The following is a 285,168-nucleotide window of genomic DNA, read 5'->3' on the forward strand; positions in this document are numbered from 1 at the left end:
CCTGGCTGGAGATATAACTCTGGAGTCATGCTTTTAGTGCTGGCTCTGGTTAGCTTGGGTTTTATTTCATATGCTGAACATTTGAAAGATGTAATCTTTAAGAACTTCTGGTATGTGATCCTTTAAAGATGTAGTTCAGATTGTGTGATTTCTCTACGCTGAAACTTCAAATGATTTCCCTTTTTACTCACATTGAAGAGCAAAATCTGAAGACTGTTTGGTAATTTCTACCAAAGAAAAACCCACACCCCCGAATCCCATCCTGATAGTTACTCAACTGAAAGGCATGCTCATGTGTTTCAAAAGACATAAGCGGGAATGCTCATAGCTGTATTATTTGAAATATCCCTAAAATTGGAAATAATCCAAATATTGATCAGTAGTAGAATAGAATAGAGAAAGAAATTGTAGGATATTCATACAGTGCAATACCATACACTAGTGAAAAAAATGAAGCCTGACTGTACATAACAAGAGGGACAAGTCTCATGAACATAACACGGAGTGAACAAAGTCAGATACCAAAGGGTAATACTGTACAATCCCATTTGCATGAAGCTCAAAAATGGGCAAAATTAATCTATGGTAATAGAAGTGGAAGTCATCATTATCCTTGGGATAATGACAAAGGAGGCAGGAGAGGTTTCAGGGTTGCTGGCAATGTTCGGAAACTCATTTGGGAAGGTGGTTTAAATGGGTGTGTCCAGTTGGTGAAAATTCATTGAGTTGTACATTTATGATTTGTGTACTTTTCTCTTCCCATATTTCCATGAAAAGCTTACGCAAAGTTCTTATCTAAAAGGCCCCGCATGACAATGCCACTCCCTCTCCCCAGGCCGTATTTCTTTAAAAAAAAAAAATTTTTTTTTTTTGGCTGCACCCTGCAGCGTGCAGAGTCTTCGTTCACTGACCAGGGATTGAACCCACACCTCCTGCAGTGGAAATTTGGAGTGTTAGCCACTGGACCACCAGAGACAGTGACAATGCCACCCCCTCTCCCCTGCCCTCACTTCTGACTGCACCCTAACTTTGCTCACTCCACTCATATATTGTTCTCCAACAAACACTGTTGGTTGCTCCTTGTTTGAGGGTTTTGTACTTCCAAGTCTCTCGGCTTCCAGACTTCCACACAGCCTGTTCCCTCACCTAATTCCAGTCTCAACTTGAACTTCTGCTTATCAGAGAACTCTCCCTTGACAAACCTCTGCAAAATAACATCCTCCACCACGTTTGTCTCCTTACCCTTCTTTATCTTTCCTAAGCATCTACCATTGTTTTACATGTTATGGGTTTCTTTCTTCATTCACTTATTGTCTTTCTAGAATCTCAGACCAGAAGCCATACCTTGTTTTTATTCGCTATTGTATTTCTGGTGCCTGAACTGGGCTCTGGCACATAGTAGATGTTCAGTAAATATTTACTGGATGAATGGATGCAACATACTGGGCAAATAAGCCAGACGTGGTTCCTGTCCTCATGGAAAAAAGAATGCTTAGACCTTTAAAAGGAGTATAGGGACTTCCCTGGTGATCCAGTGGTTAAGACTTCGCCTTCCAATGCAGGAGGTGCAGGTTCGATCCCTTGTTGGAGAGTTAAGATCCCATATGCCTCAGAGCCAAACAACCAAAACACAAAACAGGAGCAACATTATAAAAGATTCAATTAAGACTTCAAAAAAAATACAATAAAAGAAGTATAAATCATTTTGCTAGCTCTGAAGTAGGGGTTATATTTCTTTGTATTCTCATAGAGTAGAGGATAGGGAGTGACCTATAGAGTGGATTTTCAATAAACGATGACCGAGGTTTTCAAAGTTAAATTTCTGGGCTTAGAAATTCATTCCCTCAAAGGAAGAATGAAGACAACTGATGGAATACATCTATGAATATTTTTAGCCCCATCTGGTTTCCCGGCCATAGGAAAGAGACTGGACCCTAGCCTACAAGCAAGTTCTCCAAATCAAATGTGTGTGTGTGTCTGTCCCTTGAGTAGATGTAACTGCCGATACTAACGGTTTACTGCACCACATTTCAACATCTTGATGAGACTACTTCATTCTGAGCAGTACTTCTAGGGCATCAGAGCTCCAAGTATGTGGAGACTAGACTTGTCTTGATAAGTGGGAGAAAGGCAGGACAGCAAGTGAGTGAGTGAAAGTCACTCAGTCGTGTGAGACTCTCTGTGACCCCATGGACTATATAGTCCGTGGAGTTCTCCAGGCCAGAATACTGGAGTGGGGTAGCCTATCCCTTCTCCAGGGGATCTTCCCAACCCAGGAATCAAACTGGACTCTCCTGCATTGCCAGCGATTCTTTACTAACTGAGCTATCAGGGAAGACCACTTTAAATAAGAGCTTAAGTGAATTCCCTGGTGGTCCAGTGGTTAGGACTCAGCACTTTCACTACCAAAGCCCAGGGTTCAACCCTTGGTTAGGGAGCTAGGATCCCACAAGACACTTGGTGCAGCTAATAATAATAATAGTAATAAATAAGAGCCTAAGATAGGGCTTCAGATCTGGGGAGGAACAGGGACACTAGTAGCGGGGGTGGGGACCAAGGAGGACAGGTCACTAGCTCGATGGGGAATAGATGCTGAAGGATGTACTTGGGCTGGTATCCCAGCTGGGAGTCTCACGTACATTCATGTCTTCAAGTTGGCCACCCCTGTCCTGTTCTGATGGGGCTTCCCAGGTGGCTCAGTGGTAAAGAATCCGCCTGCCAGTGCAGGAAACGTAAGAGATGCAGGTTGGATCTCTGGGTCAGGAAGATCCCCTAGAGGAGGAAACAGCAACCCACTCCAGTATTCTTGCCTGGGAAATCCCATGGACAGAGGAGCCTGGCTACAGTTCATGGGGTTGCAAAGAATTGGATATGACTTAGTGACTGAGCACAGGCCCTTTACTGATAGTGATGTGAGCACTGGGCCACAGTTCTGCCCCTGCACGACCCAGCTCTAAACCCGGAGTGCTGACCTCCTAGGTGCTTCAGGAGATCACGGGATGCACAGGATTGCATGACTCCTAAGAACCCTCCTCCTGCCTGCTGGGTCTTTTATCCCACCCGTTCACATACCTTCTCAGTTGGTAATTAAGCTCCCCACAGACCCAAGTGGAAGCTAGAGATGTTAAACACAGTGTTCCTTGTTCAGTCGAGAGAAAAGAAACAGGAGCACTTCTAAGTGTCTTGGCTGGAGGGCACTCACTGTGAGTCAGCGACGTCTCCCAGGAGGGGAGTCTGGCGTCCCGTCCACAAGTGACATGTTTTATTTTAATCACCACCCCGCCCAGCGCCTTCTGGTCTCTTCCTTCACAGATCTGTGGGTCTGTTACCACTCCTCCATCAGCTTGCCCTCTCCCAAAAATGTGTTGGAATTTTTCAACCATGAGATAGTTTGCTTTCTTTTTTTTTTTTCCTTTCTCATAGGTTTGTAATCTTTTAATTTCTTTACTATTATTGTAACAGGGTCTCCCAAGGCAGAGGAGAAAAACCCAAGTGGACAGTCTGTCATGATTAAAACTTAAATTTGAAAATTATACTGATACCACCACTGTTAGAAAATTCAGGGGGGAAGAAAAGGTAGGGAGAATCTCTCGTCTCTCCTTCCAACAAAAGCACTATTATCCTTCAACACTGGTGTGTTGCTCATATGATTCTTTGCTACGCATGTTTTCAGAATGTGGTCATATTCTTGGTTTGCATAAACTTTATTACCTTTTTCACTTGACATTTGCATCAGAAGCATTTCCCCTACGTTTTGACATAACTTTTTAAGTCATTGCTTTAAAGAGATTTCACCAGGAAGATTTACAAGAACACACTTTAACCAGAATCCTATTGTTGGTCTGTGTTACCAAATATTTAAGGTGTCCCTGGTATTAATTCATAAGGGGCATCTATATTCAGTATTTTTTTTAAACTAGAAGAAGCCATCACTTGAATGTTGCCAGTGAAATCTGATATATTATAAGGGTACATAAATCAACAGGAACTATAGATAATAAGGAGCTTCCATGGTGGCTCAGATGGTTAAAGAATCAGCATGCAATGTAGGAGACCTGGGTTCAATCCCTGGGTCAGGAAGATCCCCTGGAGAGGGAAATGGCAACCCACTCTAGTATTCTTGCCTGGAGAATTCCATGGTCGGAGGAGCCTGGCAGTCTACTGTCCATGGAGTTGCAAAGAGTCAGATACGACTGAGCGACTAACACACACATAAATAATTACAAGAAAAATTATGTTGGATCACCAGAGTAGCCAACTGGGAGGAAAAACCCTCATATCTGTATCCTGAATTAGGATACATTTCAAGTGCACCCAATATTTAGGTATCCAAAAAATGAAAACAAAAAACAATCCTGCTGCTGCTGCTGCTACTAAGTCACTTCAGTCGTGTCCGACTCTGTGCAACCCCATAGACGGCAGCCCACCAGGCTCCCCCGTCCCTGGGATTCTCCAGGCAAGAACAGTGGAGTGGGTTGCCATTTCCTTCTCCAATGAATGAACTGTAAAAATACTTGAAAAATCCGCTGGAGAATTTTTTCATTATTTCATTAATGGAAATCTTATCCAAGTATGAAACAAGGTCCAGCATCCATAAAATTAAAAAATGAATAAATATGATCATATAAAATCTTATTTCTTCATGGTAGAAACCATTATACAAGCTATCAAAAGACAAATGACAAAACTGAAGTACAATTTCAATTTCAAATATAGAAAGGACTAGTTTATCTAATATATTAAGAGTTCCTACAAATTGGTAAGGAAACAAGTCAGTTATCTAGTGGAGAATGGTCCAAGAGTAGGTAGAAACATTTCATAGAAAAGAAAGGAAAATATTCTTAAACATATGAAATAATATTCATTTTCTTTCACAGTAAGAGCAATTCATAGGAAAACTACTCCAGACAGTCCTGCTGCTGCTAAGTTGCTTCAGTCATGTCCAACTCTGTGCGACCCCATAGACGGCAGCCCACCAGGCTCCCCCGTCCCTGGGATTCTCCAGGCAAGAACACTGGAGTGGGTTGCCATTTCCTTCTCCAATGCATGAAAGTGAAAAGTGAAAGTGAAGTCGCTCAGTCATGTTTGGCTCCTAGGACCCCATGGACTGCAGCCTACCAGGCTCCTCCGTCCATGGGATTTTCCAGGCAAGAGTACTGGAGTGGGGTGTCATTGCCTTCCCCACCCCAGACAGTAACAGTCTTTATTTCTCAGGTTGAGAGGGACCAAAAATGCAGTTTAGCTTCATCGTTAAGATTCTCAACCCTGGCTTAGAGAACCTTGGTTTGAATTCCCATCCCATCTATGAGCTAGGTGGGTATATTTAACATTTAACTCATTGATTTATTATGAGCAATGATGTCCTTTTGTGATCTGGTGATTTATACATTTGGTCTTGATCCCATTATGGGCTTCCCTGATGGCTCAGTGGTAAAGAATCCGCCTGCAATGCAGAAGACCTGGTTCAATCCCTGAGTCGGACACGACTTAGTGACAAGGGAATGGCAACCCCCTCCAGTATTCTTGCCTGGGAAATCCCGTGGACAGAGGAGCCTGGCGGGCTACAGTTCATCTGGTCGCATAAAGTCGGACGCGACTGAGTGACTAACACATACAACGACTTGGGCCTATTGCTGGCACAGAGCTCCTAAAACCCTTGAAATTTCTGAAGTGAGAATTGCAAAGGTGTCTTTTGTTATGTTAATATGACTTTGGACAGCACCTAGGGTTAGGGGCTGGTTGCCAGGAGACCCAATCAAGTAATTAGAGAGTTGGAACTCCCAGGATGGGGTGGAGCTGGAGATCGAGTTCAATCGCCAGTGGCCAATGATTTAAAGAGATGGGAATACCAGACCACCTGACCTGCCTCCTGAGAAATCTGTATGCAGGTCAGGAAGCAACAGTTAGAACTGGACATGGAACAACAGACTGGTTCCAAATCAGGAAAGGAGTACATCAAGGCTGTATATTGTCACCCTGCGTATTTAACTTATATACAGAGTACATCATGTGAAATGCTGGACTGGATGAAGCAGAAGCTAGAATCAAGATTGCTGGGAGATATATCAATAACCTCAGATATGCAGATGACACCACGTTTATGGCAGGAGATGAAGAAGAACTAAAGAGCATCTTGATGAAAGAGAAAGAGGAGAGTGAAAAAGTTGGCTTAAAACTCAACATTCAGAAAACTAAGATCATGGCATCTGGTCCCATCACTTCATGGCAAATACATGGGGAAACAATGGAAGCAGTGACAGACTTTATTTTTGGGGGCTCCAAAATCACTGCAGATGGTGACAGAAGCCATGAAATTAAAAGATGTTTGCTCCTTATAAGAAAATCTATGACCAACCTAGACAGCATATTGAAAAGCTGTCCGTCTAGTCAAAGCTATGGTTTTTCCAGTAGTCAGGTATGGATGTGAGAGTTGGACCATAAAGAAAGCTGAGTGCTGAAGAATTGATGCTTTTGAACTGTGATGTTGGAGAAGACTCTTGAGACTCCCTTGGACTGCAAGGAGATCCAACCAGTCAATCCTAAAGGAAATCAGTCCTGAATGTTCATTGAAAGGACTGATGTTGAAGCTGAAACTCCAATATTTTGGCCACCTCATGCAAAGATCTGACTCATTGGAAAAGCCCTTGATTCTGGGAAAGATTGAAGGCAGGAGAAGAAGGGGACAACAGAGGAGAAGAAGGGGACGACAAAGGAAAAGAAGGGGACAGATGGTTGGATGGCATCACCAACTTGGACATGAGTTTGAGTAAGCTCCGGGAGTTGGTGATGGACAGGGAAGCCTGTCGTGCTGCAGGCCATGGGGTCAAAAAGAGTCTGACACGACTGAGAGACTGAACTGAACAATTTAATCAATCGTACCTGTATAGTGAAGCCTCCATAAAAATCCAAGAAGAGAGGGTTCTGAGAGTTTCCGGTTGGTGAACACATGGAGATTGGAAAGAGTAATGTGCTTAGAGAAGCTCCTTACCTTTTCCATGGACCTTGCCCCATGCATCTCTTCCAAATATCTGTTCCTGAGTTATTCAGTTCAGTTCAGTCGCTCAGTCATGTCCGACTCTTTGCAACCCGAAGGACTGCAGCACGACAGGCCTCCCTGTCCATCACCAACTCCCGGAGCTTACTCAAACTCATGTCCAAGTTGGTGATGCCATCCAACCATCTCATTCTCTGTCGTCCCTTTCTTCTCCTGCCTTCAATCTTTCCCAGAATCAGGGTCTTTTCCAATGAGTCGGCTCTTCACATCAGGTGGCCAAAGTATTGGAGTTTCAGCTTCAGCGTCAGTTCTTCCAATGAATATTCAGGACTGATTTCCTTTAGGATTGACTGGTTGGATCTCCTTGCAGTCCAAGGGAGTCTCAAGAGTTTTCTCCAACATCACAGTTCAAAAGCATCAGTTCTTCAGCACTTGGCTTTCTTTATGGTCCAACTCTCACATCTATGCATGACTACTGGAAAAACCATAGCTTTGACTAGATGGACCTTTGTTGGCAAAGTAATGTCTCTGCTTTTTAATATGATTTATATCCTTCTGTAATAAACTGGTAATCTAGTAGGTAAAAATGTTTCTCTGAGTTGTGTGAGCTGCTCTAGCAAATAAATCAAACCTAAAACAAAGGTTGTTGGAGCCTCTGATCTGTAGCCACTGAATCAGAAGTACAGGTAGTAACCTGGGCTTGTGATCAGTGTCTGAAGTTGGGGGTGCAGAGGTGGCAGGCAGTCTTGTAGGACTGAGCCCTTAAGTTGTGGAATTTGACACTCTCAGATAGTGTAGAATTGAATTGAATTACAGGACACCCAGCTGGTGTCAGAGCATTGCTTGGTGGTTTTGGGCCGGAAACCCCTCTCTACACATTAGAATTTGAGTTTTTGACTTTATAAGGGTATTTGTTGCATTGTTGATTGATAAGCAAAAGATTGGGAACACGTCTCCAGGCATGTCAACTATAAAGAAGATGGGATCTTATGCTTGTGCCTTATGCTGAAGAAGCAGGGCGTCTTTGTTATGCTTAAATTATATCATGATGAGCAGCTTTCCGCTTAGTGCTTTCCCACATTGTGTATTATTGATTTATTTGAATCAGATTCTGAGAAGTGAGATTGTGGAGTTAAAAGCTATGGACAATTTATATATGACTTTGTCAAAAGGTTGAAAGTGACAGTCACTCAGTCATGTCCAACTCTTTGAGACCCCATGGACTCTAGCCCACTCGTCTCCTCTTCTATGGACTTCTCCAGGCAAGAATACTGGAGTGAGTTGCCATTCCCTGCTCCAGAGATCTACCCAACCCAGGGATTGAACCCAGGTCTTCTACATTGCAGGCAGATTCTTTTACCATCTGAGCCACCAGGGAATCCATTTTATATATAACTGTGTCAAAGAGTTACATCCAATTATATACTTCCATATATGTGTATGTAAAAGAGAGAGTTCTTCTACATGAAGACTTGTACATGAAAGTTCATAATCACCAAAGAGTGGCAACATCCAAATGCCTGTGGTGAATAGATAGACAAAAATGTGGTCTGTTCACAGAATAGAATATTATTTGCCAATAAAAAGAATTGAAATACTGATACATGCTATGACATGGATGAACTTTTAAAACATTATGGTGAGTAAAAGAAGCTAGTCACAAATGACCACTCATTGCAAGTCCACAATAAGCAAATTTAAAAAGGCAGAAAGTAGATTTGTGATTGTCCACTGCTGAAGGGAGGGGGGCAGGAAGTGACTTTTAGTGGGTTCAATGTTTCTTTCTGGGGTGATGAAAATGTTCTAAAATTAGATAGTGATATGGTTATACAACTCTGTGACTACACTAAAAACCACTGGTTTGCACACTTTAAAAGCAGTGACTTGCATAATTGAATTATACCTCAATAAGGCTATTATTAAAAAAAGGCAAGGAGTTCTATGAAACTAACATGAGGTTATTCTTTACTGTTATACTTTCCTGATTCAATTACTTACACATATTTTAACAAATGAAAAATTTTAAAATTTGTTGAATATTAAAAATTTTTCTTTGAACTATATGTGCAACTACTTTGGGTTTGGGGTTTTTTCCTTGCTAATTTGTTTATCTACATAGTAAATATATAAATACTTCCCTAATCACTTTTGGAAACGAAGTGCAGTCTGTTTCTTTCGCTTTTGTGCTAATTTTTCTTGGGCCTGCATAAGTTTAAAAAATAATTTTATAAAGTTAATTCTATCATTTTTTCTTTTGTAGTCACTTTTATTGTTTTTAGGCTTGGGAAAGTAAATGAGTCAGAGATAAGGTTGAATTGATAAATAAACTGAAGGGCTAATTCTTTGAAATATTGAAAAAATCTGATGATCTAAGTAGATGTAAAAAGGGGGGAAACCCCCACAATAACTAGATTTAGAAATGAGGAAGAGAATATAAGATGAGAAGTAACCTCTCAAAATTTAAAATGTATGATGTTCAACTCAAGTCTAGTAAATCTGCAATTCTCGATGAAGTGGAAAATTTTTCCAGAGAAATATGTGATCAAAATTGATCCATGAGACAGTAGCACATCAGAATAAGCAAAAAGGTATGGAAGAAACTGAATATGTATGTCATTAAAGAAAAAGCCAATTTCAAGAAAATATCTGAGTCCAGAGAATTGCCAGTCCATACAGTCAGCTTTTAGGAAAAGAAGGAGTGGTGGTCATGCAGTGAAATAGCCTCGTTTGTTTGAAAAAAAGACTGTACTGAGAGAGTTCACACCCTTTGACTTCAAGGGAATCCCAATTTTAAGACTCATTCTAATAAAAGAACCAGGGAGTTATGAGCAAGAGTATTCTTTAGAGATAAAAACTAGTGAAAAATTGGAAATGACCTAAATATTCATCACTATGGAAACAGGCAATAAATCAAGTGTATTTATTGGATAAAAAACTACATTGTTGTTGTTTTAGTGGCCAAGTCATGTCTGACTCTCTTGCGACCCCATGGACTGTAGCCCGTTAGGCTTCTCTGTCCATGGGATTCTCTAAGCAAGAATAGTAGAGTGGGTAGTCATATCCTTCTCCAGACATCTTCCTGACCCAGGGATTTGAACCTGTGTCTCCTGCATCAACTCCTGCATTGGCAGGTGGATTCTTTACCACCAAGCCACCAGGGAAGGCCAAAATACTATACAGCCACTTATAAAAATAATATTTAATGATTTGGAAATAGTCTCGTGATAGGTAAAAAATCTGGATGTAAAATTGATTTGCAGTATGGTAACAACTTGGTTTAAAATTTTTTTTATGTTTATGCATAAAAACACAAGTTGGGAGCTTTCTTTGGCAGTCCAGTGGTTAAGACTTCAACTTCCAATGCAGGGGGAGCAGGTTCAATCCCTGGTTAGGCAGCTAAGATCCCCCATGCCACACAGGCCAAAAAACCAAAACATAAACAACACAAGCAGTATTGTAACAAATTCAAGAGAGACTTAAATATTTTAAAAACACAACTAGGATTGAAATATTAATAGTGATTAAATATAAATACATACAATTTTCTCCTTTGTATTTCTCCAAATCTTCTGCATTAAACTTGTATTACTTTTATAATCAGAAAAATATTGTTAAAAATACACAAATTTCCATAGAATAAGCAATAAAATGAAATATACAGTGGTTATCTTTGATTGGTAGATATAATAAGTCATTTTTAGTTCCTCCTTTATAGTTTTTGCCATTTTCCAAATTTTACAATGAGCAATTATTCTTTTCTATAATAAACATTAAAAAAAAATCAGTCTTCATAGGCTGCTGCTGCTGCTAAGGCACTTCAGTCGTGTCCGACTTTCTGCGACCCCATAGACGGCAGCCCACCAGGCTCCCCCACCCCTGGGATTCTCCAGGCAAGAACGCGAATGGGTTGCCATTTCCTTCTCCAATGCATGAAAGTGAAAAGTGAAAGTGAAGTCGCTCCGTCGTGTCCGACTCCTAGCGACCCCATGGACTGCAGCCTACCAGGCTCCTCCGTCCATGCGATTTTCCAGGCAAGAGTACTGGAGTGGGGTGCCATTGCCTTCTCGGCTTCATAGGCTAGATAACTTTTTTTAAGGTTTTCATAATTATTTTTAAGTGAATGTTAAATACACATGGTAAATATCACACTGAACATATTATTTTGTAATTTATTTTCCCTAAATATATTATGAATACTTTTAATGAACCTGTTAATACCTTTAAACATTCATCTGAGATATAATTTTTAATGGCTATACATTTTCTTCTTATAGTTTTTACCAGATATTTTCTTTTTCTAATTCAAACTCTTATTCAATGAACTTTTTTTACTTTTAATCTTTTGGCCACAGGGCTCAGCCTGTGCAATCTTAGACCCTGACCAGGGATCAAACCCGATCCACCTGCATTGGCAGCGTGATCCAGTCTTAACTACTGGATCACCAGGGAAGTCCCTTCAATGAACATTCTTATCAGAAGTCTTTCTGAGACAGCCTTCCGGTTTTTAAGTTCTCTACACACTCCTGAATGAGGGTAGTCCCACCTGATTTCTCTCCAGAGCAACAGGGTACTTATCCCCTCCCCAAGTGGGCAGTCCAAACCAGTGCCTGTCCAATTTGAATATGCCTTTCTGTCACCTGGGCATCTTTTTGAACTGCAGGTTCTGATTCAATATGTCTGGGCTGGCCCTGAGACCCAGCACTGTTTTTCTCATGGGCTTCCCCTGAGGTCCATGCTCTAGTTCTACAGACCACACTTTGAGGAGCAGATTCAAAGCCGGTGTATCTTCTGCCGGTTCAAATGACTCAAAAAGCATTCCTCCCGTCTCAAGGTCTGTCTCAATAGAATTCCAACCCCAGCTCCATCACATTGGTCATGGTTCCTCCCTGAAAAACTATGTGGCAGAATGTTAATTCACCTGAACACGATCTCTTATTATTTTAAGGCAGCTGATGTGTTCCTCTGAGTTTTGTTTCTCGGCTTTTCCTTCTGCATGGGACATGGCTTGACGTCCCTCAGCATCTTGGTTCCTTTCTACCTGGTCCTTTTTACAGTATCACACTCAGAACTGAAAGTGTTACTCATGGTGTGGGCTGATGGGCTGCAGGTAGAGGGCAACTATCATGACCCTCACCCCAATAGACTCCTGCTGTGAATCCAGCTAAAGAGCCCATGACCCTGAATGACTCATGCTGAGCCCACTGTCAGCTAAAAGCCTGAAGTCATTTCCACAGGAGCTGTTTTCGGTTCATGTCTCCCTCAGCTTCTACTTGAGCAATTGACTTTGAATCCAAGTGACCCCAGGGATCCCTGTTAAGCTCCAGTTTTCTCACTTGAATTTGGTATAGGGCTGTCCTTGTCTTAGAGAAAAATGCTATGATCACAGGAAGGGGGCGGTGTTGAGTCAGGGAATCCCACCACCATTTGGACCAATACAAATGTGTTGCTGGTATTTGCAAATTACAGTTATTGGCTTCATTTAGGAATCTTGCCATGACAGTCACATTTCTTTTTAACTTTTTATTTTATATTGGCAGATAGATGATTAACATTGTTGTGGAGAGTCACTTTTCTGAAGAAGGAATCTATAGCAGTTGATGATAATATAGAAATTTTTGGTTCATTGAAGTAACCTTTCTCCTAACTGCAACCATTTTTCTTCCCCTGCTCACTTACCCAACGTGGGGTGAAATATTAGTATTATTAATATGTAATGATGGCAGAAAGTGAAGAGGAACTAAAAAGCCTCTTGATGAAAGTGAAAGTGGAGAGTGAAAAAGTTGGCTTAAAGCTCAACATTCAGAAAACGAAGATCATGGCATCTGGTCCCATCACTTCATGGGAAATAGAGGGGGAAACAGTGAAAACAGTGTCAGACTTTATTTTTTTGGCTCCAAAATCACTGCAGATGGTGACTGCAGCCATGAAATTAAAAGACGCTTACTCCTTGGAAGGAAAGTTATGACCAACCTAGATAGCATATTCAAAAGCAGAGACATTACTTTGCCAACAAGGGTCCGTCTAGTCAAGGCTATGGTTTTTCCTGTGGTCATGTATGGATGTGAGAGTTGGACTGTGAAGAAGGCTGAGCGCCAAAGAATTGATGCTTTTGAACTGTGGTGCTGGAGAAGACTCTTGAGAGTCCCTTGGACTGCAAGGAGATCCAACCAGTCCATTCTGAAGGAGATCAGCCCTGGGATTTCTTTGGAAGGAATGATGCTAAAGCTGAAACTCCAGTACTTTGGCCACCTCATGAGAAGGGTTGACTCATTGGAAAAGACTCTGACGCTGAGAGGGATTGGGGGCAGGAGGAAAAGGGGACGACAGAGGATGAGATGGCTGGATGGCATCACTGACTCGATGGACGTGAGTCTGAGTCAACTCCGGCAGTTGGTGATGGACAGGGAGGCCTGGCATGCTGCGATTCATTGGGTCGAAAAGAGTCGACACGACTGAGCGACTGAACTGAACTGAACTGAATGCTGCTAACGGGGCTTCCCTGGTGGCTCAGATGATAAAGAAACTGCCTGCAATGCAGGAGACCTGGGTTCCATGCCTGGGTAGGAAAGATCCCCTGGAGAAGGGAATGGCTACCCATTCCAGTTTTCTTGTCTGGAGAATTCTATGGTCAGAGGAGCCTGGCGGGGGCTACAGTCCATGGGGTAGCAAAAAGTTGGACACGACTGAGCGACTAACACTTTCACTTTCTTTCTTTATGTTACTAACATAGGTAATATGATTTTAATATATGCTCATTGTGGAAAAATCAGAAAAACATCAGAATTAAAGAGGAAAATAAAAGTCCTATATGATGCCATCATCTAGTTGATACACTGTTGTTGATGAATGACATTCATGTATGTCATCTTTCATTTTTTTATTTGTCTACTTTTATCTTACTAAAAACTTAATATTTTAAACTGTTTTCTTACAAGAATAGTAGATGTTCATTATAGAAATAGGTGGAAAATATGAATATGCAACAGAAGAAATAGAAATCCCATTACCTAGAAATGACTTGTTACATTTGGATATATTTCTTTCAAGATATTTAAATCTGCATATATATTTTTGTTAATAAATTTATGCAGTAATACTACATTATAAAGTTTTTTTCACTTTATAGCATGTTGGAAGCATTTCCCCACATGAAGAAATATACATATTAATAATATTAATATTTATGCATATGTGTGCTATGTATCTTTATTTTTAAAACATATTTCTATATTATTTTAATGACTGAATGTATTCCATAATATTAATAATGTTGTTGTTTAGTCACCAAGTCATGTCCAACTCTTTGTGACCCTTTGGACTGTAGCCCACCAGGCTCCTCTGTCCATGGGATTTCTCAGGCAAGAATATTGCAATGGGTAATCATTCCCTTCTCCAGGGGATCTACCCAACCCAGGGATCGAACCTGAGCATCCTGAATTGGCAGCCAAATTTTTTACCACTAAGCCACCAGGGAAGTCCATGTAATATGAATGTGCCATAATTTATATAACTGACCCTCTATGGTTCGATATTAAGATACTTTGTAACTTCTTGCTGGGATATAAAGTTTTTATTCTAAATAAAATCACTAGGTCATGTGTTCTCAACTTCTTTGTTAATATGTACTACTTAGTGATATTTAACTCAATTTTCTTAAATAAACTTAACTTTATTACAAATATACAATTCAGTATGTTAATATACTTTATCTACTTAGCATTTTTAAAGGCCAATATGGCATTCTATTAGTTGCATACATTATAGATTATTTAGCTATAATAAAATCACAAATGGTACATTCAAAATTCCCATCTCAACAAGAAAATTCACAATAAGCATTAAACAATAAGTAGATAGCTTTTTTAATTTTCTGTGTGCTTTTATATTCATATTCATGACCATTTTCTCTTTCTGTGCTCATTCAGTCGTGTCCGACTCTTTGTGACTCTATAGACTGTAACCCTCCAGGTTCCTCTGTCCATGGGATTCTCCAGGCAAGAATACTGGAGTGGGTTGCCATGCCCTCCTCCAGGAGTTCTTCCTGACCCAGGGACTGAACCCGAGTCTCATGTCTCCTGCATTGGCAGATGAGTTCTTTACCAGCAGGACCACCTGGGAAGCCCCAAAGCTGAGATAACTGAAGCCAGAAGAATTTCTCCTTTCAGGCTGCTTTACTGTGAGGGTAGACAGGTTTCACTTTGGTTTACTCAGAGTTCTTTCTTGTGTCTCCAGCATGATGACGCAGGAGAGGAATTCCCTCTGTGGTCTTGACTGGCTGAATTGCTTTTCATGGCTTCAATTCTATGGAAAACTATTCAGTGAATGCTTAGTGAACTGAGTCTGTACGGTTTCACAGTGTGAGGATTTACTTTGTAAGAATATTATTTCACCTGTAGTTGAAGAAAGTTGCTAGTTTTGGCAATCCCTCTTTTGTTATGCGAATTCACAGGAGACAGATTCCACTTTCAGACATGCTGTGGGCCAAGCTTCACTCTGTGTAAGTTCATACCTACAGACTGCAAATTTCTGAATGGGTTCATAAGATGAAAAACAATGTGCTTGTGCTCACTGCCTTTCCTTAGAAACTAATTCCAGAAAGTTTTAAATGCCTACATATGATCATAGGTTCAAACTGCTAATGATAGTAGTGAATGAATTCAGAAACAAGGCATATCAATATTTTCAAATGGTTACACCACATATTTTAATAGTTTTGCAAACAAGAAATTCTGATATTGAAGGGAAACCCTCTTGGTTCCTATAAAGATAATACAAGTCATTCTGAAGACTATTTTTAAAGACAGGAACTTGAAAACTAAGAATTCAAGTTTGACAGCATTTGGTACAGTACATATTTTGATGAATGAATGTATAGTTTATATTTATTCTACCAGGATAGTAAAAAATCTGACTTTAGTCTTTTTTTGTGCCATGCAGCATGTGGAATCTTAAGTTCCCCAACCAGGGATTGAACCCTGGCTCCCTGCATTGGAAGCTTGGAATCCTAACCACTGGACTGCCAGGGAAGTCCCTCTAGTCTCTTGATTGCCATATGGAATATCTTTTGGTAGGGGCACAAATTGATTGGATATCGTTTTGTCTTTGGGTTAAAACATTTGGTTTTCAGATGTTCTCCTTGTGTTGTCTTATCCCAGGCTTAATCCACTGACCACAGTACTACTCTTCCAAGTCTGTACTAAATCCATGTTCCATTCCTTGGCATCACCTGCCAGCTCTGGTTAAGAGTCCTTGTCCTCTGGAAGCCTAGGTGATGTTGGCCAACCTACTGATCACGTCCTGAACTATAACATGGATATAGGGCATAATGTTTCACAAAAGTGTTCATAGCATTGATCTTTCTATGGAATGAGAAAATAGAATCCTTTTTCAGCTCAGTCGCTAACCAAGAAGTAACTTTTCCTTGAGCTGAGCTACGACTCAATAGGCCTTGTGTAGCTCCACTTCCCTCTTGGCGCTCAGCCTATCCTCCCTGTGAACAAGCCCAAGCCAGCCTGTGGAGGATGAGCGGCCACGTAGAACAAAGCCAAGCCATCCCACCTGAGGCCACTTAGAGCAGCCAGTCCCCAGCTGATCTGCTAGCTGACCAGCAGCTGACCAAAGATGCATAAGTGATCCAGCTGAGCCCGGAAACCCAGTCCAAAGTGCTGACCCATATAATTGTGAGCTAAATAAATGATTGTGGCTTTACACATGAAATGATGAGGTGGTTTGTTACACAGCAGAAGCTGAATGGTTCACACTGCTAGGGAGGTCTGGTTACATCACAGGTTTAATAACTGGCTCAGTTTTACTTGACTTTAAGGCAATCTTTGGAGCTATCCTGTTCTCTAACATCCTCAGCTCTACTGTAACACTTTAGTGTGGAGGTCTTGGGCACTGTAGTCCCAGACCTGGATCTGAGTCCAGTCTCTTGAGGTGTATGACCCTGAGCTAGTCACTTTCCTCTCACTGAACCTTATTTTCTCATCTGTAAAATGTGGAAAGGTTTATCACCCAATAAAATCACTTGTGGTTGCTTATCCAGTATCCATTTCTGGTCCGCATATTTCCTTCCCAACAGAACTCTGATTTTGTTCAGTAGTCATACATCCTCTGTATTATCTTCTGAATTCTCTAGTAGCCTAGATCAGGAGTCGTTCTTGATGATTCTCAACTAGTCATGGAAATTCCATTCCCTTGGCCAATGGTTAGTTTAAGTGTGGGCTAGGATAAAGTTCTGACCAATGAGAGCCTAGAGGGAAAGATGCTAGCATACAGGGACTTCTGGGAAAGATTTCTTCACTCCTAAGATGAACATGAGTTTGAGTGAACTCCGGGAATTAGTGATGGACAGGGAGGCCTGGCGTGCTGTGATTCATGGGGTCGCAAAGAGTCGGACATGACTGAGCGAGTGAACTGACTGACTGACTGAAGAAGCAGACAGAGAAAGAGACGATCTGTCTCTTTTGAAGATTGTTTGGTCTGGACATGAAGCCTGGGGCTATTGTAGCCGTCTTGTGGTCATGGTTACTTGAAGGTAAAACCAAAACCCCGAGGAAGGCAGAAGTATCAGGTGGAAAGAACCTGGGTCCTTGAACGTATCACTAAACCACTGAAACTCCAATTACCAAGTCAACTCTATCTCAGAACTACTTTTTATAAGAAACAAAAAATCTTCTCTTTTATTTAAGTTCGTTTGAATTAGGCTTTCTGTTTCTTGCTAACCCAAACCTCCTAAATGATATATCTTTTAGGGAAGTATCTGACACGTAGTGAGACTTCAGTAAGCATTAGTTCTGGTTAGAATTGTACTGGCCCCCTTTCCTCAACTGTTAAATGGTTTCAGGTTTCACAGATCTTGGAAAAACACTTTGCAGAACTCTACTGACTCTGACACTGTCCTCTTTGCTTATGGCCTTAGGTCTAGAGCAGGGGTTAGCGCTATGGACAGTGCACCAAATCTAGCCCACTGCTTGTTTTTGTAAATAAAGTTTTATTACATAACTACACCTATTCATCCAACGATGCTCTTGTGTTATGACACCAGAGTTGGATATTAATTGTTGCAACAGAGGCTCTATGGCTGGCAAAGCCTGAAATAGTTACTCTCTGGCCCTCTACAGAAAACGTTTGCTGGCCTGTGTTTTGGAGCCAATTCTTCACCTCCTCAATGATTATTCACTTGGAGACCTCATTGCAGTTTTCACCCCAGAGATTTTGCTTCCCTCAATGTATCAGCTAGGACTCTTGTGAGCAAGTGACTGAACATGTGATCCAAACTATGTGATGGCTTTTGGAATGGCTGGATCCAGGGACTCAGTGGGATAGTCAAGATCATATTCCACTCTCTCCATCCCTTGGCCCCTCTTCCTCTGTGTTGACTCCAGTCTCCAATGACAGTGTCTGCCACTGAGGGCCATAATATGACCCCACAGTGCCTGTCCTTCCTAGCTAATGTTTAGTAAGAAAGAGGTAAAATCTTTCTAAACATGTTCAGTAAAACTCTGGAGAATTGCTGTGGTTGATTTGACTCTAACATTGAAAGTGCATTTTAGAGAGCAACAGATAATTCTCTTTTTACTCTTTCATTTTACTTATTGTTTACTTGTTGACTGTCTTCCTCCACTAGATTACGAGCTCTAAGAACAGTACTCAGCAGCTACTATATGCTTAGCTGCTACATGCCATTTGTAATGAATGAATGTATTTACGAGTATATTTATTTAAAAATTAGAATTGGGATTATTCCACACAGACAGTCTTGTTTTCTGCTTTTAAAAAGTTTACAGATTTACATCAGGAGCATTCCTTTTGTGCCACTAACGCTGTTTGGATTGGATTCCAAAGGCAGTGAGCAGCCATTGAAGGTTTTTAAGCAATGGTTGACATTGACCCATTGGCTTTTGAGCCATGTTGATCTCATTCTGGCCCATATTCTCTGCATTACCCATAAAGACTGCATCATACAAATATTTCCACATCTCCTCCCATCCCGCCCTTAGAGAATCATGTTGTAGCTACTACAGGTTTTATGTTGAAGCTGATTGGATAGGACTCTTCGGCTGGGCCTGCTTGTGTTGCTCAGTTGTCCAAGTAGCTGTAGTTGAGTGATGCGCCCGCTCCCTTTCCCCTGGGGCTGGGGCTGCTGCCTCATCCCGAAAAGATGTGTTGCTTCATGATATCAGCTTACAGCAAACCATGCACAGATAACTTTTCAAACATTTCATTGTAATACTTCCACGCTTAAATCACCAAATTGGCTTTGGAAAATATGCAGTGCCTTCAAATTACATTCTCTTTTAACTCAGAATTCGCAGTATCAGAGGGCAGTCTGTGTACTTAAGACATTTGAAAATGGGGGCATTAAAAATGGGCTAAATTTACAGGATTTAAATTAAAAAAAAACACACAATATTGTAAATGCAACAAATGATGAAAAACAGTTACGTTGTGTGTCTTTTTACCTGTATTGTATATAATACAACCGGGTATGGAAGGGACTGAGAGGTTGTTTTAGTTTCTTAGGGCTCTCGTGACAAAGAATCACAAACTGGGTGGCAGAAAACAACAGAAATTTATTTTCCCATAGTTATGAAGGTTAGAAGTCCAAAATTAAGTTGCAGGCAAGGCCATGCTCTCTCTGACACTCTGGGTAGAATCCTTCCTTGCCTCTTCCAAGCATCTTTTTTAAAGAAAATGTTTCTTTGGCTGCATCAGGTCTTCCTTGTGGCACACGGATCTTTTGCTTCGGCGCTTGTACTTCCTAGTTGTGGTCCACGGGCTTAGTAGATCCTCGCTACGAGGGATCTTAGTTCCCAGACCAGTGATCAAACTGGCGTCTCCTGCCTTGCAAAGTGGATTCTTAGCCACTGGACCACTGGGGAAGTCGCTCTTCCTAGCTTCTGCTGGTGGGGCCAACAATCTTTGGCATTCCTTGGCTGGCATCTACACACTCCAGTCTCTGCCTCTGTCACCATACGGCATTCTTCTTGTGTGTCTCCGACTTCAAATAGCATTTTCTTCTTCGTTAAGGATACCAGTCGTGTTGAATTCAAACCCACCCTAATGGCCTCATCTTAAATGAAGAACTTATTTCCAAATAAGATTATATTTACAGGTACTGGGAGTGGAGTTTAGGACTGTAACATATTTTTTGGAGGGGAGGTCAAAAATTCAACCCATAACTTAGGTCATTAAGTTCATTTCTCTACTGGATGTAGGAATCAGCTATATAAGATCTATCCAATTGCAAGACTTAGGCACAAAGTATGATAATCAGTTTAAGTCAAACCCAGGTAGGTGGAGAAGTGGCAGAAAGAGGGTCCTGACACAAAATTATCCCACACTCACTAGTGTGAGATAGTTGCTGCTGAACTGACCTAGTTTTAGAAGTTGGTGGCAAGGACTTCCCTGGTAGTCTGGTGGTTAAGATTCTGTGCTTTCAATGCAGGGGGCTCGAGTTTGATCATGGTCAAACTAGATCATGATCAGGGAACTAGATCCCACATGCCCTCTGGCCAAAGAAAAGAAACTGGTTGCAGAGCTGGGTGGGTAGGATAAGGTCCTAAGAGTGATGCAGGGACAGTCTGATGCTGGGCAGACCACAGAGCCCACTGATGGGGAATCCAGCTGGCTGGTGGCAAAACTTCTGGAGGTAGATGGGTGGGGTCGTCATCATCCTCTAGATCACCAGTGTTCAATAGAAATACAAAGTGAGTTACACGAGTTCCCTGGTGGTCCAGTGGTTAGGACTCTGAGCTCTTACTGCTGAGGGCCTGGGTTTGATCCCTGGTTGGGGAATCAAGACCATCTCTCAAGCTGGGCAATGTGGGCTAAATAAATAAATAGATAAAAGTGAGTCACACCTGTAGTTTTAAACTTTCCAGTAGTCATATCAGGAAGAGTAAAAAGAAATGGGGACAATAAGACCTTATTTTGGGACTTCCCTGGTGGTCCGGTGGCTAAGACTGTGCTTCCAGTGCAGGGGATGTGAGTTTGACTCCTGGTTGGGGAACCAAGACCCCCATATGTTATGAAGCAAAAAAAAAAAAAAAAAGACTTTATTTAATTCAATATACCCAAAGTATTATAATTTCAATATGGCATTAATATAAAAAAGGTTAAGATATTTGTTTTTGCCTTCCTTTCCCCCCCCATACCAAGTCCTTTTTAAAAAAGCTTTTAAAAATTTTCTTTGTTTTTGGCTGTTCTGGTTCTTCACTGATACATGGGCTTTTCTCTAGTTGAGGAGAGCAGGGGCTACTCTGTAGTTGCTGTGCTCGGGCTTTTCACTGTGGTGGCTTCTCTTGTTGTGGAGCACGGGCTGTAGGTGTGAGCTTCAGTAGTTGCAGCTCCTGGGCTCTGAGCACGGGCTAAATAGTTGTGACACACTTGCTTAGCTGCTCCTGGGCATGTGGGATCTTCTGGGATCAGGGATCGAACCCTTGTCTCATACACTGGCAAGCGAATCCTTGACCACTGAGCCACCAGGGAAGCCCTCCCCATGCTAAGTCTTTCAAATCCAATGTGCATTTTATACTTGCAGGACATCACTAGCCATATGTCAAGAGCAGCATAGCCACATGTATTAGACTGTATTCGATTCTAGAAATGCTGACTCTGCTAGGATCCAAGCCACAGACTGGGTTGCAAGTGAGACTCAGTTCTGGGGAAGAACACAGGCAGGAGCACTGCAGAACCTAAAGGTGTCTAGGGAAAAGTTTAGGACAGCCTGAAGAGGAAACAGTGTTCCAAGTAGAGGCAAAGTGAATGAATGGGAAAGGATCCCCTTAAATTTGCTTTAGTCAGAGATGGGTTGGTTATTCTGTACAGTGAGATCCTTTGGAAACTAGTTGTAAGAAGTTACACCTGGGCTGGGAGTACCGGCAGGAAACTGGTCAGACAATCACTCTCTTTGTTTCCCTCTTTAGTTATGAAACCTCTTATCTCCACTTCTCTCTGCTTGTCTGTTTTGTTAGTTTCTTTTCTACACACTCATTTCCTCTTTTATTTATCTAATTGGGCCTTAAAGTGGCTTCCTTAGCGGCGAACTCTAGGATTTCTCCACTCAACTCCCCACCTCTAACTTAGTGGCCCCATGGCCCATTTCACGTTCCAAGGAGAGAAAATCTGATTGGCCACTTAGTCACTCACGTACCTTTGGCTCAGTTAGCTGAGGCCAAGCCCACCTAGTACAACTGGGGCCACCCAGGCTCATCCCTTGTCTAAGGCAGTGATTTTCAAAGCAGGTTCTCTCCATCCGAGCCTTAGTAATGTAAACTCATGGGCCCCACCCAACCTGCTGAATCAGTGTCTCTGGGGATGGAGCCTGGGGTACTGTGTTAGAGCCATGGGTGAGGGCAGATTCCTTCAGAAGAGGATGTGGTTAAGGACTACCATCTTAGTATATCACCTTAGAGGCCAGAGCTGAGGTGAGGAGCATGGGGGAGCCCAGACCAGGAGAGAGAGAGGTCCTAGATGGGGCCTTAGCTTCTACCATTGGGGACCAGGTCTGCTGGGAGGGGTTGAGGGATGGGGTCACAGAGAACAGCTCAGAACGTGACCTAATTGTAAATCATGTCAGGACAGGACTACATGTGAGTGTTTTTAGTGAACCTTATTTTGAGGACCTGAGACAGGCAGAGGCAGAGAGGAAATGAGTGGAGGTGGTGGGGGGTGGGGAGAGTCAGGTTGACAAGGTATATGGTGGCAGTTCTTGGCTGCTTCCTCAGTTATAAACTGATTTGGAGGAAGCCAGAAGTAAATATTAAATTAAATTGTTGTTGTTCAGTCGCCCAGTCATGTCCGACTTTTTGCGACTCCATGGACTGCAGCATGCCAGGCCTTTCTGTCTCTCACCATCTCCTGGAGTTTGCCCAAGTTCATGTCCATTGCTTTAGTGATGACATCCAGCCATCTCATCCTCTGATGCTCTCTTCTCTTTCTGCCCTCAACCTTTTCCAGCATCAGAAAATTAATAATATTTAAACGGTGAAGAAAGTTGAATTTTTAAGCAGTGGTAGAAACTGCTGAGTGCTTGATGTTTGCTTTTTCCATGGCACGTAAACTGTATTAAAATTGAAATTTACACTACAAAAATAGCTTCACAGGAGTACCATTATTAACATAACCTTACCTCAGACAGATTTTTTATTACTGGAGACAGCCCTTCTAGGTACAAAATATATTAATGGCTGAAGCAGAAGAAAAATACCAACTACAGATGGTAAGCATTTTCTTGCAAAGTCACATCAAATTTAACATCAGCCTTGGAAAACAGAAACATATTTAAACAAAAGGTTTTAAATATTCTTAGAACAGTGTGTAGTTTTTCACCTCTGGTCTAGGATATTATCCTAAAGAGCACAACTTGAAGTGATTAAAATAAGTTAATGAAAAGAGTTTAAAACTTTTGCTCAAAAATGGTGTTTAATGAGTTCTTACACCATTTTCATTGGAAGGTTCTATTAAGTGGCATTCATGGAAAAAGACATATTTTATTGGTATGAAATAGGTGGAGTTAGTATACTTAAGACAGATGCCTAGAACAATGATTTGATAAAAGGTGCACAATTCCACTGAGAGCAAATTAGAAGTCACAAGGGAATAAAAAGTCTTTGAAAAGATTTTCTGCAATTCCTGTACCCATTAGAGTCATGTGCAGGTATGATTTACATTAGAAGTAGATTTCTATTTTAGGAAGGAAGAAAAGAGTGAATTCCCTAGGAGTTGTTCCTCCCTTTTTTTCTCAAAAATATGTCTAAAAATGTTGCCATGATGAAGCAATGCATGCATGCTCAGTCACTCAGTCGCGTCCAACTCCTTGTGACCCCGTGGACTGTAGCCCACCAGGCTCCACTGTCCATGGGATCTTCCAGGCAAGAATATTGGAGTGGGTTGCCCTTTCCTTCTCCAGGGATGAAGCAATGCTGTGCGTCTAAGGCTGAAATAAAATCTAATGAAAGTTGAGCTCTCCTCAATAGTATGGTTTTAAGGTATTCTTATCCGAATCTTTTTTTTAAAAAAAACAACAACAACAAGATTTAAACTTATATGCAGGCAAGCCTAAACAGAATCCTTCTCTGCATATTAAGCATGTATGCATTTTTTCCTGAACTGTCACTTGCACATTTGAATGTACTGCTTTAAACTTCACAACAGGCAATCTCCACAGCTCTTCCATTGTTCTCTGAGATCTTAACTTCTCTTACCTAATACAAAACTGCAAACTGTGTTAGTAGGTGGTTGGGAACAGTGTGTGCCATTAGAATAAGGCAGATGTGTATGTATACATCCGTTTGCTAAGTTTTATTGCCATTATTCGTCTAGTCTTTTAAACTGTAATGGCAACCATTGTTGAAATTGTTTAATGTATTTTCAGAGCTTGTGTAGCACAAAGAAGAGTTAACTGCACATAGCAGGCACTCAGCATTTGTTGAATGAATTTCTAGCACTGTCTCCTGAATTTCTAGTCTGACTTCCGGAACTTTATATAATTTTTGCATCAGTTTAATTGTAGGACTGTATCCAGATTGATGAGCTTCCCTGATAACTCAGTCGGTAAAGAATCCGCGTGCAATGCGGTAGACCCCGGTTTGATTCCTGGATCCGGAAGATACGCTGGAGAAGGGATAGTCTACCCACTCCAGTATTCTTGGGCTTCCCTTGTGGCTCAGGTGATAAAGAATCCGCCTGCAATGTAGGAGACTTGGGTTTGATCCCTGGGTTGGGAAGATGCCCTGGAGAAGGGAACAGCTACCCACTCCAGTATTCTGGCCTGGAGAATTCCATGGACCGTATAGTCCACAGGGTTGCAGAGTTGGACAGGAGTGAGCGACTTTCACTTCACTTCACTTCATCCAGATTGATGAGAAGTTCTTGGAGGTAACTTGATCTGGAGAATAAAATGACATTATTGATGAATTAAAAGAAACAACTGATACAGTATTAAAATGTATCAGATTTTATTAAACATTTAAAATTGCAATAGTAGCTTTAAGCAAAACAGCACACAAAAAAATCCTCCATGTATATATTTTTGCATGCATACATACAACTTTTTATTCTGCTTTTAAACTTTGATTATTTGTAAACTCTTCCATATTATATGATCTTCGTAATTGCCACTTAAATGGGGGCATTAAAACCTATGCGGTTGATGTAATGAAATTCGCCATTAGGCTGTCAGCTCGTCTCCTTTTTGTTATTAACCGAATTTTGCAATAACATCTTCTGTACTATTATATCAAGAATAAATTCCTGAGTGCAATTACAGGGTCAAAGGGTAAGGTACATTTATTTTTATTTCATTTTCTATTTTTTTCCTCCTGAGATAACAAAATACAGTCCTGTACGAAGAGCTTTCATACATTGCTCTCGAAGGCTTATCTTGTTAATTATCCTTTAAGGCATTATCATCCGCCTATCCCTGCGCTACAGTTGAGAAAAAGAGCCCAAGCAGGCTGGTAACCTGATCTCGTTCATCAGGTGAGTCCTGGATGGAGGTGGAAACTACGCTACCAGGAGCAAAACACCTTTGGGGATCTGCCGGAACCCTCGGTGTGGGAAGAGCGTCTCCTGCCTCACTCCAGCCGAGGCTCACTCCGGACCGTAGCAGGTTCGGTTCTAGCCGCTGGCCCCTGCCTCTCAGAGAAGCGCCCTGCACGCGGTGGGCGTCTAATAAAGGCAGCCTGTATTGCGCAGACAAAAGCTCTTCCTTAAGCGGGTTGAACTCCAGGCCCTCCTGGCACCACAGAGGTCGGCGCAGCCACCCGGATCCTTTGCCCGCTTCTTCCTCAAGTTCTGCGTGGGACGGCAGGGCTCATCAGCCCGGACCGCCGCGCCCAGGCCGAAGCCAGGCCTGGCGCCTCCGCCCCCCGGGTGCTCCGCGCGCGGCCACCCAGGCCCCACCCCCGCCCCCGCCCCCGCCCCGCACCGTCGGCCCCGCCCCGCCCCGTCGGCCCCGCCCCCGTCTCCACCCCGCCCCCCGGAGCCGCTGAGTGGCGGCGGCGGCCCCAGGACCGGGTTTCCTCAGACAAGAGGGCGGGTGGAGGAGGAAGCGGCCGAGCCCAGAATCCTGCTCCGGCGCCGCCGAGCACCGCCCGCCTCAACCGCCCGGCCCCGTCGGCTCCTGGGCCTCACCGAGCCGAGAAGAGGGAAAGGCAGAGGAGGCTGCGTGGAGGCGGCGGGGGCGCGGGCGGAGGCGGCGCGGCCGGCCGCGGCTGCCGCTTTGTTGTGCGGCCCGGGCCAAGGAAAGAGAAGTGGGAGGAGGGGGGAGCTCGGCGTCCCGCTCCCTCCGCGGCTCATGGCGACGACGCTCGGCACATCCGGGACCCTCCGGCCGTGGCGGCCGCGGCGCCGGCTGCTCGGGCCCCAGCCCCGGCCGCTGTGGTGACTGCGCCGCGCCTCGCCGTCGCCCCCGCCCCGCCCGCCGCCCGCCGGCCCCGGGCCCCGCGCCGCGGCCGCAGCCCCGCCGCCGCCCCCGCCGCCGGGGACATGTCTAACCCCGGGGGCCGGAGGAACGGGCCCGTCAAGCTGCGCCTGACAGGTGAGGGGGTTGGGCGGGCGGCGGGAGCCAGGCCAGGGCGGCCGCGGGGTGGGCGAGCCGGCGGGGGGTGCCTGTGGCCTTGAGAAGGGCCAGGGTCGCGATCAATGGTGAGTGGGAGGTCGGGGACGTGGGAAGGCCTAGTTCAGGGAGAGTAATTGCAAAACCACTCTCCCTCGTTGGGAAATTCTTAGAAAAGCCAAGGGTGAGTCGGGGGTCTTTTGTTGTTGTTGTTGGGGGGGGTCCCCCCGTTGGAATTCCAGGCGGATTTGAGGTCGAAAAGCCTTGGCCGAGAAGCACTACTCTCTCCCGGGGCGTCGGGGAGCAGCCCTTGGGCTGCTGCCCAGGTGGGGTCGTGGAGGGGATGAGGAGCTCCTGTGGCGGGGATTATTGAATCCGGCTGCTGACTGCGCGCAGTAAACACTCCTTAAAGATGGAGCGCTTAACGGGAGGGTGTGTGTGTGTGTGTTCCCCGGTTGTTAACTTGTTCGCCCACTTATGCCCGCGTGCAAAACCTTCCCTCTCGGCTGCCAGGCGCAGCAGCCGGTGCCACACACCTGAAACGCACGACTTTAGAGGGAAGGAGATCGAGGTTGACTTTTCCGGTGTGTCTGCCTGATCCGACGACTCGGGCTCATTGTACCCTCTGTGTTTTGGAAGTGTTTGATTGTAGGGTAGTATGTTTGGGGTTGTTCCTTGTAGGCCGCAGAACTTGTGTCTCACTTATAACCTGCTTTAAAAACACACTTTTTTTGAGTCCCTTTCTAAGTTTGTGCTCAGACGGACTTTGAAGTAAAGTTTTTCTCTCTCCCCACTCTCCTCCCCTTCCTTTTTCTAAATGGAAAAGAATGTCTGGAGGGGTTGCTGGATAGCAGACTTTTCTTACGAAGTGTTTATGATCCCAAGTGTGTTAGATCTTTAATGTTAGAAGTACGTTTTTTATATTCTTACATGGTCGTGTTACCCCATTTTAGGGAAAAATTATTTGGAGTTTGATGCGTGTAAATGAAACCATTGTAGTAATTCTGGCTTCATTATTCGCTATTAATAAATTGTGCACGTTGATATTCAGATGTGTGGTGAGAAAGATGACTTAGAGAATCTGTGTGTGTGTGGGTGCGTGTGTAAGAATAAACTGTAATTATGTTTGTCTCCACTAGACTTTGAGATTTATACGGACTAATTTTGTAATTGAATGCTTGTATGTCACATCCCAGTCCACTGGCTGAACTTTCGAGATAAAAACTTGCAGTGAATTAGGTATTCGAGAATTTAGCCTGACTGTATGTTGGCTGCAATTTTTAAAATATATTACTTTCATGACAGTTTTACTTTCTCTAGGGAATATTGCAAAGAATCATTAACTGAGTGGTTCTTAATGGAAAACCTGGATTGGGGGATGCCTGTCTCCCTTACTTCCCCCCATTCAGTTTCCTTATTTTCTTAATGAATCAATGGAAACCTTTATAAGGGATCTTTGTTGTTTTAGAGTTTATCTAACTGCTGTTCCTCTGTGGAGTCAGTCCTGTGTCAGTGATCATGGAAAGAACCTGTGATTCCAGGTGTGCAAAAGGTATCAGAAATAGGCTGGTGGCCACTTAATTCCTTCTAGGTTATATACACGATGAGAGCACGAGGGAGAAAACAGGGCTTTTGACTTTCTGCAGATAAAATGAGTTTGAGGTTTTTAGTGTGATTCAGAAGATCTTAAAGTGTTTATCTGTGGTTTTCTTCCTGCATATGATACATTATAAAAATTCATGAGTAAAGTCAGGAGAAAAGATTACACTTATTTTTTGGAGGGATAGGGAATACTGGGCTAAATCTATAGAGTAATTTTGTATTTTTAGATTTTTCTGAGGAATTTTAAATACACTTTGTCCCCTTAATTGTAAAAACAGTTTTAGATACTCTCAGTTTCTTAAAACCATTGGGAATTTGTCTCTCATATTTTAAGAGAAAACTATTTAAATATTAAGAACTTCGCCTTCTTCCTTTTGGTTACGAATGGTAGAGTCCCTTCTGTTTTGCCAGGAAGGTTAATATGTATTTTTTCATTTTTGTCCACTTACAAATTAGATGGTATAGATTTTAACAAATAGATTTTAAGAGCTGGATTCAATTAGCAGCTTTTTAGGACATAAACATTAAAGAGTTAGATGGAAAAGATTGTTTTGACTGACTGGATAAATGACAGGGCTGTGTTTGATGTGCGTCCAGGAATTGGTCTGGAGCTGGTGCCCAACTTTTCAGTCCATCTTGAGAAGCCAAATAAAATATTTAACCTAGGCCTCATTTTGTTTTAAAAAAAAAAAAAAAAAAGGTTGATTCTTTGTTAAGACCTTAAGAAATGTTTGGCATACCTTTAGACTTAAGTGTTTAACAGTTCATTTAGATCTGGGTTCCATAATAGAGGAAAATTACTAAAAAAAAAAAAAAAAATGGGAGCAAATCCCATAGTGAATTTTTATTTGGATTACAGTATACTTGAACTGTAAGATGATGTAAAATAATTGTTCTTTGCTTTAATACCATATTAGTATTTTAAATTTATAGACTGTCTTTGATTCCAAGGTGCTTCATGAATTGTAGTTACTCAGTTATGTCCTTCATGTAGAGCTGTCCCTTTACTGAAAGACGTAAACAGCTTTTGCTTGGTGTTTGTCACAGACACACACACACACCCCTCCCCCCATATATACATTCTCACATGTACACACGAACTGAAGGAAAAATATTTGAACCATGAGATCTCTGCACACAACAGATACTATACTTTTTCACATGTTATTCCTAAGACTACAGTCAACTAGCGAACTGTTTGATATTTGTTGATGCGAAGAAGGCAGTGCTAATTTGATATGAAATTTGAAATTCCTCAGGTCATTGGTGGTTAAGATCTGATTTGGTCCATCAAACTACTACTGTTTTTTGTGACACATTAATACTTGATCATTAAAATGGATTATATGGTAAAGCTATCAATTTCAACTAGTATTCATACAGAAAATTAATTATAAAATGTAAATTCTTGTACATTAGACTTATGCATAGGCCTTTTCTTATGATGGTTTGGATAGAAGATATTCTTTGAGGTAAAAAAATTGAGGGTAGTTTTTTATATTATTACTGTTTTTGAAAACCAAAGGCTGGAAAAAAGCAGTTTACTATAGTTTCAAATATTTAAAAGTCTTAGATATGGAGAAATAACAGATTACTTCTCCAAAACATTTATTGTAGACCTGTTTGTAATTTAAATGTTTTTGTACACTGTTCCTTGTTATTAATTTATAAAATTCTAAGCAGTAATAACCTTGGCTATAGCTAAAGCAATATTAACTTTAAAAAAGTCTCATTTTACATATGCTGGTATCTTAGTATTGTTTTATTGCACATTTTGTTGATTCAAAAATTTTAAAAATTGCAACTTGATTGTCGTAGTTTCCTAAGTGGGAATGTGCCTGTACACCATAATGGTTTGTTCTATGGGTGTTAGTAATTTGAATGTCCCCAATTCATTTTTTTTTTCCTTGGTGTCTGAGGATGAAGCCAGTGTGACTTAGCTCCTTCCTTTTCTTTTAAGTTTATCTCTTCCAGTCTAACCTTCAGGCAGGGACTGAAACTGCCAAGGTGCTTAATGTTGTTTGGTTTTCATTGGTGACTAAAGTGTGGATGTGTGTGTGTGTGTATGTGTGTGTGTGTGTGTGTGTTTAAACATGGATTCTGCTTTTTTCCTGTTGATTGAACTGTAACTATCACAACATACTGACATTTATTTAGCATATAATTTAGCATATGTAGTATATAACTCCATTTTCAAGGTAAATGAAGGTCCGTGCTTTAGCCCTGCAAGGTCTTTATTTTAGCCATTTTTGGTATCTTCCAACAATTTTGAAGGCTTTCAAAGATGTACTATGTCTTACTCTTCAAGTAGTCCGTCCTTAACAGAACTTAATGTTTTATTTATGATTCAGTGCCAGGGGGCTCAGTGGTAAAGAATCCACCTGCCGTGCAGGAGTTGTGGGTTCAATCCCTGGGTCAGGACAATCCCCTGGAGAAGGAAATGGAAGGAAATGGTATTCTTGCCTGGGAAATCCCATCTACAGAGGAGCCTGGCGGGCTACAGTCCATGGAGTTGCAAAAGAGTCGGACATGACTTAGCGATGGAACAGTAGCAGCAATCATTATGAATATGTTATTGTGCTGTTGTGATGTGTAGTACGAGGATGTCATCATAGTGTGTAGGGAGAACTGTTTGATTCTGGCTGTATGTTGCCCTGTTCTTACAGCTTTTTCTCTTTGCTCTCATTTTTGTTTATTGGTACTTTGTTCTAAGAATGCTAAACCTTTGAAATATATTGTTGTAATCAGCATTGTTATGTGTTTCTGTATAAGGGACATGTATTGAATGCTTATTAAGTGCCACATACCATATTAAGTTTACATCTATTATTACTTTTAATTCTCATACTCCAAGAGGTAGGAGAAACTTAGATTAAGTACATGTCAGAGCCCAAGTTGTCTGTCTAGAGTGCCTGTTACAAACTTCTAAGATCTTGTGTGGAAAATAAAACAGTTTAATTTATTTTGACTTACCCTTGTCCCTCGAAATCCTTGCTCATCTTTTAAGGCTCAACTCAAGGAACCCTTATCCATAAATTTCTCCTTGACCGGTGTTGACCTTTCCTCTGTGACTAGGAGGCTCTACCTCTAGCATCAGACCTAACTCACAGAAGGCAGTGAGTTGTCCCGAGTTATCTATGCTTAGTCTTGTCAATGCTGTAAACTCATATGAAGGCAGAATCCTGTTTCAACATGGATTAAGAGCTTTCTGGCATTTTATTTTGAACGAATGCTGGAGACATAGAAATAATTCTGTGTATTTTTACGTGTGTTCTTTATGACCAGTACACTGGGTGTGAGTGGCAAGAGATCAGGCTGTAGACTGGACCAACCCATTTTAGGACCTTGTTATATAGAGATTTTGCCAAGAAGTTTGATATTTTTAAATTTTTTACAGTGGTGGGAACCATTGAAGGATTTTAAGCTTCGATATATTCGATGTTAAGAAACGTCAATCTTCAGGCAATAAGGATGGACTGGGATGGAAACTGTGAAGACTGATTTTAGGATAACCAGTTAAGAGAATGCTATACAATCACCATTGTTCATGTTTTTTTTCTTGTTTTAATTTTTATCTCTAAATTTTATTTCTATAGATAGTTGCTGTAAACATTTTGGTGTAGATAAAATTTTTTTTTTAAGGGTTGTTTTCTTAGGATATTTCCATAGAGTGCTATTGCATTAAAGGGTGTGGATCTTTTTAGGTTCTTGATGAATTTTTTTCCTCAGGCTATTTCCTAAAAGAATTGTGCCTGTTTAGAGCAGCATTGAATAAATGTATCCCTCTTAATATTCTATTATAAGAATTGGCTCTTGTTTTTTTTTTTTTTAGATGTTTGCTAACTTCATGACAAAGAGTATTTAACAGTTTCTTGTAAAATTGAGTATTTTTCTGTTAACTAATTATTTCTCTTTGTTGACTTGTTTGGTCTTGTCCTAGATATTGGTTAGGCTCTGTGTGTTTTTCTTGGGTGATCTGCTTGAGAACTGAAAAAGGTATTAATCGGTTGTCATACTTGTTACAGACATTTTCCCTAGTCTGTTATTTGACTTTTAATTTTGATCATTTTTGGAAGAAAAGTGATTTTGAATAAATTTGTTACTTAAGGAGTCAAATTTGTCCAACTTTCCCTTGGTTTTTTCTGTCTTTTATACCTAGGGAAGCCCTTTTCTTCAAGAGGCTTAGTAAATATTTAAGTACGTTTTATTTTAGTGTTTTTAAAAATGATTTAGGAAGACATTGCCCCCCAAATTGCTATTTAGTCATCTCATCGTTATTTGTTAACCAGTTCTTCCTTTTCATAGTGCTGTGATACCTTTTTGTTACGTTAATACGTTAGTTACAATGGATGAGCTCTTGTTCAGTGTCATACTCTCTTCATTATTATAACTTATAATTTAGTTTAATATTCTCATTGTACCAGAAAAATATTTTTGCTCTTATTTGCTCTTCCAAGTTAACTCCAATTAAATGGTTAAATTTAAAAACAAATTCATTGATTGTGATTAGAATCCATTAATTTGGGAAAAGGAGGCATTTAAGTGTATTTCATTTTTCCACCTAGAAACATGCAGTGTTTTTATGTTTATTTGAACTTTTGTTTATATTGCTTAGACTAGCTTAATAGTTTTCTTTCTATGTTTTAATGTAATTCCAGCTAATTTATATTTGTAGCATATTCATTGTATTTTCTAACCTTAGTTATTGGTTTCTATTTAGGATTGCAGTCATATCTATTTTTGCTTGATTAGAGCGACTTTGCTGAACACTGAGCCTACTAATATTTCACTAGTGCGAGTTTTCCAGATATCAGTATTTGCCATTTAAAAAAAAATGTATGTATTTGGTTGCACCAGGTCTTGGTTGTAACATGTGGTATCTAGTTCCCTGACCAAGGATCAAACACTGGCCTCCTGCATTGGGAGCGTGGACTCTGAGCCCCTGGACCACTAGGGAAGTCCCGAGTATTTGGCATTTTTTACAGTTAGTGTTAACACTAAATTTTTTTTCTTTTCATTTGGATTTTTGGACTAATATATGATTAATTGAACAAAGTGAAGAATTTTATATCAGTTTATTTTAGAATCACTTCTAAAGGCATTGACTTTTTAAAAACTGCATTTGATATGAATTTAGAAATTTCATGTGTCTTAAGTTTGGCAGTTTGGTCTGGTTTCTTATTAAAAATCCACAGCAGACATAAAACTTAGTTTTAAAATAAATATTGCTTTTAGGTAGGAATTCCTACGTAGATGATCGCACAAATCGCGTTTTTTTCTTCCCCAAAAGTTTCCTCCTGCCTCTTCACAGTCTTCTCCCATCCCCAGTCCTTGGCAACCACTGATTCCCTTTCTGTTGCTGTAGTTTTGTCTTTCCTAGTATTTTATATAAATGTGACAATACAGTATGTAGTATTCTGAGTCAGGCATCTTTCACTTAGTGTAGTGCTTTTGAGGTCCATCCAAGTCGTGTATCAGTTGTTTGTTCCTTTTGTTCCAGAAAAATATTGCATTGTACACGCATACCCCATTTTATTTATGCGTTCACAAATATCCAGACATTGGTTTCCAGTTTTTTGCCATCATAAGTAAAGCCATCATAAAGAAAATTTGGGTACACCTCTCTTTGTGAACATGTTTTTATTTCTCTTGGGTAAATATTTAGGATTGTTGGATCATATAGTAAGTATGTGTTTAACTTAAACACCAAACTGCTGAACTGTTTTTCAAAGTTGTACCATTTTTGTTTTTCTATCAGAAGCGTCTGAGAGTTCCAGTTGCTCCCGATCCTAGCCAGAGCTTTAGCACTTGCTGTTGTCAGTCTTTGATTTTAACCATTCTAATTGATGTGTAGAGATAACTTAAGTGTAGTTTTAGTTTTAATTCCTTTACTGACCTACAGTGTTAGACATCTTTTAATAGACTTATTTGTCATCTGTGTATCTTTGGTGAATATCTTTTCAAATCTTTTGCTCATAGTTTTAAAATTGGATTGTTTTCTTACTGAGTTTTGAGAATTCTTTTTGTATTCTGCATACAGATTCTTTATCAGATAAGTGTTTTGCGGATATTTTCTCCTAATATGCATGTGGCTTTTTCCTCCCCTTAATAGTGTCTCAAAGAGCAGAAGTTTTGAATTTTGAATAACCCCTATTCATCAGTTTTTTTCTTTATGGTTCATGCTTTTTACGTCAAATATAAGAAATCTTTTCCTAATCCACAGTTCTAAAGATTTTCTATGTTTTCTTCTGCAATATTTATATTAGCTCTTACATTTCGGTTTGGGACCCTCCTAAAGTTAATTTAACTGTGATAAGTAAGGATCAGGTTCTTTTTCTTTTCTCTCACGGATAGCCAGGTTCTTTTTCTTTTCTCTCACGGATAGCCAATTTTCCTCGCACCACTTGTTAAAATGCTTTTGTTTCCTCCGTTGAATTGTCTTGGCACCTTGCTAAAAATCAGTTGACAACATACATGTTCTCTTTCTGGACTCTATTCTGTTCCTTTTATTTAGCATTCTTTTCTTTGTAAGTTTATTGTTTATAATTAACACTTTCTTATTACTGTAGCTTTAACATATAAGTCTTCTGATATCACACATTGATTAAACTTTTTGGAAACATCTTGAAAACAGTTTAATAAGCATAATTGAGTCTTCAATGTAGGACCCCATAATGATTTAGAATCTTGTAATGGTCTGGAGCCATTATTTCATTTATTTAGTCAACAAATACTTATCAGTTTCTTGACATGTGTCAGACATTAATTTTTTAAATTCTATAATACCATGAACAGAAGTATAAGAAATCAGAATAAACCTAGGTTGGGCTCGCTTTTCTTTTTAAAATTCGATTACAAATCTTTTAAGAAGTTTATTATTTTTGTCTCTTACTGATGAAAGTGGATAACAATAAGCATGACTTAATAAAGTTTGCTATTTACAGCTACCAGCCTCTTCAAATAATTTTTGGAAAAAGGTGGGATAAAAAATAAACATACCTAAAATGTGGCAATAGAAAAGAAGGATATAATTATAATTGTTTTGTTAAATGTGGGTTGAATTACATTTTTAAAAACTTATTCTAAGAGCATTTTTCTATAAGACAAAAGAAAAACAATTTTTTATTAAAGTATAGTTGATTTATCATGTTATGTTAATTTCTGCTGTACAGCAAAGTGATTCAGTTATATATATGTTTGTGTGTGTGTGTGTATATATATATTTTCTTTTTTCCCCTGTTCTTTTCCATTATGGCTTGTCATATACAGAGTATAGTTCTCTGTGTTATACAGTTGGACCTTGTTGTTTATTCATTCCATACATCTGCTAACTCCAACTTCCCACTCCTTCCCTCCCTCAGCCCCCTCCCCCCGGCAACTGTGCGCCTGTTTCTGGTTGGTAGATTAGGTTCATTTGTGTCATATTTTAGATTCCACAAGTGAGCATTATGGTATTTGTCTTGCTGATTTATTGATAATCTCTAGGTCCATCCATGTGGCTGCAAATGGCATTATTTCATTCTATTTTAATGGCTGAGTTGTATTCCATTGTATATGTGTACCACATCTTCTTTATCCATTCATCTGTTGATAGACATTTAGGTTATTTCTGTGTATTGACTACTGTGAAGAGCACTGCTATGAACATTGGAGTGAGTGTGTGTATCTTTTTGGATTAGGGTTGTAACTGGCTATATGCCCAAGAATGGGATTGCTGGATCATACGGTAATTCTATAATTTTATTTATTTATTGGCTGTGCTGAGTTTTTAAAAGACTCAATAGTTGTGGCACATGAGCTTAGTTGCTCTGTGGCATGTGGGATCTTCCTGGATCAGGGATCGAACCTGTGTCTCCTGCACTGGCAGGCGGATTCTTTAGTGCTGAGGTACCAGGGAAGCCCTCATATGGTAATTTTATTTTTAGCTTTCTGAGGAAGCTTTATACTGTTTAACAGAGTGACTGTACCAATTCACATTCCTACCAGTGGCGTAGGAGGATTCTCTCTTTCCCACATCCTCTCCAGCATTTGTTATTTGTAGAGTTTTTAATGATGACGATTCTGACTGGTATGAGGTGGTATCTCATTGTAGTTTTGATTTGCATTTCTCTAATAATTAGCGATATTGAACATCTTTTCATGTGCCTCTTGGCCATCTGAATATGGAAGAAAATTTTATTAAAATATGAGCAGACTTTTTAATTTAACCACAGTGTATTCCTGGAAACTGTCATAAAGCAGACATCTACAATGTAGACCTATTTACTCTTTAAGGTTGGAGGCAGTTGGGAATGTTGTGGAATGTATAGAACTTGGAGCTAGGAAATTTGGGTTCAGATCTTAGTTATGCCACTGATTAACTTTGTATCTTTAAGCAAATCTCTTATTCTCTTGGTGCCTATGCTTTTTAGTTATAAATACACGTTTAAAATGACAGTGTTATTTATTTTAGGATCCTGCTAGGTAAGAAATAATGTATGTGAAAAATACTATTTAAGCTGTATTCAAGTATTATGTTAATATATTTTGACATTTTTATCCAAAGATTGAGTTTTGTTTTTAATTAATTTTTGTTGGAGTATAGTTGATTTACAATGTTGTGTTAGTTTCTGCAGTACAGCAAAGTGAGTCATTTATATGTATACATATATCCACTCTTTTTAAGATTCTTTTCCCATTTAGGTCATCACAGAGTATTGAGTAGAGTTCCCTGTGCTGTACAGTAGGTTCTTTCTGTTTATCTATTTTTATATATACTGTGTGCAAAGATAGTGTTTTAAATAGTCATAACAAATTATATGCTGTTTTATAGGAGCAAGTACAACATTAAAGAAGTAAAGGAGCTTGGGAGAATAATTTGAATGGCTTAGGGTTTTGGAGATGGGAGAACTGGTTCTATCCACATCTTCAATAACTTTTTGCTAGTACTTTCAAAAATTGCCTGTAGTTTCATCTCTTGCCAGTAGGTGGAGATATTTCTGCACAGGTAGATATCAACAGTGAGTAAAAGAAACTTGTAAAACTGAAACTCAAAGTTGTAAATAAGAGTTCTTAAGGAGAGTTGGAGAATTAGAAACTATCAAAGGTGATGCTGGCTTCTAGTGAAAATCCATGCTTTAGGATAAACTTCCTTATATAAACTGTATGTTATGTTATTAATATATGTATAGGAAGAATGCATACATGTATGTGAAGTCGCTTCCGCCGTGTTCCACTCTTTGCGACCCCATGGACGGTAGCCCTCCAGGCTCCTCTGTCCTGGATTTTCCAGGCAAGAATACTGGAGTGGGTTGCCATGCCCTCCTCCAGGGGATCTTCCTGACCCAGGAATTGAACCTGTGTCTCTTACGCCTCTCTCATTGGCAGGTGGGTTCTTTTCCATTGGCATCACCTGGGAAGCCCCCCAAATTATTTTTGTTATATTAGAATTGCAAACATTGGTAGTTAATTCATTTTTTATTTTTGTATGATCTTAATGTCATCAGGCTTGAACTTTCTCTTGTGAAGTAGAAAACTTATTGATTGGTTATTCAGAGTCATATGAAGTTAATTCTATAAGGTTGAAAGAACTTTTTTAAAATTGAGTTTTGTAAAGGAAGAAGAATGAAAAAGAATGAAAAAGTAAAATGGTATTTGATATGTTCAAAATACCATGTCTGACACAGTACTTGATACATAGTGTATCTTCGGTAAATATTTGTGAATTCAAGAATGATGAAATTGAAAAAAATGCTTAGATGGTTTAAGAGGACTTCATTTGAAACAAATAATAGAGTCTCTTTTTGTGATGTTATTACTGAATTAACTGATGTTTGTGCCTTAGTAAATTTTGACAGTGTTAAGTTATAAAGATAGAGGACTGAAGTACTCATTTAGGTTTGTATTTGACTTAATGAATAGTAATCTTTTACCATCCTCTGCAAAATTTACTTCTCTACAAAGTGAAGATCAGTCTGATATTCAGTACAAAAGATTTGTTTTTGCAGTGTCATCTAAGAAATTCACATGTATAACAAGTCTGTCAGTGTTAGGAAGATAATTTTTCAGAACGCTATAGTTTTAACTTGTTCTCATTTGTTATCTAATTTAATTGCTATTCAGATCCTGACTATAGGTATTCTAAATCAATGAAAGTGAAATATAATCTTTTACCTAATGAAATTTTTTTTCTTGAATCTTACAAAGAGAATAGTAATAGATTTTTTTGAGGGAACAATTGGTACAACTTTTTAAGTTCCATAGAGATAAGGCTGGTTGTACCAAAAGTCTTTCATAATAAAATATGAATCCTTATACATTTTAGTTTTTTATTTCCTGTATATGTGTATGTGTGTGTTAGTTGCTTAGTTGTGTCCAACTCTCTGCAACCCCATGGACTACATGTAGCCCGCCAGGCTCCTCTGTCTATGGGATTCTCCAGGCAAGAATACTGGAGTGGGTTGCCTTTCCTTCTCCAGGGGATCTTCCTGACCCAGGAATTGAACCTGGGTCTCCTGCATTGCAGGCAGATTCTTTACCATCTGAGCTATAGGGCAGTCCCTTCTATTTCTTAGTTGTTTTGAAATTTTTTAAATTTAGGTAGATAGGAAAGCTTCAGATCAGATCAGTTGCTCAGTCATGTCTGACTCTTTTCGACCCCATGAATCGCAGCATGCCAGGCCTCCCTGTCCATCACCAACTCCCGGAGTTCACTCAGACTCAAGTCCATCGAGTCAGTGATGCCATCCAGCCATCTCATCCTCTGGCGTCCCCTTCTCCTCCTGCCCCCAATCCCGCCCAGCATCAGAGTCTTTTCCAATGAGTCAACTCTTCGCATGAGGTGGCCAAAGTACTGGAGTTTCAGCTTCAGCATCATTCCTTCCAAAGAAATCCCAGGGCTGATCTCCTTCAGAATGGACTGGTTGGACCTCCTTGCAGTCCAAGGGACTATCAAGATTCTTCTCCAACACCACAGTTCAAAAGCATCAATTCTTTGGCGCTCAGCCTTCTTCACAGTCCAACTCTCACATCCATACATGACCACTGGAAAAACCATAGCCTTGACTAGACGAACCTTTGTTGGCAAAGTAATATCTCTGCTTTTCAATATGCTATCTAGGTTGGTCATAACTTTCCTTCCAAGGAGTAAGCGTCTTTTAATTTCATGGCTGCAGTCACCATCTGTAGTGATTTAGGAAAGCTTAGGTAGTGAACTACTCTTTTTATTATTTTAAAATAGGTTGGTGATGTTATTTCAAGTTTTTCTGATTTCCAGTTTAGTTATCTTAAATCTTTTTTTCTTTTAACTAGAGAGAGGACTTGGAATGGTGATGAAATACTTATGTATCCATTCCGTGATCATTTTTGAGCGTCTTACATGCACCTTACTTACCCTTAGGGGTAGGTTTTGGGATTTCAGGAAGAGTTTGGATCCTCGTCTTGCTTTCAGGGAACCTACAGTGTAAACAAGCAGAGACAAGACTTGATGGATGAAGTAACTGAACAGTTAATGCTAGAGTTAATGGTACATGCAATGAGGGTAAAATAAAAGAATGAAAACCTGTGGATATTTTTGAGGGAGTTCAAGGGAGCTCAGTTTTTAGATTCTAAAGTTGATTAGTTTTTTATATTTTCTTCCATTCTCTTTACAAAAGAAAGGCACATCTCTTGACTATCCCAAATAACATCGTCCTGGGTTAAGAGGCTTTCCAGGCCACCTAAGAGACAAGTTAATATATTGATGAGGTTGTTGGGAAGGCAGTGACTCCAATGAGTGACACCTTTTTTTACAAGTCATATAGTTTCAACCCTTTAATTTAATTTAGGGACTCGATCAAGTTGCTAGTTGATCATTAAAAAATTTTTTTTCATAAAAATAAGCTTTCTTAGCAGTTGAATTTATAAAAATGAAAAGTTGAAATAAAATATTTTCAATAAACATTCATTGATAGACACATGAATGAATTAAAAATAAAACCTCATCCATCTAATGAAATGATGTATTTCTGATTCTTCTTTTCCTCATCTCCTCCCACCCCCTTTTGAATAAGTGTGTGTGTGTGTGTTAGTCTCTCAGTTGTGTCCGACTCTTGGTGACCCCATGGATGTGGCCCACCAGGCTCCTCTGTCCAAGGAATTCTCCAGGCAAGAATACTGGAGTGGGTTGCCATTTTCTTCTCCAGGGGAACTTCCCGACTCAGGGATCAAACCTGGGTCTTCTGCATTGCAAACAGATTCTTGACCATCTGAGCCACCAGAAATAATCGGTTTGTTCTAATTAGGATGCAGGAAAGGTCTATACATTGTATTTGGTTGTATGTCTAAAGTCACTTTTAAAGTATAGGCCCATTGCCCCCTGCTCACCTTTCTTTTTTGAATTTACTTATAGAAACCAGATCTATTAAATACTTTCATCTAAGAACTCTATATGATTTGCTTCTAGCCTTGTTTCCCATCATGCCTGTTCCATCATATGCCTATATTCCATGTTCTGAATTCCTCCTCTTTTCCTGTTCTTCACATTTTCTCATATCTCCCAAATTTTGATGGTACTGTTTACTGAGACACTATTACAATTACAATATTTTCTTCCTAACCTAGTTGCTCTGCCCAGTCTACTAGGCTTTTAAGACAGCCGAAGCATTATCTCCTCTGAGAAGTCATCCCAGACTTTCCCACTTTGAGTTAGGTGCCCCTCTCTAATAGTTAGGGTCCTGATAGAGACAAATAACATTCTCACAAAAGATGAAGGAGAATGTCCTTAAGAGATTACTTAGAATGAATGGGCAGGATTAAGGGAATCCAGCTAGGAATGGTGCAGCACGTTGGGACTAGCAGTGATAGGAAGTAGCATCATCTTTGAGCAAGAAAGGGAAAGGGGGAGAGTAGTCATGGGAACCCAGAGAGACCCTTGCTGTTGCTTCTCATTTACTGAACCCACTTTGAAGGTGAAGGGTGAGCGAGGCCAGTTAATATAGTCCATAAATGTCAGCCTCCTAGGATACTATGTGCTAATTAAAGGATGGAGAATGATCTGAAGGAGCAAACAGAAATATACAGAACACCCTTATTTATATTTCTATAATACGTTAGCATACTCCATTGCATCATTTATTATATTGACTTAAAATTCATTGGTTGTATTGATGTTTTCCGCATAGCACTGTAAACTCCTCTCTGTAGCTATGAACTAGCTCTTACTCATATATGTCTACCCACAGTGCTTATTAGATATTTGTTAAGTTTAAAGAAAGCGATGAATAAGATACGTAATTTAAAAGATCTGTTCTACTTAGTGGTAATGTGTTGTTGATTCTTAGTTCAGAAGAGTAAGTCTATAATTTTTGCTTTGTTTGGCAGTTTTGATGCTTCTGCAGTAATTGACTTACTCATTTTGATTGAAGAAAGGCCAGGGATTAATTTAGGCCATAATAGATATTTTCTGTATTTAGAAGGATTATAATAGAAGACTGATTTGTCTGAACTCAGTGGCATGGTAAGTGTATTTATGTACCTTCTTTTGCTATAGGAGAATTATGATGCAGGGAAAGAATCTTTAGAGGCTGTAAGGCCATAAAATTATATTGATTTCAGGTAGACTATGCCTTACTTATTATTAGACTTTCTCTGGGTTATTACATAGCTTTTCCAAGTCTCTTAAATGAAAGCTGGTCTCTATACAGAAAGTGCACCCTCGTTGCTAGCCAAATTCTTTCCCTCCCCCCAGTTAGTTGAACTAATTATCATCTATTTTCTATAAAGGCTTGTTAAATTGCTGCATAAAAAATTACACCAAAACTTAAAGGCCTAAAACAAGCAGTAATTTTATTCTCTCTCATGATTTCTGTGGGTCACAAGGTTGGAAAGGGCTCTGTTGGGTGGTTTTGGCGCAGGGTCTGTCATGTATTTTTATTCAGATGGTGGCTGAAACTGGAATAACTGGTGACTGGCTGGGCATTTATCTCTCTTCAGGTCATTTGCAAGTCTTTCCATGTGGTTTTCAGTGTAACTGCTAACATGACTGGCTCAGGGTACCAGAAGGAATTGTCAGGAAACAAGGCAGAAAGCTCCATCTTCTTTTCTGACTCAGCCTTAGAAAGTCCTTGTTGCATTTTATTGGTTACAAGCAAGTTACTTACAAGCTCTTCTAGATTCCAGGGGAAAGAGCATTGACTGTATCTCTTGATGAAAAAATAGAAGAAAAGAATTTACAGTCATTTAAAAAGTTGTTATAGGGGACAGTGGTGGCAGCCTCTGCTGCTGCTACTTTTGGTTTTTGGATTGGACTCCAAGCTCTTTGGTATCCTAATCTGATACTATTTTCCAGCATTTATAATTGAGTTATGTTCTGCCTTTGAAGTTTCCAGGAATTTTATTACAGAGAACTTAACAAATGGCATAGAAATTTTCAACAGTTTCTAAAAGAGTTAATGATAATTTGCTATGGTAATTTGTTATTAATAACCAAAAGTAAAATTTCTATGTAGGATAAAGATACTTGGTGGAAACAAGCAGACTGGTAAGCAGAAAGAAGGCAGATACTATTTGAATAAAATAATTTATGAAAATATGTGAATTAAATTATTTAATTCTCTGGAATGAGTTTTATATTGAAAAAATATTGTAGTTCAGGGCTAATAATCAAAGAGTTTTGGTGCTCTTTCATCAGGTCTGCATTGTTTTTCTTTAAACCTTTTATAATCAATTCTCCATGGAGCAGTTTCATTAAAAAATGTAAATTGGATTATTTTACTCTCCTGCTTAAACATTCCAGTGGTTTTCCATTATACATTGAATGAAATAGATGTTATTTTACACAAGATCCTGTATAATCTGGCCCTGTCTCTCCTTGGCTCATTATGCTTTAGTGACTTTAATTGTGTTTTGATTTCTTGAAAAGACCAATCTCTTTCCCACCTGAAGCAAACCCGCCCACTCTTTTTTTTTTTAGTAATCTTCTTTCTCTAGTTACTTATAATTTTTTTCTGTGTCAGTGTATCATTTCAGAGAGTTCCTAAATACTCTAATTTCTACCTTAGCTATTCTCTATCATAGTATCCTGTTAACTTCAGAGCATTTGCTGTAATTTATTTTCATATTTACTACTTTTTCATATTTATTCATATTTATTCATATTTAAATATTTATTGTCTTTGTAAAAATGTTAAATTTTAGATTAGTTTTAGATTTACAGAAAAATTGTAAGATTTTTCACTTTCTATATATTCCCTATCCAGTTTCTTGTATTACTAAGTAATCTTACGTTAGTATGTTACATTTGTCACAATTAATGAATCAATAATGAGACATTTTTAACTAAAATCCATACTTTATTTAGATTTCCTTAACCTTTATCAGTACCGGATTGGAAGCTCCTACAGGGCAGAGACTGAGTGTGTTTCATTCACCTAGAATAATACTAAACACTTAGGAGTTACTCTGTAAGTATTTCTTGGAAGACGTACTACCTGAAAGATGTTTTAGAGTTTATAGTCTAACCTCTTTCCCGTTTTGTGTGAATAACTCGCTCAGGGAAGTCGTGTGTCTTCTCTAAGTCTGTGGCTAGTTGGCAGTACCAAAGTCTCCAGGGCCATACTAGAAACCACATCTTGTGATGTCTAGTTTGCTATATTTAGAGGTGAGTTTACGATCCCCTGGAGAAGGGAAAGGCTACCCACTCCAGTATTCTGGCCTGGAGAATTCTATGGACTGACTGTATAGTCCATGGGATCGTGAAGAGTTGAACACGATTGAGCAACTTTCACTTACTGTGAAACCAATGATGCTTAACTTTCAGAATTCTATCTGAGGGCCTGGGAGAGATGCTGGCAGTTGATCACTCGGAGAAGGCAATGGCACCCCACTCCAGTATTCTTGCCTGGAAAATCCCATGGACGGAGGAGCCTGGTAGGCTGCAGTCCATGGGGTCGCAAAGATCACTATAAAGTGATCACATGATCACTTTAAAAAATTGTTTTATTAGTATATATTATATATATAGAAAAAGTGCCAAAAATTTTAAGTTTGCAACTTAAGACTTTTCACAAGCTTAACATTCCTATATAAGCAATGCCCAGATCAAGAAACAGTATTTTCTGTACATTGTCACACAGTTATGAAGTTGCAAAGCTATCTTAACCACAAGCAATTAAGATCATTGTCTCTCTTTACACTGATTTGCCTTCTATCATGCTTCTCCCTCCTTATGTTAGTGGCACTGGAATGGCTGTAGGCAGTTTGGGCACTTGGTTATGGGGAGACTGACCTGGGGATACATTTAGTTGGGTTTTAGCGGGATAATGTTTATGGGTAGTCTCTCAGTCTCTTCATGTACAGTCAAGGTATTGCTAGCCATCCTAGTACAAAGTTGCTGCTGCTGCTAAGTCGCTTCAGTCGTGTCCGACTCTGTGTGACCCCCTAGACTGCAGCCCACCAGGCTCTCCCGTCCCTGGGATTCTCTAGGAAAGAACACTGGAGTGGGTTGCCATTTCCTTCTTCAATGCATGAAAGTGAAAAGTGAAAGGGAAGTCGCTCAGTCGTGTCCAACTCTTTGCGACCCCATGGACTGCAGCCTACCAGGCTCCTCCGTCCATGGGATTTTCCAGGCAAGAATACTGGAGTGGGGTGCCATTGCCTTCTCCGAGTACAAGGTTAGTGTCTAGGACTACCACACGTTGTGTTAACTCATTTGACATTGTGACATAAATGTGCAGTCCTAGAGATGGTATAGTAACCTGAGTATGTCCCATGGCATCTGGCACCTGAAGTATGAGGTTAGTGGAGGAAAAATAAGGTTTGATGCCAAAAGGCCAGTTTGTGAAAAACTCTTCTGAATCTTAAAGCTTCATATGAAAGAGAATAGTTAATAGTTTCCCCAAGTTTGGCCACAGTCCTAAAAGTTTACATAACATTACCAATAATGGCCCTGTGCTAAAAGAAACTTTTTCTAAGTTTTATAACAGCAAAAAAATGTGCTCAGCTATGCTAGAGACAGGATTGAATTATTTTTGTGTTATCTCTATAGAAAATGACATAAAACTCATGGGAACGTGTGGTATTGGCATAAGGGTTGACATAATAGGTCCATGAAATAGAATTGAGAGTTCATAAATAAACTCATATATCTATGGTCAGAGATCAGACTTGTGGTTGCCAAGACGGGGTGGGGAGGGATAGGGGTGGACTGTGAGTTTAGGGTTGGTAGATGCAAACTTTTAACATTTAGAGTGGATGAACAGCAAGGTCCTGTTGTGTAGCACAGGGAACTATCTCCAGTCTTTCTGGATAAACCATAATGGAAAAGAATATTAAAAGAATATACATATAAAATTGAGTCAGTTTGCTGTACAGCAGAGGTTGGTACAACAATGTAAGTCAGCTATACTTCAATAAAAAACGCATAAACAAACAAACAAAAAACACATAAACACAAAAAATGGGAAAAGAACTTGAATAGACATTTCTCCAAGAAGATGGACCAGTGAACAATAAGCCTGTGAAGAGTTGCTCAATATTGTGAGTCACTAGAGATACCATTTCACACCCATTAGAAGGACTGTAATAAAAAGTGGGAAGAGGACAAGTGTTGGCAAGGATTTTCATACATTGTTGGTGGGAATGTAAAAATGGTTCAGCCACTGTGGCAAAATTTTGGCAGTTCCTTAAAAAAATTGAACATGGAATTACCATGTGACTCAACAATTCCATTCCTAGCTGTATAACTAAGAAAATTGACAGCATGTGTTCACACAACAACTTGTACACAAATTTTCATTGTAACATTATTCCTAATAGCCAAAGTAGTTGGGTGGGAACAACCCAAATGTTCATTAACTGATGAATAGATAAAATGTGGTATATCTGTATAATGGAATATTAATCAGCTCTAAAAGGGAATGAAGTACTAATACATGTGCCACTGTGGATGAACCTCGGAGATGTTATGCTGAGTGAAAGAAGCTTAGACACAAAGGGTCACACATTGTATGCCTCCAGTTGGAAAATCTTTGAAGACATAAAGTAGATTGGTGGTTGACAGGGGAGGGGAGAATTGGGAGTGACTTCCCTGGTGTGGGGTTTCTTTCTGGAATTAGATCATGGAGGTGGTTGTGCAGCATTAGGAACATCGCACAGTTTAAAATGGTGAATTTTATATTAAGTGACTGCTGCTGCTGCGTCGCCTCAGTCGTGTCCGACTCTGTGCGGCCCCAGAGACGGCAGCCCACCAGGCTCCCCCGTCCCTGGGATCCTCCAGGCAAGAACACTGGAGTGGGTATGTGACTACTATGTCAAAACAAATTGTAGAAAATCCCCTGTCCCATGGGAAGAGGTACTCAGTGAGTATGCAGCCAAAAAAACTAGGAAAAAAAGATTTTCTAAGGTAGTCAGTTAACAAAAGTATTCTTTTCTGGCTTCTATAATGTTTGATATTTGTCAGCTTGTTCAAATTTATGATTTCTCATTCAAAATTGAATACTTGCTTTCATACCTAATTTTGTATTCTTACTCTAAAATGGGGCCCCCAAACTGTATGAACCCCAGGCTCCACAAAACCTGGATGACCCTGGATGTACATTAGCATCAAAAAAAAGTGATTCAAGTACTGTGCTGTCTTTTTAAGCATGGGGGATTGAGCAAACATTTACTTCTGTTCTTTCCCAAACCCCATTCAGTGATAGTAAATGGGTAAGAGCAAAAAGAACAGAAGAGGAGAGTAAATGGGTAAGAGCAAAAAGAACAAAAGAGGAGATGACAAATAACGATGTCAGAAAATTTGGGGGAGATGGAAAAGGGTTGGAGCAGGTAATTTAGCTGAGAATGTAGACTATAAAGTAGTTGCAGAGGATGTGCCAGATCCTTGCTGTATTCCAGCTACCTTATATCCGAGATCTCATGAACAGACTCACGGGTTGGGGGCACCAGGTTTCTTTGGGGGGGTGCAGATGAGATGTGAGGCTGAAAACGAGAAATGATTTAAAATCTGTCAAAGGTTCTATATTTCTGTATGTTATTCCAGGCAGCCTGGTGACTGTTCTTCCTCAATCCTCAGAGAAAGTTAGACATTTTGTGGAGAAACTTAACTAGATTGACTCCAAGCATCAGGCATGCCTGGTAGTGTGGAAGGTTAGGAACGGGAGAAATGCTCCCCTGAAAATGAGGGGACCGGCAACCCTTTTTCCCAGCCCCCCTGTACTGCTCAGCTCCACAAACACTAGCACCCAGTGAAATCTTTTCCCCTTTATGAAGAGGTCTTCTCTGGAAAATATTTGACAGCTCCCAAGAAAGCGCTGATAAATGCTGATATTTAGAGAGTCTAATGAAGCAGCCCAGTCTCCCTGCTAGACACCTTACAGTGAAAGTTGTCAGTTGCATGGTGGGGGAGAAGGGCCTCAGCACTCCTTAAACTGTCACTTGCACGTGGAGAATTAGAAGCGGCACTGACCTCTCAACGGCAGTATCAGAGCTGAGAAGACAGTTGAACAGTGCCTTTGGAATTCTGAGGAAAGAGAGGACTTCTAGCCTAGAACCATTTGCTCATCAAGTATGAAGGCAGAATAAAGCTGCGTATTGAGGCATGCCAGATCCCCCCCAATTTTTCCTGCTTAACCTTTTTTAGGAAGCTACTGAAGGATACGTCCATCAAAGTGAGGGAACACACTCTGAGAGACTGACACACGGTGCTGTGTGTGCCCGTGCGCACACGGGGAAGGCAGGGAGAGAGGGGAGCCAGGAGACCTGAAGTCCAGGGACGAAGACTCTGGGAGCTATCCAGCTTCTTGGAAGAGGGGCTGTGTTGGGACTCTTGTTTATAAACAAAAGCCAAACTTGGGGGGGGGGAAAAGTTGCCAATGACAGACATCAATTTTTTTAGTGTTTGACAATTTTGTAGGTAAGAGACATGGCACGTTTAAAGAATTTTGAGCTTGATAGTCTTTGGTTAGTCCCATCGATCACTTTTATTTGTCAGATTCTTTTTTCTTTGCTTTTGTCAATTACCTTACAGCTTTATTGCTAAAATACTTGCTGATAGAAAACACCCAAGTTTCAGAGCTGGCTGAGAACCAAGCTCTAAAATTACCTTTAACCTGGGATAGGTAGACCTTTAAGAAGTTTTTTAGGTATAAAATAGGCTACAAGGATATTTTGTATAACATGGGGAGTGTAGCCCATATTTTATAGTAGCTATAAGTGGAGTATAACCTTTAAGAATTGTGAATCACTGAATTGTAAACCTATAGCTTACATAACGCTTCCCTGATGGTTTAGCAGGTAAAGAATACGCCTGCAGTGCAGGAGATGCAGGAGACTTGGGTTCAATCCCTGGGTCAGGAAGAGCCCCTGGAGGAGGAAATTGCACACCACTCCAGTATTCTTGCCTGGGAAATCCCATGGACAGTGGAGCCTGCCGGGATGCAGTGCAAAGGGTCGGACATGACGGAGCATCTGAGTACGGCACAACTTATTATACAGCAACTATATGGCAATTAAAAAAAAGAAAAAGTGACTAATTTAAAATAATGAGACATTTCAAATAGTCCTCATCATTATGAAGAATAAAATTTTGTATTTTGTACTTTTCTGTTTGTGAAGGGAAAAACTGAGAAAAATAAAAATTCTGGGAACATTTTTAAAAGATTAAAGGGTGCATCTCACACACATTTTATAATTTTTTGAGGTGGGGCAGTTGTTGAATGAATGTTTAGGGAGACAACTTGGGTTGTTTAATTTACTGTGTTGAATTTTTTCTGGAATGTAAATCTCCTTTTCTGTCCTGGTTAGTAATATCTTAATGATTGTTTCGGGGTCTTGTATTCTTGTAGTTTGAATGTCAATTTGAATACATTTTAGCATTGAAGCCTTAAGTAAGTGTAGGGTAGAACACACATTCCTAAGTGTGTGTTAGTCACTCAGTCGTCTCTGACTCTTTGCGACCCCAGGCAAGAATACTGAAGTGGGTAGCCTATATAGTCTGTGGGGTTACAAATAGTTGGACATAGCTGAGCAGCTAACACATTCCTAAGCTTTTAGTTGATTTTGGAAATAAAACTTAAGGACTAGTGTATCTTTCTGTGACTTCTCTCTTGAGCAACTACTGAGTTTTAGGCTGTATTTTGTCTCTTACTAGCCTGAAACCCCCTTGGGGGCAGGGACTTTGTATAATTTGCATCAAGCATATAAGGAGAAATCTAAGCTTATTTATTAAATAATCAGTCCTCAGTTTAAGTCCAAGTAGAATGTATTGTTAAGGTTGAGATTATTGTCAGTTTGTAACATTGTTTAAGAAAAACTGATTATAAAGTAATACAGAAACATTTTAGGAATTTAGAAAATCAGTGTTTAGAAAAATAAATCATTACTCACATTACCTTACATTTTGGAATTATATTGAAACTTTTTTTTTTTTAATAGAATGTGGCTCAGAAATGTGTTTTAGTGGGAATATTACTTTCTTTTTCTAAGATTAAAAAAAATTATATTGATATGCAGTCAAGGACTTTCTTTGTCCTTTTTCTCTATTAAAAGGTTTCAAACTTTGCTACACAGTAAGGAGGAGAAAGATCAGAGTTGCCTTGGGGTAGTTATTTGGCTTGAACCTTGAAGAAACAAGACTTAGGACTTGGGAGTTCCTTGGTGGTCTAGTGGTCTTGGTGCTTTTCCTGCTATGGCTGGATTCAGTCCCTGGTCAGTCAACAGAGATCCCGTAAGCTCTGCTGTGAGGCCAAAATTTGGGGGGGGGGGGGGGGGGCACGGAAAGACTTAGTATTTGGTCTGATATTGTGATTGATTTTGAGGCATCTTGAAGAAACAGGTTATTACTCAGTTTTTATCTCTCTTATGCATGATTTTTAGAAGGTGAAAACATTGAGTAAGCTAAATGTATATGTATGGCAAATTGTACAGAAGACTGTACAGGGAAATGATTAATTTCCATCTGCTCCCTAAACAGTTTCTTTTTTAAAAAATTGAACTATAGTTGATTTACAATGTTGTGTTAGTTTCAGGTGTAGAGCAGAGTGATTGAGTTTTATATATATATGTACATACACACACACACTTTTCCAGATTCTTCTCCATTACAGGTTATTATGAGATACTGAATATAGCTCCTCTTGCTATGCAACAGGTCCTTGTGCTTATCTGTTTTATATGTACTAGTGTGTATCTATTATTTCCAGGCTCCTCATTTTCCCTTTTCTCCCCTTTCTCTTTGTTAACCATAAGTTTGTCTTCTGTGTCTGTGAGTCTGTTTCTGTTTTGTTTCTGGCTGTGTTACGTGACTTGTGGGAATCTTAGTTCCCCAAGCAGGGATCACACGCAGGCCGGGCATTGAAAGCAGCGAATCTGGACTGCCAGGGAACTCCCGGCCTCTGTTCTGTAAATAAGTTTATTTGAGTCATTTAAGATTCCACACATACATGATATATGATATTTGTCTTTCTCTGATTTACTTCACTTGATATGATCATCTATAAGTTCATCCATGTTGCTGCAGATGAACCTTTCATTCTTTTTTTTACAGCTGAGTAGTATCACGCTGTATGTATGTACCACATCTTCTTTATCCGTTCTTATCTCAGTGGACATTTAGGTGCTTCTGTGTTTTGGTTATTGTAAATAGTGCTGCTGTGAACATGTTTCTTTTTGAATTAGTTTCTTTTTCTTTCTGGATATATGCCAGAGTGGGATTGCTGGAACATACAGTAACTCTTGCTTTTAGTTTTTTAAGGACTCTCCTTGTGTGTGTGCTCAGTTGTGTCTGCCTCTTTGTGACCCCATGGGCTGTAGCCTGCCAGGCTCCTCCTTATCCGTGGGGTTTATCATATAGGAATACTGGAGTGGGTTGCCTTTTCCTTCCCCAGGGGATCTTCTTGATCCAGGGATTGAACCTATGTGTCCTGGATTGGCAGGTGGATTCTTGACTGCTGAGCCACCAGTATAATAGGGTAGGGAGGGGAAGAAAGGAACACCTGCAGTGGGATTGTACAGTGACTTAAATGACAGGCTAGGGAGTCTGGATTTTATCCGATAGGTAGTCAGGAGTTAGTAAACATTTTTAAATAAGGGAGGAATTTTAGATTTACAGTAAGTCCCCTACATGCAAGTCTTGAAGTTGTGAGCTTTCAAAGATGCAAACGCGCATTCCGTCAGCGTCAGGTGTGAGTGAGATTGCAGTTTCTCCTCGTCTCCTGTTGCTGATGATCTTCAGTTCTGCTCTCTCCCCTTCCTTTCCCTCCTCCAGTCAGTAACTCTTTGCCTGTTCACTCAGTGTCAGTCCTTGTATGCCAGCTGTTGCACTCTACTGTAGTTTTCAAGGTATTATACTGTAAGATTAAGAATGTTTTATATTTTTATGTATTATTTATGTGAAAAGTATTATAAACCTGTTACAGTACAATACTATATAGCTAGTTGTGTTAGCTGGGTACTTTAGGCTTAAGAACAGGGTAACTTTAGACATAAGAACAAATTGGACTTATAAATGCACTCTCAGAACAGAACTCATTTGTATTTAGGGGGCTTCCTGTATGGTTAATTCCCCATTTCTCCCAACCCTCATTCTGAAACCCTACTTTTTATTTGAAATCTCTTAACCTATCCTTCCTTTCCCATTCTTACTCATTCCACTACCATAATCCAGTCCTTATTATGTCAGACTGAGATGGTTGCTATAGTTAACAAATGGTTCTCTGCTTCGAGACCTTTGTCCTGCAGCTAATTCTGGATATCACTATCAGGTTAATCTTACCTAGAGTTTCACTTTAATCAGGTCTTTTCTCCTGCTCAGAAACCTTTAGTATCTCCTTTTTGTTGACAGGATAAGATCCAGACTTCTTAGCTTGTCATTCAAGCCATTCCAATAATTAATCCAGTCTGCCTTTTAAGTCTTATCTTTTCCCTTGGTTCTAGAGAACTTCAGATGTTCCTTTTTATCCTCTCATACAGCTTGCCCCTTTCATTTTAACATTTCATCTTTGTTTCTTCCTCCTGGGTTATCCTTTCTCTAGTGTCATCTCTATTGGTTAAAAACCATACTCAGCCTAGAGTTCAGTTAAAGTTATACCTCCCTTGTAGAGCTTCTTCAAATTAGAAGCTAGTTTGAGTTCTTTCCTCAGGAATCTTAGAACTCTTTATACTTAAGGCACTTAATGCATTCTATTGTGCCTGGTTTGTCTTAACTGCCTTGCTGGATGATATAACTTAGTTACGGTGTTTATTTTCTGCACATAGTGCCTTCATTGGAGAAAGAAATAGCAACCCACTCCAGTATTCTTGCCTGGGAAATCCCATGGACAGAGGAGCCTGGCAGGCTACAGTCCGTGGGGGTCGCAAAGAGTTGGACACGACTGAGTGACTAACACAGTGCCTTCATGTGCATGTGTTCTTGACAAATACTTGTTCTGTTAATTGAACTCTCCTATTTTGGGACTGTCTTTTGTGCCGGCTACAAATGTTTTGGTAGTTTATTTTAGCACTAATTGTTCAGCATCAATTTGATAGTAGTTGTTTTATGTTTCTTAGTCACGGCTTCTCAACTAGACTATGAAATTCTTCAGGGCAGGAAAGATGTCTAATCTGTCCTTCAGAATTCTTACATAATGGTTTTCATTTTTAAAAATAGTGCTGAGATGCTTCAGTCTAGTGTGAAATATTTGACAATTGATTTTTGGACTTAAAGCTTTTTTAGTAACTGGAAAAGTTTTAACATGTTTCTCAGAACCCTAGAAATGTATACTTCTGTATGAAATAGAAGCACACATATGGAATGTCATAGCTGTAGGTTAGGTTATATTTTAAGGAAACAGAAGTTCAAGTAGCCCCTCCCTTTTGGGCCTACAAAAACAGTATGATACCCCTTTCTATAATGAGTAGTTTTCTCTGTTCAGATAATCTAAAGGTTATCTGTTTGAAATACTTTTATAGAAATTATTCTGTGATGAGTGCTTTTTTCTGTGTTTGAAATTTCAATTTGAGGGATAGTTTTATGACAGCTCTGTGTGTTTATAGCTTGTTATAATGTTTCCTTTATAGTTGCCAACTAGTATAGTTAATATTGGAGTAGGAAGTGGCAAGCCACTCTAATACTCTTACTTGGAAAATCCCATGGACAGAGGAGCCTGGAGGGCTATAGTCCATGGGGTCGCAAGAGAGTCGGACACAACTGAGCGCACTTGCACACACAGATTACACACACACACACACACACACACACACACAGTTAAAATGTATTTTTTGAGGGGATGTATGTATGAGTTTGAGAATTATGTTTATATACTAATGGCAATTCAGTTTAATAATATTGCATATCCTTGAGTCTTTGTTTTGCCTAGTAATATTTTTCTTAAAATCACAGAAAAATCAGTACCTTCCATTTTGCAGTATTATGCTAATAACCTTGGAGTTTTTGAACATTAGATACATATGTAAAATAAAAACAAGCACGTAAGGACCTGTGGCAAAAATATACTTAAGATTGTGTGCCTGTCTGGTTTTATAACAAACTTTGAATCAAATTGCAGATATTGTCTGCTTTTGAAGTAAAAGTTGGCAGCTTGTGTTCAGTTCAGAGGCTTTTAAACAAGACAGCAGAAGGAGGAACTATTTGTTACTTATATATAATAATTTAGATTAAAAGTAACTCTTGGCTGTTTTATTTTTAAAAACTGCAACTATATTCTCTATAATGCAAATTTGTGAAGTATAAATTATTTAAAAATACGGAAAGTAGTATATGTTAAATGATTTAATTTTCATTGTTTTTCAGTTACATAAGTCTACATGCTCATTGTAAAAATTTCAAACAATACAGAAATATATGGAGTAAGAAGTGTAGGTTCCTCCTAGTAACTAATCTTACTGTCTTCCCAGAAGTAACTATTGTTCGTATAGTTCAGTGTATGTATAACTCTTCTAGATTTGCTCTGTGCGTTTGGCATATACACACACATAATATATTTTTCTTAATAAAACATGGAAATAGAATCATACTCTACCAAGTGTCTGGGGATTTGCTTTTTTCACTTAATTTGTCTTGAAGGTATTCTTTTTTCTTTTTTAACCATAGAATAGATAAAATAGCTTCCCTGGTGGCTCAGATGGTTAAGAACCTGTCTGCAGTGCAGGAGACCTGGGTTTAATCCCTAGATCAGGAAGATCCTCTGGAGAAGGGAACAGCTACCCACTCCAGTATTCTGGCCTGGAGAATTCCATGGACAAGGAGCCTGGTGGGCTACAGTCCATGGGGTTGCAAAGAGTTGGACATGACTGAGCAACTAACACTTTTACTTTCAGATAGAATAGATAGTCTAAAATACTAGGCAGTAATTAAAAGTAGAGCATGCTTATTTTCTATTGCTGAATATTTAGGTTGTTTATTTTTAGCTGTTACAGATAGTTACCTAGTGAGCATTTTTGTGTGTGCATTTTTTTGCGGGGGGCATATCAGGCAGCTTGTGGCATCTTAGTTGCCCAACCAGTGATGGAACCTGGGCCCTTGGCAGTGAAAACCTGGAGTCCTAACCCCTAGACCACTGGGGCATTCCCTTGTGTGTTCATCTTTTGGTTCATGTTTTAGTGTTTCAACAGAATGTATTCCTAAACTGCTGAGTTAGGATAATTGGATTTTGACTGTTGTCAGATACTGCAAAATTGCTTTCCAGAAAGGAGGAATTAATTTACATTCATAGCCATGAATAGTTAAAAAAAAAAAAAAAAAGTCTGTTTCTTTATACCCTGAAAATTTTGAATTTTAATAGCTCTTTAAAATTTTTGCCAATTCAGTGGGTTAAAAATACTACCATGATGTTTGTTTCAAGTTTAATCTCTTTGATTCATAGTGTGGTAGTCATATTTTCATATTCTTACTTGCCATTTTAGCTTCTGTGAATTCCATGTTTATATTGTCTTAACCATTTTTCTATTCTGTCTAAAATTTTTCTACTTGGTTTGTAGAAGTTCTTTATATGTTCTGGGTATTAGTTCCCTGTTCTATATTTTTTCCTGTCGTTTCTCTTTTGACTTTGTTTTGTGGTAACCTTTGCCATACAAAAGTTTTTAAATAGTAAAATTGTTGTGATAAGATTCAAATTTAATACTGCATAAAGATCAAACTTAGCATTATGGAACTGACATGATGAATTGTTATACTAGGTTTTAACTTTTTAAGAAAATTTTGATGAATCTTCACTGATTGTAATTTTGTTTCATTTTCTTGCTGTTACTATGTCATAGACTGACTGATTGTCACACTGATTGATAGTGGCTTTGGGATCTTAGATCCCTGACCAGAGACTGAACCCAGGCATGGACTTCTAAAAATCATCCTTCTAAGTATAAAATTGGATATAGACCTCCTTTTGTTCCTAATATTAAATTATTAGGACAGTAATTTAAATATTTGGATTATTTTTAATGATATTGAAATGATCCAACTTTTAGAGGGCAGTAATTTCTATCTGTATAGTTTTTTTAATTTTTCCACAGAGTTGATTCCATTTATAATGGATGCATTTTTCTGAGAAAAGAAAGCCTAGAAAACCTATTTTCTGTGGAAAAAACACGAAAAAGAAAGTGAAGTCTCAGAGCACTTTGGATTGAAAGCTCTTTTTTTTAAATTTATTTTTTATTGAAGCCTATAGTTAATTTACAGTGTTTCTCATGTACATCTTTTCTGTTTTAATGTGAAAAGCAGTATGCACTTGAACAAGAGATTCTATACATATACAAACAGAACTTATGTCTCTTCAACAGTTTTGACCATATTTCTGTGAAGGTATGCTGGGGGAAATTCTGTCCTTAAATAAATGGTTAATAACTAATTCTAGTCATGTTTAACCCTTCTCAAAATATGAAATAATTAAAACTAAAAAAGAAACAAAAAAATTCATCTTGACCATGTAGATTTTCCCCAAGACTTTTGGTGTTAAACAGACCAAGCTGCAAATCCAGGAGACACAAGAGACACTGGTTTGATCCCTTCGTCGGGAAGACCTCCTGGAGAAGGAAATGGCAACCCACTCCAGTATTCTTAACCTGGAAAATTCCATGGACAGAGGAGCCTGGTGGGCTACAGTCCATGGGGTTGCAGTTGGACATGACTGAAAACACACACACACACACACAAACACACACGTACACAAAACACAGTCACTCACTCACTCTCCCCCTTCCTTCTCCCCCAGTGGCTGATTGCACTCCAGTGCAGGGGGCCTGGGTTCCATCCCTGGTCAGGGAGCTGGAGTCCGCGTTCCACAACTAAGGTCCAGCATGCATGCCCAGTTGTTTCAGTCATTTCCTACTCTTTGCAACCCCACGGACTCGAGCTTACTAGACCTTTCTGTCCTTGGGATTCTCCAGACAAGAATACTGGAGTGAGTTGCCGTGCCCTTCTCCAAGGGATCTTCCTGACCATGGGTGGAATCTACGTCTCTGGCATTGCAGGCAGATTCTTTACTGATGAGCCACGGGGGAAGCCCCTAAGGCCCAGCACAGCCAAATAAATAAATAAATATGTTTAAAATAAAGAAAGACCTAGCTGCAGATAATCTGAGAGTTACTTTAGAGTTCACTTTGAAAATTAGTTATACTTCCTTGACAGAAAAGATTTTACATGATATTTACCAGGAATTGGTGAATTTGCAGTTATCTTTTGATCCTGAGACACATTATCCTCATTGCCTGTGGCTGGATATTCATTAATTCATTCTGCTGCTATTCTATTCACAGTCAAAATAAGGCTATGAATTCGGTGTTGTGCCAATATGAATGGATGGAAAGATGAATGAGGCAGTCTCTCCTCTTATGGAGATCAGTTGATAACTGCAGTGATAAAAAATTATGTAAAAGAAATGTTTCATTGGTATATGTTCTGTAAAGGGATATATATCAAATATATCATGGGTAAAATAGTGAAGTAATTGGGTCTATTTTCTCATTTTCTGTTCTTTACCATCAGTCTGTCTACTAATGCTCTAAAACTACTGTCTCTTTATGTGTTAGTGGTTTTAAATGTAGGGTTTTTGTAGTTTGTTTCAGTATCTGGTATATCTAGGCTTCTCCTTTCCTCCATAGCTTTTCTTCTCCTTGGTATTCTTTTGTGATATTTTCACCTATCCCGGGGTGCCAATTTTTCTAGAAAATGATTGTTAGTACTTTTATTGGAGTTTCATTAAATAAATTAATAAATTAACAGATTTGTGAAGTAAGACAGATAGGGAGGAATATCATATGACATCCCTTTTAGGTGGAATCTAAAAAAGGATACAGATGAATTTACAAAACAGATTCATTTATTTGGCAGATGAACTTATGGTTGCAGAAGGAAAGGGTTAGTTAGGGAGTCTGGGACGAACATGTACACTCTGCTGTATTTAAAATTTAAGTTTTTCATGTTTGGCCAGTGAAGCATTTTTATGATGGCTGCTTTAAATCCTTGTCAGAGAATTCTAACACCAATGTCATCTTGGTGCTGATGTCTTCTGATTTTTTTTTCTCGTTTAGTTTGGAATGTTCCTGATGTGTTGTATGACGAGGGATTTTTTAAAATTAAAACCTGGATATTTTGGGCAAAAAAAAAGAGCAGAGGATTTAATTTTATTTCATTGATTACATTAATTGTGACCACAGAGTGTTCTTACTATTTCTGCTTTGTGAAACTTTATGATTATTTGGTGGGGAGGGAGGGAGCTCCTAATATATTCAAGAATTAAGAAATTCTTTACCTGAATCATCTCATTTAATTTTCAAAGTAATTCTGTGAAGTAGGTGGGTGCAAATACTGTCATTGTATTATCATCAGAAAACACTGACCTCAGAGAGGTGAGTTAATTGTCCAGGGTTCAAAGCTGGGAAGTATGGGGAAGCTTGGATTTGAACAAGATGTGTTTTACTTTCCTGTGTTGTGCTACACTGTCTTCCTAAATTGTTCAGATCCTTTGACAGAGCGCTCTGGAGGTATTTGAACAGGGTTTTTTTGTTTGTTTGTTTTTGTTTTTCTCCTAGGCAGTTCCTTTTTGTCTCACTTTTCCCTTCAGCTTTAAAAAAAAAAAAAAAAAAGGAAGACAGAAGTATTTGTAACTTCCTTTAGAACCAGGTTTTGGGTCAAATAGGCTGTGTTTTGAATTAAGAGAAGTTTGGTTTTTTCCTGCACATCTCTTTTCAACAGCTGACTGAGTGTAAGTCAGTTGGAGACTCATTTCATTTATTTGGCAGATGTTCCCTGGGAGGGTTGATGTTAGAAGAGTGTGGGGGCATGGTGAACCATTAACCATGTGGTGTGGGTTACACAGGGCACTTTGGCCATTCCGCCGTCAGACATCTGATCTACTGAGGAAATTTGTGATTAATGTGCCAAAACTTAATCACGTCAGAACTTAGGGAAATTGAAAGTGATGCCTTTTCCCCCTTTGTAAATACAGAGGCTTAGGGTGGTTAATAGATGAGAGGCCTATATTAGTAAAGTACAACTTCACTGGTGATCTTCTCTAAACCTTAGTTTTATTCTGTAGAATGAGAATAGTATTATTAATCCAGAAAATTTAGTGAACTAATTCATATAAAGTGCTTAGCACAGTGAAAGAGTCAGCACTCAGTGAATATTACTATTCTGTGAATACTTGTTTACATCCAATAAACATGGTGTTAAAATGAGAAATGAATTCAGAAGTAGAATGTAGGGCCTTATCACATTTCTCTGCTGGTTTTTTTTTTTTTGGAGGGCATCGGTTAATTTTTTTTTTTTTTTTAATTTAAAGAGTAGATCATAGAAGCTTGGGCTCCTCCTCAGTCAAGACCAGTTAATTATCCTTCTGTGTTGTGGATCTTTGCCCTCCTGCCCTTTTCTATTTCTTTGAGAATTTAAGTATCCATGTGTACCTCTCATATTAAAAAGTCCTTCTGCAGCCCATATCGTTTAGCTCCTGTAGTTTTTTCAAGTCCGACTTTTAGAATAAGAGCTGTCCACTCATTTCTGTCCGTGTTTCTCACTTTTCATTTATGTGCTAATCCAGTCTTTGCCTAGTACTTTTCCAAAACTTTTTGGTGAAGATAATGGTGCCCTAATTGATAAAATGAATGGAGACTTTTCTGTCTTACCTTTCTTGCCTTCACTACTTAACTAGTAATTTCTTATTTAAGGACATCCTAGAATTGGTTGAGTGCTGGCCTCGGGATGTTTTAAGTTCTCCCCTAAAGCAATGTGTTCTTATCTTTATCAGTTTAGCAGAGGCAAACTGTGGGTAGTTGTTATAGTTTTCTAAAGACAATTTAAAAAACCGATTTGGGCTAAATTTATTTCTACTCTGGCTGGGCTATCACCCATTTTCTCTCTGCTGATGGTTGTCCTAGAGCCTTTAAATATACATTTTTAGTTCTGACAGTATTAACAGACACTTCTGCACTACCCCTTACACCAACCTGTTACACCAGTTCGGGTGTGGTGATAACTAATTTTTTGTGTCTTGGTAGATTGGTTCTTTGCTCACTTGCAGAGTAACAGGTTTCCTTTCTTCTGTGGCATTTAATTTTAGTGATATTGTATAGTTTTAGAAATTCCCAGTTGACTGATAGTCTCTCAGATGAAGTGGTGTTCTACTTGGTGCAGACATGAAGACTCCTCCTAAAACAAAACACTCTTTTAGGATCTTTGCTAATCACTTAATCTGCATTAACTTTATATTCATCACCTAGAGGCAAAAGCAGGTGATTATTCCCTCCAGTCACCTCAAGTAACTAGTCTTTCCTGTCATTCATTGTCTCCTTTTGTAAAACCTCCCTGTTAACTGAGGTCAGATTTACAGCTAATCTTCATATTATGAGACCATTTCTGGGTCCAAACTATATATAGTTGAAAGACAGGTATTAGGTTGGTACAAAAGTAATTGTGGTTTTTGAGCCTTGAATTTTTAATCATTTATAACTAGGTTCAAATACATCTTTATTAATCAAAATAGGAACCATTACAATCAACACATTTTTGCCAATGAGAAATAAGCTTGTTTATTCTTGTAGCATAAAAATGTGTGTTTCAGGATTTGACAAATTCTTGGAAAGCATTTTTTGCATCCTGCTGCTTATGGAAGCATTTTTCCCTGCAAAAAGTTGTCGAGATGCTTGCACACATCTCTTACTAACCTCTCTTACCTGATGAGAGGTCAGGTGAACATGGCAGATGAGGCAGAACTTCTTAGCTCAATTCGTTCAACTTTTGAAGCATTGGTGTGCCATGTGCAGTCGGGTTTTGTCGTGGAGAAGAATCGGGCCCTTTCTGTTGACCAGTGCTGGCTGCAGGTGTTGCAGTTTTCATCGATTTTCTGAGCATACTTCTCTGATGTAATAGTTTCGCCACAATTCAGAAAGCTATAGTGGATCAGATGGGCTGCTGCTGCTGCTGCTGCTAAGTCGCTTCAGTCGTGTCCGACTCTGTGCGACCCCATAGAGGGCAGCCCACCAAACAGTGACCATGACCTTTTTTTGTTGTTGGTGGTGCAGGTTTGGCTTCGGGAAGTGCTTTGGAACTTCTTCTTGGTCTAGCCACTGAGCTGGCCATCGCCATTGTCATATACAATGCATTTTTTTGTCGTATGTCACAATCTGATTGAGAAATGGTTCATTGTTGTGTAGAATAAGAGAAGACAACACTTCAGAATGACGACTTTTTTGATTTCCGGTCAGCTTATGAGGCACCTACTTATCAAGCCTTTTCACCTTTCCAGTTTGCTTCAGACACCAAATGACCATAGACTGGGTGATGTTGAGTTCTTCGGCAACTTCTTTTGTAGTTGTAAGAGGATCGGTAAGAGGATCAGTGATGGCTGTCAATTGATCATTGTCAACTTCTGATGTCTGGTCCCTGCGCTCTTCATCTTCAAGACTATCTCCTTTGGAAAACTTGTTGAACTGTAACTGCTGCTGCTGCTAAGTCGCTACAGTCGTGTCCGACTCTGTGTGACCCCATAGATGGCAGCCCACCAGGCTCCACCGTCCCTGGGATTCTCCAGGCAAGAATACTGGAGTGGGTTGCCAACTGGGAAGGGTTAATTTTGACTCCATGCTGTGACTTTAATCCTTCTTTTTGCCATTTTTGTTATTATAATCATACATGAAGGCCTGCCTCAGAACCTTGCCCTCTCTGCCTGACCCTTAAACTAAAGTGCCTTTGTGTAGCTCATAGGGAGACATTATGACCCTGCCCACCTGTGAATGACTGTAAAGAAAAGAAACTAACACATCCTCTTCCTTGAGGCTTGCCATTCTGGTAGATATTTGCAGAAATTAAATGGTCTTTATTTTGTTTCCTTACCTCCTCCCCATCTCTGATCCATAAAAGAAATAAAAGAACCTGACATCCAGGCCCTGACAAGATGGTTATTTTGAGAAGTTAGTCTGCCATCTTCTCGGTCAGCTGCCTTTCTGAATAAAGTAATATTCTTTGCTTCAACACCTCATCTCTTGGATTCATGGGCCTACTGTGTGGCAAGCAGTGAGCTTGAACTGGGAAGCAGAACTCCCACTGCGCTGTATGTTCACCAGCAGTTCCTGGGCCAGTGCATTTTTGATATTGCGAGTTGTCTCCACTGCTTTATGACCCATTTTGAACTTGAATAAGAAATTGCTTGAATTTACTTTTTGTCTAACAACATTCCATAGTCTAAAATGAATATAAAATCAATAGCAAGTAATGTCATTAGCAAAGCAAGAAATGCACATTAAAATGAATGTGTAACATAACCACATTTATTTAAGAATGTGTTCTAATATCAAATGGCAAATTTCAGCAGTGCAAACATTGATATTATGTTTACACCAACTTAATAGTTTCGTGTCTCTCAGCTTGACACTTTGTTTAAAGTATGAAGTAGCTCCTTCCAGATATCTTTTGTGACTTCTCAGGTCATTTCTTCTGAACCTAACTGACACATGAGGTTACTGTCTTCATAAGTTCTCTCTCCATTTTCTCCTAAGCCTCAGCCTTTACTTTCTCTGCTTAGTAGCCTAGGTTTCTGGATACGTATTTTTCTTGCAGTCAAGTCACCAAATTAATTTCCTATAGATTTTAGGTCAAAATTCTTATCTCAAGACAGCCTCCTATGGTAGGTGTTCTGAGTTCTTCCTGTAGGTCTCTGCATAGGCTTTCTTTGATACTGGATGGTTTGTGGTTGTTCAGTCATGTCCAACTCTTTGCGACCTCATGGACTGTAGCACATCAGGCTCCCTTGTCCTCCACTATCTCCCAGAGTTGGCTGGATAGTTTATTAATTATTGTGATTGTTTTTCCTGGCCTCTGGTCTTATAGTTTTTTTTTCTTCTTCTTCTTCCTTTTTTTTTTTTGCTTTCAGTCTCATTTGCCTATGTTGTTCTTAAAATTTTTAGTTACCTGCTCTTCATCTCAGCCTCTCTTTTTTTTTTCTGGCTGCAGCTTGCAAGATCTTAGTTACCTGACCTGGGATCAAACCTGGGCCACTGCCGCAAAGGTGCCAAGTCTTAACCACTAGACTGCCAGGGAATTCCCTCAGCTTCTTTTCTGAAAACTAGCCTTCTAACTTTCATTCTCTCTAGCCTTTCTTTTTATTGCAGTGTTACTAAAAAAGTCGCCTTCAAGATACTGACCCAGAACATCAGTCCCGGTCTCCAAGATTATTTCCCAGGACTTCCCTGGAAATACCATCTCTTTAGAAACTCGTATCTTACCCTGGTGTGATTGCCCCTTTAATTCCAGTGCAATGATAATTGCTCTAACTGGCCTCAGTTCAGTTCAGTCGCTCAGTCGTACCCAACTCTTTGTGACCCCATGAATCACAGCACGCCAGGTCTCCCTGTCCATCACCAACTCCCGGAGTTCACTCAAACTCATGTCCATCGAGTCGGTGATGCCATCCAGCCATCTCATCCTCTGTCGCCCCTTCTCCTCCTGCCCCCAATCCCTCCCAGCATCAGAGTCTTTTCCAATGAGTCAACTCTTTGCATGAGGTGGCCAAAGTATTGGAATTTCAGCTTTAGCATCAGTCCTTCCAATGAACACCCAGGACTGATCTCCTTTAGAATGGACTGGTTGGATCTCCTTGCAGTCCAAGGGACTCGCAAGAGTCTTCTCCAACATCACAGTTCAAAAGCATCAATTCTTCGGTGCTCAGTTTTCTTCACAGTCCAACTCTCACATCCATACATGATCACTGGAAAAACCATAGCTTTGACTATACAGACCTTTGTTGGCAAAGTAATATCTCTGCTTTTCAATATGCTATCTAGGTTGATCATAACTTTCCTTCCAAGGAGTAAGCGTCTTTTAATTTCATGGCTGCAGTCACCACATACAGTGATTTTGGAGCCCCCCAAAATAAAGTCTGACACTGTTTGCACTGTTTCCCCATCTATTTGCCATGAAGTGATGGGACCAGATGCTATGATCTTAGTTTTCTGAATGTTGAGTTTTAAGCCAACTTTTTCACTCTCCTCTTTCACTTTCATCAAGAGGCCTTTTAGTTCCTCTTCACTTTGTGCCATAGGGGTGGTGTCATCTGCATATCTGAGGTTATTGATATTTCTCCCAGCAATCTTGATTCCAGCTTGTGCTTCTTCCAGCCCAGCGTTTCTCATGATGCACTCTGCGTAGAAGTTAAATAAGCAGGGTGACAGTATACAGCCTTGATGTACTCCTTTTCCTTTTTGAAACCAGTCTGTTGTTCCATGTCCAGTTCTAACTGTTGTTTCCTGACCTGCATACAGGTTTCTCAGGAAGCAGGTCAGGTGGTCTGGTATTCCCATCTCTTTCTAACTGGCCTTAAGGAGTCTTAAATACTCTTTACAATTTATAATCATGTTTTGGGGAGGGATGAAGTAGCCACCGTAGATGAGGAGTTACTTTCTCTTTAGATTTTACCCATAAGTTAACAGCAAAATGTAGTGGAAAGAGTATGGATTTTTGTAGTGAGAAAGAATTGAATTTTAAATCTTCCTTTTCTACTTTGTTGTTTTGAGACCCTGAGTCGCAGTTTCCTCATCAGTAAAATTGTATCCACCTCATGCAATTGTAGTGGGACTAAAATTTTATATAAAAGATACCTAGAAAATATAAGTATCTACATACATGGCAAAGGGGTTTTTTTCCTTTTAAGAAATGGGCAATGGTCCTCAGTTAACTAACCTTGTATGCTTAGTTGCTAGTCGTGTTCCACTCTTTGCGATCCCATGGAATGTATAGCCTGCCAGACTCTTCCATCCATGGGATTCTCCAGGCAAGAATACTGGAGCAGGTAGCCATTCCCTTCTTCAGGGGATCTTCCCGACCCAGGGATCAAACCCAGGTCTCCTGCATTGCAGGCAGATTCTTTACTGTCTGAGCCATCGGGGAAGCTCAGTAACTAACCTTACTGTGGTAATTATTTTGCAATATATATGAGTATCAAATCATTGCATTGTACATCTTAAACTTACACAGTGATATGTGTTATATTTCAGTAAAGCTGGAAAAAACCCCAGACCTCTCAGACCATTAAAGTAGTGACAGTCCAGCATACCGAGAGGATTAGTCATTTAGTTCAGAAATATGTACTGAGTACTTGATATGTGTCAGGCAGTGTGATAGGAGAATAGGTGTTAAGAAGACACGGTCTTTATGTGTAAGATACCTACAGTGTGGTATTTCAATATATGTTGGTAAGTGCAGTGGTAGAAATAAACACAGTACTGTAGGAAGACTAAGAAAGGAAAACCAGACCTGACCAGACTAGTAGAGGCCTGGTTAGGTGCTCAGGATCACTTTCTGCTGGGAAATGTTTTTAAGGATTAGTAGCAATGGCACCCCACTCCAGTACTCTTGCCTGGAAAATCCCATGGACGGAGGAGCCTGGTAGGCTGCAGTCCATGGGGTCGCTAAGAGTTGGACACAACTGAGCGACTTCACTTTCACTTTTCACTTTCATGCATTGGAGAAGGAGGTGGCAACCCACTCCGGTGTTCTTGCCTGGAGAATCCCAGGGACAGGGGAGCCTGGTGGGCTTCCATCTATGGGGTCCCGCAGAGTCGGACATGACTGAAGCGACTTAGCAGCAGCAGCAGCAGTGTTTAGCCAGGTGTGTAAGCTGGGATAGAGAAGAGGCATTCTGTTTTGAAGGAGTATAGTTGTTGAAGGTTACATGTGAGTATAGGAGGTTATGCTGGAGAATATGGTGTTTGGAATCAAATTTTGAAGTATCGTGTGGCTAAGGTGTTTTGGCAAGCTACTGAAGAATTTTAAGCAAGTAATGATATAATCTGAGTTCTGTTTTAGACAGTTTACTGAAGAAAGTGTATGGATAAGGGATAAAGATTAATTTCTAAACTGCCTCGATGACTGTATGAATTGGTTGTTGTTGTTCAATCACTAAGTCGTTTGCAATTCTTTGTGACCCCCCTGGACTGCAGCATGCCAGGCTTCCCTGTCTTTCACTATCTCTGAGAGTTTATTCAAACTCATGTCCATTGAGTCGGTGATGCCATCCAACCATTTCATCCTCTGTTGCCCGCTTCTCCTCCTGCCCTCAGTCTTTCCCAGTATCAGGGTCTTTTCCAGTTAGTTGCCTCTTTGCATCACTTGGCCAGAGTATTAGAGCTTCAGTGTCAGTCCTTCCAGTGAATATTCAGGGTTCTTTAGGATTGACTGGTTTGATCTCCTTGCAGTCCAAGGGACTCTCAGGAGTCTTCTTTAGCACCACAATTTGAAAGCATCAATTCTTTGTCACTCAGCCTTCTTTATGGTCCAACTCTCACTTTCATACATGACTACTGGAAAAGGAATGGATTGGTAGTGCTGTTAAAATTGAAGAGGAAAGGGATAGATGAATCAGAATTTAATAGTGGGGGGAACCCTAGAAACAGTTACTAAAGAGAACAGAGAAGACTATTAGAGACCAAAAATTGAGCATTGAATGAAGAAATTTTACTGCCAAGCAGGGAGCCTGATCTAGCACAGAGCCTAGGTATACATGTTTTGTATTAGCTACTTGTTTTGTATTAGGAAAGCAGAGTCTCTGAGTGTTGTTGATAGGGTGATGATAAAGGTATTTGTTGGTCAGATAAGCACTGGACTGGCCAGAAGTAGTCTGTGTATGTGTCCTGAGTGTATATGTTTGTGCCTGTCTTGAGATTATAATGTGTAGCAGCTGCCAGTGTACAGGCCTTAGTATAGGTGCATTTACAGTGTGCCTACAAATGTGTTTTAACTGTGCCAGGAGCTAAACATAGTTACAGTCAGTCTCACTATGCCAAGAGAAAACAACAGTCACCTGGTGTTTGAGTTAAATCACCAGAAGAATACTGTAACAGTTGTTTTTTAAAAAAGAAAATATCATTCTGTGTTTTGTTCCAATATCTTATGTGGAAACTGTCTTTATATGTAGTCATCAGTTTGATCTGTGGTTTTGGGGCAAATTTTGTTTCTTAGAATCATCTGCTTCTAGAGTTCTTTTAATTAGGCTCCGTCTGAGGTCACTCAGGGGCATGGAAATCTCCTGGTCTGAATTAGGAGCTTGTTTCAGTTGTGACACACACCCATGCCTCCCCTCCTTGAAGTTTGACTGTTGCAGCTGTTGACAGGAGGACCTGAAATGGTCCTTAGCGGAGAGGCAAGGTAGCTTACACTTTTTGGGTAAGAGACTGGGTAAATCAGGTTAGTCATTGACAGTATTTGGTGAGATTTGCATGTAAGAGTACAGAATAAGTTGAATAAGTTTTTAGTGGAGGTGGACCCCAGTTGTGTTGGGCATATTGTAATGATTACAAATAGAAAGAAATTCTCTGTCAGCTCTGAGGGAACATTGCATGGCCATTATTAATAGTGGCAACACTTGAGGCTAGGGAAAAGGAAAGGTTTCTGAAACTTTGGGCATAATATGAGAAGTGGCGTTTCTGGTGAAGAGAGGGGTGTTACAGAGTTTCTGTTGACCTCTTCCAATGAAATGAATTCCTTGACTATTTGATAGGAAGGTAGGGCCCCATGTTTCATTAAGCAGTGACCCTGCCTCTACCTACATATTCAGTGGTAACCTTGTACCCTGCACAGGGAATACCTTTGTCATTTTTAAGATAAGTTCTTCCATAAACAGTATTAAATCAGAGTTGACAAAAGTGGTATCTATAGGCTCAGAACGGGGCATAATTCAGTTCTGAGTTACTGTAAAAGTCATGTAGTTCCCCATCATCTGACAAGGCAGTATTGTTACATGATTAGGTTTTGAACAGAGTTGAAGAGTGATACACAAAGTGAAAAAAAATTGACTTCATGACAGGTAAGATGGTTGACAGAAGTGTTTGATGTTGCTTAGAAGTAACAAGAATCACGAAACATCAAGTTGAGTGGAAAAGGTACCACCAAATGCAGAAAGGGAATGTCTCAATAAGCAGTAGGCTACTGGTGTGGACAGTGCTATTTATTACTTATGGATGGACCTAGAGATGGCAATACTAAGTGAAGGAAGTCAGAGAAAGACAAATACCGTACGGTATTGCTTATATGTGGTATTAAAAAATGATACAACTGAATTTATTTACAGAACAGAAATATACTCTCAAATATAGAAAACAAACTTCTGGTTACCAAAGAGGGGAAGAAGGGGAGGGATAAATTAGGAGTTTGGGATTAATGTATACATATCGAATCCAGGTCTTCCACATTGCAGGTGGATTCTTTACCAGCTGATGCACGATGGAAGCCCAAGAATACTGGAGTGGGTAGCCTGTCCCTTCTTCAGTGGATCTTCCCGAGCCAGAAATTGAACCGGGGTCTCCTGCATTGAAGGCGGATTCTTTACCAACTGAGCTATCAGGGAAGCCCAACATATACACACTACTATATATACAATAGATAACCGACAAGGACCTGCTGTATAGCACAGGGAACTATACCTGATATATATCTTGTAATAACCCATAATGGAAAATAATCTGAAAAGAATATATACGTATAATGTATAACTGAATCTTAAGAGTTTGAACTCTTATTTAAGAGTCAGCATCATCTATTCTACCTGTGTTAGTAAAATCTGGAAAAATTGTTGCAACACTCTCTTTCATTCCTGGCTGTTTGTATAACTGTACATAAATGTAGCAATAAATATATTCTAACATCAAAAAAAAAAAAAATCTTTAGCTCAAGGAGTACAGGTGTCTGATCTAAGGGTGGCTTAAGAGAAGCCAGTGTGTGCAAGAAAGTGTGTTTGCAGCTGCTATGATTTAGCTTTATGTATACCTTTCATTTGGGATCTCTAAAATACATATGCCTTCTGTCATTTAATTTGACATGGTACTTACATAATAATCCTCAACCTAGTAAATTATCCAGAGCAAAGATTACACTTAGGAAGATATCTTCCTTTTCTAATAGACTAATTGAAATCGGCGAATATTGGGAGACTGGGACGATAATAGGGTTATTGATGATACGTACCACTGTTGTTCTTTTCGTACTATGAGAAAGAGTAGAAAGGAATTTAGGATAGAGACAGAAGGCCCTGTACCTAGGAAATTGCAGCTGTGTTTCTCAACAGAAAATTCATTTTGTCTAGTAACAGCAGAAAGGATAATAGGGTATTGCTGAGATGCTCAGAGGTATGTTGTTACCGTGCATCTTTAATTTGGTTTAACTCCTTTCTCAAGTTTTCAAGGGATAGTCCCTTTTCTAGCATCTAAAATCTTAATGGATCTAGCAAACCCTCTCCAACAGTTCTTATCTGTCAGAGGAGGGAATGTTAGATTTTGAGTAAGTTGTTTATTTTGAAGGGGACTTGTGGGTCTTTTTTCTTTTCAGTCTTTTAGAGTTCTTTGACAATTTTCTGTTGTAACTCATCTAAATGATCTATTTGCCAGTCCACTGGCATTCATCTCACTAATCTGGTTATTTCTGGTTTTAATTCATTAAAAGGCTGAGAACATCTTGTAGTGGTCTGCTTCTCAGTCTATATTAAAGTATTTCCTAAAAGTTTCTAGAATTTCTGATTATGGATAATTTTGCTTGTAATTTTGGATTTTGGTCTGTTGTACTTTGATAAGAAAGGCATCTGGGATGGCCAGAAGCAAACACTTTTCTGTGTCTTTAGTTTTCCTTAAAATTTGTTCTAATTTGTGATAGTGCAGAACCCCAATCTGTGTTTTTCAAACCTTCTGTTAAGGAAACTGGTGTTCTGGATAAGCCTGTGAAGTTCTGGGAAGTCTAGGGTGTATACAGGTGTCTAAAAACATTCTAAACTCCTCTAAACCTTTGGTTCTCAGTGGGCTTGGGTATGCTTTCTGACCAAAAGTTGAAAGTAGCAGTATGACCTATGACCTTCTTTTAAAGAGTGAGGTGGATAACTCTGTAATGGAAATTGTGTGATTGTCTGTTCCTTATATGGATGATCAGCAACAAGGGAGAAGATAGGACCATGATCGTTAAGGGAGGAAGACACTAGGGCAAGCCATGCTAATAAAGAAGTTGTGAGAGAAGTATTGAAGTCTCCATCTGAGAAGTCAGTACATTAGGATTCTGGAAGATGGGATAAAGGCTGAATTTTGGAGGCAGAAAGCCGGGAACAGAGAAGTTGCCTTTGCTTTAGCATTTGCCAGGGAATCCTTCAAGGAAGTTAATTTTGAATGAGGCATTTAGATGTCTTGTACCAGTTTAAAAAGGCAAACCATGGCCTTGGGAATAGTCCTTGCGGAAATCGTTAAGTTCTCCAAAGTGACTGCTGCTGCTAAGTCGTTTCAGTCGTGTCTGACTCTGTGAGACCCCATAGATGGCAGCCCACCAGGCTCCCCCGTCCCTGGGATTGTCCAGGCAAGAACACTGGAGTGGGTTGCCGTTTTACTTCTCCAATGCGTGAAAGTGAAGTCACTCAGTTGTGTCCGACCCTCAGCGACCCCATGGACTGCAGCCTTCTAGGCTCCTCTGTCCATGGGGTTTTCCAGGCAAGAGTACGGGAGTGGGTGCCATTGCCTTCTCTGGTCCAAAGTGACTACTACAGTTCTAAACTGCCCTTGTTGTAGTTATGCCGTATTACTAGACTTGTATATGAACATGGACTAAAATCAATATACATATACTTGACTCTTTGAATTGACAATCCTTTCAATAAATGCCAAGAAGGAGCTTCTTTTTCCACTTGGTAGACAAATGTATACAGAGTAGCTTGTCAGTTGAAAGAAACCCCGTAGTCTAGTGCCTGCAGTCCTTGAATCTGGTCCAGACCATGAGTTTTCTGAGGATCTCTTCATAAGACATAAGTGGATTAACAACAGAAAATGTATAGAATAGATGCCCTCTCTTTTTGTCACTCAAGAAAGAGACCAAATTTCCTCTACCTATGAGATGGCTCTGAGCCAGAATAAACAGAACCTTGTGAGATAGGATAGAACACACTCAGAGCTAGAAATCAGCTGAGTCACCATCAGAAGGTGCCAAAACTCTGCTAAATCCAGGGCTCAATGGTTCTTCAGTGTCCATGGTCTGTCAGCTTCACTGGGTGGCTCAATCATTTGATCTCTGTGGGACCTCCGAAGTGTTAAAGAAAGCACAGTGACTGTTGGAGACCCCAGATTGTGCACTGAGTGAAAAAGCTTTATTGCCAAGCATGGAACCTGATCCAGCCCAGAGTCTATATGCGGGTCCTCAGGGACGGCTTCAGGGCAGGAGAAATGGGGTAGATCCCTTAAAGCCAAAACCATGAATTATCTTTGTTTCACAATAGAAGAGCCACTGGCTGGTGTTATCTAGATTTGTCAGTTGGTAAGGACTTGGCTGGCTGGAGAGAGTCTGTGGTATACATGTGGTATGGAATTACGGATGTCTTACCTCTGTTGTATGTAGTATGTCCAAGTTAGGATTATGTCACTCAGCTGCTGGATTGGCATCAGGTGAGGTTGCCAGGTCAAGGTTTATTAGAGTTTAAGTAGTTGTGTGGATATAGGGCTGTGGGTGTCAGAGAGATCTGGGTATGGTATAGACTTTTTAAAGGTGGTCTAGTAGAGAAAAATGTCTGCTTTAACAGATCTTAATCTGTTCTTAACTCATCTAATGGTGTTCTAATTATTGGTTGATGTTCAGTAAACCACCCCAAAATTTAGTGGCTTGAAACAACAAGAATTTGCTCAAAAATTTGTAATTTGTTCAGGACTTGGCAGAGTCATCTTGTCTCTTTCACTCAGCATCAGCTGGGGTGTCTCAAGGGCCAGGGCCTGTGTTATCTGAAGGTTTATTCAGTAATATTTCTGGCAGTTCAGCTGGCTGTCTGCTGGGATCTTAGCTGTGACTCTCAACTGAAATTCCCACCAGTGGCCTCTCTATGTGGCCTGGGTCAGTTCAAAGAGAGAGCCAAATTGCCTCCCACAGCCCCACTTCCAAGTACCATCACATTGGAGGTTAGGTTTCACTATACAGATTTTGGAGGGACACAAGCATTCAGTCTGCAGCATACCCATTTTTCAATGATATCAAAGTTATATACCCAAAATAACATCTTAATTTCCATAAAATAACACTCTACTAAAAACAAAACATTATCTAGGACTTTCCAAGTATGGAAATAAAAGTTTATGAACTATAAATAATGAAACAGTATGGCTTTTCATATTTTACAGATTTTATTACAGTGTCACATTTTAGTCACTGAAAGAGATACTCTTGAGGACAGTAAACTAATAACCTTTTGAAACAAAATTCCTAAATGTTCTGCCCTTACAGGATAAATGGTCTAATTATTACACTGTATGTAAAAGTGCTTATGCGCCTGGATTTTTCCAGTGGCCCAGTGAGCTTTCAGGGAATGAGTTTCTTAGCTTTGTCTTTGGTGTGGTGGATTATATGTGTAGGTCTCAGTGCTTTTTGGAATGACTCTTCATAGAAAAGAATTTGTTAGCTGTAATCTAGAGGTGGTTGGCTTGTTTGTTTTTGAAACAAACCTGTATTGGTACATACCTGTATTTGTATGTCTTTCATGTGATAATTTAGTTATTCCTAAATGTTTTTCTTTTGTGTTTAATTAAATCTAGATACAGATTTTGTCTGTTTTGTAGATGTCATGTGGTCTTTTTTTTTTTTTTCATGACAAGGTGAAATTATTTTCAGGTAGGTTTCTAAAATAGATTCTTTATGTTGATTAGTAATTTAATGAAAAAGCCTGTACTCTTTAAAAAATCAAGATGAATATGTGAAATAAACTAGGTGAAAGTTCCAAAGTGTACTTGAAAAACATGGATATGCAAGGACCCTATTGTTATTATTTTAATGTTTCTTACTGTGTGGATCATAATAAACTGTGGAAAATTCTGAAAGAGATGGGAATACCAGATCACCTGACCTGCCTCTTGAGAAACCTATATGCAGGTCAGGAAGCAACGGTTAGAACTGGACATGGAACAACAGACTGGTTCCCAACAGGAAAAGGAGTACGTCAAGGCTGTATATTGTCACCGTGCTTATTTAACTTCTATGCAGAGTACATTATGAGAAACGCCGGGCTGGAAGAAGCACAAGCTGGAATCAAGATTGCTGGGAGAAATATCAATAACCTCAGATATGCAGATGACACCACTCTTATGGCAGAAAGTGAAGAGGAACTAAAAAGCCTCTTGAAAGGGAAAGAGGAGAGTGAAAAAGTTGGCTTAAAGCTCAACATTCAGAAAACGAAGATCATGGCATCTGGTCCCATCACTTCATGGGAAATAGATGGGGAAACAGTGGAAACAGTGTCAGACTTTATTTTCTTGGGCTCCAAAATCACTGTAGATGGTGATTGCAGCCATGAAATTAAAAGATGCTTACTCCTTGGAAGGAAAGTTATGACCAACCTAGATAGCATATTGAAAAGCAGAGACATTACTTTGCCAACAAAGGTCCACCTAGTCAAGGCTATGGTTTTTCCTGTGGTCATGTATGGATGTGGGAGTTGGATTGTGAAGAAAGCTGAGCGCCGAAGAATTGATGCTTTTGAACTGTGGTGTTGGAGAAGACTCTTGAGAGTCCCTTGGACTGCAAGGAGATCCAACCAGTCCATTGTGAAGGAGATCAGCCCTGGGATTTCTTTGGAAGGAATGATGCTAAAGCGGAAACTCCAGTACTTTGGCCACCTCATGCGAAGAGTTGATTCATTGGAAAAGACTCTGATGCTGGGCGGGATTGGGGGCAGGAGGAGAAGGGGACGACAGAGGATGAGATGGCTGGATGGCATCACTGACTCGATGGACGTGAGTTTGAGTGAACTCCGGGAGTTGGGATGGACAGGGAGGCCTGGCGTGCTGCGATTCATGGGGTCGCAAAGAGTCGGACACGACTGAGTGAGCTGAACTGAACTGAACCTAGAATTCTCTGGAAGAGGAACGTGGATGAGCTTCTGAGTTTCCCTAAACCCTTTTGTGTGTGTGTAAGGGCACGTTTTCATCAGATTTTCAAAGTGGCCCTTTACCACCATCATCTCATCCCCTGGAAAGTTAAGAGCATTACTCTATTGCTGTGGTTTTCAAAAGTGGTACAGAAACCAGCAGCATCACCTGGATATTTAGTCCCGGCAACTCCCTCCACACCTAATGAATTAGCCAGCAGCATCACCTGGATATTTAGTCCCGGCAACTCCCTCCACACCTAATGAATTAGCAACTCTAAAAGTGCCCCCTCCTCATCTTTCAGTGAGCACTCCAAATGGTGTGAGGCTAAAATTTGAAAACTATGACTTTAAGGTGATAGACTAGAAATAATCGAACAAATACAATTTCTATATATGTTGGCGTGTGTGTGTTAGTCGCTTAGTTGTGTCTGACTCTGCATAGTTGATACTAATCTACGTGATCTACAATGATGTTAATTTGCTGACAATTTGAGAATAGAGACATCAGTTGAATACAAAATTCTACAAGCATGTTCGTATGTTCACATGTTCTTGTCTGCGTAGCAGTTTTATTAAACACAAATCTTGATTTGTTGATATTTAGGATTGGAACTAATATTTGAAAACATTTTGATTTATAAAATGTTAATGACTCCTAGGTTTAACATATTTTTACTTTTGGTTAAATGCCTTTTGGTTTTTAAGAGTGTTTTGGTTAGCACAGTAGATTACCTTTATTCTAATGAAGACATTTTGGTTGCAGTTAACAGGAAAACAACCCACTCAGACTAACTTAAGCAAAAAGAGACATTATGGGAGTGCAGTTTTCACACCCGAGGGAAAAGTGCAGCCCAGCTTTAGGTGAGACAGGATCCAGGAAATGGAAAGCTTCAGACAGCTATTCTCAGTGACCCCTTCTGGCCATTTAGAACTCTTCTAAGTGCTCTGCTTCCTTCTTTGCAGTGGCCTGATTCCCTGTGCTTGTTGCATAGCAGAGAGGATCTAACTGGATCATTGGGGATCTGGTGGCTACTCATCATCCAATCAGCTGTGGTCAGGATCACATGTTACAAATACAGCTGCTGATATTTTTCTTCTCTGGCTCATGCTGTAGCTATAGATTACATTTTATTGAGGTAGTACAGTTTAATGGCATTTTGATATGCTGTTAGGATTAAAGTAGGACCCTCTGACTTGCATTTTAGTTAGTAGTAAGTTGTGTTCTTTTTCTCTACAGTAACTTTCTCTAAAAACAAGCCCTCACAATTTAGTGAATATTATATTAATAGATATTATAGTACAGATATAGAAAATTATAGACATAAAGTTGTTTAGTAGAACCATGTCATTATAATCTTGACTTAATTTTGCATGTGTTTGGATGGATTGTGGAAACATTCTTTCAAATTATAATCAAACTGTGTACACATAAGACAGTATGTGTTTAGCTTGTGCTGTTTCCTTTAGATATTACAGATTTATAAAAAGATCCTGGTAGGTTTCAGATGCTTTATTTTACATACATACCTACTGGGTGTTTTGAAGAAGGCATTTTGTGTAAAACACATATCAGTAGATTTTGGGAACTTTCATTGTCAGTAATTTTTCTTCTGCTGCCAGTGTTGATAAGGATTTGGCATTATGCCTTTCATTTAAACTCTACATAGAAAGTTTAAGTGATCATTTGAACAGAACTTGGACAGGCTGATGGGTAAGTAGCAGTTACCTCTATAGAGAGAATCCAGGAAATGCATTAGTCCTTTGCATTGGAAATTTTACTGAGTAATACTTTTTAATAGTTTTTGGGCTTGCAGTGAAATAAGAGGGAGGAGCAATGGAAAAAGGAAGGCTTTTGTTTACTGTAAGATAATGCAGTGAATTAGACATAGTGATGTTAGAACAGGAGTGTAAACATGACATCTAGGAAGATTCCATTGGAACAGTGAGTTATATGATGACTCAATTCTGAGTCCTCTTGTGGAGCTTCAGAATTTCTAAAATGTCAATATTTTTAGTAGTTATTGAATGTGTACTCTGTGCATGGTTTTCTAGACTCCAGGCATGCAATGGAGATCAAAATTAAGTCCTTGACCTCAAGGAGTTAATGGTCTGGTAGGGAACCCTGAAATCTTTGAAAAGCATGAAGTTATTATAAAGAAGTATTTTCTTATTGTAACTACAGTACTTTTTGTAATCGCAGTCTTCTTTCCTGTTTATGCTGGTGGCCTGTGTTTACAAATGGAGCCTGTTTGGGAAACTAAATATCTTTGGCACTTTTGCTCCATCAGAGTATATCCTCAGGTAATTGAGTGACTGTACTTTTTATAGCCTGGAAGAATGCAGAAGACCTGGGAACTCATCCTTATTTGCACTGTTGTAGAAATAGGTTAATAAATTTGGATGACCTCATGTTCTCATATACCTTTTTATTGCCTATGAGAGAGCTCAGTGAGATGTGTTATTGGGTAAGGGCTCCAGTAGGTAGTTGAGCCCTCTGGTAAAACAGAGTGCTTACAAATAGTTGAGGAAGCCACCCTGATTTAAATGAAACAATCTTTTTGAACAAAAATTAGGCCTAAAGGGAGCAGTGAGTTTTGTTTTATTGTTTACTTTTTAGTTTGCTCATCCTTATACCTTGTGAGTGCTTTTTGGAGGATTTTCATTGATTCAGCAAATACTTGAGTACATATCATATATAATAAACTGTAGGATAAATAAAAGTAAGCCAAACTTTGTCTTCAAGAAACGTATAGCTTAATGGGACATAAAAGGAAGGGTAAGACATCATGTGAATATGTTTAATACAAGCAAAATGAGAAGGGACATACCAAAACAAGTAGAGCCAGAACTGGAAGTGCATAGGAAGAGAGAGATCCAAATCAGATTGAGAGAAAGGAGAAATCGTAAGAGTTTTCACATGGAATTGAAATGTGATGAATGGATAAAATTTTGAGGATTAGTAGTTAGAATAGGGACTTCCTTGGCAGTCCAGTGGTTTAGACTTGTACTTCCCAGGTAGGGGGTGTGGGTTTGATCTCTGGTCAGAGAACTAAGATCCCGCATGCCAGCTGGTGTGGCCAAAAAATAAAAAAATTCCCAGTAGTTAGAATAATAGCACTTGGGCTGGGGAGAGTATTTTGAATAAAGGCAAAGGCAGAAAAATCCTGGGCTTCTTTGAGGGGACAAAGAGAATAGTATTTTCAATGTAGGAGTTAATTGAGAGAAAGAAGGGATTCTTGACAGCCTCCGAGTGAGGAGTCTGTAGAAGAGGATGGAATCTGGGTCCAGAATACCTGAGCTCATTTACTAGGTGACAGGTTGAATGGGCCACAACTCTTGAGTTGTAGTTTCCCCTCATGGTGGATTTTAGAATGGAACTTGCAGACTTGTAAGGACCAAGCAAAAGACTCTGTATACATTTTTTGGGGGGCACGTTGTAAAATACTTAGACAAAGCTAGTGGAGGTGATGGAATTCCAGTTGAGCTATTTCAAATCCTAAAAGATGATGCTGTGAACGTGCTGCACTCGATATGCCAGCAAATTTGGAAAACTCAGCAGTGGCCACAGGACTGGAAAAGGTCAGTTTTCATTCCAATCCCAAAGAAAGGCAATGCCAAAAAATGCTCAAACTACCGCACATTTGCACTCATCTCACACGCTAGTAAAGTAATGCTCAAAATTCTCCAAGCCAGGCTTCAGCAATACGTGAACCGTGAACTTGCTGATACTCAAGCTGGTTTTAGAAAAGGCAGAGGAACCAGAGATCAAATTGCCAACATCCGCTGGATCATGGAAAAAGCAAGAGAGTTCCAGAAAAACATCTATTTCTGCTTTATTGACTATGCCAAAGCCTTTGACTGTGTGGATTGCCACAAACGGTGATAAATTCTGAAAGAGATGGGCATACCAGACCACCTGACCTGCCTCTTGAGAAATCTGTATGCAGGTCAGGAAGAACAGTTATAACTGGACATGGAACAACAGACTGGCCCCAAATCGGAAAAGGAGTACGTCAAGGCTGTATATTGTCACCCTGCTTATTTAACTTACATGCAGAGTACATCATGAGAAATGCTGGGCTGGATGAAACACAAGCTGGAATCAAGATTGCTGGGAGAAATATCAATAACCTCAGATATGCAGATGATACCACCCTTATGGCAGAAAGTGGAGAAGAACTAAAGAGCCTCTTGATGAAAGTGAAAGTGGAGAGTGAAAAAGTTGGCTTAAATTCAACATTCAGAAAACTAAGATCATGGCATCTGGTCCCATTGCTTCATGGCAAATAGATGGGGAAACAGTGGAAACAGTGACAGACTATTTTTTTGGGCTCCAAAATCACTGAAGATGGTGACTGCAGCCATGACCTTAAAAGATGCTTGCTCCTTGGAAGAAAAGTTATGACCAAGCTAGACAGCATATTAAAAAGCTGAAACATTACTTTGCTGACAAAGGTCCATCTAGTCAAGGCTGTGGTTTGTCCAGTAGTCATGTATGGGTGTGAGAGTTGGACTATGTAAAGAAGGCTGAGTGCCAAAGAATTGATGCTTTTGAACTGTGGTGTTGGAGAAGACTTTTGAGAGTCCCTTGGACAGCAAGGAGATCTAACCAGTCCATCCTAAAGGAAATCAGTCCTGAATATTCATTGGAAGGATTGATGGTGAAGCTGAAACTCCAATACTTTGGTCACCTGATGTGAAGAATTGACTCATTTGAAAAGCCCTGATGCTGGGAGAGATTGAAGGCGGAGGATGAGATGGTTGGATGGCATCACCGACTTGATGGACATGAATTTGAGTAAACTCTGGGAGTTGGTGATGGACAGCGAGGCCTGGCGTGCTGCAGTCCATGGGGTTGCAAAGAGTTGGACACGACTGAGCAACTGAAGTGAACTGATATTATTTAAATGTGAATATTGCAAATGGAAATAGGCAAATATGTGATACCTGAAATAATCTGGCAACTACTTTGGGTGTTCAGGGAGAGGGATTGATAAGACATTTGCTCTCTGGATGATTGCAAGCATATGGTGCAGTTCACAGAACTGGGGAGGTCAAAAGGAAGAAGAGCTGTTTCAGTAGGGAAGCTGATGAATTCAGGTTTTTAAAAAGTACTTATTTATGTATTTGACTGTGACAGGTCTTGGTTACAGCACGTAGGATCTTTTTAGTTGCAGCATGCAGGTGCTTTAGTTGTGGCATGCGAGCTCTTAGTCGCAGCATGTGGAATCTAGTTCTCTGACCAGGGATCAAACCCAGGCCCCCTTCATTGGGTATGTGGAGTATTAGCCACTGGACCATCAGAGAAATCCCTGAAAATCCCTGATTAGTTCATTTTTGAATACGTGTAATTTCAAGTGCTGGTATGTTATGGTAGACAATTGTAATGTGAATTTGGATTTTGAGAGAAGAGTAAGACTGGGCGTACAGATTGAGACCCATCAGTGTGTACCCAAAACTTACTAGGTTCATGAACTTTGTTACTGACTGAATACTTCTGTCTGTGTCCCCCCGTATTTTATATGTTGAAACCCTAATCGGGGAATTCTCTGGTGGTGCAGTGGTTAGGACTCGGCCTTCCACTTCTGGGAGCCCAGGTTTGATCCCTGGGTGGGGAACTAAGATCTGTAAGGCCCCCGCCCCCCCCCCCCCCCAAAAAAAAAAAGGAATGCTCATCCCTAGTGTGATGGTAAATGAAGGTGGGGCTCTTTGGGAGGTACTCACATCATGAAGGTGGAGCCCTCATGATTGGGATTCAGTTCAGTTGCTCAGTCATATCCGACTCTTTGTGACCCCATGGACTGCAGTATGTCAGGCTTCCCTGTCCATCACCAACTCCCTGAGCTTGCTCAAACTCATGTCCATCGAGTCGGTGATGCCATCCAACCATGTCATCCTCTGTTGTCCCCTTCCCCTCCTGCCTTCAATCTTTCCCAGCTACAGGGGCTTTTCCAGTGAGTCAGTTCTTTGCATCAGGTGGCCAAAGTATTGGAGCTCTAGCTTCGGCATCAGTCCATCAGTGAATATTCAGGACTGATTTCCTTTAGGATGGACTGGTTGGATCTCCTTGCAGTCCAAGGGGCTCTCAAGAATTCTCCAACACCACAGTTCAAAAGCATCAATTCTTTGGTGCTCAGCTTTCTGTATAGTCTAACTCTCACATCCATACGTGACTACTAGAAAAACCATAGCTTTGACTAGATGGACCTTTGTTGGCAAAGTAAGTCTCAGCTTTTTAATATGCTGTCTAGGTTGGTTATAACTTTTCTTCCAGGGAGCAAGCATCTTTTAATTTCATATCTGTAGTCACCATCAGCAGTGATTTTGGAGCCCCCCAAAATAAAGTCTGTCACTGTTTCCCCATCTATTTGCCATGAAATGATGGGACCAGATGCCATGATCTTAATTTCCTGAATGTTGAGTTTTAAGTCAACTTTTTCACTCTCTACTTTCACTTTCACCAAGAGGCTCTTTGATTGGGATTGCTATTGCTATTGCTAAGTCACTTCAGTCGTGTCCGACTCTGTGTGACCCCATAGACGGCAGCCCACCAGGCTTCCCCATACCTGGAATTCTCCAGGCAAGAACACTGGAGTGGGTTGCCATTTCCTTCTCCAATGCATGAAAGTGAAAAGTGAAAGTGAAGTCGCTCAGTCATGTTCGACCCTCAGCGACCCCATGGACTGCAGCCTTCCAGGCTCCTCCATCCATGGGAGTTTCCAGGCAAGAGTACTGGAGTGGGGTGCCATTGCCTTCTCCTTGATTGGGATTAGTGCTCTTCAGGAGAGGTGCTACTACTTGTGGCTATATGAGGATACAGCAAGAAGGTGGCTGCCGACAAAACAAGAAGGGGCTCCTCACCAGACACTGAATCTGCCTGTCCCTCGATCTTGGACTTGCCAGCTTCAGAACTGTGAGAAATAAATGTTGTTTAAGCCACCCAGTCTGTAGCATTGATTATAGCAGCCTGAACTAAGACAGGCTTCTCATCAGATTGTGAGAAGACCCCTTTCTTGCTATTTAAGATGCTTGCAACCTGGGGGATTAACTTTATTAGAAATTTTAGAGTAGAAAGAGTAATAATAGCTAATATTTTTTGAGCACCTGGTACTCTTCCAGGTGTTTTATGTGTTTGAATTTATTTAATCTTTAAAACAACACTAAAAGGTAGCTCCTAGTATCTTCCCTGTAACAGACGAGATATCTGAGGTGAATAGGCTTTAAGTCGTCGTTCAGGGTCACAAGTTAATAAGTGACAGCACCGGGTTCAAACCCAGGCATTCTGACTCAAAGTGTTTAACGTTATATAGTGTTTATATCTTTATAGTATGGTATCTCTAGGCCTGTCTCTAGAGAAAGAGGGTAAAGGAGACACATTTGGGAGTGGCCAGAAAGTCAACTTTTTCCCTACACGAAGAATAATGTTCAGGCTTCACTGCAACTGTATACTTGACTTTTATACCAAGGTTTCCTTCTCTTGGTGTTTTGATGAAGAAAGTAAATTGTTGTGTGGTGAAATTTAGATACACTAGACCTGTCTCTTGGAGAAGGCAATGGCACCCCACTCCAGTATTCTTGCCTGGAAAATCCCATGGATGGAGGAGCCTGGTGGGCTGCACTCCATGGGGTCGCTAGGAGTCAGACACGACTGAGCGACTTCACTTTCACTTTTCACTTTCAAGCATTGGAGAAGGAAATAGCAACCCACTCCAGTATTCTTGCCTGGAGAATCCCAGGGACGGGGGAGCCTGTTTTTATGGGGTCGCACGGAGTCGGACACAACTGAAGCGACTTAGCAGCAGCAGCAGACCTGTCTCTTGAGCAGCCACCAGTTACGAAATGGATCTGTTTGAATGAAGGTGCCAGTCAAGAAGGTGCAGTGACTGTCTCCAATAGCACTAGCCTGATAGTATTCAGTCTGCAGACTGCATCGGAGGTCCTTAAGTCTCAGTGAATTTACCATCCTTATGAATGAAGGATAGTACTTCTGTGTATTTTCATCCCTCAAGTGGAGAAAAGAATTCAAGGAAATATTGCTTAAGATAGCAGAAATACTTTCAGAGAGTTTCTTATAGTAACAGTATCTGCAGCGTGCCTACTACATCCCAAGTACCTAGACTTCATGCTTTACATTTATTTCATACTGAATGTTGCTTGGCTTTAGCAGAACCTTTATTTTTTTTTATGCCAAAACTTGATAATGGTGTGTGTAATAGAAGAAGCTTTATTTTAAAATTGCCTCCAGTCTTTTTAAGGTAATTATTTACTGTTGTGGCTAAAAGAAATATCTGCGCTTAAAGTTGTTTGATGTGAATGAACTAGATGGGTCATTTTCAGTTGGTTAACTTAAGAACCAGTTTTGCCTTTGAAATACTTAAATGCTGACACTTTTTTTTTTTTTTCCTTTAAGTAAGAATATTTACATCATGTTGGTAGAACCTGTATCTTTAATAATTAAATTAGTTACCCATTGGATACTAAAAACATTAAGCTAAACTTAGAGACCCAGTTTGTTTTGTAACATGCATGAAATGAATTGCCTGAAATTCCTTGATTAAACGGCATGGTAGCAAGACATTTAGTTAAAAGGAGATCTAATATGATTGTAGAGGTAAACTATAATCTATTGAAAGAAATTGCTCATCTTTTGGAAGAGGTCCTTTTGCAATCTGGGTTTCTGTTAACCATTTTGTGAACCTGTATCACCAGTAATTGCTTTAGCATGTTCAGTTCAGTTCAGTCGCTCAGTTGTGTCCGACTCTTTGCGACCCCATGGACTGTGGCACGCCAGGCCTCCCTATCCATCATCAACTCCCAGAGTTTATTCACACTCATGTCCGTTGAGTTGGTGGTGCCATGCAACCATCTCATCTTCTGTTGTCCCCTTCTCCCTCCCTCAATCTTTCCCAGTATCAGGGTCTTTTCAAATGAGTCAGTTCTTCCCATCAGGTGGCCAAAGTACTGGAGTTTCAGCTTCAGCATCAGTCCATCAGTGAATATTCAAGACTGATTTCCTTTAGGATGGACTGGTTTGGATCCCCTTGCAGTCCAAGGGACGCTCAAGAGTCTTCTCCAACACCACAGTTCAAAAGTATCAATTCTTCAGCGCTCAGCTTTCTTTATAGTCCAGCTCTCACATCCATACGCCAACGGACCTTTTTCCGCAAAGTAATGTCTCTGATTTTTAATATGCTGTCTAGGTTGGTCATAACTTTTCTTCCAAGGAGCAAGCGTCTTTTAATTTCATGGCTGCAGTCACCATCTGCAGTGATTTTGGAGCCCCCCAAAATAAAGTCTCTTCACTGTTTTCATTGTTTCCCCATCTATTTGCCATGAAGCGATAGGACCAGATGCCATGAGTTTTAAGCCAACTTTTTCACTCTCCACTTTCACTTTCATCAAGAGGCTGTTTAGTTCTTCTTCACTTTCTGCCATAAGGGTGGTGTTGTCTGCATATCTGAGGTTATTGATATTTCTCCTGGCAATCTTGATTCTAGCTTGTGCTTCTTCCAGCCCAGCGTTTCTCATTATGTACTCTGCCTATAAGTTAAATAAGCAGGGTGACAATATAGAGCCTTGACATACTCCTTTCCCGATTTGGAACCAGTCTGTTGTTCCATGTCCAGTTCTAACTGTTGCTTCCTGATGTGCATACAGATTTCTCAGGAGGCAGGTCAGGTGGTCTGGTATTCCCATCTCTTTCAGAATTTTCCACATTAAGTTCCTTTAAAAAGGAAGAGCTAACCTGTCAGACTGTGTTTAGCTGTATGTATGATGGTTAAGAGTTTGGATTCTGTGATTAGTATCGATTATTTGTATTGTTATCTTACACTCTAGCATTTACAGTGTAATCTTTGGCAAGTCCTTTATGCCTAAACTTCAATTTCTTCATCTCTAAAGTGTAGTAGGGACTTCCCTGGCAATCCAGTGGTTAAGACTGTGCACTTCCACTGCAGAGGGCATAGGTTCAAGTCCCTAATTGGGGAACTAAGATCCCATATACCATTCTGTGTGGCCAAAAAGAAAATAAAAGAAAAATGTAGGTAATACTGTTACTTAACCTCATATAATTGGTATATACTTGGACATAGTAAATATTCAATAAATATTATCCAATCTTTTTATATTCCTTACTAAAGTTCCTTTTCGTTTAATGAATAAATGGACTTTTATTCTTAACAGCATATTAAAATATTTTCTTGTCAATAAATATTTACATAATCTTAATGGTTATATTTCAGCATACTATTTGTCATCCTTAATAACTATCAATATTTTGTTATTGTGCAAATAAGGTTGTATTTGATATTTCTGCTAAGTATAGCCTTTTGTAATCATGCTTTTTTAAGGATAATAATGCTGTTGAATATGAATCTTAGGGCTCCTGTTTCAAGCAAAAAACTGAAACACATAGGTATAAAAATTATCTTGTACGCAAGTTTTCAATAGAACTTAAATTTCGTGCCTAGGAGTTGAAGTAGAGGTTATTTTCTTGGAGCAGAAAGATCTACATTTCTGTCATGAGCCAGTGATCAGGAAGGGTGCGTATTGTAGGCATCTTTAGAGCACTAGGCCATCGTGTTGGAGTTGGTATAGGAGTGCTGTCCTCAACTTCAGTTCTGTTTTGCAATGTCAATATAAATTCAAAGAAAATACAAAAGCAATCTACTCTGTTGAAAAATAGTTTGTACAGCTTGAACAAACAGTGCTATATAATCTGTTTTTGTGGGGCAAAGGAAAATAGGATGTCTGAGTGTTTTTTTTTTTTCTCTCTCAAACAGCCTCATTCCAATCAGCAGTGTAATTGGAATGCAATTCCAGTCTGGAGGAGGAAGGGGAATTTTTGGCAAGAAGATACTGAGCAGTTGGGAGTTTAATTCAGATTTAGTATAGGCAGCCATGCATTATGAGTACAACTCAGTAAGAGCAGCAATAGCATTGTACTTTTACAGCTGGGAGTTGTACTCTGGTATTATTAGATGGTGTGTTACATATAGATAATGCTTTTCCAACCAGAAGAAGGAATCATCAACTTAAATGCTAATATTTATTGCATCTGCACTTCTGCACATGGTTTCCTCCATCACTGCCTCTAATAAAATATACTAAAGAAGATTTTTGTGAAATTTAAAAATGTTTCTTGAGAAAACAACGTCAAAGAAAGGCATTTATAGCATATTTGAATTGTACCTGACCAGCAAGCTCTGAGGGCAGAGGACTGTGTCTTATTTATCTGTATATCTGCAGAATCTGTCGTCGCACTTGGCACAAAGCAGTTGTTCAGGAAATGCGAATGAAAGGGTGAATGAAGGAGCGTTCTGTTCTCATTAAGCATCTCAAGATGGTCACATCTACTTGTGTGTGAAATAGAGAGGAATTACCAGTGTACCAGCCAGGCTGACCTTACCTTATTTTGATTATCTCCTCTATTTCAAACCCACCTATCTGCTGAAGAGTAGAATAGCTGGAACAGGTTTTAGGTTTGGGAAGTGTAGACTTAGGAGTGACAAATGCTTGGAAGAAATTTGAGAAGGGTAGCAGCACGATCATATTAGTCTAGTAAAATTAACCTAGTGTAAATCCACAGGCTGTGTGAGGCTTGGTCCCTGATGGAATCTGAAGTAATGGCACTGTGCTGGCGTCGGGCCACGTTTGTGGTTCACATTACTCAAAATTGACATATGGCTGTTAAATATCTGAAGTCCTGTACAATGTTTTAATACAGAAATTAGTGGAAGTTCATTGAGTTATATTCTTAAGAATTATGCACTTTTCTTTGTAAATTATTTCAAGAAAAAACTTAACATTAAAAATTTTAAAATATCTATATCTGTCTAGGGGTAAGTCTGTACTCTTTAGCCTTTGTTCTGGCCCTTATACCCCCTTACACGGTTTCTCTCCTGTGAGTCCCTTCCTATAATTTCTCAGTTCCTGTGTTTCTCAACATTATTTTTACCTCTCTCCTGTAATAATCATTTATAAAGCAAAAATGGAAGCTCTTCCTCTCTGCTGCCCTTCCCTAGTGCCACATTCCCAGTCTTGGCTCAACTTTCTATAGTTTTCTGTTACAGAAAGTGATTTACAGATATAAATTTGTGCAAATATAAATGTAAAATTACACTACAAATATAAAAACACATTGTAATATTATATATTTCTCAGGAGATTCTGATGTATGTCTCCTTAGTTGAGAATTTGTTACAGTGACAAATAGGAGTTTGTCCTGGTGAAATTCAGTAACTCGCTGAGCATTTACTGAGCTCTTACGATTGGTACCGAGGATGGAACGAGCAGTGGGCTGTGGTTCTAGGACCCGGAGTACATTCTGAAGAAAAGGAACAGTAAAGACTCCAAGGGCTAAAAATGAATTTATGTGAATAAATACCAGAATCTCAAATGGTGGTTGAAAATTTCATTTGAAGATTTACAAGTGTACTCTTTTGCTACTGGGATGTAAATAATTAAAAGGTTGTCTGGAGCTGTTGAAATGTAGTGTTAAAGTTGGCACTCTGACCAGTCTTGATATTTCTTTGTTTTAAATTAATCTTGTTTCTCTGTGTTATCTTCCTTAGTCTCAGAGTTGCTAAAATTTCTCTTGATAAACTTTGAACCTGACTTTAAAGTTCTTTGCTCTTTTGATTTTTTCAGTTACTCTTTAAAACTTAGTCATATATTAGCAACATCATACTTGTGATTACAAGAAAAAATGTCAAACATGATCTGATGAGTATCTTTTAAATAGCGGGAAATGATAACATTGTATAAGCCAAAACTGTGATTACTTGCAGACTGGTAATCTATCACATAGTATTAAAAGTCCCTCTTTCAATGAAATTATTTTAGATTATTTTGGAGTTTGTTTTTTATTTAGCACTTTACCAAGTGCCCATCACATGTCTGGCGCAGTGTTTGCTTGGTGCAGGGGTTGTAAAGAAATGATGCAGACATGATGCAGCTGAATGGCGCTTACCACCTCTAGTTATAAGCAACATTTTAAACTCAAAAACATAATAACGTGCCACAAGTGCCTGGGATAAGTATGGGCTTCTGTGAAAATGCAAGTGGGCAAAAGGTTGAGAGAAACATGTTCTAAAAAGCTTCCTTCCCTTTTGAGACCTAAATACGGGTAGTTGAAGGAGCCTGGGGCAGGTGTTTCGGGGAGAGAGAATGGCACATGAAGGCTGTGGGTAATAGAATATGTTTGAGAATGTGAAGGTTTAGTGTGGCTGGATCTTGGACTTGGATGCTTGAAGAGGACGGGCGGTGGTGGAAGACGAGGTCAGAGAGCAGGAGCCAGGGCCTGATGGGCTTACAAGCCAGATAGGTTTTGGGCTTGAAGACCTTGGCAGTATTCTAAGGATGGAGGTCAATAGACAAGAGACACAAGGTTCCTGAGAAAGTGGGAGGTTGGGTATGTGATCCAGCACCAGTGGAAGGACTGTTTTGAGTGTTTTACACATGTTTTGGAAAGTTATTAGGAAGAGAAATGGATGGAAGGAATTAAATAATATTTTTAGAAAAATCATTTTAGGTCTAGTGTGGAGACCTGATTGAAGGCAGTTGAGGCTTAAGGCAGGGGACTGATTGGGAGGCTGTTGTAATGACTTAAACAGTAGTTGATGGTGGTCTGCACAGGTGTAATGGCACTGGTAATAGGGAGAAGTGGACAGATGAAGGATATTTCAGAGGCAGAGTTGATTAGAAGTGGTAATTGCCAGGAGGTGGGGAGGGGGTAGTGTAGTGAAGGTTGCTATGGAGGTTTCTGACTAGGGCAATAGAATGGAAAGCAAAGATATTTATTGAAAGAAAGTTAACTGGAGAAGGAGTTTGAGGGAAAGGGGGATAGTGATTTTTATTTGAGGGTGTATTTAGTGTGCCTGTGTGGACCTGGAGTTCAAGAGAGAGCTGAGGGTTGGGTTTATAGATTGAGGTGTCATCAAAATGGTAAAGACCAGGGAGAACGTATGAAAAAATGGCTCATCAAATTTATTTTTCAAGACGAGAGGAGGAGCTTTGTCAGACTGTCAAAACTATGAACTTTCTCCCCAGGAGAGTACACGTGGATGTAACAATATTTTCCTCGTCCACTCTGGTTTATTTCAGGATATTGAATATAGTCCCCTGTGCTGTACAGTAGTGCCTTGTTGTTTATCTATTTGAATCCAAACTCCTAAGTTACCCCTCCCCTAACCTTTTCCCTTTTGTAACCATGTTTGTTCTTTACGTCTGTGAATCTGCTTCTGTTTTGTAAATAAGTTCATCTGTATCATGTCTTAGATTTCCCGTATAAGTGACAGCATATGGTATTTGTCTTTCTCTTTCTGATTTACTTCACTTAAAGTATGGTGATCTCTAGGTCCACCCATGTAGTTGCAGATGGCAGTTTTTCTTTTTTTTTTTATGGCTGAGTAGTATTCCTGTGTATGTGTGGATCACATCTTTTTTATCCATTTATCTGTTGATGGACATTTACGTTGCTTCCTTGTCTTGGCTATTATAAATAGTGCTTTTATGAACATTGGGGTACATGTATCTTTTGGAATTAACATTTTCTCCAGATATGTGCCCAGTAGTGGGATTACTGAATCATGTGGCCACACTGTTTTGAGGAACCTCCATGCTGTTTTCCATAGTGGCTGCACCAACTTCATCCCCACCGACAGGGTAGGAGGGTTCCCTTTTCTCCACACCCTCACTAGCATTTATTATTTGTAGGCTTTTTAATGATGGCCATTCTGACTGGGGTGAGGTGACACCTCATTGTAGTTTTGATTTCCACTTCTCTCATATTAGCAGTGTCGAGCCTCTTTCCACGTGTCTGTTGGCCATCTGTATGTCTTACTTGGAGTAGTATGACTACTCCTTTAGTAGTAGTTGAGATCTTCTGCCCATTTTTTGACTGGGTTTTTTTGTTTGTTTGTTTTTGTTACTGAATTGTATGAGCTGTTTGTATATTTTGGAAATTAAGCCCTTGTTGGTTGCATTGTTTGCAAATATTTTCTCCTATTCTGTAGGTTGTCTTTTTGTTTATGATTTCCTTTGCTGTGTAAAGCTTATAAATTTGATTCAGTTCAGTTCAGTCGCTCAGTCGTGTCTGACCCTTTGCGACCCCATGAATAGCAGCACGCCAGGCCTCCCTGTCCATCACCAACTCCCAGAGTTGTGTTACCCAAACTCATGTCCATCAAGTTGGTGATGCCATCCAGCCATCTCATCCTCTGTCATCCCCTTCTCTTCCTGCCCCCAATCCCTCCCAGCATCAGGGTCTTTTCCAATGAGTCAACTCTTCTCATGAGGGGGCCAAAGTATTGGAGTTTCAGCTTCAGCATCAGTCCTTCCAATGAACATCCAGGACTTATCTCCAGGATGGACTGGTTGGATCTCCTTGCAGTCCAAGGGACTCTCAAAGAGTCCTCTCCAACACCATGATCCCATTTATTTATTTTTGCTTTATTTCTGTTGTCTTGGAGACTGACCCAAGAAACCATTGATATGATTTATGTCAAAGAAGCCTTGCCTGTATTCTCTTCTGGGCATTTTATGGTGTCATGTCTTATATTTAAATCTTTAAGCCAGTTTAAGTTTTTTTGTGCGTATGGTATGAGAGACTGTTCTAACTTCATTGATTTCCATGTGGCTGTCCAGTTTTTTCAGTACCACTTGTTGAAGAGACTGTCTTTTCTCCATTGTATATTCTTGCCTTGTGATGGATTAATTGACTATGGGTTTGCAGGTCTGTTTCTGGGCTCTGTTCTGTTCCACCGATCCATATGTGTTTGTGGCAGTACTGTACTGTTTTGATTTCTGTAACTTTGTAGTATTGTTTGAGGTTTGGGAAGGTTATGCCTCCACCTTTGTTCTTATCTCCTTAGATTGCTTTGGCTATTCTGGGTCTTTTATGGTTTCATAAAAATTTTAGGTTATTTGTTCTGGTTCTGGGAAAAGTGATGTGGGTAATTTGATAGGGATCATATTAAATCTGTAGATGGCCTTGAGTAGTACGACCACTTTAACAGTGTTCTTCGAATCCAAGAGCATGGGATATCTTTCCATTTCTTTATTTTTATTTTTGTCTGTGCTGAGTCTTCGTTGCTGCATGTGGACTTTTCTCTATTTAGAGCGAGCGGGGGCTACTCTCTAGTTGGAGCAGGTGGGGGCTACTTTTTAGGTGCAGTGCTCAGGCTTCTCATTGCATTGGCTTCTCTTGTTGCAGGGCATAGGCTCTAGAGCTTCAGTGGTTGCAGCTCATGGGCTCTAGAGCATGGGCTCAGTAGTTGTGGTATACAGACTTAGTTGCTCCACAGCATGTGGGATCTTCTGGGACCAGGGGTTGAACCAGTGTCCCTGCATTGCAAGGTGGATTCTTAACCACTGAACCACCAGGGAAGCCCCTTTTCATTTCTTTGAATCATCTTCAATTTCCTTTATGAATGTTTTATAGTGCTCAGCATATAAGTCTTTCACCTCCTTGGTGAGGTTTATTCCTATGGTGTTTTTTTTTTTTTTTTTTTTTTGATGCAATTTCAGAAGAGATTTCCCCCCCTCACCCTTTTCTCGTATTTCACTGTTAGTGTAAAGAAACGTGACAGATTTAGGCACGACAATCTTGTATTCTGATATCTTGCTGAATTTATCAGTACTAGTGGTTTTTACATGTGTCTTTAGGGTTTTTTATATATAGTAGTGTCATGTCATCTGCATCAATGCTGGCTGAATAGAAGTGGTGAGAGTGGGCATCCTTGTCTTGTTCCAGATTTTAGCAGGAGGTCTTTCTGCTTTTCAGTGTTGAGTGTTATGTTGGCTGTGGGTTTGTCATAAATAGGTTTTATTATGTTGAGATATGTTTTCTCTGTAGTTTTTATCATGAATGGATACTGAATTTTATCAAATTTTTTTTGTACCCATTGAGATGATAATGTGGCTTTTTTTGGGTCTTTCATTGATGTGGTGTATCACGTTGATTGATTTTCATATGTTGAGCCATCCTTGTGACTGTGGAATGAATTCAGCTTGATCGTGGTGTGTGATCTTTTTTATGTGTTGTTGGATTCAGTTTGCTAATATTTTGTTGAGCATGTAACAGTTTACATATAATTCCAAGGTTTATAGGATGAACGTCTGTGCTCCTTAGGTTATAGAGTAAAAGAGGACCTGAGTAAGGACATCTCTGAAGAACCTCAACTTTCATGGATGGAGCAAAGGAAAGAGATCTGGCAAAGAAGACTTAGAGTAAATTTTATACTTGTATTGTTTATGATACATATGCACAATGGAGTATTACTCAGCCATAAAAAGGAATGCATTTGACTCAGTTCTAATGAGGTGGATGGACCTAGAGCCTATTATACAGAGTGAAGTAAGTCAGAAAGATAGATATTGTATGTTAATGCATATAAATGGAATACAGAAAGCTGGTACTGATGAACGTATCTGCAGGGCAGCAGTGAGATGCGGACATGGAGGACAGACTTATGGACGTAGGCGGGGAAGGAGAGGGAGGGACGAACTAAGAAAGGAGCACAGAAACATACACACTACCACGTGTGAAATATATAGCCAGTGGGAAGTTGCTGTATGACGCGGGGAGCTCAGACCTGCTGCTCTGTGGCAACCGGGAAGGGTGGGATGGGCTGGGAGGTGGGAGGGAGATCCAAGAGGGAGGGGACATACGTACACCTATGGCTGATCCATGTTGATGTATGGCAGAAGCCAACACAATATTGTAAGGCAATTATCCTCCAATTAAAAATAACTTAATTAAAAAAAATTACGCTTGATGTAAATTTTATGTTTGGTGTTAAGCAGAAACCAAAAGTAGAGAGGGGTTCCAGAAGAGGGAGTAGTCACTAGTGGCAAATGCCCCCCCAGGGGCAAGTGCAATAAAGAATGAAAAGCGTCCATTGGATGGATTTAGTAATTAGGTCCCCAGTGCTTTGAAGAAGCAGTGTCAGGCAACGGTGAGAGGAGAAGCCAAACTACAGTTAATTGAGGCATTAGTGTGTAGTAAAGAAGTGAAGTCACAAAGTGTACACACTGTTTTAAAGTAGTTCAGTTATGGAAGAAAAGAGGTAAGATGGTGGCTGGAGTGCAGAGGCATGGGCAAGTGTATGAGTAAATACTGATGAGGCCGTCACTAGAGGAGATGGGGGGACAGGTTCTTGAGAAAGTGATGGGTTGGGTATGAAATCCATAGCACAATCGGAAGGATGCCATTAGAGGAGTGAACATGGTAAGTGGGAGGAAGAAAAAAAGAATGAGTGTTAAAACAGTGTGTTTGTAGGCTTAGTGACAAGAAGTTGGAGAACTTCCCTTGTATTTTTTTCTCTGAAGTAGGGTGTACAGTTATTTATGTTTTGAATCATAGAATGGTGATTTAAAAATTACTAATACCTTGTCAACACTGCAGGTTATGATTTGAATTTATATATGTGCTGTATGGGCTTCCCTGGTGGCTCAGTGGTAGAGAATCTGCCTGCCAATGCCAGAGCCGTGTGTTCAGGCCCTGGGTAGGGAAGAGCCCCTGGAGAAGGAAATAACAACCCATTCCAGTCTTCTAATCTGAAAAATCCCACGGATAGAAGAGCCTAGCAGGCTACAGTTCATGGTATCACAAAAGAGTTGGATACGACCTAGCAACTAAACAATGTGTGTTGTATATGTATAGATCCTGAGTATTCTGTTCAGTTTATGTGATGATAACAAAAGTTGAGGGAGTTGTTTTTTTTTTTTAATGCTTTATCAGATCACATTCCAAGTTCTCTATGACAACAGCACCCCTGTTCTTGGTTTTCTTGTTTTAATAAAGTTTTTTTCTTTTGACCATGCCACAAGGCATGGTGAATCTTGTTCCCCAACCAGGGCTTGAATGCACAGCCCCCGTAGTGGAGGCGCAGAGTCTTCATTGCTGGGCCCCAGGGAAGTCCCGTGGGAGGCGTTCTCCTCAATCAGCTTTCTGATTGGGTATTGTGAAATATGGCCTTGGTTTTCATGATTGAGTTTTTATGTTCTTAAACTGTTTCTAACACAGGGCCTAAGAGACTCTGACTAGTAAATCAGTTTCTTGTGCTTAATAATTTTATTCATTTATCAGTGACATCTGTCTTCAAGATTATTTTTATTTGAACTTTTCACAGTGATTCGTTTATTTAGACTTGTTCCCAAGGTTTGTTAAGTGAATTTTTACACACTAAACTTGCAATAAGTGCAACTAATTGAACAGACCATTTAAACTATCAGTAGAAGTGGGTAGAAATTAGTCACACATTACTTTCATAGATATTTTATAAATTAAAGTATAAATATATGGACATTGGTGGTTTCCCTTCACTTATAACAAGTTTGAATTACAGAAGTTCAGTGACTGCATAAGCAGAGATTTTTAAATTGACATGTAATTCATGTACTGTAAAATTCATCCCTCTAAAGCATGTGCAGTCCAGTGATTTTAGAATTGATCTATTCACAAGGCTGTGCAGCCATCACCATGTAAGTAATCATTTAATGCAGGGTAATCCAGAGAATGTAGATTTGGGATATCTGTCTTGATACATTAACTTTTAGTTTTTGGAAGACACAGTCGATCTTTCTTGTCATTTAGCCAGTGTTTCTGTGGAGTTTAGGTGGAGAGAAATAACGATGTTATTTTTTTTTAAATGTCATCTATATCATTTAAGCTTTATTTTACTTACGATCCTCTTCAATATAAAATTATTTTACCCTTAAAATATATGTATATTAATCCCAGTGTATGTATGTCCTCCTTAGAACTGTGTTTTTCCCTTGCTATCAAGCTACTCTGAGACTAGATCTTGATGGAAGATAGGAATTGGTTCTTTGTTAGAATACCAGATTTATAAACTTTGTTGCCCTCACCTGTTACTGGTGATCATTGCTGAAGTTGCAGCCACTGGTTCAGCTGTCTTTTGCTAAGCTTTAATCCAAGATTGTGATCATATTTCATACCTTGCTATAATTAGTGTTTAATTATTATTCACTAGTATTTCACAGTGTTTCAAAATGTTTGATGGTGCAGTCTCACCATTTTAATTCTTCCCATGTATTTTTTTTTTTTTTTTTGCAGTACTCTGTGCAAAAAACTTGGTGAAAAAGGATTTTTTCCGTAAGTAAATTAACTTTAAATCTTGTATATTGTATGTAGATTTTTTTGCAAAGCATTTTCAGAATTGTCTGGCTTAGGGATTTCTCTGTTCAGAAATATACTTATTGTTTTATAAATTCTTTGATTGAGCCTTTTGGCGTCACATTTCTTACAGAGGATTTTGTGCTCCTTAGCCCCTTTCCCTTTATCCACTGAGGCCCCCAGCATGTTTGTGTGAAATGTGTGTGTGTGTAACGTATACTGAAGGTGTGCATACTACTAGATTTCTAGAAGAGATTTGAGATTATTTTTTAAACACTTTCCCCCTAACATTTTGTAGAAATTTTACCCATGCATTCAGGAGTTATTGGAAGGCAGTGAAGTCATTCAGTCTGCTTGGAATTTCCAGAGTGTAGGAAAGAAAGCTCTGCCTCATTTGACCATAGAAGCTCGTAATGTCTCAGGCTCCAAAAAAGACATTTAGTTACTGTGTTTGCAGTTTCTTTGTCAATCAGTTGTGATATTTTTTTGTGGCTTTATTTAGGATTAAGTTTTGTGAGGGAGGATTGGGAAGTAGCCCTCACACATATTTAAAATCTTTATCCTATAATATTAGACTTCACATTGGCTTTAAATTTTTGAGTAAAAATGATATAATTTGTTTGTTAAAAAAAAAAAGTCTAAGCCAGCAAAATTTGATAGGCAAAATATTTGAAATTAGAAATAGAGAAGTTCATTAGATTTTTAAAGTTCAGATCCTACCAGCCAGCAAAAACTGGCTATATGCTAATTAATATATGACTTAGTTAATTTTCAAGGTTTGATTAAAAGAAGTAATAAGCTCTTGATCTATTTTAAATCATATTTAATTCATTCCACTTAAATTTTTAATTACTTCAGTCTTCCTAGAAGAGCACCTTAAAGTTTATAAAATAACATTAACTGTGTAAATTATGGTATGCTTATATGGTAGAGCAGTTAAACAGGATAATTTGGGACATGGTTAAATAGTTTCCATCTATGTACCGTATTCTTTTTACCTTACAGCATGTCGCGGGAGGAGGGCCAGTGACTCTCTCCTTGCTGCCCCAGTTAGTGTTACCTTCACAGTGGCTACCGAACTATCCGCCTCTTCCCTGTTGCCCATAATCTAAACTGATGTGTACCCCTTTGACCTTCCTCTAGGTTGATCCGAGGTAGGATTTATCCTAGTGGGACTTCAGAGTGCCCAGTAGGATTGGCTAGGTAGGTGACACGGAGAAGAGGGAGTGAAGTAAGGCATCGTTTACCCACCCCCACTTCCAGGACAACTGTTCTGGTTTTAAAGACAACATCTTCAGTTTTGTCTCCTTACCTTCCTTCCCAAATTCTTTTCCTTCCTCTGGAGTCCCAAGACACACCTTCTCCAATAAAGCATCAGATATCTTTGTCTCAGTCTTCCTAGGAAATCTAGAGGAATCTTATTCTAAGTTTTTGTAAGCCTCTGAGAGTCTATTATTATCAATTACATGATCTTTATCTGTTCATAAGTTGTATGTGAAAAAAAAAGAAGGAAATCTTTCCCCTTTTTATTGGTGTAAGCAGTAAAAATTGATAAAAATTCTTGAGTTGTGAGGATGCTTCAGGGAAAGAAAACTAGAGGAAACTGTGATTATCTTTGAAACCCAGGTTGGAAAAAACACTTTTGATGGTCTGGTGGGGAAAACAGGAAACCCGTTCCTGAGGCCTTCGGGAGAGACTCAGCTGGGGACGGAGCACCCCAGGTTCACGCTGGGAGGGTCCTCCCTCTATGATAGATACATTTATTTTTGATGTGTTGATATGTTGAGGGTTGCCCATATCAATTTCAAAGAAAGAGTTGAATGATAGTTCCTAAATCTCTCAATTAACTTTGAATGAGAGTGTGTTTATATTGATCAGAATGCTGTTATCATTGATACTGCAATATAGTTCTTTTTGCTTGTAGATCAATTTAAGTCATGTTGAATGAAAAATGTAAATTTTAATACGAAGCATGACTATAGGCCGATACTATATATATTTAACTATAGGAAAAAATGCACTGCCATGTGTTGTCTTTTGTAGAGTAGTTTGTATAATTGGAGATAATACTACCTTTACTTTGAGATAATCTACCTTTTCTGAGAAAAGTTTTGCTAACTCATCTTTGGGAACTATTTTCAAGCTTACTGGCTTTTAAAAATATTACACCCCCGCTTCCCCCCAAATTTTGGCAGAAAAAAATTTCAAACACATAGGAACATGTAAAGAATTTTACAGTGAATATCCATCATCTATATTCTGTCATTAACTTCATCACATATCTATCCATTTATCCATTGTGTTTCTTTAATAGTATCTGTTGTTATTGTCTTTTTTTCCTCTTTTTTTATTGGAGGATAATTGCTTTAATATTGTTTTGTCCTCTACATGTATACAATGGAATATTAAAGTCACTCAGTCGTGTCCAACTCTTTGTGACCCCATGGATACACCTGTCCTCTGTCCATGGAATTCTCCAGGCAAGAATTCTGGAGTGGGTTAGCCATTCCCTTCTCCAGGGGGATGGAATATTACTCAGCTACAAAAAAGAATATATTCATTTTGTTTTTAAAAGAATGTTTTTATTAGTGTCAAGTTCTTTTTGTCTTTTATGCAACATTTAAATAAAATCTTTGTGTGTAAGATACTTTGTTAAGGTGCTATGTAGGGCCAAATTGAAGTCATTGAGCTTGAGCATGTTTGGTTGAATGTTTTTTTCCTCCCCCACCCCAATCAAAAACAAAGCTTTATTTTATCTGCTAAGTAACTCACTTTTAAGTGGAAATTTTTGTCTCATTATTTGAAGCTCATTATGTGCATTACTGTAGTGAGGAAGTTCCTGAGTTTTAGCTATTTTATATGACTCAAATGATGGGGAGAATTGAGAAATTTTTTTAAAATATAGAAAATAGCCACTTTATATTTACCACTAGAGGTCTCACTAACTTGTGAAAACTTGATCTTCTGACTGCATTAGGGGAACTTGACTCTCATGTTAAATTCTTGTAGGATAATATAATCAGGTAAGTTGAAACCCAGGTATTTTTTTGTTAGGGAAAAGAGCTTGTATTTTGTATTATATAATAGAAGGGAACATAGGAAGATGAGATTCAGACTTTCATACTTAAATAAGGATCTAGAAGCCACACCTACTGACTTATGTGTGGAAAAGTTGTTTTTCTCAGTCTTGATTCTTTAACTAGTTAAGGGCCATCTAAAGGGAAAGCTAGGAATGTGATTTTTTAAATTTTCTTTTTACTTAGAGACATACACTTATATGTTTATTTGTTTAGATAGAATCAAAAGAACCAGAGAAAATGGATTATAAAAATTAATATTATTGCAAGTAGAGGGGAAAGTATTCTTCCATTAGACGCATTTACAAAAGATTAGGTTTTATTGAAATACTTATATGAATAGTGCTAAACTGCAAGAAATATATAGTTAAATAGATTGATACCCTCACTTGCCAAGGTTTTTCTTGAATACTTAATACTGCTAAATATTAGTCTTCTCTTGTTTGAAGTTGCTAGATCACAGAATCATAGAATTGAGGAACTGGCTAGATGATTTCTGTCTGGCCTTGAATGTTGGCAGATTAATATCTTGACTTAAAAAATTAGCATAGTTATCAAGGTACAAAGTTTCTGCAATTATCAACACTTATCAGTATTTCATTTTAGTATTTTCAGCTGTCTCTGGGAAATCTGCACTATCCCACTATGTCTAACTCCTGAATTGTTGTTTTGGTCTCTAACATTTTGTTTAGTTCCACCTTCTTCCCCTGAATTTTAAAATTCTACTCATCCTACTGTGTGAAAGTTAGAACAGCTTCTCTGTACCTTTAACCTTTCCTTCTCTGGATACCACTAGTAGACAGTGGCGACAGTATTTTTATAGCAATGCTCAAAAATCTAAAATGGCTCCCCGTTTTCTACTTAAGTCATTCCAAGCCTTTATTTTCTGACTTTTAAGCCTTTCTTACTAATCAGTCTAATCTCTCCAATGGTATTTACTTTTTACACTTTAGCACAAAGGCTTTTATTAGATTGCTCAAAGCCCTTCAAGTATTGTTATACCTCCCTTGGTGCTCCTTTTGTTTGTTCTTTAAACCCCAGAGGAATCCCATGCCCTCAAAAAGGGGTGTAGGGTGGGGAGCCTTTCTCTACTGTTCAGACTCAGGTTGTTCTGCTTTTCTGAGCTCTTGTACTCACTGTTGAACCAGGGAGCAAATGAGAGGTATGATACAGTGTAAAGAGCATAAAGTTACGAACCAGACTGTGTGCCTGGGTGTAAGAGTCTGCACTTCAGACCCTGGCTCTCCACCTCCTACTGTGTGACCTTAGGCTAGTTAATTAACCCCTTTGTGCCTCAGTTTCCTCATCAGTAAAATAGAGACAGTAGTAGTATTCACTCCATAGAATGATTTTGAAGATTAAGAGGTTTAATATACATAAAGCATTTAGAATAGTGCCTGACATGGTATTATAAGTGTTTTCTTTATAATCAGTACGGTCAAAAACTTGCTTATTCTTGGGGTTTTTTGCTTATAATGTATAGTGTTTTAATATTCTCAGTTAGATAGGAAGCTCTTTTAAGGCAGGGTGTTAAATTTTTTGTTTCAGTTTCTCATCACTCATGGTAGTTATTCAGTAAAAAACTTTATGGCTAATTTGATTTCTTGGTAGCCTGTGTTCCCGTGTGAAAACTTCAGTAAGCTCTTTCTGTAACTGGGCTACTAAGGGAGACCTTGGGAAAGCTCTGAGAGAGCCAGGTATGCTTTAAGCATTCACCCCTCAGGGGTTAAAGGGCTTGTAAAGATGAATGAAGACTACATTGTAAGATAATCTCTAGACTTTGGTAGTTTAAGAGAGATTGTTCGAGACTGGAGCAAGAAAAAAAAAAATGTAGGTTTAATACTTAATGTAGAATTAGCTTTAATCTTAGTTTTAAAATGGACCACTTTTCATTTGTAGCTTAATGTTAAAGTTTTTATAAAGAATGGAATAAGTCTTTTGTAGCAAATGTTAGTCTTTATATAATTATAATCTTCTTGTCAAAATATTCTTTAAACCCTCCCTTTTTTCCCCCCACCCCCCACAGGGCTTCCTGATCCATTTGCTAAGGTGGTGGTTGATGGATCTGGGCAATGCCATTCTACAGATACTGTGAAGAATACACTCGATCCAAAATGGAATCAGCATTATGACCTGTAGGTTTAAATGGTTTATTTGAAATAAAAACATAGACTCAATATTATTTGATATAGTCTTTGAAAAGAATCACTGAATATGATCTGAGTTTGATCATGGTGTAATTTGATTGTCACAGAGGGATGCGAAACCTTGTATGAAGATGCGGGGTTCTTAATAAGCCTTTGAAGAACAAGACGTATGCACAGCAAAGTGCAGCACCCCCCCCTCAGTCACATAAAGCATTAATTCACTTTAGGTCAGTTTGTTCAGTTGCCAAGTCATGTCCGACTCTTTGCAACCCCATGGACTGCAGCATGCCAGGCTTCCCTGTCCCTTAGCATCTCCTGAAGTTTGCCGAAGTTCATGTCCATTACATTGGCAGTGCCATCCAATCATCTCATCTTCTGTCATCCTCTTCTCCTTCTGCCTTCAATCTTTCCCAGCATCAGGGTCTTTTCCAGTGAGTTGGCTGTTTGCATCAGGTGCCCAAAGTATTGGAGATTCAGCTTCAGCATCAGTTCTTCTGAGTATTTAGGGTTGATTTCCTTTAAGATTGACTGGTTTGATCTGGTTAGGTCAGTTATAAATATAAAATCAGAAATCATCATTGGAGTACACACATAGGTATTCTCTTTGTTTCTTATATGGATGATTTCTTCTAAAATTTATTTTCATCATAGTAGCAAATGTACCATTTTTAAAAAGGCAGATGATACTGTAGGGCTTTTAATGGGAAAATTCTTATTCCTGATTCTAATTCTCAAGGTAACTGTTTTCAATAACTTTGGCCGTTATAGAATTTTCTATGTCTAGGTATCGTGCTTATTTATAGCATTTAATGTAAATATATATTTATTTAGTATTAGGTATTATTTAAATTTTTTTTTTACCATATAAGATCATTTAGCTCTTACAGCTGATCTCTCTCATCCCATTCCTACAGCATCCATATGCCCCTTTCCTTCTCGCAGCCCTCCTATATATAGTTATTTGAACCTTCTTGTTTAAATCATATTGTTCTTTGTTTATGCTATTATCATGTAAAATATTCATGACTGAGTCATGTGGTGTGCAGTGATTGTATTTTCTTTCTGGACACCTTTTTATTTTTATGAAATTAATAGCTGTCTAACTTTACCGTTTGTTTAGTTTTCCATCTGTCTCATTGAGCACGTCGCAGACTCTCTCTCCTACAGTGTATTTGAAATACAGTGCTCAGTATTTACTGTGGTTTTAATCTGGATACTTAGACTCTTCAGTCACAAGAAACTTTTCTGTTTATTTAATGATCTATAGATAATTCCCTCTCCTCCATTGTATTTCTTTTTCCTCTTCTGGAACTCCTGTTATTTGGATGGTACCTCTCCTGAATTGATTATCATTTAGTTGTCCTGTCTTTTTTCTCCCATATTAAAAAAAGTGATAATAAAAATTTTTTCTTCTAGTAAAAAATTAAAGTCCACATCAAAATATTTGGGCCATTTTTCCAAGCATTCCTATTTAATATAATTTCTGCTCTCCAGTTTTTAATTTCCAATATCATTTTGCTTTCTCACTGTTTCTTTTTCATAACTTACTCTTACTTCCTGGAAGCAGTATCTTCTTTAATGAGAGAAGTTTTATAATTGTAGTTTTTTTCTGTTGTGTAACCTCTCTCTGCTCAGGTTTCCTTTTTTTCTTTTCTGTTAGTTTGATTTGGGTTCCTGTCTTTTTATATTCAAGGAGAGGCACTTAAATGTTGATTGGAAACTCTCTGCCCATGGGTAGTGCTGGCCTGCTTGGTAGGGTAGTCAGGAGTAACTGTGACATTTTCTGCACAGAATTCTTCCTTCTCCTTCCTGGGGGCTATATTCTTGATCTGACAGGGTTCTTGGATCTGAAAGACGTAAGGATGCTAGGAGGTCTCTCCATTCACTAGGTTAACCCTTTCTCTGAATACCCTGTTTTTATTACAGAATTTCACCTCCTCCCTCAGCTGTGCCTAGTGTCTCTGAGTGCTGCTATGGTTGAGGATGAACTGGGTTGGGGAAGGGATTCAGAAAGGCTTTCCATCCCTTTTATTTATTTACTTTTTTAAATTGACTTGTTGATTTAACTTTCCATTCCTTGTAAACACTTTTCGCTACTCCTTCTGTTTCAACCTCGTCATCACCATTGGAGTATATTAGGCTTACCATTTGGGAATATTTCAGGGATTGGTGACAATACTCTTGTTTCAGGGAGTCTCAGAGGGAGACAATCATTCAAGGATACAGGCTGACAGAAGCTTTCCTGTTTTCCATATATGTTCCTAGGGTCTCTCTGGGCTTTGATATCCAGCCTCCCAACAGGATGCTTAAGCCAGTGGATGGGTAGGCTTTAAGGCCTCAAGGAACCGGTATTTTAGCATACCTGTGTATCAGGCTTGCCAGCTGGGACACTGACTTTAGTGTGATTTTTTTTTTTTTTTTTTTTTTTAAATATTTGGTCTGGGGTGATTTATCTTGTTAATACTTGATTCTGATTCTAGAATTTTTAAATATCATGGAGGTACATAGTTACCGAATAAGCTCTTTTTAGGTTTATTTGAAAATTGATACACGTGTACTGAATGATATTTTAGTCTAGATTTTTTCATTTGCAAGCCGTAGAAATGAAATTCACATTGGCTTCATTTTTGAAAAGTGTTGCCTTACATAATGAAACATATACACACTAATATATACAAAATAGATACTCAACAGGGACCTATTGTAATAACCTATATGGGAAAAGAATGAGTATATGTATAACTGATTCACTTTGATGTACATCTGAAACCAACACAACATTGCAAATATACTCCAGTATAAAGTAAAAAATGTAAAAGTATTAGCTTACGTAATTAAAAGGAGGGTAGGCATGCTTTAACACAGCTGGATCCAAGGCCTCAAGTGAGCCTTTCATGTTACTCATTTAAAAGATTTAGTCCTTACTTAAGTGGTATAGGGTTTTTTTTTTAATTTTTCTGATATTACTGCTTTACTGAATGACACTTTAAGGTCAAGGTTGCTGGACCAAAAATTTGACCTCTTAGAGTCATTGAAATTTAGGGTTCTACTGATATAATTCTTTTATTGTATTTTCGCATGGGATGACACCATGTTAACAATTGGCTGTGGTAGAGCTTCTCCACACTTCCAGGTGTATGCACAGACAAGTGTAGTAACGCTTTTCCCTGCTCTGCTTGTCTGCAGGCAGTGAAGTGAAATCTGCAAGAGTCCTGCTCGCTCAAGGCCTGCATACAGGAAAGAAGCAGGGGAAAAGCGTTACAATCAGCTCTTGTTCTACAGCATTTTAAAACATAACAGGTATGTCAGATTTTTGGTCTGTCAGCCTTGACAATGCCCCTTGAAAATGAACTGAGTATTCGCTGAGGTAATAGGTCATGTCATTGAAATATATTTAAAATGTGACTGTGATAAAAGTTCTTCTAAGATTTTTGTTTTTGGAAAGAAATAATCATAAACTTCCATAGAGTTCTGTGACACTAGCTCCTAAAATAGCTTCTTTTATTAACAAAAATTGTTACTCAATCTGAAAGTGGCAAATGTGTTAAAGAATATATTGAAAATTCTTTTTAGACTTTACTTTTGAGCTTTTTTTAAAAAAAATACAGTCCTGTGGATAGATTGAATTCAAACATATTTTGGGCTCTCTAACCATATTCTAAACATTTGTGACTTTGGACTACAACAAAAAGGAAAGAAACCTTAGAAAACTTTTATATTAACTACTCATAGTTACCAAATTACTCATGCAGTCATTTTGTTTTTTTTTTTTAGGTATATTGGAAAGTCTGATTCAGTTACGATCAGTGTATGGAATCACAAGAAGATCCATAAAAAACAAGGTGCTGGATTTCTTGGTTGTGTTCGTCTTCTTTCCAATGCCATCAACCGCCTCAAAGACACTGGTTGTAAGTAGATGACGAGTGCTCTTAAAAATTTAAACATACAAATTTAAATATATATAAGTATATCTATATTTTGATGGGGGAGGCAGAGGTCCGAAACCTGACTTCCCCTGTATATCTGAAACATTGATAAAAATTCCTGGTCTAAATTTATTTTGTTGACTTTTTCAAAAGAAATGAAACATGTTATGAATTCAGTTATGAGTGCCGTAATCAAAGTAAAACCAACATGCAGTGATTGATATTGTTCCTTACTGTAACTGGTCGGGCCAGTGTCATGTCTGTTTTTATAGATGAGACATGAGAGAAGAAGTGAGTTGCTTCTAAATGATTAGTACCAGAACTGACTCAAACCCTTTTGTTAGTTTATAGTTGCCCTCTTATTAATATTTATGTTGTGTGTTGGGGCAGGGGGTTATTTGAAATGGTTAGATAAAAATATGACAACAACTAGTATTTTTGGACTCTTATGTGCCAGGTACTGTGCTGAGAGTTTTACATAACTATCTGATTTAATCCTTAATGTGTGGTATAATTATAGTACTATAATTATACCTGAAAAAAATCAAGCTTTAAGGATAAATTGCTTAAGAACCAAACTATTAAGCGGCAAGCTAAGATTTATACTAAAGTGTTTCAAAATTTTTGGAGAAAAATAACTGCTTGTTGGCATCATGTATTACGTTTTTTGAAATCTAAGTTTGTCAAAACTTCCATTGAGACATTATATTAATATTATGTGTGCAGTTAAAATTTTGAACATTTGTTTCATCATTAAACCTTAAAAACTCTTGAAATGATTGGTCCAATTTCCAATGGATTGTAGAAATTTACTATTACTTTATAGATGTTAGAATCTCTGATACCAACTTACTTTTTTTCCCTTTTGTTGTTGATTTGAAATAGATCAGAGGTTGGATCTATGCAAACTTGGGCCAAATGACAATGATACAGTTAGAGGACAGATAGTAGGTAAGTGTGGAACTGAAAATTATGTGAATTTTGGTTTCATTTAAGCTGACCTAAACTCTAATGACGCGACTAAGCAACTTAACTTAGCACAGCAAACTCTGAATACATTTTAAATCAAAGTACTATAACTGTAGCTTTTGTAGGTTCATTGTACTGGCATGAATTAAGTCATGTAAAATTATTTGAATACTGGATCCAGAGTCCAGGCCAACTTAATTTTTTAAAAAAGGAACAAAATATAAATAATGTAAAAAATACACTCCTAATGTGAAGAACTATTGATCCTTTAGGAAGGAATTTTTTTTAAATATACAAATACACTAAAACTTTGAGATAAATCAAGATCTTCTCAAACTAGTTTTTGAGTAAGAAAGCCAGTTTAATACTTTATGGTTTTAAAATAATTTTTACTAACTGAAAAAAATAGGATGAGAAATAGCAGTATAGCACTGATAGGAGAAAGGGAAAATTGTTCTTTTACTCATAGGCACTTATTGGACTAGTGAGGTTATCTTGAATTGACCCTGTTATATAAAATTTCCTGAGACTTAAGAATTGATAGATTGAGATTGATCAAGATACCTAGAATAGTATAGGACACTGAGATGGGCTCCTTTGAAACTTCTTTAAAAAGAAATACGCAATTGAAATCTTATCATTTGATTATAGAGCAGAATTTAGAATAAAATGATTGCATTGTATGTGGGACTTCCCTGGCGGTCCAGTGGTTAAGATTTCATGGTTCCAATGCAGGGGCATGGGTTCAGTCCCTGGTTGGGAAACTTAAGATCCCACATGTTGTATGTCACGGCCAAAATATATTAAAAAAAAAAAAATTGCATTATATTGCATTATATGAACCTGTTAGAGAGGTTTTAGTTACAGAAAGTACTTGAAAGACTTAAATTTAGAAGGCAATGAATTAGGTTCATGGTTAGGGAGTTGCCAGAGCCCACTCCAGTACTCTTGCCTGGAAAATCCCATGGACGGAGGAGCTTGGTAGGCTGCAGTCCATGGGATCGTGAAGAGTCGGATACGACTGAGTGACTTCACTTTCACTTTTCACTTTCATGCATTGGAGAAGGAAATGGCAACCCACTCCAGTGTTCTTGCCTGGAGAATCCCAGGGATGGCGGAGCCTGGTGGGCTGCTGTCTCTGGGGTCGCACAGAGTCGGACACGACTGAAGCGACTTAGCAGCAGAGTAGCATCATAACAAAAGCGCTATTGTGGGTATCAGGGAAGTATCTAAACTACAGCATTATTCATAATTCCTGTCATTCTTAGATTGAAAAGGAAGTTAAAAACTCAAAAATGTGAAATACACGAGTATACCGTTCATGTGTTATATTTCAAGTGCACTCGTGGACTTTACTCTTGCCTGGAGTCTCCCATGGACGGAGGAGCCTGGTGGGCTGCAGTCCATGGGGTCTCTAAGAGTCGGAGACGACAGTGATTTCACTTTCTTGCATTGGAGAAGGAAGTGGCAACCCACTCCAGTGTTCTTGCCTGGAGAATTCCAGGGACGGGGGAGCCTGGTAGGCTGCCATCTATGGAGTCTCACAGAGTCGGACACGACTGAAGCGACTTAGCAGCAGCAGCATGGACTTGTGTTGCCCCATTATGATAGGAAGAAAAGGAGTTCATGGACTCTCCTCCATGAACATGATAAAAGCAGACACTTTACCGTTTGAGCCACCAGGGAAGTCATGATAAAAGGTAGAAAACCTTAAAGGGGAAAATCTCATAGACAAAGAAATTGCAGAATTTAGTAGAAACTAGAGTTCATTCTTAACTATTAAAATAAGCTAATAAGCCAGATATCTTTTAAAAAGCAGTATTGTAAATTGTAGTAATTCTTTCTAGTTCTGTGACTCTTAGTAATGTTTCTGTTGTTTAATAGTAAGCCTTCAGTCCAGAGACCGAATAGGCACAGGAGGACAAGTGGTGGACTGCAGTCGTTTGTTTGATAATGATTTACCAGATGGGTAAGCTAAATTCATTGATGATATCCTTAAAATAATGAGCAGTAAGTTGGTGTTTATACTTTAGAAATTTGCTGATCAGTTCCAGAGTCCTGGTTTTCCTTGTACTTAGAAAATTAGTGAGGAATCTTATTACAACAGATTCATAAAGTAAGATATGAATTAATTATGAACAAATTAGATATGTTACATTTGTTTTACTTAAGAGTTTTGACTGGGAAAAAAATCAAATTGCTTGACAGATATAAATCTCTTGTAAATATTATGTATTCAAAACAAAAGCTTTTTTGTTTGATTAAATTATTCAAAACATGGCATATACATACTGAATGAGACATTGCTCTATTTAAAGGGATGGGATACAGAATTTGTGTAATAGTAATTACAATAACATAGTAACATTTATTGAGCCTACAAGTGTTAGCACTTTATATCATTTATCATTACATGATATGCATATTTAATTCTCATAGCATGTGATTCTGGAGTTAGACCATTAGGGTTTCAATCCTTAACCTTCTGTTTACCAGCTTTATAAGTTTAATCCATTTATTTGGCTTTTGGGAACTTTGGTTTATATTGCAGATAATGATGGTAGTGCACATGCCTTAAATACTTGTGAGGATGAAATGAAATAATTCCTGTAGAGCGCCCAGCACAATGTCTCACGTATAGCAAGTGCTTAATAAATAATTAGCTGCTACTACTACCATTACTACTGTACCACCCTCATGCATTTTACAGGCTTAAGGAACTGAGACTCAGAGAAGATGTGTATTTTGCCAAAGGCCACATAAAAATGGCAGAACTGGAACACAGATTTAAGTCTTGATTCGAAGTCTATGCTTTGATCATTGTTCTCTATTTTTGTTTGATACTAGTTCTGAAATCTTACCGTTTTATTTTTAATTTTCAAAGTATTTTTAATTAACTTCAGTGAGGTATAGTTTACATGTATAATAAATTATATCCATTTAAAATGTATAATTGATTTAAATTTTGATTTTAAGTTATTTTCACATGAAATTTCAAATCCAGGCTATGGTGTTTACTCATTTTGTGTGAACTGTTAAAAATTGCTGTAATTTAAGTCTGTTTATAGGTCATTTTAGACTCTTGATGTACCTGTTAATTTTTATGGATGTGAGGTAAATTATGGTACTTTTAAGGGAGAAGTTTAGGATGAAATAACTAATCAAAAAGTGTAAGGCTAATTATTCTAAATTTGCTCCACATCATTGTACTGTAATTGTAATCACAGGGGGGAAGAAACCTGCAAGTGCCTTTTTATTTTCTATTTTTTTGCCAGCGGCTTGTGGCATATTAACATTATTGTAGTCACTTACCTAATTTTTTTGTTATATTAATTAATAAGATTGAAGAAGTAAAATTTTTGCTTTTTAAAAATTTAGTTTGATAAATAGCAAATGTTGGTGAAGTTATGGAGAGAAAGGAACCCTTGTATGGCATAGATGGGAGTGTAAATTGGCACAGCCATTATAGAAAATGGTATGGAGGTTCCTCAGAGAGTTAAAAACGGAATTACCATATGATCCAGCTATTCCACTTCTGGGTATCTATCCTAAGAAAATGAAAATACTAATTCAAACAGGTATATGCATCCCTTTGTTTGTTGCAGCATTATTTATTATAGATGAGATACGGAAGCAGCCTAAGTATGTCCATTAATAACATGGATAAAGAAGATGCAGTGTATACACACACACACAAAATAGAATATTGCTCAGCCATAAGAAAGGAATGAGATCTTGTCACTTCTAACAACACAGGTGGATCTAGAGAGTATTATGCTAAGTGAAATAAGTCAGAGAAAGACAAATACCATCTGATTTCACTTGTATGGGGAAACTGAAAAACAAAGCAAATAAACAAATGAAACAGACTCAGATACAAAGAACAAACTCTGTATTGCTTTGCCAGGGCGGGGAGAGGGAGGGGAATGGATGAAGTAGGTGAAGGGGATTGGGAGGTACAAACTTCCAGTCATAAGTAAGTCATGGGGATGTAATGTACAGCATAAGGAATATGGTCCATGTTGTAGTACCTTTGGTTACAGAAGGTTACTAGACTTATCCTGGTGATCATTGTGTAGTGTATGGAGATGTCAAGTCACTATGTTGAATGCCTGAAACTAATATAATGTTGTATGTCAGCTATACTTAAATTTTTTTTTAATTCATAACTTTTGATAGAAAATATGTAAGAGAAAATAAAAATATGAAGATTAAAAAATTAGTTTCGGTAGCCTAAATGTTTTGGAAAGATTTTTATATACATTTCTAGTTACATTTAATTTTTTAAAATTATGTGTAATTTTTATTTTTAGTATGGACTTTTTTCCCCTCCCACTAAATTCTGGAGAATTAGTATAATTATTAATAATTGAGCATTGTTTACATCATTGAAAAATTATCAGTTTGGCTGATGGAAAATAGTCACTCCTCAGAATAAATATTTTAAAAGCTTCAGAATTCCAGAAGACATATTGTACAGTTGTAAAATAAGTTGAAACAATTTTTATATTCTGTGCATTGTTTTTTCAATTTGTCATTGCTGATTCGTAACAACAAATGTCTTGTGGCTTGCACCAAAACCACTCCATGTCTGGCTTCCTATTACTGCTTTATCTCTCAATATTTTTATTTAAGCTGGGAAGAAAGGCGAACTGCCTCTGGAAGAATCCAGTACCTAAACCACATAACAAGAACTACGCAGTGGGAACGCCCAACACGGTGAGAACATAAGAATCTCTTTCCAGAGTCTGTGCTATTCACCCTCCTGAAGTCACCCTCTGCTTATATGTCAGCTTTATCAGATTTCTTTCCTTTGTGTAAACTGCTCTAGATCAGTAGATCTTATAGCAGATGCCTTTATTATTTTTAATAAAGATTGCTTAGCAGGTTATTCTGTTATTGTAGCTCCATGGCCTGTGATGGTATTTAGTAAATATTTATTAAATGAGCTAAATGAATACATTAAATAAGTCATCTTACTCCTGCGACTCTTAAATTTTTTGAGTCCATTATTGAATGGCTGTAACAAAATATGTGTACAGGGATCACCATTTATTCAGTCACGTCAAGGGATGATTATAGTGTGTCCAGTAAGGTCTGTGACCAAGAGAAGAACCAGATGGTCTGAGACCACCTGAAGAGGCACTTGACTTAGAGTCGGGGGTAAGGGAATGGTAGAACTTGGAAAGGAAAACTCTGAAGGAGGAGAATCTCTGAACTAAAAATCCTGAAGCATGTGAAGATTTAGCCAAGTAAGGGGGAACATGATGAAAAGTCTTCAGGACAGTGGTAACAGCTATCATTGAATTTACTAAATTGTTGTATGCTTGGCTCTGTGCTATAACAATGAATAATGCAGAAAGGCCTTCCTGGAGCTTAATGTATAAAGACAGGGGGATGCAAGGTAATTTTTGAAAGCTTCAAGGAAAGCTCTTTAAGTAACTGAAAGTGAATAGGATAAGTGGCTGGATTTCCTTTTTTTACTTTTCAAAATAAGAAAAAAGTTTATTTGCCACCTGTACTTAGTGCTTGCTTTGCTCCCCCTACTGTTATTTTTCCCTCCCTGAACAGGAATGACCCCAGACATAGAACATCGAATGCTTCTCATTAGCTATCAGTTCAGTTCAGTTCAGTCGCTCAGTTGTGTCCGACTCTTTGCGACCCCATGAATCACAGCACGCCAGGCCTCCCTGTCCATCACCAACTCCCGGAGTTCACTCAAACTCACATCCATCAAGTTGGTGATGCCATCCAGCCATCTCATCCTCTGTCGTCCCCTTCTCCTCCTGCCCCCCAATCCCTCCCAGCATCAGGGTCTTTTCCAATGAGTCAACTGTTCACATGACGTGGCCAAAGTATTGGAGTTTCAGCTTCAGCATCAGTCCTTCCAATGAACACCCAGGACTGATGTCCTTTAGGATGGACTAGTTGGATCTCCTTGCAGTCCAAGGGACTCGAAAGAGTCTTCTCCAACACCACAGTTCAAAAGCATCAATTCTTCGGCGCTCAGCTTTCTTCACAGTTCAACTCTCACATCCATACATGACCACTGGAAAACTTTTATTTTATTGGGATTAAATTGCTTAACTCATTGAGTCACTCAGTCTTCTCTATTACACTGTGATTCTTGGATGAAAGCCTAGCTTATGTTGCCATTTAAAAAAATGCTTATTTGAGAGTTTATTTCTAGTATTAACCAGCCAAGGATTATATTGAAGTCAGAAGAATCTATTTTTATCATATCTCAGTGTAAATAAATGTGTGCTTGTGTCAGTGTTTTAGTGAAGTCCCCTTCTTCCTCATTTAACTGATAAAATTGACTTTAATTTTCACATGTATAAAGTTGATTGTAAATGTTAGTTTAAAAATTAACTCTTGATTATCCTCTTAATTTGGTTGACCTAGAAGAGACAGGAAGCTCTTTGAAGTGACAGACTATCTTCTTTCCTTTATTCATTCAGTATTTATTGAACTACTTCTCTTAAATGTATGCTGAGTACTGTTCCAGGTACGGGAATATATACGGTGGGTAACTAGGCAGACTCGGTTCTCTCAATAAATATTCTAGTAGGAGAAGATGGGCAGAAACAGGGTTGCAAATGAGGAAAATACCAGAATTAACTGCTCTGCTGAGGAAGAAAGGTGATGTACTATCAGATGCCTGGGTGAGTAGATCTGACGGTCAGGAACGACTTCTTAGAGGCAGCATTTAAGCTTAAACTGTGATTTGAATGACAAAAAAGAGTCTGGCCTAGAGAAAATAGGGGAAAAAATCATCCTAAATAGGAGGAAGGGCTGCTCTCTGGCACTGAAGGTAGAACAACCATGCAAGCTTGAGGAGGAGGAAGAGGGTTGGTGTGGCAGAGGCAGCATGGGAGAAGGATGGAAGTGCAAGTCTGAGGTGGCCTGTAGCTGAGCCAAGTAGGGCTTTGGGCGCTCATACACACATCTGCAAATGTATGTAGATTTCATAAAAAGTGTAATTAAGATCAATAAGGGCTTCCCTTATAGCTCAGATGGTAAAGAATCTGCCTACAGTGCAGGAGACCTGGGTTCGATTCCTGGGTCAGGAATATCCCCTGGAGGAGGAAGTGGCAACCCACTCCAGTTTTTTTGCCTGGAGAATCCCAAGGACAGAGAAGTCTAATGGGCTACAATACATGGGGTCGCAACGAGTCGGACACGGCTAAGTGACTAAACCACCACCACCAAAATGATTTTAATCTGTAATTGATAATCTGCTTATCACCTGGGTTTCTTTGGTGCTTTGAGACTTCTGGTTTGCTTTTATTTAGAGTTTCTTGAAGTTGTCATGTTTGTATTAATCATTCTGTTTTTTTGGAAGTGATCGTTACTGCAGTACACACATTGTCTATAAACTCTACTTGTGATATCTGAGTTGAGTAAGTTTTTATTTCCTTGTTACTTTTTGATAGACCGGCATCTGAATATTCTAGTCCCGGCAGACCTCTTAGCTGCTTTGTTGATGAGAACACTCCAATTAGTGGAACAAATGGTGCAACGTGTGGACAGTCTTCAGATCCCAGACTGGCAGAGAGAAGAGTCAGGTCACAACGACATAGAAATTACATGAGCAGGACACATTTACATACTCCTCCAGACCTACCGGAAGGCTATGGTATGACAACTACCAGAGGAAAAATAAAGTGTGTTTTACTGACTTAAGCTTGCTAAGAAAGCCAGAAAATCAGCCTTTAAAGTAGTTATTAATCTGGGTTTAGGAATTCTGCATGAAAATAAAAGTAAATGTAAACCCCCCCAACTCTGATAAGTCTCTGAAGTGATAGAAAACTAACAGGAGTCTGACTTTGGGTTAGTCATTTAACCTCAGCCTTTTTGCTCCATTACAGTGAAATGAGGTGAACAATACCTCTCCTTTTCACAAAGGTTTTGTGAGGAGTATATGAAACAGCGGGAGACTGCTTTGTACACAGGCACTGTAAAAAGTGGGATGCTGGTGTTCTTGATAATGGCAGTCTGAAGTCAGAACTATAATGTAATTTTCTAAACATACATATTTAGAAATAAATAGCATGTTTGTGATGGTATTTATGTATTATATTTGTACTGTCTATAGTTTGGGGTTATCTGAGTGATTGGGTTATTGTAAATGATTTAGTCACTTCTATGTTTGTGTAAAAATATAATCTTAGGTAATTTCCTAAATTTTAGAATTCCATGTGGGAGATAATATGAGTCTTCTTGTAGCTGAGGACAGAACTTCCTAAATTAATCTCATCTTGTGAACTCTTGTAGTATGAACTCAACTGGAGTCTCTTGTTAAAAACTTAACCAAGTTACTTACACCCTTGCCCTTTTCACAACCTCTAGTTAAACTATTGTGGGCTGGTCATGACACCTAGTGACCAACATTGGGAATTGCCTGATCTAACTTATTTTTACTCTAGAATATTTTTAAAACTTAAATGCATCATTCTGACTTTATAAAGTATTTTAACTCTTTAATTAAAAATTTTTTTTCCCATTAATTATGCTAGGCCATACAGGTTAACTTAAAGCACAGTGATTAGCACATGGAGCTTGGGAAACAGGCAGACCTGGGTTCAAATCCTGTCTTTGCTACATGTTATTAATAGTTGTTTGACTCTGGGTACATTATTTAACCTCTCTGAGCCTCCGGTTTTATCTTATATAAAAAGGGGGAAATATTAGTACCAACCATATAGATTTGTTGTAAGAAATAAATGAAATTTCATGAGAAGTTAAAATTAGTAAAATTTAGCAGTCATTATTAATGTTCAGACATTACAATCTAGTGTTGCCTGCCATTTCTCTTTGAGATTATAAGGCAAGCGGCTTGGAGTGTGGGTAGTCATACTTTGATATTTGTGTGATTTCAGTTAAAAAATTTTTTTGTACAACTGAAACATGGGAGTAAAAAGTGAGTTCCAAGGCTGAAATTATTGCAGCTGTCATGCAGAACCAGTTTTAAACATTTTTGCATTTATAATTTTAAAAGTTTAAAGTTTAAATTGGTTTTCATTACAAGTTTGTGAACAAATGTATACTAATAAGTATTAGTAATAATTTTATTGTTTCATATGTTGGAATTTTTCATTAGATATATATATATTTTTTTAAGTAGTTCTGTTGCTGAAAAGCATAAATAAGACCGAAAACCACCATTGAAGAAACCCCATTAGAGAAACCCTTGCACAGATTCCTTCTCTTTTCTGGCTTCCTCAGTCTCTTCCCAAAGGTTTTGACTTAATTTTACCTGTGACTTTTTTCTTTCCAGTAGGCACACTTGCCTTTAGTCTTTCTCTTTCTGACTTGATTATTTTTCCATCGTTGCCTATTTTTGACTATAGGGTATCTCTCTCGTATTTCATTGTTTTTGCTTTAGTCGGAGTCCAAGTGTAGACTTCAGAATACACTTCTCTCAGGGAAAGAAAAAAATACAAGTTTTTATATAAAATTATTTAAAAAGCATTCCCAGCCTGTTAACTCTCTGAAAGTTTCTACACATCCCCTGAGAATCTCCCCAGAGTTGGCTGGCCTCTTCCTTTGAGCCCTTCTGTTCCCCTTAGTCTCTACATTTAAGACAAACAAAAGATAATTTCATGTTTGTTTCATTTAATTATTGGTACTATGACAGTCTTGTTTTCTGTTTTCCATTGCAACATGTTTAATATTTGAGCCATATTTTAGATAGCTGGCCTGTGACCCTCAGCACCATTTATAAGATTGTTTCCAGGAGGAAATGTGTTCTGAGTTCAGAACAAGTAAGGCAATTCCTTTGTAATAAAATAGATTGGTAATTTGGAAATTTTACCTATTCATGTCCTAGTGTTTATAGCTGTTTTTGATTTGGACATTCTGAATGTTTTTATCATTAGTGTTTCTTAATTTTACAGAACAGAGGACAACACAACAAGGTCAGGTGTATTTCTTACATACACAGACTGGCGTGAGCACGTGGCATGATCCAAGAGTACCTAGGTAAGAACATGTTCTGAGTACCCTTCATACCATTGAATATCCATTTCACTGAGGATTTATTTGATTATTTAATCTTTAACTCCTTAAAATAGTAAAAGTTTGGCTCTTTCAGATCATCTTTTCAGTTTGACATTTAGTTGGAAGTTCTAACTTCTCTGCAAGCCTATCCCAGTGCCCTACCCACCGCCCCCCAACCAGTCCCTGGTTCCTCTCCCCCTCCCCCTTAAAAAAATCAAGGCAGACACATGAGTCTTTTAAGTGTTTGAAAAATGACTTGGGGAAAACATGGAAACGTTAACAAAAGCATTTTTCTTAAGGGTAGTAAATTGATATTTTTATTTCTGGTTAGGCTTTTTTTTTTTAAAGGTTTGTTTATTTTAGCTTTATGTAAGTATAATCAATCTTCAGGTTTTAAAGTAGAAGAGAAATAACCCAATTAAAATAAATTAAATTTATTTTAAATGCCAGAACTTGTATATTTGAACTGCAGGCATTGTTGAATGCCAACCCCAAAATGTCAGCTATCTTTTAACTTCAAGAAGATGACATGACACAAAATCAGTTCAGTAGTTGAACATAATTTCTAGTACATTTTAGTATCAAATAATGGATTTAAAGCCACTAGCTATTTGAATTATTTTCTAATGAACAGACGGAGGGTGCCAAGCAGTCCAGTTGAAGCTGCAAAAAAAAAAAAGGCTGAGTTCTAAATGAGTTTCTAAATCAACTTTGTAAGCTGCACATTTAATATATAAAATATCAGCTATTTTATATATTATTTTATATATTAAAGACAACATTCCTCTCTTTAAAAAGTCCTATGGAGAGTCAGATCTTTTTCTGCATAAAGTTTGTACTCAGAGCTCTGTCAAGAGTCATGTTTTTTAATTAAAAACAGATTTGACTAGCTGATTTTGGATGGCTTTGATACTCTATTTATTTATAAATAAAGCTATTATAATGAAAATGTTTTACCTTTTTTTTTTTTTTTGGCCTTACTTTGTGGCTTGTGGGATCTTAATTTCTCTACCAGGGATTGAATCTGTGCCCCAACAGTGAAAACTGCCTAATCGGCCAGGGAATTCCCAAAATGTTTTACTTGTGATAGAGCTTAATTAGAATCTTTTGAGAGTGGCAGCCAAGGAAATGTGTTATCATTAATGATTGTGTCAAGGTAGCCATTTCTGTGTGTTCATGCTATAAGCTATTGATTAAAAAAAAAATAGTGGAGAGGAAATTTTTGTTTTATTAATAAGCTCACTGAAAAAAATCCAAGTGCCTAATTTTTAGAAATAAGTGTTTTGTTACATAAGTTATTAAAAGAAGTGCTTTGGGTTTTGTTTATCAAGTTGAAGGTCAATATTGAACTTTTCTATAAAATTAAAGTCATTGTAAGGAAATGTTTAGAAGAAAAATGATTCTTAAAAAAACTAACTAGTTTATAGTAGTGTGAAAGTTGATCTTGAGTTGCCTGTTGAAAGAGTAGTGTGTTAAGCCGGCGTCAGAAGTTGGGATTGAGAGCGAGTCTGGCGCCGCAGTTGGCAATATGTTCTTATTCCTAAGGAAACACTGGCAGTTTTTCATTAATGAGTAAGGGGTTTCTATAAGGATTTAAGAATATTTCATATTGAGTATTGAATAATAACTTTAAGAAATAATGCTCTGGATTATGTGTTTTCTTTAGTCTCTATGCTCCAAAGTGTTATCTTAAACTATATATCTTTTGTTTGGGGAGTTCCTTTAATAAATACGTCTTTTGTATGGAGGATCTTTTATCGAAGCAGACTGTAAATATTTAGATTCTATTAAAATATTATTACTAGTCATTTATAAAATACTGTAACTCAGACACTTTTAAGACTAGCTTTATTTAAAGATACCCAGGAAACTTAGATTTACCTGAGAAATCGCATTTCAGAATGTTTTGTATTTCCCTTTAAAATAGTGATTAATGATGCTTGGTTGTTCACTCGGGCATACTGACTATGTAGTCTTGATACCATACCATCTTCCTTTAATCACGTCTCAGTTCCACGTAGTGTTTACAGTTTGCTGCTGCTTATCAATTCTTTAGAGTTCGTCCATGTATGACTGTAAATCTATAAAATTCTGAATAAAATGATATAAGGTCAAATGCTGCGTTATAGCAAAAGGATTATTCATTCTTTGATTGCAGTAATTACCTTTCATTTCTAAAAGTTCCATTAAAAAAAATCTATCTATTCATTCTTAATCTCTAAGTGATAGTTTGTTTCTGTAATTGTTCCCTTTTATTATTTTTTTCTAACATTGCATATCATAGCTATTCTTTCTGATCTCTGATAGTACTTGGGGATCTAATTCCTTGGTTTTGTTTCTACTGACTCTCAGTCACCATGAATTCCTTTCTGAATGAAGTGTTTGGTGATCTTTGATTGTGAGTTTGATTTTAATTGGTTGGAGTTCTGTGAACCTAAAGTGAGAATTGAGGAATTTTTCCTGGAATCACTTCATCTTGCCTTTGAGTTCTCAGTGGGGAAGTTCCAGATTTCCTTTTCTAACCTTGCTGCAGGCCTGAGGCTGAGTTTACCGGTTAATCACTGCTCTCTGGCAGCCCCCACTCTACCTGTCTGCCTCTCAGGTACCAGCTCCAGCTCAATTCACTTAAAAAAAAAAAAAAAATTGAGGAGGATTCTTGGAACTTTCCCCCTTGCCTCTTGAAGATTAGCAGTGTCTCAAAATAGTTTCTTCTTTCCAATATTTAGTTGTTCTGAAGCAGAAAAATCTCTGGGGCTTCTGTAAGCACAGGTCAGAAATCATTGTTCCAACAAATCTATGGGTGCCCATCATTGTATTTTCACTATGACCACGAAGACGTTATTTCAGGAAAACTGTTTTCTAGTTTAACTTTTAAAACATAATTTTGATGAGATTTGTCATAATTTTCGGCTATAGTTCAAATTTATATTAGATATGCTACTTTTATTTCATTCTTTCAGTTCAGTTCAGCCGCTCAGTCGTGTCCGACTTTGTGACCCCATGAATTGCAGCACGCCAGGCCTCCCTGTCCATCACCAACTCCCAGAGCTCACTCAAACTCAGTGCATCAAGTCGGTGATGCCATCCATCTCATCCTCTGTCGTCCCCTTTTCCTCCTGCCCCCAATCCCTCCCAGCATCAGTCTTTTCCAGTGAGTCAACTCTTTGCATGATGTGGCCAAAGTACTGGAGTTTCAGCTTTAGCATCATTCCTTCTAAAGAAATCCCAGGGCTGATCTCCTTCAGAATGGACTGGCTGGATCTCCTTGCCGTCCAAGGGACTTTCAAGAGTCTTCTCCAACACCACGGTTCAAAAGCATCAATTCTTCGGTGCTCAGCCTTCTTCACAGTCCAACTCTCACATCCATACATGACCACTGGAAAAACCATAGCCTTGACTAGACGGACCTTTGTTGGCAAAGTAATGTCTCTGCTTTTGAATATGCTGTCTAGGTTGGTCATAACTTTCCTTCCAAGGAGTAAGTGTCTTTTAATTTCATGGCTGCAGTCACCATATGCAGTGATTTTGGAGCCCCAAAAAATAAAGTCTGATACTGTTTCTACTGTTTCCCCATCTATTTCCCATGAAGTGATGGGACCAGATACCATGATCTTTGTTTTCTGAATGTTGAGCTTTAAGCCAACTTTTTCACTTTTCGTCTTTCACTTTCATCAAGAGGCTTTTTAGTTCCTCTTCACATGCAGGAGACATGGTTCAGTCCCTGGGTCAGGAAGATCCCCGGGAGGAGGAAATGGCAACCCACTCCAGTATTCTTGCCTGGAGAATTCCATGGACAGAGGAGCCTGATGGGCTACAGTCAATGGGATCACAGGGTCATACAAAACTGAGTGAGCATTCATGTGGTATAAGAACAGGGGTCTTTGCTCCATTAAAAATCTTTCGCTTCTTTTTACATAGCAGTAAATCTTAGAACATTCTTCCTAAGGTGTCTTAAACTGATTCTCCATTCACTAGCTTTATAGCTTTTAGAATTCAAAATGGAGCAGTTATCCTTTAAAACGTATGCTGTAGTTATTTTCAGGATCATAATTTTAATAACATGTCCAGTTTTGCTTTATTGAAGAGCTTAAAATTAATCATGGAATGAACATTTACACAGATTTTATGGCGTGGTAAAGAAATAATTGAAGGGAAATTTTAGAAAACATTTAATTCTTTATATCACTGACATTTGGAAAACAATGTTTTTTCAGACAAGTATTGAAGTACAGTTTATGTTGGCAAATGTTGTGATTGCTTTTAGATTAATTTAAAACCTGAATTACATTAAAACCCAGGAATGAACTCACTAAAAATGTAGGCCGTGTGATAAGTTTCTGAGCCATTTATGGATTGGGTTTTGAATAAGCAAGTTTGTTAAACCATTGGGAATTAAAGATTCCAGCTCAACGTCTCAAGTTTCTGAAACAATACATTTTCTCAGACTTCATGGAATTGTTCTGTGTCATTTACACTTGCTTGGCTCAGCAGGCCCAGCAGTGAGGTATTTTTTATTTTATATTTGTTTTTGCAGGGATCTTAGCAACATCAATTGTGAAGAGCTTGGTCCGTTGCCTCCTGGATGGGAGATCCGGAATACAGCAACAGGCAGAGTTTATTTCGTTGACCATAACAACAGAACAACACAGTTTACAGATCCTCGGCTCTCTGCTAACTTGCATTTAGTTTTAAAGTAAGTTTTTAAAATAATACATGTTAAGATATGAGTCTCAACAAAAGAAGACTGATGGATGCTTTTTGTAATAAATGTGATAGAATGGCTTCTCTCTTCAGTTAATTATTTCTGTTGAACATAATTTTATGGGTATACCAAATGTTACTCTCATGTTTGGATATTTTAATCCCAACTGTGCTTAAGTAGGAACCTGTCCTGAAATGTTGGGAAAAGGGTGTGTGTCAGAGGTTTGTCCCAGTACACCTGCAGAGACAGGCTGCTTTGTGGGGTAGGTGGAGTCCCTCTCCCCTCCACCCCACAAGTGCCCTAGAACTAGCTCTAGGAGAGTTGAATCCATCCCAGAGGACTTGCTGCTGTCAGTTTTGTCCTTCAGCTTGAATCCTTTTTTCCCATTTGCAGGACCGAAACAGTCTCTCTCACAAATCTTTGTGAATGGGCTTGATGTATCCTTTTTTTTAATTAAAGTATAGTTGATTTATAATACTGTGTCAGTTTCAGGTATATATCAGAGTGACCCAGTTATATGTATATATTTTTTCCAGATCATTTTCCATTATAGGTTATATAAGATATTGAATGTAGTTCCTTGTGTTCTGCAGTAAATCCTTGTTGCTTATCTGTTTTATGTATAGCAGTTTATATCTGTTAATCCCATACTGCTAATTTATCCCTCCCCACCCTCCCTTTCTCCTTTGGTAACCATAAATTTGTTTCCTATGTCTGTCAGTCTGGTTTTGTTTTGTGTATCAGATCAGATCAGTCGCTCAGTCGTGTCCGACTCTTTGCGACCCCATGAATTGCAGCACGCCAGGCCTCCCTGTCCATCACCAACTCCTGGAGTTCACTCAGGCTCACGTCCATCGAGTCAGTGATGCCATCCAGCCATCTCATCCTCTGTCGTCCCCTTCTCCTCCTGCCCCCAATCCCTCCCAGCATCAGAGTCTTTTCCAATGAGTCAACTCTTCGCATGAGGTGGCCAAAGGACTGGAGTTTCAGCTTTAGCATCGTTCCTTCCAAAGAAATCCCAGGGCTGATCTCCTTCAGAATGGACAGGTTGGAGCTCCTTGCAGTCCAAGGGACTCTCAGGAGTCTTCTCCAACACCACAGTTCAAAAGCATCAATTCTTCGGCGCTCAGCCTTCTTCACAGTCCAACTCTCACATCCATACATGACCACAGGAAAAACCATAGCCTTGACTAGACGGACCTTTGTTGGCAAAGTAATGTCTCTGCTTTTGAATATGCTATCTAGGTTGGTCATAACTTTGCTTCCAAGGAGTAAGCGTCTTTTAATTTCATGGCTGTAATCACCATCTGCAGTGATTTTGGAGCCCTGAAAAATAAAGTGTGACACTGTTTCCACTGTTTCCACATCTATTTCCCACGAAGTGATGGGACCGGATGCCATGATCTTTGTTTTCTGAATGTTGAGCTTTAAGCCAACTTTTTCACTCTTCGTCTTTCACTTTCATCAAGAGGCTCTTGAGTTCCTCTTCACTGTCTGCCATAAGGGTGGTGTCATCTGCATATCTGAGGTTATTGATATTTCTCCCGGCAATCTGGATTCCAGCTTGTGTTTCTTCCAGTCCAGTGTTTCTCATGATGTACTCTGCATATAAGTTAAATAAACAGGGTGACGATATACAGCCTTGACGAACTCCTTTTCCTATTTGGAACCAGTCTGTTGTTCCATGTCCAGTTCTAACTGTTGCTTCCTGACCTGCATACAGATTTCTCAAGAGGCAAATCAGGTGTTCTGGTATTCCCATCTCTTTCAGAATTTTCCACAGTTTATTGTGATCCACACACTCAAAGGCTTTGGCATAGTCAATAAAGCAGAAATAGATGTTTTTCTGGAACTCTCGTGCTTTTTCCATGATCCAGTGGATGTTGGCAATTTGATCTCTGGTTCCTCTGCCTTTTCTAAAACCAGCTTGAACATCAGGAAGTTCACGGTTCATGTATTGCTTAAGCCTGGCTTGGAGAATTTTGAGCATTACTTTACTAGCGTGTGAGATGAGTGCAATTGTGCGGTAGTTTGAGCATTCTTTGGTATTGCCTTTCTGCGTATAGATTCATGTATATTATTTTTTTAGATTCTATGTATAAGTGGTATCGTACATAATATTTGTCTTTCTCTCTGGCTTACTACACTTAGTATGATATTCTCAAGGTCCATCCATGTTGCTGCAAATGGCAATATTTCATTCTTTTTTATGACTGAGTAATATTTCATTGTGTGTGAGTGAGAGTGTGTATGCTTGGGTTGCTTCCATGTCTTGGCTCTTGTAAATAGTGCTGCTATGTACATTGGAGTGCATGTATCTTTTTGAATTTTCATGTTTTCCAGATACATGCCCAGGAGTGGGATTGCTAGATCATATGGTAGCTCCATTTTTAGTTTTTTTAGGACCCTTCATACTGTTTTCCATAGTAGCTACACCAGTTTACATTCCCACCAACAGTGTAGGAGGGTTTCCCTTTTCTTCCCACACTCTTCCAGCATTTATTATTTGTAGACTTTTTTGATGAACTGTTTTAAAATTGGCTTTGTTGAAATTTAATTGACACGCAGTAAGTTGTACATATTTTCTATGTACGGTTTGTTTTGACATATTATATACTGTGAGACTCTCACCTTAATGGAGGTAGTGAACGTATCCACTGCCCCGAGGGTTTCCTCCTGCCTCTCTCCAGCCTCTTGATGGTTCCTCCTCCACCCCTTCCCTAGTCTCCTGAGGCTGCCGTAACCAAGTACTGCACACGAGGTGGTTTAAAACAATAAGTTCATTCTCTGACGGTTCTGGAGACTGGAGTTCAGAGCCAGGCTGGCCCAGGCTTGGTTCCTTCTGGGATCTCTCAAGGAGGATCAGTTCCATGCTCTTCTCCTAGCTGCTGTTGGTTCCTGGAAACCTTGCTGTTCCTTGACTTGTGGGAACATTATTCCAGTCTGTTCCTTGTCCTCACCTGGCCTTCTGCGATCTGGTCTACCCACAAAACATCTGCCACCAAGTGTGGGAGTTTTTTCCTCAAACATTTCAATTCTCCCCATGTACGGACTTGAATTCAGTCTAATGCCACCCAGTTAGCATCAGGCCTCACAGGTGAAGGGCTCAGTTTCAACAAGGCCTCCCATATTTCTTGCCAACTGGCTATAAGTCGAGGTGTTCTCATGACTCTCGGGTTCAGCAGTTTGCTAGAATGGCTCACAGAACTCAGGGAAGTTATTTCCTTACTGTTACCAGTTTTTTTATAAAGGGTGTAACTCGGGAACAGCCAAATGGAAGAGAGGCATAGGGCAGGGGAGGGGCTGGGGGCTACATGGACCTTCCGTGTACTCTCCTGCAGGGTGCTTCATCCTCTGGGCACCTGCAGTGTGTTCTTCAACCCAGCTTTCTGAACACCAGCATTCAGGGGTTTTTATGGAGGCGTTATCGCATAGGAGTGATTGATCATTAACTCAGTCTCCAGTTCCTCTCCCCCCTCCCCAGAGGCTGGGGGGTGGCACTGAAAGTTCTAGGCTTCTTAGCAAGCCTTGGTCTTTCCTGCGACCAGGCCCCATCCTGCAGCTATGTAACAGTCACCTCACTGAAACAAAACATGCTCCAAAACCCAGGAACTTCTAAGGGACTTAGGAGCTTCCCTGTCTTGTACCACGGACAAAGACCAAATATTGGAACAGAGTACCCTTGTCACCTCTGTCACTCAGGAAATCTCAAGCATTTTAGGAGTTGTGTGTCAGTAACTGGGGACAAAGATCAAAGTATATTTCTTACTATGTTACAGCTTTTCCCCTATATTCTGGATCCAAATTTATCTCTCCTTAGAAGAATACCAATCTGCTGGGTTTAGGGCCACCCTCATCTAGTGTGACCTCATTTAAGTTGAGTACATCTGCAAAGACCCTGTGTCCAAATAAGGTCACAGTCAGGGGTGCTTATGCCTTCAACTTATTTATTTAGACACAGTTCAGTCCATACCTCATTTTTCAGCCAACCACCGATTTGCTTTCTATGATTCATACAGTATGTACTCTCTCTTATTTGATTTCTTTTACCCAGCCTAATTATTTGAGATTCATCTCTGTTGTTGCCTGTATAGTTCATTTGTTTTCATTCCATTGTGTGGATAGACCTCAATTTATGAATCTGTTTACCTGCTGATGAATATTTGGATTCAGTTTGGGGCTGTGACTAAACTGTTAGGAACATTTATGTGTAAGTCTTTCTGTGGACATACACTCTCACTTCTGTTTGATAAATAAACACCTAGGCTGCATCATATGACGGATTTGTGTTTAACTTTTGAAGAGACTGCCAGATTGCTTTCTGAAGTGCTTGTGCCATTTGACATTCCCACTAGCAGTGTGTGAGAGTTGTAGCTGCTCTTGCTAACACTTGGTATGATTAATCTTAATTTTAGACATTCTAATAGATGTGAAGTGGTATCTCATTAAGTTTTTTTTATTTTTTATTGAAGGATAATTGCTTTACAGAATTCTCATTAAGTTTTAATTTGCTTTTCTTTAGTAACTAATGATGTTGAACATCTTTTCATGGGCTTATTTCCATTTGTATATCTTCTTTGGTGAAATTTTTTGCCTCCTTTTAAAAAAAAAAACTGAGTTTTTTGAGTTTTGAGAATTCTTTAGATGGTTGAAATACACGTTTTATGTCAGCTGTAAGTTTTAGAAAGATTTTCTCCTAGACCGTGACTTGTCTCTTCATCTTTTTAACAGTGTCTTTTGAAGAGTGTAAAGGTTCTTTGAAATTTAAATGATGTTCATTTTATCCATTTGTTTTTCTATGGATTGTGCTTTGGCACCTAAGACTTTTGTCTTTAGGTTTTACATTGAAGTCTCTGACCCACTTTGAATTAAAGCTTTATATATATTTAACTTCGTATACCCAAGTTCTTTTTTGGGGATAGGATTAATACCATTGTTTAAAGAGTATTTTTAATATATTCTGTTTTGATTTATATATGCATGTGTATACAAAAAACACCTTTATTACAATGCTTATGAGAATAAATGATTTGTCATTTTCATCAAAGCTGCATTTTTTTGGATCGTTATGTGTTCTAGGTATAAATTTGGGCCTTTCCCTGTTGAATCATTATATGTAAAGTAAGTTTGAGTGATTTGTTAGAGAACTGAAAGTTATTTTTATTTTCTTATAGCTACCATTGTCCTTTACTTTTAGGTTAGAAGATTGTACTCTTGTCTGTTGTGTGTGAAATTAGATTCCAACTGAATCATTTAGCATTTGCATAGACATTAATAGTGAATTACCTGACGTTTTATTTCCTGACAGTTTACTGAAATTAACTCATGCATTATAAGATTCTTTAAAAAAATTCTTAGATGCAGCTTACAGTATTTTTGTCAGGAGAATAGATATATCTCTAGGCAATGTGCCTTCTGAAAATTATGTTTCTGCTGCACTTGGGAGTTTGTTTCTGTGTATTTGTGGTAAACCATATATGCAGTTAGAGGTCACTGTAGCATAAGAGACAATGTGAATGTATTTGATGCCAGTGACTATAATACTTAAAAATGGTTAAAATGGTAAAGTTTATGTGTTTTTTTACCACAGTAAAAATAAAAGTAAGGACCTCCTTTGTGGTCCAGTGGTTAAGACTCCATGCTTCTACTGCAGGGGACACAGATTTGATCCCTGGTCAAGGAACTAAAGTCCTGCATGCCACTCTGCATGGCCCCCCCCCCCCCCCCCCCGCAAAAAAAAAAAAGGAAGGAAAGAAAAGAAAAATCGTCACTTTATAAAGCATTTAGACTTGTTTGTAAAGTGCTCATTTCTCTGTGACTTCCCACATTCCTGTGGTCTAGACTGTAGTGTGCATAGGAGAAGGGGTCCTGCCAAACTGCCAGTCCAACTGTTTGTCTCTTTCAGAGAGACAGACTCAGATAACAGGCACAGGATTTGGCATATGCCTGAATTTTGAAGTGAGAGCTGGTAAACTGAGTGGAGGAAAATGGAAACAGTACTTGAGAAAGTTGCTTTCAGCAGCTGTATAAAGCTTTTTGGATAAAACTCTCATTGTCCACTTCCATAAATTCTAAGAAATAAACTTTGGAGCCAGTTTATTGTTAGAAATGTCAAGCTAAGACTAAAACAAGGCCTCGAAATAATATAGATAGACTTGGTTTAGCATGCAGTGCTATTTTAAATGTATAATTGAAGTCTTTAAAAAAGATTTTTACTAATATTTGTTTACTTTTAGTCGGCAGAACCAATTGAAAGACCAGCAACAGCAGGTGGTGTCGTTGTGCCCTGATGACACGGAGTGTCTGACAGTCCCACGGTACAAGCGAGACCTAGTTCAGAAGCTAAAGATTCTGCGGCAGGAACTTTCTCAGCAACAGCCTCAGGCTGGCCATTGCCGCATTGAGGTTTCCAGAGAAGAGATTTTTGAGGTAAACATACAAGTCTGATTTTAAAATAGAGAAAATATAAATTCCAGTGATGAACTTGTTTTCCAAGTATATACTGGGGGGACTCAATCTCTTTAAGGGCTTCCCTGGTAGCTCAGACGGTAAAGAATCCACCTGCAATGTGGGAGGACCTGGGTTTGATCCCTGTGTAGGGAAGATCCCCTGGAGAAGGCAATGGTTACCTACTCCAGTATTCTTGTTTGGAGAATTCCATGGACAGAGGAGCCTGGCAGGCTACAATCCATGGGGTCGCAAAGAGTCAGACACGACTGAGCGACTTCCACTTTAATCTCTTTAAAATGGGAGAATTTTCATTAATTTCTCTTCTTACTTGTGGGGAGTAAAGGCAGTAGTATTGGAGAGATTTAATATATAAGATAAACACTTGGATGGGATGAAGTGTGAGAGGTTCTAATGGGTGCAGCTTGGTCCCTGCATTGCAGATACTGATTTGTTCATGAATTTTAAAAGACCACAGATATTATCCATCCCTTATTTTCTAATTCTTCCAAAAGGTAAGGGACTCGTAGATCAGAAAATCGTTTTGTCTAATTACTGTTGGACTGCTTCCTTAATTTATTGAAAATCTTCCTTTCTGGTATGTCCTTTTATCTCTGGATTTTATAGCTCTAATAGCAGCTTCAATGTTCTTACATAATAAGTGGCAAGAGGTCCAAGGCAGGACTTTCCCATGTATTAGCGGATTCCAGGGCAAGAGATGTTTGAGGACTTCATAATCCTTTTCCCAAAGGATGAACTTTTTTCTCTCAGAACAGTTCTGACCTTGTTAGTACTCAGTCCTCTGTAGTGTTAAAATAATGTAAAGTTGTCAGTGTAGTGAGGAGCACATTAACAGTTACTTACGTTCTTCGAAACTTTCTGTTTCTTACCTTTACTTCCTGCTGGAATCTGTCACCTGGATTAGGTCAACTACCTTTAAAAAATGTGGTACTTCTGGCAGATAGTGTTTTTTAGTATGAGTGGTATCATTGCTATAGTTCATGGGACTTGAATATGGAGTCTTGCATTTAGTAGGTTTTTAATATAATGTTTATCAAAGGAATTGATTTCAGTAGTATTAAACTATATCTGTTTTAAGTTCCATGAGGTTCCAAACACTTGGAGTTGATCCATTGATTTGATTGTTCAACACATTCCACCTTATTTAAATAAACATATGTTTCGTAGGTGGAATGGAAAGGAGAGTTTAAACAAGGGTTAAAAACACCTAGTAATAATAGTATGTTAAACATTTTTTTCAGGAATCATATCGACAAGTCATGAAAATGAGACCAAAAGATCTCTGGAAGCGATTAATGATAAAATTTCGTGGAGAAGAAGGCCTTGACTACGGAGGGGTTGCCAGGTAAAGACATACTCGTCGGTAAATGGCATATAGATGCTTATATTTGCAAATCAGATCCTCTCTGTGGTATAACCCTCTCATTGGTATTTAGTCTCTAACATAATGGTACCTAATGTTTGCAGTACGGAGGATACCCTAGCGGATGTGTTCGTAATGAAGCTATTTAGTTTAGCACTGCTGCCAGTAAAGTGCTTGTGAACTCCCTAATGGATCATGTCTTCAATGAGGCTTTCTCTGAAAACTAGCTGCAATCCTGTGTGGACTGTTGGTAGGGCCTACAGGCCTGATACTTTGTCTGTTTCTCTCCTTCAGTACATGCTCTTCCCTCTGCTTTACATTGTCAGGAACAATCTTGAGATTTTAATGACGTGTATTCTAAACTGAAAACTGTTTCCCTTTGCTTCCATTGCCATGCTTTTTAACCTTGTTAAAGGATGTTTGTGTCTGGAAGTATGTGTGTATATCATAAATTCTCCATAGAATATTTCAGTACATTCAATATGATGTTTCTGCTGTGTTCATACATCAAGTATTTTTTTCCAGGTGTGAGAATTCACTATATATAAATGCAGCAGAAACAGTATAGCTTCTTTGTTAAAACATTTTAAGGACCATCATGATAATTCTGCCTCCCCTAATCTAAATCCAGCCTAAATTAAATTTGTGTTTCTACCAGGTCCCATAATTGCTATTTGGCATTACTTGTTTTCACCTGTAAACTTTTTCTGTGGCCCTTTTACTTGCAAATGGATAGCTTCTTTAGTTTGGCTTTTTAGAATTGATCACTGTGCACTCATGCTCAGTTGTGTCCGACTCTTTGCAACCCCGTGGCCTGTAGCCCGCCAGGCTGCTCTGTCCATGGGGATTTCCCGGACAAGAATACTGGAGTGGGTTGCCATTTCCTTCTCCAGAGGATCCTCCCAACCCAGGGATTGAACCTGTCTCCTGCTTGGCAGCCAGATTCTTTACCACTGAACCACCAGAGAAGCCTTTAAAAAACACATATATGCATAAAAAAATATACAAGATATATTAGGTGTGAAGGTTGCTTATTGTAAATCTCACTTTTTAATTTCTAGACTTTTCAAGTATTAAGCATAATGATTTGATTTAGACTCCATCAGATGATAGAACTTTGAAATGTTTTCCTTTAACTATTTTAATAGTGTTTCACTGCATTTCTTAAAATTATATTATTCACCTGTTTAATCCATAATATCACAGTATATCATTTACACACCTTTCCCAGCTGAGGAATGACAGGAGTTGAGACTCGGACGTCACCTTAAGTTCTAGACTAGTGATTTTATTTCTGTCTCACCAAGACAAAAAGTGGTCTTTCATACTTTGAAAAATGTAAATGATTTAATAAGTTTAAGGTGATAGAACTGTTTATTATAGGTTTTAAAAACACTGATGTATGCTTGAAACCAAAAAGTGGGATGAAACATCCCCAGAAAGTGCTGGCCTGCGCTTTTAGTCCCACTTACACCAAAGGCCTTGTAGTTGCTCACCACTTACGTGTTTATCATGGTTATTCTAGGGTTTACACAGAACAGATAGTGGAAATGGATAATGAAATTTTCTTACTAAAACCATACCAACAATAATACATGAATTAGTTATGTATGCATGTTATATATTGTATAAACTAGTATAAAACTGCCAGGATTGGAGAGGATCAGGGTGGTATGGATGGGACCACATGGAGGTGTTGAAATAAAACCGTATTCTTCCCTTCACTTTATATTTATTATGGATCACAAATTTGTTTAGCAGTTGAAAGTAACAGACCACTGGGCTGCAGCATCTGATGGTACTTCTGGATATTATTATTACATTCACTGATGTTAAAATGTCATAAAATTACCCAAAATTGAGCGAGACATGAGTTCAATATAATAAAACAAGAGTTTTCATTTACTTTGGGGCTTGGTTCTTTTTTTTTCAACTAAATTTTTTATTTTTAACTGGAGGATGATTGCTTCACCGTGTTGTTGGTTTCTGCCATACAGCAGCAGAAATCAACCATGGTGCACTATCTGCTCATGAGCCTCCCTCCCATCCCCTACTGTGTCGCCCCCTCTAGGTTGTCACAGGGCGTGGGGCTGAGCTCCATGCATTGGTATACTTTTCTAAAGTGATCTTACATGACTAGTTAGTGCTTCATTTTGTTGTATTAAAAACTTCTTTGCTAACATTAATTAATAGCATATATTAGTAAAAGTATATTTATTAACAAAAAATTCTTTTGGCATATCTTGTATTTTAGGGAGTGGTTATATCTCTTGTCACATGAAATGCTGAATCCTTATTATGGCCTCTTCCAGTATTCAAGAGATGATATCTATACATTGCAGATCAATCCTGATTCTGCAGTTAATCCGGTATGATTGGTGGTTATAATGATGTGAACTAACTTACGACCTACAATGTTTTTTCATCTTTAAATGTCTGTGTAGTTTATGACATAGGTTTGCTGTCTTTGTTGAAGTTACATCCTTGGACTTAGCAAGTCCTCTTTTAAAAATTTTTCTTAGATAAATGATTATGAGTGTATGCATCAGTTGGGCCCACGGAGGTTTTCTGCATCACTGTTTATAGTAGCCCCAACTGGAAATAACATTGCGGTCCATAAGAGGGGTTGATTAAATTATGATGTGAAGCAGAATGACGTGGTTAAGAGCTTAGACTCTGGAATTAGACATGAGAACATATCCTGGTCCCATTACCAACTAGCTTTGTGACTTTCATTGACTTAAGCCTCAATGATAAAATATAATTTGAACCTGAGAGAAGGGTTGTGACTGTTAAATGAGACCCTGCACAGTGCTATATGTGATTAACCCTATTACATATTATTAAGTACTCAACAAGTGTTAGCAGCTGTTACTAATTTGTTGGTTTTATAGTATTTCTATTATCTTTCCATACAAGGGTATATTATACAGCCCCTAAAATGATGTTGTGGGATAATGGATAATGCTATGTAAAGATAGTATTTATAATATATTAGGTGAAAAGAAGATAAAAAAATAGAATGATGCAACTTTGGTAAACATACATATATGTGAGAACATTGAAAAGATCCGCACTGTAACACTTACAGTGGTTATCTCAGTGTTAAGACTAGGGGCTTTTTTTCCTTGTCTGTATTTTCTAAATATTTTGTAGTGAACAGGTACTGCTTTTTTAAAAGAAAAGTGCCATTTGTAAAATAAAAGGGAGGCTTAAAGGTGAGCTTAGGGATGGTTAAACAGAGAAGTAAAGGAAGTTTAAAATACAAATACCAACAGTAATAAAACAATATATCATGGAACACCAAACCTGTCTAAACATGGTAGGCATAGTAGGTTCCTTGCTGGGTATTCTTCCTAAAGGGAAGATTTTTAGGTGAAGATTCTGCTTGACCAGCTCATTCACCGTAGTAATGATAGCTCACGTTTGTTGAGCATTTACCATATGCCAGGTCCAATGCCTTGGGCTTCATCACCTCATGTTACTACCCACAGAGACCCTTTTTAGATACTGTTATTACCCTCATTTTTCCAGATAATGGAAAATTATTTCTACAGAGGTTAAGCAGTTTGCCCAAGTATACATAGCTAGTAACTGGTAGAATCAGGACTCTAGTCCAAGTTAGACATGAAGTCTGTGCTCTTAAATCTGTGATGTTTTGAAGTTCAGTTTCTGGTTAGGTCAAGAGAACAGGGAGGTAGAGAACTGAAAGCTTTTCCGCATGACAGAGCCATGGTTATAAGGAGCTCAGCAGGAGATGGGAGGAGAGAGAACAGGATCTGCAGGAGATTTAGTGAGGCTGCTAGAGGGACTAGACTCAATTTCTGAGGATAAATTTTACAGAGTGACTGCCCTTTCTTTGCGAGAGGCATTGACTCTGGTGTAATATTTTATAGCAAAGTGTAGTATCTCAAGTGTGCCCTATAGAAACTCTCCCTAATGAGTATTGAGCTTTGATATGATAACCTATCCACTTAAATAGTTATAAATTGGAGTATAAGTTGATACTTATTATTTAAAAAATTACTGTTGCTTACATATTTAATTTATATTAAAAATTCCCTAGATAGTATCTACCTTGAATATTTATATAAACTCTTTTCAATTTTAGGAACATTTATCATACTTCCACTTTGTTGGACGAATAATGGGAATGGCTGTGTTTCATGGACATTATATTGATGGTGGTTTCACGTTGCCGTTCTATAAACAGTTGCTTGGGAAGTCCATTACTTTGGATGACATGGAGTTAGTGGATCCAGATCTTCATAACAGTTTAGTGTGGATACTGTATGTATTGAGTCTTGTTCATTAGAATCTGAGCTCTTAAAAGATACATGTTTCAAAATGGATGTACTTTTTTTTGAAATATAAAACATGATGGGACCATATGAGACTTTTCCTCTTTCTACTGCTTTTGTGTATTTTCCAAATTCCTAAACTTTAGCAAAAGTGTTATTACTTTAAAAGGGGAAAATGTAGTATACTGTATTTAAAAGCACTTAATGATTTCCTCAACATGATACAGGTTCTGTTTCCATTTTTCATGTGTGAATAAGATGTTTCTGCTCAAATGATGACTGCTGAAACCATACTTTAAAAAGTGTATTTGTAAGAGTCAGTTCTGTTTGTTGGGAGGTCATTTGTTTGTGAAGATACACTGGCCATGCTTGTTTTTACCAGGTACACAAGTAGCTTTCTCAGTGGGGCTCCTCAGGTGTTGGTCACTTGGATTACCGAGATTCCGGTAAAACTTACCTGAAAGCCAAACAGAACTGAGGTTTCCCTGTGTAAGTCCCAGCTTTCCAGGGCTTCCTCATTATTCAATAAAATGTTCCCAGGGTTTATGAAGGTTAAAGCTCTTTGGCTTTTCTGCCCCCCAACTAGGAGGAACGGTGGCATAAGAACTAGTAAAAAGAACACAGGGTCAGATGTTCCTGTGTTGGTCATGTCGTAAAACTACCTTAGTTTCATGTGTCTCACGATTACTCTATCTCCGAGATCTGAATTTTAGATTTTCTAGTCACGTGTCTTTCCCTTTCTTCCTTTCTAGCGAGAATGATACCACAGGTGTTTTGGACCACACCTTCTGTGTTGAACATAATGCCTATGGTGAAATCATTCAGCATGAACTTAAACCAAATGGCAAGAGCATCCCTGTTACTGAAGAAAATAAAAAAGAATATGTCAGGTAAACACTTGTATCTTCTTAAGCCTGAGACTTGTTTTAATCTTCTAGAATGGTGGTACAGAAAAACAGTGATGCTTAGGCAGTGTTACTTACTGCCACAGAATGGGCTTCTGCAGAATTAAGTGGCTTAAAAACAACCACCATTTTATTATTTCTCATGGCCCCGTGGGTCAGTTCTTTGGATCGAGGACAATAGGGATAGCACACTGCTCCTCTGCGTGGTGTCAGCTGGGGCGGAAATGTTAAGGTGGCCGCTTCACTCACATGTCTGATGCTTCACCTAGGGTGGCTTGGCTGGCTGGGGGCTGGCTGGACTGGACGCTGGGTCACCATCTGGCACCTGGTTCTCACTGTTGGCTGGGCTCCTTGGTTATCCCATGTGGTGCCAGAGGCCTCTCTCTTCAGCACAGTAGCCAGACTTCTTATCGGGTGGCTGGTTTCCCAGAGCACAGGAGGAGGAGTTGTGGGATCTTTTAAAGGCCTAAGCCTGGAACTGGCCAACATCACCTCTGCTGTATTCTCTTGGTTAAAGCGAGTCGCATACCAGCCCAGATTCAGTTGAAAGAGGGGCTGTACAAAGGCACTGATTTCAGGAAACACGGTTTGCCATGTCATATGTAGTGTAGCTCCCACAGCTAGCTGTGCAGAAGCACTTTTGTGCTATATTACTAGGACTTAATCCTATTTATAAATACAGATGTGTGTTTATATAAGAAATACATGTTTTCAATAGAAATATAATTTATGAAAATAGAAATATAGTGATATATATAAATAGAAATGTTTATTAAAGAAATATAGATATATAAGAAGTACTATATTTCTTATTAAAAAAATCAAGAAAATGTTCACGTTTTACAAAATCACCTGTTGATTGAGGAATCTAGAAGTATTGAGTGAGATCATTTGGCTCATGGTATGTAAAGTTTTTCTAAGCATTTAACTATGATAATCAAATTTAGGAGTTTGAACTTCACCATATGTACACAGAAGTGTGCTTGCTGTACTTTTTTGCACAGAATATGTCCTCAGGTCTTACTGGCTGAAATGTTTTGGTTTACAGATGAGGCCCATCAGTCTCATAGCCTGTGAACACTGGTAGAGCTTTGTTGGAGACCAATTTGAAAACAGCTGCCAAAATGAAAATGCATATGCAGCTCCATTCTTAGGAATCTATTGTTTGGAAACACATTTGTAATTAAGGAAATATAGGGCTGTTTAAATATTACTTTAAAAAAAAACTGAAAACTGCAAAATGTTTGTAGAAGAGGATGATGAGATATATTAAACAGAATATTGTGTGGCTATTTAAAAAAGAGATTCTGCGTAAGCTGTCACTTAAAAAGCATGTCTTGGAACAAAGTCTGTATTGTTTTATTCTCATACGAAGATGTTCAGGAAGACCACTCACCCAATAAAATGTTGCCTAGGGTGGGGGAGTGGAAGTGATAGGCCTGGAAGTAGAGACGAAAGAGGGTAGAGAGTGGACTTGCGGGTTTTACTCTGTCTCCACATTTAATGTTTGTTTTTTTAACTACGATTTTTCTTTTAATAACAAACATATTACATTTGTAACTTAATGAGGGACTTCCCCATGGTCCAGTGGTTAGAACTCCATGCTTCCACGGCAGGGGGCATGGGTTTGAAGTTTGATCTCTGGATGGGGAACTAAGATTACACATGTCAAGCAGTGTGGCCCCCACCCCCCAAAAACACCCACACCCACACCCACACACACACACCCACACATACACACACACACAAAACAATTAAAAACTAAAATAATAAAAGAAGAGTGAATGGGAATTTCCGAGGTTCAGTAGTGTGTCAACTTCCAGGATCTGGAGTAGACTGCTCACTTTCCAGGATTCAGTCATGTTTACAGCACACAGTAACTATTTCTTGGGGCTTCCCAGATGGCTCAGTGGTAAAGAATCTACCTGCAGTGCAGGAGACATGGGTTCAATCTCTGGGTCAGGAAGATCCCCTGGAGAAGGAAGCCTGGGGAATCTCATGTACAGAGGAACCTGGTGGGCTGCAGTCCTGCGGGTGGCAAAAGAGTCTGACACGACTACCAGTGATTATCCCTTACCAGATAGTTTTGAAATTTTAAAAATTACAAAGAAAAACTTTTTACAGGTATGCAGTTTTGATGTGCCCTTAAACAAAAATGAGGTACCCCAAGGGATACAGTTAATATTAAGTAACTTATTTCTTAGAGAATTATTTCTCCCAAGTTTGGGAAAGGAGATACTGACAAATTGGGAGTGTGAGTAGTTCTGAGGTTTGTGAGGTAAGTTTTCCTGGGAAGATAGATTTTAAAAAAAAAAAGGGGCAATTCATATAGAAAGTGTAAGTCCAAACAAAGACGTAAGTAGAGCTACACATGAGATGTAGTTTTGTGTACTTTTTGTTGCTAAAATTACATCTTCCAGGGCTTTTAAAGCCTAAGGGAAAAACAAGTAGTCAAAAAGTGCTTGCTAGTGGTTTTTGGAGAAGGAAGTGGCAACCCACTCCAGTGTCCTTGCCTGGAGAATCCCAGGGACAGGGGAGCCTGGTGGCTGCCGTCTGTGGGGTCGCACAGAGTCAGACACGACTGAAGCGACGCAGCAGCAGCAGCGGTGGCTTTTACTGTTTCTTCTCATTTTGGATATGGGGATTCTCTTCACCTCCCCTTCCCCCATATACAACCCACAAAATATAAAGAAAACACCCGGCATGTTCAGATCGTATTTTCAAGTGAAATCAGAAAAAGTCATTTTCGGTTGAATGGGCTCTTTTTTCTGGTTATTGGCATGCATGCTAGAAGCTGAGAAAATCGTTTCATTTAGATTTTAACTTCAGACCCATCTGCTCTCTAGCCAACTTCCAGTTTAATAGGAGTTTTTCTGAAGTGAAAAGTTGCTGTAGCGATGCTGCTTTTGTTAGTGGAAGGTTACTGCTTTTTAATTTATACTGCTTATAATTTATACTGAACTGCCTCACTGCTGAGGATCCATCTACCTTCAGTAATCTGAGATCCTTTTAGATTTTAGACTAAATTCTTAACGCTACACACTTGTAAAGTGCAGTGTTACTAATGTACTAGAGATTCATAGTAATTACCAAATCTGAATATATTTGATCATACAAAACCCGTGCCCAATGTTTTCAGGCTTTACGTGAACTGGAGATTTTTACGAGGCATTGAGGCGCAATTCCTGGCCCTGCAGAAGGGATTTAATGAAGTAATTCCACAGCATCTGCTGAAGACATTTGATGAGAAGGAGTTAGAGGTCAGTGTATGAATGTCATGACATCATCTAGTATAACAAAGCAAGATTGAGAAGTTTCTGTTACTTAGTTTTAGAGGAGTTGTATTTCTGGTGCTTTTGAAGTTTTTCTGTGTGTTGCTGTGAGAATTCTAACTCACAGGAAAAGCCTTTCATGTTTTGGAAATTCTGCAAGTAGTCTTTTATATTGTGACTATCCTTTATTTTTCTATATTATCCATTCTTTCTTTTAACAGGTTTTGTGTATTTTGTGTATATTCTTACAGTGTTATTTCCTATTCTTTAATTAAATGGCTCTTGATTTAGTTAAGTGAAACTTTATCAATTGGTCTCCACCATATTGCAGTTTATTTGGAATAAAAACCTAGACCCAATTGGATTTACGTTAAGCTTTACAAGAAAGCATTTGATAGACAAAAACCTAGAGGAAACATTTAGGATCGTCTCTATCTAAACAAGAACCTGCCTGCAATGCAGGAGACCTAGGTTCAATCCCTGGGTTGGGAAGATCCCCTGGAGAAGGGAAAGCCTAACCACTCCAGTATTCTAGCCTGGAGAATTCCATGGACTACAGTCCATGGGGTTGCAAAGAATTGGACATGACAGAGCGACCTTCCACACTATCTAAACATCTTCAGTCTCTTTGGAAATTTTTGTTACTAATACAGACTTAAATAACCAGTCCAAAATCACTGCAGATGGTGACTGCAGCCATGAAATTAAGACACTTACTCCTTGGAAGGAAAGTTATGACCAACCTAGATAGCATATTCAAAAGCAGAGACATTACTTTGCCAACAAAGGTCCGTCTAGTCAAGGCTATGGTTTTTCCTGTGGTCATGTATGGATGTGAGAGTTGGACTGTGAAGAAGGCTGAGCGCCAAAGAATTGATGCTTTTGAACTGTGGTGTTGGAGAAGACTCTTGAGAGTCCCTTGGACTGCAAGGAGATCCAACCAGTCCATTCTGAAGCAGATCAGCCCTGGGATTTCTTTGGAGGGAATGATGCTGAAGCTGAAACTACAGTACTTTGGCCACCTCATGCAAAGAGCTGACTCATTGAAAAAGACTCTGATGCTGGGAGGGATTGGGGGCAGGAGGAGAAGGGGACGACAGAGGATGAGATGGCTGGATGGCATCACTGACTCGATGGACGTGAGTCTGAGTGAACTCCGGGAGTTGGTGATGGACAGGGAGGCCTGGCGTGCTGCGATTCATGGGGTCGCAGAGTCAGACACAACTGAGCGACTGAACTGAACTGAACTGAACCATTGTTTTATTTTAAAGGTAGTCCTTAAAGCACCTTAGGTTTGGTTTTATAATTAAGACCTTTAACAAATACATCTGAATTGCTACTGAACTGATTTGAAAAGTAATGAGATTTTATTCTACCTGAGGTCCCAAAATTTAATTAGTGCCTAGAGATAGCAGAAATATTGGAAGTCTATACATAATTTAAAACATGATTTTATTAATTAACTTCAGTGTCCTTTCTAACTAAATCTGTTAACAATCTGTTAGACAAACCTAAAAAGATTGGTTTGACTCAATACCATCCCCATTCTTTTCGTGATTGAACTATTCAATAGTGAAATGACCAGAAGGAAGTAGGAGAAGGAATAAAACACAGCAGGAATGACAATAAAGTTGAAATATGGTGCATTTTTTTCTGTTCATATAATAAATAAGGAATTTGGCCTTAAAGTTACCACTCCTCTGAAGAAAGGAATTTTGAGAGGTATCTTCACTATTATAAGTACTTCTGTAATTCTATTTGGATAACCACTTACCTGTTCATGTAGCTGTGATTCAGTATTTTTCAGAACCCTGTAGAAGCTTTGTTGCAGATTTCATTCAATAATGTTAGGGTTTATTATATAATTTCTACTGCTAATGAAATTAAGCTTTTCTTAAGAAATATATATATATATATAATTTATTTTAGTGTTATACTGGGTTATTATAATTAATTATAAACTGTGGAATTTGCAGGTTGAATTATGTTCTGTACTACACACTATCATAAGTCAGTGTTATTCACAGGTTAGTAAGATGACTGTCTTGGACCCTAAGGAGGTGTGAGTATTAATAGTATCAAAGTGATTTTGATACATCATTTGCACTGAGCCTGCATCAGAATGCCAGGTGGAGCTCTGTAGTAGCGCACTCACGTATTTGGTCCCGCTTTAAGCAGACGGTGCCACTTACTCAGCACAGTTTCTTGAATGCCCACGCACTGTTGGCTGCTTTCACAGGATATAATGAACAGATATGACTGCCTTATTACCGCAGAGGAAACTGTGGCCCAGGGAAGTGAGCTGAACTGCCCAGAATTCCAAAGCTAATAAATGTTGAAATTGGAATAGTAGATACAGGTCTTAAGGAAGGCATATGTAAACTGTATTTACTCTGAATCTAGTTTCATTAACATTTTTTTTAGAATTCTACTGTGAGATGATGGAACTTCTCATCTTGTCATGTCCATCACTGTGGTTCTCAGATCCTGGGTAGGGAACCTGTAGTGTGTAGGTACTCATGGAGTTTTTAAAAAATACAGATCCTAATTCACCCCAGATTCACAGAATTAAAATATGAGCATAGAACCTAGTGTGTATGTTCTGAAAAACTTTCCAGACGGTTCTGACATCTACCCTCGATTAAGGACACCATTTGAAAGCGAACACGGCAAATCTAAAGTTCCATTTTAAGGAATTTTTGGCCTGACTTGGGTTTCCATTGGCTCATTATTTGTGCAATATTTTAACAGCTCATTATTTGTGGACTTGGAAAGATAGATGTTAATGACTGGAAGGTAAACACCCGGTTAAAACACTGTACTCCAGACAGCAATGTTGTCAAGTGGTTCTGGAAGGCTGTGGAGTTCTTTGATGAAGAGCGACGAGCACGGTTGCTTCAGTTTGTGACCGGCTCATCCCGAGTGCCTCTGCAGGGCTTCAAGGCTTTACAAGGTAGGAGAGAGGGAGGCACAGACGATCTGGCATCTCGTCGTCAGGGGCAGGGGGTTAGTATTTGGTGTATGCAGATGGTGTACACACGTGCTTATAAACAGATTCTCTTTTCACTCTGGTTCTTATCTGTAACTCTCGTGTCTTGATACCTTCTTCTCCTTCCTTTGTTCCCTCCCAAGAGCCTTTCCCGCTGGGTTCTCTGTGGTTGTAGTGAGTGCCGCATGTCAGGGGCGTGTGTGCCGATGCTCTGCCTTTCTGGACACCTTGCTTTAAAATGCTGCTGCCCATTCCTCTAGGGAAGCCTGTCTGCTTACATGTTCACATCTCAGCCTGGCAAGCGTTTACCCACTTGGGAGGCCTCTCCCCTCTGCTTTTTTAATCTTTTAATAGAGGCAGCATGAGTGGTGGAAGCCATTTGTCTGATCAGAGCACTTGTAGTTAATGCATGGCATCAGACCATCTCACAGCCATATTCCATTTTTAAGAATTGTTTTCCATGGAAGAGCTGTTCAGGTGGGGGATGAGTTGGGATATTGCTAGTGATCGTGGTGCTTCACTGGGTGGCAGTGTTCCTTTACCTCTGAAGCTCTTCATTTTTAAAACTGCTGCTGCTGCTGGTGACTGAGGGTGTAGGAAGCAAGACTGGTACATGACTCCACAGAGCTGCGTACAGTCTGTGTGTCTGAATTCCGTGGGGGAAAACAGACTTGAGTCATGTCTGCATTCCCTATGTGGAGAACTCGTTACCAGCAGACTGCCCAGATGCATGAAGTGAAGTTGTATTTCTGCAAACTCTTTATTCTCTAGACTGCTGATCTTTTGCTCTGTGCGACGTCTGAGGAGTGAAACCTAAATTTGCATTATGCTGTCATCTTTTTGAGTATGTGCTGGATCTTAGATTAGCCCCTTTAGGACAATGATTGTCCATAGAAGATAGAAGTTGGCAAAAGGTTTCAATCCTGAACTTTTTCTTAAATCGAAAGGCTAGCAGATCAAGGAATCAGCTTGTTATCCAAGGCAGGTTCCAGCTTTTAAAACCCAGATTCTTTCCCTGGGCCTTTTGGCAGCTGTATGGAGTCACCAGTCCTCCCTTAGCCCTAGACCCTATGGTTTATGTACCAGTTTTATTCTGAGATTTTGAAGACTGACACATGTGCCCACAGTGATCTGACCCACATTGGCTCCCTCTGCAGGTGCCGCAGGTCCACGGCTTTTCACCATACACCAGATCGATGCTTGCACTAACAACCTGCCCAAAGCCCACACTTGGTGAGTTACTTCAGTAGCTTTTTCCCCTCATGCCAGGTATATAGGTGTTAAGTTTCAAACAGATTTGACATTTTATTTGTTGTTCTTTTTACTGAATGGACCCTTAAAAGAGTTGCTTATCATTCCTTTTAAGTGGATTAAGATTATCCAAAAATGGGTAGGAAAATCCCTTTGGGTGGTTTTCAAGTAAATCTCAACTTGAGAGGAATGTAGCCTCTTGTAGTTTTCTGTGTGACACAGAGTGATATGGCTGTATTAGTTTAGTGTAAACTAATACACACGTGGCAGTCAGTTGCCCTGTTTTGAATGAACTGTGATTTGCTTATTTACAGCTTCAATCGAATAGACATTCCGCCCTATGAAAGCTATGAAAAGTTATATGAAAAGCTGCTAACAGCCATCGAAGAAACGTGTGGATTTGCTGTGGAATGACAACTTCAAGGATTTACCCAGGACTCTATTTATAGCCTGAGGGACAGACAGCCTCCTTTCAGCAGAGTTTCAAGAAATGCTGAAATACAGGAAAACGCCCCCCCGCCCCAACCCCCCCTTTAAAACATTTTAGGACACTGTGAGGGGAAGGACAATTTTGAAATTCCTTTTCAAGGAAAAAAAGAGGTCTTTGTGCTTTGCCATGAGGCCACATTCAGCTGCTATTTAAAATTAATATCTTGAACCTAAAGAATGCTGACTTTTCCTACATTTCCAGAGTTAGGCAGTATTCTACACTTAAAGACTACTACTATTTTTATAAAAGGTAATCTATTCAAATCACTTCACAGATTTCAAGTCTATCAAACATCAAGACAACTTCAGCAGTCGGTACAAGTCACATTTCATTTTGAATACATGATTTTGAACAGCTCCTGTACTTGCTCTTTGTAAAAAATAAAATAAAATAAAATTATTTTGAATTATTCTACCTTTGTAAACAATTGGCTACAAAAGAATCTTTAAAAAAAAAATTAAGCCATTTACACGTTTAATTGCATTTTTCTATAGCAAAGCATTATATTTTAGAAGCATTATATGTTTCAACCTAGCCTAAGTGAGTCTTTTTTATATTTTTCAAGCACGAATTCTCTGGAATACAGCTATATAATTTTGGTTGTCAAGTTCCTAATGCAACCATTTAGTCTGAACTTAGTAGCTTATTTGCTACAATAAAATGATGCATTCAGGGGCTCCCTGTTATTTAAGAGACTTTAAAACAGAAACCTTAATTTTTTATCTTGAATGAGTATGATCAGGTATTTTGGATTTACTTTGCATCTTAAATGGAAATACTGCATTTTTATAGCTACTCAGATCACATGGATGAGATGGGATTTTCATTCTGTTACTGGGTCAGCTTATCTTTGATATATATATATATACACACACACACACACACAATTTCTGTAAACCAAAGTCTCCTATGACAAGTGCACCTAATTCATATTATAATTATGGTAAGTTTCTATCAAGTAAACCATCCTGAATCTCTGTTTAGCTGCTCATATCTTAATCAGTTAAAATTATGAAAAAGGAAAAACTCTGCTCGAAAGATTATTTAGCAAAGCTTAGAAAACTTTTACCTAACAAAATGAAGTGGGGGTGGTGGGGCAGGAGATGTCATTACTAAAAACAAAAACCAAAAAGTGGTTCTAACTCTCATACAGTCAGTCTGAAGAGTAATTTTGGAGGTAAGGGAATCTCGGTTCCCTTGGTGTTGAAGATGAGCATTTGATTTTGAAACATCCAGACTCAGCTTTCAAGGTGCGTGGCATGTTGCATGATCCAGAGGGCAACCAGAATTCTGGAGTGAGAGCCTGGAAAAATCTGAAGTCATGAGTGGTTTTTTAAATTCAGCCGTCAGAAATCTGCACTATTCTGTTTTTTACATTGATGTGAAATCAAGCATAGCAAATTTTGATGAAAGCTTTGTTTAAATTTTGCAGCTTAATTATCAAGTGAATCAGCCCTTTGTGTTCTTTGATTTGATGGACTGGTCTCAGCCTGTGTTCTTGGAGACAAGGGCTTCCTCAGAGGTGCCTCAGAAGTCATGGTTAAGAGAGGAGGGACAAAGAGAGGGCGAAGAAAGGCCGAGTTGGTATTTGAACAGAGGCCTCGAACTCCCCATCCTCTTTTACCCAGAACAGCTCTGATTTTTCTTTTATATATATATATATATATAGGAATTTCACGTAAGGTTTCAGAGACTAGGAGGGGTGGGGGGATGGGTAGAATACAAGAGGTGGAAAACTTGCTGCTTAAAAAAAAGTTGAGAACTACTCCTGCAGCTTCTATATATTTATTTCATTCAGCCAGATTCGACAGCCACACGCAAGCTGGTTTAGTCGTAACTGTGTAGTGGAGATGCGCTTATGCTGAGCTGTTTCTTCCTGCTTTGTTTTCTTACTGCATTCTTAGTTGTACCGGAGAACATCTTGAAATGCCGTTTGATTATCAGTAGTTTTCAGCTTTCACAATAATACCTTATTGGTTGCAGGTCCATCTTTTATATTAAAGCACTGCGCAGTGTAATTGTGCCTATTATCTTTCAGTAAAAGGGAGTGCATGATGAACACTTCAGAGAAACTGTAACTGACAGATGAAGTAATAATGAAATGCTACTCTCAAAATAATGTACAAAATAGAGCAGGCAAATACCATCGCTTTTTGAGTGCCTTTTTAACTTTATGACTTAATAGAGCTTTAAAAGAAACAAACTCCCCTCCCTTACAGTCTATGGTATCACCAACATAATTTATAAAAACATGATTTAGATTTCATTTTCAAAGTCACGTTACCTGATTACTTCTAAACAGGTGCTAAGCAAACAAAACCCCCTAACGAATCATTGAACCTTGGACTTGCACCTCATGTTTAATGTGAATATTTATTTCCACATGTCCCTCTTAGCTGGGTTTTTTCTAATCCTTCCTCTAGTTGTGTTATTCCAGATACGCGATGTCGTGTTTCCATACATTGCCTCTGCATCATGAATGCTTAATGATGAACAGTGGTTACTTTGTAGAGCTCATATGCAGTACAGAGGTGAGTTTGTTTCAGAGGGTCTTACTTCTTTGGTGTAAAGAGTTTTAAATAGCGCTGTGTATAGTGTACATTTTGTTTTTGCACATAGTTTGTTGCCCTGAATGGGTTTTATTTTTAACCAAGTCTTTTATTTTTCCCTTGTAATTACAGTCCAGAGCACAAGTTTCCCTTCCTTTAAATACAGTGTAATTTGCTTTATTTTATAACACTAAGTGTTGGCTTGAACTTCCGGTGCATTGAGCTGGCTGTATCGATGGGAGTCCGAGATTGTTCCAGACGTCCTGACAGTTTGATAGAGCAGCTCCTCCTGCTTGTCTTTAGGCTGCAGCAGTCAATGGCTGCCATTTGTGGTATTTAATATACTTACGTTAGAATGATGGTTGTACCAAATGCTGAGTTGTTCTGTTTCTAGATGTAATTAGTTCACTTATTGTAATATTCTTCTTCTCTCAAACTGACTTTAAAAACAAAGTTTTATCATTTTCATTGTATGTGTATTTATTACAGAGTGTTTTAGCTTTGATATTCTTTGTATTTTCACTCAGTTGTTACATGAGCTTTATCAATAACATCTGTGTAAATGGTTTTAAAGGTAACCGTGTATGTGTCCACGCCGAAGCTGAGCAATAAATGAATGCTGTCTGCACTGTCACAGCATCCAAGTTTCTAAAGAATATTGAGTTGATAATGCATTGTTTTTAAGAACTTTGGCTCTATCGAGAGCGACTACATACAGACCATAAAATGTGAAGTTTAAGAAGATTCATGGGCCTTCCTGAGTTGATGTCTTTGTCATGTGGTAGAGCCTGAGGGCTCGGGACCCCTTCTGTGTCAGGTCTGGCAGGGAAGCTGCTCGTTTTCTCCTGCGGTGGCGCAGCCTTAGTGGTCAGTGTGGCCAGCAACAGCTTTCCAGGCTCTGGAGGGCAGAGCTACGACCGGGGCCTCATTTGCTTCCTTGGTGTTGAGCAGTAAAATCCTCGAAAAGCAGCAATCAGTTACATTTTCCCAAGGAGCCATGGCTTTAAGGGTCGTAATTCACAGTTCTATAAACGTACTGAATTAAAGTCTAGCTATCTACATGGGTAGACAGAGAACTGGATGTTTTTTCATCCACAATAGTCTGTGTAAGTCGGCCACGCAGAGAGGCATGTCTTGGCGGGGCGAGGGGGTGGTGGTGCAGTGGAAGCAGTCCTGTATGAAAGTTCCTAGAGTGGGCACGGGGTCCATTTTTACATCCTTTTGAAATGTATCTGTTTTTGCTTTGCCTCATATTGCCAGTTTACTTGTTATGATCTAAAATTTATATATACTTTTTAGTACATTAAGGATTTTAGTAGTAGTATCATCTATAAATTACCTCAAAGTTTGAGTAATACGTGATGTTTTCCTGCCCTGTGGTGACCTGAAAGGTTTGTCTTTTTATTACAATGAAGGTTAACCTCAGCACCACCCACTGCATTTATTTGTACTTTATATCCCAAATGCTTTTGGTAGGATATGCACAGCGGAATGGAGCAGAGGTAATTACACAGAAAAAGGCTTAAAGGCCCATAATAATATTCTTAGCAAACTAGACAAGTCAGATTTTAAAGTTACATTTCATTAAAAGGTATGTACCTTAAACGTGGCTCGCTGTCCATTCAGCAAGCACCTGTCACGCTCCTACCACGTGTCCAGCTCTGCACCAGCTTTAGGGACACAGCTCTGGATGGTGGTTAAAAAAACGGAACTTCCAAACAAGTGTTTCTAGTGTCTGTCTCCGAAGCTACAGTGCAAACTGAGGTGCTCAGAACTCAAGAGTGTGTGCAGCAAATCAGTCAGTCAGTCATGATGGGAACATGAGATTAATGACCTCACCTCAGCAAGACTTCAAATCCCTTTTGGTTTTTAAAAGTTGGTATTGTTCCCCTACTCCCTTTCCCCATGACATCTCAGATTCTAGCATACCTTTTGTGGATGTTTGAGCTGGGATTTATCTAGGTTATCAAAACAGTCTGAGCTGTAGTCAGACTGTAAGAGATTAAGAGTGTTTTATAAGCAAAGGAAGTGGAGAGAGACTGTAGCGCCCTGAGGGGTGGGTTTTCCTCCTGCTGATCTAAGCTTTCATGCAGACTTCGCTGGCCCAGAAGAGTTGAGATGGAGAGCGCGTCACACTCAAACCTTGAGACCGCTCACTCTTCCCAAAGACGGTGACAGTGGAGAGCCCTCAAGACAGAAGGACAAAGTTCTGCTTTTTAATTCAGGTACAGTTGACACAGATTGTCGTTTCAGGTGTACCTGATGATTCGCTATCTGTCTATACTGTGAAATGGTCACAGTCCTAAGATCCATCGCCACAGTTGCAAATTTTTTTTTCCTTGTGATGAGAATTTTTAAGATCCCTTAGCAGCCTTCCAATATGCAATACATTATAGTAACTAGTCACCATACTGTATATTACATCCCTATGACCTATTTTGTAAGTGAACGTCACTCAGTCGTGTCTGACTCTTTGAGACCTCATGGACTACACAGTCTGGAATTCTCCAGGCCACAATACTGGAGTGGGTAGCCATTCCCTTCTCCAGGGGATCTTCCCAACCGAGGGATCGAACCCAGGTCTCCCGCATTGCAGGTGGATTCTTTACCAGCTGAGCCACAAGGGAAGCCCTTATAACTTAAAGTTTATACCTTTTGGCCACCCTTCACCCATTTTTTTCCATTCCCCATCTCTGACAACCCCCAGTTTGAATCTACAAGCTCAGTTTTGAAGGGTGAGAAGGGTTTTTGTTTTAAATCGACACATAAGTGAGATCAGATGATATTTGTCTCTTATTTTACTTAGCATAATGCCCTCAAGGTTAATGATATTGTGAAGGACAGGATTTCCTTTTTTTTTTTTTTTAAGCTGAATGACAGGATTTTTTTTAAGCTGATGATTTCAGTGTGTATATATGTACATTTTCTCTATCCATTCATCCATCGATGGACACGTAGGTTGTTTCTGTATTTTGGCTATTGCTTCAGTTGAACATGGGGGTGCAGATAATCTTTTCCAGTCAGTGTTTTCATTTTCTTCAAATAACTAACTAGAAGTGAAAGTGCTGGGTCATGGCAGTTCTGTTTTTAATTTCTTGAGGAACCTCCATAGTGGCTGCACCGGTTTACATCCCCACCAACAGTGCACCAAGGTTCTTTTTTCTCTACATAGTCACCAAAACTAACTTTTTGGCAGCAAAGTTATGAGATGATATCTCCTTGTGGTTTTGACTTGCATTTCCTTGGTGATCAGTAATGCTGAGCACCTGTTCGTGAACCTGTTGACCCTCAGGTATCTTTGGGAAAAAATTATCTATTCAATTCCTCTGCCTATTTTATAACCAGATTGTCTGCTGCTGAGTTGTGTAAGTGCTTTATGTACTTTGGATATTAACCCCTTATCAGATGTCTGATTTGCAAATATTTTCCCCCATTCGGTGGTTGCCGTTTCATTTTGTTGATGGTTTTCTGTGCTGTGCAAAAGCTTTTCAGTTTGATTTAGTCTCACTTGTGCTTTTGGTGTCAAACCCAAAAAAGGAAAAAAATCATTGCCAAGACTGATGTCAGTGAGTTCACTGCCTTTTTCTTCTAGTTTTATGATTCCAGGTCTTACCATTCTTAATCCATTCTGAGTTAACTATTTGTGTATAGTAAAAACAGCGGCCTAGCATCATTCTTCGCATGTGGCTGTTCAGTTTTCCCAACATTATTTATTGAAGAGAATATCCTTTCCCCATTGTATATTCTTGGCTCACTTGTTACTGAATTGATTTTATATGGTGGTGGTGGTGTAGTTGCTAAGTTGTGTCTGACTCTTGTCTGTAGCCCACCAGGTTCCTGGGTCCATGGGATCGTTTGGGGCTCTCTAATTCTGCCCCATTAATTTATGTGCCTTTATGCCAATACCATATTGTTTTGAGTACTGCAGCTTTGTAATATAGTTTGATGTCAGGGAGCCTGATGCCGCCAGCTTTGTTCTTCAGAGGGCAGAGTTTTAAAGGCAGTTCAAATTTAGTGTATTTTTTAAGCTATGAAGAAACTGGCCATGTCCATCAAATTCTAGGTTAGTTTGAGTAGTCTGAAATTCCGTTCAACGTTTTCAGCATGTCTGGATTTAATCTAATAGATCACTCTGTAAGCTGCAGCTTAAACCCCAATTTTGGAATTCCTTCTGTTTATGCCATTTCTCTTAATGATCGCTGTCTTCTGTCGGCCCTGCCTATCTCATTGTCCTGTTGCAGACTCGCCCTGTTTTCAATCCCCCTGACACCCTTAATTCTTTCACTAAAGGCTCTATCCTCCTGCCTTACTTAGAGGTTTCCTTTTCCTTTCTACATTTTATAGGAGAGGCAGCTAATTCTCCAGTGTCCCACATACAAAGCTAAACATACACAGTTATTTAAAAAAAAAGTTCTCATTACCAGTTTAAAAAAAATCTGAGGTAACAGATTTTAACTACACTTGTAATCATTTCACAGTATGTACATTTATCAAATCATTGATATATGAAATTGTATAAATTTAAGGTATTGTATAAATTTAAGATATGTATCAATTGTATCTCATTAAAAGAGGAGAGACTCTTCATCACCTGTTTCCCCAAACCCGTCTTACTTTCCAGAAGCTGCTACTCCTAAACCTTCTGTCAGCACTTCTGGTATTTCCGCATTTCCAGATGATGTGGTTAATAGTGCTCTTCATTACTTTTAGACAGTTTGATTTGGGTAGGGGGCAGAGGGAATGAAGTAGGATATTTATAGATTTAGTTCTCACACAAACCACCTCATTCTGTAACACCTCCTCCCCCACCCCCACCCCCTACAGTTATAGTTAAATTATAGTTCTAAGTCACTTTTCCGGAGAAGGCAATGGCACCCCACTCCAGTACTTTTGCCTGGAAAATCCCATGGACAGAGGAGCCTGGAGGGCTGGCAGTCCATGGGGTCACTAGAGTAGGACACGACTGAGCGACTTCACTTTCACTTTTCACTTTCATGCATTGCAGAAGGAAATGGCAACCCACTCCATTGTTCTTGCCTGGAGAATCCCAGGGATGGGGAAGCCTGGTGGGCTGCCGTCTATGGGGTCGCACAGAGTCGGACACGACTGAAGCGACTTAGCAGCAAGTCACTTTTCAAATGTGTGACCATAAGCTTTCCCTGGGTGGTTCTGGGCAAACTGGCTTCACATATAATCCCCTCTCCACAGGTACTTGGATAGCAAGACCTTCCACTGAGTAAAGTTACCGCTTCATAAATTTGCATTCTACTTTTCAAAAATGCACTGGCATCTTTTGTTTCCTATTGTTTGACCTTTGCTTAGCAGTCCCATCCCTTTCCTGGTAAATTCCCTCACCTGTTCTTTTTTGTTATTCCCAGTTACTTAGTCTGGTAAAGAGCTAGCAGAACTAACTTAAGAGTCCTAAAGCATTAAAAGGAAAAAAGAAAAATTAAAACAAGCATAATGATGCCTGTATAACAAATTCGAACAGTATATTATGCAGTGAGTTAATAATCTACACCTGGGGACTGTTCTTCCAGACCTTGGTGGTTTAGTTGCTAAGGTGTTTTTGACTCGGAAACTCCATGAACAAGTATGTGTAGCCCACTAGGGTTCTCTGTCCATGGGAATTCCCCAGGCAAGAGTACTGGACCAGGTTGCCATTTCCTTCTCCAGGGGATCTTGCTGATCCAGGGATCGAACTTCTGCATTGCAGATAGTCTCCTGCTTTGCAGGTGGCTGTTTTACTGAGTGAGCCATAGAGGCCACCCTCTATCTACGCTGTATTGACTACACTGCATTGTACCCACTCATACCACAGCTTTTTAAAGATTTGCTCCTTTTATTTAAGGATATAGCATGTATATCTAGCTAGATGTTATTTTTCTCTAACAGTTTTAGAACTTATGTTCTAGCTCTTGTGCATTTCCCGAATCCTGTCCATTCACCTGCACTGACTGTCACAATATATATATTGCAGCTGTCTGCATGTCTCTCCTCATGATGCTCTAAACTTGGCTATCCAGGGAACTCCTGCCTGCCTAGAGGCCCCACCCTGTCAGCTGTCATTCCAAAAGGGCAGCACCTGGGACCAGAGCATTGGGTTCAGCTGCTGCTCTTCTCTCCAAGGTAAGCAGATCCCACCCTACCATGGCCAGCTGGCCTCCCTGGGCCTCTATCCTTGTCCATATATTCCTCTCTCTATACACCCTAATGGGAGCCTCTCTTCTCCCTTCCAATCCTCTTCTGGTGCCCTCTGCCATTCTCTGGCTTTGATTAGCAAAGTTCCCATTTCCTCAACTGCTCTAAAGTCTCCCCGCCCCTCCTGGCCTTTACTGAAGCCCTCCTATTCAGGAAGGACATCACCCTGAGCGAGTTCTCCTTCTTCCTCCTCTGCTCTCCCCAGAAACAGGGTTGGTGTACTCCTTCCCACCTGCAATCACGAGTGCTCTTTTGAACACAGATGGATAATCTTACACCTGTCACCCCTCCCAAATGACAGAGGCCATAATGCATAATTCTCATCTTCCAGCCTCCATGTGACAAAGTTACACAAACTTAACCATCGTATTTTTAAGGTTTTACCCTAAGACCCACCTCTAGTGACAAGCCCACACTTTATAGCTCTTTTCTGAATCAGAGATCTTTTTTTTTGGTCCTCAAGTGCTGTTTTTGTTCACCTAAAGCAATAGGCTTCAGGAGCTTGCTGCTCAATTGAGGCTTGTTAATTGCTTTCATGCACCTCTTTTAAAGTTTTAGGTCAAATTCAAAGCAGGAAACTTTAAGAAAACAGTATTTATTTTATTTCATAAAGAGTACTAGTCAGTAAGTCATTCAGAAATGATTCTTCTGGTTTAGATTGTTTTACTGGCTCAGTTCTAGCTCTGCCCTGGTGAAGTCCACACTGAGGAAGCCTGGCATCATAGGAAGGGATTTTTACTGTACTGAAAGGAGGCCAAATGAAGCCGACATTTGAAGCGCTCAGCTTCCAATTCCCGGAAAAAAGCGTCGTCGTCGCCCTGTGTTATCATGTACTGCAGTTGTTGAATTTCCTTCTCCATCTTAGATCTCAGCTCCCTCTTCACCTTATGTAACATCTAAAAGAGAATTCATGTCATCTTGCTAGTCACAACACGATCCAGGCCCTCATCTATTTTTATTCCCTCTCTACTTTCCTACTCATTAAGCTTCTGCAGTAATTTTAATAGTTTAGCAGCAGCTCTCACAGAGATCTGAACAGGTAAAGTTAAAATCACAGAATACAGGTTTTGAATCGTTGACAGATCTTACTAGTATCCTCTCCACTTCTATTTCTTAAAAATGTAAATAAATGATTTCTATCTTGTTAATTATTACCTGGGCCTGTGATTTCTCTCTGGCTTTGAGCTCTTGACGTTCCTGTGATATGGCTTCTGCCAGCAATGAAAACTGTTTACAGGGAAGAAAAAAAAACAAACCTTGTATTTGTAGTCCAAATATGAACAATTATGTTCACAGGCTTAAAATCTTTAATGAAAATCAGCAATACAGATTCTCTACTGTGGTCAAGCACTAGCTAATTTTAAATTTCAGTCTAACCTGTGTAGTGACAAGTTCTGAATTAACACAGACTCGTGACACCAGGGGGTCAAGATCAAGCGCAGCAGAATGTAAACTAGCAGCGGTGAACCCACCTGGTCTTTATAGTAGTTCTCCATTGAGTCCAGTTCATTCTGGTGCTGTCTCTTTTGTTCATCTCGCTTTTCTTTGGCATAGTTTCTTAGGTCTCGTAACCTTTGCTTTTGAATTTGTAAACCTTCTTCAAACAGTTTCTTAAATATCTGTTAATTATTTAAATCAGAAAAAGTTATGCGGAGTTTTCATGGAGGAATAAAATTTTGCCCAACTAGAGGTATGCATACTGACTGTATTTCACAAAGTTTTTGAAATATTAGCAAATACTACTTTAATACTCTACTATATGGATATCACATTTTGTTAATTCACCAGCTGATGGACATTGGTAGTGTTTCCTCTTTTTGTCTGTTATAAATAGGGCTGTTACAGTAGGAACACCTGTGTATAGTTACCTAGGGATGAAAGTGCTGGATCATGTTTAACCTTTTGAGGAGCTGCCAGACTGTATTCCAAAGTGGTTGCACCGTTTTATAACCCCCACCAGCTCTGCATCTGTGTTCCAACTTCTACATCCTTGCCAATACTTTACTTTAGCCATCTTTATGGGTGAGAGTTTGTCACTGTTGTTCTGATTTGTATTCCTTCAATGACTAATGATGTTCAGCATCTTTTCCTGTGTCCCAAAGGTTCTTTGCTGCAGCCATATATACAGGAAAATAACCCCAGAGCAGAAGTAAATGCTGCATGTCCACTTGTGCACAGCTGAGGGCCACGTCATTATTATCTAGGCCACAGATAAACAGTTGTTCAAAGGATTTGGATATGCCCACTTGTCCTCCACTGATTAGTAAGAATTCTTGACCAAAGTACAGCCATGCATTCATTAGTCGGTGGTATTACCTTAGTGTGAAGTTATTAAACCTCTCGAAGCCTAAGTATCCTCTAGAAATGAGGATAACAGTATGACTCCCTTCAGAGTATTTAGTCCCACGAAGTAGAATTACCGTAATGTTTTACTCTAGAGATGAATATTGCTAGTTTGGAATCACAAGCTTGATAAGGATGAAATAGCAAGTATCCTGTGGAAAGATCTCACAGCATACCTATCCATTATTTTCCTGATTTTGAGTAGAATCTGAGGTCATGTAATCACACCTTAAGTTCCTGTCTCTTAGAACATGTTCCCAGCCCCCTAATGCAGTCATCCTGGAAAAATACCGACACACAGGAGGTCAGAGAGAATTAAGACTTCACATTAAGATAAGCACAGTAGAGAAATTCAGATGACTAACAGGCACATGAAAAGATGCTCAACCTCACTAATTATTAGAGAAATGCAAATCAAAACAATGAAGTATCACTTCACACCAGCCAGAATGTCCATCATTAAAAAGTCTACAAATGCTGGGGAGGGTGTGGAGAAAAGGGAATCCTCCTACACTGTTGGTGGGAATATAAGCTGGTGAAGCCACTATGGAAAACAATATGGAACTTCCTCAGAAAACTAAAAATAGAATTACCATCTGATCCAGCAATCCTGTTCCTGGGCATATATCTGTACAAACCTATAATTTGAAAAGATACATGCACCCTGATGTTCATAGCAGCACTGTTCACCATAGCCAAGACACAGCAACAACTTAAACGTCCATCAGCAGATGAATGGATGGACACAGAAGATGTGGGACATATATGCAATGGAACATTACTCAGTCAAAAAAAGAACAAAATAATGCCATTTGCAGCAACACAGATGCAACTAGAGATTATCTTACTAAGTAAGAGAAAGACAAATACCATATAATATCACTTATACGTGGAATCTAAAATATGACAAGTGAACCCATCTACCAAACAAATAGGGGTGGAGAAAACAGACTGGCGGCTGCCAAAGGGGAGAGGGTTGAGGGGGCAGGATGCAGCGGCTCAGCTGGGGTTAACAGGTGCCAACTTTCATATAGAGAATGGATAAACAACAGGGACCTACTGTATGGGATATTTGTCAATATCCTTTGACAAACCATAATGGAAAAGAATGGATGTATGACGGAGTCATTGCTGTAAAGCAGTAATTAACACAACTATACTTCAAGTGTAAATCAACTACACTTTGATTTTAAAAGTAGTAGTAGAGACCGAGAATACACTAGGACACACTATGGCAGTAATAAAATGAGGTGCGAACAAGTCTGAACTCAGACTTGCATTCAAATTAGGACAAGAGTCGCAATGAAGGTGGTTCAAAAACGTAACAGACAAAATTTATCTTTTTAATTGGACTGGACAGAAAAGCCATAGTTACCATTTCTTCCCGGCTCCTCATTCTCATCATTTTTGAACGCAACTGAACTCTATAATCATCATAATATTTTCGGGCACGAACAATCTGCTGTCGATTTTCTTTTATCTTTGATTGGGTCAATTTCTGCCTATGAATTCGGTCCTTGAAGTCTTGCTAAGGGAAAGGAAAAAGAGGTAAGGACAAGAGGAAGACAGACTCCGATGTTCTCATCTGCCCTGTTCCCCATCACGATGTCTTCAGGCAGCAAGCTGGCTATGGAGGGCCCGTGGTCTGCTGGCTGGGCAGAGTGTGTGGCCCCCAGAAGCCTTCCAGTCTTTGTTGGTAGGTTCATCATCGGAGTCGGAAGAGCTGCCCCACTCCAGTGGTTAAGATGCTGTGCTCCCACTGCAGGGGGCATGGGCCCCACCCCTGGTGGGGAAGTAAGATCCCACATGCCATTTGTGTAGCCCAAAGAGCGGAAAAAGAAGAGCCATCTTCACTGAGCCCCTCTCAAACGAGAATCTCATCTCCCTGTTCCTCCAGGAGGTCACCTAAGTAATACCCAGATGCCCACTTAAAAAGGAGTAGAAAACTGGCACTCTCAAAAGATGCAAAACTAAGGAAATCAGGTGATATCTTAGCAAAGTAGTGAGGATGAAATGAAGTCATGAAGGAAAAGCCTTCTAACTACCTGTCCAGACACGTGTTTTCTTCTCCCCAGCACCAGAGTCCCACATGCAATTCCTGATGCTTCCCCTTCCTTCTCAGGAACTGTTGAGAGTTTCAGTTCTCACTCCTTGTTTCTACTGGAGAAGGAAATGGCAACCCACTCCAGTGTTCTTGCCTGGAGAATCCCAGGGACGGGAGCCTGGTGGGCTGCCGTTTATGGGGTCAGACACAGAGTCAGACACGACTTACGTGACTTAGCAGCAGCTTGTCTCTATACTCAGTCTCTTCCTCTGGCTTATTAATGTCTTTGATCTCTGTCCTCTCCCTTCATGATACTTAAGAGGATAACATTATACTGTATGCGATTGTTAGCCCAAATTATAATGGAGGCATAAATAACCTCAACTTTCTATTTGGGACCTGAGAAAGAAGGGAGAGGACCAAAAAAGCCACTTGAGTTAACCACCTGGTACCCTGAAGGGGCTCATAGGTAGAGACAGACCTGGATTAAAATCTAACCTTGCCCTTGCTGATTATGGTGAGACTGAGGGCAAGTTAACATTTCAAAACTTCAGGTTTTTCATTTCATAGAAAACATCTCCATTGTCTTACTACAGAGACACTGTATAGGGAGGGAAGTTCAGGAGGGAGGTTCAAGACGGAGGGGACATATGTATACCTATAGCTAATTCATGTTGATATTTGGCAGAAAAGAGCAAAATTCTGTCAAGCAATTACCCTCCAATTAAAAAATAAATAAGAAAAAATAAAACCGTGTTTATGAAGCACCTAGCACCTTACCCTCACATCAGTGTTGGTTAAAGACCTAAATGCTTCCACAGGCAAATGCTGGAGGTATGAGTCAGTAGGGATACTGCCCAGCTAGTACAAATAAAAGTAATTAATATAACTTACAAATTCAAAGATATAGTACCCAGTTTGCTCTTGACATACCAGTCTCTTGTTATGTTCATATTCTTTCTTGATAAGCGCAGTAAGGAGGTCATGCCTTCTCAAGGCTTCTTCTATCTTTAAGTGGGATGGAAGAGAAGGAAGTTAATAATTCTATTCACTCGATTATCAAGGATAAGCTCTGCCTCTTTTTGCTTTATATTTCTATGCTTAATTGACAGTTATCTTACTTCATCCTGGAGTTTCTTCTTTGATCGATTTTCTCTATATGCATCTTTTTTAAGTTGTTCAACCTGTGCGATTTGCTGTTTCCACATTTTGCTTAGTGTTTGGCCAGAAACATAGAGAAATGGAAACTGCTCCAGCATTAGGGGCAGGAGACTGTGTTCATTCACTTTCACTGCGAGGTAAAAAAAATTTTTTAATCTGAGAAACTTGCTGACAGCTTTTAAGAAGAAACCTCATTCAACCTTCAGTCAAAGCTTATCTACATGATATGGCTCTGAGCCTGCAAAGAACAAGTCTAAAAGTATGTTATTACTTTTGCATTCCTTTTCTGATTGGGACAAGCCAACTAACTAGTAAGGATGAAAATAAGCTCAACATTTCTGACTGAGGACATGCTGGTCTTGTGAAGTCCGTCCTAACTGCTCAGCTGACTCAGTGCCTGGGGTGGATGCTCTGTGTGTGGTCAAACAGACTCTCCAACCCTCCCAGGAGGGAAAGTCTGTGTCTAATAGGATGTAGTTAGAAGGTCAGTGGTCTTTGAAACTGCACCTCGGTGCCAACTGTCAATATACAGGAGCTGGATAGGCTCTCTGCTTGCTTTGGAGCATCCCTTTGGTTCTACCAACTTCCCAGAAACAAAGAAAAGGCAGCCAGCACTTAGTGAACAGAGAGAGCTGAAGCTGGAACAGCAGGTCATAGCCAGTGCATTCCTCTGTGCCAATGTATTGGCATATACTTAAGAGTTTTAAAGAAATGGCTCATTTAAGAGTTTTCTCTCTCTTTATAGAAATTTAGCATACAGCAGTGGCAGAAGAGGGCACTTTGTCCAGCTCACTGGTAGATGTTAGTTTTCAGTGCTGTGTCCTTGGCAGGCAGTGTGCACTTTCAAAGCATGCCAGTTTTCCATAAAGTACAATTTTGTGGTTCTTACTTGGAACTGCTTTATTTGGCTTTGGCAAGCCACCTCTTGGACTTGGAATTGTGGTTTTTCTAGAGTAAATCTTCCAGGGCTGGCTTCGTTTTGGAGTTCTTTTATGAACAGCTTCTCTGTATATTTTTTCCTTAGACAGGAAACAGTAGAATGAGAAGTCTAATAGGGCTTTCATATATCATCTTAAATATTACGTATCAGCAAAAATAGTCAACATAATTCCCAACCAAACTACCTTACTTCAGACTTCTAAAATTTGGTTAGTCTTTACCTACTCTAAGTGAAATACCTCTTTAGTTTCTGGCATCCTGTGGAGTTTGAAAAAGCACTGAATCTTATTCAAGTTTCATAGTTGCCATAGTCCTACCCGCTAAATACAACAACTGACAATGTTCTGATGTGCTTGCTTCTTTGACAGGCTTTTCCATGTGGATTACAAAAGTTCTAAGACAATGTTTAGTTATAACCATACTGTATTCTATATCCTGGTTTGTGAACATTTTAGCATAAGCATTTTCTTCCATGCTTTCATTTAGCTTCTGTAACTATTCTTTTGAAAGGCAATGAAAACTTATGCTTTGGGTTTGTTCCAACCAAGCTTAGAACTGGGATTTTCTGTCTTCTCTTACTCTCCCTCTTTAACTTCTCAGCCCAGACTGTCTTTAAAGCCTTGGTGAACTGATAAAACAATAGAAGCCCTTAAAACTGATGTAAGTTTCAGGCAGGCAGGAAAAAATACTAGTGTTTCTGGTACCACATTTTAGCAGCTTGGTTACCCTATGAATAAAAGAAAATCCACATCCATGAAATGAAATTCTGCTTTTTTCTAAGAGGCTAATGATTAAGGTTCTGTCGATTCTTTTTTCCTTTTAAAAAGATCATCTCTGTACTTTCCACTGATCTGATCAAATGGCATTTATTACAGTAGAGACTTTTACCCACTGTTTCCTCCTCGTCATTTATTCCTAGAGGTCCAATATTCTCTTGAACTTTATTTCTTCTTAGTTCCTTTTCAAATGCCTCGGTTATTGCCTACAGGGAAAGGCAGTATGATATTATAGTTATTAAAAACATACAAATGAAAATGAAGAAAAAAAAATCTACCTAAGACTGCCATTCGAATCACTTTTTTTAAAGTTCCTTTCAGGCTACTGATCAATAAACATATTATTTAACAGACACCTAACTGAGACATAAAACTTTACCTAATGTTGTTTTTTTGTTCCCACAGTTTATAATTATTTTGATACACCCTTGGATGGAAGTTACATGTTGAATTACATACTGAGTTAGTTTTCACCATTATAAAACACACGACAGCAAACAACTTAAGTGTTCTAAATTTATGTTACATTTCAAAATCACTATTCCACAGCAGAAAGTCTTCCTCAGTAATCATACATTCATTCTCCTGTTGACCCGTAACCACCTCCTTTCATTCCTGTCTTGGGGATTTTCATCCCATCTGTAACTCAAATGGTCTGTCACATTTAACCCACCTCAAGTTCTCTTTATTTCTAAACCTCTCTCTGAAAATATCAGTCTACACTGATACACTTTCTTAATCCACTGGAGCCCTGGGCTATATATGGTTAGTTTTGTTAGAGTTTCAGGAGTACAAGTTTTATAATGGGGGACCATAAAAGCCATGTCACATGATTTTGTCATCCACTCAGCTCAAGAATCCTAAATGCATTTTATGCCTTTCATCAACAGCATGTTCACTGTAGCATCCTGCTGAGGGTAAATAATGGTAATACCTGCTGCCTAGTAACAGTCAAGAGATGGGATATACCTTTGCTTGAAATTGGCGGACATCTGTTTCTTTTGGTTTTCGCTGCTTTTTTCTCTCCATCTGGAATTGTTTGTTTTTGTTAACTGGAGATGGAGAGAGTGAATGAGATCTGGAGGATGCCTTTCTATGCACGGCAAGTCCTGCAACACAAGAGACACGTACCGTGAGTTTCTGAGAGCCAGAAATGTTAAGCTGGCACCAAACAGTTGATTTTTACCAAATCCAGAGAGACTGTGAATGTGCTGAATGTACTCTCCTCTAAGTAACTTCTATTTGTATGTTAATCATACCAAGCAGACAGACAAATGCACATAAATACGTACTCAAAATGTTTCAAAGATGTACTGAGTTTCTATATTCACTTTTGGGTTGAAAATGGAGCAACATGTGGGATGCCTGCTGCACACAAAGGCCTGTACTTAGTAAGTACTCTTGGTAGTAGAGAGGAAAAAAAAGGTAAACCATAGCAATGTGTCCACTAACCTTTTACCTATGTAGGTCCTGAGGAGGGGGATGTAAGTGTGTATGTATGTGTACACACATACACACACACACACCCCTTACCCTTATAAAGCAGCACCTTACACACAGAAGTTATTTAGCCTTTTTAAGCAGTCCTGTTGTTCCCTACTTAGTGATCCAGCCCCCATATTCCACACTGCCTGTGAGATCTAACAAATTATTTCCCTCCAGAAACCTTTTTATGTCCCATTGTTTATAGATAAACTTAGGAATCTGCTAGTTGTGAAGAGGGGGATGCTGTGCCTTTTTGGAAAAGCGAATAATTCAATACAGCTCTGACATCAAGGAAATCTGCAAGGCTTGATAACTTTCTAAATAAATGTTTCCAGAGAAGTAACCTGTCCTTGAGCTCTTGTCTCTTTACTCTCTTCATTTAAATCTTTCAAGTTAAGTAAAACTAACTTGCACATACTCTCTTCATTTAAATCTTTCAAGTTAAGTAAAACTAACTTGCACAATCTATTTTAAATGGTGTTTTAATAACATTTTTACTATGTTCACAATGTATTCTTTAGAAATTGAAGATCCAATAAACATAACATTTTAACTTACAATGTGTTTTCAAAATGGTATAACATGCACATTGCAGGATGAGGGTTCCTAGAGATTACCTAAGCCAAATCTCAGGGAAGAGAGGAAATAATCAAGACAAGGAAAAAGTATTCTTTAAGTTAAATAAAACACTGAAAAGTAAGTTCTGGATGAGAAATGGACTGTTTCTAGAGAAACAAGGGATGACCAAAGTAGATAAAAATGAATGCAGAATTTTAGTTGCTGGAAAATGGGATAATTATTTGAACAAGCAGTAGGAAGCATCTGCAACGATGTGGCAAACCGAAAACTGTCAGGCATTGCTCATGTAAATACAAATGTGTGTGGTCACTCTGGAGGGGAAGTTGGCAATGGTAAGAAAGTGTAAACCCCTGATCTACCAATTCTGGCAGATGTGGATCCTAGAGCAGCTTTTGCACATATTACAAGTTGTTCATTGCAGAACTGTTTGTAGTTATGAAATCTGGAAGCAAAAAAAATCCACATATACATAAATAAAAATACACACTCATATAAATGAGACACACTGTATGAAATCAGTGAAAAGTGTCACTTAGTCATGTCCGACTCTTCATGACCCTGTAGACTGTAGCCCGCCAGGATCCTCCGTCCGTGGAACTCTCCATGCAAGAATGCTGGAGTAGGTAGCCCTTCTCTTCTCCAGGGGATCTTCCCAACCCAGGGATTGAACCCACGCCTCCCACATTGCAGGCAAGGTTCTTTACTGTCTGAGCCACTAGGGAAGCCCTGAGAATACTGGAGTGGGTAGCCATTCCCTTCTCCAGGGGATCTTCCCAACCCAGGGATCAAGCCTAGGTCTCTCCTGCATTGCAGGCAGATTCTTTACCGTCTTAGTCACCAAGGAAGCATGAACTCGGTTACACAGTAGTTATAATGAGTGAACCAGAAGTACGAACAGATTTCTAAAACAATGTTAACAGGAAAAAAAAAGTTGCAGAATAATATATATAATATCTATGTAAATTTAAAAAAATAGCATATTTAGACAGGTAACACAATGCTGTTCAAGAAAAAAGGTGAAATGGGTATTTGCTATATGACTCAGGGAACTTAAACTGGGGCTCTATAACAACCTAGAGGGGTAGGATAGGGAGGGAGGTGGGAGGGAAGTTCAAGAGGGAGGAGACATATGTATATCTATGGCTGACTCATGTTGATGTTTGGCAGAAACCAACATAATACTATAAAGCAATTATCCTTCAATTAAAACATTAAAAAAAAATTTTTTTTAAGTAAAAAGACAGGGGTGAGAGGGTTCCAGTTCAAGATGGTAATATACAGGCTCCTGAATTCATCTCCTCCAGAGACACTAACATATACTACATATGGAATAATTTCCTCTGAAAAGAATCCAGACACTAGCTTAGTGACCCAACTGACAAAAAACCCACATCAAAAAGGGTTAGGGCACAACCTCAACTACCAGGAGCCATTAAGAATGAAGAGAGTGGCTTGGACAACCACAGAGATTTGAGAACCAACCAGGAGCTAGGGATGGGCTGAACGCTAAGAGTCCTCCTGTGCAAGACTACTCCTTCAGGACTGAGAGAGTGGCTGTTTTACATACTGCTCAGAAACCAACACAAAGTCAGGAAAATGAAGAAACAGTAGAATATGTTCCAAACAAAAGAACAAGATAAAATTCAAACAGATCTTGATGAAATGCATACAGGCTTTACCTGGCCTTGGCTTCTTCGGTCCATACTCCACAATGCCATCACTGTGCTGAGACAGTGTCTCATCATTTCCACTTCCCACCTCTTCATTTCCAATATTCTCTTCGGAGCCAGTCGTTTCTTTCATTCGATCACCCAGGGCACTTTTTAACATCTATCAAGAAAATTCTTTTTAACATCTGTTACTGATTTCAGCAGAATGCAAGTTGGAAGGATTAGATAAAACCTTTTAAAAGCTTTCTCTGATAATTAGGCACAGGTTCAGGCACAAGTTTTCAGACGCTTATGCAGAGTTTCTCAAGGATATATATCAGTGCCACAGACTATCAGTTCCAATAACCTTAAGAGTAAGTTATATAGGGACTTAATATATTTATTCAATGATATCTCCAAACTACAGTATTTTATTTTTGAAAATCAGAGCTCATCCAATTTTATATCAAAATGTCTTTAGTGACAAAGAGAAACAATACATATGCATCTAAATACATATGGTTTAATGTAATCATCTGTTATTTAATCAGAATTTGATAAAATTTGGATGAATATGTACCAAATCTGGTTATATCATAAAAGGCTAGGAGATAATTTCTCAGCCTATGTCCCATCTGCTTGATGTACAGATTTTCACAGTAACTAAGATAAAATTAACTTTCTAGTTCATTAAGCTTAGCTTTCACCTTAATTGGAAAATCACTTAAATGCTCACCAACTATGGCAATCTCAATACAGATAAGACAAAAAAATAAGACTTGCCGAATCTAGTTCAGAGAGGCGCTGAGATAGTTTCTCTGATACTGCATGTAATTCTTGTTCTGTTAACCTTTTTCCTGCCCTCTGGGAGAAAGGTGAATCCCAGGATGAAACTGCAGCTCTGTTTTCGTATCTGTAATAAAAAGTGATATGACATTTAAATAGACAAGTGTACATTACTCAGTTCAGAACAACTGTAATACATGCTTTGCCAAATATTTCATCCTGGCCTTCACAGCTCCATCTGGAGGGTATACGCTTAACTCTGCAAATCCCTTTGCAAACAACCTGTAAACACTGACGCCTGCAGTGCTCTTACCTTTCTTCTCTGGGAAGTTTCCTTGTCCTAGGGCCTTGGTCCCGAGCTGGATACACTTCCTGTTTGCTATCTTTAGACAACTTGGAAGTTAAGGAAACTCTCTTGTCTGGTTCCTATTAAAAACAAAGGAGAATTTATTTGAAAAAGATACAGAGAAGACATAAAAAACAACATATTGTGTGTGATGGGAAGGGAGGACCTGTGATAGAAAGCTAGGTCCCTTTATTCTCCATGTTTTGCCTTTTTAAAAAACCCATTTGTCAAAACACTCTACTGATCACCAATGCCAAAGGAATGGAGCAATGTCTGTAAACTTGTCCTCAAAGAAAAAGCATGGCTCAGGATGTCATTCAAATATAAAGGCAAGTGAAGTGGTCTCAAATATGAAAATTTATAGAGGTTATGGCTACACCTGGACAGTGAAAAAAGGATCAAATCACAAGTGGAAAGTATTAAAATCATTTTCTTTCATATGAAGGAGTCAACAGAAACTTCAAAACAAATAGGCAAAACCTCTAAAATATGAATATAAATTTAACATTTTAAACAATGTATATCTTAACTTTGGAGGGAATCTTATGGAAAATATTTCTTGTGGTTAAGAAACATTTCATGCTTAACTATCTCTTTAATTTCACTTCAGTATCTTTTTCTTCTATTAAAGTAAAATTAAATTTAATGCCTTAAGTAAAAACTGTATTACAATCATATTTAAAAGAAACCTTTTTAAAACTGAAGTTAGTGTCCTTCTCAAGAACTGGTTCAAAATGATTATTTCCATTTAACTTCCACCCAGTAAAGAAAAAGAGTATTACCAACAACTCAGAAGCCCTTCCACCACCCCTGCAAGCCCCCTCAAAGTAACCACTAACCTATGATCCCTTTCTCTCTTTATCCGTTCACCCTCCGACCTAAACTGATGCTCAGAATGTTTAGAATGACAGTCACCTAATGCTAACTTACTTTTTTGGTACTGTTTCAATTTTTAATAATGACAGCATATCATTTTTTAAATATACCTACCCTTGGCATATACCTGAGTGCTCTTGTTGCTGGGAAAATAGGAACATGATGACTGTATAAAAAAGGCTTTTATTTTCGAAGAAAAGAGTAGAAGCAAATAGGCCAGAATGTTAATAGTAGTTCATGCTGGATTAATAGGAATATGGCTGAAAGACTATTTTTTAGACTTTCTGTTAAATAATTTCAATTATTAAATTAGATACATACAATATGGGTTCTGAAGCTAGAATGCCTGAATTCTAATCCTAATTCTGCAACTGCTGTGTGACCTCAGACAAGATTCTTAAACCCTGTATTTCAGTTTCCCCATAAGAAATAAAAATAGTACCTACTTCAGAGCTGTGTTGTAAGAAGTAATTTATCCAGTATTTGTAAAGTATGCAGAACTGGGCCTAATACAAATGAGCACTCAGTAAGTGTCGGCTCATCCTACTTCCCCTTTACAGTCACCCTGTCCCTATCTTCCCAGGCTGAGAATATGCAGGTGTATGCAGAGGTGAATTTTAAGAACTACAGTGCTCTCTGGTTAGTGCAGTATTCTTGACTACTAGTCTAGCAGAGAACTTTTAAATAAATCTATGAGCTTTGGTCCAGCTGAAAGCAAGCTTTTCCACTTACCGTAGAAAATGCCGTGCCTTCTCCGGTAGAATTCATGGTAGGGGAGCAGTGACTTGAACGCAAGTATTCTTTTCCTATGGGGCAGGGAGCTCGAGGCTCTGAAGGGTGGTAAGGGGGATGTAAAGGAATAGCTGACCGGATAGGCTCCCCTAACTTCCTAGCACTTGGAATCATATCCACAGAAGAAATTTCTGCTAGTTGGACAAAGTAAAGTGGACACAGAGACATAAATCATTTCACATATACATATACCCTATACAAACAAGTGTACACACACACTACTTAGAAATATATTTTAAACTTGATTTTAAGAAAAGTACACCAAAAAGACAATGGAAATAGGGACTCATTCTAAATGAACAAGTAGGGACCTAATTAAATCAGGAAGAATATAATTTTAATATTATTGTAATAGTTTCCTAAAAAGTTATTTAAAAATAATGAAAAATTACTAAAAACCTAAATGGCTTGAATAGCTATATAAATTATGGTTCATCTATACGTTATAAAAATTGTTAGCCATTAACTATGACTTTATATAATACTAACCGTATGAAAATCCTAGAGATAATATGAAATGAGAATATTTTTTCAAGTTAATATAATTTGAAGACCACCAACTGATAAACTAATGTATCGGAGACTCTTACTGTCCTAAAGCCTTTGAGAGGATTTAGATAATAAAATAGTGGATGCAAAACATATGACCAAAGACCATCTTAAGAAGACATCCAAGTTCATAATAGTAAACATTTACAAATGAGGTCATGTAAAACCAAAAAGAATCACATTAACCATAGAGCAACAAAAGTAAAAAGGTGAACAGCACTGCTCACGATCGACCACCTCCAGCTCCCAGCCACAGTCTCAAGAACTCTGTGCATTACTACTCACTGTCTTCAACAAAGGATGTCCTGCTCTTGGACAAAAAACTAGAGGGAGGGTTCAACACTTCTTCTTGTGAGCTAGAGCATGGAAGGGTTGAGGATTTTTTAGACTGCATTTCATTAGGACCTTGGGCACCTAGAAAATATTAAAGGTACAATTTTTTTATTGCTGTTAGACTAAAAGCTAAAAGCCTATATCTTGAGGATAAAAATATCAGAAATGACATAAATCACAGAACTATGTTGGTCTGATTTCTTGAAATACCAATTACTTTTTCGTAACTAATAGCAACATGTAGTTCTGTAGCCCAGAGTCATTTATGTAACTTAAAAGCAGTTTTACACAGTGCTTCATTCCTCTGCTTTAGAAAAGCAGGGGCCAGGGTTGCAGAAGTGCCAACTGTTGCACAGGCGCATCTCTGAGCTAGAAGTCTTGGTTGGAACCATCATCAAAGATTTATAGATCAAACACGGAGAAGACAATGGCACCCCACTCCAGTACTCTTGCCCAGAAAATCCCATGGACGGAGGAGCCTGGTGGGCTGCAGTCCATGGGGTCGCTGAGGGTCGTACACGACTGAGCGACTTCCTTTTCACTTTTCACTTTCATGCATTGGAGAAGGAAACGGCAACCCACTCCAGTGTTCTTGCCTGGAGAATCCCAGGGACGGGGGAGCCTGGTGGGCTGCCGTCCATGGGGTCACACAGAGTTGGACATGACTGAAGTGACTTAGCAGCAGCAGCATAGATCAAACAAATGTTCTGTTTTTTCCTTTTAAAAAAAAAACATTAATTTTTATTTATTTGCATGCCCCAGGTCTTAGTCAGGGCATGTGGGATCCAGTTCCCTGACCAGGGAATGAATCCTGGCTCCCTCCATTGGAAGTGCAGAGTCTTAGTCATTGGACCACCAGGGTAATCCCAAGTTTTGTCTAATTTTTGAATGGTTAATATTTTGAATCAGCTCTATAATATATTACATAGAAAGCAGTATTAAAATAGTTCTGAAATTGAGGAAATACCATTTTGCTGCCTTGGAAATCTACAATACACAAACTCCCCATAAACAAAATGGATTCCCCCTTTTTTTGATGGGATTTCTCCGAAAAACTCATGGTTAGTTATCATCTAGAACTTTTGTCAGAGTAAAAGTTACACATTTAATTATCTCTCAATCTTCAGATTGTTTTAGAACCTACTGGTTTATCACTGCAGAGATTGTGAACTTCTCTACTGTAAACATTAATAATATTTCAGTTAGGGATTTCACTGGTGGCCTAAGAGTTAAGATTCTGGACTTTTACTGCCGTGGCCTGGTTTCAACCCCTGGTCAGGGAACTGAGATCCCACAAGCTGCATGGCACAGACAAAAAAAAATTATGTAAGTATTTATATCATACATACATAATATCTCATTTACAAAAAAAACAAAAAGGTCCTCAGTAGAACAAATGAGTGAAGATAGAAGTACAAACTTCCCATTATACAATAAATAGGTCATGGGGATTTAACGTACAGTAAGTAAAAGTTTTAGTTGCTTAGTCGTCTCCGACTCTTTGCTACTCCTCAGACTGTAGCCCACCAGGCTCCTCTGTCCATGGAATTCTCCAGGAAACAATACTGGAGTGGGTTGCCACTCCCTTCTCCAGGGGATCTTCCCAATCCAGGGATCGAATGTGGGTGTCTGGCACTGCAGGCAGATTCTTTACTGTCTGAGCCACTAGGGAAGCCCCAGTGTACAAGTATGGTGACTACAATTAATACTGTGTTGAGTGGGCAGTGCCCTGGGCGCCAGAAGCCACCTCCTCCATGAGTCCTGTTCACGCCAACTGTAAAGCAAACCCAGCTCTTACAGAGGCCTCACTACCGCCTCCCCAACTCAAGTCACAGAGCAGCATGCCTCGGCCAGGTCTGCATCACGATGAGATCCTGCTGTGTATCTTATTACAAGGTGCTTAGCAAGGGATTTCTCCTTACTCATGGAAAAGATATAAGGAAGGGAGGATGGCCAAGATGTCAGAGTACAAAGAATCTGAACTCACTTCTTCTCATGGGCACACCAAAACCACAACCATCTGCTGAACAACAGTTGATGAAAAAGATAGGAACCTACCAAAAAAGATCTTCTATAACTAAAGACATCAATAAGGAACCACAGCGAGATGGTAGGAGGGGCAGACTTGCAATATAGTCGAGTCCCATACCCCAAGGCGTATGGGACCACAAACTGGAGAATATTACATTGCAGAGGTTCTCCCAAAGGAGTGAGCTCCCTGGCTTGAGTGTCCTGCTCTGGGAAGATGAGCCCTCAGAACATCTGGCTTTGAAGGCAGTGGTGATTACTTTTAGGAGTCCCAAAGGGCTGCAGGAAAGAAATTTCATTCTTAAAGGGCACACACAAAATCTCTATTCTGGGACGGGGGACAGAAGCAGTAATTTGAGAGGAGCCTAGGCCAGGCCCACTTCCTGAACTCAGAGTCTCCTGGTGAGACAGGTGGCAGCGGCAGCTCACCCCGGGCACACAGACACTGGTGGCAGCCGTTGTGAGGAACTCCTTCTGCCACATGGACCTTGGTGCTGGCAAGCGGCACTGGGGAATCCTACCTCTAGCTTATTAGCACCAAGACCTGGCCCTACCCAAAGCCTGTAGGTACCAGTGCTGGGACACCTCAGGCCAAGCAACTGAGCGGGGACACAGCCCCACCCATCAGCCAACAGGCTGCCTTAAGACCCCCTGAACTTCACCCACCAGTGAGCATGCAGCAGTTCCAAATCCTAGGTCTGCTGGCCCTGGTCCTGGCCTCGAGGGAGCCTGCTCTAGCCTCTGGACCAGTTTCTCCCACCAGGGGACAGACATCAGATGCAAGAAAACTAGTCCTGCAACATGTGGATCAGTAGGCCAGACCCCTCACTGGGACAGCTGGGCCCCAGCCCTGGCCACTAGCAGGCCAGCACAAGCTTCAGGACACCCCAGACCCTGTACCCAACTGTGTCAGGAACTGTCCACACCCAGCAATCAGACACCAGCTCTGGGACCCCTGGGCTCTGCAACCAGACTCCAAGACCTGCTCTGCCCATGTATAGGGCAGCACTAAGCCAGGATCTGGCTTTACCCACCAACCAGCAGGAAACAGCCCTGCAGCCTTCAAGAGTCTGACTCCACCCACCACCGAGCCAGCACTAGCCCTGGGGGTCTCTGAGGTTACACAGTTAGCCACCTTCTGACCAGCCAACCAGCAGCTGGCAGCCTCTGCACAAGGCAAGGCCTGGCAACCAACTGGACCAAGGGCCAACCAAGCGTACCGAATAGCCCACCACAACCGAAGACCCCACGCAGTCCTCATAGGGACAACTGCTAGGGCATACAGCTCAGGTGACGAGAGGGGGACATGTTGCTGGGATGCATAAGACATTTCCAACAAAAAGCCACTTCTCCAGTAGGGAAACATAATCAACATACCAGATACACAAAAATAAAAACAGCAACTTAGGCAAAATGCGGTGACAGAAGAACGTGTTCCAGACAAAGCAACAAGGTGAGACCTCAGAAGGACCAAGTGAAGTGGAGACAGACGTCTACCAGAGAAGGAGTTCAGGGTAGTGATCGTATAAGATGATCAAAGAACTCAAGTGAACAACGGCTGCACAGAATGAGAAGCCAGAAGTTTTTAACAAAGAGAAACTAAAGAGCAAAACAGAAATGAATACAATAACTGAAATGAAAAATACACTAAAAAGAATTAAAAATAGACTAAATGATATAGAGGAATGGATCAGCCAGCTAGAAGAGAGCAGTGGAAATCAGTGACACTGAATGAATTTTTGAAAATGATAAGAAATGACAACATTTTAGTAGATTTCTAGCACAGTATCATGTGCACTAACAGTCCCATTGTACAGGTTCCAGGAGAACAGAGAGAACAAGGAGCTGGTAACATATTTTAGGACATAATAACTGAAAACTTCCCTCACCTGGGAAAGGAACAGATATCCAAGTCCAGGAAGTGCAGGAAGTCCCACATTACAAGACAACTCTAGTTCTAAGGGTAAAAATTAAAAACTGCTCTTGTTACTAAAAGCAATGAGGGAGAAGAAACAAGGGGATTCCCTCAAGGCTATGTGCTGACTTCTCAGGAGAAACTCTGCAGGCCAGAGGGGAGTGACAGGCTATATTTAAAGTGATGAAAGGGAAAAACCTACAACCAGGAATACTCTACCCAGAAAGACTCTCATTCAGATTTGATGGCGAGATCAAAAGCCTTACAGACGAGCAAAAACTAAGAGTTCAGCATCACCAAACCAGTTTTACAACAAATGTTAAAGGAACTTCTGAATGAAAAAAAAAGGCTATAAGTAGAAACATGAAAATTATGAAATGAAAATGTTCATTGGTACAGGCAACCATACAGAAAAGGTAGGAAACCACCACACACAAAGCTAATAAGGTTAGAAGACAAAAGTAGCAAAATCAGGAATAGCCACAATAAGGAACTGTTGTTTAGCTGCCAAGTCGTGTCCGACTCTTTTGTGACCCCATGGACTGTAGCCTGCCAGGCTCCTCTGTCCATGGAATTTCCCAGGTAAGAATACTGGACTGGGTTGCTATTTCCTTCTCCAGGGAATCTTCCTAACCCAGGGGTTGAACCTGTATCTCCTGCACTGGCAGGCGGATTCTTTACCACTTAGCCAGCAAGGAAGCCCTGTTAAGGGATCCACAAAATAATTAGATATAAAATATAAAATCAAAAACAATAATTGTGAGGGGAGGAAAGTACAAATGCAGGGCTGTTAAAAAGGACTTGAAAGTGAGAGATCAGCAACTTAAAACAATCATGTATATATACAGATTGCAATTAATCTATGACAAGACAAAAAATACAATAAAGACTCTCTCTTCAATAAGTGGTGCTGGGAAAACTGGACAGCTACACATTAATGAGTGAAACTAGAACATTTTCCCACACCATATACAAAAAATAAACTCAAAATGGATTATAGGTCTAAATATAAGACCAAAACCATAAAACTCCTAGAAGGAAATATAGGCAGAACACTTTTTGAAACAATCATACCAATATCTTTTTGGATCTATCTCCTAAAGCAAAGGAAATAAAACAAAAAATAAACAATTGAAAGTGAAACAAATGAGACCTAGTTAGACTTAAAAGCTCTGCACAGCAAAGAAAACCATCACAAAAAAACAACCTTTAAAATTAGAAAACATCTGCTAATGAGATGACTGATAAGGGGTTAATATCCAAAGTATAAAAATAGCTCTACAACTCAACATCAAAAACACAAACCCCAATTTAAAAATGGGCAGAAAACCTGAATAGACATTTTCCCAAAGACATACAGATAGCCACAGGTACATGAAGAGACTCTCAATACTGCTAATCAGAGAAATGCAAACTAAAACCACAATGAGATTATCACCTGGTCAGAATGGCTTATCAAAAAGACCACAGATAACAAATGTCGGTGGAGATATGGAGAAAAGGGAACCCTTGAACACTGCTGGTGGGAATGTAAATTGGTGCAGCTACTGTGGAGAACAATGCAGCAGCTTTTCAAAAAGCTAAAAATAGAACTACCATACGACCCAGCACTTCCACTTTTGCTATATATTCAAAATAAAAGAGAACACTAATTTGAAAAGACACATGCACCCCAATGTTCACAGCAGCATTATTTCTAATCACCAAGATAAGGAAGCAACCTGTGTTCATTAACGGATGGATAGAAAAAACATGGTTTATGTACACACACGCTGGAATACTACTCAGTCATAAAAAAGAATGAAAATTTTGCTATTTATAACAACATGAATGGACTTTGAGGGTATTATGCTAAGTGAAATAAGTTAGAGAAAGACAAATGCTATATATGATATCACTTATATGTGGAATATACAAAATAAAAGTAGTGAATATAACAGAAAGGAAATAAACTCACAGATACAGAGAATACACTAATGGTTACTAGTGGAGAGAGGGACAAGACAGGGATGGGGGTTAAGAAGTACAAACTATTATGTATAAAATAAAGCAACAAGGATATATCACACAACACAGGGAATACAGCCAAATTTTATAACTACGTGTTTAGTCACTCAGTCGTGTCCTGACTTTGTGACCCCATGGACTGTAGCCCGCCAGGCTCCTCTGTCCTTGGGATTCTCCAGGCAAGAATACTGGAGTTGATTGCCATGCCCTCCTCCCAGGGGATCTTCCCGGCCCAGGGATCAAGCCCGGGTCTCCCACATTGCAGGTGGATTCTTTACCATCTGGGCCACCAGGGAAGACCTATAAAAACTATAAATGGAGTATAAAATTTAAAAATTGTGAATCATGATGTTGTATACCTAACACTTATATAATATTGTATGTTAACTGTATCTCAATTTTAAAAAGGATTTAAGAAAAAATACTGTTGTTTACTTCAAAGTTGCTAATAGAGTAATTGTAAAAGTTCTCATTACAATAAAAAAATTGGTAAGTTTTAGGTAACAAATGTTAATTAGACATACAGACTTAAATTGAATAAAGTAGGGAAAACCACTAGATCATTCAGGTATGACCTAACTCAAATCTGTTATGATTATACAGTGGAAGTGACAAATAGATTCAAGGGATTAGATCTGATAAACAGAGTGCCTGAAGAACTGTGGACGAAGGTTCATAACACTGTACAGGAGGCAGTGATCAAAACCATCCCCAAGAGAAAGAAACGCAAAAAGACAAAATGGTTGTTTGAGGAGGCCTTACAAACAGCTGAGAAAAGAAGAGAAGAGAAGTGAAAGGCAAAGGAGAAAAGCAAAGATATATCCATCTGAATGCAGAGTTCCAAAGAACAGCTAGGAGAGATAAAAAAGCCTTAGGTGAACAATGCAGAGAAATAGAGGAAAACAATAGAATGGGAAAGACTAGAGATCTCTTCAAGAAAATTAGAGCTACCAAGGGAACATTTCATGCAAAGATGGGCACAATAAAGACAGAGACAGTATAGACCTAACAGAAGCAGAAGATATTTAAGAAGAGGTGACAAGAATACACAGAACTGTACAAAAAACGTCTTAATGACCCAGATAACCATGATGGTGTGGTCACTCACCTAGAGTCAGACATCCTGGAGTATGAAGTCAAGTGGGCCTTAGGAAGCATTACAACAAACAAAGTTAGTGGAGGTGATGGAATTCCAGCTGAACTACTTCAAATCCTAAAAGATGATGTTGTTAAAGTGCTGCACTCAATATGCCAGCAAATCTGGAAAACTCAGATGTGGGCACAGGACTGAAAAAGGTCAGTTTTTATTCCCATTCCAAAGAAAGGCAATGCAAAAGAATGTTCAGACTACCACACAATTGCACTCATTTCACATGCTAGCAAAGTAATGCTCAAAATCCTTCAAGCTAGGCTCAATTTTAGAAAAGGTTTAAAAATACTTTTTCTCAGTATGTGAATCAAGAACTTCCAGATGTCCATGTTGCATTTAGAAAAGGCAGAGGAACCAGAGATCAAACTGCCAACATCTGTTGGGTCATAGAAAAAGGGAATTCCAGAAAAATACCTAGTTCTACTTCACTGACTATGCTAAAGCCTTTGACTACATGGATCACAACAAACTGTGGAAAATTCTGAAAGAGATGGGAATACCAGACCACCTTACCTGCCTTCTGAGAAACCTGTATGCAGGTTAAGAAGCAACAGTTAGAACTGGACATGGAACAACAAACTGGTTCAAGACTGGGAAAGGAGTACGTCATACGTCAAGTCTGTGTATTGTCACCCTGCTTATTTAACTTACATGCAGTGTACATCATGTAAAATGTCAGGCTGAATGAAGCTCAAGCTGGAATAAAGATTGCCAGGACAAATAGCAACAACTTCAGATATGCAGGTGACACCACCCTAATGGCAGAAAGCAAAGAGGAATAAAAGAGCCTCTTGATGAAGGTGAAAGAGGAGAGTGAAAAAGCTGGCTTAAAATTCAACATTCAAAAAACTAAGATCATGGCATTTGGTCCCATCACCTCATGGCAAATAGATGTGGAAAAAAATGGAAACAGTGACAGACTTTATTTTCTTGGGTTCCAAAATCACCGTGGACGGTGATTGCAGCCATGAAATTAAAAAACACTTGCTCCTTGGAAGAAAGTTATGACAAACCTAGAGTGTGTATGAAAAAGCAGAGACATTACTTTGCTGACAAAGGTCCATCTAGTCAAAGCTATGGTTTTTCCAGGAGTCATGTATGGATGTGAGAATTGGTCCATTAAGAAGGCCGCGTGCCGAAAATTGATGCTTTCCAATTGTGGTGTTGGAGAAGACTCTTGAGAGTCCCTTGAACAGTAAGGAGATCAAACCAGTCAAACCTAAAGGGAACCAACCCTGAATATTCATTGGAATGCTGAAGCTCCAATAAATTTGGCCACTTGATGCAAAGAACTGATTCACTGGAAAAGACCCTGACGCTGGGAAAGACTGAGGGCAGGAAAAGAAGGGGGCGACACAGGACAAGATGGTTAGATGGGATCATTCATCAATGGACATGAGTGTGAGCCAACTCGGGGAGACAGTGAAGGACAGGGAAGCCAGGCATGCTGCAGTCCATGGGGTCACAAAGAGTTTGACACGACTGAGTGACTGAACAACAAGATATACTGTGGTATTCTTTTTGCAATATACACAAATAAAGAATCATATTGTACACCTGTATAATAATATATTAATTATACTGCAATAAAGATTTATAATCCTGGAATTAAAGTCTGAATTAGATGCCTAAGGATGTGTATGATAACTTTTATCTGATGACTTAAATCCAATATAAAAGGAAGCTCCCATATGATATCAAACCCAAACACCTCAGCCTGGCTTTTCTCTCAACCTTTTCTTTTCCCCTTGAGTTGAGTTTCATCTGAATAGCTAAAATCTGAAAACAAGTAATTCACTTTTTATAGATACAACCTTTCTACATGCACTGGCTATCACAGAATACCATTTCTAAAACCACCATCCCTTTCAGACTCTCTGCCTTGAAGAAACCTTCTTGCATTACCTACACTTGACTCTGGTATTCTGCTCCTTTGCCCACCTTAATGGCAAGTATAAGTCTATGGCCTACTGTCTGACCTCCCAGGCTCAGGCTCTTTGAACACAATTCCTTGGAAAGAAGAGTCTATTCTTTGGAATTAAGAGTACTGAAGCACAGAAGGATTTCAGAGATGGTTTCGTTGAATTCTCTAACTTCACACTGGAAGAAACAGGGGCTCAGAAAAGAGAAGGGACTTGTCCTAAGTCACACAGGCGGTACAGCGTCTGAAGAGAATGTTGAACACTTGACTGCCATAATTTAATGTACTTCATTTAACTCTACCATTCCTGTTCTTCAACTCCAAAATATACTTAACTGTGGGCCTGATTTTTTCTAATTTGGGGGATACTAAGACAAATATGATGGAGAAGGCAATGGCACCCCACTCCAGTACTCTTGCCTGGAAAATGCCATGGATGGAGGAGCCTGGTGGGCTGCAGTCCATGGGGTCGCTAAGAGTCGGACATGACTGAGCGACTTCACTTTCACTTTTCACTTTCGTGCATTGGAGAAGGAAATGGCAACCCACTCCAGTGTTCTTGCCTAGAGAATCCCAGGGACGGGGAGCCTGGTGGGCTGCCGTCTATGGGGTCGCACAGAGTCGGACACGACTGAAGTGACTTAGCAGCAGCAGCAAGACAAATATGAAAAATTTTAGTACACATTTCACTTATTTGTCTTATTTACTGACTGCCCCCCCAGTAGAATACGCATGCCGCGAGGGAAGGGAGTTGTGCGCCTGTTCAGCGCCACACCACCAATGCCCGGCACATGGAAGGCACCGCACACACACTGGCTGAGTGTATGAGGTGGCTGCTGCCCCTGCAACTCAGTTTACGTAATGTCAATTGTGCAATGTTGAGAATGGTGTTAGTGAAATAAGGCAAGGAGACCCCATTGTGGGAATACAGAGCCTCAGAAGCTGGGCTTTGTACAGATGAGTCTGCCAGGGACAAAGAGGAAGAGTATTCTAACAAAAGAAACTATATGGTGTTCCCTGGTGGCCTAACGGTTAGGATTCTGCGCTTTCACTGCTGCGGCCCAGGTTCAACCCCTGATCAGGGAACTGAGATCCCTCAAGCTGTGTAGCACAGCCAAAAAATAAATAAATAAATAAACTTGTTTGGCCAAAAAGTCTGTTCAAGTTTTTCTGTACCATCTTATGTAAAACCCAAATGAATTTTTCGGCCAACTCAATATATGATGACAAGAAAAGAGCACGACAACCAAGATGCCAGAAAAGAAGTGGAATGGCTGGAGGACAGCGAGGTGAGAGGCTCAAAGCAGGCCTGTAGGTAAACACTAGACTGTCGGAAATGCGGCCTGAGCCTGGGAGAAAAACTGCCTCTGGATGTACGGACTTGGTTGAAACTATGAAAGAAATGAGTCACCCAGCTTGGAAAACTATACTTAGTGGGTATTCTGAATGTGACTCAACTGTTAAGCTGCATCCACGCTTTTCTTCCTAGGGTATCAAGTCCCACAGGTGCACTCATGCATGCTAAGTCTCTTCAGTCATGTCCGATTCTTTGCAACCCTAGGGACCACAGCCCACCAGGCTCCTCTGTCCATGGTCTCCAGGCAAGAATACTGGAGAGGGTTGCCATGCCCTCCTCCAGGGGATCTTCCTGACCCAGGGATCGAACCCGCATCTCCTGTGTCTCGTGCATTGGCAGGCAGCTTCTTCACCACTACAGCCACTTGGGGAGCCCCACGTATTACCTGACAAACTTGCGTACACCTATTTGCCCGTGCACCTGGGACTCCCACTTGACCCATTTTGGACCACTGTTCATATTTAGTGGGTAATGGCAGCATTCTGGAATTTCAATTCTGATATCCAGTTAGGGCTCTCTATTCTTCTCAACTTTTAAAAACTCCCAGGTATAACTATTTACATTTTCATAGTTGTATGCTGATAATAACTGATATTTAAGGTTTAATTACTCACCATTACTTCTTAGAGAAAAGGTGTGTGCTGTGTCTCCAAGTCTAATTATTTCACCAGTGGATTCTGCTTCATCTCCATCCCAAGAGGAGCCCAACGCCCCAGACGATAAGGAACACCTGAAAGAGTTTCCTCACTTACTCACGGCCTGGCCTGACCACAGGGGCCCTTCCAGACAGGATCCTGAGAACTGCCTCAAGTAGCCTGCCTACGAATGCTCAGACTGGTCCTCGCTATGAGAGGAAAAAGGGAGACTCTCCCTTTTGCTGCTTATCTGATACATGTATGGTGGGAAAAGCAGTGTATAAAGTGTCAAGGATTAAATGTATAAGAGAAGACACACAGAGAACAATAAATATTGGTTACTTTAGGGGTGTGAAGGGAATCTGGGTAGGATATTAATTTTGTACTAAACATCCTCCTATTGTTTTACTTTTGCACTTATATATTTTTTTAATCTAATAATGAAAAATTAAGTCAAGAAATTTATTTTCTGATAGTCTTCTTTAGACACATATTCAATGTGCTATATTTACATAAGAAGGCTTTGCTTGTGCTTTTCAAACCACGACAAACTCCACAAAATGATAATCAGATATTTAAAAGAAAATCTTAGTATCATATTCAACCTCTACTTAGTCAAAGTATAATCAAGCCTGTTACAACATTACATTCTGCCTATGAAAGCAGCACAAACGGAACAACTCTGGCATATAACAGGCAACAATGCCGGCGGGTGAGCGCCAGTGCAGCCCCAGCACTTCCGTACTGCTGGAGGGTGTGCAACCTCACAGCCTTGCTGGAGGGTGTGCAACCTCACAGCCTTGCTGGAAAGTCATCTGGCAACTCTGAATCACCCTATATCATGCATCGTCTTTGAATACAGCTTAAATATATGAGAAGAGAAGAAAAATTAAAGTATGTATCCCCTTAAAAAATAAATATATATTAAAAAACTACCTCTACTGAAGGAGTGGTTTAGTAAATTATGATGCATCCATTTGCACAGTATGTTATACAGTGATTAAAAATCATTATAAAGAGTTTATCAAGTTAGGAAAAGACGTGTTAAACTTTAAAATTTAGGAAACAAAATTATACAGACAATATGGCTAAATCGCAAAGGAAAAATATAGTTAAAAAAAGACTAAATTACAACAAAATGTTAATAAGCAGTTATTTAGTTCTGAATGATATAGTTCATCTTATTCTTTGTTTTTTGCTTCTTTTTTTGCTCCAAGTACTTTCCAAGTATTCTGCAAGGAACATAAATTACTTTGGTGATCAAGGAAATGTCTTAAATTAAGTAGGCGGTTAATGCTGAGATTATACATAGCTCAAGGTGCTTAAAACTCTCTCAGGGAGGTTTAAAACACGAGAAGTTAGTAAAATTCACATTAGCTTTGCTTTTTGCTGCCATTCTGGTATACTGTGCACAATTTTAGTTCTTAGTAGAAGGAAAAGCATAACTTGTTTTGATTAAATTCACAGACATTGAGAGCTACCTCTCAAAAGAAACTCTTTTCCATGATGATCTGGATTCTTTTGTATTTTCTCGATCTTCCAAAGGGTCTCCTCGATGGGATTCTTTAGAATCCTGTCCAGTTTCACCTGTTTGGAACAGATAAAAACAATACCAAAAAAAAAAAAAAAACACCCCAGGTTAAAAAAAGAAAAAACAAGTTAATGCAATTATTTCTCTACAGAGCAAGCATAGAGGTAAGGACAGCAAAATACCCTCAACCCCTTACTGGTCAACTAGGTACCTGTGAAGTGAAATAAGAACCAAATCATTACTCGCAATGAGCATGCACTACCTGAGTAACAAAGAAGCAACACGAGCGCTGCCCTCTAAGCAGAGTCCACAGTTGTACTGGCCATGTTTTCTTCTTTAAGCTAGGTGGTAGGTTCATGCATTCTCATACCTCTCTATATGTAAGGGATGTCTGAGGCAGAATGACTAGGGTGTAGCTTCAGAAAAACATGACTGTGTCAGCCTGACTCAAGCTCCCAGACAATCATGCCCTAGCCAAAGAGAGAGACCACAGTAAGGCGTGGATGAAATTTTCCTTAAGGCTATCAACCTTGGGAATTCCCTGGTGATCCAGTGGTTAAGACTCTGCCCTGCTGCAGGGGTTCATCCATGGTCGGGAAACTAGGATCCCACATGCCATACTGAGTGGCCAAAAAAAGAGAAGACTATCAACCTTTTTTCTACCCCAATATACTAGAGAAATACATCTTCACAGTGGCAGTAACTAAACGAGTGATTCCAGGAGGTATGTGGGTGAAATCTCCTACTTCAGATCTACCCGTCTGCATATTCTCATCCCACTTCTCACTTTTTCCTATTTCTATGTTCACCAAACAACATTCTAACAACGTTAGTCAATATTCAAATGGGCTAGGCGCAGTACTAAACCACTTATGTGTATCTATTAACCCGTCCTACAACCGTGAAAGAATTTCCGATGGAGAAAACTGCAGCTTAGAAAGGTTCAGTCATACAGTGAGGGTGGAAATTTAGTCATACAGTGGGCAGCAGCACTAAGTCCACAGTTTGCCTTCAAATTCCTCGTTCTTCAGTGGTAAACGATCATGCCAGCTCAGAACAAACTGCCCTATACCTGACTTGACTAGTAATAAATGTTTCCTGTTATTAATTGGCATTTTGAGATTCTGCTCAGCTCCAGGTAATACTGCTGTATAAGTCTGGACCTGCAAAGTTGAGAACCAGACTTCAGAAAACATTCTCCAACTCCATGTGAGCAACTCCCTCCTAGCAGTGCTAAGCTCACCAAAGCCTCCTGACCTCCTCTGGAAGATTCCCCACTCAGCATTTCATTTTTTACCAGCCTCACATATAAGTATCTCTCAGTTCTGTCCTCCTCTCCATCCCCATTATCATCCCCTGCTACCTGTAATCAAGTACTATGTCATAAAAACTGCTGTCTCTAAAACGTTTCGAATCAGTCTCCTACAGGTAGTTTTCTTCCTCTTACTTTTGCTGCTAAAATGACTAGAAAACCATAGAGCATTGAAATACCTATGGCAGCCTTGAATTAGGTCAGGTTTTTTTGCATGTCATTCACTCCCTCCCAATTCTCTTACAACGCTTTTTATTGTACATACTTATGGCACTCTCCCTAACTTGAGTATAGGTTTATTTGAGAGCAATAAATATGGCACGCAGCTTTGACTCTTCCCAGCGTTCCTAGGTTGATATTTAACATATTAATACATTACACACTCTATTTCTTTTTATTTTAATTTCAAAAAACTTTACAGTATAGGGTGTCCTTCAAACTTTCCTTTTAGGCCTTATCTCTATATGCTTTTAAATCTTTTCAGCAACAAGGATAAAAGATAGAAAACTATCTCTAAAGAATTTAAGATTAATTTCAGATGTTAAAATCATGGCGTAAGTATCAGCATTAACAATGTGAGAATTAGAAATCATGAGCCTGCCTCCATTTTTTGTCTTCATTTGTAGTAGAATTTATATAAATTGCTATGGCTGCTAAAACCTTTGTTTTGGATAACTTCACAACAGTAAACCTATTCTGAGTCATATATTATTCACTGTATATTAACGTTGCTGTTGTTCACTCAGCTGTGTCCGACTCTTTGTGATCGCATGGACTACAGCACGCCAGGCTTGCCTGTCTTTCACCATTTCCTGGAGCTGGTTCAAACTCATGTCCATTGAGTCGGTGATGCCATCCAACCACCTCATCCTCTGTTGTCCCCTTTTCCTCCTGCCTTCAATCCTTCCCAGCATCAGGGGCTTTTCAAATGAACTGGCTCTTCGTATCAGGTGGCCAAAGTACTGGAGCTTCAGCTTCAGTCCTTCCAATGAACATTCAGGGCTGATTTCCTTTAGGATTGACTGGTTTGATCTCCTTGCGGTCCAAGGGACTCACAGGAGTCTTCTCCAGCACCACAGTTCAAAAGCATCAATCCTTTAGCGCTCAGCCTTCTTTATCCAACTCCCACATCCATACATGACTGCTGGAAAAACCACGGCTTTGACTACATGGACCTTTGTTGGCAAAGTAATATCTCAGCTTTTTAATATGCTGTCTAGGTTGGTCATAACTTTTCTTCCAAGGAGCAAGCGTCTTTTAATTTCATGGCTATAGTCACCACCTGCAGTGATTTTGGAACCCAAGAAAATAAAGTCTGTCAATGTTTCCATTGTTTCCCCATCTATCTGCCATAAAGTGATGGCACAGGATGCCATGATCTTCATTTTTTTGAATGTTGAGTTTCAGGCCAGCTTCTTCACTCTCCTCTCTCACTTTCATCAAGAGGCTCTTTAGTTCCCCTTCACTTTCTGCCATAAGGGTGGTGTCATCTGCACATCTGAGGTTATTGATATTTCTCCTGGCAGTCTTGATTTCAGCTTGTGCTTCATCCAGCCTGGCATTTCACATGATGTATTCTGCATATAAATTATATAAGCAGGGTGACAATATACAGCCTGATGCACTCCTTTTCCAATCTGGAACCAGTCCATTGTTCCATGTCTAGTTCTAACTGTTGCTTCTTGACCTGCATACAGTTTTCTCAGGAGGTAGGAGAAACCTGTATGCACTTTTGTATTATTTATTGATCAATCCAAATTGGTAAGACATAGGTCCTTTTTTTTTCATTGATAAGTAACAGTGCATGAAAACCTCTAAGCACTTCTTTTTTAAAAAATTTATTTTGTATTATCTGGCTGCATTAGGTCTTAGTTGTGGAACCTGGGATTTTCAATCTTCAGTGCAGCCTGTGGGATCTAATTCCCTGACCAGGGATCAAACCCAGGCCCCTGTATTGGGAGTACAGAGTCTTAGCCACTTAACTACCAAGGAAGTCCCTAACTTTCTTCTGTACTATTTCTTCAGGATAAATCCCTACAAATGGGATTTATGGAGTCAAAGATTATTAATAACTCCTATACACTAGTGATACAGTTTAAATATAACCAGAACACTTCTGGAAAATATTAATAATACAGCAATAAAAAAACATAAAATCAAAATTTCACACAACAAACTGTTACAATTTGGGGAACTGAATTACTTGAAGAGTAAAATAAAAAATATTCAAGCTGTCACAAACCTAGGTATAAGCTGAAGACAGAAACATACCAACTCTTTCTGTTGATGCCTTGGCAATATCCAAATTTGTGCAAAAATGGCAGTTCTGACATGGGAATGACTGAGTAAGGAATTTCATGTAATAATAGGACAATAAGCAATTTTAACTAGATTTAGCTTCCTAGTATATATTAGCTTTAAAGTAATTTATAAGCAATACCCAAGTTGACAAAGGATGTGATGATTAGATGAGTTTCAACCACTTCAACAGTGAGAACTGAAACTTAATTTACAATTAAATTAGTCAGATACAGTGTATTAGTGATTCTAATTCCTAAGGAGAAAAATAGGCAAAAAGATAAAAGATAAAAAGGGAGATAACAGAATATAAATCAAGCCAAATTTTATTCTTAAACTTACTTTTCTCATGAGATGTTTCACTGATGTGTTCTGTAAGATACTCCAGCAACCCATCAAATATTTCTAGAAGATTCTTAATAGATTCTTTATCTCCTTTCACTATATTTTCTCCTGAACACAGAATACAGAGCTATTAAAAAAAATTAACCAAGAAATTGAAAGCCTCATGATTTTGAAATGGATATACCAGTGTAAAAATATTGTTCACGACACAGGATTATAAATTAACCCAAAAGAAAAAATGACAGTGTAAATATCAAAAATATCAATTTCCTGATACTTGATTATATTTGAAAAATGTAGTCCTGAACATTATGGGTGATAATTCATTGGCACAGTCCTTTATTTATGAAGAAGGCAATTAAGTGAACTTCATCCTATAAGATTTATACTAAAGTATAAAACAACTAAGCTGAATTTTATTAGCCTGGTGAAATTGGAATGATGGTGGTATGCCTTGTTCTGAAGACAACAGCAGTAGAGAATATAAAACAAAAGCAAACTTAAGATACCTTCATCAGGAATTCCTAATTTTTAAAATTTGTTACCTCCTATTCACTTACTACACGTTATACAATTTTTTAATTAAAAACTGAGCCGGTCCCCTGCATATAAAACTCCTTTTAATCTCACCTTACCCCCAACTCTCCAGCCTTACCTTCCATTATACCAACGTAATACCTAGAAACTAACATTTAAACTAACTTTAAAGTCTCCAGCACAGTACCTGGCTCAAACAGATTTTAAATAAATGTTCAGTTGAAATGCTGACAAGAAACGGGCTGCAAAAGCATGAAAACTTGACGTGTTTAATGTCACCTAAAATGGACTCTGAGCAACCTGAGGTGTGGATGGAACTTAAAACTCCTGACACACTTGGGCTGTCCTTTGGGAGATTAGATTTGACATGAATTCAAACAAGTATGGGAGTGGAAATTTGATATTTGAGATAATCCAGTCATTCATAACCTTAGTCATGATGCAGAAAAAAAAAATCCAAAAAACTAAACCAGGAATTTGATGTTTTACAACACTCCAGTAAAGACAGTCAATGTTTAATAGTTTTTTTCCTGTTTAAAACAACTGAACAGATATCTTAAGCCCTATGTTTTGTTTTGTTTTGAAGCCCTATGTTTTCTGGCTTAACAAGATACACAAGCATACCCCAAGGACATATCCAAGACTTGTGGTTTCCAGGATGGGGAACATACTCTGCCAACCCAGCAACAAGACTGCCCGCCAGAATGCAGTGCTTCAGCGTGTAGGAGAAACTACTTTAAACAGCACACAAGGAGTAAAAAGCTGCTTTGCAGTCTACTGGAGGAGGTAAGCAGTTTTGCAACTTTCTGTGGGGTGGGTATGAGTTGTTAGAGGCAACTCCACACACCAGAAGTTCTATAAGCAGACACAATCTTGGTATATGGTATGTTTATACAGTAAATACAAATACCAAAAATTGCCCATTTGGCAGAGAAAGCCATTTCCAAAGAACAGGGAAGTCCCAGCATTATCCCTCAAAATGAATTTTCCCCAAACTAATTTACCACATTTACTCACCTTGAACTACACTAAAAAACTTAAAGATGGTATTTCTGTAAAATTTTGCTCTTATTACTACCAAAATAAGATATAAATGTCCCATCCGGACTAAGATGTATCTCTTTTAATGACTGTCAAAGAATGAAACAGTATACACTTTCTCTTAGTGATTCAGGTATAGTTTTAAGACTCCAAAATTTCCTCTGTTCATTAGCTTGAAATAATTTACTTAAATAACCCTCATTTTCTATCTACCAAAACAGAGATTTACAAATGAATTTGTTATGTTTGGCTTTTGAATATAAGTATGGATACTGTTTTGGAAAAAGGCTGAAAAACAATTAACAGTTTTATTTATTCCGAACAGGTTAATACATTCATATGGTTCAAAATTTAAAAAGTACAAAAGGTATAAAATGAAAAATCTCATCCCACCCTTGTCCAGTTTATCTCATCGGAGGCAATCAGAATTAAGTTTCTTACATGTACTTCTAGAGAGTCCTTCTGCATTCAATCAACTGCATATAACTTCTGAATTTGTTTTTACAAATAATAGCATATTCTGCAAATCAACATTATAACTACATCATATTTTTCTCATATAATATATATTAGAGATCATTTCATGAATATGGAACATTGTATTGATATATAAAGAGCATTATCGATTATCTTTTATAGCTGCAGAGTAGTTCCCTATAAGGAACTATAGTAATTTATTTAACCTGTCCCTATTAATGGACACTCAGGTGTTTCTAATTTTCAGTTACTACAAACAAACAGAATGGTAGCTATAAAGTAATAACAACAACAACAAAACACAATTCAAATTACCAGCCAGGATTCTGAGACCTATCCCAAACTCAATGTACAACTCTCCTGGAAAAGCTTTAAAGGATGTTGTCTTAACTATACCAGTGAATTGTCTTGGTTCAGTCTTGCTGTTTGGTCTATTTCACAACCTTACTCATTTGGTAAAACAAGGCCGAGTTCTAGCCAACAAAATATTTTAGTAAAATGCAAAATTATCTGATGATTAAGTACATACCAACCTGTTATGTGAGACAGGCTGACCTGTAGGTAATCCAAAGCCAGCGAATCAATCACTGCTTGCACATTGTGAGCATCATCCTCTTGATTCCTGGGAATAGCTATGAGATCTGTGGAGAAAAAACTATGTAATTTTGCATCCTATGCAAATCCAAGTTTTCATCTACCTGTCTCTGACCAGGCCTCTGAGCTCTGCCCAAACAGAGTGGGCTATAACATACAGATAAACAGAGCCTGAATTCCACAAAGTGGAATCTTTATTGGTTGAATAGTCAATCAACATATATACGGAGAAGGAAATGGCAACCAACTTCAGTATTCTTGCCTGGAGAATTCCATGGGGTCACAAAGAGTCGGACACAACTGGACGACTAAAACACACACACACACACAACACATATATGAACATGCTCCATAATAAGTGCCATGCTAAAGAAAGCTAAATAGATCCATAAATTCAAGGAGATGCTAATACTCTAACGAGAGAGAGAACCCGTGAGTTGGGACTTTAACCCGTAACATCAGGCTGCTTTCCATAAGAGGGAAAAAACCCATAACAGGTATGAAAGGAGGATTCATATATGTGCTGTTAAAGCAAGCTACTGGGAATTACTAGCATAAAGGCTTTTAAGATCAGTATAGATCAGAGCAGAAAGATTTTAATGACAACTTAAATTTGGAATTTCTCCTCTTGTATTGAGGAAGATAAGTGTCTTGGGGAAGGATGAAATAAGTATTTTAAAAGACTGATTCAATAACTACATGCCCAAATGGCAACCCACTCCAGTACTCTTGCCTGGAAAATCCCATGGTAGACTATAGCCCACGGGGTCGCAAAAAGTCAGACACGACTGAGTGGCTTCACTTTACTTTTGTACTCTAAAAAGATTAGTATCAAAGATACCAGCTGGAGGGTGTCCCATTATTCCAGGAAGTGATGAGGGCACTGACTCATAACAATGGAGGGAAGAGAGATTGTACAGAGCTTTAGTGCTTAATGGTTATAAACAATATAAACATACAGAAGTACCAGAGCAATCTATGGATAAGGACTCTGAGATAGTCAACCAGGAACACAGCACAAACAACAATTCTTATCCATAATACTGGTTAAATACCAAGACTCAACAAGTCTTCAAATTCCATTCAATTTTAGAACCCATGCTTCCCTCATGCCTCACTGCCCACAATGTGGGCGACCAGGGTTTGATCCCTGGGTTGGGAAGACCCCCTGGAGAAGGAAATGGCAACCCACTCCAGTATTCTTGCCTGGAGAATCCCATGGACAGAGGAGCCTGGTAGGTTACAGTCCATGGGGTTGCAAAGAGTCAGACACGACTGAGCGACTTCACTTTCTTTCTTTCACTTTCTTAGAACCCATGCAGGTACATTTATAGAGAAGGTGTGACTTTCACACAACATTATGAATGATTAAACAGTTGATGACCAAGGCAGTTACTACAGGTGGGTCTCCTAAGATATTCATTAAGGCAATGAATGCTATTATTTAGATAAAAAGAAGATAAAAGAGAAATCTCAAGACTTTATATATAAAGATCTAACTAAAAAGCACTAGAAACGTCTGGCTTAAGATAAAGACACTATTACTCCTGCTTTTAAGTATTCTTACCTGGTACCTTTTCTCCCAAAATGGATTGATAAAGAGCAATAAAAACATTAGCATCACAGTCTTCTAGTTCTCGAATCCTCAGGTGTATGTGACATTTCAAAAGAAGATTATTGGCAACAGTTATCCACTCTGTTGGGAAAGGAAGGAAAAGATTAGTCTAATACTAGAAAAAGTCAAACACATTTCTTTAAAAAATAACCTCCACAAACACAGACACTAAATTCAATAGAAGATAAGGAATCTGATTGTTAGAGAATTTCGAAGACCCTCCTAGGTGGGTTTTTTCAATTAAAAAAAATGGGGGGGGGGGCTACACCCTACAGTATAAGGGATTTTAAATCCCTTAACAAGGATCAAACCTGCATCCTCTACACTGGAAGGTGGAGCCCTAACCACTGGACTGGGCATGATTTTTGAAAAGCTGTATTTAATTTCTTGGGATGACTTCCAAAAAGCTGTAATTTCAATTTAGTCAAAACTATGATGCAAATTCAATTTGCACTGCTGCAACCTAAAATCTTAAGTTGCTTACCACAGATCTCATTTTACTAACCATAGGTAGATGTTTTTTCAACACATTTACAAGTAAACAGGATGTCACAAACAAGACAGTTTGTTAATGATAATCTCAGGCTACTAGAAACTAATTAATGGATGGTGCTTCAAATTCCCCATAGAATTAGTCATGTTTTTAACCCAATTATCTTGTGCAAGTTGGAATTTCTCTGCTGCCCAAATAGGTGGTGATTAACCTAGCCTGTGAAGAACTAGAGTAATGGCACCAACACTACTGCATTTGTTAGTTCTATTTTTAATTATACTTGACGTATACGAAGAGAGACCTGGGAAATTCATAAAAAAGCCTTTAAATTCAGAGCTGCTGCTGCTAAGTCGCTTCAGTCGTGTCCGACTCTGTGCGACCCCATAGACGGCAGCCCACCAAGCTCCTCCATCCCTGGGATTCTCCAGGCAAGGACACTAGACTGGGTTGCCATTTCCTTCTCCAATGTATGAAAGTGAAAAAATAAAGTGAAGTCGCTCAGTCGTGTCCGACTCCTAGCGACCCCAAGGACTACAGCCCTCCAGGCCCCTCCGTCCATGGGGATTTTCCAGGCAAGAGTTCTGGAGTGGGTTGCCATTGCCTTCTCCAAATTCAGAGCTAGCATATTACTAACCCTATCGAAGTTTCCTGTGTACCATCCCTCCGTTGGGATTAGCCAAATTATTTCAAGGGCTTCTCAACCAAAGGTAATTTAGCAAACCTGAAACACTTGTTCTCTGAAATAATCGGCGATTAAGGGGCAAGTTCTTTTATTGTGCACGTAATCTTCAGTATGTTCTAGAAATAAACATGTGTATGTGTGGGAATGTCAAGGCACCTTAACTCCCTCTCCCAGTGACCATTACATACAGCAGACCAAACCATGACAACTGGTTTGAACGCTGTCTTGGAAAAAAAGATGAAAGCGTCCTAGACAACCCAATCAACTCGCTTTTCAAAAACTGCGCTACAGAAAACCGGTAACCGTTGAAAGCACCGAAGCGGGAAAATCCACCACTATTCTGCTTTGGGATGACAACAATAGATTTTTAGAGTGCTAATACTCAGTCTCAGGCCCCGCAATGCAGGAGCAGAGGGCACACTCCCCAGAAAATACCAGTCTAGGGAAAGACACTTTCTGATCATTTACAGCCAACATGCTCGCGTGCTGCGGGCCTCGCCGCAGGGCCCTTGTCTCCCCGCCCCAAAACAGGCTCAACAACTTCGAATGCGCCAGGGAGCGGGGCTAAGAAGCCCCAGCCAGAGAACCCGCCAACTACGACCGGGTTGTCTCACGAGCCCCTCCGGCAACCCAGAGCCACCCGAAGCCTCAAGATAAGATGGGGAGGGGCGTTCGGGACTTGGACTGAAAGGGGACTTGAGCCCACACACAAACGGGACTCCAGGCAGAGACTCACCAGCCTCTGAGCCGGCCATGTCGCGGAGGCAAGTTGCCTCCGGACTCCTAGCCGGGCGCGCGCGGGACGGCGTCCTGAAAGGGCCGCACGGCGTAGACCCAGCGCTGACAGGAGAGGAAGCAAACGAAAGTGTCGGGAAGGGACGCGGGGGAAGAGGGAGGGACGTTAAAACGGCTTCTCGCTGCTGATTGGTCACCGCGGGGAGTACTTCCTTTGGCAGCACGTGCCGAGGTGGCGGTTTGCGAGCTCTAGATACCATTTTTCACCAGCCAGATCCCGCTCAGGGGTCCTGGGGTGGGTGGGTTTGACAGTTCGGGTCACCCAACAGCCCCGGCCAATTTCCCGGGGGCATTAGCACGGCACTTCCGGTGAGATATTTCGTCTTGTACTCCTCCGCCGACGCCAACTGGGGAAGTAGTGCGTCCCGCTCACTCGGCGGGCGGGGCAGCCACGTGACAATGTCGGGCTCCGCCTTCCTGTCGCCCCTAGTAATGGGCGTAAAGGCTCTTTGGAGACGTAAACATCTTCAAGGGGACCGAGTGGGTTGACCTGGGCTGGATATTTTATTGTCTGGGCTAGACCTGGAAAAGGGCGCAGTGGTCTCCCTGAAGTGTGAAAAACCAGAAAAAGGTGAAGTCAAGAGAGTGCAGGCTGAGGCATCCCAGTGGAGGACCGCGGCGGGGGGGGCGGGGGGGGCCCGGGGGCGGGTCCCATCCTTGAAAGGGGCGAAAAATTGGCAAAGGGGGGAGGGGCGAGAAAATGGCGGATCCCGGAACGCCGGCAGGCGTTAATACCTCTGCGCAAGGGCGGAGTGATTAGGTCATAGAGCGGCTCCCAGCATTCTCTGCGGCGGAGGAGGCGGGCCAGGCTATAAAACCGGCTGCCGGGACGCGGCCGGCACCTCATTCATTTCCACCGGTCTCTTGTTGGGCAGCCTTGGCTTCTGTCATCGTCGTCCCTTCGCCGCTGCCGCCCCCGCAAGGCTTTACCGTCGCCGGAGCCACCTCCAGCGACTCGTCGCACCCGATTCTCTCCGCTTCGCTTCCCGCCAACCGCAACCATTGACGCCATGTCGGGTTATTCGAGTGACCGAGACCGTGGCCGGGATCGAGGGTGAGTGTGGGAGCCGACCTGTCAGGCCGGGCGGGTGGGGGATGGGAGACCGATGAGGGTTGCGGGGGTGGGGTGGCGGGGGGAACTCGGCTTTTAAAGGCTATTCTTGGGCCTCCGCCATCGAAAAGGGCTTGCGCCATTTTGATATTTGTTCAAACCTGGAGTTTTCATGTTAACGGTCCTCAAGATTCCTTTTTGTTTGGGAGGGGGTATCGGGACCTTGATGATTTGGCAATTGTTCGGAGAATTTCGAGCACATTTTTCGAGGGGAGGAAAGCGCAGCGCTTCGAGGCAAAGTTGCCGCTATTAGATGTAAGCTTACAGGAGTTTTACAGAATCTGGGGTTCTGTGGGTGCCGAGGGGGCCGCCTCCGAAGCCGTTAATACGGCGATGGTTGGAGGGTGGCCGGCGCCGCGGGAATCGGCCATGTGGCCGAGCCGTGGGTACAAAATGCCGGCGGCGGACATGGCGGCGGCGCCTTTGTTACCCCGCCCGGCGGAGGAGCTCAAAATGGCAGCGTCGAGAAAATGTGGCGCAGAGAGAAATGCGAGACAAAGGGGGAAGCGCCGCCCCAGCGGGAACGCCGCCCGAAGGACTCCGCCCGGGCCGGGACTCCTCCCCCGGTAGTCTCCAGCTCCTCCTCCTCATTTTCCTTTCGTTATATAATTTTGCTACCTTGGTAGGAAGCCGTTTTGAGGGATCCTTCAACTCGATTGGCTTGCCTAACTGCCCCCGAGACCATCCTTCGTGTTCTGCACTCACTGCCTGTGTTGTTCCGCTACCTATTAAAACCAGAGCTCTTTGGTTCAGGACAGCTGCTAAGTGACATCTGTGTTAAGCTTCTGCTTTATTGGCTTTTTTAGGCATTTAATTCTTTTGCTCGTGGGAAAGAGTAGTATCTACCAGCTGTTGTCTGTCCTTGTATCTGAACTCCTAGAGCTTGGCCAGCCAGTTTCCGACCTAGTAAATCCTGGGCTGTTGATTTGTTTTCAATGGTGTGTGTACTTCCTATAACGGGAAATGAGGGAGATGTGGTACTAACTGTGGCTTTTGAAAGAATGACCGTCACTGATAACAGCACTTCCACCTCCAGAGTCTTTCATTGAGCGTTAGCATGTGCGCAGGGATGGTAAAATAAGTCGGTACATGTTTGAAAATGCAATTTATTTTTCTCTAATTTTAGGTTTGGTGCTCCTCGATTTGGAGGTAGTAGGGCAGGGCCCTTATCTGGAAAGAAGTTTGGAAACCCTGGAGAGAAACTGGTTAAAAAGAAGTGGAATCTTGATGAGCTGCCTAAGTTTGAGAAGAATTTTTATCAAGAACACCCCGATTTGGCTAGACGTACAGCAGTGAGTAATTTCATATGGTTTCTTCAGGCTGTAACTCAGTGACTTTTAAGTTTGACTAGAAATGTCTTGCAAACTTAAAGGAATGTTAATGTAGATAATTATTAACTTAGGGGTGTATTGGTCGTGTGTTTAGTTAGGGGGAGTCATTATGAGATAAACTGAATTTTTATGATTTCTTTTGTAGCAAGAGGTAGAGACATACAGAAGAAGCAAGGAAATTACAGTTAGAGGTCATAACTGCCCGAAGCCAGTCCTGAATTTTTATGAGGCAAACTTCCCTGGTAAGTGCTAGTTTTCCCCACCTTTTAAAAAAAATTCCTTTCTCTTGGCATTATTGATGTTTATTTAATTCTTAACATTACAGCAAATGTCATGGATGTGATTGCAAGGCAGAACTTCACTGAACCCACAGCTATTCAAGCTCAGGGATGGCCAGTTGCTCTAAGTGGATTGGATATGGTTGGGGTAGCACAAACTGGATCTGGGAAGACTTTGTCTGTAAGTTTGGGAGAACTTTTGAGTTATGTAACAGGTCCTGAAGAAAATGGGTTGGGAGTTAAAAGAAACCAGAAGTGTTTTTAATGTGACTTCATTTGTTTGCTTTTCTCTTGTATAGTATTTGCTGCCTGCCATTGTCCACATCAATCATCAGCCATTCCTAGAGAGAGGTGATGGGCCTATTGTAAGTGTACATTGTATTCTCTTAACTTTGTTAAAAGCATAGAGATTTGTAGAATATACAGCAAAATAAAATTGTGGTTTTATATATAGAGTTAGGTTTTTCAGTGTAGCAAGGGACAAAGCTGTTTTGGGTATTGCCAATGTAAATTATCTACCCGTGTAGCAATAGTAAATTAGCACTTTAAAACTAGAATTCAGGACTCTCCTTAAGGTGTTCCCCTTTCTCTTTCCTTAGTGCTTGGTGCTGGCACCTACTCGGGAACTGGCCCAACAGGTACAGCAAGTAGCTGCTGAATACTGTAGAGCATGTCGCTTGAAGTCTACTTGCATTTATGGTGGTGCTCCCAAGGGACCACAAATACGTGATTTGGAGAGAGGTATGTAACCAAAAAGGTTTTATTTGGCACTGATTATGCAGAAAGTTCTGGATGTTGTGGTAACATTTGTGTGTTTAATTAAAGGTGTGGAAATCTGTATTGCAACACCTGGAAGACTGATAGACTTTTTAGAATGTGGGAAAACCAATCTAAGAAGAACCACCTACCTTGTCCTTGATGAAGCAGATAGAATGCTTGATATGGGATTTGAACCCCAAATAAGGAAGATTGTGGACCAGATCAGAGTGAGTGTCCTTTTAAATGTTGTCATGTCTTCAAACTAAGCTGTAAATTTGCTTGAAATACAATGACTTTTTTTTTTTTAAATCTAAAAATCTGTAGCCTGATAGGCAAACCTTAATGTGGAGTGCTACTTGGCCAAAAGAAGTAAGACAGCTTGCTGAAGATTTCCTGAAAGACTATATTCATATAAACATTGGTGCACTAGAACTGAGTGCAAATCACAACATTCTTCAGATTGTGGATGTGTGTCATGACGTAGAAAAGGATGAAAAGTAAGTGACTAACTCTGAAAACAACTCTACAAGTTGAGTCACTGTTTCACAAGTTATCTTAAGAGTGACTTTCAGTTGGGTGGAATCTAAATGCTAATTTGAAATCTCATGCTGATAATGGTTTCGCTTCCTTCAGGTAATTTGCTATCACTATTTTTTATATTATTATTAACAGAAAGAGTATTGTCTTGTGGTTTAAGGGTAAAGGGTAGAATGGTTAAAAAGGTTAAGCAGGTGTTCTCTTGTAGCCCTGTGAGTAAAAGCTGGTGTTCTGCTCATAACCATGAACTTTTTAAAAAATTGAGAATATTTTTTTTTCAAGGCTTATTCGTCTAATGGAAGAGATCATGAGTGAAAAGGAGAACAAAACCATTGTTTTTGTTGAAACCAAAAGAAGATGTGATGAACTCACTAGAAAAATGAGGAGAGATGGGTATGTGTGGTTGTCCTCCACTAAAGCAGATATTTATTGGAGCTGAGTTCAAGAGAAGGGGCAAAGTTTAATCAGGGTTGATAGCTCGGAGTTTCAAAGATGGAAATGATCTGGTAGTATACATGTATAGGAAAGACTGTGTATACCTTGATTCAGATGGAGTTAAAAGGGTTTGTGACCAAAACTGTTAAAAGCACATGGTTAAAATCTATAAGGATTTAAATGCCAGTCTCTTAATGTAACTTTTCTTTAATTTAGGTGGCCTGCCATGGGTATCCATGGTGACAAGAGTCAACAGGAACGTGACTGGGTTCTAAATGGTAAGTATTTTTAGTGCGGGGTCCCACTCCCACCCCCCAAAGACTTAGAATACCATTCATACTGATGGCTATATATGTTCTTTCTTTTGCAGAATTCAAACATGGAAAGGCTCCTATTCTGATTGCTACTGATGTGGCCTCCAGAGGGCTAGGTTAGTACAAACTCGAATTCATGGCTTGGTTTCCCAGAAGATACCCATATAATTTTTTTAAAGAAAGTTTATTGCTTTCTTTAACCTCTGCATTTTTTCTAAGTTTTTTTCATATAAAGGTGCAGTCTTTGTGGCAAGGCCTAGGCATGACAATCGGAGGACTCGAGGGGGATGGAGGACTAGTGATCGGCTGGCTGCTTCCAGTCGATTAGAGAGGTGAAAAGCTGAAAGTGTGCCAGTAATCTTCAAAAGGCAGAACATACCACCTCTGCCCCGTAAACTGTTCTCTCCGGGGGAAAAAAATGGAAGTTATCCTCACAGTTCACTGCCGTGGTATTTCTTCTGTCCCATGCTTTGCATGACTGCCATGGTACAGCATTGTTTCAAACTGTTTACTGTGATCTGTGGGTCTTTGAGTTTCAGTGAGTTTGCTGAAATGTCGAAGAAATATTTCCAAACTTCAATGTTCAATGAAATTTTTGTTCAAGTTTGAAATGGAGAGAGCAGCTTTAAAAGGTACTAAAAGCCTTTTACAAATTGGTGAGTACTGGCACATAAGATCTAGAGCAGGAGCAACTTCTCACACGTAGTCAGTGGGAAAAAAAGCAGTGCTTTGAAAGTTCCTCCCTCACCTACACAGTAGTCGTCATGTCGAGACCTGCCAGAGAGAGACACATTCTCAAGTGAATCCTGGCTTCTTGGAAGCGCTTGCCTAGACGAGACACAGTGCATAAAAACAACTTTTGGGGGACAGGTATGTTTTTCTTGCAGCTGCGGTTGTAAGGTCTTGGCAAGACAAGCAGTGTGGCCAGAATTTTGAACTTCTGATAAGTGTGTAACGCAAAGGACCGTGTACATTTTTGTTGAAAGGTCCTCAAAATGAGAGCACACGAGGAGGTTGCTGTGAACTTTTAAGTGGCCCTACTGCGCAGAAGCATTCAGATGTCACTTGATGATCTGTAAGGGGACTTGCTAATTTGGGACTGTTAGGAAATACACACGTCCTTTTGACACGCTCCATCATTGGGTGGGTAATAAGGTATACAGATGACGTGTGCTTTTTGTTTTTCTTCTTCCCCCCCTTCAACCTCAATGGTATTCCTACAGGGAATGGATAACCATTTTAACTGTATTTTTTGCAGCCCATACCTTCTTGGGAATACAATTGTCTAACTTTTTATTTTTGGTCTGGCTGTTGTGGTGTGCAAAACCCTGTACATTGCTATTTTGCCACACTGCAACACCTTACAGATGTGGAAGATGTGAAATTTGTCATCAATTATGACTACCCTAACTCCTCAGAGGATTATATTCATCGAATTGGAAGAACTGCTCGCAGTACCAAAACAGGCACAGCATACACTTTCTTTACACCTAATAACATAAAGCAAGTGAGCGACCTTATCTCTGTGCTTCGGGAAGCTAATCAAGCAATTAATCCTAAGTTGCTTCAGTTGGTCGAAGACAGAGGTTCAGGTAAGACCAACCTTTGGTAAGTGGGTGTGGGGTCACATGATTATTTACAAGTCCATTTGGATGGGATTGGTGGGTGAGGGCAGAAAGAAGTTGAGAAAATACTTCTCAAATTGAGCTACCAAATTCTTTTCTGTGTTAGTAATGATTGGTTCCATCGAAATAACCGGTTGGCAATTTTTTTTTCTTGACAGGTCGTTCCAGGGGTAGAGGAGGCATGAAGGATGACCGGCGGGACAGATACTCTGCGGGCAAAAGGGGTGGATTTAATACATTTAGAGACAGGGAAAACTATGACCGCGGTTACTCTAGTCTGCTTAAGAGAGATTTTGGGGCAAAAACTCAGAATGGTGTTTACAGTGCTGCAAATTACACCAATGGGAGCTTTGGAAGTAATTTTGTGTCTGCTGGTATACAGACCAGTTTTAGGACTGGTAATCCAACAGGGACTTACCAGAACGGTTATGATAGCACTCAGCAATATGGAAGTAACGTTCCAAATATGCATAATGGTATGAACCAACAGGCATATGCATATCCTGCTACTGCAGCTGCGCCTATGATTGGTTATCCGATGCCAACAGGATATTCTCAATAAGACTTTAGAAGTATATGTAAATGTCTGTTTTTCATAATTGCTCTTTATATTGTGTGTTATCAGACAAGATAGTTATTTAAGAAACATGGGAAATGCAGAAATGACTGCAGTGCAGCAGTAATTATGGTGCACTTTTTCGCTATTTAAGTTGGATATTTCTCTACATTCCTGAAACAATTTTTAGGTTTTTTTTGTACTAGAAAATGCAGGCAGTGTTTTCACAAAAGTAAATGTACAGTGATTTGAAATACAATAAATGAAGGCAATGCATGGCCTTCCAATAAAAAATATTTGAAGACTGAATTAAGTGGAAATGGTACTTTATTTTACATATATAATGTCATGTAAAACTTTGCTTAGATGGTCTTTTTTTCTTTTTTTTATCATAAAACTAAAATTGACTGCTCCTTTCTATAATTTCATTTTGGGAAGTGGGGAGATCAGAAGGCCCTTCTTAAAGTGATCTATTCCTATTGTAAGGATTAAAATGCAGTTGATTTAGGTTGATCAGCAGTTCTAGGCTAAATTGCATAAAGGCTTTTGGTGCCTCCCCAAATCAGGTGAGTCATTTAAATAGTCTTAGAATGGTGAAAGGAGATACTAAAACAGGAAACAAGTGTATAGCCCCACCCTTAACTTAGATTGCTTAGTGAGAACATGGATGACTTTGTTCCTTTTGCAAATTTGTAATTTGGGAAGTCTTCAAATAACTTTTCAAGAGATTATATTTGTGCTCTGGGCTGTACTGTTAATTACTGAGGCTGAAAGACTTCCACCCTTGAAGATGGTTGGCCACAAGCTAAGATTGAATTCATGTCCTGTGTTCTCCTGCCAGGGGTAGTACAGAAAGGCTAGTCTTCATAGGCCTCCTGGGGCTCTTAACTAGTCAAATTAGGAGTCATGAATGGCCAGTAATTGAGGGAACTCTAGAGGACTTCAAAATGTAAAATAGGATGAAAGAAATCCTCAAATTTAATGGGTTAACCTAGAGGAAGCCACATTGCCCAAACCACAGTGACTGATACAGATCCTTTTGTTGGGTCAACATGGGTTTATTGCTGAAAAGATCTGGTGGGTAGCTTTAACTGTGTCTCAACAACCTTAATACTTCATTTGAATGTCTTACGTTTGCAAGGAGAGGGTAGGATTTTATGAGACTTCATTTTAAACTATGGTTTTTGAGGCTTTAATTGGTGTTAATGCCTTAGCTCAAAAATGTAAAACTAGAATTTTCCAGGGATAAGACAAGGAATGGTATTTTTAGGACTGACATTGAAAACTGATGGACCCTTTAGTAATTTAACAGTTTTCAATAGCATGATTAGTCATTCATTATGACTCTTAAAAGGAGCTTTTGGGGGTAGGTTGGAGTATTTATTACATATTACTGTTTAATGTCTAAGGTGGGCCTTTTAATTTGTAAACACTGGAATGATTGTGGGGCTGTGGAAAACAAACTATTTACCTTTTAAGTAAATTTTAAAAGACAGTCCACTTTTTAGCATGTGTGTTGTGTCCAGCCTGTGGTTGTCTTAATAAATGTGATTTTTCTCCCCATTCTCTCTTTTATTTATTTGCGTTGTAGGCCTCGTGTGTGTTTTCTGGGAATGGAAAACACGTTAATACTGCCCAGCCTCACTGTTAATACAATTGCTTTTCATATATACTGATTTACTGACTTTTTAACAGACCTACGTGTTCTTGCATGGAACAATTTTCTGAACCTGTCACACATTAACGTGATGAATTTTCACTGTTCCTGTGTTCTCTTAACTCAGTTGCTAGACTATCCTCTTCATAAACGGCCTTTTCCTGGTATTCTAGTAGAATACAGTAGTTTGTTCTTCACCTGGGTTAGTCTTAGCCACTTACGGGAAAGTCTGAAGTAGAACTATAATGCGTTTTGAAATAAACCGTTTTCTTTAATCTGGGTTGTACCACTATCAGGGCTGATATTTTTTAAGTGGAAGGGTCTTAAGGGCCCTCTGGTAGAACAACTTTAGTGTATACCAGTGCTTGGTTGTCTGGTGCCGCCTTATTAACCTGGAGAGTTAATATTACTGGGCCATTCTCAGCAGTTTTTGAAGTGTTTTCAGGTGATGGGTACAGGTGGCCAAGGGCTTACTTTTTAATATATGTAAAGGGACTATACTTGATCGTCACAACGTCCCATTCGCGTACTTCCAGAAGAGGACAGGGAGGATGGCGACAGCATTTTTAGTATAGATGCACAAGAGGCCTGGTCTTGTTAACATTCAGGACTACACCCTTTTTTTAAAAAAGGAACTAAGGTTTGTTTTCGGTAACACTACGTTGAGAATGCAAATTACCATTTAAATAAGGTGTATGTAAACGGAAATGTGCACAACACCTGGCAAAAGCAAATGGGAAAGTAAAGCTGATTCTACTGGGAACAGCGGGATAGTAAAAAGCAGATGGCAATGATCTTTCGGTGCTGAGACCGGATTAAAAGAGCAGCAGTCTGAAAGATCTAGACCTTGAGACAAGAAGAGGAATCCTGTATTCACCTGGACGAAAGGGACGGGGCGGCGGCGGCCGGAACGCAGTGACGTGCTTCCGTGGGAGGGACCGGTCTCCGCTCACGCTCACTTCCGTCGCGCCTGCGCAACTGGACCCCCGGGCTCGCACTGTTGTGGCGGTTTTTTGGGATCTGCCAGTTAGTAGGAGACCGCTCTTCAACACCCGAGGGCGATGCGCTCTGCTCCAGCCATCAGAGCCTGCCAGAGAGTCTGCCGGTGCCTGTTGTCTGGGTTTGGGGGTCAAGTAGATGGGAGGCAGCCGGAGCAGTTGTCGAAAGGGACAGGCTCCTTCGTAGGGCCCGTGAGGTCGCAAGCGGAGCTACTCCGAAACGAGCCGAGAGAGGCCCCCGAGTCTGGTGAGGGGAGTGATGCGCTGGTAGAGATCTGTCGGAAGAGACGTTTCCTCAGTGGCACCAAGCAGCAGCTTAGCCGAGATTCTCTTCTAAACGGATGCCACCCCGGCCTTGGCCCCTTGGGCATAGAGTTGCGGAAGAACCTGGCGGCCGAATGGTGGTCCTCGGTGGTGGTGTTCAGGGAGCAGGTCTTCCCGGTAGACGCCCTCCATCGTGAACCAGGTCCTTCGCTGCCCGTGGACAATGGCTTCAGGTTAGTTTCTGCAGAAACACTGCGCGAAATCTTGCAAGACAAAGAGCTGAGTAAGGAACAGCTAGTAGCATTTCTTGAGAACTTACTAAACACTTCTGGGAAACTACGGGAGAACCTTCTTCACGGTATGCTTCACGATTTCATGCTTCAAAATAGGTGGGGTGGACAGGCAATCTCGCTCGATTTCACGAATTGCAACTGGCCCTTTAGTCACGTGGAAAGGAAATTACCTGGATCTGTCTTCTTGACGTAGTTGGGTTTATTGACAGTCTTGCTACCTTCGAGACAACTGGTTCATGGGATCGTTATTGTTTCTTAAAAGAATCTGGTTCAAGGATCTAGTAAAGCTGTCAGTTTCCCAAGGCAACCGTAGTATTTTGGAGTTCAATTGAGTAGTCCTAGAATTAGGACCTAAGTTAAATCACGTGTTTGAATAGTTGGTTCACTGTTACTAAAATACTAACAAGTATTTCCACAGTTACTCTTTTAAAAACACACACACACACACACACACACAAAAGACTTAGCAAGAGCTCGTTTTGGGCCTTCCCCTGGTGGTCCAGTGGTTAAGACTCCAAGCTTCCAGTGCAAGGGTGTGGCTTTGATCCCGGGTCAGGGAACTAAGATCCCATATGCCGCATAGCCAAATTAAAAAAAAAAAAAAAAAGAGCTCGTTTTTCCAGAGTAACAAGAAAATGCCCTCCCTCAGTTTTTCGTATTGATCTACATAATCTGTTGTTTGAAGAGCCCTTCAGGTAATTTTTGAATTGGCAGAATAATAGGACTGATCAAGTTTTATAAGTGATTCTTGAGTGAATACACAGAACTTTGTAGGGCACAGTATACCTTTAAAGTTAAATAGTACATGATAGTAGAGATTCTGGGGGAGGAAATTAGATTTTTTTTTTTTTAAGCATCTCATCTTTGCAACATGTTCTCCTTGCCATTTTTTTTTTTTTTAAATTAAGTGGTACTAGGAAGTAATTTTGGAGAAGGCGATGGCACCCCACTCCAGTACTTTTGCCTGGAAAATCCCATGGACGGAGGAGCCTGGTAGGCTGCAGTCCATGGGGCTGCGAAGAGTCAGACACGACTGAGCAACTTCCCTTTCACTTTTCATTTCATGCATTGGAGAAGGAAATGGCAAGCCACTCCAGTGTTCTTGCCTGGAGAATCCCAGAGATGGGGGAGCCTGGTGGGCTGCCATCTATGGGGTCACACAGAGTCGGACACGACTGAAGTGACTTAGCAACAGGAAGTAATTTGGAGAAGGCAGTGGCCACCCACTCCAGTACTCTTGCCTGGAGAATCCCATGGACAGAGGAGCCTGGTAGGCTGCAGTCCATGGGGGTCGCAAAGAGTCGGACACGACTGAGCGACTTCTTTCACTTCTCACTTTCATGCATTGGAGAAGGAAATGGCAACCCACTCCAGGATTCTTGCCTGGAGAATCCCAGGGACTGGGGAGCCTGGTGGGCTGCCGTCTATGGGGTCGCACGGAGTCGGACAGGACTGAAGCGACTTAGCAGTAGCAGGAAGTAATTTGAAATAACCAATGTCCATGGTCTGTGAAAATTAGTACTTATATTGTAACCTTTTAAAGATTTCCTTAATAAGGCAAACTTAAACTGTGGAATAAATGTAACCATTTTGATTTGAACTACTTTAATTATTCATGATGGTTTTCCTTTGGGGAAGTTAAATCACTTTTCATTACCATGTTCCAAAACAAATCGATTTTTTATTTCCTATGAGAAAATGAAACATAGCTGTCTTAGATTCATGAAAGTATTTACTGATGAGCCAGACATTCTCTTCCCTTTAAGAAACTTAAATCCATGCATTTGCCTAATCTTCCGGTTGTCTGGTGCTTCTGGCTTTCAAGTACCAGTTTACCATTTCTTTCTATGCCCGATGCCCTTGCCTTCTTTATTTCATGTCTGAACTATTGTGGTAGCCTCTGGCTATGAATACTTTGGCCACCTGATGCGAAGAGCTGACTCATTTGAAAAGACCCTGATGCTGGGAAAGATTGAAGGAGAGAGGAGAATGGGATGACAGAGGATGAGATGGTTGGATGGCATCACCGACTCAATGGACATGAGTTTGAGTAAACTGCAGGAGTTGGTGATGGACAGGGAAGCCTGGCGTGCTGCAGTCCATGAGGTTGCAAAGAATCGGACACGACTGAGTGACTGAACTGATCTAAGTATGAATGGTTTTTAAAAATTCTCAGCCATTATATCTCCAAAGATCGCTACTGCCCTATTCTCTTTCTTCTGCCCTGTGATTAGTTACACATATGTTAGACTTCCCCCATCTTGTTACCAACTTTCTTGAACACATTGATCACATTTTAAAGTCTGGTCTGATAACTCAGTTATGTCTGTTTCTAGTATCTGTTGTTACTCTGGACTTTTGTTCATTTGGACTTTTCTCTTGATTTTCTAAGTAATTTATGTGTTAATTGTAGAGATAAATTGAGGCTCTGGGTGACGTTTTCTTCTATCTGTGGGCTAGCGGATGGGGATTACTTTTGCTTTGGGCAGGCAGTTAGGGCATATTTATCCAGAAAGTTCATTGACAGCTTTGTTTTCACTTTACCCCTAGAAGGCAATCCTTTAGGTGTCCCTAGTGAAAGGCTGGGGTGTTTGCCAGGGCCTGTCTTTCTTACGACCTTTGGACTACAATTTTTATACTTCCCAGCCCCATATGATGTCAGTTGCAGCTTCTCAGCTCTGCTACTTCAGATGTGAAAGTGAAAGTGAATGTTGCATTCACCTCTCTACTCTTCCTTTCTCTCCAAATCTTGGACCCTCAGTCCTTACTGCCTTGACAGCTCTCTTGTGTCTTTAAAAAGATTTTTTAAAGTTTCTCGGCCAAGCTTTTCTTGTCAACAAGCTTGCCAATTATTATGGGAAGTGGAAATCTCAAGTAACTGTTGAACACAGTGTTGTCATTTAGTGGGATATAATCTAAGTGTAAGAAATCTTGAACTTTGATTTATTCTAAGCAGAAATGTTGGAATTATAGTTCTGAAGCTATTTTACATATATTTTGTGCATGCCTGCTCAGTTGTGTCCAACTCTGAGCAAATAGACCCAGGGATAGATTTAGTAGGAACCAAGATTTTCACTGTAAGAAAAAAGATACAAAGCAGATAAGGATAAACTTTGTAATATTAAATTTGAATTGACTATCAGTATGAACTTATTTTAAAAATACATATTTCCTAACTTTTCTTCATTGAAAAGGCCTAGAAACAATGACAATAGCAATGAGCACACCTAGAATTAAGTTTCTAAAAGGAACCAGTACTTGGAGAAATGGCTCATTCCAGGTCTGGGGCAGGGACAATATAAGGTGACTTTGGGACAGTTTATGGTGCTAGAAAGCAAAAACTTACTAGAAGACTAAATATTGTTGTTCAGTCGCTAAGTTGTGTCCTACGCTTTGTGACCCCATGGACTGCAGTGCACCAGGCTTCCCTGTCCTTCACTGTCTCCCAGAATTTGCTCAGATTCATGCCCATTGAGTCAGTGATGCCATCCCACTATCGCACCATCCCCTTCTTCTTTTGCCTTCAATCTTTTCCAGCATCAGGTTCTTTTTCATTGAGTTGGCTCTTCCCATCAGGTGGCCAACGTATTGGAGCTTCAGCATCAGTCCTTCCAATGAATATTTAGGGTTGATTTCCTTTAGGATTGACTGCTTTGATCTCCTTGCGGTCCAAGGGACTCTCAAGAGTCTTCTCCAGCACCACAATCCAAAAGCATCAGTTCTTTGGCACTCAGCCTTTTTTATGGTCCAACTCTGATATGCATACATGACTACTGGAAAAACCATAGCTTTGACTATACTATACAGAACTTTGTCGGCAAAGTGATGTCTCTGCTTTTTAATACACTGTCTAGGTATGTCGTAGCTTTCCTTCCAAGGAGCAGGAGTGGGTTTATGATAAAAGGACATAGATACTGGCTTGAAGGAGATTCCCACTGGCTAACTTTGGGACAAATTGAACATTAAAATAAATATTGATGGTAATGGATGAGAACACATTAAAAATCTAATCCACAGTGTTAATGAAAAAAATAAGTAATTAAGGCTCTTGGTGTAATTAAGGCTCTTGGTAGAAAGAGGAGTTGAAGAGAGTTTGTTTTAATAGGAGCAGTGCAGTAAATGTAGAAGGAACGCTAGAATAGAAAAACTACCTTTGTAATCCTTGATACAGTAATTCAAGCAGGGGTCATCAGTGAATTCTAAAAGATTGGGTGGAAGATTTTTGGGGAGCAGGATAGTAGTGGGGAATGGATATTCACTGCCTTAACTAGTTAATCTAAATCTGGTTTCATTAGAAATGGGATCATTTGATACTAGGTTCCTCCTATTAGGATGCAATAAGACAAAATATATCAACTAGGTAGTATTCTTGCTAAAAATGATTAACCCAAATTAAATCATAAGGGAACATTCAGACAAGTCTAATTTGAGATTAATCTGTGACTGGCCTGTACTCAAATCAAAAGTCAGTGTTATTAAAAGCAAAGTTGGAGAAGTCAGATAAATAGTCTAGATTTAGAGTGATTTAAGAAACCTAATCAAAATGCAGAGCATTAACCTTAATTAGGGAGAAAAAGACAGCAATAAATGGCATTTGGGGTGACAGAAAATAAAATATTGATCATATGTTAGATGAAATCATGACATGATTAATGGTGTAATAAAGGTGTACAGTGAATAGTTTTAATTTTAGGAGGTGCCTGCTGAAATGTTTTGTGGTGAACAAGAAAAATGTGGCAAAATGTTTACAGTTGGTGAATCTAGGTGAAGGATTTACAGATGTTTATTGTACTATTCTTTCAACTTTCTTGTAGATTTGAAAATCGTCAAACTAAAAAGTTGGAGAGCACTACTTGAAATTAAGTGGTAATCAACTAAGATCTACCTGAGCTCCATGTTACTATACTTACTGCTGTGTTAGCATTATATTATTAATTTGTCTATAAATTGACCAAAATGATTGGGTTTATACAACAGATTTATACAATGATTGATTTGTTTTTTAACAGGTGCCTTGGAGCACTATGTTAGTTACCTGGATCTGATAAACAAGAGGCTACCTTTTGGCCTTGCTCAGATTGGAGCGTGTTTTCACCCTGTTTCTGATACTAAGCAGACACCTGATGGTGTTAAAAGGTACACAGAAAATGGCATATAACTTGGCCTTGTGTTTAAACAGTCACTTTCACTTTGGGATAGATTATATGATTTTCAAATAAATGATTGTCTTATATTTCTGATATCCAAAGAATCGGTGAAAAGACTGAAGCTTCTCTGGTATGGTTTACTTCAGCAAGAACTGCAAGCCAGTGGCTTGATTTCTGGTTACGTCATCGACTCCTATGGTGGAGAAAGGTACTACAATAATTAACCTTTAATTTAATAATAAATAGGCAAATTGGCTAAGTAAGTAATACTTCTCTATAATAAATGAATTTTTATTTGATGTAGCTATGTTATATTTATGAGACAGCTATAAAAAATAACAAGTACATATAAAAAAATTCTTTGTAATGATTTTCATTGTTCTGTAAGTTTCTTTGGTAAAGGTGTTTGTTGATGTTTTGGTCAGAAACTTTTGTTGGTAAGGCTTCAACAAAATAAAGTTCAAATTCTCTTACCTGGCATTCCTGACTGGTATAGAGTTTGACCCTTGCCCACTCTGACAGCTTTAGCTTTTCCTCCCAACCTCCATGAACTCTCCATGTTAGTCAAACGGTCCTGTAATTTACAATCAGGTTTCAATGTAAGCCTAAGAGAGAAAAGCTGAAGTAAGCATTTTTGTCTTGCTGTTGTCTTATTACTCTAACTCTCAGAATCTCCAAATACTCACCTAAACTAAATGAAATGATCACAAATACTCAGGCTGTTTATGGAAGGATGAGAATGGTATGTGATACTTTCTTCTGTATCTAAGTTCATGGTTCCTTCCCTTCTTTTTAATTGACCACAGAAAGGCTAGATAGCATCAGCAGTTATTCTCTGTAATTCTTTGAGATTAAAAAACAGTATTTTTAGCAGTATAGTCACTCAAATTTAATTCAACTTCACAGTTCTTATGTGGAACTTCACCCATTTCATTCAGTTGCTGCAGGCAACTTTACTTTCTAATGTTCATTTTAATATGTTAATAAGACAGACTTTCCTTTCCAGTTTGCTATGAGTCCATCTAACTTCAGCAGTGGAGATTGTCAGGATGAAGCAGGCCGAAAAGGAAACAGACTTTACTACAATTTCCCCTGGGGAAAGGAGCCAATAGAAACCCTGTGGAACCTAGGAGATCATGAACTTTTACACATGTATCCTGGAAGTGTGGCTCCAGTACACGTATGTTTTCCCTTGTACTCCTATGTATCCTTTACCCAGATTCTCTAACCATGATCATTTTTAAGATATACTTTTTAAAAAACCCTCTGACTTGTACATTTTATTATGTTTTAAAATTTTATTTATTAGTTTTCTGCTGTGCCAGGTCTTAGTTGTGGTGTACAGACTCAGTTGCCCCGTGGCATGTGGAATCTCAGTTCCCAGACCAGGGGTCAAACCCTTGTCCCCTGCGTTAGAAGGCAGGTTCTTAACCACTGGACTACCCTGTGATCCTTTCTGAACCATTTGAGAATTAACTGTAGACATGGTAGCTGGCCCAAGACTTCTCAGTACTTCAGTGTGCATTTCTCAAGTGTTACAAGGACTCGCCTATATAACTGCGGTGCGGTCATTATGATCAGGAAAGGAGCAGTAATCTGCTATTACTGTCACATCCACAGAACCCTTCAAATGTAATCAGTTATTCCCATCTGCCCTTTATAGGTCCAGGATCCAATCGAGGATTGGGTTTCAAGTAGTTGTCATATGTTCTTAGTCCCCTTCGAATGAACAGTTCCTTTTATCTCTCCTTGTCTTTCATGACCTTGACATTTTTGAAGAGTACAGGCCAGCTGCTCTGTAGACCGTCCCTGGGTTGGAGTTTCCTTCAAGTGCTTTTTGCGGCATGCCACAGCGATGGTGCCACCCGCTCCTCAGTGCATCGTATCAGGAGGCATGTGGTAGCCGTTTGTTACTGGTGATATTAACCTTTATCACTTGATTAAGATGACCCTACCAGGTTTCTCCATTGTAAAGCTGAGAAGTATTTTGAGGTTATTCCTTGGCAAGTAATTAATAAGTCTTTTGTGGGCAGATACTTTACGTAAAAATAACCTGTTTCTCACCAAATTTTGACCTGCTGATGTTACAGCATCTTCCTTGCCCAAATCAATGATCACTGTGAGGGTTGCCAAAATGATAACTTTTAAATTAATTTCATCATTCTGTCTAGATTTATTGATCAGATTTTATTGATCAGATTTATTGATCACTGATTCTGTAAGTCTAAAATGTGATTTTGGGAGGTTGTTCTGCTGAATAATGCTTTATTTTTGTTGTACCTTTCTATTGAGGGCCGAGATGGGCGGAAAAACGTGGTTCCTTCTGTTTTATCTATAAATGGAGATCTAGACCGAGGCATGCTGGCCTACCTCTATGATTCTTTCCAGCTAACAGAGAACTCCTTTACAAGAAAGAAAGAGCTTCATAGAAAGGTACTTTGATATTTCAGAGACAGCCTTGGGAAGTTGAAAATACAGGTTTCTCCCCTCTTTTTTATGTTAGCGTACTTGGTTTCTAACATAAACTCTGAATAATAATTTTTTTAGTGCAAGTAATTGAAATATTTTTCAGGTTTCTTAGAGAATGCGGCCACAGGAATAATAAGCAGGTTCTCGCAGAATTAGAACCAGGAATCCCTACTGGGTAACCCCAAAGGCGTTTCTGTTTGATCTTGGGCAGCTAGACAGCTCTCTCTCACTCTCAGCCCCTGAGCCTCTTCACTGATGGCTTCCACTTACATCAGAAGCAAAATGTTAAATAGGAGTAAGACAGACCAGCCAGACTTGTGGTATTGACCTCTCAACTTCTGGTCTGACCCCAAGTGGCTGGTCACTGGATCACAGGAGCAAGCCATGGGTCTGGGTCAAGGGAAAGGCTTATTTTAGGATGTGCAGTTTTAGCATTCTTACGGGCTCGAAATCAAGAGAAAGAGGAGGGGTTGCAGCTGTAGGAGAGAAATGAAATGCCTAATGGTGCAAAATTTTGGAAGTAATAAGGATTAAGACAGAATCAAGAATACATGTTGCAGGGGGAGGTGGGTTGTCTTGAAAAGGGTTACTTTAAACAGCAAGGAGGAAAAACAATAGTATAGATAAAAATAGGCTGCCAGGGCTGTTTAGCCCTTGAAGGAAGCTTTACTCACATCCTTTGTTTTCTTGGGGAATTCAGAAGCAAGATTGTTAGCTTAAAATGTGGAGGAGTAGGGGTTTAAGTGGCAAGAGTTTAGAATAGTCCTATTCCCCTCAACTGTGACAGGGAGTGTCTCCAAATCAAAAGTTTTAACATGTTGAGTGCTCACCTGGCGTCAGACACCAAGAGCTTGTAGCTCCACTCTGCACAGTTAGTGATTTATTATGCGGTGTTCATTTAGCCTGATGCGGCCATTCTGGGAGTTGGGATTTATGGGGCATTTGTGGCAAACAAACAAGGGAGATCCCTTCTTTCTCTTATACCCCACTTCCAAACCATCAGCAAAACCTCTTTGACTCTGTCTCCAATCTGAATCTGGCCTTTTCTTACCACCTCCCCTGCTTGAACTCTGATCTAAGCCACCATCATCCCCACCGCCCTGCACTGAGTGGCCCTTTTGAACATTCATGTTACTCGGCTCCTCTGCTTTAAACCCTCCAGTAAGCTCCTCTTCTTACTTGGGAAAAGCTCAAGCCCCTTAAAATGTTTTACCAAACCTTTTTCTTTTTGACCTCCAGCTCGTCTCCACGTTACTCAGTCTGCTCCAGCAATACAGACATCATCGTTGTTTCTAGAACATGCCAGGTGTGCCCCCAGAGCCATATCAGTAGTTCTCCCTTTGTCTGAGTGCTCTTCCTCCAAATGCACAGGTCTTGCCCCCCAATCCACTTTCAAGTCTTTGCTCAAATGTCACTTCAGAGAGGAGACTTTCTCTTATCACTTATTTAAAATTGCAAACAGCCCTCCACTAGCCCACCCCTTGCCAACACATATCTTCTTTCTTTTTTTTTTAACCACTTACTACCTTCAAATATAGAGCTTCCCTGGTGGCTCAGACAGTAAAGCGTCTGCCTGCATGTGGGAGACCCGGGTTTGATACCTGGATTGGGAAGATCTCCTGGAGAAGGCAATGGCAACCCACTCCTATACTCTTGCCTGGAAAATCCCATGGACAGAGGAGCCTGGTAGGCTACAGTCCATGGGGTCGCAAAGAGTCGGACACGACTGAGCGACTTCACTTTCTTTTCTTTTCCTACCTTCAAATATATTACTTTTTTATTTTGTTATCTTCTCCCCATCATGAGGGACAGGGATTTTTGTCCCCACCGCCTAGAACTGTTTCTCATACAAGTGTTAAATGGCTGAATGAATGTGTAGCGTGATGGGTTTTGGCAGAGAGGGTGCGAGTGATAAGGCGCATGGTGCAGGCTGGGTAGTGAAGGCAGCGGTTCCTTCGAAAGGGCATTTCAACTGAGGGAAAATGGAGTTGTCAGGAGAGAGGAGAGCATCAGATGGATGTATTTCTGCAGAATGCCTAAATGGAGAAATCTATGGCAGCTGAATCTTTACATGACCTTTTATGACCTCAGCTAGCTTCCATTTTCACACAGAAAATTTTAACTGTTGAAGCAGCTTCATGTTTGTTGGTGCTTGTCCTTCTTACCCCTGCTCTTTAAATTGTTTTAGGTGCTTAAACTTCACCCTTGCTTGGCCCCTATTAAAGTTGCTTTGGATGTGGGACGAGGCCCAACAGTGGAACTAAGACAGGTGGGTTAAATAAGCTTTAATGTCTTGATTTCAACTGTAACCATTATTCCAAGTAAATGAGTAGTTTGCCATCTAAGTTTTATTTTGATTCATTAAAAAAATCTGTAACTGAATAATGAACTGTGGATAAATACTGTGATTAATTAATGCAATTTGAAATATAGCATACAAAAGAGACTGAATACACTTGGTGGATTTTGCTGTTAATGTCATGCTCAGTCATAATTGCCTTTTTTAAAATGAGTATACATAATTTTGGTGATCAAAATATTTGTACAGAAGTCTAGTGAGTAACTTCTTACCTTTTCTCTTTTTAACACTTTTTTTTAAATTGGAGGATAATTGCTTTACAGTGTTGTGTTGGATTCTGCCATACAACTCGAATCAGCCATAATTATATGTATATCCCCCAGCTCTTGAACCTCCCTCCACTCTCCCACCCACCCCTCTAGACCGTCACAGAGTGGCAGGTTGGGCTCCTTGTGTTATATAGCAGCTTCCCGCTAGCTACTTTACACAGGATAGTGTTATATATGGGCTTCCCTGGTAGCTCAGCTGGTAAAGACTCCACCTATAATACAGGAGACACTGGTTTGATTTCTGGGTTGGGGAGATCCCCTGGAGAAGGGATAGGCTACCCGCTCCAGTATTGGGCTTCCCAGGTGACTCAGATGGTAAAGAATCTACCTGTAGTGCAGGAGACCTGAGTTCGATCCCTGGGTTGGGGAGATCCCCTGGAGGAGGGCCTGGCAACCCACTCCAGTATTCTTGCCTGGAGAACTCCCTTGGACAGAGGAGCCTAGCGGGCTACAGTCCACAGGGTCTCAGAGTTGGACACGACTGAGCGGCTCAGCACAGCACAGTGCCGTATATGTCAGCGCTGCTCTCTCAGTGGGTCCCACCCTCTGCTTCCCTCACTGTGTCCGCAAGTCTGTTCTCTGTGTCTGCATCTGTGTTCCTTCCCTGCGGACAGGCTCATCAGTGCTGTTTTTCTAGCTTCCATATATATGCATTAATGTACAATATTTGTTTTTCTGACTTCACTCTGTATAACAGGCTCTAGGTTCATCCACCTCACCAGAACTGACTCAGATCCATTCCTTTTTATGGCTGAGTAATATTCCACTGTGTATATGTACCACATCTTCTCTATCCATTCATCTGTCAGTGGATATCTGGGTTGCCTCCATGCCCTAGCTTTTGTAAATAGTGCTGCAATGAACATTGGGTTACATGTGTTTTTGAATTATGGTTTTCTTAGGGTATATGCCCAGTAGTGGGATTGCTAGATCATGTGGTGGTTTTATTCCTAGTTTTTTAAGGAATCTCCACTGCTGTTCTCCATAGTGGCAATATCAATTTACAATCTCACCAAGAGTACAAGAGGGTTCCCTTTTCTCCCTGTCCTCTCCAGCCTTTATTGTTTGTAGATCCTTTTGATGTTGGCCATTCTGACCGGAGTGAGGTGGTATCTCATTGTAGTTTTGATTTGCATTTCTCTAATTCTGAACGATGTTAAGCATCTTTTCATGTGTTTATTGGCCAACTTAACATTTTGATACTTGTTGGTATCAGCACAAGCTCTAGATTTGCAATCTTATTTTATTTTTTACTGTATCTGGTCAAATTAAATACTCTTAAAAAAAGCCAGGGCCTCTTCAGCAGTCATTTCTGTCTGGGTGACTCAGACCGTCCAGGACTGAGTGAGGACTCTTGAAAGATTAACTGGCTTTCTCAAGCTCTTGGGGAGGGTCTGGGAAGGTGGTGATAATGAGCTGAGGGAAAGGGAAAGAGAATGGCTTGATGTCCACATTTGCCCCCAGGATTGAGGAAGACTTCCCAAACACCCCAGGAGGTACCAAGTTCCTAGGGAGTTGTTTTTTTTTTTTTTTTTTTAGCTTGCAGGACAAAGAAGAGCTCTGCCTCTTAGATTTTCATTGTTGCCATTGCAGGCCCTTTTCTGTTTTGTTTTGTTTACAAGAATAGTACTACTTTGTGCCTCAGGTGTTTTACCAAACGAGTAGTATCCTGTTCTGTTTTTAACTTTTTTCCTCAGCTTTATGACAGAGAGAATCCTTATGACAGAGAATAACTTTCTGGGCCATGGAAGAGGTTTTGTGGGTTGTTTTTACAGGGATCGGATTTTGGGGTAAAATGAACATGTAGCCTTAATTTCACTGTATCAGTTAGCTTGCTCTCCAAACTGGCTGCACCTGTTTGTGGACTGGTCTGTGACGTGAGGGCTCTCATTTCCCCATGTCTTCACCTTAATCATGCTGAGAGCTTTTTCTTTCCTCTTCCACCTTCTGTTAGGAAGAGGTCATCTTCTGCTGGCAACCACTAACTTACTAAAACTCATATTAGTCTTTTTCCTCTTACATTCTAAGATTTATTAATATCTTTATTCTCATTTGTCCCCAAAATACCATATATCTTAACACGCATTTACTTTGCTCTGGTCTTTCCCTGGGAACTTGCTAGAAATGCAAATTCTTGCCAGACCTGCTGAATCAGAAACTCTGGGGTGAGGCTGAGCCATCTGTGTTTTGCAAGCCCTCCAGGTGTTACTGAAGCTAAAGTTGGAGACGCAGTGCTCTAGCGCAAGCGCAGGCTCTCATGTGACCCTTCCACTCGCCGCTACCCTCCCCATCCCCACCACGGACATCTGGTAAAGTTTGGGGACAGTTTCGGTTGTCACAAGGTGAGGGAGAGTGCTCCAGGCATCTGATGAAGGCGGGGATACTGCTAAACATCTTGTGTCAGCTGCACTAGTGAGAAAAATTTTGCTTTAGAGTTTTTCATTTTGGATTGTTACGGGCATTTAAAATTTTTCTTTCTTTCTTTTTTTTTTGCATCACCATTTTTAAGAAAACAGTAAACTGTCATTTAGTCCTTATTACTTCTGTGTTTTCCACCAGGTTTTTGTCTCCAGCATTCCACTGACGCTAATCAATCATTCTCTGTTCCTGAAACATTTTCTTTAGTTGGCTTCAGGAATACCACTTTCCTAGTTTTCTTCATACTTGTCTGGCTTCTTCTTACTTTTCTTTGATGTCTCTTCTCTTCAGTCCTCAAGTCTCAGATGAGTTAACGTAACCCTTTGGACTTAACCGCTTTTTTTTCTGATAGACTCTGTTTTGCTTTTGTGTTTTGAGTGATGATAATAAAAACTCTTACATTTAGTATAAATATCTCAGAGATTTGCATTTAGTATTCATGGCTCAGACTGTAAAGAGTCTACCTGTAATGCAGGAGACCTGGGTTCGATCCCTGGGTTGGGAAGATCCCTGGGGAAGGGAACGGCTACCCCTCAAGTATTCTTGCCTGGAGAATTCCATGAACAGAGAAGCCTGGCCTGCTGTGGTCCATGCAGTCTCAAAGAGTCGGATACGACTAAACAACTAACACTCTTTGCAGTGTTTAAGTTCTTAAGAAATATACAGCTTATAAATATACAATATATAAAATTATCAACAATATTATGTAATTAAAGGGATTTATGCCCATTGTAAAGATTGAAAAAGATGATTGGTGGTTTCATTAAAAATAGGTAATACTAGCTACTTTTCTTTGATATTCAGAGTTTTTGTATTTTTCCCCAGGTTTGTCAAGGGCTGTTTAATGAATTACTAGAGAATGGAATTTCTGTGTGGCCTGGTTATCTGGAAACCGTACAGTCTTCACTGGAACAACTTTATTCAAAGTGAGAATTATCGTTTTGGTTGCTAAAAAGAATTGTATTTATTCAGAGTTTTTGATTATCTGATGTTTCTTTACTTTATGGGTAACAAACCTCTTCTGAATATGTATAGATAATGTAGTTTAAAATTGTTCCTAACTGTTCTGTTTACAGAACCACAAACCCTTAGTTAATTGCTACAGCAGGAAGCAGTACTCGTCAGGTATATTTACCCACGTGCTGTGTGAAACCTCAGGACTCCTACCATGAAGTATGTGTCCCTGAGGTTTTCAGTTTATCAGGAATGGAATTACTCCTATTAGAAGCATTTGTTGAATCAGGACTGTGGGAACCTGAGTGGAGGGCCTTTTTCTTGCTTGTTCTTATGGTTCATTCTCAGGCTGAGTGGAAGGTAATTTCATTCCAGAGAACAGAGAACAGGTTTTCTCAGTTGATGGTGCCTCTGTTTACCTGATTACTTAAGACTGAAACCTGGATATTGTCCTGCACTCCTGCCTCTCCCCTACTGTCCGCGCCCGGCCCGTCACTGACTCTTGTCTTCCTCCTAAATGTATCTCACGTCCATTTCTCCCCATCTTCACTGTCCCTACTCAAGTTAAGGTTACTAGTATCTCTTGGCTGAATCATTGAACTAATCTCCTAATTGATCTCCCTCTCTCTAGTCTTAGCCTTGCTATTTCCAATGACTTCTATTTTTCAATAAAACAGTTCCTTTCCCTTACTTTGGGGTTTTTTTTGTTATTTTTTTTTAGCTTTTTGTATCAAATCCATGTCTTTTAGGTGATAAGTTGTGAAGCTCAGTCAGTATCTTGTTCCTCAGTTCTCTAGTAACTTATTAAATAGACCTTTCAGATGAGGTCAGAAGAAAAATAGGTTTCTAGAGATAGAGCAGCTGATGGTTTTATCATATATAAAATGAAGTAGTAGTACTTGAACCTTCCAGTGTTCTCAGTTCTAAAGTCTTACCCTTGGAGTCTTAAGGACACTATCAAGTTAAGTTTGTTCTTTACATAGTAAAGGCTTTATGTCTCAGGATCTTTATTTTCTTTGTCCCAGAATATGTTCATTCAGATATATGTTAAGCACCTACTATATTTTATGTACTTTGATACAGCAACAAACAAGAGAGCAAAGTTTCCTGTTCTTGTGATGCTTATATTGTAGTGGCTAGAGTAGACAATAGACAAGTAAGTAGATAAATAAGATAATTTCTGGTGGAGTCCTACAAAGAAGAGAAATATTAATGACCTAGTGTGTGACTGGGTAAGCAAAAAGAAGGCCAGTGTGGAATATATTCAGTTATTGCTAAACTAGAAACTGTAGGTTAGCATAGTAAGTTATGTATTAAACATGGGTTTTGGCATCATTTGTTGTGCACTGGCGGAGAAGGCAATGGCCCCCACTCCAGTACTCCTGCCTGGAAAATCCCATGGGCAGAGGAGCCTGGTGGGCTGCAGTCCATGGGGTCGCTGAGGGTCGGACACGAGTGAGCGGCTTCATTTTCACTTTTCACTTTCATACATTGGAGAAGGAAATGGCAACCCACTCCAGTGTTCTTGCCTGGAGAATCCCAGGGACGGGGGAGCCTGGTGGGCTGCCGTCTCTGGGGTCGCACAGAGTCGGACACGACTGAAGCGACTTAGCAGCAACAGCAGTTGTGCACTGGATCTTAATATTATAGTAGTTGTATAAGAGAATTGGGTCTAAAATAATTTTCTTGGATTGTATCCACATACCAAAAGGCCAAGGTTATTCTGAGGTTCATACATAATATCATCCCAAATGAGATGTTGAGATAGCAATATTTCCTTCTTTTTTTTTTCTGACAGTATTTATTTCTTATGTTTTATTTTCTTTTATGGCTTCCAAGCTATTACAATAAGTCAGAAATTTTTTGAAGATTTTACTTTGAAAATGGTTCAGAAACTTGAGAAAACTGTTTTTGGGTTTAGCTCTCAAGCACTGCCTTTGAGTTTTGTGGCTCTGGAAAGTGACATTGATTCCAGAGTAATTAATGCTGATAACGTAGTGAATTTCCAATTTATATTTGTGCTCATATGTTTTGGTTAACTACTTTTTTTTCTTAGATATGATGAAATGAGTATCCTCTTCACAGTGTTGATTACTGAAGCTACTTTGGAGAATGGATTAATACAGTTGAGAAGCAGAGACACCACAATGAAGGAGATGATGCATATATCCAAAGTAAAAGACTTTTTAACTAAATATATATCATCAGCTAAGAATGTATAGATTTCAATATTTGTATAATAAATATTCACCTTTCCTGAGTTGGTTGTCTTATTTAACTTTCTTGTTGTTTAACCCTTTTGCACTTAAGAAGTGGATGTTTTTGGTGCTTTGTTTTTTCATTGTTTTTACTACTTCTTGATGTATTTCATCGTATCAGGAATATTTTCAACTATAAGAAAAAGACTACTAGATTAAGCAAATTGGGGTTTGTTTTTCTAATAATAAGCAATCAAGGGTTTAGACTGTCCGGAGCTGGTGTAATTTTTTCCTCTATAGTAGTTAGGGACCAACGCTCTTGCTATCTTTCCACCATCTTTAGTATATTGCTTATATCTTTCTACTTGTTGCTTCTTGGTCACAAGGCGGCTGCTGTATTTCTAACCTTCTCAGCTACACTCTAGTTAGAAAGAAAGTCAAAGAGATAAGAACTAGCCAACCATGACTCTTTCCCTTTTTAATTAGGAAAGTAAATGCTTTCCCAAACATCCTAATCAGAAGACGTGTTTACTTTTATTCATCAGAACTGAATCACACGATCATTACTAGGCCAATCATTGTCCAAGGGCATGAGGATATCATGATTAATTTGGATCAAAGACACTTTATCCTTTGGTGCTACAGTACTGTCTTTTAGTCTCTGAAATGGGTTTTGTTGTCAGGAAAGCAAAGGTCTTTATGTACACTCTCAGATATCAAAGATTAACCTAAAACTAAATTAGAACATTTATTGATTTTTGAAAAGCAAGCTAAACTAAATGTTAAATGGCATAATCTAATATTAGTATCTGACGTTTATGTGTTGATTATGTTTGTGTTGACTCTGTTGTCATTGCCAACTTGGCAAATATCCCAACTGATGATTTGTATACAGTGTCTCGAAAGGTTGGCTAACTTGTCTGAGTTGACCTTACCTAGTAGGTTTTTATTTTTTGCTCTTGGGGAGAATTTCAAACACAAAGATATCTACAGGACAGTATAAATAACTCCATGTACCTATCACCCAGTACCAATAACCGTCAACCTATGACCAGTCTTGCCTCATCCACCCAACACCACCCTTCCATATTATACAAAGCAGGTCACAGCTATCATTTCGTTTGTAAATATTTTAGTTCAGGATCTTTTGTTAACCATTTTCATGCCTGAAAAAATTAACACTAGATGATATTAAGGAATTATTGAGAATTTTCTTGAGTGTGATCATGATATTATGGCTTTATTTTTCTTTTTAAAAATCCTTATCTGAAAGACATGTACTTAAATATTTTTGAGTAAAAATATATGATATCTAAGACTTGTTTTAAAATTTAGTTTTAAAAAAGTGGTAGAATATAGGTAAAAAATAAGGATAGTCCGGAGTTGTTGAGTTATGGGTACATGGGTTCACTGTACTGCTTTTTGTGTATGTTTGAGGATTATAATAATAAAAAGTTTTAAAAATCATATCTATAGTATCAGATATCCAGTTATGGGCTTCCCTGGTGGCTCAAATGGTAAAGAATCTGCCTGCAATGCAGGAGACCGAGCTTTGATCCCTGAGTCAGGAGCATCCCCTGGAGAAGGAAATGGCAATCCACTCCAGTATTCTTGCCTGGAGAATCCCATGGACCATAGGAGCCTGGTGGGATCACCCATGGGATCACAAAGAGACACGACTGAACTACTTAACATGTATCCACTTAGTTTCTATTAAAAACTGTCTCATAATTGGATCAGGATCCAAATAAGGTCTACTTTATTCAAGTTGGTTGTTATCCTTATAGATTTGAGCACTCCTGCTCACTTGTACTTTTTTATGAAACGTTTATCTACTAGTGTTTCCTACTGTTTGGATTTTGCAAATTGTATCACCTTGGTTTAGTTTAGCCTATTCCTCTGTATCTCCTATAGATTGGAAATTGAATCCAGAGGCTTGATTACTTTGGTGTGGGGAGAGGGGTGGGCAAGATTATAGGCAGTAAATGTCTGATTCTCTCTCTTGGGGGAGTGCCAGCAATCATTGACCAATGCCCAGATCAGCCAGTTTTTAAGAGGTAGCTTCACCTTCTTTATTTATTAGCTAGAATACTTGTATGAAGGAAAATATCTCATCTACTGTTTGCTTAGGGGTATGGGAAAGGGGAGAAATGCTGGGTTCGCCCTCTTTAATTCTTTTTCATGCACAATTGTCCTATCTTTTGTCTCAAGTCCTTTTGATACAAGTGTAGTAGTGCTTGAGAGCTTCCGTAGTATCTAATATAGAGATCGTATAGTTAGGGTTTCTCCGAGGAGCCCTGGTTCCTTTTGTTGGAAAATTGGAGATTATATCCTGGGTGCCAGGGGTGCTCATTATTAGAAGGTGGTCTTTCTTCCTAGACCTTTTCAGTGTTCAGAGCTGGCAAGTGTGTGTGTTTACATACAGTAAATTTGTTTTAAATGTACACGTTATGAGTTCTGACATGTGTATAATAACCACCACCATGTGACAATATAGAACATTCCATTACCCCCCAAAAGTCCCCTCATGCCCCTTTAGGACTTTAGGGTTTTGACTTGAACTTCTATCACACATCTGTATCTCCCCACCCCCAAGAACCCCAATTCTCAAGAATACTGAGAGAGAAAATTAGAATGTCATGCCACACAACTGCTCACCTGCCTTATCTTAACCACAGCACTCTCAGAAACTGCAACACCAACATTCCCACCATATGTCTACCTGAAAGGTTAAATTTCATTTTTGCAGTCTGGGGTCCAATTTTTTATTTTAGTATAACTGTAAGAATCTAAAAAGTTTAAAGAACTCTTTTTCTAAAGAAAATCTCAGTCCAACCCACAGGTACCTTTATTTAGGTACTTTGTCTTCTTAGGGGCCTCAGGCTTCACAGGAGGATTGCATTCCTGGTCTCGGGTCAGCTGACTGCATTAACTGGCAACATGGAACATCTAAACAGCAGTTGGGGCGAGTAATGTTTATGGAGGATTATCCAGATCAGAGGTGTCCAACTGAGGTTATGCATCAGAATCTCCTATGGAACTTTTTAAAAATAAATATATTCAAGCCCTGTCCCAGACAGACATTCTATTTCTCTTAATAGTGAAGCCCACATCCAGGAGGTGCTAAGATTCCACATGCCTCATGGACAAAAAAGCAAAAAACAGAAACAACGTTGTAACAAGTTCAGTAAAGACTTTAAAAATGGTGCACATTAAAAAAAAAAAAAATCTTAAAAAAATTATTAGAGAGCTCCATACCTGGATGGTATGGTTTTGACAGAACTTCCCTCCAACTCAATTGCATTTAATAAAATTTTTTTTACCAAATACCCTTCTTAGGTATTATACCACACCAATATATATTAAAAGATGTTATTAGAAACAGCTCTATGGGATTTCCTTGGCGATCCAGTGATTCAGACAACTCTGTGCTTCCACTATAGGTTTGATCCCTGGGTGGGGAACTAAGACCCCACATGCCACGGGACAGGTTAAAAAAAAAAAAAGAGCTTTATGAAATTCATTTTTCATGCCACCATAAATAAGTTCTTGACGGTTGCTATGTTACACCATATCTTCCTGTGAGAAAGCATGGGAGAAATTTCAGATTTAAATGCCAGGGATAGTTGTGCTTTTCCTGAAGACTGGCCTGTTACATGTGTCATGTATCTGTTCATTTTATTTATTCACAAAAGCTTTTTGAGCACCCAAGTATCAGGAACTTGAGGTGCTGGGATGCAATGGTGAGCAAAACGAACAAAGCCCTTCTGGGGGTGGGTAGGTGGGGACAGACAATAAGCCAGTAGGTACATGGCAATTTCAGGTAATTCTGGGTAGCGATAGTGTTGTAAAATAGGACAGGATGGTGTTTGATCATGCCTTGGGTGGTGTGCTTTACATGGGTGATCAGGGAAGTTTCTGAGGACGTGACCTGCAACTGAAACTGAAGGATGCGAAGCAGCCAGCTGTGTGAAGATCTGGGACAGTGTGTTGAGCAAAAGGGAGTAGCAAGTGGCAAGGCCCTTAGGAGGGAAGCAGCATGGAATGAGCAAGGAACATAAAGCAGGGCAGAGCGGAGGGTGAGGTCAGAGAGGTGGTCAGGGTGCTTACTTCACATAAGGAGCCTGGAAGCCATTGCGACAGGAGGGGACACAGTTTGAGCAGAAGAGGGACATTCTGTTGTTTTGAAAAGCTCACTGTGGAGAGTGGAATGTTAGAGGAGTAAAAGGGCAGTGGGGAGACCTATTAGGAGCTCTGACAGTACCCAGGTGATGGTGGCCAGGACAAGAGAGGTAACAATACCCTCCTTAGACCTGGCAAGACCTGGCAAGAGGTAGCAATACCTCCTTAGTCCCGTCGTTTAGAGGGTCCTGCTCTGGCCCTTCTCTGCTGTGCCTTCCTCCACATTATGTGTGAGGGGCCAAGGAGATGTGCTTGGAGATCATTGTAATCCTTGGGTGTCTAATTGTCCTAACCTGTGAGTTGATGCACTATCCGAGATCTTAGTTACTGTTTCTGATCGCATGTAATGGGGAAGGTCAAGGGCAAGGACTGGTGCATGTCTCTCCAGGGCAATAAAGGAGAAAGAAGAATGCATGATCTTCAGACATCACTGAACCACTCACAGCTGATCATTCCTGTGGTTAGCTCTCCCGTTTATCTCCTTTAGGAGAAGCAGCACTGAGAGAAGGCAGTCTCCTTAGGTTGAAATCCCCCAGCTCCAGGACCAGAAGGGGTAGAAGGGACAGATGCTTGAAGGATGCTGTTTGTAGCTCCTCATCCCAGCAGGGTTTTCCTGCTGCCCTGGTATCATCTTGCATATGCTACCTTCTCCCAGTCTCCTATTGGGTTGCTGGCCTTTTTCTGAATGATTTCTGAGAGCTCATCAAATATTGTAGAACATCATACTTTATCAGAAACATGGATTAAAAATATTTGCCCTCCCCATTCTTTTGATTTAGTTAAAGATTTTTAAATGTTTCATCTAACTAAATTTAACACTCATTTATGTCTTCTGGATCACAAATCATACCTACAAAAGCCTTTCCCTCTTAAAGATTATTATAAAATTCCTCCACTTCTGTGGCTTAATTTTTAAGTATTTTAATATTTGAGCTAGCTGAATGGATTTTTTTGTAAAGAATGAAGTAGAAAAAAAAAATGGAGTTCTAACTTTTTAAATGTGGTTTTCAATTTTTACACTGTATTGAATGTTCCATCTTTTCCCCACTGATTTAAAATGCCGTATTTTTCACATACTAAACTCTCATCCGTATTTAGATTTATATCTGGACTTTCATGTTACATTTACACTTTCTACTTCTTTAGCCATATACCCGTAACACACCTCTAAAATCCTGCTAATTTTATCATGTTTTCAGCCCTTATATACCCCTCTCTCTCTCATTCCTCACCCCCACACACATACTCCCTGAATCTGTATTCAGTTTCCTTTTTCATTAGTACATTGTGTATCTCTTTCAGTGTGAACGCAATTGAGAAACCTCCTCCTTTGTCTTAAAATGTGTTTATTTCCCCCTCAGTCTTGATTGGTATTTTGGCTAAAGTGGTAGTTATTTTGGTTGGTTCTCTTAAGCCACCTCATAACCCTTCTTCTATTTGGTGGGGTCTGAAACCTGAAAAATTGCAATTCCCTTGCTGCCAGGGTATGACTGTGAATATCTTCCACCAATTAGACGCATGTCCATAGGACCTGGAAAGGAGAAGGGAGATGATGATTTCTGCTGAAAAGCAAGTGTCTCTAATGGCAGAACTCCACACTCCACTGGGCTCCAGTTTCTGGGTGAGGCAGTTGTACTGAAGGCAAAAACACTAACAGTAGCAGCAGTAGTTGTCTGGTCTCCAGATTGTTAGAAAACCTGCAGATAAATGAAAAGACCTTTAGAGAAATTATTAAAATTGAAAAGGGAATTTAGCAAGGTTGCTGGATACAAGGTTGACTAAGAAAAGTGATTGTGTTTCTGTGTATCCACAACATGAAATAAAAATACAACTTAACATAGCCTCAAAATATTGACCAGCTAGGACTAAATCTAACAAAAAGTACGCAAGATTGTTTATACAGAAAATAAAAAAACACTACTGAGAGAGTTGAAAAAAACAAACCAATGATGAAATACTTGCAGTTCAGAAAATTCAATATTATAAAACTATTAATTCTCCCCAAGTTGATCTAAAAAGTTCAATGCAATGTCAGTGAAAATCCGTACTATGCTTAGTTTTTTCTGTAAGGAAATAGTAAGCTGACTAAAGTTTGTATGGAAATGCAGGGACTTCCCTGGCGGTTTTGTGGTTAAGGCTCTGTGTTTCCGCTACAGGGGGCACGGATTCCATCCCTGGTTGGGAAACTAAGATCCCACAAGCCTCGCCAAGTACAGAAATGAAAAGGTCAAGAAAAGCTAAGACGTGACTAAAAAGAACAAGGTGGGGAAACTGCTCTTCCAGCTATTAGGATCTATTTAAAAGCTGAGTATGGCACCGGTGCAGGAGAGAGAAGTACAGAACAGTGAAACAGAATCCACAGCCCAGAAGGAAACCCACATGTATATGAACATTTGATTAGTGACACAGATGACACTGCAGTTTAGGGGAAAGGACGGCCTTTTCAGTGGGCAGTGCTGCAGCAATGGGCTATGTCCCTGCAGGGGAGCGGAAACAGATGAGATGCCAGGATTTACCTGGTAGTGCAGTGGGTAAGAATCTGCATGCCAAAGCAGGGGACACAGGTTTGATCCCTGGCCTGGGAAGACTCCACGTGCCGCGGAGCAACTAACCCCACGTGCCACAACTACTGAGCCTGCGCTCTAGAGCCTGCATGCTGCAGCTACTGGAGCTATGCACCTAGAGCCCGCACTCTGCAACACTGAGAGACCTGCACCGCAACGAAGAGTAGCCCCTGCTCACCACGGCTAGAGGAAAGCTCATGCAAAGCGACACAGCCAAAAATAAATAATAAAATTAAAAAAAAATGTGATGCCAATTTCACATCACAGAAACAATTGCAGGCTGATAGAAACTGAAATATGAAAGTAACTAAAAAAGCCTTTAGTAAAAAAAAAAAAAAAAGAAGAAGAAAAGCCTTTAGTAGATAGCAGTATAGGATAATGCTTGTATGACCTCAAGTTGAAAAAATATTCATCTGGACACACATTCACAAAAAAGCACTAACCATAAAGACACGGCAGGCACAACAAGTTCTTCAAACTTCATCAATCTGGAGGAGGAAATGGCAACCCACTCCAGGATTCTTGCCTGGGAAATCCCATGGACAGAGGAGCCTGGCAGGGTAGTCCATGGGGTCACAAAAGAGTTGGACACAACTTAGCAACTAAACCAACCAACCAACCAACAATGCAAGAATTAAATAAGATGATATGTGCTGAATGAGAAGCCCATGCACCCCAAGGAAGAGGAGCCCCTGCTCAACACAACTAGAGAAAGCCCTCACATAGTGAAGACCCATCACAACCACAAATAAATGAATAAATAGATTTTTTTTAAAGATGATATGTGCTGAAAAAGTTAAAATAAACTATGTAAATATATGAAAGCCTATATGAGAAATAATATTGAGTAAAAATAAGAAAAGTGGATCTGTAGTCACCAATCATTACAAGCCAGAAATCAATTTGCATGATATAATGCATGAGAATTTTAAGTCTACTGAATTTTGTGTTTGGTAAAGCTACTTGGTTATAATAAAAACTGTAAGCTAAAACAGAAGAAAGAACTTCATCAAAAAGTACCATTAAGATAGTGAAAAATCAAGCTACAGAGTAGGAGAACAACTACTAAAAAATATGAAAAAGTCAAAACACTTCAGTAGAATAATAGGCCAAGTACCTCAAACAGGCACCTTATAAAAGAAATCCAAATGGCCTGTGAATATATGTAAAAGTACTTGACCTTATTAGTCATCAGGGAAAATGTAAATTAAAATCACAATGTTCAGTTCACTTCAGTTGCTCAGTCATGCCCGACTCTTTGCGACCCCATGAACCACAGCACGCCAGGCCTCCCTATCTATCACCAACTCCCAGAATTTACCCAAACCCATGTCCGTTGAGTCAGTGATGCCATCCAACCATCTCATCCTCTGTCGTCCCCTTCTCCTCCTGCCCTCAGTCTTTCCTAGCATCAGGGTCTTTTCCATTGAGTCAGCATCAGGTGGCCAAAGTATTGGAGTTTCAGCTTCAACATCAGCCCTTCCAATGAACACCCAGAACTGATCTCCTTTAGGATGGACTGGTTGGATCTCCTTGAGATGCCAGTATATATCCACAAGAGTGGTGAAACTAAAACAAAAGATATCACCAGTGTTGGTGAAGATGTAGGGGAATGGGGAAGTTCATACTGCTCATAGGAATGCAAAGGTGGTAGAACTACCTTTGGAAGAAAGTACGGCATTATCTACTTGGACTGGAGATAAACATACCCCAGTTCAGTTCAGTTCAGTCACTCAGTCGTGTCCGACTCTTTGTGACCCCATGGACTGTAGCGCGCCAGGCTTCCCTGTCCATCACCAGCTCCCAGAGTTTACTCAAACTCATATCCATTGAGTTGGTGATGCCATCCAACCATCTCATCCTCTGTCGTCCCCTTCTCCTCCTGCCCTCAATCTTTCCCAGCGTCAGGGTCTTTTCAAATGAGTCAGTTCTTCCCATCAGGTGGCCAAAGTACTGGAGTTTCAGCATCAGTCCTTCCAATGAATATTTAGGACTGATTTCCTTTAGGATGGACTGGTTGGATCTCCTTGCAGTCCAAGGGACTCTCAAGAGTCTTCTCCCACACAGTTCAAAAGCATCCATTCTTCGGCGCTCAGCTTTCTTCACGGTCCAACTCTCACATCCATACATGACTACTGGAAAAACCATAGTTTTGACTAGATGGACCTTTGTTGGCAAAGTAATGCCTCTGCTTTTTAATATGCTGTCTAGGCTGGTCATAACTTTTCTTCCAAGGAGCAAGCATCTTTTAATTTCATGGCTGCAGTCACCATCTGCAGTGATTTTGGAGCCCAAAAAGATAAAGTCTGTCACTGTTTCCACTGTTTCCCCATCTATTTGCCTTGAAGTGATGGGACCAGATGCCATGATCTTCGTTTTCTGAATGTTGAGCTTTAAGCCAACTTTTAATTTAAAATTTTTCTCTAATTTTCTTGAAGAAATCTCTAGTCTTTCCCATTCTATTGTTTTCCTCTATTTCTTTGCACTGATCACTGAGGAAGGCTTTCTTATCTCTCCTTGCTATTCTTTGGAACTCTGCATTCAAGTGGGTATATCTTTCCTTTTCTCCTTTGCCTTTCGCTTCTCTTTTCACGGCTATTTGTAAGGCCTCCTCAGACAACCATTCTGCCTTTTTGCATTTCTTTTTCTTGAGGATGGTCTTGATTCCTGCTTCCCATACAATGTTGCAAACCTCCGTCCATAGTTCTTCAGGCACTCTGTCTATCAAATCTAATCCCCTAAATCTATTTCTCACTTCCACTATATAATTGTAAGGGATTTGATTTAGGTCCTACCTGAATGGTCTACTTTCTCCTACTTTCTTCAATTTAAGTGAATTTGGCAATAAGGAGTTCATGATCTGAGACACAGTCAGCTCCCAGTCTTGTTTTTGCTGACTGTATAGAGCTTCTCCATCTTTGGCTATGAAGAATATAATCAATCTGATTTTGGTATTGACCATCTGGTGATGTCCACGTGTAGAGTCTTCTATTGTGTTGTTGGAAGAGGGTGTTTGCTATGACCAGTGCGTTCTCTTGACAAAACTCTATTAGCCTTTGCCCTGCTTCATTCTGTATTCCAAGGCCAAATCTGCCTGTTACTCCAGGTGTTTCTTGCCTTCCTACTTTTGCATTCTAGTCCCCTATACTGAAAAAGACATCTTTTTTGGGTGTTAGTTCTAGAAGGTCTTGTAGGTCTTCATAAAACCATTCAACTTAAGTTTCTTCAAAAAAAAGTGTCTTCAGCATTACTGGTTGGGGCATAGACTTGGATTACTGTGATATTGAATGGTTTTCCTTGGAAATGAATAGAGTGTCTAGGAATCTCTGGTGGAGGTGTGGGTCGGCAGTGGCCTGCTGCAGGGTTAGGGGCACTGAGTGTAGCAGTGTGTGCATGGGATCTTTTAAGGAGATTGCCATTATCTTCATTACCTCCACCGTAGTTTGGCCCCGGGTAAATAACTTCCTTGGTGGCTCAGACGATAAAGCATCTGCCTACAATGTGGGAGACTTGGGTTCATCCCTGACTTGGGAAGATCTCCTGGAGAAGGAAATGGCAACCCACTCCAGTAGTCTTGCCTGGAAAATCCCATGGACAGAGGAGCCTGGTAGGCTACAGTCCATGGGGTCTCAAAGAGTTGGACATGACTGAGCAACTTCACTTTCTACTTAAATAAGAGTGAGGGAACACAGCCCCACCCATCAACTGAAAATTGGATTAAAGATTTACTGGCAGAAAGTGAAGAGGAACTAAAAAGCCTCTTGATGAAAGTGAAAGTGGAGAGTGAAAAAGTTGGCTTAAAGCTCAACATTCAGAAAACGAAGATCATGGCATCTGGTCCCATCACTTCATGGGAAATAGATGGGGAAACAGTGGAAACAGTGTCAGACTTTATTTTATGGGGCCCCAAAATCACTGCAGATGGTGATTGCAGCCATGAAATTAAAAGATGCTTACTCCTTGGAAGGAAAGTTATGACCAATCTAGATAGCATATTCAAAAGCAGAGACGTTACCTTGCCAACAAAGGTCCGTCTGGTCAAGGCTATGATTTTTCCAGTAGTCATATATGGATGTGAGAGTTGGACTGTGAAGAAAGCTGAGCGCCAAAGAATTGATGCTTTTGAACTGTGGTGTTAGAGAAGACTCTTGAGAGTCCCTTGGACTGCAAGGAGTTCCAACCAGTCCATCCTAAAGGAGATCAGCCCTGGGATTTCTTTGGAAGGAATGATGCTAAAGCTGAAACTCCAGTACTTTGGCCACCTCATGTGAAGAGTTGACTCATTGGAAGAGACTCTGATGGTGGGAGGGATTGGGGGCAGGAGGAAAAGGGGATGACAGAGGATGAGATGGCTGGATGGCATCACCAACTCGATGGACTTGAGTTTGAGTGAACTATGGGAGTTGGTGATGGACAGGAAGGCCTGGCATGCTGCAATTCATGGGGTCGCAAAGAGTCGGACACAACTGAGCGACTGAACTGAACTGAGCATGGCCCCACCCATCAAAACAAGGCCCAGCTTCCCCCTCAGTCAGTCTTTCCCATCAGGAAGCTTCCATAAGCCTCTTATCCTTCTCCATCAGAGGGCAGACAGACTGAAAACCACAATCACAGAAAACTAACCAATCTGATCACATGGACCACAGCCTTGTCTAACTCAATGAAACCATGAGCCAGCCATGCTGTGCAGGGCCACCCAAGATGGATGGGTCATGGTGGAGAGTTCTGACAAAATGTGGTCCACTGGAGAAGGCAATGGCAAACCACTTCAATATTCTTGCCTTGAGAACCCCATGAACAATATGAAAAGGCAAAAAGATAGGACACTGAAAGATGAACTCCCCAGGTCGGTAAATGCCCAATATGCTACTGGAGATCAGTGGAGAAATAAGTCCAGAAAGAATGAAGAGACAGAGCCAAAGCAAAAACAACACCCAGTTTTGGATGTGACTGGTGATAGAAGTAAAGTCTGATGTTGTATATTGCATAGGAATCTGGAACGTTAGGTCCATGAATCAAGGCAAATTGGAAGTGGTCCAACAGGAGATGGCAAGAGTGAACGTCAACATTTTAGGAATCAGTGAACTAAACATACCCCATGCCCCAGTAATTCCATTCCTATGTATGTTCAACATAATTGCATGTACTTGGGAACCAGGAGACATGTGCAAGACATGTAAGAATGGTCATAACTGCATTGTTTGTAACAGTTCCAAGCTGTGCGTGTGCGTGCTAAGTCGCTTCAGTTGTATCCTACTCTTCTCAACCCTGTAGACTGTAGCCCACCAGGCTCCTCTGTCCATGGGATTCTCCAGGCAAGAATACTGGAGTGGGTTGGGATGCCCTCCTCTAGGGGATCTTCCTGACCCAGGGATGGAACCTGAATCTCCTGCGGCTCCTGTCGCAGGCGAATTCTTTACCACTGAGCCACCAGGGAAGCCCACAATAGATAAATTATAGTGTATTCAAACAAGGGACTACTACTTAGCAAGATAATAATAGTCTAGACAGTATATTAAAAAGCAGAGACATTACTGACAAAGGTCTGTATAGTCAAAGCTATGGTTTTTCCAGTAGTCATGTATAGATGTGCGAGTTGGACCATAAAGTTGAGCACGGAAGAATTGATGCTTTTGAACTGTGGTATTGGAGAAGAGACTCTTGAGAGTCCCTTGGACAGCAAGGATATCAAACCAGTCAATCCTAAAGGAAATCTACTCTAAATATTCATTGGAAGGACTGATGTTGAAGCTGAAGCTCCAATACTTTGGCCCCCTGATATAAAGAACTGACTCACTGGAAAAGACTCTGATGCTGGGGAAGATTGAAAGCAGAAGCAGAAGGAAACGACAGAGGATGAAATGATTGGATGGCATCACTGACTTGATGGAAATGAGTTTGAACAAGCTCCAGGAGTTGGTGATGGACAGGGAAGCCTGGCATGCTGCAGTCATGGGGTCACAAAGAGTTGGACATAACTGATCGACTGAACTGAACTGAACTGAGCAAGAAAAATAAATGAATTACAAATACATGCAACATCTTGGGTAAACCTCTCAAACACAATGTTGAGCAAAAGGAGCCAGACACGAGAATAAATGCTATTTGATTTCATTTACATTCAATTTTGAAAAGCAGGCAAAACTAAAGATGGTGCTTAGGAATGCATATGTAGGTGGTAAAACTATAAAGAAAAGCAAAGGTGTGATTCCCATAACAGGGTAGTTAAGTTGGGGAATTGGGGTTGTAATTGAGAAGAGCTATGCAGAGGGCTTCTGGGATGCTGACAACATTCTGTTGCTAGTGTCCACTTAATAGAACTTATTAAACTGTGGGTATATATTTTTGTGCATTTTTATATAATGTGTACTCTATTTCAGAACAACAACAACAAAGAATATGTGGGTTTGAAAAAGAACCAGGGATGTCCCTGGCGATTCTGTGGCTAAGACTTTGCACTCACAATGCAGGAGACTTAGGTTCCATCCCTGGTCAGGGGACTAGATCCTGCATGCCCCAACTAAAAAGCCCACGTGCTACAACCAAGACCCGGCTCAACAACAACAACAAAAAAAATCAAAAACCCAAGGGAAACTTCTAGACATGAAAAAAATGTAACTATTGAATGAAAACTCAATAGATCTCTTCCTCTTCCTTTTCCTCCCCTTCCCGTCCTAAACAATTCAGTCCAAAAGCCATGGGCTGGGGCTCATTGACCGTGGGGGGGCGGGGGGGGGGGTAGGTGCAGGTGGAGGCCGCAGAAAGTTGGGGTTGTGTGGGGAGGGTGTTGTGAGAAGTACACAAAACACTCAGCGGTGCCCGGAACCTGGTATATACTCAGCCCATGTCGTTACGCTGGGAAATGGTGAAGGACAGGAAAGCCTGGCGTGCTGAGGTCCATGGGGTCACAAAGAGTCAGACACAAGCAACTAAACCACACAGTCATTACAAAGGAAATGTTGAGAGATGGCCGAGCAGCCAGCAGTCACATCCTCTGATTCCAGCTGCATCTGCAGCCTCACCCACTTTGTGTTGACAGCTTTCTTGCTTTAGGTGTTCAAGACATACGACTCCTTTTCTACCCCGGGGCTTTCCAGTGCCTCGGGTGAGAGGCCAATGGAAGCCCATTTGGAATGCCCACATGCATCACCTCCTGGGGGAAGCCCTCAGCCAGTGGGGGATGGGAGCCGATAGATAAGTGCTTCTCACTCTCAGTCCTCAAGGGGATAATTCTGAGAGGCATTTTTGCACTCCACAGACAGTTCCGGTGGAATAGAGCCCCAGTTCCCCACAGCAATGCCCAACTCAACCTTACACCACGTTCTGGCTTTTCCTCCAGTCCCTCATGCCTGTTTGCCAGTGTCCCTTCTGTTCCACAGAAGGCCTTTCTTTTCTCAGCCTCTGCTTTCAGGGCTATCAGACTGTCAGAGGCTGGAGAAAGCACCCCTGATAAACAGATTTCCTCCCAGGATGAATGGCAACAAGGACTCTGTTGCTGGTGGTAAGGGGAGTAGAGATAATTCTTACATGTTATAACTTCCCAATTACTAAGACTTTGAAGGCTGAGCGCCGAAGAATTGATGGTTTTGAACTGTGGTGTTGGAGAAGACTCTTGAGAGTCCCTTGGACTGCAAGGAGATCCAACCAGTCCATTCTGAAGAAGATCAGCCCTGGGATTTCTTTGGAAGGAATGATGCTAAAGCTGAAACTCCAGTACTTTGGCCACCTCATGTGAAGAGTTGACTCATTGGAAAAGACTCTGATGCTGGGAGGGATTGGGGGCAGGAGGAGAAGGGGATGACAGAGGATGAGATGGCTGGATGGCATCACTGACTTGACGGACGTGAGTCTGAGTGAACTCTGGGAGTTGGTGATGGACAGGGAGGCCTGGCGTGCTGCGATTCATGGGGTCGCAAAGAGTCGGACACGACTGAGTGACTGATCTGATCTGATCTGATCTCCCTTGCAGTGGGGAAGAGAGCAGAGGTAGGTAATGAAGCTCGAGGTTACACAATAGTTCTAGCACTTGAAAGGCACGAAGCAGTGGTAATTACATGGATTGTGGGTTGGTTGGCTTCTGCTAACTGCTTTAGAAGCTTTGCAAAGAGAAAATGAGAGGCTGTTGATTCAGGGCATGCTGTGAAACCCAGGGACATAGTGGACTTTGAGACCTCAGGTGGTCTTAATAGGATCACATCCAGTTTCTGGGGTGCTCATTAATTCGCCAGCCGCTCCCTGCCGGGAGCCGGCATATTGCATATTGAGTGAGGATCTGTAATAGCTCAACTGGAATTCTATCACTGCCGGGAGCCAGCGTGAGGAACTCCGCCCATGACAAAGGTCATGAGGAAGGAGGCTCGGCATATGCAAAGGCGGGATCGAGCCTCAGGAGTCCCCCTGGAAATTCTCGAGCATCTACCCCCAAAACCAGAGTCTGCCTACTTTCTGCTTTGTGCTTTCACCTACACCTCTGACTTTACAGGGGGCTGTCCCCCACTACCTCTCTCTGAAAAAAGAGTTAGCTTACAGCTCCAGTTAATAATTCCTGGGTGTGACAGTGTTTAACCTACAAACTCCTTTGGAAATCCTCTAGCCTGCCTGAATGGGTTTTTCCGGCCACATGTGATTGTTCAGAGCCTCCCATCTGTGAGAGGCAGGAGATGTTCTAAACTGCCTAAACACAGATTCCTTTGAGTAGTTAAAAGATTGATTAGAAATTGTATTGGTGAAGGGTTTTTCACTTGTTGGGCCAATGTTTGCTGCTAAGTCTCCATACTCCTTACCTACTGTGTCCTTGGCAGTGTATTGATTGATATAATGGGTGTATAAAAATGTAAAATGCAGCTTTGTCCAATGCTTTTTTGGAGGCTGGTGCCTGACTTTGGAATAATCACCTTTAGAGAAAAATAAGTTTCTTAAAATGTTAACAGGCCTCCGGGCCAGAAGATGATGTCAATCACCTGAACTTTTGCATATGATAAGTTTGAAAGCCTGGCTTAGATTAGAACCAGGAACTGCTGTCCTTGCATGACTCCACCCCTTCCCCCATTATCCTCTATGCACAACTTAAGGTATAAAAACTACTTTGGAAAATAAAGTGCGGGCCTTGTTCACCAAAACTTGGTCTCCCCATGTCACTCTCTCTCCCAAATTCCAGCTGAGTCTCCATCTGGAGCGCGGAACCCACCATGCTTGCTAATTATGCCTGGGCTTCTAAGATCCGACCGGGGAGGCCTCAGGGTCTCCTCTCCTTCGGGAGAACGGAAGGACACCTGCGGCCTATGTAAGTGGTGCAAACTTCTTGTCTTGAAGTTTTATTGGTCTCCCGCGTAAACCAAGCTACTCAGCCTCTTTTCTCCACTGAATTTTCCTACTGAGCTATCCTTATTTCAGCCGCTTTTCTCCACTGAATTTCCTCACTGAGCTATCCTCATTCTATTACTCTTTATTATCTCTAATTAACATTTGAATAGGTCGCCTAGCCGTCTCTCCTTCGAATACCCTGGATCAGCTGGGGCTGGACCCCGGCAGCTCCCCACCTCTTGTGTTGGCTTCTTCTCTATTTCAGTCTCCCTGGCTCCTCATATAAACAACCAGCACCAAGTCCTTGCCTCAGGCTCTGCTTCAGGAAGGAGCTCAGGTTACTACATCAAGAGGTTAATGGCGGCCAAGTAACTAAGTTTATGACCTCATAGACTGAAGATTTCTAAGGGGAGCAGCCAATTAGTATGACACATGCTAAGGATGAGCATACTATGAATAGCTAGCCTTTTTTTTTTTTTTCCCAGTTCTTACTCTGTCCCCGGCCCCTGTTCCAAAGCTTTTACATTCATTACCTGAGTTAATTCTCACAGCAGCTCCGTGATGTAGGTAACATTTCTCCCTGTCCCTCTTCTGTTTCCCCCACCCCCTCAAGTGAGGAAACTGAACCCCAGGATTTTATGTAACTTACCCAGAGTCACACAATTAGCACTGAGCCTGGATATTCTCACTCTCAGCCTCTGTGATATACTGAGTTCCTTCAAATATTGTTGTTGTTCAATCACGAAGCTGGGTCCTCCTCTTTGCGACTCCATGGACTGCAGCACGCCAGGCTTCTCTGTCCTTCAGTATCTCCTGGAGATTGCTCAGACTCATATCCATTGAGTTGGTGATCCATCCAACCATCTTATCCTCTGTCTCCCCCTTCTCCTGCCTTCAATCTTTCCAGCAGCAGGCTCTTTTCCAATGAGTCAGTTCTTTGCATCAAGTAGCCAAAGGATTGGAGCTTCAGCTTCAGCATCAGTCCTTCCAATGAATATTGAGTTTATTTCTTTTAGGATTGACTGTTTTGATCTCCTTGCTGTCCAAGGGACTCTCAAGAGTCTTCTCCAGCACAATTTGAAAGCATCGATTCTTTGGTACTCAGCCTTCTTTAGGGTTGGTCAAAAGTTCATTTGGGGTTTTCTATAACATCTTAGGCACTAAGCACGGGTGCCTGCGACCAGCTCACTAAGCGCAGCCGAGAGGAGCTACCCCACGTCCGAGGTCACACTAGGACCACAGCCTTGTCTAACTCAATGAAACTAAGCCGTGCCCGTGGGGCCACCCAAGATGGGCGGGTCGTGGTGGAGAGATCTGACAGAGTGTGGTCCACTGGAGAAGGGAACGGCAAACCACTTCAGTATTCTTGCCTTGAGAACCCCATGAACAGTATGAAAAGGCAAAATGATAGGATACTGAAAGAGGAACTCCCCAGGTCAGTAGGTGCCCAATATGCTACTAGAGATCAGTGGAGAAATAACTCCAGAAAGAATGAAGGGATGGAACCAAAGCAAAAACAATACCCAGCTGTGGATGTGACTGGTGATAGAAGCAAGGTCCAATGCTGTAAACAGCAATATTGCATAGGAACCTGGAATGTCAGGTCCATGAAACAAGGCAAATTGGAAGTGGTCAAATGAGATGGCAAGAGGAATGTTGACATTCTAGGAATCAGCGAACTAAAATGGACTGGAATGGGTGAATTTAACTCAGATGACCATTATATCTACTACTGCGGGCAGGAATCCCTCAGAAGAAATGGAGTAGCCATCATGGTCAACAAAAGAGTCCGAAAAGCAGTACTTGGATGCAATCTCAAAAACGACAGAATGGTCTCTGTTCGTTTCCAAGGCAAACCATTCAATATCACAGTAATCCAAGTCTATGCCCCAACCAGTAATGCTGAAGAAGCTGAAGTTGAACGGTTCTATGAAGACCTACAAGACCTTTTAGAACTCACACCCAAAAAAGATGTCCTTTTCATTATAGGGGACTGGAATGCAAAAGTAGGAAGTCAAGAAATACCTGGAGTAACAGGCAAATTTGGCCTTGGAATATGGAATGAAAGCAGGGCAAAGACTAATAGAGTTTTGCCAGGAAAATGCACTGGTCATAACAAACACCCTCTTCCAACAACACAAGAGAAGACTCTACACATGGACATCACCAAATGGTCAACACCAAAATCAGACTGATTATATTCTTTGCAGCCAAAGATGGAGAAGCTCTATACAGTCGGCAAAAACAAGACTGGAAGGTGACTGTGGCTCAGACCATGAACTCCTTATTGCCAAATTTAGACTTAAATTGAAGAAAGTAGGGAAAGACCATTCATGTATGACCTAAATCAAATCCTTTATGATTATACAGTGGAAGTGAGAAATAGATTTAAGGGCCTAGATCTGATAAATAGAGTGCCTGATGAACTATGGACTGAGGTTCGTGACATTGTACAGGAGACAGGAATCAAGACCATCCCCATGGAAAAGAAATGCAAAAAGGCAAAATGGCTGTCTGGGGAGGCCTTACAAATAGCTGTGAAAAGAAGAGAATCGAAAAGCAAAGGAGAAAAGGAAAGATATAAGCATCTGCATGCAGAGTTCCAAAGAATAGCAAGAAGAGATAAAGCCTTCCTCAGTGATCAATGCAAAGAAATAGAGGAAAACAACAGAATGGGAAAGACTAGAGATCTCTTCAAGAAAATTAGAGCTGTTAAGGGAACATTTCATGCAAAGATGGGCTCAATAAAGGACAGAAATGGTATGGACCTAACAGAAGCAGAAGCTATCAAGAAAAGGTGGCAAGAATACACAGAAGAACTGTACAAAAAAGATCTTCACGACCCAGATAATCACAATGGTGTGATCACTCACCTAGAGCCAGACATCCTGGAATGTGAAGTCAATTGGGCCTTAGAAAGCATCACTACAAACAAAGCTAGTGGAGGTGATGAAATTCCAGTTGAGCTATTTCAAATCCTGAAAGATGATGCTGTGAAAGTGCTGCACTCAATATGCCAGCAAATTTGGAAAACTCAGCAGTGACCACAGGACTGGAAAAGGTCAGTTTTCATTCCAATCCCAAAGAAAGGCAATGCCAAAGAATGCTCAAACTACCGCACAATTGCACTCATCTCACATGCTAGTAAAGTAATGCTCAAAATTCTCCAAGCCAGGCTTCAGCAATATGTGAACCGTGAACTTCCTGATGTTCAAGCTGGTTTTAGAAAAGGCAGAAGAACCAGAGATCAAATTGCCAACATCCGCTGGATCATGGAAAAAGCACTAGAGTTCCAGAAAAACATCTATTTCTGCTTTATTGACTATGCCAAAGCCTTTGACTGTGTGGACCACAACAATCTGTGGGAAATTCTGAAAGAGATGGAAATACCAGACCACCTGACCTGCCTCTTGAGAAATCTGTATGCAGGTCAGGAAGCAACAGTTAGAACTGGACATGGAACAACAGACTGGCCCCAAATCGGAAAAGGAGTACGTCAAGGCTGTATATTGTCACCCTGCTTATTTAACTTCTATGCAGAGTACATCATGAGAAACGCTGGACTGGAAGAAACACAAGCTGGAATCAAGATTGCTGGGAGAAATAGCAATATCCTCAGATATGCAGATGACCCTACCCTTATGGCAGAAAGTGAAGAGGAACTAAAAAGCCTCTTAATGAAAGTGAAAGAGGAGAGTGAAAAAGTTGGCTTAAAGCTCAACATTCAGAAAACGAAGATCATGGCATCTGGTCCCATCACTTCATGGGAAATAGATGGGGAAACAGTGGAAACAGTGACAGACTTTATTTTATGGGGCTCCAAAATCACTACAGATGGTGACTGCAGCCATGAAATTAAAAGACGCTTGCTCCTTGGAAGGAAAGTTATGTCCAACCTAGATAGCATATTCAAAAGCAGAGGCATTACTTTGCCAACAAAGGTCCTTCTAGTCAAGGCTATGGTTTTTCCAGTGGTCATGTATGGATGTGAGAGTTGGACTGTGAAGAAGGCTGAGCGCCGAAGAATTGATGCTTTTGAACTGTGGTGTTGGAGAAGACTCTTGAGAGTCCCTTGGACTGCAAGGAGATCCAACCAGTCCATCCTAAAGGAGATCAGCCCTGGGATTTCTTTGGTAGGAATGATGCTAAAGCTGAAACTCCAGTACTTTGGCCACCTCATGTGAAGAGCTGACTCATTGGAAAAGACTCTGATGCTGGGAGGGATTGGGGGCAGGAGGAGAAGGGGACGACAGAGGATGAGGTGGCTGGATGGCATCACCGACTCAATGGACGTGAGTCTGAGTGAACTCCGGGAGTTGGTGATGGACAGGGAGGCCTGGCGTGCTGCGATTCATGGGGTTGCGAAGAGTCAGACACGACTGAGCGACTGAACTGAACTGATAACATCTTATGGAAAGAACCCAGATGGACTTAATGGCCAAGCCAATAAAAGTACCCACAGAAAGAAGGGGAAATTAAGCTCATGAATGCGGCTTTATGGCAACTGAACCCTTGGGCCACCTGGACCTGTGTGTACAGTGTAGCCCTTCCCACCCTGAATATGCATGCCCACCACCAGTGCTGCTGTTGTTCTTTGCTGGGATTTAAGTCCCAGTCCAACCCCTTACCAAGCTGGGGATGAGCCTGTGAAAGTACTTACCCCATCTAAGCCTCAGTGTCCTTACCTGTAAAATCAAGTTCATAAAACCGGCCCCAAGGGTATTACAGAGTTAGTGTCTAATTAGCTGATAACTATGGTTTTTCTAGTCAGAGGTCCATTGTTGAGAATAGTTAAGACAGGTTCAGGCACTCCCCCCAGAAGAAGAACAGAGTGGAGCAATTTTGGCCAAGTTATTTTGTGTCCAGAACCCCAGAAATGCCTCTTGGCTTTATTGGACTTTACTTATAACTCCTGGGATGAGAGATTCAAACCAGAAATATTTTTGCCCCTCAAGTGGACTGAATGGTGGCTCCCCCATAAGTTCTAATGCTTGGAACCTGTGAATATCAACTTACTTGAGAAAAGGGTCTCTGAAGGTGTAATTAATAAGTTAAGAATCTCTAGATAAGATCAACCTGGATCATCTGGGTAGTTCCTGAATCCACTGTGTGTGTGTGCTATATCTTCCCGATTCAGGAATCAAACCAGGTCTCCTGCATTGCAGGTGGATTCTTTACCAACTGAGCTATCAGGGAAGCCCTATGAGAAAATACATGTCTGTTGTTTTAAGTCAGCAGTTTGTAGTAATCTGTTACAGCAATCCTGGGAAGCCAATCCATTTCTCTGTTCTTCCCCAACTCAACTCGGGGCTGTCCTCTTGACAGACAGCTGACCGGAAAAATGCAGCACATAAAGGCACGCTTCTGACATGAGCTGAATCTTGAGGACTGAGAAAGTCCATGGAAATCAATAGAAATGAATTTGCAGGCTTCCGGAAGCTAAGAGCAAATGTTAGCGGCAGTGGATGATAAACGTGTACTCGTTGAGTGATCTTGCCTTTCTCCAGAGGTGACTGCAGGCGCTGTTTTCTTCAGACACCTTTTCAAGGTCACCAAGCTTTGTTTTGGAATTCAGGCATGGTTTTTGCTTTGTGTGTTTGCTTCTGAAACTTCAGTGGGCATGGGGATGGGGAGATGATTGTTGTAAGCTTCCAGGATGCACTTATGAAGAACACAGTGGTCAAAAAATTATTCTTTATTAAATGGTGTGGAAATGGGGGAAATGGTCCTTGCCAAAAAATGGCAAAAGCATGTAAAAACTGCCATTAGGATCCCACCTAACAAAACTCTTGTCTGATGACAGGATTGTATGTACCTGAAAAAGCCAAAGGAATAGTGTTTACGCATGAAAAACAGCGAGTCATTTTCGGTAACCAGGTGAAACCTTTTAAAGTATCAATCAAGTTTGCTTTTCTTTATGGAAATCAGCTTTATAAAAAGCATCTTACCCTGAGATGTAGCCTACGTCTTTAAATCTCAGAGGACGAGTTCAGAATAGACGTATCCATCTTTAGAATTATTACTGTTTTCTGTAATATAGAAGAGAAAATAATTCAGTAAACTTAGGATGTTGTCATTGGTGTTCAGCTGCTAAGTCATGTCTGATTCTTTGCGACCCAGTGGACTGCAGCATGCCAGGCTTCCATGTCCCTCACCATCTCCCAGAGTTTCCTCAAGCTTGTGTCCATTGAGTCGGTGATGCTATCTAACCATCTCATCCTCTGCCGCCCTCTTCTCCTTTTGCCTTCAATCTTGGATATATATCTATAGAAGCTCTTTTAAAATTCTATTTTGGTAGCTGGGGGGCCGGATAAAACCAAGTATGAACTATCTTTTTTTCGTGGACTACATTATGTGATTTATTCTTGAAAGCATTTTAGAAGTGCACTTGCATTGTTCTCTCTGGATTTTTTTTATGTGATACACTCCCTACCACATCCTTTCCTCCTCCCCATCTGCCCACGTCCTGATGGAATGTATTAGGCGCTGTGGTGCTGGTTGCTATTGGTGTCCTAGGGCGTGAATGTTGCCCCTGTCCATCCCATCCTTGGGTTCCTAAAGCCAATGATGGCCTCACAGAAACCACTGACCATTTCAACAGTGTCTCCTATCCCAAACTGTGGCTCACCCTGATCTCTTGGTGCCACTTGCTGGAACACGGGGTCAGCATAATGTATCTCCTGGGAGTATTCAGCCCCTGGGTAAAAGACAAGAAACAGAGTTACTGGGTCTGTGGTCCAAATCTCTGATCTCCTGAGGGCAGTGGCTACCCTTGCAATGGCATGTCGCTTCTGGACTTTGCAGAGTACTTACCATCTTGGGCACTGGAAACACATTGCTTTGGTTCTAAGCCTGGCACAGGTTTCTGATCTGTAAAATGGGGGTGATATAATTTGGGAGTTAGTGGTGTTTGCACCAGACAGAGCAGATAAGTCGCTTAGCACTGTGCCTGGAACATGGCTGGCCCTTAGTCAGCATCCACATTGGCTGGGGTTGTTCTCATTGTTGGCCAAGGTGCTGGGTCTGTTTACCATAAAGCAGTAAATGATGCCAGCTTTAAGAGGTGATCATAAAAGTGATTGGAACACAGTGTGGATCATTCTGAAGTGATATTAAAAAAAAAAAGTCTCCAAGATATGTTGCTAACTGAAAAAATCAGGTGTAGAATGGCATATCTATGACATGCTACCATTGCTACCATTTATTTAGATGCTAAAACACACATAAAATATCTGTGGAAGGACTTTAAAGTGGAAAGTGGGATTGAGTGTTGGGGCGGGAGGGAGACGCTATACTCAGCTTCTTCAGTATTTTACCATTTGTGTTTGACCTTAAAAAAAATGTAAAAGACAAAAACCCCAAACCAACCAAAATCTCAAACAAAATTCTCTTACCTGCTTGATTTTCACGGACATTTGCATATATTCCAGCTTCCATGGGTATATTTCTGCAGACTCTGGGTGCACTATCTTTCATAGCTTTTCCTACGTAAGTTGGTGCAAAATCATTAAAATAAACCAATTCAGCCACATTTTTTTCCCCCCTGCTCCTCCATGGAGCAGAATTCCCCAAAGTTCTGGAAGAATGACCTTCTCGGATGGCCTGAAGTGTTGTCTATTAAAGGGAAATCGTGGGCTCAGCTAGGAGACCGTAGCATCTGCTGCTTCAAGCCAGGAGTCCTTCTGATTTATGTTCTCAGATCTGCAAATAACACCCTTGGCCTCTTAGATTGTGCCTGAGATGGCCAGAGATATCTTTTATTTCCTTCACTGAAAAGAATAGCCTGTAAAAAGCTTCTTAATATCTGCAAGAGATACTAAATTACCCAACTGAGTTCCATTTAGCCCTGGCGAGTACTCAAGAATATTAATTCCACTTTTGTAAGATCCTCGGATTTTTGTAGGAAGAGACTAGTTTTAAAAATGCATGAGATGTAATAAATTTAAGAGGATTGAAGTCATATCAGCCATCTTTTCTGACCACAACATATGAGACTAGAAATCAACTACAAGAAAAAAAACTACCAAAAAAAAAAACAACCCACAAACACATGGAGGATAAACTACATACTACTAAACAAACAATGAGTCCCTGAAGAAATTAAAGAGGAAATAAAAAAAAATACCCAAAGATGAATGAAAATGGAAGCACAACCATCCAAAATCTAAGGGACCGAGCAAAAGCAGCTCTAAGAGGGAAGTTTATTGCAATACAAGTCTATCTCAGGAAACAAGAAAAATCATAAACAACCCAACTTTACACCCAAAGGAAAGAAGAAAAGTTAGAAGGAAAGAAATAATTAAGATTAGAGCAGGAATAAGTGAAATAACAACTAAAATAAAACAGTAGAAAAGATTGATGAAGAGCTGGTTCTATGAAAAGCGAAACAAAATTGATTAACCTTTGGCTAGACTCATCAAGAAAAAACAGGGCTCAAATAAATAAAATAAAAAATGAAAGAAGTGGGGGATGGGTGGGAGGCTCCAGAAGGAGAGATGTACATATAGTTATGACTGATTTGCATTGTTGTATGACAGAAACCAATACAACATTGTAAAGCAATTATCCTTCAGTTAAAAAAAAAAAAAGAATGCTTTTATAGGACTTCACTGAGAATTCTCCATGGAAGTAAATTCCATATTATATTGTCCAAGAAATTAAAAAAAAAAATGAAAGAAGTTACAGCTGATAACCATAGAAATACAAAGAGTCGTAAGAGATTAAGATAAACAATTGTACACCAATAAAACAGACAACCTAGAATAAATGGATGAATTCCTAAAATATACAGCCTCCTCAGGCTAAATCAGAAAGAAATAGAAGATATGAACAGACCAATTACCATTCGATATGAAATGGAAGCAATCATCAAAAGACTCCCAACAAACAAAAACCCTGGGCCAGATGGCTTCACAAGTGAACTCTATAAAACATTGAAGAGGAAGGAACCCTTCCAAACTCATTCTACAAGGCCAGTATCACCCTGCTATCAAAGCCAAAGACAGGGACTTCTCTGGTGGTCCAGTGGCTAAGACTCTGAGCTCATAATGCAGGGGGTCTGGGTTTAATCTTTAGTCAGGGAACTAGATCCTTCGTGGTGCCACTAAGATCCCACATGATGCAACTAAAAAAAAAAAAAAAGATCCAAAGTGTCACACCTAAGACCTGGTGCAGCCTAAAACAAACAACAACAACAAAAACCCAAATGACAAAAGACAGACAAAGACACCAGAAATAAAAGAAAACTACAGGCCAATATCACTGATGAATGTAGATGCAAAAATCCTCAACAACATATTAGCAAACCAAATTCAATAATACATTGAAAGAATTATACCCCATGATCAGTTGAGATTTATCCCAGAGATACAAGGACATTTCAATATCCACAAATCAATCAGTGTGATACACCACATTAACAAATTGAATAAAAGCCATATGATTATTTAAATAGATGCAGAAAAAGCTTTTGACAAAATTCAGTATCTATTTATGATAAAAACTAAACAAAGTGAGTACAGAGGGAACATACCTCAACATAATAAAGACCATATATAACAAGCCCATGGCTAACATTATACTCAGTGATGAAAAGCCGAAAGCATTTCCTCTAAGATAAGGAAGAAGACAAGAATGCTCACACTTGCCACTTTTATTCACAATAGTATTGGGAGTCTGAGCCACAGCAATCAGACAAGAAGAAAAAAAGGAATCAAAGTTGGAAAGAAAAAAGTAAAACTGTCACTGCAGATGACATGATACTATATAGAGAAAATCCTAAAGACACCACCAAAGAACTAGAGCTATTGAAACAAATAAATGAATTCAGCTAAAGTCACAGTATATGGAATTATTAATAATATACAGAGATCAGTTGCATTTCTATACACCAACAATGAACTACCTGAAAGAGAAATCAAGAAAGCAATCCTATCTGTACCAAAAAGAATAAAATACCTAGGAATAATATAACCAAGAAGGTAACAGACCTGTACTTGGGAAACCATAAGACACTGATGAGGGAAATTGAAGATAGAACAAACAAATAGAAAGGTATACCATTCTTACGGATTGGAAGAATTAATACTGCAAATGGCTGTACTCCCCAAGGCAGTCTACAGGTTTAATGAAATCCCTGTCAAATTAGACTTCCCTGATGGCTCAGACGGTAAAAGCATCTGTCTGCAATGAGGAGACCTGGGTTCGATCCCTGGGTTGGGAAGATCCCCTGGAGAAGGAAATGGCAGCCCACTCCTGTATTCTTGCCTGGAAAATCCCATGGATGGTGGAGCCTGGTGGGCTACTGTCCATGGGGTCGCAAAGAGCCAGACACGACTGAGCAACTTCACTTCACTTCTGTCAAATTAACAATGGGATTTTTCACAGACTTAGGCAAATAATTCTAAAATTTGTTTGGAAACACAAAACAACCTATCCTGAGAAAAAAACAAAGCTGGAGGTATCATATTCTCTAATTTCAAACTGTACTATGAAGGTACAGTAATCAAAACAGTATGGGACTGGTACAGAAACGGACACATAGGTCAATGAAACAGACTAGAGAGTCCAGAGATGAACCCTTACTTATACAATCAATTAATTTACAAGGGAGGTAAGAATATACAGTCAGGAAAAGATAGTCTTTTCAATAGATGGTATTGGGAAAACTGGACAGCTATATGTGAAAGAATCAAACTGCACTACTTTCTCACACCATCTACAAAAATAAAGTGGATTAAGAACCTAAATGTGAGATCAGAAACCATAAAACACATAAAAGGGAAACATAGGTAGTATGCTTTTTGACACTGGTCTTAGCAATATTTTTTTGGGCTCTGTCTCCTCAGGCAAGAGAAGTAAAAACAAAAATGAACAAATGGGACTACATTAAGCTTGCACAGTGAAGGAAATTATCAACAAAGCAAAAAGGCAGCCTACGGAATGAAAGAAGATATTGCAAATGATATGTCTGATAAGGAGTTAATATCCAAAATGTACAAAGAACTCATACAGCTCAACATCAAAAAACCAAACAACCCAATTTAAAAACAGGCAGAGGAATTGTATAGACATTTTCTAAAGAGCACATACAGATCTCCAGCAGGCACATGGAAAGATGCTCAAAATCACTCATCATCAGGGAAATGCAAATTGAAACTACGAAGAGATACCACCTCACACATCTCAGAATAGCTACCATCAAAAAGTTAACAAGTAACAAGTGTTGACAAGGATGCAGCTTAAAAAAAAAAAAAGGATGCAGCTTAAAGGAAAGTCATGCACTGTTGGTGGGAATGTAAATTGACGCAGCCACTATGGAAAACTGTATGGAGGAGTCTCAAAAAAAAAAGCGATCCAGCAATTCCACTTCTAGGAATTTTTTCTGAAGAAAGAGTTCATTGATGGATGAATGAATGGATAAACAAAGTATGTGTTATGTATGTATACATGTGTGTGTATAATATATACACACATATATATAACTGATTATTCAGCTTTTGAAATGAAGGAGAAAAAAATCTTTTGCACCGCAAGGCTTGGGGGATCTTAGTCCCCCAACCACAGATTGAAGCCGTGTCCCCTGCAGTGGAAATGCAGAGTCCTAACCCTTGGACCACCAGGGAAGTCCCCCAAAATGAAGGAAATTCTGACATGTATACAACATGGATGAACCTTGAGGACATTGTGCTAAATGAAAGAAGCCACCTACAAAAGGACAAATAGGGTATGATTCCATTTACATGAGATTTCTAAAATAGTCAGATTAGACTATTAGTCAGAATAGACAGGAATCGGAATGGTGTTTGCCAGGGGCTGGGAGGAGAGAGAAGTTAATAGGGACTTACACCGTTTGACAGGTACAGAGTGTCATATTTGCAAAGTGAAAAAGTGGATGGCTGGTGATGGTAGCCCAGGAATGTAAATGTACTTAATGCCACCAAACTGTATACTTAACAATGGCCAAAATGGTAAATTCTGTTGTTATGCATATTTTACCACAATTTTGAAAAACAATTTTTTAAAAATTTAAAAAAAGGTAAAAAGGTATTACAAATTTTAAGACAATGACAGCAGAGCATTAAAATGTCTTCTTAGTACGGGGCCCCATGTGACTGCACAGGAAACACGCCCACAAGCAATCTAAATAGGGAAGGCTTCACCAGAGAAAAGAGAACTGTGCTAAATGTGAGCAGTTCAGGAAGTCCTTCATTATCTTCTCGTTTTGCACCTTTTCCTTCTCTTTTTGTTTTCTTCACATCCCATCTCTGATTCTCCTTTCCCTTCCTCCTTACCCTCTCCCCTTCTGTCTGTCTCCAAAATCCAGGGAAAGTGAAAGTGTTAGTCGCTCAATCGTGTTCAACTCTTTGCGACCCCAAGGACTATAGCCCGCCTGGCTCCTCTGTCCATGGATTCTCCAGGTTAGCATACTGGAGTGAGTAGCCATTCCCGTCTTCAGGGGATCTTCCCCACTCAGGGATTGAACCCAGATCTCCTGCATTGCAGGCAGATTCTTAACTGTCTAAGCCACCAGGGAAAACAATGGCAAAGCTCCTAAGGAACTTACTTGCTTTGTACTTTCGTAGCATCCAAAATGCCAGAACTAGGATGATTACTATTAGCACCAGTAATAACCCCGGAAGCAGGAGCTGCAGGCAGAATGGACTGCAGTCTCCTCCTGAAAGAAGAAGAAGACAGCATTCACTGGTCACTGCACAACCTGCTTTTCCAATGATACTGAATTGTGGAATGTTCTGGAAAGGTCGATCATGACTGTCTCCCAAGTTAGCCGAGATACCATGAAACCTGGGTCCCTGCCCTATGTGGACACCTGCACCATCTGAGAATTAAGTTGTCAATGAAGTTCTAAAAGTCATACCAAGTCCACCTTCCACCAAGGGTTATTTACAAAGAAAAAAAAGCAGCACAGCATTTGACAGACAGATTGTTGTCTACATCATTAGGGTCATAAATCTGAGAACAGCCTGGCCATTTGTCAGGCAAAGTCTTTAGTCATGTCGGTATGATCTATGTTACCCAACAGCTGTCACTTATTATTGACTATATGCAGACTTTGTGTTAAGCACTTTTCATGCATTGCCTTAGGTATCTCATTGGTATTATTCCCATTTTACAATTAAGTAGAATAAGACTCAAGTAAAGTTCCCATTTTGCAATTAAATAAGAGTATGTGACTTTTCTAAGGTCACACAGCTAGTGAATGGAAGGCGGTGACTTGTAAGCAAAAGGCTGACTCTGGGGCCTGACTCCAACAGGCCGCCTGACTTGTTAGAACTTACTGAACACCCAGATGTGGGCTCTGATCTTCTGAGGATGAGGTGTTTAATGCCCTTGAATGCACGATTCATGGGGTCGCAAAGAGTCGGACACGACTCAGCGACTGATCTGATCTGATCTGATGCCTATTACCCTTGCTAACCTAATTTTTTTTTCTCCTCCCGCCTTACCAGTGTCCCTTCATCAGGCCAGGTTTTTATTTTGTAAACGTTGTGGCCATGCACCATGAGGGGTCCCAGTTCCCTGACCAGGGATCAAACCCATGCTGCCTGTATTGGAAATGGAGTCTTAACCACTAGATGGCCAGGGAAGTCCCTAAGGGCAGGTTTAAATCTGGAATCCTCAGACTCGGAGCTCTGCGCTGGAACATGACAGTGTAAAGAGAGCCGGCTCTAGCTCCGGCCTGGCCCCTTCCCACCCAGGCTCTGATCTGCGCCCTAAGGAACCTGACAGACACATAGACAGCCCCTGCCTGCGTGGCCAAGTGTCGTCCCTCAGCCCCCACAAACAGCTCCCTTGGCTTGAGTCCAGGAGTGCTCACATCCTCACGGTGGTCTACCCTTGGGAGGACGAGCTGGGAAAGAGACTTGCACAGGCCCTGGGAGGTGGGTTCTGATCTGATGGGGTAGGGAATTCAGGTCTAGGAACCTAGAGTGAGGTACAGAAAAGTAGAGATACAAGGTCCAGGCAGGCATCCCTATGGCTTATGGGAAGCTTATTGGAAAGCGCATGGCTGAGAAGAATCCAGGTAGAGCCTTCCGAAACACAAGACTGGGACAGGAGCCGCTCTTGCCCCCAATAGAGAAATCTAGATTCACCAAGCGTTAGCAGTAAGGCATTCAACAGCCAAGCAGGAAGGTACCGGTGTTAGAAGTGAGTTTTTATTTAAATGATTTTAAAAAGCACAAGAAAATCAAGAGACCCCAGCAGCTTCAAGAGATGCAGGACTTCCCTGGTGGTGGAGTGGGTAAGAATCCGCCTGCTAATGCACGGTACACATGTTCGATCCCTGGTCCGGGAGGATTCCACATGCCGTGGGGCAACTAAGCCCAGTTCACCCCAACTACTGAGCCTTTGTGCTGCAGCCACTGAAGCCCACGTGCAGAGAGCCTGTGCTCCACAAACAAGAGAAGTCACTGCACTGAGAAGCTCGTGCACTGCAATGAAGAGTAGCCCCCACTTGCTGCAACTAGAAAAAGCCCATGCGCAGCAATGAAGACCCAGCATGGTCAAAATAAATGAATATATAAAAACAGTGCTTAAAAAAAGAAAGTGAAAACAAAGAGAGTTACAAATTCTAATGTGATTGCTAAGAACCTGAGCAGGAAACAGAGTCAGTTCAGGAAGTCTTACTAAAGGTCTCTTCCTGCCCCACTCTCTAGGTTTTTCTATGGTTCCTTTATGGCAGAAAGCAGCCCCATCAGAGCAAATGGACCCTACAGAAGAAAAAGTACTTAGAAGCAGGTGGGCAAAGTGGGAAATGGTGGACAGAGGAGAGGCTGCAGTTTCTGGAAGTAAATCTAGACCCTGTTGAACGAATTCAGGTAGCCCTTACCTGTTGAGGGTATGGTGACAGGTTTACTGTATTTTGCATGGTCAGGCAATCTGTTTTTAGCTTTACACCTGTACTCTTTCACTTCCGCAGTGTTACTCTTGGTTATGTTAAATTCAGCAGGCTTCCTTACATCCTTGGAAATAACTGGTGATATGGTGATGTTTTTTTCAAAAAAAATATAATCGATGGGCAGAGAGCCGTTGAATGAGATGCAGCGTAGCGTTATATATCGGTCTGTTTTTGTTTGAATGACGCTAATGTTCAGCACTGGTGCAGTCACTGGGTCTAAAAAAATGAAAGTGCACATTAAATGGCTGAGCAGATTGGGTTCCCTCACTCAGTCCACAAACATGGATGGAAATCCTACTCTATTCCTGTCTGTTCACCCGAAGATGGACAACACCGCTCTTGTGAAGTCAAGCTGCTCGCAAGAAACTCCATGGGGAAAGATCAATAGGTATGTGGTTAACCCCATGTATCCTGGTATGAACCAGGCCCTGAGAAAGCCCGAGAGGGGAGAGCGTCTCTCTGCTTTGAGGAGCTGGAGTACAAACTTGCCTTTTATCAGAATTCACTATTTGTTTGTGGTTGATGGTATAATTTTGTCAAAGATCCAGCTCCAAGTATGTAGTTAAGAGGTGCTTTTAGTCCCAATCCTTGTAAGATAACAGTGTCTTTTTTTTAATCAAGAAAGTCTAAAAATATCATCTTTTCTCACAGTACTGTCATTTATAGAATTCAGCTGTACAATTATCTTCTAGTTCCTCCCCGAAACGGGAAGTAACCCTGATAAATAGAGTTAAGAGAAATTCTTGACCAGAAACGAGTGAATCTGGTGGGCTCTGTCAGATCATACCATACTTCATGGGAGAATCCAGCTCTGTAATTTGTTATATAGTTCTTTAATGAAACAGGATTATAGGGAAAGAAAGATAATCGTTGAGTATCCTTCATGTGTTGGGGTCACTACCCACATTACCTTGGTTCACTTCACAACAGCACACAAGGTGGACAGCATTATGCCCATTCTGCAGATGAGTCCATTGAAATTCAGAGGCCACATACCTAATAAATGGCAGAGCCAGGGCCAGCTCCCAAGCAGATACTTTTGTTTTTAACAATAGTGTGCCAATTTAATAACTGGGTGCAGAAACAATGAAACATGTTTCATTGTTTAAGTCAAAGGAAAGAAACTAACAAATTAGAGTCTTCTTGCTCCATCCCTCCCTCCCCTGAGCAGGAATCCCGGTGGCAGCATCCTTGACAGAGTGGTACCCAGGGATGGGAGCCTCAGAGAGCAACTTTGGGAATAGCATCAATAGACTGTTCTTCCTACGAAAAACTGAAATCTACTTCCTGCAATTTTCAGGAATTGACATATTCATGATGAAGCAGAGAGCATGGACTTCTCTCTGAGATAAGATGATTCAAACTAGAATAAGGGTTGATATCTAAATTTAGTGGAAAGATGTAAACTTCCCTCAGAGTTTGTAAAAGGACTGGTAAAGGGCATCACAGCATCATTGTGATTAAGGGAAGGGAGTTGTAACTCTTCTATAAATCAGTTGTTTTTTAAATTAAAGGAGCCCTTTAAGGCTCATTCAGATGCCACCTTCCCCATAAAACTTTTCCTAAACCCTCCAGGCGAAAGTTCTCCCTCTTCTGTCTCCTGCAGCACTTGATCCCATCCTCATACTAATTTTTCTGCCCCTTATTTCATGATCCACTTGAATGTCTCCTGGCCACCTCAAACACAACCTCTTGAAACTGAACTCTAGTTAATCTGCTAGTTAATGAATCAATCGGTAGGTAGATAAACATTATTAAAATTATATTCTTTTTAAAAATGTTTTTATTCATTCAGTCATTCATTTAGTTCTTTTGTGCTAAGAACAGTTAACATGAGATCTACCTTCCTTTTTTTTTCTTTTTTTTTTAAATGATTTTTTAACTGGGTCACAGATGATTTACAATGTGTTAGTTTCTGCTGTACAGCAAACTGAATCAGTTATACGTATATATACATCCACTCTCTCAGTTGCCATATAGGTCATTACAGAGTATTGAGTAGGGTTCCCTGTGCTATACAGTAGATTATTTTTTTCTTTTTTTTAAATTGGAGTATAGTTGCTTTACAACGTATTTTCTGCTGTACAATGAAGTGACTCAGCTATATGTACACATACAGCCCCTCCCTCTTGGACCTCCCTTCTAACACACCCCCATCCCTGAGCACTGAGCTGAGCTCCCTGTGCTATAAAGCAGGTTCCCACTAGCTATCTGTTTCACATGTGGCAGAGCACATACCATCAATCCCAATATCCCAGTTCATCCCACCCCTGCCATATTCACACATCTGTTCCCTGTGTCTCAGTCTCTACTCCTGCCCTGCAAATAGGTTCATTTGTACCATTTTTCTAGATTCCACACATATGCAGTAATACATGATTTTTTTTTTTTTTTCCTCTTTCTGACTTTACTCTGTATGACAGACTCTAGGTCCATCCATGTCTCACACCGGTCAGAATGGCCATCATCAAAAACTCTACAAACTATAGGGACTTCCCTGCTGATGCAGTGGTTAAGAATCTACCTTGCAAAGCAGGGGACATGGATTCAATCCCTGGTTGAAGAACTAAGATTCCATGTGCTACCAGGCCACTGAGCCCAGGAGCCCAACTACTGAACCCCAGGGCTCAGGAATCTGTGCGCCACAGTGAAGGATCCTGCACGATGCAACAAGGACCCCATGTGCTGCAACTAAGGCCCGATGCAGCCAAATACATAAATAAGTACTTTTTAAAAAAAGTCTACGGGGACGACAGAGGATGAGACGGCTAGATGGCATCACTGACTCGATGGACGTGAGTCTGAGTGAACTCCGGGAGTTGGTGATGGACAGGGAGGCCTGGTGTGCTGCGATTCATGGGGTCGCAAAGAGTCGGACATGACTGAGCGACTGAACTGAACTGAACTACAAATGATAAATGCTGGAGAGGGTGTGGAGAAAAGGGAACCCTCTTGCACTGTTGGTGGGAATGTAAATTAATACAGCCACTATGGAGAACAGTATGGAGTTTGCTCAAAAAACTAGGAATAGAATTACCATATGACCCAGCAATCCCACTACTGGACATATCTGGAGAAAACCATAATTCAAAAAGACATGTGTACCCCAATGTTCATTGTAGTACTATTTACAATAGCCAGGACGTGGAAGCAGCTGATAGGTCTAATGACAGATGAATGGATAAAGAAGATGTGGTACATATATACAATGGGATATTGCTCAGTCATAAAAATGAATGAAACTGGGTCATTTGTAGAGATTTACCTTCTTAACAAAGTTTTAAGTGCATAGTACAGCATTGTTAACTCTAACCAAAGTTTTATACCCATTGAACAACTTCTATTTCTGCCCCTTTCAGTAAACGACACCACTCCTTGTCCATCAGCTGATCACAGTAGACACCTGAGAGTCATTCTTGACTCCTTCCTCACCTTTACTACTTATGATTCCAAACCTAATCACTCAGCAAGTCCTGTTGTTTCTCCCTCCAAAGTCTGTTCTGACCCCGTCCACTCCTCTCCATCTCCCCACTGTTTATCTCCTGGATGACTGCAGAAGCCTCCCAGCCAATCCCCAACCTCTACCCTTGCCCTGCCCCACCCAGGAAGAATTAAGTTCAAAGATGATAAATGGGGTCATAGGCCTGACTTGGCTCTCCCCTCCCCTTTCCAGTCTCACCTGAGCTCACCGTCCCCTCATCTGACCTCCAGCCATACCAGTGGCGTATTACACCCTTCCCAACAGCCAAGTTCTTCCTCAAGGTGGAGCCCCCAGCACAGGGTATTATCCCTTGACTAGAGCCTTCTTTCTCTCACTGTAGCAAATCATTGCTCATCCTTCAGGGGTCCCCTGAAATGCCATCCCCTTAGAAAGTCCTTCCATAATTATCTTATCTGGGCTTCGGAGGTGGCAATAGGGGTAAAGAACCCATCTGCCGGGACTTCCCTAGTGGTCCAGAGGCTAAGACTCTAGGGGTCCAACCCCTGGTCAGGGAACTAGATCTCCATATGCCACAACTAAGACTCCTGGGCAGCCAAAAAACAGAACCCGTCTGCCAATGCAGGAGACATTAAGAGATGTAGGTTTGATCCCTGGGTCGGGAAGATTCCCCTGGAGGAGGACATGGCAACCCACCCCAGTATTCTTGCCTGGAGAATCTCCATGGACAGAGGAACCTGGCGGGCTACAGTTGATAGTCGAGTTGGACACAACTGAATTGACTTAGCATGCACACAACTACCCTATCTAAGGAAGTCACTCCCCATTCACCACCCACTCCCCAACTTTTCTCCATCACTGTGCCAGTTTCTTTTTCTTTATAACCATAAACACAGTTTGTGATTATGAATTTATTTGACTGGGTATTTGGGTTTCATGCCTCCTCAATTAGACTATAAGCTCCACCAAGGCAGGAACTAATGTATATCCAGGGCTTGGCACACTGGGGATATCATTAAATATTTGATGAGTGGATCAAAGAATGAATCTGTGTTCATGGCTCATATCCCTTACTGAGTTGGGAACAAGACCTTGATTTAGGTATCATCGAAACTCTGGCAGCATGCAAGGCAGTTATTCACATGGGGTAGGCACTCAATAGATGTTCAGTTTAGTTCAGTTCAGTCACTCAGTCGTGTTCAACTCTCTGCAACCCCATGAATCACAGCACGCCAGGCCTCCCTGTCCACCACCAACTCCCGAAGTTCACCCAAACTCATGTCCGTCAAGTCGGTGATGCCATCCAGCCATCTCATCCTCTGTCGTCCCCTTCTCCTCCTGCTCCCAATCCCTCCCAGCATCAGGGTCTTTTCCAATAAGTCAACTCTTCGCACAAGGTGGCCAAAGTATTGGAATTTCAGCCTCAGCATCAGTCCTTCCAATGAACACCCAGGACTGGTCTCCTTTAGAATGGACTGGTTGGATCTCCTTGCAGTCCAAGGGACTCTCAAGAGTCTTCTCCGATACCACAGTTTAGAAGCCTCAATTCTTTGGCGCTCAGCTTTCTTCACAGTCCAACTCTCACATCCATACATGACCACTGGAAAAACCATAGCCTTGACTAGACGGACCTTTGTTGGTAAATTAATATCTCTGTTTTGAATATGCTATCTAGGTTGGTCATAACTCTCCTAGTCTGACCTAAATGAAGATGATACAGGTTTATAATCTATAAAAAAATTCTACCAGGCAGTGTAATCACTGCTGGAGACACATTGCAGGAAGCTAATGCATTTACTTTGAAGACAGGATGTGGGAAGACTGTACACCTGTCTGTGGGACAGATGCTCAGGAAATGAGGACTGGGGTTTTTTTTTGTTTTTTTTTTAAAACCATTGATTTAAGGCTTCAGCCTTGCACAGGAAGCTAGGGGTATACATGGGTTCCCTGATGCCCCTTGCATTGCTTTTTCTGCAAATCCAGGCTGCCCAGTCCAGCAGGAATCTGACCACCAGAGAATATTATCAGCGAGGACACTGCCCTCACATTATGCGCCACAACCTAGACCTTGTTTACATGGTTGTCTTTTTACATTTCTTTTACAGTTATGGCTTCAATTGAGTTTGTGTTCAAATTTGTCCTAAGATGATTGGTTCTTTCTTTCTTTTTTTTATTTAAATAAAAAAATTTTGGCTGAGCCACACAGCATGTGGGCTCTTAGTTCCCTGACCAGAGAATGAACCTGTGCCCCCTGCACTGAAGGCCTGTAGTCTTAACCACTGTACTGCCAGGGAGGTCCCTGAGATGGCTCTAATCCAGAGTCCATGGCATCCCTTATAGTCTTGTGCAGATGTTTGCTTCGGTAGTCTCCTGAAAACATCTCGGGGAAGGTATCCATCACTATCATTACATTGTTAAAATGGTTATACTCTAAAAAGCTAAGAATCATTGACCTAGAGTAGAGACATCCAATAGAACTTTCTGTGATGATGGATCTGTTCTGTGTCTGTGTTGTCTAATAGAACAGCCACCCCACACTCATGGCTTCTGGGCGCTTGAAGTGTGACTAACAAGATGGAGGAACTGCATTTTTTAAATTTCACCTAATTTTAACTAACTTGAATTGAAACTTAAATAACAACATGTGGCTAGTGGCTACCGTGCTGGAGAGCACAGACCCAGAGAATCACCCAAATACTCGATCAGTAAGCCAGGGGTCCTCTGTTTGGAAGACTCCAGGTACACATATTACCTGAAAACCCTCTCTCCCTCTCCCAGTAGTCCAATATCAAGGTCACTGTCATGGATGAGGCCATTAATGCTAGGCTGTGAGAGGCTTGGGGTGGGAAGATGGGAGAGAAAAATGTAAAAGTGATAAAATGTGGTTGGGGAGTTCCCTGGGGGCCTAGCAGTTAGGATCCTGGGCTTTTACTGCTGTGTCCCGGGTTCAAGCCCTGGTCAGGGAACTGAGATCCCACAAGCTGTGGGTAGAGTGGGGGAAGGGCAGGGAAAGAGGTGGCTAGGTGGAAAGAGTGCTGGCCAAAGGCCATCGTAAAGAAAAGGAGCTGGGGAAAGTCTGAGGCTCTGAAGGCCCTTGCCACAGGGTCCAACACTGATTCCAAGACTTCTTACTTGAATCTTCAGAGAAAAAGTCTCTTTTTGTGTGTATGCCTATATGACAAGAATCCAGAGAAAAGCATTTAGAAAGGATTTCAACAACTTTCTCAATTGTTGATGTAAGACTTTTAGTCTTAGGCCATCAGACTATCATCTGAAATGGCTAAACGTCTTTGGGAGAGAAAGTGAAATGGAATTATTAAGAAACAAATGATCTTGTTTCTTAAACAAGATCTCAGTAACACATATGCTAGGATTTTGAGAGAGTGTTAACCAGCAGAACAGAGAGTCCACCCTAGAACAGGAAATAATCCCCCCAAATCACAGGGCCCCTGAGTAACAAGCGTTTTGCTGCTGCTGCTGCTGTTGCTAAGTCGCTTCAGTCGTGTCCAACTCTGTGCAACCCCATAGACGGCAGCCCATCAGGCTCCACCATCCCTGGGATTCTCCAGGCAAGAACACTGGGTTGCCATTTCCTTCTCCAATGCATGAAAGTGAAAAGTGAAAGTGAAGTCGCTCAGTCATGTCAGACTCTTAGCGACCCCACGGACTGCAGCCTACCAGGCTCCTCCATCCATGGGATTTTCCAGGCAAGAGTACTGGAGTGGGGTGCCATTGCCTTCTCCGAACAAGTGTTTTACTTACCGGCAAATGTGAAGTTGAATGGAAGACTGTATTTTGAACAGTTAGCAACTTGGACTTTGCATTTGTAGGGACCCAGATCATGGGCTTCTGACACTGTTAGGTTAAAAGTCACGGGTTCATCTTTTCCATCCTGGGTTTGCAGGCATTTCTCACCCCGAAACAAAAAATAGGTGATCTCTAGTGATTTGTTCTGTTGGAAACACGATAGAGATACATTCTGACCCCTCATGACTGTGTCCGTTTGTGAGTACAAACTTGGAGAAGGCAATTCTGGAAAACAAAATAACACAAGAGAAAGTCCTTTTTACCGTCCAATGATAATAACCCCACGGTTGTCAAGCCACATTTTGTGGGTCGAGGTGGCGGAGACCCTCTTTTCCTGGCGAACTTCCCAGAGGTGGGGGGCATTTCTTGCCTGCGCATCCAGGCTGGACAGTGTGTGAGGAAGTCTCCGCACCTTCAGAGGCCTCTCCCAGTGAGAGATGGGTGACCTCACCGAGCTCTTTTGTTCTGGCTTGGAACTTACTGGTCCCTGGTACCAAACAAGGCCACCCTATGACCATATTAGATCGAGACAAAACGACCAGATGACTCCTGTCTAAACACAGATGAGGATGTGAACATCGTCCAAAACACAAAAATGGCCAAATATCCCTCTAAACTGGCTAGTACGGTTGACAGCTGCTTCTTTATCAGTCATGGTTTTTGTCTTGCACTGCTTATCTTTCGGATAAGAATTATTTATTTTATTTTTAATTAATTAATTTATTTTACTTGGTGGATAATTACAATATTGTTATCGTTTTTGCCATGTATCAACATGAATTGGCCAGCACTTATACATGTGTCCCTCTATCCTGAAACGCCCCCCCACCTCCTTCCCCTCCCTATACTTGTAGTTTGTCCCAGAGCCCTGGCTTTGGGGGCTCTGCTTCATGCATCAGTCTCACGCTGGGTATCAGATAAGAATTACTAAGATGCCCAACCGTGTTGTTGTTTCCATTTGCTAAAAGAATCCAATTCAGGGACTTCCCTGGTGGTCCAATGGCTAAGACTCCATGCTCCCAATGCAGGGGCCTGGGTTTGATACCTGGTCAGGTAACTAGATAAATTTAAAAAGAGAGAGAGAGAATCCAATTCAGAGTAAACCCTGCTGCCTCAAATCTTCCTCCAAGTTACCTAACACAAATCTTATTCTGGGATGCCTCTTGCTCGTTCCCATGGTACACATTTTCCCTCAAAACCTAACTTTGTTCAACTACACATGTGTCTCCAATGATCTTTGGCTGAAGGACATTCATATTAATAGTTTTTAATCTCTAAAAAGTAAGGACTCTTTGGTAAAAATAACAATACTATTATCCCACCTGAAAATTAACAATATTTTAAAAATATTACCAGATATCTAGTTACTGTTCAAATTCCCCCAACTGTCTGACTTTTCTTTTAGGATCCATGATGGTCTGTTGTAGTTAGTTGAAATGTTTCTTATGTCTTTTTTCATCGATAGATCTTTCCGTCTCTTTTATTCCCCCGGTACTTTATCTGTTGAAGATAGCAAGTTGTTTGTTCTGAAGTGTTTTCCATGGTCTGGATTTCTTTAATTACATTCCCATGGTGCTCCTTTATCATGTTCTTCTATCTCCTGTCCAGAGGCTTGATGAAATTCAGATTAGCTTTTATTTAGCAAGAATGCAACTTAGAGGGTAGGTGTACTTCCATTAGGAGGCACATAATGTCTGATCATCTCTTTTTTTTGTTTGTTGGCAGGCTTTGATGATGGTTACCCAGAAACATTATTTCATTGAGCTTCTTAGGTGGCACAGTGGTAAAGAATCCATCTGCTTAGGCAGGAGATGCAGATTCGATCTCTGGGTGAAGAAGATGCCCCTGGAGGAGGGCGTGGCAACCCACTCCAGTATTCTTGCCTGGGAAATTCCATGGACAGAGGAGCCTGGTGGGCTACAGTCCATGGGGTCACAAGGAGTCAGACACATGCCTGAGAACACATGTGCACACTGATAATTTCATTAGAGGTTGCAAAATGGGGATATACCAATTCTTTTTCATTTATAACCCATAATTATCTAAAGAGAAATACCCTTGTCAACTCTTTGGTTACACTGTGGATCGGTTTGTCTAGAAAAGGGAGGATAAATACTAGATTCTCTTCTGTTATTGACCAATTTTAAAAAACAATGAGTTGGTTTCCTAGTATCTTAAAACAGTGAGATGTTTCTCCTTTATTATCGTTATTTTTGTTTAAGAATCATTGTGAACTCATAGATGTAAACATATTTGATGTGTCTCAACCTATTACACTATTTAAACTTATTTTATTCTTATAGCCTCTCTAAACGGCCTTCTGACTCTTTTTGCCACAATCCTAGTAATCTCTGATAGATTATGTGTTTGTATTTTATTATTTAAAAATGCCAAGGGAAGAAATAACCCTCATCAGAAAATCTAATGTTAAAATTTAAGATTATAAAAGAATTAAGAGAAATACACAGAAACATTTTTATATCATCTGTTGGAAAAGGTCTTCCAAGTAAGACCGACAAAACAGGAACCATAAAGAAAAGACTGAAAGAAATAACTATTCTAAAACTTTAAACTCTTCCATGGCAAAATTAAGACAAGTGGAAGCCTAGAAGAATGTACTTAAAACATAAATAAGCATCAGATCAGATCAGATCAGATCAGTCGCTCAGTCATGTCCGACTCTTTGCGACCCCATGAATCGCAGCACGCCAGGCCTCCCTGTCCATCACCAACTCCCGGAGTTCACTCAGGCTCACGTCCATCGAGTCAGTGATGCCATCCAGCCATCTCATCCTCTGTCGTCCCCTTCTCCTCCTGCCCCCAATCCCTCCCACCATCAGAGTCTTTTCCAATGAGTCAACTCTTCGCATGAGGTGGCCAAAATACTGGAGTTTCAGCTTTAGCACCATTCCTTCCAAAGAAATCCCAGGGTTGATCTCCTTCAGAATGGACTGGTTGGATCTCCTTGCAGTCCAAGGGACTCTCAAGAGTCTTCTCCAGCACCACAGTTCAAAAGCACCAATGCTTCGGCACTCAGCCTTCTTCACAGTCCAACTCTCACATCCATACATGACCACGGGAAAAACCATAGCCTTGACTAGACGAACCTTTGTTGGCAAAGTAATGTCTCTGCTTTTGAATATGCTATCTAGGTTGGTCATAACTTTCCTTCCAAGGAGTAAGCGTCTTTTAATTTCATGGCTGCAGTCACCATCTGTAGTGATTTTGGAGCCCAGAAAAATAAAGTCTGACACTGTTTCCACTGTTTCCCCACATAGGATTCTTTTAATATACGTAAGATAAACGTGTTAGTCGTTCAGCCATGTCTGACTCTTTGGGACTCCATGGACCTGCCCAGGCTCCTCTGTCCATGGGATTCTCCAGGCAAGAATACTGGAGTGGGTTGCCATTTCCTTATCCAGGGGATCTTCCGAACCCAGGGATGGAACCCAGGTCTCCTGCACTGCAGGCAGATTCTTTACCATCTGAGCTACCAGGGAAGCCCTAATATACATAAACCAGTAGCAAGTTAATAAGGAAAAGGCAATCAAATAAATGGTCAAATAATATGAATAGGTAATTCTCAGAAGAAGAAATAGTGTTCGAGGGATGGCTTGGGTGGAGGAGGGGTTTAGACCCCTCAAAAACGCCAGCAATCTACACTTTGATCTGGACAATTAATATATTCTCAGTCTTATGTAAGCTCAGATTCAAGATAAGACCTCACCTCTCTTTGCAGCCAGATCGCCATCCCTAAATGTCTTTTATATGGGCATGCTAGAGCTTTTGTAGTCAGCAAACATGAGAAAGAAGCACAGCTTTATGAGTGACGAGGCAACCACGAACTAAAACAACATTGAGATATTATTTTTGTACTCATCAGATTGACACAAATTTAAAAAATTGATTGTATCCACTGTCTGAGAGAGGGTGAGAAACTCACACTTAACCCATGTCTGTGGTCAGCGTTGATGAACATGCACCAGTTCAGTGTGTTAGGAGGGCAACTGAGCATTAGCTGTAACAATTCAAATGGACATGGCCTTCGACACAGCCATTTCACTTCTAGGATTTTATCCTACATGAACTCACACGCTCATGTGTCCACAAAGGATGTTTATTGCAGTATGGTTTCTATGATAAGGCATAAAATAAGGGAATGATGGTTCAATGAATTATGACTAAGTCCTATTGTGAACTGCCATGCAACTGTTGAAAAGAAGGGAGCTAAATCTACAACTTCCTCTTAGAAAGAAGTCTGGGACGTGTTAACTTAAAAAAAAACAGGTCACAGAAGAGTTTGTTTGCTTTGATATTGGAGCGAAAAGGACTGTTAATAGTGGTTGCTTCTGGACACAGAGATGGGGGAGGGACTGAGGGGATCTATTTACAGCAGAACGTTCGTTCACCTTTTACAACAACCTGGGCTACATTTACTCATGGCTCCCCATGCACTCGGCTCTGTGCTGAGGGACAGGGCTTGTCTCAGTCTTCACAACAGCCCTCCCAGGGAGGTGCCTTTATTCCCCCTGCCCCCGACCCGCTTCACAGAGGATAGAAATTAAGCTTAAAGTGGTTTTCGTCATGTGCCCAGACTACCAGCTGGAAAAGGATAGAAACAAGGTTAGGACCACAACAGCCTGGCTCTATGATGATAAACTGCCTCCCAGGATATGTTTTTAGTGTCACCTGAATTATTTTACAACAATTGTGGGTTGATTTTCTAATTAAAAAACAACAGAGAAAGAAAGAACCATTTCATTGTTTAAAAAAAAAACAAGCTCAACATTTTGTTTCTTAGTTTCAGGAAAGATTCTCTGACTCCCTCCCTAAAATCACTTCATTTTAAACAGTACAAAGTGGAAAAACTCTTCTCTTTGGCTGTTCATCAAAAAGCACAGAAGAACCTGCCCGTGACGGTGCGCGATTAAAGCTGACTGTCTCACTGTTTCGGTGAAAGCGGCTTTAGTACAACAGAGAAGTACGTGAAACTTACCATTTGTTTTTCTTATTCTTTCACAATCCAGTGCAGCCTTTTGAACTGAAAGAGAGAAAAGGAACATGAGAAAACTCTTCTTCCACATGACGTTTTGGTTTGGAGATTCAAGCTTCGAAATGGTAAGTGAGCCTCAGATGTGACAGAAAGAAAAATGCCCCAAAGAACGGCTGGTTTAAATAGCCCCACATTCTCTTGAATGAAATCGGGGAGGAGGGCAAAGGAGTCCTGATGGCCTCCCTGCCTCTCATCAGCGAATCACAGAGAGAACTTCCTCTTTTTTGACGAATTTAAAGAAATTGGAGTTGTGTGGACTAGCCTGATGTAAGAGGGATGGTTGGTGTGACCCTGTGCTCCTCTGTGAGCACATGTAGGCAGAGAGGGATATGGCAGGTTGCCTCTAATTCAGGCTGGCAGGGAAGTGGACTGTGAGAAAAAGAGAAGGTGTGGCTACTATGGGCTTCCCTGGTGGCTCAGTGGTAAAGAACCCACCTGCCAATGCAGGAGACCCGGGTTCGATCCCTGGGTGGGAAAGATCGCCTGGAGTAGGAAATGGCAATCCACTACAGTATTCTTGCCTGGAAAATCCACGGACAGAGTAGCCTGGCAGGCTATATAGTCCATGGGGTCACAAAAGGATCAGACATTACTTAGCAACTAAACAACAACAACATTGTCTTTATGCAAACCCACCTGATCATCTCTTTTTGGATTCAGCCTGGGTCAAAAGGAAGTGAGTGGAAAGTTTGGTTTAGTCTTGGGGAGCAATATTGGCTGTCTAGAGAGAGACACAGAGAAACGTGGCAGGAGAAATCCCTGACTGTGTTAAATACTGGCTTCTAGGCCCTGCTCCAGGCTTCCTGGGGATGAAACCTAGGGCTCTGAATTTTCTCCAGGGCCCCAGCAGCCTCAGTGTGTCTAAATTACAGCCCTGAAGTGGCTTGTGATTCACTTCCACCCAGTCCAGACTTCTCCTGACTCTGCCAAGTGGATGCATATTTTACTGCCACCAGCGTGAAGTGGGGAGTGGGAAGGGGGTGAGGGGTTCCTGAGTGGCGGGGGCTGTGATTGGGCTGTGCCACTTGGGTTACTGGTTCTTTTTTCTTTTCTTATTGGTGGTTTTTTTTTTTTTGGCTAAGCTATACAACTTGTGAGATCTTAGTTCCCTGACCAGAGAATGAACCTGCATCCTCCGCAGTGCACGTGCAGAGTCCTAACCACTGGACCGCCAGGGAATTCCCAGGTTACTGACTCTTGTTGCCTGAAGGGTTGACCCTGAAGGCCTCTTGCGTTCTTGTGGACAGGTGCCCTCTCCGTGGGGAAGACACATCCCTGCCTGGGTGCAAGTTCTTCCAAAACATCATCCAGTCTCCAGTATTAACTTGCTCCAGGGGCTCCTTGCTTGGGCTCCCCAGGTTCCCAGCCTGTTGTGGTCAGTCATGCCCAGCCGCACACCACTGGGGGTCTGAACAGAGCCCAGGGCTTGCTGCCATCACCCCCACTTCCTCCCTGTCTGCTGCCACTGTCTGGAAGCAAATCATCTGAGCCCTCAGTTTGTAAAAGAAAAATGCAAAGTTAGCCCTCAGTTTGTAAAAGGCCTTTATTTCCTTCCAATAGTAAAAGTTACTTCTCAGGCACCCACCCTTCCAACAAAGACAGCACTCAGTGACTTCAGATGGCAATATTGGTGGCAATTTCTCTCACTAAAGGAGAGGGAGGGAAAGCAGTTTAATCTCTGGTGGCATAACTCTCAACGCCAGAATTTCTGCTAAAGGGAATCAGAGGTTTTGGTTTTGACATTTCCCACCAGTGTCTTATCCATCCTGGCCTGAGAACTGTCATGCCCAGAAGGATGGGGGCTCTTTTAGAAAAGCTGACGTGTCTGGGGCATTTCTGCATGTGGAACTTTCAGCTCAGGCAGGAAGCCTGCAGACCGCAACAAAAGAAAGCAGATAGCAAAGACAGCAAAGGAAACTGGAGGAAGTTCTTCTTAGGGCTGTTAGTAAACGTTACTAGGAGTACCTTATCGAGGCCCCCCAAAAAGGATCATAGTTTATCAAAGATTACACAACAAATCGGATAGAAAGTCTCAAGTGGAAAAAGAAAAAAGTTCATCCATGGACCTGACGCGTTGCATAGGGCCCAAATCATGACGAATCTGCACTATCATGGTCCACCGAAATTCATCGTATCAATTACCTTTCTAGTTGCGGCACACAGGCTTCTCGTTGCAGTGGCTTCTCTTGAGGCGGTGCACAGGCTCTAGGGCACTCAGGCCCCAGTAGTTGAGGCACGTGGGCTCAGAAGCCGTGGCTCCCCGGCTCTAGAGCACAGGCTCAATGGTTGCGGTGTGCGGGCTTAGTTGCTCTGAGGCATGTAGGATCTTCCTGAATCAGGAATCAAACCTGCATCTCCTACATTGAGAGACAGATTCTTTACCACTGAACCACCTGGGAAGCCCTATACCCAATATTTCTATTATCTTTTATTTCTAAATCACAAAAAATCATTTAATCCATTGGTTTAATTTCATTTATGCTCCCGTGAAAGTGAAAGCGAAAATTGCTCAGTCGTGTCCAGCTCTTTGCAACCACATGGACTACAGTGCATGGAAGTCTCCAGGCCAGAATATGGGAGTGGGTAGCCTTTCCCTTCTCCAGGGGATCTTCCCAACCAAGGGATCGAACCCAGGTCTCCCGTATTGCAGGCGGATTCTTTACCAGCTGAGCCACCAGGGAAGCCCAAGAATATATGCTCCCATATATCTTTACAAATACCATTTAGTAGTGTCAGGATTCTATAAATTTAAATGACTTTAGAATTAAGTTATTTTCATTTTGCCCTCAAATAACAAATGCATTTTAATATTATAATTTATTTTAAGATATTATATTTTTCTCTTGGAATTAACATTTATTTTTGTTTTATTATAAGAAATCATGCCATAGTTCTTCATTTTTATAGTATCTTTCACTTCTCTTTCATTTATTAAATTAATATTATAAATCTAAAAGTATTAAAATCTCCACTTGATAATAAGACTAAATAAATAGATAAATAAATAAATAAATAGATTTATAATAAAAAAATCTCCATGTGAAAAGATGCTAAACATCACTCATCATCAGGGAAACGCAAATCAAAATCACAGTAAAACATCACCTCACACCTGTCATAATGAAAGTGAAAGTCACTCAGTTGTGTCTGACTCTTTGAGACCCCGTGGACTGTATCCTGCCGGATCTCTCTGTCTATGGGATTCTCCAGGCAAGAGTACTGGAGTGGGTTGCCATTTCCTTCTCCAGGGGGTTTTCCCAACCCAGGGACTGAACCTGGGTCTCCTGCATGGCAGGCAAATTCTTTACTGTTTGAGCCATCAGGGAAACTCACGTGTCATAATGGTTGTCATCAAAAAGACAACAAATAACAAGTGTCGGTGAGGATGTGAAGAAAAGGGAACCCTCATGTGCTGTTGTTGGGAATACAGATTGCTGCCGCCACTATGGAAAACAGTATGGTGGTTCCTCAAAAAATTAAAAATAGAACTATCATAGAGATCAGCAACTCCACTTCTGGGGCATTTCTGAAGAAAACAGAACACTAATGTGAAAAGATATAAGCATCCTTATATTCACTGTAGCATTATTTACAACAGCCAAGCTATGGAAACAACCTAAGTCTCCATCAATAGATGAATGGATAAAGAAGATGTAGTATATATATATATATATACACACACACACATACACACAATGAAATATTACTCACCCACAAAAGAATGAAATCTTGCTGTTTGAGAAAACCTGGATGGACCTAGAGGGTGTTATACTAAGTGAAATAACTTACAGAATATGATAAGTCAATTGCACTTCAAATTAATAAATATTTATTGTATCTATGTAATATAAATATAATGTAATATAAAATATAATAAATAGAAGTATTAAAATTTATCTTAGAATATCCCTAATTAGGGCTCCTCTGGTGGCTCAGACTGTAAAGAATTCTCCTGCAATGTGGGAGACATGGGTTCGATCCCTGGGTTGGGAAGATCCCCTGGAGGGGGGCATGGCAACCCACTCTAGTATTCTTGCCTAGAGAATCCCCATGGACAGAGGAGCCTGGCAGGCTATAGTCCATGGGGTCGCAAAGAGTCGGACACGACTGAGCGACTAAGCACAGCACAACACATCCCTAATTAACCATAAAACTCCCTAAAATATTTACTTTTCCAAATATTTTACCACTTCCATTAAAATGAACAAGTAAGAGTTCAAAATTTCCAAACTGCGACTGTTGTACCACAAATTCTCTGTAAAGTCCAGAAGCCTTCCAATTTTCATTGTCTTGATTCTCAAGTCTTGAGACATAATACGTAATTCTCTCTAATGTTTGATGAAAGAAGGTAAATTAAAAGTTTGTCAGAAAAATACTTTAAGATTGACATGATTCACATCTTTTTTTGGGGGGGTCTCAGTTGTGGCACTCAGGATCTTCCATCTTCACTGGGGCATTAGAATCTTTAGCTGCAGCATGTGGCGTCTAATTCCCTTAATTGTAATTGAAACTGGACCTCCTGCCTTGGAGAGAGTCTTAGCTACTGGACCACCCGGGAAGTCCCTCACATCTTTAACTACCTCACCCATCGGTGACTATGGAGGGTTTGACCCCATCTGTCTGAGGACAGGTTCCTGAGCAATAGAGCCTGAGACAGGCTTCTTGAGTATGTGGTTTATTGAGGGAGTGCTTGAAGGAGAAGGGACGGGGATGGGCACATAGAACAGGATGTGGGAAGAAACTAAGCAAAGATAGGGTCCTTCTGAACTTGACCCATTGTCTGCTCCCTTGGGGTGATGTGGGGTGTGAGTTGTGCCATGGAGTTTGGTCCATCTGGTGGCAAGACACCCGCACCTTCCCTCCACTGTTCAGTCATGGTCATGGGCCTGGGGGGATGTGCCGGGAACCACCCAGGCATCTCTGGATAAGCTATCCCTCAGAGAGGATATGCCGCTCTGCCCAGTCAGTCGTGGAGGGAGGGAGCTAGGCTACTAGCCTACCACCAAACTAAAGGGTCTAGAAACAGTTTCTAAAATCTTGGCTGACACTCCAGATTTCCCAGACTTTTTCTTTACCCTGCTCTAGGACTCCCACCATGCATAAAACCCAGTAACCATATTTCTCAAGCACTGACAGTAAAATTTGGATATAGTATTTTACATATTCCTCCCCTTTAAGAGATGAGCAAAAATAAGCAACTATTTTTGAAGACTTGAATATTACATTTTGATTTAAAAATACATGTTAGGAAGTAGTTGAAACTGGGGGGAAATGATGCAGATTTTATTGCCTTAATTTATAAATTTTCAAAATGTGTTTTATTTCAATAGTGACATTTTATAACAAGTGGAGCCATTAATTTAGGTCACAATGATACACACATGCTTTTTTATTCTTTTTTGAAATTCCATTCATTTTATGTCTAAAAATACTTAATTACTTAAAACTATACATTAGATTGTGTTAAAAGTCTGATAGCAGTTTCTGAATATTGTCACTTATTTCATAGATATAATTTTGATGTTTTAACTTCCAGAATTTTTATTATTTCAAATACAGATTTAAGATTTTTTTTTCATTATTTTCCTCACTAGAATTGTAGAATTTATTAGAGCAATGAGCTTTGTCAGAACATGATTACCATTCTGATGAAATATATTTAGTATTTTCAATTTTTTGCATCATAACTTCTGAGCCCCATCTATTCACAGCACAACTTCTGAGTCCTGTTCATGTTTTCTGTTCGAATAATCAAATTGGTTTTCATTCCAGAAATAGAAATCATTTGCTTTATTTTGTACTGCTTTTTGTGCAGTGTAGAAAGACATTCTGGGCTGTTCTGATCTGAGCAGAAGATGTTCTGGGCTGCAGCTCACTATTTCTGATTTGTTCCCATAGATTCTGTACTTGATTGAATGGTGACCCCTAGACTTCATACCCGCCTAGCACCTTAGAATGTGAGCTTATCTGAAAATCAGATATTTGCAGATTTAATCGGTTAAGATGGCCATGCATGTGCATGTGCCAAGTCGCCTCAGTCGTATCGTACTTTTTGGGACCCCATGGACTGTAGCCAGGCTCCTCTGTCCATGGAATTCTCCAGGCAAGAATACTGGAGTGGGTTGCCATGCCCTCCTCGGGAATCTCCCCAACCCAGGGATCAAACCCGTGTCTCCTGCGGCTCCTGCAATTCAGGTGGATTCTTTAGCGCTTAGACACTGGGGAAGCCAAGATGATGTTGTACCAGGGTCCTTATAAGAAGGCAGCTTTGTGATCCTTTGAAGGGGTTGGAGCTGACAGGGACTTCGATAATTTCCTCTTCTTCTCCAGTTCTCCTGTATCATGATGGCTGGGCTGCTGCTGAGAGGGTTGTCTGTTCCTGGACCCCGGAGTGATGACAAGTGACCTCTCCTCTCCCCTCTCAGGGAAAGCAGTGCTGAGGATTCTGGGAATCCAGACAGTTCACAGGGCAGTTGTCAGTCTCACCCTCCTTGTTGCTATTCTTCCTGAGACTTGCTCCACCTGCCCACAGCTGGGAATAGTCAACTTTGGTGTTCATGCAGGGCACCAGCCAGTTGTGGGGGTCACCACTCAGGAACAACACAATGTGAATGGATTCACCAGGGTCTTTTCTACTTGGGTTTGCTGTGCTCTCATCTAGAGTGTTTCAAAGACTGAAGGGAAGGATCTAGCCAGGAACATCTAGCCAAGGGTCAGCCCACCAGATGCGGGCCAGTTCACCCCATCCTCGTAGTAACCCTGTGAGCTGTTCTGTTTCACAGATGGAAAAACTGTTCAGGAACAGAACGAAGTCTCCAGCTGACAGAGGCAGATCTGGGATATTAACCAAGGTGCTTAGGCACACCGAGCTACGCAGGTTGTTGTTGGAAGACTAAACACATTGCCCTTCTCCCTTGCATGATCGGGCTTCCCTTGTGGCTCAGCTAGTAAAGAATCCGCCTGCAATGCAGGAGACCTGGGTTCCATTCCTGGGTTGGGAAGATCCCCTGGAGAAGAGAAAGTCTACCCTTAACTCTAGTATTATGGCCTGGAGAATTCCATGGACTGTATAGTCCATGGGGTTGCAAAGAGTTGGACACGACTGAGCCACTTTCACTTCACTTGCATGATCAGTGAGGGAAACACAGATCCACCCTCAACAGAAAATTCACTTTAGTGTATGTTCTAACCTTTATATTCTTGGAAGAAATTTGAAGTGGCTTCTACAACACCAGCTAACACCAGAATTCCTGCATTCACATCCAGACCTATATGTGCAGTCCTAGAAGCTTACCTGAAGCTACAAGTGTCTAGGGGCATCCATGCAGTTTTGCTTGTAATCATGAAAAACTGCAAACACCTAAATGCCTATCAATTGGGAACAGGTTGTTTAAATTATAGGATTTTTTTTGACATTCTGTTATTTTGTTAAACAGCTTTTTGTGTGTGTGTGTGATGTAATTCACATACCATAAAATTTAAAGTTGTTCAGTGTTTTTTTTTTAATATAGTCACAAAGAGTTGCAAACATCACTACATTCTATTAGAACATTTTTATTTTAAAAAATTAATTAATTAATTTTAATTGGAGGCTAATTACTTTGCAATATTGCGGTGGTTTTTGCCATACATTGACATGACTCAGACATGAATGTGCATGTGTTCCCCATCCTGAACCTCCCTTTCACCTCCCTACCCATTACATCCCTCAGGGTCATCCCAGTGCACCAGCCCTGAGCACCCTGCCATATGCATTGAACCTGGACTGGCAATCTATTTCACACATGATAATATACATGTTTCAACACTATTTTCTCAAATCATCCCACCCTCACCTTCTCCCACAGAGTCCAACAGATTGTTCTTTACATCTGTGTCTCTTTTGCTGTCTCACATATAGGGTTATCATTACCATCTTTCTAAATTCCATATATATGCATTAATATATATATATATACCTATATATATGTGTTGGTGTTTTTCTTTCTGACTTACTTTGCTCTGTATAATAGGCTCAGTTTCATCCACCTCATTAGAACTGATACAAATGCATTCTTTTTAATAGTTGAGTAATATTCCATTGTGTTTGTGTACCACAGCTTTCTTACCCATTTGTCTGCTGATGGGCATCTAGTTTGCTTCCATGTCCTGGCTATTGTAAACAGTGCTGCGATGAACATTGGGGTACACGTGTCTCTTTCAATTCTGGCTTCCTTGGTGTGTATGCCCAGTGGTGGGATTGCTGGGTTATATGGCAGTTCTATTTCCAGTTTTTTAAGGAATCTCCACACTGTTCTCCATAGTGGCTGTACTAGTTTGCATTCCCACCAACAGTGTAAGAGTGTTCCTTTTTCTCCATACCCTCTCCAGCATTTATCATTTATAGACTTTTTGATAGCAGCCATTCTGACCGGCGTGAGATGGTATCTCATTGTGGTTTTGATTTGCATTTCTATTAGAACATTTTTATTACCCTGAAAAGGAATCTCGTATAAGATATTTTGGAACCATTAAAAAAAAAACCAAGTTCTATGTATTTAAATGAAAATATATTTGTAATGGGCAAAAGGTTCAAAAAAGCACGTTGCAGAAAATAAGTGCTATTCCATCTATTTATAATATCTATATCTACACATGTTTATATGGTTTTTCACTCATTCATTTATTTATGTATGCACAGTCCTCTGGAGAAAGAAATGGGGAAGTTTTATTTTCAATCACTTTTGCGTACCATATTTATGCTATGTATTTTATATAATATTTTTATATCAATGCTCTGTTTCCACTGGAAATATTTTAATAACCAAAGGGCAAAATAAGCAATGGGGGTGTCCCAAGCTGATAAAGAAGTGGTTGGTACAAATGTAAAGGTAAAAAACATGATTTTTTGTGTGTCTAATCTGATATTCCATTGTGTGTTAGATGCTCAGCCATGTCTGACTCTTTGCGATCCCATGGACTGTAGCTCTCCAGGCTCCTCTGTCAATGGGATTCTCCAGGCAAGAATACTGGAGTGGGTTGCCATTCCCTTCTCCAGGGGATCTTCCCAACCCAGGATCAAACCCAGGTTTCCCGCATTGCAGGCAGAATCTTTACCATCTGAGCCCCGGGGAAGCCCCTTCCATTAGATGGCGCCATTGTAAAAGTTTTACATTAGATATTCCTTTAGATAAAATTTTACGTTAGATATTGTAAAAATTTTACATTGGATATTCCATTAGATGGCGCCATTGTAAAATTTTCTGTAGCTTCAAATCAGTCATGGAAGGAACAGACACACTCATTAACTATTTGTCTGTGAAGACTTATTATTATTTTTCCTTGCTTTTCTTTTGTCACTTGAAAAAGAAAAAGTTTAAAGCACTCTTCAGTAATACCCTATTATTTCAAGTCAATGGGAGTAAATGAAATGAGATACTTTTTAAAGAAATTTAGTCATTAGATGAAAACTACTGCCAAATGCATTTAAAACGGGCACTTAGGGACAAGTTGCTTTCTCTCAGTCCTGAAAAAGTTCACCACTGATATCCTGATTACCAGAAATGCAAAATGCTACCTGTTACTTTGAAATTTCCAGACTTCTGAGCAGGTTGAGATTCCTACCTTTTCTCCACCACCAACTCCTCTATTATTTCTTAACTAAATCTCATTATTGGAAAGATTTTGCCCATACGGTAATAGCATTTACTAAGTAGCTAAAGGTTTTTCTATTTTCTGTTTCTGTATGTATGTATTTGATCAGTTGAAGTTCTTGATAGACAAAGGGACAAGCTTGCTAGGTTGATATAATTCCAGCCAGAAGCTGGAGGAACTCGAACTGGGCAGTAAGAGCAAGGACCCTGGCTGGGGCCGGCCCCGACCGGCCTGGCACTGCGGACAAGTTATGGTGGGACTGGGTCACACGCATGTAAATCACATGTCGCCCTGCAATAAACGCCAGTTACTATCATCAACATCTTATTCAGTGTGTGCGGCCGTATCTTCAGGCAGATACTGATCATGCCAGTTGAGCCCTGTTGGTCTGGGTTCACCTGTGGGCTGATGAATAGATTTGAGGAAGGCTGGGGTATGGCTGGGGAGTTGTTTTTGTGGTTTTGTTTTCCTCCAAAAAGGTTTATTGTTTCCATTTGGTCTAGGGATTGCTATAAAGTTCCAGGGCAATTAAAAAGCTGGCTGCAGAAAGGCTTCAGCTGTTATAAGATTTAGTTTAAACTCTTTAAGTATTTTGGAGAAGGAAATGGCAGCCCACCCCGGTATTCTTGCCTGGAAAATCCAATGGACAGAGGAGCCTGGCGGGCTACAGTCCACGGGGTCACAAGGGTTAGACACATCTTAGCGACTAAACCACTTAAGTATTTGCGTGAAGAGTTTGGTTTCATTTTTTCTGAATGTGAAACCACAGAGAGACCAGCCACCCCATATGCAGTTTGGATTGCATTGTCCCACCACACACCTCACAGTCACGGTGTGGTGAGTTCTGTGGACCCAGAAAGCAGGCCTCTGGGCTGCAATTACATGGATTATTTCAGTCTCTCTCAGTGTTTGCAGACTGTCGGGGCAGCCCGGCTTTGGTGAAGGCTGAGAGCCTCCTGGCCTGGCCCTGAGAGGGGAGACTTTCCCGGCCCAACCAGGGCGGGCGGGCAAGGAGGATGGGAGGGGTTCTCAGGCGATCTGAGGGGCCGATCAAGGACCCCACACGCCTCACAGGGTGAATGCTGATGCCTGGCTTCCTGGGCCCAATCTTGGAGTGACTCCACTAAGTGAGATAGTGTGTGTCAAGCTCATACACTCGCACTGTGCCTGGTGTGGACGCGGCAGCTGAGAGCAGGCTTCTGTGAATTCAGAGTTCTTCTGACACATACTGCTGAACACCCCACTGAGGGCTACAGCCGCTCCATCTGAGGGTTTGCAACAGAGACGGTCCCGCGTTAAGACAGCTGATCCTTCAGCAGCCTGTGTTTACTGAGCACGAAAACGCTGTATGCCAGCGTTTTCTAAGTGCTCTGTATGTGTTAACGTCTAATCCTCACCAGTGCTAGAAGGCGGTTACAGTAAGTCCCTGCCATACGGACCTTCAACTTGCGAACTTTCAAACACTCGAATGTGTGTTTGCATGTCCAGTCACATGACTTAGTTCGTGTGTCTGGCGTACACTGTCACGTGCGTGCATCCTCTACAAGTACTTGTGCTTTTGGGTACTTTATGGTACCGTGTAGAGTACAGTAGTACAGTGTCTTTATTTTAAGCCCAGGATGTCCGGAAGCAAGCATAACAGCAGTGGTGATGTAGCTGGTACTACTGTATTTTTCAAGGTACTGTACTGTAAGATTAGAAACGTTTCCTTTATTTTTTGTGGGTTTTTTTATATGTATTATTTGTGTGAAAAGCATGATACACCTATGACAGTACAGTATTATATAGCCAATCGTGTTATTTAGGTACCTAGGCTAACTTCATTGGATTTACGAACAATCGGACTAAAGGCATCCACTCTCAGAACAGAACTTGTTTGTACGCAGGGGACTTGCTGTGCTATCGTTCTCTCCATCCTGCCTGTGAGGAAGTGGAAGCTCAGAGAGATCAAGTCCCCTGAGATCGCACAGCTCGTCTGGCCCTAGAAGAGCATTTTCTTACTACTCCTCTGTGCTGACTCACATAGTGTTGGGGTAAATTCTGTGGGGGCCCAGAAAGTGAGGTGTCTGAACCATGGGGAAACCTTCCCAGACATCTTGCATGAGGGGTTAGCTGACCAGAGAGTAAGGGAACAGCATTCCAAGCAGAGGGAATGGCATATGCAAAGGTAAGAGGTAAGAGAATAAACAAGGCTCAAAGAAGAGTAACCAGCAAGGCTTGGGACAAACATTTCAGAGCGTTTACAAAAAACTGGAATTTTCCTTGGGAAATATAGTCTAACTTAAGCAAGGGAAACAGTCAGGTGAGAGCCCTGAAGACTTTCAGGAGCAACTTGCAGCAAGTATCTCAACTTGGTGAGTTGTCTCTGGCCCATCTCCCTCCCTCACCAGGCCTGTTCTTCTGTTGCAAAAGGCCAGTACTACCCGTATGTGTGCGGCTCACATAATAGAACCCAGGATCACGCAGGGCTTAATGTGGGATAGGTGCTCATGATAAGTTGTGTCTGACTCTTTGTGACCCCATGGACTGTAGCCCACCAGGCTTCTCTGTCCATGGGATTTCCCAGGCAAGAATACGAGAGTGGGTTGCCATTTCCTTCTCCAGGGGATCTTCCCGACCCAGGGATCAAACCTGCATCTCCTGCTTTGGCAGGCAGATCCTTTACCACTCAAGCCACCTGGGAAGCCTGTGAACTGGAATAATGTGGGTGGCATACATGGGGGAGCTTAACAGTTGGCACGTGGCCACTCAGGTGTAACGTCCTGCTGGGCCGATGTTCACCTTTAAGAGGAGCCCAAGCCCCTTCCCTTCAGCTCACAGCAGTGGAGGGTTTTCCAAGTCGATTTCCATCTAGCTGTGACCCCTCCCTCTTCCTCTGCCTGTGGTTCTGGAGTCTCAGCCTGGAGAGGCGCCAGGCTGCTACCAGACTCTGGAGCTGGGACAGTGTTTGCAGGAGAACCAGAGGAAAGGAAAAATCCTGTTGCCGACTCTCCCCCTCCGGCTTCCCAGTGATTTATCACTATGGACACTGAGCTCTTTTCCTCTTTGCTGCTGGCTGGCTGGAGGGGGGCACACATTGTTGGTGCCCTGGCTACGCAGATCAGCAGTTCCTTCCTCTTTCCTGTTGCAGAAACGCCACGGTCACCACCGTTGTCCAGGAACAGCAGCTCACACCTGAAGAGCTCGGTCTTGGGGAAAAACAATCCCATTTGATTCCCCAGGGGTTGTGGGGGGAAACAATGCTGGTGTGAGAACAATGCAGCCTCCAGGGCTGAACTGGGGCCCTGTCTTTCCCCTTCCTTCAGCTTTCCTTGCTGCACTTTAAAAATGGATTTACAGGCAGATGCAGGTAGTCCGCATTGTGTTAGGTGGCAGTAAACGCAAAGCGCCTTTGTGGGGGCTGAGCCTTCTTTGAGGCCACAAGGAAGGCAGATGTGGATACAGGGAGATGCAGATGCAGGCCAGAGGGCATTCAGAGGAGACTTCGTGTACCTGTGTCATCATCCATCACTTCCACTTTCCCGTGAGTTTCAGGTGCCGTCAGCTGGAGGCCTAGTGAGAGCTGGCTTTGCTGGGGTCGGTCCAGGACTCAGGATATTCCTTAAAGGCTGGTGCCTGGGGGATTTCCCTGGCAGTCCAGTGGTTAAGATTCTGCTCTTTCACTGCAGGAAGCAAAAGTTTGACCCCTGCTTGGGGAAATAAGATCCCACATGCCACATAGTGTGGCAGCCAAAAAAAAAAAGGTTGGTACCCTGAGTCTGACATCACACATACTGGGGTAGGTCCTGGTATAAGGACACAGGGCATGTGGTGAATGGGGACCCCAGAGACCATGAAGGAAGCTACCTGGCCAGGAAGTCCTGAGACAGTGCCTGGTCCACTTGGGCTGCACGGGCAAGTTGTGGCCAGCCTCAGGGACCTTGTTTGTAAGTTCACCTAAGGGATGTCTCTCTTGGCCTCAACCTATGGGGGGAAGAGGATTCTAAGGACACCTCACATTTATCCATTTCACTGTTCAAGAGGTCCATCAGGAATAACCATCTACATGAAACTGGTCTTGAAATTATCCAAGAAGGAAACACTTCCTTAGGAGAAGCTCGTGCATTTTAGCTAGGACAATGTTCAAAACCCCTTTACCTCCTCGAACATCCACGTCTTTCCTAGGTCTCAAAATATTCCTGTTCTCTTTCCATCTTGAAGGTTCTTTTATTGGGGAGAGGATTTCTAAGTTTCTTCCAGATTCTAAGTAGCAACCTGAACATTCATGTTTTATTTTTGTCAGGGGAGCTGCCTGAACCCCCAGACCCCAGGGGAGCCCAGCCTTTAGGGAAAAGCAGACGTTGACAGAGGTAGCCCTGCCAAATACCTTCAGAGCCACTCAGCTCACCTCTTCTTCTCGGTATAAGAGAACGAGCGTCTGTAAGGAGGACATTCTACTTCTCTCTGATTCTCCCTGTACGCTTGTGGACTGGCAGAAATGGAGGACCCTCGTGCCATGCTCAGCTACCTCCTCACTGCCCTGGACCTCAGGAGAACTGGAGGGGCCGCCCCATGCAGTAAACTCCCCAACAGCACCTTTGTCAGGGGGCATACAACCAGCACTGGAATCCTTCCGGGACAGGGAACCAGTCCATTTTTTAAAAATAGCAATTAAAAATATATTTATTAATTAATTCATTTTTTGGCTGCGCTGGGTCTTTCTTGCTGCATGTGGGTTTTGTCTAGCTGCAGCTAGCAGGGGCTGCTCTCTAGTTGCCGTGTGCGGGCTTCTCATGGCCGTGGCTTCTCTTGTTGTGGAGCACGGTCTCTAGAGCATGTGGGCCTCAGTAGTCGTGGCTTGAGGTCTCAGTAGTTGCCATGCACGGGCTCTGGAGCACATGCTCAATAGTTGTGATGCATGGGCTTATTTGCTTTGCCGCATGTGGGATCTTCCCAGACCAGGAATTGAACTTGTGTCTCCTGCACTGGCAGGCAGATTCTTTACCACTGAGCCACCAGAGAAGCCTGGCAGGCAGGTTCTTAACCACTGGGCCACCAGGGACATCCTTTAATAGCGATTTTTATTGAGCTAATATTAGATTCTTGTACATTTGTAATACATAATACAGACAGCCCGTAAAATATATTTTAACCAGGTTTCCGCAGTGGTAACATCTTAATGTTGCAGTATAATGTTACAGGATCCTGACATTGATTCAACCCACCTATAGGATTTACTCTCCCAGTTTTACTGTTACTCATTGTGTTTCAGTGTGTGTAAAGTTCTTAACAGCTTTATCACCGTGTAGGTTCAGGTATCCATCGCCGCAGGCAGTACGCAGTTCCCAAGCCACAAGTGTCCTCCTGTTGCCCTTCTTTAGGCACACCCATTCCCTCCCTAGTCCTCACCCAACCTCTGGAAACTGCGCATTTGGCCTCCATTCCTAAACTTCTGTTATTTCAAAAATGTTATGCAAATAGGATCGTATTTAGGGGACTGGCTCTTTTTCACTCAGCCTATTTATTGTCCTGGAGATTCATCCAAATTGTTGCCTGTATCAATAGTTTGTTCCTTTTCTTTGCTGAGGAATATTCCATGGTGTGCACGTAACCAACATTTATTCACTGAAGGATATCTGGACGGACCCCAGTTTCTCCAGAAAGCTGAAATGACAAATAGAGCTGCTGTGAACATTCACACAAAAACTTTGTGAGTGTGTGATCCTACATTTAAATTTTCTCTGGGCAGCTTTTCCATTTTTTAAAATATATACAGTTCTAATCGAAGAAGATCCTTGAGGTCTGTGAGGGATCTGCTTGAGATCCGTGTGTTCTCACATTCTTAGAGTTGGATATGTTTATACAGGCTCCTGGCTCGGTCTTAAATCACATGAGCCTCATGTCTGTCCGGGAGCACAGTTTCCTGTGCATAGTCTCATCCTCCAGCTTGGCTGCCTTTTTTATTGGGATATATCTGTTTTAATTCTGTTTAATCAGGTAATGAAGCTGTAAAGAAACAGGAAGCATTAAGACAGTTGTATATAAAACACGCTGAAGGATGGCATCCTAAAATAACCTGGGTGAATAAATATCTCGTATTCCGTGCACTTCAGCTTTTGTAGGCTTTGACCCCTTCGGTCTTTGTTCTAAGCCAAAGATTTCCCTATGGTGGTGCATTTCAAGAAGCCCTGAAATGTTTTTCTTCCAGAGGCATCAGGTGTGGAGTTCAGGGCTTAGGTCTGGAGTCAGGCAGCCGGTGTTCCAATGGACATAAACCGCCCGTGGGATTGTGAGCAAGTGTACTAACCTCTTCAAGACTCTTGTTTCTCTCCTGTACAGTGAGGATAATTCTAGCGTCTGATCCACAGGATTAAATGAGACAGTCCATGAGGAGTACTGAGTGCTCAGTACATTTTAGTAGAACCTCCCTCTCCCAATCTCTTGAGAACAATGCTTCAAAAGCCTTCACTGAAGGTTGTCTGAAGGGGGCTGTGAGGGAAAATTACATCTCTCTGCCCAGAGAAAAACTTCCTGCAAGTCTCCTGTACCGAGATTCTCCCTCAGAGCCAAGCTGCCACTGCCCCCACCGAATTAGCCAATTGGCCTCCCTCTGTCACCCTCGCCCTCAGATGGGCCCCTTTCTTCCCCAGGTAGCTGTTGAGATTTCGCTGCGTTTCCTTGGCGACTCTGGTCATTCTGCTACCCCTGGCTGGCACCCCACCCCCGAAGATGAAGACTGAGTGCTTGGGCTGCACTCTGCTTTCCTTCTTGTCTTTTCTGTCTCTTCCTGTCACGTTTGCTGTTTGGTTGGTCAGACGGATCCACTTGGGTTTCCACAGCAGGGACACAGATGACTTCTCACGGCATCTGGCAGGTGATGCCCAAGCTCCGTGAACAACTTCATGGGTCTTCTCAGCATCCAACCGGAGTGGTGATCCCAGCCCCACTTACGAGCAACGGAGGCCACTTAGTGACCTTCAGGATGAGGACAACTGTCTTCTTTCCTTTGTTTTCAACCCTGGCAATCAGCAGGAACTCTGCTCTGACTCTGCTCTGACTCCTGGCGTTGGCTTTGACAAATATTTGGCTCTGAGAAGCTTCATCAGTAAGATGAAGAAATGCGTAGTAGCCGGTTTTCCCCTGGACAGAACAGGTCTGCCCACCTGGCTGCTGGAGTTGGATGCAGAAGAGACTCCGCAGCCCTCTGAAAATGTCTCCCCCCTTCTCAGCTAACTTTCCTTCACTCGCTGTGTCACAGAGATCTAACTAAAATAGATCTCCCTATAATTTCTACTGAAAGGTTAAAAAATAAAAGTCCCATTCCTGTTTAGCATAAAACCAATGCAATTGAGAAATGCAAATCATTTGAGGTGATATCACCTCACACCTGTCAGAATGGCCATCAGCAAAAAATCCACAAACAATAAATCCTGGACAAGGTGTGGAGAAAGGGGAACCCTCCTACACTGTTGGTGGGAATGTAAATTGGTGCAGTCACTTTGGAGAATAGTATGGAGGTGCCTTAAAAAACTAAAGAGAGTATGATCTAGCAATCCCACTCTGAAGCATATATCAAAGAAAAACATGGTTCAGAAGAATACATTCATCCCAACGTTCATTGCAGCATTGTTTACAATGGCCAAGACATGGAAGCAACCTAAATGTCCATCAACAGAGGAATGGATAAAGAAGATGTGATACACACACACGTATATACAATGGAATATTACTTGGCCGTTAAAAAGAATGAAATAATGCTATTTGCAGCAACTTGGATGGACTTGGAGATTATCATACTAAGTGAAGTAAGTCAGACAGAGGAGGACAAATATCATATGATGGCACTTCTATGTGAATTCTAAAAAAATGATACAAATGAACTTACTTACAAAGTAGAAACAGACTCATAGACTTGAGAGAATTGAGCTTATGGTTGTGGCAAGGGAAGAGTGAGGGGAAGGATAGATTAGGAGTTTGGTTTGACGTGCACACTGGTATATTTAAAATAGATAATCAACAAGGACCTACTCTAAGAAATAAGTAAAATTTTAAAATGAATAAATAAATAATTCAATATTTAAAGATAATTATCAGATCTTCCCAAATCTTCCTTCTTGGTCTTAACATTTCCACTTCCTTCAAATGCTCCTCTTATGATGTGGTTTTTGAAGGTCCCTTGCCTGTGGCATTTTCATCACCCCTCCATATGGAGGGTGTCATCCCCTGAACTGAGCGTGTGTGACAAAATATAGTGGGGCGGTTTTCTCCCCTCTTCTGAACTCTTTACTTTCGTTAATGCCGTCAACCAGGATGGCAGCCATGCTCCTTTCAAACTCATCAGTCTTTGCACTACATATCCTGCTGTTAAGCAACATGTCTGCTGTCGTCATCCTGTATTTGCAAGGCCAGGTCTGAGGAACTTTAGCTTTCTATTGTGCATCATCATTTGGCCCATTGCACCCTCCTAGTGACAACTTTTTACTACTGACCCTGTCGTTTGGCCTCTTGGGTATCTCTCTCTCAGTGCTGTGTCATTCAGGGATCCAGTCAGCATGTTCTCAAGGCCTCCTAGAGCCATGTGGCACTCCACTATGGGATGTCTTCTTTTTTTTTTTTATGTCATCTTGGATCAGTGATGCACCACTTCTGTGAACCTTTACTTGCTTAGTTACTTATTTATATTTATTTTTTGGCCATGCCATGTGGCATGTGGGATCCTAGTTCCCTGACCAGGGATGGAACCCTGCACCCTCTGCATTGGAAGCACAGAGTCTTAACCACTGGACCGCCAGGGAGGTTCCTACAGATATCTTTTGAATTGACTTTGATCAAAACTCTTTGGATCTAATTGTCCCACACATGATAGATGCCACACTCTTCTCCATGAGGACCCCAGGACACACCTGGTCAGACATCTTTCTGAAATCCACAAGCCCTACACCTGCAGGATTTACTCATTCAACAATCTAGTAACTCTAACAACAGAAGAAACCAGGTTAATGTGTCCTGACCTACTTTTAGAAGATATTTGCTGGGTTTTGGTCATTTCTACTTCCTGCCTGGTAACTGAAACTGCTCTCTGCCAACCTGTAACAGTTCTGCTCTGATCTGTACTATCTATTGGGTGCTCGAACCCCATTTCAGTCGCTTCACTGAGCATCTCTCATCCTGTCCCCTCCTCCTTCATGACTCTGGCCTCATCTAGCCCTTAATACATGACCTAACTCCTCCTGGGTGTGACCCTCACCGGCCAAGCTGTTGGGTCTGGTCTAGACTCCCTATTCTCCACCCTTCCCTAAATTTATTCCAGCCACAGAGGTCTGGGCCCCCTCTGTATATGTGTGTGTGTGTGTGTGTGTGTGTTTTATTTGATGAAGGCTTTATTGATGTTCTGCACACAGTGAGAGCCATAACTTATTAGGAAAGATTTTAGGAAATGCTTAGATACAATGTAAGGTTTTTATATACCTAATAAATAATCTGCTGGACTTACTTATTTAGGACTGCACTGGGTCTTCATTGCTGTGTGCGGGCTTTTCTCTAGTTGTGGTGTGGGGCTTCTCATTGTGATGGCTTCTCTTGTTTCTGAGCATGGGCTATAGATTTCGGGCTTCAGTAGTTGTGGTACAGGGGCTCAGTTGCCCCGTGGCACGTGGCATCTTCCTGGACCAGGAATCAAATCTGTGTCCCCAGCACTGGGAGGCAGATTCTTAACCACTGGACCACCAGGGAAGTCCCTGCTGGAGTTTTGTACAGGCCCTTGTGATCTGTGGGTTTAGGATTCCTTACCTCCACCCCGCCTCCTTTATTAAAACTCAGTACATTTTCTGGGTTTTAGGCTAAATATGAGAGGGGGACAAGTTTGCCTCCCCTCCCCCCACCTCCATCAGCTGGAGGTCCAGTCCAGGAATAGCACCAACCTGCTTGGCCCAAAAGGCTGGGGAGGTGAAGCCTCTTAGGCAAGAACCATTGTTTCCTTTCAAAGCAGGGGATGGAGGGGTCTGCTGAGAACCAAGATGAGAGGGCCCTCACAACTCCTGATCTCTGCTTCCTCTGCGGCTGCCCTAGCCAGATTTCCTGTTAAAATTGAGCTGACACATAGATGATTACGATAAGAAATGGAAATGCACTTATGCTGACCCCATGAAAGCCAGTTGGGCTGGCTACCCACACACAGGCTAGACTGAGAACCACTCCAGTAGGCAATGTTTTAAGTACTTTAAAGTGTTTTTCTTTCTTAAACTCCTAGAGTCGATGTGCAGAGGTGAGCAAGTCATAGAGAAATGATGGGAACAGAAGCCATCAGCCAACATTCCTATCTCCTGCCTTCTGTGTTTCTGCTACTTCTCCTCAATCCCTAATATTAATATTAAAATGTTAGGAGAAGGGTGGGGACTTTCCTCGTGGTCCAGTGGTTAAGAATCCGCCTTCCATTGCTGGGGATGAGGGTTCCATTCCTGGTTGGGGAACTAAGAACCCACGAGGCGTGGACCCATGCACTGCAACTAGAGAGCCCGTGTGATGCAAGAAAAAAGCCTGCATACTGCAACAAAAGACACAGCACAGTCAAAAAAATAAATAAGATAAATAAAGTGTTAGGAGAAGGATGGATTTCTAAAGCCCAGAGCTTTAAGAGAACAGGTTGGAAAAATGGTGGCCGCTTTGCTCTGGGCCAGGGCTTTCCTGGTCTCAGATGGTAAAGAATCTGCTTGCCATGCAGGAGACCCAGGTTTGATCCCGGGTCAGAAAGATCCCCTGGAAAAGGGAATGGCAACCCACTCCAGTATTCTTGACTGGAGAACTGCATGAACAGAGGAGCATGGGGGTTACCATCCATGAGATCACAAAGTCAGACACAACTGAACTGAAGCGACTTAGTATGCACACAGCTATCCAGTCTAAGGAAGTCACTCCCCATCCAGCACCCCTCTGACTTTCCTCCATCACTGTGCCAGTTTGTTTCTTTATAACAATCAACACAGTTTGTGGCTATGAATTCACTTTCTTGGGTACTTGGGTTTCATGCCTCTCCAATTAGACTATAAACTCCACCAAGGCAGGAACTAATGTATATCCAGGGATAGGGCAGCCTCCTTTCCAAACCCCTGGCGTGGAGGGCCAGGGCTTTGTCTTTCCTGGAGCTTGGCCTGGTGCCTGCTTGGACTGAGAGATGCCACCCTTTCTTCTAGGGCATCATTGAGACTTCATCCTGATGGGGCCTGGTCTCGAGCAGAGCGTTCCTGACACTCCCTCTGGTCTGCAGCTGACTCAGTGCCTTATTTCCTGCTCTGTGTCCCTCTGTGCTCGTGATCATTTGTGTCCGACCCTTTGAAATCCATTGGACTGTAGCCACCAGGCTCCTCTGTCCATGGGATTTCCCAGGCAAGAATACTGCAGTGGGTTGCCATATCCTTCTCCAAGGGATCTTTCCGGCCCAGGGATCAAACCTTTGTCTCCTGTGTCTCCTGCATTGCAGGCAGATTCCTTACCCATGAGCCATCAAGGAAGCCTTTGTTTTCCCCTCATGTCCATTCAAATACCCAAAAAAGCAAAAATTTGGAATGGATGGTGTTAGCCCCTGGAAGTTCTGGCTTTTCTACTCGTGACTCCAGGTTAACAGAAGCATTCCTGACATGGACTGCTCCTCAGAAGGGGTCCTGAGTGAGGGCTGTCAGTTAGCATACAGGGTGCCCAGTTTCATTTGAGTTTCTAATCAACAATGAATAATCACTGGGAATGTCCCATGCAACATGTGAGACACGCCAAAAAGTGATTTGTTGCTTCTGTGAAATTAAAATGTAACTGGAGGGACTTCCCTGCTGGTCCAGTGGCTAAGACTCCTCACTCCCAATGCAAGAGGTCTGGGTTTGATCCCTGGTCAGGGAACTAGATCCCACATCCTACAACTGAGAGCCAATTCAGTTCAGTCACTCAGTTGTATCCGACTCTTTGTGACCTCATGGACTGTAGCATGCTAGACTTCCCTGTCCATCACTAACTCCCAGAGCATGCTCAAACTTGTGTCTATCGAGTTGGTGATGCCATCCAACCATCTCATCCCCTGTCGTCCTCTTCTCCTGCCTTCAACCTTTCCTAGCATCAGGGTCTTTCCTAATGAGTCACTTCTTCACATCCGGTGGCCAAAGTATTGGAGCTTCTGTTTCAGCATCAGTCGTTCCAATGAATATTCAGTACTGATTTCCTTTAGGATTGACTGGTTTGATCTCCTTGCAGTCCAAGGGACTCTCAAGAGTCTTCTCCGACACCATGGCTAAGAGCAACTGAGACTCAGTGCAGCCAAATAAATAAATTTTAAAATTTTTTTAATTAAAAAAATATGTAACTGGATATCAGGTATTATTATTTCCTGTCTCTGGCAGCCCCACCCTGAGCTCACCCAAGAAGTGATTACCAGGGGCCTCCTGGGAGGCCTGGCCCACTTCCAGCCCAAATCACCTGTCACCTGAGGCGAGAACATATGTGTGGGTTGAGGCTGCTGCCCACCCACCCCGTGGGGGATCAGACCTTTTAAACCACCACACACACATTTCCTCCTTCACTTCTGTGGGCTCCCCAGTATCTTCATGGCTGTGCTGGTCTCAGCTTGCCCTCTCCTTAGGGTTGAATCTTGCCTCCTGGTGCGAGGGAATGACATTGGCCTTCTCTGCCCCTCAGGAGCCTAGCTCAGTGTGGAGGCCGGCCATCTGGGGCTAATTTGACGCCATGGCCTGTGCATGGCCACCGTACGTGATGACTGTTTGCATCAGTTGTGCTCCCAGCTCATTCACTCATTTAGCAGAAATTTATGCAGGGCCACCTTATATCACAGGCATTGTGTTGACTGCATGGGGACTGGGGTGAACCCAATAGACCCATGCCTGGGGAGATGCTTCTTGTGCATTGAATAGATAAATATGAGGTTACCAACAGTGATAGGCACCAAGAAAGAGCTCCAGAGTGCATGTGCCACAACTAGAGAGCCCCTGTGCTGCAAATACTGGAGCCCATACACCACAGCTAGAGAGTCCATGCCTGGCAACAATCCCCCATGACGCAACCAAGTCCCATGTGCCACAGCTAGGACCTGATGCAGCCAAATAAATAAATTAGAAAAAGTTAAATGGTGCAGCATCTAACACGCTGTGACGCACACAAAGTGAAGTCTCTATTTTTTTAAAAAATGCCCATAGCCATGAATCATGATACAACCCTGTCTCCTGTCAGTGGAATGGAGGGGGGCCACCAGCGGGAGATGGAACAGCATTGACCACTTCACAGTGTCCCACCCTGACTCCCTTTTGCCCAGCCACCCACCTTTGCAAGGGGCCAGACTGGGGGCTGTGAGGACAACACCTGGGTGGGCACGGAATTAGGGGCTTAAGCTCACGAAGACAGCTGATTTACCAGAAGGTCAATTCAGATGGGGCAACCTGGGGCCCAAAGCAGACCCTACCACTACTGTGATCATTACTCTTGTTTGTAATGTTACTACTTTCATATTTGTGCTCCATGGGTTAAATGGGCTTTCAAATGCTAACTTACATTTTCTCTTCATAACCAGCCTGTGAAATGGGTTGAGCGGGCATCAGTTCAGTTGAGTTTAGTCACTCAGTCGTGTGGGACTCTTTGTGACCTCATGGACTGCAGCACACCAGGCCTCTCTGTCCGTCACCAACTCCCAGAATTTACTCAAACTCATGTCCATTGTGTCGGTGATGCCATCCAACCATCTCATCCACTGTGGTCCCCTTCTCCTCCTGCCTTCAATCTTTCCCAGCATCAATGAGTCAGTTCTTCGCATTAGGTGGCTAAAGTACTTGAGTTTCAGCTTCAACATCAGTCCTTCCAATGAATATTCAGGACTGATTTCCTTTAGGATGGACTGATTTCCTTTAGGATCTAAAATTTCCTTTAGATCCTTTTGGATCTCCTTGCAGTCCAAGGGACTCTCAAGAGTCTTCTCCAGCACCACAGTTCAAAAGCATCAATTCTCTGGTGCTTAGCTTTCTTTATAGTCCAACTCTCCCATCCATACATGACTACTGGAAAAACTATAGCTTTGACTAGATGGACCTTTGTTGGCAAAGTAATGTCTCTGCTTTTTAATATGTTATCTAGGTTGGTTATAACTTTTTTTCCAAGGAGCAAGCATCTTTTAATTTCATGGCTGCAGTCACCACCTGCAGTGATTTTTGGAGCCCTCAAAAATAAAGTCTGTCACTGTTTCCACCCTTTCCCCATCTATTTGCCATGAAGTGATGCGACCAGATGCCATGATCTTAGTTTTCTGAATGTTGAGTTTAAAGCCAAATTTTTCACTCTCCTCTTTCACTTTCATCAAGAGGCTTTTTAGTTCTTCGCTTTCTGCCATCAGGGTGGTGTCATCTGCATACCTGAGGTTATTGATATTTCTCCTGGCAATCTTGATTCCAGCTAGTGCTTCATCCAGCCCAGCGTTTCTCATGATGTACTGTGCATATAAGTTAAATAAGCAGGGTGACAATATATAGCCTTGACATACTTCTTTCCTGATTTGGAACCAGTCTGTTGTTCCATGTCCAGTTCTAACTGCTGCTTCCTGACCTGCATACAGATTTCTCAGGAGGCAGGTCTGGTCTGGTATTCCCATCTCTTGAAGAATTTTCCACAGTTTGTGGTAATCCACACAGTCAAAGGCTTTGGCATAGTCAATAAAGCAGAAGTAGATGTTTTTCTGGAACTTTCTTGCTTTTTTGATGATCCAACAGATGTTGGCAATTTGATCTCTGGTTCCTCTGCCTTTTCTAAATCCAGCTTGAACATCTGGAAGTTCACGTACTGTTGGATCCTGTCTTGGAGAATTTTGAGCATTACATTACTAGCATGTGAGAAGAGTACAATTGTGCAGTAGTTTGAACATTCTTTGGCATTGCCTTTCTTTGGGATTGGAATGAAAACTGACCTTTTCCAGTCCTGTGGCCACTGCTGAGTTTTCCAAATTTGCTGGCATATTGAGTGCAGCACTTTCACAGCATCATCTTTTAGGATTTGAAATAGCTCAACTGGCATTCTATCACCTCCACTAGCTTTGTTTGTAGTGATGTTTACTAAGGCCCACTTGACTTTGCATTCCAGGATGTCTGGCTCTAGGTGAGTGATCACACCATCATGGTTATGTGGGTCATGAAGATCTTTTTTGTATAGTTCTGTGTATTCTTGCCACCTCTTCTTAATATCTTCTGCTTCTGTTAGGTCCATACCATTTCTGTCCTTTATTGAGCCCATCTTTGCATGAAATATTCCCTTGGTATCTCTAATTTTCTTGACGAGATCTCTAGTCTTTCCCATTTTATTGTTTTCCTTTATTTCTTTGCACTGATCACTGAGGAAGGCTTTCTTATCTCTCCTTGCTATTCTTTGGAACTCTGCATTCAAATGGGTATATCTTTCCTTTTCTCCTTTCACTTCTGTTCTATTCACAGATATTTGTAAGGCGTCCTCAGACAGCCATTTTGCTTTTTTGCATTTCTGTTTCTTGGGGATGTTCTTGATCTCCATCTCCTGTACAATGTCATGAACCTCTGTCTCCTGTACAATGTCCGTAGTTCTTCGGGCACTCTGTCTATCAGATCTAATCCCTTGAATCTATTTCTCACTTCCACTGTATAATCGTAAGGGATTTGATTTAGGTCATACCTGAATGGTCTAGTGGTTTTTCCTACTTTCTTCAATTGAAGTCTAAATTTGGCAATAAGGAGTTCATGATCTGAGACACAGTCAGCTCCTGATCTTGTTTTTGCTGACTGTATAAGGCTTCTCCATTTTTGGCTGCGAAGAATATAATCAATCTGATTTTGGTATTGACCATCTGGTGATGTCCATGTGTAGAGTCATCTCTTGTCTTGTTGGAAGAGGGCGTTTGCTATGATGAGTGCATTCTCTTGGCAAAACTCTATTAGCCTTTGCCCTGCTTCATTCTGTACTCTAAGGCCAAATTTGCCTGTTACTCCAAGTGTTTCTTTTTTTTTTTTTTTTTTTTTTTGCTCTAAGTGTTTCTTGACTTCCTACTTTTTCATTTCAGTCCCCTATAAGGAAAAGAACATCTTTTTTGGGTTTTAGTTTTAGAAGGTCTTGTAGATCTTCATAGAACTGTTCAACTTCAGCTTCTTCAGCATTACTGGTTGGGGCATAGACTTGGATTACTGTGATATTGAATGGTTTGCCTTGGAAATGAACAGAGATCATTCTGTCGTTCTTGAGATTGCATCCAGGTACTGCATTTTGGACTCTTTCGTTGACTATGTGTCTCCAGTGTGAGTGGGCATACTATTCCCATTTTATAGGAACAGAAAGTGAACCTCAAAACACTAACCCTACTGAGCTACAGAGAAAGAACTGGAAACCCAGGCTTCTGATCTCTGTGTTAGTACATGTCTGTGAGGTAACTTTCAAGTTCTGGCCAACGTGGGGTTAGGCCCACTCGTTAACTGGCCAAGGTTAATTAATCAGACCTCCGGTCACAGGCCAGTCACAGCTCGCGGCTGGGGAAATGACTAATATCTTATTTCCTATCACTGTAGGCATGAAACAGATCAGGGGTTGGTTCTCCTGGGTGCCCGTGGCCCTCTGACATCCTTGTTGCCTGTCTCTTCCTCCCACACCCACCCCAGCTTCTCAGAAAAACCACTTTCTGAAGTTAAACCCACCAGGCAGCTTTTTCAGGCGGCTAGTGGATTGCAGTGATTTGGATCTGTGACATCCCTGGTGTTTGAAGGCAGAAGCACAGCATATAGACAGCATCCTGTCCTCCTGAGAAGAGAGAGAAGAGAGCAGTGCTGTGGGAGCAACGGGTTCCCGGGTGAGCTCGTCCTGCTTGGTGGGCACTCCTGGGGTCTCCATCCTTGGCAATGTGGGAGTCAGTTTCTTGATTATTTACCAAGGAGTTAAAATAGTTATGTGAAATCTTTTTTTTTTTTTTTTCTGATTAAGGAATCCACTAAGAACCAGAGGAAGGAACGGGAAGATACGTGGGGGCCACACACATATAGAAAGTCAGCTGATTGCCTATTTTTAAAAAGGTGAAATAGAGAAAAATTCCTTTACACCTTTTGATTAATTAATTAGACTGCATTGGGTTTCAGTTGCTGCATTCAGGATCTTCGTTTTGGTGCATGGATTCTCTAGTTGTGGCGTGCAGGCTTCAGTAGCTGTGGCCCTCAGGCTTAGCAGCTCTGTAGCATGTTGTATCTTATTTCCCTGACCAGGAATGGAATCCTTGTCCTCTGAATTGCAAGGTGGATTCTTGAGCACTGGACAACCAGGGAAGTCCCTCCTTTTATACATTTTTAACTTTGATTAAGACATTCAAACTTTACAAATGAAAACTTAGGGGCATGACTATCTTTTCAAGGAATGAAATAAATGATGGAGACTATATGCTTCAGTTCTTATCTCACAGCCAAGGCACAAGAGAAAAGGAAGAGATTTCCATGAGAACTAGAAGGAGTGGTTCCCCTGGAAAGACAGTGAGAGTGAGACAGACAGACAAACCCATGGAGAATGGTGAGGGAGGCTCTCCCATGAGGACCCACAAGTCCTGTGAAGAACCAGCCCCGTGTCGCCTTGACTCTGGGCCTTAGCCCAGGTCACCCTGCTGTGCTGCCTGGGTCGGGGTAGGGGATGGGTACAGGAGTTGTTTTATTTTGTTATTATTGTTTTAAAAATATTTATTTACTTGACTATACCAGGTCTTAGTTGCAGCATGTGAGATCTTAGATTTTAGTTGCAACATGCAGAATCTTTAGTTGTGGGCATACAGGCTGTTAATTGCATCGTGTGGGATCTAGTTCCCTGACCAGGGAATAAACCTGGGCCCCCTGCAATGGAAGCATGAAATCTTAGCCACTGGACCGCTAGGGAAGTCCCTGCAACAGCCATTTCAAATGATTTCCAACACCCTGATACATTCACATGATTTAAAAACTAAAATGGACACAGTTTATAATGAAAAATATACTGAAAACTATAAAACTGCTGAGAGAAAGTAAAGAAGACAAATAAATGGAGAGATATGCCATGTTCATGGGTCAGATACTCAGTATTGTTAGGCCATCAGTTCTCCCCAAATTGGTTTCCATGAATTTCAGTGAAATTCCAATAAAATTTTTGGAAGGCTTCTTTTTGGGTTGAAATTGAGAAGTTGATTTTAAAACTATATGGAAGGATGAAGGTTTTAGAATAGTCCAAATAACTTTGAAAAGGAAGAGAAATGTTTGAGGAGTAACACTACCTGACTTCAGGATGTATTTTAAAGCTACAGAAATCAAAACTGGATGGTACTGCATAAAGGTAAACCCATAGATCAGTGGAATAGAATACAGACTCCAGAATATGTGTGCTCACTATGGACAACTGATTTTCAGCAGAAGTTCAAGGAGAATTAGCTGGACAAAAGACAGTCTTTTCAACAAACAATGCCAGAACAATTGGACATCCATATGCAAAAAAAAAAAGAGAGAGAGAGAACTTTGATCCACGTCTTGTATCATGTACAAAAGTTAACTCAAAATAGATAATAGATTGAAATGTAAAAATATAGGGGAAAAATTTTGAGACTTTGGTAGGCAAAGATATTTTAGACTTGACACCAAAAGGAAATCTGATCCATTTAGATGTCGTACATTAGATGTGATCCATAAAAGGAAAAATGGATAAATTTGGCTTCAGTCTTAAAAACTTAAAGCTTCTGCTTATCAAAAGATACCATTAAGAAGATAAAAGACAGGATGAGATGGTTGAATGGCATCACCGACGCAATGGACATGAGTTTGAGAAAGCTCCGGGAGTTGGTGATGGATAGGGAAGCCTGGCGTGCTGCAGTCCATGGGATCAGACACAACTGAGCGACTGAACTGAAGAAGATAAAAAAACATGCCACAAGCTAGGAGGAAATATTTGCAAATCCCATAATTGATAAAAGACTTGTATCCAGAATATATAAAGAATTCTAAAAGCACAACACTAAGAAAACAAACAACCTAACTAATAATAGAGCAAAAGATTTTAATAGACCCATTAAGTAACAAATAAGCACATAAAAATATGTTCAATATCATTAGTCATTAGGAAAATGCAAGTTAAAACCATAATAAGAAAGCACTATGCTCCCCATGTGGCTCAGTGGTAAAGAATCCGCCTGCCAGTGCAGGAGACTTGACCCAATCCCTGGGTCAGGAAGATCCCCTGAAAGAGGAAATGTCAACCCACTCCAGTATTCTTCCCTGGAATATTCCATGGACAGAGGAGCCTGGCGGGCTATAGTCCATGGGTTCACAAAGAGTTGGACATGACTGAGAGCATGCACATACACATGCTCCCTATTAGAATGGCTAATTTGGAAAGATTGACCTGCCACTGTTAGTGAGGATGTGAAGCAAGTAGGACTCTCATACGCTCCTATGGGAATGTAAAATGGTGTAATCAGCATAGTAAACAGTTTGGCTGTGTTTACCATAAAGCCTAGGCATTCCGCTTCTAGCTATTTACTCAAGTGAAATGAAAGGATGTGTCCAGATAAAGGCTTGTTTATAGCAGCTCTATCTGTATGAGGTCAAAACTGGAAACAACCCACATGTCCATAAGTGGGTGAATAAACAAACTGGTATTTTCATGCAATGAAAGGTTACTTGGCAATACAAAAAAAAAGGTGAAGTATTGATTATGCTGATTGAAAGAAGATAACCACCACCACCACCCCCCCGCCAAAAAAAAAGCAATAAAAAAGTACATACTATCTGAGTCCATTTATATACATATTAGAGTTAGCTCTTTGTCTGTGATGGGAGTTGCAAATATTTTTTCCAGTTTGTAGTTTTTCTCTTGACTGAACTCTTTTGGGAGGATGGTGGGCAAAGCAGAACTTTAATTCATAGAGTATAATTTGCCAACATTTCATATTATGACTTCTTGATTTTAAATCATAGTTAAACCAGCCTTTGCCCAAGGCATGAGGAATTCTTTTATGTTTTCTTCTAGAACTTTTATGTTTCATTTGTACCTTCAGATTGGTCTATTTGGAATTTATTCTGCTGCGTAGTATACACTGTAGGATATAGTTTTTCTACTTTTTTAAAAAACAGTAACACATTTTTTGAAATAAAGCTTTATTTTCTGTTGGTGTGTTCTAAAAGTACTAGCATTGTATATGAAACAATGACTAATTTTTGGACGTTTACTTTGGAACTTAGGGCCGTGGGGTGGGACATTTATCGCTCTTGCTTAAATGTCACTTTGAGAAGCAGAAGTTGCTTACTCTACAGTAGGTAAAAGTCACCTTTGACACCAACATTTATTTTATTACTCATGACGTTTCCTTTCTTTTCCTGCCAAATTAAAGTTTGGTAGATGGGTGGGGGTGATTTCCAATAGGTTGCCAAAGAAGACAGTTTATAGTGGGGAGTGGAAAATACAAAACAACAACAACCAAGAAAAAAAAACAGAAAAGAAAATCCTTTCTGCACGCATTGCCCTCTGACAGCTCTTATCAAAATGTCCAGATTTACATGTGACAGTATTCAAGAGTACCTTTTCCGAAAGTAGCACTGTGACCCCCCAAGGCAATGATACTCTCTTTCCGACCATACAATTAACTTGTCCTCTTTCAGCCAATCAGCCACTTTACTAGTGTTTTTTGATCATTTACTAGGCAACAGGCACTGGGCCTGCCACCATGGAGC

The 285,168-nt window shown here is 40.5% G+C and overlaps 5 protein-coding genes and 3 long non-coding RNA genes across 19 annotated transcripts; 5 read left to right on the forward strand and 3 right to left on the reverse strand.

The window, feature by feature from the left end:
• Positions 1–24,355: 24,355 nt before the first annotated feature.
• On the reverse strand, positions 24,356–25,868 carry LOC129651160 (uncharacterized). Its single transcript, XR_008714052.1, has 2 exons — positions 25,464–25,868; positions 24,356–24,887 (listed from the first exon to the last, which is right to left on the reverse strand). It is a non-coding gene; the product is annotated as an uncharacterized LOC129651160 (long non-coding RNA).
• A 125-nt stretch (positions 25,869–25,993) lies between these two features.
• Positions 25,994–142,666, forward strand: SMURF2 (SMAD specific E3 ubiquitin protein ligase 2). Of its 2 annotated transcripts, none has more exons than XM_055575502.1 (19): positions 25,994–26,540; positions 93,540–93,578; positions 98,703–98,811; positions 102,598–102,731; positions 103,635–103,700; positions 105,603–105,687; positions 108,354–108,437; positions 111,155–111,357; positions 113,618–113,702; positions 118,255–118,413; positions 124,659–124,851; positions 126,132–126,235; positions 128,508–128,622; positions 130,365–130,543; positions 131,307–131,444; positions 134,599–134,719; positions 137,483–137,684; positions 138,878–138,953; positions 139,286–142,666. In XM_055575502.1, exons 1-19 carry the CDS (start codon positions 26,489–26,491, stop codon positions 139,383–139,385), a joined length of 2,244 nt encoding a protein of 747 aa, XP_055431477.1. In that variant the 5' UTR covers positions 25,994–26,488; the 3' UTR covers positions 139,386–142,666. The 2 variants fall into 2 exon arrangements, with proteins under 2 accessions (XP_055431477.1, XP_055431476.1); XM_055575501.1 differs by lacking the exon at positions 25,994–26,540 and adding an exon at positions 26,956–27,142.
• Positions 142,667–143,910: 1,244 nt separating this feature from the next.
• On the forward strand, positions 143,911–156,490 carry LOC129648825 (uncharacterized). Its single transcript, XR_008712883.1, has 3 exons — positions 143,911–144,235; positions 147,991–148,139; positions 156,365–156,490. It is a non-coding gene; the product is annotated as an uncharacterized LOC129648825 (long non-coding RNA).
• CEP95 (centrosomal protein 95) lies at positions 148,799–185,972 on the reverse strand. 3 transcript variants are annotated; one of them, XM_055575500.1, is made up of 20 exons: positions 185,544–185,972; positions 183,585–183,713; positions 181,957–182,064; positions 179,366–179,476; positions 175,364–175,469; positions 173,862–173,977; positions 162,822–162,950; positions 161,928–162,025; positions 160,287–160,399; positions 159,971–160,100; positions 159,218–159,368; positions 156,444–156,583; positions 155,591–155,680; positions 154,649–154,778; positions 153,720–153,889; positions 153,532–153,606; positions 151,930–152,082; positions 149,684–149,830; positions 149,367–149,438; positions 148,799–149,107 (listed from the first exon to the last, which is right to left on the reverse strand). In XM_055575500.1, exons 1-20 carry the CDS (start codon positions 185,800–185,802, stop codon positions 148,931–148,933), a joined length of 2,604 nt encoding a protein of 867 aa, XP_055431475.1. In that variant the 5' UTR covers positions 185,803–185,972; the 3' UTR covers positions 148,799–148,930. The 3 variants fall into 3 exon arrangements, with proteins under 3 accessions (XP_055431475.1, XP_055431474.1, XP_055431473.1); XM_055575499.1 differs by having other exon boundaries at positions 161,928–162,118; XM_055575498.1 differs by having other exon boundaries at positions 161,928–162,121.
• A 452-nt stretch (positions 185,973–186,424) lies between these two features.
• On the forward strand, positions 186,425–194,112 carry DDX5 (DEAD-box helicase 5). The gene is made up of 13 exons (XM_055575506.1): positions 186,425–186,656; positions 187,840–188,005; positions 188,190–188,286; positions 188,370–188,503; positions 188,622–188,687; positions 188,922–189,063; positions 189,148–189,308; positions 189,406–189,578; positions 189,901–190,011; positions 190,270–190,331; positions 190,424–190,483; positions 191,735–191,959; positions 192,151–194,112. Exons 1-13 carry the CDS (start codon positions 186,613–186,615, stop codon positions 192,552–192,554), a joined length of 1,845 nt encoding a protein of 614 aa, XP_055431481.1. The 5' UTR covers positions 186,425–186,612; the 3' UTR covers positions 192,555–194,112.
• Positions 194,113–195,138: 1,026 nt separating this feature from the next.
• POLG2 (DNA polymerase gamma 2, accessory subunit) lies at positions 195,139–211,636 on the forward strand. 8 transcript variants are annotated; one of them, XM_055575504.1, is made up of 8 exons: positions 195,139–195,825; positions 200,770–200,896; positions 201,010–201,115; positions 201,914–202,087; positions 203,200–203,340; positions 205,565–205,645; positions 209,248–209,348; positions 211,433–211,636. In XM_055575504.1, the coding sequence occupies exons 1-8, from the start codon at positions 195,267–195,269 to the stop codon at positions 211,596–211,598; spliced, it is 1,455 nt and encodes a 484-aa protein (XP_055431479.1). In that variant the 5' UTR covers positions 195,139–195,266; the 3' UTR covers positions 211,599–211,636. The 8 variants fall into 8 exon arrangements, 1 of the variants encoding a protein (XP_055431479.1); XR_008712888.1 differs by lacking the exons at positions 195,139–195,825; positions 200,770–200,896; positions 201,010–201,115; ... (1 more) ...; positions 203,200–203,340; positions 205,565–205,645 and adding exons at positions 206,101–206,115; positions 208,199–208,346 and having other exon boundaries at positions 211,433–211,473; XR_008712886.1 differs by lacking the exons at positions 195,139–195,825; positions 200,770–200,896; positions 201,010–201,115; ... (1 more) ...; positions 203,200–203,340; positions 205,565–205,645 and adding exons at positions 206,189–206,203; positions 208,199–208,346 and having other exon boundaries at positions 211,433–211,473.
• A 14,906-nt stretch (positions 211,637–226,542) lies between these two features.
• LOC129648829 (uncharacterized) lies at positions 226,543–245,200 on the forward strand. Its single transcript, XR_008712891.1, has 4 exons — positions 226,543–227,603; positions 242,302–242,383; positions 242,816–242,931; positions 244,967–245,200. It is a non-coding gene; the product is annotated as an uncharacterized LOC129648829 (long non-coding RNA).
• Positions 233,305–255,020, reverse strand: MILR1 (mast cell immunoglobulin like receptor 1). Of its 2 annotated transcripts, XM_055575507.1 has the most exons (9): positions 254,786–255,020; positions 249,745–250,014; positions 242,475–242,759; positions 240,189–240,299; positions 235,018–235,107; positions 234,437–234,493; positions 234,252–234,320; positions 233,572–233,652; positions 233,305–233,438 (listed from the first exon to the last, which is right to left on the reverse strand). In XM_055575507.1, the coding sequence occupies exons 1-8, from the start codon at positions 254,871–254,873 to the stop codon at positions 233,600–233,602; spliced, it is 1,023 nt and encodes a 340-aa protein (XP_055431482.1). In that variant the 5' UTR covers positions 254,874–255,020; the 3' UTR covers positions 233,305–233,438; positions 233,572–233,599. The 2 variants fall into 2 exon arrangements, with proteins under 2 accessions (XP_055431482.1, XP_055431483.1); XM_055575508.1 differs by lacking the exon at positions 240,189–240,299.
• Positions 255,021–285,168: the final 30,148 nt, after the last annotated feature.

This window comes from Bubalus kerabau, chromosome 4, assembly GCF_029407905.1.
Source record: "Bubalus kerabau isolate K-KA32 ecotype Philippines breed swamp buffalo chromosome 4, PCC_UOA_SB_1v2, whole genome shotgun sequence".
NCBI lineage: Eukaryota > Metazoa > Chordata > Mammalia > Artiodactyla > Bovidae > Bubalus > Bubalus kerabau.

Coding starts and splice junctions, on each gene's coding strand:
- DDX5 (XM_055575506.1), top strand. CDS start 186,613: ATGTCGGGTTATTCGAGTGACCGAGACCGTGGCCGGGATCGAGG. Junction 189,309..189,405: donor AGATTGTGGACCAGATCAGA/GTGAGTGTCCTT, acceptor AAAAATCTGTAG/CCTGATAGGCAAACCTTAAT. Junction 190,484..191,734: donor TGTGGCCTCCAGAGGGCTAG/GTTAGTACAAAC, acceptor AACACCTTACAG/ATGTGGAAGATGTGAAATTT.
- CEP95 (XM_055575498.1), bottom strand. CDS start 185,802: ATGGTATCTAGAGCTCGCAAACCGCCACCTCGGCACGTGCTGCCAAAG. Junction 179,477..181,956: donor CAGCCTGTCTCACATAACAG/GTTGGTATGTAC, acceptor TTCTGTGTTCAG/GAGAAAATATAGTGAAAGGA. Junction 149,439..149,683: donor AGAACTACTATAAAGACCAG/GTGGGTTCACCG, acceptor CCCTGTAAACAG/TTTTCATTGCTGGCAGAAGC.
- POLG2 (XM_055575504.1), top strand. CDS start 195,267: ATGCGCTCTGCTCCAGCCATCAGAGCCTGCCAGAGAGTCTGCCGGTGC. Junction 201,116..201,913: donor GACTCCTATGGTGGAGAAAG/GTACTACAATAA, acceptor TTTCCTTTCCAG/TTTGCTATGAGTCCATCTAA. Junction 203,341..205,564: donor AGAAAGAGCTTCATAGAAAG/GTACTTTGATAT, acceptor AAATTGTTTTAG/GTGCTTAAACTTCACCCTTG.
- SMURF2 (XM_055575501.1), top strand. CDS start 26,971: ATGGAGCGCTTAACGGGAGGGTGTGTGTGTGTGTGTTCCCCGGTTGTT. Junction 27,143..93,539: donor GATCGAGGTTGACTTTTCCG/GTGTGTCTGCCT, acceptor TTTTTTTTGCAG/TACTCTGTGCAAAAAACTTG. Junction 134,720..137,482: donor TTGATGAGAAGGAGTTAGAG/GTCAGTGTATGA, acceptor ATATTTTAACAG/CTCATTATTTGTGGACTTGG.
- MILR1 (XM_055575507.1), bottom strand. CDS start 254,873: ATGTGGAAGAAGAGTTTTCTCATGTTCCTTTTCTCTCTTTCAGTTCAA. Junction 250,015..254,785: donor AAGAATAAGAAAAACAAATG/GTAAGTTTCACG, acceptor TTTGTTTTCCAG/AATTGCCTTCTCCAAGTTTG. Junction 234,321..234,436: donor TGTTTCCAGTGCCCAAGATG/GTAAGTACTCTG, acceptor TCTTTTACCCAG/GGGCTGAATACTCCCAGGAG.